At 37.8% G+C, this 288,358-nt stretch overlaps 4 protein-coding genes and 1 pseudogene across 14 annotated transcripts in view; 3 read left to right on the forward strand and 2 right to left on the reverse strand.

Moving 5' to 3' along the window:
* Nucleotides 1–32,819: 32,819 nt before the first annotated feature.
* Nucleotides 32,820–156,382, forward strand: DOCK9 (dedicator of cytokinesis 9). 6 transcript variants are annotated; one of them, XM_087726168.1, is made up of 54 exons: nucleotides 32,820–33,094; nucleotides 68,172–68,288; nucleotides 80,227–80,316; nucleotides 82,616–82,698; nucleotides 83,441–83,510; nucleotides 85,084–85,179; nucleotides 85,375–85,509; nucleotides 87,438–87,612; nucleotides 88,320–88,384; nucleotides 93,053–93,127; nucleotides 93,213–93,353; nucleotides 93,813–94,016; nucleotides 94,100–94,222; nucleotides 94,729–94,811; nucleotides 95,125–95,247; nucleotides 96,750–96,829; nucleotides 96,914–97,101; nucleotides 97,241–97,306; nucleotides 98,731–98,823; nucleotides 100,206–100,329; nucleotides 100,436–100,557; nucleotides 100,663–100,749; nucleotides 101,953–102,042; nucleotides 103,463–103,578; nucleotides 105,830–105,899; nucleotides 106,006–106,131; nucleotides 106,592–106,663; nucleotides 107,027–107,173; nucleotides 108,652–108,735; nucleotides 109,616–109,727; nucleotides 111,480–111,658; nucleotides 114,332–114,448; nucleotides 114,561–114,681; nucleotides 115,323–115,456; nucleotides 119,174–119,288; nucleotides 120,162–120,228; nucleotides 121,052–121,099; nucleotides 123,816–123,952; nucleotides 132,538–132,653; nucleotides 137,046–137,183; nucleotides 137,964–138,146; nucleotides 139,307–139,420; nucleotides 140,350–140,565; nucleotides 140,889–140,946; nucleotides 143,073–143,179; nucleotides 144,403–144,525; nucleotides 145,020–145,133; nucleotides 146,157–146,192; nucleotides 146,855–147,001; nucleotides 147,333–147,543; nucleotides 150,945–151,135; nucleotides 151,627–151,727; nucleotides 151,818–151,956; nucleotides 155,159–156,382. In XM_087726168.1, the coding sequence occupies exons 1-54, from the start codon at nucleotides 32,957–32,959 to the stop codon at nucleotides 155,279–155,281; spliced, it is 6,330 nt and encodes a 2,109-aa protein (XP_087582294.1). In that variant the 5' UTR covers nucleotides 32,820–32,956; the 3' UTR covers nucleotides 155,282–156,382. The 6 variants fall into 6 exon arrangements, with proteins under 6 accessions (XP_087582294.1, XP_087582298.1, XP_087582295.1 ...); XM_087726172.1 differs by lacking the exon at nucleotides 123,816–123,952 and adding an exon at nucleotides 124,434–124,477; XM_087726169.1 differs by having other exon boundaries at nucleotides 114,561–114,663.
* Nucleotides 156,383–177,824: 21,442 nt separating this feature from the next.
* On the forward strand, nucleotides 177,825–220,422 carry SLC15A1 (solute carrier family 15 member 1). Its single transcript, XM_087726455.1, has 23 exons — nucleotides 177,825–177,946; nucleotides 187,540–187,562; nucleotides 188,474–188,558; nucleotides 188,660–188,801; nucleotides 191,495–191,614; nucleotides 193,271–193,370; nucleotides 194,341–194,431; nucleotides 196,511–196,594; nucleotides 198,726–198,808; nucleotides 201,594–201,680; nucleotides 203,452–203,541; nucleotides 204,439–204,483; nucleotides 204,739–204,771; nucleotides 204,893–204,981; nucleotides 207,243–207,324; nucleotides 208,844–208,963; nucleotides 210,362–210,508; nucleotides 211,995–212,044; nucleotides 213,030–213,137; nucleotides 214,856–214,949; nucleotides 215,834–215,980; nucleotides 216,969–217,076; nucleotides 219,590–220,422. The coding sequence occupies exons 1-23, from the start codon at nucleotides 177,943–177,945 to the stop codon at nucleotides 219,797–219,799; spliced, it is 2,142 nt and encodes a 713-aa protein (XP_087582581.1). The 5' UTR covers nucleotides 177,825–177,942; the 3' UTR covers nucleotides 219,800–220,422.
* Nucleotides 182,548–183,120, reverse strand: LOC106552467 (small ribosomal subunit protein uS15 pseudogene; annotated as a pseudogene).
* A 6,882-nt stretch (nucleotides 220,423–227,304) lies between the features above and the next one.
* Nucleotides 227,305–262,634, forward strand: STK24 (serine/threonine kinase 24). The gene is made up of 11 exons (XM_087726668.1): nucleotides 227,305–227,480; nucleotides 236,932–237,162; nucleotides 246,393–246,449; nucleotides 247,063–247,171; nucleotides 247,261–247,418; nucleotides 249,347–249,532; nucleotides 251,392–251,537; nucleotides 254,541–254,664; nucleotides 256,312–256,380; nucleotides 257,257–257,393; nucleotides 258,116–262,634. The coding sequence occupies exons 1-11, from the start codon at nucleotides 227,436–227,438 to the stop codon at nucleotides 258,150–258,152; spliced, it is 1,299 nt and encodes a 432-aa protein (XP_087582794.1). The 5' UTR covers nucleotides 227,305–227,435; the 3' UTR covers nucleotides 258,153–262,634.
* A 1,644-nt stretch (nucleotides 262,635–264,278) lies between these two features.
* Nucleotides 264,279–288,358, reverse strand: part of FARP1 (FERM, ARH/RhoGEF and pleckstrin domain protein 1) — a 141,401-nt gene continuing 117,321 nt past the window's right edge. For 5 of the 6 annotated variants that reach the window (XM_087726667.1, XM_014063594.2, XM_014063585.2 and 2 more), the window contains 10 exons: nucleotides 287,297–287,534; nucleotides 285,123–285,253; nucleotides 280,761–280,829; nucleotides 278,684–278,773; nucleotides 277,119–277,201; nucleotides 276,468–276,580; nucleotides 275,532–275,695; nucleotides 272,821–272,928; nucleotides 268,037–268,188; nucleotides 264,279–265,831 (listed from right to left, as the gene is read on the reverse strand). In XM_087726667.1, coding sequence (XP_087582793.1) covers nucleotides 265,750–265,831; nucleotides 268,037–268,188; nucleotides 272,821–272,928; nucleotides 275,532–275,695; nucleotides 276,468–276,580; nucleotides 277,119–277,201; nucleotides 278,684–278,773; nucleotides 280,761–280,829; nucleotides 285,123–285,253; nucleotides 287,297–287,534 — 1,230 coding nt within the window. In that variant the 3' untranslated portion in view covers nucleotides 264,279–265,749. Of the gene's footprint in view, nucleotides 265,832–268,036; nucleotides 268,189–272,820; nucleotides 272,929–274,113; nucleotides 274,250–275,531; nucleotides 275,696–276,467; nucleotides 276,581–277,118; nucleotides 277,202–278,683; nucleotides 278,774–280,760; nucleotides 280,830–285,122; nucleotides 285,254–287,296; nucleotides 287,535–288,358 lie in introns of those variants that run through there. The other variant, XR_001313382.2, reaches the window with a different exon arrangement.

A 288,358-nucleotide genomic window follows, 5' to 3' on the forward strand; every position in this document is an offset into this window, starting at 1 on the left:
CCCTCCATGTAGTATTCAAGGTCAATGGGATGCTGCCATCTGCTGCGCAACTGCAGCCTTGGAAGTTAAGGTGCAACCTCGGTGCGTATTTGCAGAGAAAGCCTGGACTGTGGAGGAGGTTGCACGGTCGTTTGGGGTGCAGCCGGGGAATTCTGGGAATTGAGCCTTACCTGCCTTAACAGGTTTCACCTGTCTTGACGGTCACTCGTGTGAAATGATATAGGATCTGCTGCTTGAGCAGCGGGGTTGGACTAGAACAGTGTTTCTCAACCTTGTCAACTTGAAGATGTCTGGACTTCAACTCCCAGAATTCCCCAGCCAGCGAATGCTGGCTGGGGAATTCTGGGAGTTGAAGTCCAGACATCTTCAAGTTGACAAGGTTGAGAAACACTGGACTAGAAGACGGCCAGGGTCCCTTTCTGATTCTGTCTTGCCAAGGTTGAGAAACACTGTTGTAAACTACAGGGAGTCCTTGGCTTACGATCATAATTGGGCCCAACATTTCTGTTGTTAAGTGGGACATTGGTTAAGTGAGTTTTGCCCCATTTCCCGACCTTTCTGGGCACAGTTGCTAAGTAAATCACTGAAGTTAAGTTAGTAACCCAGTTGTCCCCAATTCGGGTCTGAGCCTGGTGCCGAAGCCAATGATGGATGCCAGGCATGAGATGCAGATTTTCTGATTGCTTTTTATTGGAGGACTCCAAGGAAAAGCATTCCTGGTCAAAAGGCCAAGAACAAAGGATTAAGTAAGCTTTATACATTTTCATTAAAGAAGAAGGCGGGACAAGGTGAGATAACAAGAAATATCATCTAATAAGCATTTTAGTAATAATTCTACAATTTGTTCTATTGGTCTCAAGCTGTCCCTAGTCCTAAGCCTTGGCTAATGAATGCCCCAGGAGTTATCTAATACACATTTCATTTGCTGCAGGCCATCCCTACCTTTTAGCTGAGGTCTGCAAGTTTTCTAACTACCCATAATTGCTACAAGCTTTACACATGCATATTTCCTGTTGATAAGCATTCTTTGTTCTTGCCAGACAGACCCCCCAGAATTACAGTCTTCCTGATTTACTTTCAAGTATGTGCCATGACCTTGCTTTAGCAGCCAGCCCATCACAGTTGTTAAGTGAATCTGGGCTTCCCCATTGACTTTGCTTGTCAGAAGATCACAAAAAGGGGATCATATGACCTCGGGACACAGTAACTGTCATGAACCAGTTGCCAAGCCTCTAATTTTGATCACACGACCATGGGGATACTGCAAAGGTTGTAGCTGGAAGATGGTTGTAAGTCACTTTATTCAGTGCAGTTGTAAGTCTGAATGTTCACTAAATGAACCATTGTAAATTGAGGATAACCTGTATAGGGCTTAATTGCTTAATGTGCTATGTAAAGCCTGTAGCTCTTGAGTTTCTGAAGTGTGCTAATGGCCGGAATGGAGATTCCTGTCTGTGTTGTTAATTCTGAGTAAGGGGATACACAGATTAGTCAAACTGGGCTGCAAAATAGCATTTGTTTGCTGTGTCTCAATAAAGAATTGAAATCATCACATGCACACATTTTCATGGTATGATTCATAAATATCCCTCATTTTTAATAATATAAGTATATACAGTTTACCTTCTCTTAAACTGTCATAGCAGTTCAATGCAGATATTATGACATGTATTACAGGGATGATATAATACAAAAGGGCTTCCTCCTTCTTAGGACTCCCTTGTTTCATGTTAAAAACCAACATAGAAAAGACATCTAAACCGGTAAAATTAATGCATGCCTCAAAGAAACGTAAAACTCTTAATTATTGGAATGAAATAGGATAATTGCAATAATTATTTGTAACAACTCACGGTAACATGAATTAGGGACAAAAATCCTGCCTACTTGTCAAGGCAATTTTATGGGAGCCAGCTCCTGGATAATTTAGGCCACTGGGGGCTTTTCTGGACACAGAGCTAAATCTGGCTAAATGAATTAGGATTTAGGAATAACAAGTGAAATCAAATCCTTCTTTGCTATTAATTTATGACAGGGTATGCACATTACTCAGATTTCCTTGGAGAAGGAATTGTATAATGCATTAGTAATGGGTGATAATAATGCTGAATACATTATAGAGAGTTTGAAACTATATTTTTTACAAATGAATAATATAAATGCAGTATTTTTATAATAGTAGCCTTATAATACAAGACTTTGACCTAAATTAAATTGTAGACCATGTCATTGGTAATAATTCTCTGCACACTTGAGCTGAGTATATCTATATACATTCCATATAATGCATGGATAATTCAACCTGTGAGTCAATATGCTTTACTGCTATATTTTCAGGGATATCCTGTGACAAGGACTTGCAGGTGAAAATTAACCCTTTCAGTTATGAAAGCAATAAAATGCCACATAAGGCTGATAATTGTGCAAAGGAGATGGGTAGTCTGATGGTCTTCTATGATGAATTCAGTGTTTCCTGAGTTTTTACTATTTCCTTTTTATTGAGAATGTTTCAATCAATCAATCAAAGTAGAGCTGGAAGGGACCTTGGAGGTCTTCTAATCCAACTGGTGGTCCGTGGACCACTGATGGTCCACGAGAAAATTTTGGTGGTCTGCAGAAAAATTATTTGCATTTTTTATATTGCACTAAATCAGGGATCCTCAAACTATGGCCCCCAGGACGGATGCGTTCAATGAACGTTTGTGTTGCTGCAGAGAGTCTCCCCCTTCGGGATCTTTTTGTGTGGGTCAGAGGGGGACAAAATTTCAACTTGGGGTCTGCTTCGGCCTTCTGGTGCGGGGCTTTGGGCGAAGACTGGAGGGAAGTACTGCTGATGGCGAAGAGCTGGAGGGCCTTGTTCCAATGGGACTGCATCATGGCCTGGAACTGACTGACCATCTCAGCCTGCTGAGGCTCCAGGCGCTGGCACCTGGCCTTGCACTCCTGCAGGACTTCCCTCTGCTTGGAAAGCTCACAGTTCTTAGTGAGGTGCTCCTACTGAGCCTTCTTGGTCAGATCCAATTTGAACTCAGCTGTTTTGCCAACTCTTTCTCTGGTGGCTGCTTAGCTCCAACAACTGCTTCCTGTTTGGGCCCTAAGAAGTCCAGGTAGGGAGGGGAGGAGTGACTGGGAGGGGAGAGGGGAGTAGAGACTGACGAGGTGCCCTTCAATGTGAGTGATATTGAGTTGGCCATGCCCACCCAGTCAAATAACCACCTAGCTACGCCCACACAGCCAGTCATTAGGCAGATCATATTAGTGGTCCATGTGATTTAAAATTATGAATTTAGTGGTCCCTGGGGTCAAAAAAGTTGAAGACCCCTGTTATAGGATAAATTCAGTGTTCCTGAGTTTCTACTATTTCCTTTTTATTGAGAATGTTTCAATCAATTAATTGGAATAGAGCTGGAAGGGACCTTAGAGGTCTTCCAGTCCAACCCCCTGCTCAAGCAGGAGACCCCATACAATTCCATGTTAAGGACTACATACAAGCAAATATTATTATGTCTCATTCACTGCTGAAATTCTCCTGTAGTTGTACTTGTTTCTATCCCAGCTATCTCCAAGACATCTTGGAGATGACAATAGCTTAGTGACTATTAAGAATAGCACGTCAATACACAAGGCCTCTTTCTGTAACTGATTATCAGCACATGCCCTTTCAAATTCCTCACTCACAGACACAATTTTCAGAACTATTTCTGGTTCTAAGTTCATCCTCTTCGCAATGCATCTCATATAAACGGACATGCTGTATACCTTGCTGCCATTAGAAGACAAGAAGATGAAAAAAATAACATTAAAAATTACTTGGTGCTTCCTTTTTGTTAACTCCTGACCTTTTGAGGCTAAACACAACATCCAAACAATAGCCCTTTCCAGGGATGCAATCAGCTGGCTGCAGATGCTTATGAATAGCTGTTCAGAGGCTTTCAGAAAACAAAAAGCTGATACTTTTTAGTACAATGGCCCAAGCAAGAGAGGCTTTATAGTAGGCTCTTGATTTGTTTCTAAACCACATATAATTGCAATGATGGAGGATGCCATTGTGTTGTGCATAGTAATTGTACTACAGAGAGGTTTAGTATTTAGATCTTACTTCTTCAAGCTCTTAAAGAGACGGCTACAGCTGATGATAAGATACTATAATTAGCATTTTTTTTTTTAAGGTTGGAGAACAAGATCATCATGTCTCATTCACTGCTGAAACTCTCCTGTAGTTGTACTTGTTACATTATAAAATCAGGAATTGCAGTGGTGTTTCTAAGAGATTTAAAGAGCTTAATAGTTGACAGACTGCAAACATAGAATGTTTAACTCTGGGTGAGTTGCTGGCATAGTTTGAAAATATTCATATGAATGTTTTGTTTGGATAATGAGAATGCCTGAGGTTTATCCCCTTACACTATACAGCTGTTTAATCACAACCCAAGGCTTTGCTAAAAGTAAATATATTATCTAAACTTTTGTCTTATTTTTTTATATTTAAAATATAGAATACCTTATTATGGCATTCCACCTGTATTCCCTTTTTTTATTATTCTCTCAGCCATTGGAAAGAGCATCGCATGGATTGTTCTCCTTTGAATAGCAGTTTTGGGTTGCTTCTTCACTGTACACTTTGCCTGGATTTTAGATCACAAGGGGGAGGTCTATGTTACTTAACTTTATTAATTATTAGTTGTTTTTATCCCACCTTTATTATTGGTCAAAAACCTATTTCATTAATATTGAAATTCAAAATTTTGTCTTTTGGGTAAAAAAGAAAAAAAAACAATCATTGTCAAAGATCCCAGGATATTTGTTTACTTTGGAAGTTGCATTTACCATTCTTTAATAAACATATGTATTAGCACACTTGGCACAACATACAGCTGGACTTATGCCAAGTGCTAACACAGCTAACACAGTTCCAGTCTGCACAAGTTGTTTGCATGCTTAAAACATAATCTGTTACTGAAGAACCTGGAAGCGATATGATGCACTAATTTGCACTAGGACAAAGATGTTAAAAAAAATCAGACATAGTTAATCCCATGCTTGGTTGAAAGGAAAAGTTACCCAGAAAATCAGTGAACAAATCCAAGATGTTAAGATAATTGTGATGGAGAGGTCAGAATATGGAATCCCTCTCAGGGTATCTTCACTTTGTCCACAGTTTTAAGTGTTATATTTTTAAACGTTTAAGACATCTATTTGCAACAATCATGTTGCAAAGTTAGTTCTTAGATTTCATCTAAGGCGTCGGTGATTCATGCAACCCATTTACCTTTGTTAAATTAACTACAGCTTGTGAGATTAACATAATTGCCTGTGTTACAAATTAATCAGAAAAAAATGGGTTTGTATAACATATGTGGCTACAAAAAAAGTGCTGGCAAACTTACGTCACCCATGTCAAAGATGACACAGCACGACGTTTAGATGGCATACCAACTTTCACCAGAACCTGACAACAACTATTCTGGAAAGTATACCTTGTTCTCACATACTTGGGGGGGGGGCTGTAGAGGCTGCATGCAAATGGGTTGTTGTGCTCTTGTGCAGCCTCCAGTTTGGGCTCTCACATGACTTCTGGACCTCCCAAAATAGAATGGGGCGTGCTTTTGTATGGTTTTTGGAGGCTGCAGATGCCATGGAAGAGTGTTCTCCAAAGCTGCTTCAAGAATGATAGGCCTTATGCCACTCGAGATTGTCTTATGTAGGCCCCTGGAGGGGGAAGTATTGGCCAACAGAAACAGAACTCTGCCTGAATGTAATATATTTTAAAAATAAATTAACATGTAAAGAATTGTTTCTCTCTTGTTCGTGGGAGGGGATGGTAACACGGCAGCAGAGCCAAGTTAGGCGTTTCCCCAATTTTTCATGCGCTGAACCCAAACGTTTTGCTGTCACTGGCTAAAATGTGGATGATTAGTTTATGGATCACCACAATTGGGTGAACCCAATCTATTAGCCAGTGAAGATTAAATGACTTATGAAAAAGTGAAGTAGGCTGAGAACAATTTATCTGTGTATATTGCCAGCATTACACTAAGGGCAACACCCTGTGTATTTTACCACACTCAAGTATTGCAAGAATGTGTTATTCACATGCAAGTAAAGTATTTCATATACGCCTAGCAAGGAAACAGGTATGCAAACCGACATTTCTTCTATTTCTATTAAGTTTTGGTGAGGACTGGGATGGTCCAGAACGAGATTATCAAGAAATTAATTGGGACATAATACAAATGCAGTAATACAGTTATGATGTAACATCTCAGAATAGAGATTCAAACAAGCACATGGGGAAAGAATTAAAAAAAAGTGGGAGAAACAAGTAGCGACAAAGAGATGAATGAATAGATTCCTTTCTAGTACCAGGATGGGTGTCAGTGCAGGATGATGGTTAACTGATTTGGATTGGAGAGGTCTGGGATCAAGACTATAACAGAACATGGATCTTATTGAATGACTTTTAAAAACCCTTTCACCTAACTCACTAGAACACTTGCTGAGATGAACATAATAGACCACTACCAGCCTAAGTATGCCTTCTGACATATAAATGCAATAAAGAAATTATACATAAATATGAATAAAAGGGAGAGACAGTCAGAAGAAACCCTCATATTTCCTCTAGAATTCTAAAGCCTCTTTGAGGTGGCTTTTTCATCAAGTTTTCGATGGATTTCACAGGCAAATTCGCCTAAAACCTTTCTAGGCTCATCTTAGGCAATGTTCCTGAAGTGGATGCTGTCCAATATTTGGATCAACAATGCAAGGAAAGTCATGGCAAACTAGTGAGCCTCATTCTAATATAAACTCCAGTCATTTCATGATTCTCTGTGTTGTGCTAATCCAGAAAAGAGCTAAATGGCCACAAATAAGCTGTTGGCTTGGAAATGTATATGCTTACAATATCTCTTGACTCTGACGCATTCCATGTGGCATTGGCACTTTGGCTAATAATGATGGAGGATAGATGTAACTAGTATAAATATTCTCTGGGAAGCCTCTGTCAGAGTGGTTCAATTATTAACTTTTTCATCCAGATAAACACTTTAAAAATGATTGTTGGAAACACTAAATTTTGGATGTGCGAGATAAGGTTATTATGAAGAGAATAAAGACACATAAACAATTGCTGTGCAAAATTGTCAAACCCGTTTTCATCTAACATTGTCATTGTTCACTGGGTTGTATCATCTCATTCACCAGGTTCTCTGAGGCGCCAGATGAAACATTTTAAAAATCTGAGTACAGATCATTAAAGAGCCTGTTTGGTTTAGTGGCTTAGGCATGACGCTAAAAACCAGGAGACTGAGTTCTAGTCCTACTTCAGACAAAAAAATCCAGTTGTGTGAAGCCTAGAAAAAAAGTAAGGGGCAAACCACTTCCAAATATCTTGCTAAGAAAATTGCAGAGATTAGGAGAGTCAGAGTTAACTCAAAAGCACAGGGGTAAATATTAACTATCAGTATGAAAATCTGACAATCAGATTACATGATGGGAAAGATGCCAGGTGAATGACAAGCATCAAACAAAATGATCCAAGGTATTCACAGGTGCTTGTCATCCATAGATGACTAAGTTCAGTCCTGACATCTCCAAGTAAGACCAAGAAAAAAAAAACCTTCAGAATGCTTCCAATACAGCGTCATACCAGGTTACCTAGTCTATTGCTCTGAGTTAGTATAAAGCATTATTTTTCATTGGGATTTTTTTCGCACTGGGGTGAATGAATATATTGTCAGTCAAAATTGGCTTATTATAGTATGCATGATTCATGAACTGGATGCTTACTTAGCTTTTCTTCAGAGGGAGGGGGAGAGGCTATTTAGTCATTGCTAAAAATGTTGTTCTGAATATAAATTAAGTAAATGAAATAATTCATGAAGCCCAAATGATGAGAAACAAAAGGAGTAATCATGAGAGACTAGGAGGAGGAATGTAGGGAGTTGGCAAGGTGTGGGGAGTGTGGAGGAGGTGAGGAGGCGAAAAATAATGCCAAGCCTGAAGTTGTGCAAATTGTCTTGCTTTCAGTAAGACTGGGGGAAAAAAGGAAGGAAAATCAAAAAGAATTATGTGGGGGAAGATTCCCTTAGAGAAACCAATACCAATTCCACCGTGTAAAAGGAATGAGGACTTACATTTTAATAGAGAATTATTGCAATGTATGGCTGTGAAAGTTGGACCATAAGAAAGGCTGAGTGGCAAAGAATTGAGACCTTTGAACTGCTGGAGAAGACTTCTGCAAGTCCCTTGGACTGCAAGGTGATCAAATTGGTCAGTCCTAGACAGTGGTGGGGTTCAAATTATTTTACTACCAGTTCTGTGGGCGTGGCAGGGGGAGGATTCTGTAAAATCTCCATTCCCTCCTGATCAGCTGGGACTCGGGAGGAAGAGAATAGATGGGGGTGGGGCCAGTCAGAGGTGGTATTTACCGGTTCTCCGAATTACTCAAAATTTCTGCTACCGGTTCTCCAGAACTGGTCAGAACCTGCTGAATACCACCTCTGGTCCTAGAGGAGATAAACCCTGACTGCTCTTTAGAAAGCCAGATCCTGAAGATGAAACTCAAATACTTTGGCCACCTAATGAGAAGGAAGAACTCACTGGAGAAGAGACTAATGCTGGGAACGATATAGGGCAAAGGAAGAAGGGGACGACAGAGGAGGTGGCTGGATGGAGTTGCTGAAGCAGTAGGCGTGAGTTCTCTCTCTCTCTCTCTCTCTCTCTCTCTCTCTCTCTCCCTCCCTCCCTCCCTCCCTCCCTCCCTCTCCTCCACTCCTCCACAGGGGTGCTCCCTCTGGTAAGGGGCAAAATCCAACATTAGAAATTACGTTTGGTCTGGACATTTTCCCCCTATAAATAAATACCTGGCCAATGCTGGATTATCAGCTAGTCTTCTATAGTTCATGCAATTCTGGTGAAACACAAAGACTACATTTTGGGAAATAGAATCCTAACTCTCTGAATTGCAATCTAGATCTGAACATGGAATCGGATTGCATTATTTCTGGGTGGCCACCTTTTGAAAAAAAAATGTCCAAGTTCCAGATCAGAGGTGGGCTTATGGTCTTTTTTCAATTCTAAGATGATTAGCCGTGGAAAACTACTGACCATTTTTAATATTTGCTAGCCCAATTACCATCTCTGGGATATTTCAATATTTGATGAACAGTGCTGAGAAACTGACAAGTGTGCTGGATCAATTCATGAGTCACCTTATACCTGTTCTAAAAGTCTTGGGCTTGCTTCCAAGTTGTTTCTTTAGCTCTGCAAGGATCTGGAAAGCACTTTCACAAGACTTTGGCTGGCATTTATAAAGCATTCCTTCTGCCACAATTTTATATGAAACACTGCCTTATGGAATTAATTCCACATTTTCATTACTGCTAGTTTCATTTTTACTTTATCTTTCATTGCGATCTGCTGAGACAACAGCTGTATAATAACTTTAATAAACAATGATATCTATTATATTAATTTGTCTGCCTACCAGAGATTATGGTTTGGACACTATCGTACCAAGAATCAAAGAAATGCTGACCTGGTTCATTGCCCTCTAGTTCTTGGCAGCCTAGGGGTAGTGGCTGGGACTGAAAATTAGGCAGCTGTCGATTATCTGGTTCTGCTTCGGGATTTGTTGAAGACTGAAGAATTTATAGCTGCTAAAAAAAATACTGGTAATCATCCTTTTCATTTTCATTTTACGTAAAATGTTTAGTATATTTTATATACATATACTGTCTATTGCATTTTTTTAAATTTTATTTACCATATGAGCATACAGAGAGATGAATATATTTCATCATGCAAAGCCAATGAATGGTTCTTAATATAAAGATCAGGTGAAATGAGTCAGTAAAACAGGTAGGTTCCTACATCCATTTTCTTTGCACTTCATCAAAAAACACAGGTATAATGTCAAGTTCAGGGTATGCATTGCTACAATTGAGAAGAATAAAAAAGAGCGTTAAATAGACTAATCAACTCAAATAAACCTCTCAAATTTGGTCAAATTTCATTAAAAGCTGGTCAGGTATAAAGCTTGCCTCCTTCAACTTTCTAAGGACACATTTTGAGTTGATTGCTCAATGTTTCAAAATCACACTGTTTGGAAATGATATAATTTCTACTTATCGTGTTAATTGAAATTGGGGCAGAAATCTGGGCTTTCTTTCAAATCAAAATCTATAAATACATTATCCAATTATTTAAAGTGAGCTGCCTGAGATGAGTAAGCTTGTTTCAGTTAAGGTAACCTATATTTTGTTCACTCATTACTTATAGCTGTATTTCTAATTATTCAGTATTATTTCTGTCCAATGAAATAACACAAACATCTATTTTTCTGTATTTTTTGCATGGTAAAATGATGTCAGATTTTCAAGCTGTGATAGAAAACTTTTCTGTGGATAAAGTTGCAAAATGTAGTTAGGGTATTATGAAGCCTAAAAGACACAATAGATTCTACAATAAGAATTACTAAAGAAATTTTTTTAAAAAACCTTTAGCTACACCCATGGTCCAGTTTTCAGCCAAACTTACTGAATAAAGACACGTAGAAAAAGCACAATTTTACTAGGCTTACATATAATTTCATTTTATTCAAGCAAAAGATGAAAAATTGTAAAAGACAACTGGTGATGGTGTTTATCAAGACCTAACATTTCAAAAGCAGTCTTGAGTTTTTCATGCTCTTATTTCCCATGATGAAATGTCTGGTATTTCTATTAAAATTATAATTAATTCCAACTTTGCATCCATATGTATGTTTGGCATATGCTGCTTTATATTAAGTTTTTTAAAAATAGTGATTCTATTAAAGATTACAATTTACAACAATAAAATTAATACAAATTTTAAAAAAAGAAAAAGAAAAATTGGTGCAGAAGAGAAAATCAGAAAAGAAAAAAATGAAAAATAAAAATATAGTAAAGAAAAAGAAATATATAAAGTGACTTCCCATCACATATAAATAATTTTAATAACATCACCTTTTCACTATCTCTCATCTTTCTTCCCATATTCCATCTCTTATCTATAAACAAATCCATAAAACCTTATCATTTTAGTCCTGATGTCACCAAAAGTCCATTAAGGCCTACCAAAGATATATCTGTTTTAACCTTGATCAAATAAACCAACTGCATAGTCCTTCCTTTTATTTCTAACAACCTTGAACTTTCTTTTCATTTGTTCTACATCCCTTCCCACAAAATTCTTCAAACTGATAATAAGCCTGTTTTGTAAATCCAATTAAGAAAAGATATCCAGGTTATTGTTTTGGTTTGTTTTTTGTATATCCTTTTTTTAATTATTAAGATATCTCCCAAGTTCTTTTGTAAGTCCAGTATAAAAATTTTCCTGTGTCTTTTCTGTAGCTTGTCCTTTCTAAATCCACTTTCAAATCAATGTCTATCAGGTCAAGTATTATTATTATTATTTTTCCATAGCATCTTTTAAACAAATCTGTCTATAGAGGCAGACACTCTTAAAATTAATTTCTGGGTCCGTTGTTCAAAAATATCCTTCAATATATCCAATGTTAGAATATTTTATGTCAGGTGCAAGAAATCAGGAAATAAGGCAGTTCAAATGAATATATGTTTATTGATTGCTAACACTCTTTACAAGAATCAGTCAAAGCAAATTGGCAATAGATAAGAGTGAACAGAATTCAAGGTGGACTGAACTGAGATACCTCATGGGCATGAAGGGACTTGAGACTGACGATGTGCTTGACCCCTTCCTTGGCCTTAGCCTGGTGATCTCCTATATCTTGCTTCATTCTGTATTAGTAAATTGAGTTTGAATGTTACTCTTCTTAGATAGTAATCTTCAATTTCTTCTAGTTCTTTCTAACGTCAAATTTTTAAGACCTCTTATTGTTTATTTAAGAATTCAAAATAAAAGCATTTCCCCATGAGGATTCTTTATAATTCCAAGGTCTTATTTCCAATTTATGTGCATCCTTAGTACATGTGTAACTTTCTAAAATCAAAGTTTTAATTACCCCTTTGTGTTTTGTTCCAGAAAGAAAAATTAAGTCCTTAAACCTGTATTTAAAACATCTTTGCTAAGGATTGAAGACTCACGGTGTTGTGAAATTTGTTGGACCACAGGCTCCTAATAGGTGAAAAACAGTTAACAAGCAGTTTCCAAAAGTGATTAGAAAATGATGTTTGGAAACCTGTCCTTTTAAAGGTTAATCTTTTGTCTCCCAGGGCTCTAAATCTCCCAGAGACCACTGTCTTGCAGTCTTCTCATGAAGAGCAACTGTCCTGAATACCTGTGGGTAATCTCAAGTTCTCTCCTTGTCCAGAGAGAAATTACAAAGAGTCAGTCTATTTGCAGCAGGGGTGGGTTCCTGCCAGTTCTAACCTCTTCTATAGAAGCGGTTCCACAAATCTACAGTGCCGTTTAGAACTGGTTCCAGCTCCCTCCCCCTGCCCGTCTGCACATCATCAAGATGAAGAGCAAGAGGAGGAATTCTGGGAGTTGAAGTCCACAAGTCTTAAAGCTGTCAAGTTTGAACACTCCTGGGGGTTTTTTCTAAAGGGTTAGGGGTGCAAGGATCTTGTAACTTGACAGCTTTAAGACTTGTGTGCTTCAAATGCCAGAGTTTCTGAGCCAACATTTTGGTTGCTAAGCAAGAGCTTTGTTAAGTGAGTTCCACCACATTTTGCAAGTTGGCCACTCCCACCCAGTCACATGGCCGCAAGCCACTCCCACCCAGTCACATGGCCACAAGCCACTCCCACAAAGCAGGCCACACCTACAGAAGAGGTCCAAAAGAATTTTGAAACTCACCACTAATTTGCAGGCTCTTCATACTGTTACAGTTGTCTTCAATTTGCCATTGCTTCCTCAGAAGTCTCACTCATATAAAGTTTCCAAAAGAGCCATGATGTTTTAAGAGGCAAAGCCATTTTCTGGTAGTTTGGGGGGGACATATTTACCAGACTTAAAAGGGTCAGGATGGGAGCAAAATGTAGACAGGCCAATGATTGAAGATTTCAGTTGAACAATATCAGACATTTTGAGGGGAAATTTAAAAATAACAAGAGCTCTGCTGGTTACATTTCTATTCAGTTTGCCAAGGATGATGATGCAATTAGAAGATGTTATGGGACATAAATGAAATATTGGAGGCTGCCGGCTCACAAGTTAGCAGTTTCACAGGAGACAAAATTTTAGCAGTGAGGCTTTCTATATATCTAAACAGCATCTTCACCTTGATAGTGCCAGCAATGTGGGAGAGCAACTGTGGTACCTATGAGAATTGACATCCCAGACTACATAACATCAGGAAATAGTGGACTGTATAATATAAGATTCATTATAGTTTCAGCCTATAAGATTCATTATATTTTTCCATACGGAAAACCATTTATGGGATCTCAAATTAGCATAATACTTGCTCATTCAGCATTGTGTATTAGACAAGATGGGCAGCACATACATCTAATAAATAATAAGTAAATAATATTTATTGTTTGAAATTTAACCTGGAAACACCAAGCAAATTCTTCTGTGACACAGTGGAAGTGGCTCAGCAATTATGGTTCTGCAATCTGCATGAATAATAAAGGGAAAAGAAGGGATGGAAAATAGATCTATTTTTTCTTTCTTTCATGGTCAATATAAAGAAAAGCCCATTTTCAGATTAACACCAGAACTCAGACATGCCGAATGACCAATCAAGATCAATGTGGGTGGTTGTTTATCCCAGTTGTTGTGTGCTGCCAGTTATACTACAGACAGTTTCTGCTATAAATTCAAGGTATTTATTGCAGTCTTAAATCTGTAACTGAAGTTACATAAAAGCATACTGAAGATTTACAGCTTCCTGTTTCAGTGTAGACAGGACAGCTTACTCGTCCAAGAGGCCAGAGGAATAAATCATACGTTCACGGAAGGCCCAAGAGCAGGCAGTGTCCAGTTTACAGGTGAGCCAGTAAATCAACCCAGCATGCAAAGAGAGCTTCAGGAAAGAGGACATAATTTGCCACAAGGAGCCAGTCAATCGTTTGTCCCCTTTTGACTGCCAGATATCTAATTTGCTGGGTCTATTTCTTTCTCTTGAATTGTCAGGTTGACTTTCCTTCCTTTACCCTTTGTGGTTTGTGATATGTCAGCAGGTGTAGGACCTTGCCCAATTCAGGCTCTGAGTCAGTTGGTTACGATGCTCCCTAAACCCAATCTCTTATCATTGCTATTTTATTTATTTAATTATCAAATTTCTTTGCTGCCCATCTTATGGTTCAAGGTGACTCTGAGTGATTGACATCACTGCTCGTCTTCCTCAACTTCATCATCACCTCCAGCATTGTTCTTTTGACTACATTATTTGTCTTCCATGACAGTGCTACTGTCAGGCCTGCAGCCATGTTCCTTTCGGATCTTTGGCCTGCCACACTTCTATCTACTATGCTGTTTCTATAGTGGGGAAATGGGATAGTAAGGAGTAGAATGTGATGTAATCAAAATAAAATTCCTTTTAGATTGCCAAGTTCATCCTTTGTCTTGGCACCTCTGCATCTGACCAGAACTGGATGGGTGAAACTGCCAGCATGGCATGGAAGATTGGACCATGTGATGGACTTGTGGTATGGGGGAAAGATCATTAACTTTAATTTGGGAGGGAAAACGGAAGAAGCTTCAGATTCGAGTTTTCCCCCAGATGTGCCAGCATGGCTCTCTTAATAAATTGGAACTTTGAGCAGCATGTTGCCTTGGACTCTAATTTAATTTTGGACGCTATCTGGAACGCTGACATCTACTTCCCCAGGTACTGTGACAAAAAATGGCACTTTTGTGTTTCCCATTACATGCGTAGGGACAGGCCACACTCTTCAAAGTGTTGCTCCTTGTTTGGGTCTCCCCTGAAGGTGGAACACCTGCTATGGTCCTTATAAATTCAATTTACTAACCTGATTTGAGATATTTCTGTTCCTCCATCCTTCCGTGCATTTCTTCTCATTCTTTCCAATGCCAGCTGCTTCTATGAAGTAGAAATGTAAAATCCATTGGCTTATCTTAATTTGTTGAAAGGCTGTATATTATTCCCATGAATAAGATGATTCAGACATATTTCATGGTCAATACAAAGGGCAAGAAGAGTGACTGACTTTTTGATTGCTAGCTTCATAGTTCATATATTCACAACTACCAAAGTTTGATTAAAAATGCTGGCCACACTATTTTCATAGAAGAACACTATTTTATTGTTTCTATATATGCTCAGAACAATTAAATGCAGCTTATATATGTAAGATTGTCTGTTTCTCTTTCCCCCATCAAATAAAGAAGCACAAGTATATAAATTATCAGAAAATATGTTGAGCATACACTATTTACCTGAAAATAGCAGCACAGAAACTTTGAATGCAGCTATAAAGGCTAGACTGTTTCAAGAATATAGTTACTGAAAAAATGGATTCTGAGCAGATCAATCGATCTATCAAATATATGCAGCTGCCCATTTCACCAAAGGCAACTCTGGGTGAGGCAATGAAGAAATGAATAAAACCACACATATAATCCAGAATGATAAAAATACAAAAAAAAATAGTATTAAAAGTGGATATTATAAAAACATACAAATCCTAGGTGAAGAGAGAACCTGGCCCTGTGCCGTGAAGGGCTTTAAAGGTCAAATCAATACCTTGAGTTGGACTCCAAAGAAAACAATCAATACAGCTTGTAGAACAATAGTGTCACATGCTGTTTTAGGAGGCAACATAACTGCCTGCACTACTGCATTCTGTACCAGCTGAAGCTTCCAGATACACTTCTAGGGCATGTCCATGTTCATTGCAATAGTACAATCTGGAAGTGACTAGGACATGAGTGACTGTGAACGGGGTCTACTGATCCAGTAACGGGAGCAATTGTTACACAATATGAAGCTGTGCACAGGCTCTCAAGCCATGACTGTCATCTGCTCATCAAGCAGAAGTTGTGAATCCGGGAGGACTCACAGATTGTGCATAGGGTCTGTTTGGGGTAGTAAAACTCCAGCAGCAAGAAGTGTAGTCTTAGACTCAGTGGGCCCTAAAATTCAGATTTTCTTTTAACTCCCTCCCCTTCCAATTAGAGGAACAATGAAACAATTACTGAAACATTTAGAGTCACCAGTTTCAGCTGACAGATATGAAAGCTATGTTGTCTCAGCTGCAGAGGTATTTATGGGCATTTCAGCTGCTCAGAAGTTCAAAGATCACCTCATGAAGTAGTATTAGAAAGACATGACAAACATCTCCCATGCTCATTTTAACAGGTATTTTCACTTGCACTCTTCTAAACCATATGCACTGAATTGTTGTCTGAGCTATACAATCATGTATTGTTAGTAACATGTTCACTAATTTCACACACAGATTCTTACAGATATATATTAGGAAATAAGCAATTCATGCAGGATTAGATTTTCAATTAGCTTGCTATGTCTGCTCTTGTTTCATCACCTCAATGAGTATTCACAGCTCTAATAATGATTGGACAGGGAGTAACTAATGAGCAAATAAATCTCTAAAAATAATTTTGTAACCAGAGATTAAAGGTTTGTTGGTTTCTAGGTGTCACAAATGCTGAACATCATCACCATGATCTTAACAGCTTCCATTTGGAAGTTGGAATCAATTGGATTTGCCTCATAGTAAGCAGGAAATAGCTAGTAATGGACATACCGGTATGTTCTACATGAAAAATGTCAACAGACACTTGGGTCTAATATTGTTATGCTGTTTAGTAACATTTAGGCTTATTAACAGAGAAAGGCACTGATTATTTTTTTTACAGCTAATGCTTTTCCTGAGTTGCCCTGATCTTTTTTCACTGGTTCATAGCCTCTCCTTTTACTGGTATATATCTATATGGAAACTGTATATGAGGACCCAGATTGTTGTTGGGGGCAATATGCTGACTCTGTAAACCGCTTAGAGAGGGCTGAAAGCCCTATGAAGCGATATATAAGTCTACTGCTATTGCTATTTGGGATCATAAGATATAATGTAATTTGTTTGGTTATGACTTAGCATTGAAACCACAGTTTATGGTTTAGCACTGTGTAACCCCGCCCACTATGCTGTACTCATGATGCCACAGTTAAAGCAATGTTGGAAGTCAGCCACAGTAGAATTATCTTACATTTTTTCCTAGTCACTCAGGTTCTTTATCTGCAATTTTCTTAGGAAGAGACATGCAGCTGTTGCCAAACTCCATATGAAGTCCATTAATTCTGCCTACAGTATTAATTCTCTCTACAGTACTCTACAGAGTTTAAAATAAGAACCCCTAAAGATGCTGAACAAGAGTTAATTGCTGTAATATTTTAGTTAAAGCAACAAGATGAAAATTTCCAGTTTCATAAAATAATTCAAATCAGCTTTCCATCATTACAGTTAGTTATCTATTATGAGCCATGGTGGCGTAGTGGTTCGAGTGCAGTACTACAGGCTACTTCTGCTGACTTCTGGCTGCTTGCAACCTCACCAGGCTCAAGGTTGACTCAGTCTTCCATCCTTCCGAAGTGGGTAAAATGAGGACCCAAATTGTTGGGGGCAATATGCTGAGTCTGTAAACCACTTAGAGAGGGCTGTAAAGTACTATGAAGCAGTATATAAGTATAAGTGCTTTTGCTATGTACTGTGTGAAATCATTCTATTAGTCATTTGTTCATTTACTACCACATGATTAAAGAAAAATGGCTGAAAATTAAGTTGTGTTTGGGGAAAAAAACCCTCTAAGTAATTTCCCCAAGGGCCAAAAGAGAACCTTTGAGTTGCAGATTATGGACTCTGGAGGCCAATGTGAGATTAGTTTGAACCAAACTTCTGGACCTTTCCTTACATTTCTTAGGCACATAACTGTGATTGCAATTGGCTTGTTGTCTTTTTCATAAGCCTCAGAAAGAGCTCTTTTGCATGTTTACTCTGATTCGCTGCTACTCTGTCATTTCAAAACTAAATACAATTGATCTGAGTAAATGGGTTGCAGACAGATTTCAAGTTTGCTTGACAGCAGGAATCAAATGTTTGATTAAAAAATCCAGACTTTCAGGAAGTAGATTTGTTTCGGTATACTTAAGTTGTCAAGAAACAAAGAAGTTACCATGGCATAAATGTCCAAAGATATATGTGGACTAGAGAAAGGAATTACCCATTGTAGTCTGAGCTACATAGAATTTCTGCTGTCTTCAAACCATTGAAACTACTGAAACTACAAACTGCTGAAATATTCAGGGCAGATTACTGATCATTTAAGGCTGTATCGGAATTTTGATTCACAACCTTTCCCGAACATTTTGCATAGAGTTCCATTCAGTTTTTTCATGCTATGCTGATTCTCTAACCTCAGGTACTTAGCCTCATAGGCTTCTGTATGCCCAAAGTATTAAGAAGAGCAGTTATTGCAAATACATTTCACCCATATCTTTGAGTGTTCTTTGCAGTAATTTTCCTGTTTCATTGGTGCATAGAAAAATGAAATTAAGAAGGAAACAATTATAGAGAAAGGTTTGTTGTAAAAATAAAATAAAATGTTTTCCCAAGTCCAAAGGATAAAAAATAAAATACCAGCATGTACAAAAAGTAAATTGGGTGGATCCATTAGAACTGAAATAGACAAAGTAGCAACTGTCACTCTGTTAAACTGTAGTCATTTCTAAGATTTGATTTGATTTGATTTGATTTATTGGATTTCTATGCCGCCCTATTCCCAGAGGGACTCAGGGCGGCTCACAAACCCCAAAAAAGGGGGGGGGGAATACAAACAGGAGGAAAACAACAGACAAACAACTACAAACAATTTAAAAACACTCAACAACCACACAATTTGAGTGGGGGCGGGGGATCCGTTAGCCCCAGGCCTGTCGGGACAACCAGGTTTTAAGGGCTTTGCGGAAAGCCTGAAGGGTGGTGAGGGTCCGAATCTCCATGGGGAACTCGTTCCAGAGGGCTGGAGCAGCCACAGAGAAGGCCCTCCTCCGGGTGGTAGCCAATCGGCATTGGCCAGTAGATGGAATTCGGAGGAGGCCTAATCTGTGAGATCTAATAGGTCTGTTGGAGGTAGTTGGCAGCAGGCGGTCTCTCAAGTATCCAGGTCCAATACCATGAAGGGCTTTATAAGTGACGACTAGCACCTTGAAGCGTATCCGAAGACCAATAGGCAGCCAGTGCAGCTTGCGGAGGATAGGTGTGACGTGGGTGTACTGGGGTGCACCCACAATCGCTCGCGCGGCTGCATTCTGGACAAGCTGAAGTCTCCGAATGCTCTTCAAGGGCTGCCCCATGTAAAGCGCAGTAGATTGCTTTCTACTCCGCTGAAAACAGCTCCAGACAGCATGAATTCACGATGTTGTCTCTGTTTGGCAAATCATCTGATTTATTTCAGACTTGGATAAAATGTTTTTGAAACATTCGCAGTCAGACTCACCCTTTCTTAGGATCTATGACGCTTATGTGCTTGGGGAAGAAAGGTAAGACTATAAATCTAACAAATCCATTTCACTTCTATATCTGGTGCAGATGAACCCCTTGGCGTTGGTCTTGTTTCTCTGTTCTCTAAGTAAATGAAATGTAGTATCTGGCTGCAGCTTCTTTAGATGGAGCAAAAATAAAACCCCTTTGGAATAAAGCTGAGCTGTGAAAAAAGAATTGCATATGGCAAAATGACACCATCTGGTCAAAAGGCTCAAGCAGTGGGGAGTAAAGTTTTTTTTTCTTCCAACACTTTGGTACAAGGCAGTGATGGGTTTCAATTTTGTTTACTACCGGTTTGGGCACACTCCTGTGCGTGCTGGCACTTGCAACAATTCTGCGCATGCACAGAAGCGTCTGGGTGGCTGGGCGAAGCTTCCCGCTGCCACTACTACCGATTCGGGCCAAACTGGCAGCAACCCACCTCTGGTACAATGTGAAGGATTTTACAGCCGCTTATCCTTAGAATAGTAGTCAAACCAGATTGTTATTTTCAAGATATAGAACACACTTCAGTCAAAATCCTTAATCACAAGACACTGCTAAACTGCAAGTTGCTTTTAAACACTCTAGAGTTTGTTCTGAACAGTGTCCTAAACACCGTTGTGGGAACAATTAATGAAGCAGTGACACAATTTCTATGCCTTTGTTCAATTATGTAAAGAGTACTATTGGTATTAGCCAGTGGTGGGAGTCAAAAATCTTTACAGAAGGATCTTGACAAACTTGAACATTGGGCACTAGCTAATAAAATGAATTCAATGGTGAAAAGAGTAAGGTTCTACATTTAGGCAAGAAAAATGAAATGCACAGGTACAGTATAGGGGGTACCTTACTCAATAGTAGTAACTGTGAGAGGGTTCTTGGAATCCTAGTGGACAACCATTTAAATATGAGCCAGTAGTGTGCAGCAGCTGCCAAAAAAGCCAACACAGTCCTAGGCTGCATAACTAGAGGGATAGAATCAAGATCATGTGAAGTGTCAATACCACTTTATAATGCCTTGGTAAGGCCACACTTGGAATACTGCATTCAGTTTTGGCCGCCACGATGTAGAAAAGATGTGGAGACTCTAGAAAGAGTGCAGAGGAGAGTAACAGAGATGATTAGGGGATTGGAGACTAAAACATGAAGAATGGTTGCAGGAACTGGGTATGTCTAGTTTAATGAAAAGAAGGACTAGGGGGAGACATGATAGCAGTGTTCCAATATCTCAGGGGTTGCCACAAAGAAGAGGGAGTCAAACTATTCTCCAAAGTATTTGAGGGTAGGACAAGAAGAAATGGGTGGGAACTAATCAAGGAGAAAAGCAACTTAGAACTGAGGAGAAATTTCCTGACAGTTAGAACAATTAATCAGTGGAACAGTTTGCCTCCAGAAGTTGTGAATGCCCCAACGCTGGAAGTCTTTAAGAAGATGTTAGATAGCCATTTGTCTGAAACGGTATAGGGTTTCCTGCCTAGGCAGAGGGTTGGACTAGAAGACCTCCAAAGGCCCTTCCAACTATGCTATTGTATTGTATTTACTACCGGTTCTGTGTGCATGGCTTTGTGGGTGTGGCTTTGTGGGCATGGCAGGAGAAGGATACTGCAAAATCCTCATTCTTTCCCCACCCCAGTAACCTGCTTTCCAGCTCTGTTCTCCTGTGCAGGGGAACAAAAGATCAGCCGGGTGGCAGTGGGGCATGCCCAGCCTATTTGCCGGTTCTCCAAACTACTCAAAATTTCCACTACCAGTTCTCCAGAACCAGTCAAAACTGGCTGAATACCACCTCTGGTATTAGCTAAAATATTGGTGATTAGGTAAATAACTATAGTAAGTGTGGTTCTATTTATATGTTACTATGGTTGGAGGTTAAGAGATGACTAACTTAAACACCATTGCCTGAAAAAACTACCAAGAGTTTAATCCTGCAAATTATCTGAATAAATCATATTTCTATTTCCAAGAATTTAAAAACCCGCATTACATTATACAGGTAGTCCTCGACATATGGCCACAATTGAACCCAAAATTTATGTTGCTAAATGAGACATTTCTTAAGTGGGTTTGGCTCCCATTTACAACCTTCCTTCTCACAGTTCTTAAGTGAATCACTGAAGCTGTTAATTTAGTAACATGGTTGTTAAGTGAATCTGGCTTTTCCATTAACTTTGCTTGTCAGAAGGTCAGAAGAAGTGATCACATGACCCTGGGACATTACAAATGTCACAAAGATGAGTTGGTTGCCAAGGGGCTGGAGTTCAATCACATGACTATGGGGATGTTGCAATGGTCATAAGTGTGAAAAATGGTCATAAGTCTCTTTTTTCAGTGCTGTTGTAACTAAATGAACTATTCTAAGTTGACGACAACCTTATACACACATGGCAAAAAAGAGGAAAGTAACAATAGCTTCAAAACCTTTGTCAGCAGGGTGTTTTCTCTATACCAGAAGAACAGCATTTTTAAAGGTCATCTATTTATGAATAAATACCTGATTTTTAAAAATAGAAAATATAATGCAGGATCTCTATTTTTGAGTCAATTATAACTTACTCTTTGGAGGAGATACATAACCGCCAGTGTGTGCACTATTCCTTTAAAAAGAAACAGGATTTGACTTGAGAATGTAAAAGAAAAATTGCTTAATGGCAGAGATCCAAGCTTAGTCAACTGCTCTGTGTGAAATACTTTTTTGCAGATATGTTTAAGCTGTACAAACTGCCAGATTTTGCAGCTGAATATTATCCTGACTTGCTCAATCTTGTCTTCTCCATAAATCAAAGATAATTAAATGCAGATGAAACACGAGTGATTTTTCTGAATCTGCATAGTGTTCTGTTACATAATAGAGTTATCCAAATTGATTTGTCCTGCCTGAAAGATTTGATTTCAAAATTTGCATTGGGCACATTGTGAAGTAACCATCCTCTGCTACCAAATGTGATGTACCCGTTCATCCATGAGGCCAATGTTGAGAAAAGACACGGACACGAGCTTTCTCGGGATGGAGCGACCCAGAATGGAGTCTGGTAGCCCCTTTTATTGAGATAGGACAAAGGCAGGAGGAGCAATCAGCATGTGATTAAAGACAGCCTGTCAAAGTACAATTGCTAATCTACTGCTCAGGGAAGTTCTGTCTATATATGGTCAAATCCTGGGCGTTGTTGGGTAAGGCACATCTAGAGGGAACTATCAGGATGTTATGTTATGCACTATCAGGATATTAGGATGTTATGGAGTTTGTTTCCTGTGGTTCAGCGTGGCTGCGCATGCCCTGTTATGCACTGGGCCATGGGTGACCGCCACACCTACACAAGGAGTTATATGACAACAAGCTGCATGGCATTGGGAGGGGAAAGGGGGAATAGAAAGTTACAGCACAGCATAGGGGGGAGAAAGGGCATGTGTGGGAGTAGCTGGCTCACATAGTTCATGTTACATGAGGCTGCATAGTGAGTCCTGGCCGTTTAGGCTGGAAAGATGTTTCTGGTGCAATGTTTTTGCATCCCTGTGTATGTGTGTTTCAGACAGCAGAAACTGCCCTGCACACACACACACACACGGAATGGATTCCAACAGCACATAACTCCCCAGCACTTATTTGCACAAACTCCCCATTTAAGCCCAGCATCATATACAGGTAAAACTCGAAAAATTAGAATATCGTGCAAAAGCTCATTTATTTCAGTAATGCAACTTAAAAGGTGATACTAATATATGAGATAAGACTCATTACATGCAAAGCAAAATAGTTCAAGCCGTGATTTGTCATAATTGTGATGATTATGGTGTACAGCTCATGAAAACCCCAAATCCACCATCTCAGAAAATTAGAATATTACATGCAATCAATAAAACAAGGCTTGTACATAGAACAATATCGGACCTCTGAAAAGTATAAGCATGCGTATGTACTCAGTAGTTGGTTTGGGCCCGTTTTGCAGCAATTACTGCCTCAATGCAGCGTGGCATGGAAGCTATCAGTCTGTGGCACTGCTGAGGTGTTATGGAAGACCAGGATGCTTCAATAGCGGCCTTCAGCTCTTCTGCATTGTTCGGTCTCATGTCTCTCATCTTTCTCTTAGCAATGCCCCATAGATTCTCTATGGGGTTCTGGGCAGGCGAGTTTGCTGGCCAATCAAGCACAGTAATCCCACAGTTATTGAACCAGGTTTTGGTGCTTTTGGCAGTGCGGGCAGTGTGGAAAATAAAGTCAGCATCCCCATAAAGCTCGTCTGCGGAAGGAAGCATGAAGTGCTCCAAAATCTCCTGGTAGATGGCTGCATTGACCCTGGTCTTAATGAAGCACAATGGTCCAAAGTCTTGTTGCTCAGTTGTCCCAAGTCCTCCTTTCTGATGAGAGCAAGGACCCAGAGTATGGAGGAAGAATGGAGAGGCCAATCAAGCACAGTAATCATTGAACCAGTTTTTGCTCTTCCATAGCACCTCAGCAGTGCCACAGGCTGATAGCTTCCATGCCACGCCACATTGAGGCAGTAATTGCTGCAAAAGGGGCCCAAACCAAGTACTAAGTACATATGCATGCTTATACTTTTCAGAGGTCCAACATTGTTCTATGTACAATCCTTGTTTTATCGATTGCATGTAATATTCTAATTTTCTGAGATGGTGGATTTGTGGTTTTCATGAGCTGTACACCATAATCATCACAATTATGACAAATCACGGTTTGAACTATCTTGCTTTGCATGCAATGAGTCTTATCTCATATATTATTTTCACCTTTTAAGTTGCATTACTGAATTAATTGAACTTTTGCAAGATATTCTAATTTTTCGAGTTTCACATGTTTAGATCAAGTTAGGAAATTCTTGAACTACAATTTCTTGAATAAGAACAGTTCATTGTGCCCTATTTAATAGTAGTTAGTATTATTGTAAGGGATGTGGTGGCTCAGTGGCTAAGATGCTGAGCTTGTCAATCAGAAAGATTGGCGGTTTGAATGCCTATTGCTGAGTAACAGAGTGAGCTCCTGTAACTTGTCCCAGCTTCTGTCAACCCTTCGTAAGCATGTAAAAAGGCAAATAGAAAAATAGGGACCCCCTTTGGTGGGAAGGTAACAGTGTTCTGTTCACCTTTGGCATTTAGTCATGCCGGCCACATGACCTCGGAGACGTCTTCGGACAGCGCTGGCTCTTCGGCTTTGAAACGGAGATGAGCACCGCCCCCTAGAGTCGGGAACGACTAGCACACATGTGTGAGGGAAACCTTTAGTATTTTTGTTTTTCAATCTGGGTATATGCAATGATAGTGCTTAATTAAATCAGTATAAATTAATTAAATATTTATGACTGTCATTTACTTCAAAATAAGGATATGATAATACCTTAAGAATATTTTGTCTCATATGTGGCCACACCTGGCTGTCCTCTGATCTTGGAACCTAAGCAGAGACAGGGTAAAAGACCAAGATTGTAGATCAGATTGTAAAGCATCACAGAAAAGGGCATGACAATATGCACGTTTGCAAGAAATCTGCACAGAGAAGGTGTGTCGGCAGTCATCAGACGCTGTGTTCAACTTGAGGATGCCTCGCTCTGCTAAGAAAATGTTAATCTTAAGAGAATATTTGAAAGAGCTTTCACATAAGTACAAAACAATAGCCCCCAACCTTTGAGGCACCAGGGACCAATTCCACGGAGAGGGGTTTTGGACCAAGGGGGTCTGGATTTGGGTGCTGCCTGCATCCTGCGGATGGGGTTTTGCTTATTTGCGCGGCCCGGTTTCTGGCATGTTGCAGCCTGTGCCAGTTCACAGACCGGGGTTGAGGTCCCCTGGTATAAAATACAATATTTTAGATGTACATTTATGTAATTTTGAACAATAGTGGAGCAATGGATGATACTGGAAATAAATCTCACTAACTTTGTTTACACATCAGTAACGACAGGATTCTTAAACTAGTATTTTACTGGACAAGTGAGCTTGCTTCACACAGACTGCTAAGCCAGAATGGATGTGTAATGCTGATCTGGGAAGAAATTACTATTTTGGGTTTGCTTTGGATTAAATTTTAAAAGAGCTGTTAAGGCAGATGGACTTTATGGTATAATCCATCTGATTTAAATAAAAATTGTGCAGACATGAGCGCTACATAGAACCTGTGAGAATTAAATTTTCAGGCATTGCTACTAGCTACCTACGTCAGAACAGAAAGTTTCCCACTTAATTGTTTAGCTATGAGCAGTTCTTGCACTGCCAACAGAATGATTTACAGTGCAATTTCCTGCATGCTGCATGGGTATGTGTTTTCATTTACTCAGATGTACATAAATATTTGTATCTTTTTTTGGAATACACTTGTGTGAAGAGCGCAAGTTGCCAGTCTACAACAGTCAACTCCCAAAAGTGGAATCTGACAACCTTTCTCTGTTATATAGAACTATTGCTCTAAAGCAGAACTTCTTGTCAAAAAGAAATCAGATCAAGAATATATTCTGAACTGTTATTAAAATGTGCATTAGATATAATTTTATTTATAATTGCATGATGATTTATAATTATCTACACTTTTCAAGATTTGCAAAACTTTTTAAAGTAACCAGTTCATTAAAATTAATACTTTAAAGGATTTTGTGGTATTATCTGATTTTAATTGTTATTTTGCTTTTTTAAAACAATACTTATTACATTTTTGTGGTCCCAAATTCTTATTTTATGGCCATCCAAAAGAATACACAGGACTTTAATATTGTTTTCAATTATCTGGGAGTAAACCTCATTAAGTTTGATAAATATTACCTCAGCAAAGGCCCTAATTAAATTTCCTATCCTTCTGCACATTTTGCTAAGCCACAAGCTACCAACTATTTTAGCCAGCACATTTTAGCAAAATGTGAATGGTCACATCTGGTCTTATAAGGGTTTGGGGTTTTTAAAAAAATTCTTTTTTTGGGGGGGGAGGAGGGAATTTGTGCTCTTGAGTCGGTGTTGATTCTAGGCAATTGCCCAGACAGGTCCCTGCAGTTTTCTTGGCAAGATTTTTCGGAAGCGGTTTGCCAGTGCTGCTTCTGTGGCCAAGAGAGCCGGGGACTGATCCAGGTTTTTCAGCTGTCTTTAAAACTCAGTCTCCCAGTTTCTAGCCTGATGCCTTAACCACTACACTAAACTCAGGTGTGGGATTCAGCCAGTTCGGGCAAACCGGTAGTTCTGGTGAGCAGTTGCCCCCAACCCCCCCACTCGGTCCTGCTCTTTCCTGTCCTCACAGAACCAGTTGTTAAACCGGTTGCATCCTACCACTGACGAAACTGATTTTCTTTCTACGGTTGCCACAGAGTAATATTAATCGTTGTTCAGTGATTAAGTTGTGTCTGACTCTTTGTGGTCCAATTGACTATAGCATGCTAGGCTACTCTCTCCTCCAAATTCATGTTCATTGGTCAATGACACTATCTAGCCATCTCATCCTCTGCTGTTCCTTCTCCTTTTGTCTTCAATCCTTCTCAAACCTGGGGTCTTTTCGTCCTCTCTCCTCGTTTGATGGCCGAAGTATTTGAACTTCAGCTTCAGTATCTGTCCTTCCAAAGGACAGTCAGGGTTGATTTTCTTTAGGATTGACTGATTTGATCTCCTTGCAGTCCAAAGGACTCTCAAGAGTCTTCCTCAACACCACAATTTGAAAGCATCAGTTCTCCAATGCTCCTCCCATATGGTCCCGCTCTCACAGCCATACATTACTGCCAGGAAAAACAGGGCAGATTCATGTAATACTAATTTTTGTTTTATCAAAGTTAAATTTAGCTCTGCTCAAATTCTGCAGATTCGGATCCCATTCAGGCACAAGACAATCTAATGCATTATTATTGAAAGTATCTTTTTTATTATTATTGCATGGCTCTGGCTAAACAGCTATTGATGGGAAAGGCTCTCTATCTTTTCTCTGATGTCAAAGGAGAATAAAAGCTCTAGAAACCCTACCGTGTGCTTGGCTGTGTCATGTACATTGTCTAAGAGAACATGCATCACTAAAAAGAACAAAATGAATGTATCATATTTGCATACATTCATTTATATCATGGGTGTCAAACTCGCGGTGTCACGTTGCCATCACATGACATTTTGCAATGTTTTCCCCTTTTGTGGAGCTGGGATGGGTGTGGCCTGCATGTGATGCATCTGGCCAGCAGGCCACCAGTTCGATATCCCTGGTTTATATCAATATCATAATTTAAATACTGTATTTTTCAGAGTATAAGATGCAGTGAAGTATAAGACTCACCTAGCTTTTGGGGAGGAAAACAAGGGGGGGGGGAAATCTGTTTCTGCCTCCCAGTAATTTCCCTCCTTGCAACAAGCAGCAAACAGTACAGACAATATACACTGTTGTAGTGTTACATTTCAGACTATACTTGTACAGATGCTGTTAAAATTGATGTGCTTTCTGGAAGTATAGTTATTCTCTGCTATTTAAAAGAAGATACAATAGCACTGGGCCTCTTCAGTTCAAGCATTTATTTTAAAAAGCTTCTTCATTTTGTTAAGCTGTCTAGAACAATAATAAAGCAGTCTTTAAAAAATAAGTCTAACAATTTGAACATTCTATAGGCATTTATAGTTATTGAATTACCTCCTTGCAGCAAACAGCAAACAGCCTGATTAGCAGAAGAAGAAAAAATCTGCCTCTGCCTCCCAGCAATTTGCCTCATGGAGCAACCAGCAAGTTTCACTTTCAATTTCATCATGGGTCTCCCGATCATGAACTGTTTCAGGCTGCAGGGATTGCTATAGTCTATTGCAGCCTCCGCAAGCCCCATTTTCCCCGTTTGCTGCAAGGAGGTAAATTGCTGGGAGGCAGAGGCCAAAGGGTTGGGGCCGGTGGGTAGGTGATACTACATTCAGTGTATAAGATGCACCCAAATTTTCACCCTCTTTTAGGGGGGGGGAAAGGTGCATCTTATACTCTGACAAATACGGTAGATAACTTACAGAACCATCTTCATTCCATTATATCAGCCTGTCCCACTTGTTCAGACAGGGAGGGTATGCTACAGAATTTTGATTGGCAGGGTCTAAGAAGAGAGCCTTCTCTGCCAATGCATTGTGGAACCTCCTGCCCTCCGAAATGAGGCAGGTCCCTGCTCTCTTGGACTATCGCAAAGGGGTCAAAATTTGGCTGTGCAGCCTTGCATGAAGGACACAGAGGCCCATACAATTGTGGAGCTGGCTGGCTCCATGAGAACTCCCCTGCCTAGCCCTTGACTTATGACTGCAATTGAACTCATTATTTCTCCTGCTAAGTGAGACAAGTGAGTTGTGTTCCATTTTACAACCTTTCTTGCCAAAATTGTTAAGTGAATCACTGCAGTTGTTAAGTTAGCAATATGGTTGTTACATACATCTGGCTTTCCCATTGACTTTGCTTGTCAGGAGGTCCCAAAAGATGATCCCGTGATCCCGGAACACTGCAGCCGTCATAAATATGAGTCAGTTTGCCAAGCGCCTGAACTTTGATCACATGACTATGGGGATGCTGCAACTGTCGTATGTGTCAAAAGCCCTCATAAGTCACTTGTTTCAATACTGTGGTAACTTCAAATGGTCACTAAATGAACCGTTGTAATTTGAGGACTATATGTACACACATGGCAAAATAAATTAAAAAAGGAAACTACCGATGAGTTGAAAACCTTTGTCAGCAGGGTGTTTTCTCTATACCAGAAGAATAGCATTTTTAAAGGGCAGTTATTTATAAATAAATGCCTGATTTTTAAAAATAGAAAATATAATGCAGGATCTCTATTTCTGAGTCAATTATAACTTACTGTTTGGAGGAGATACATAACCGCCAGTGTGTGCACTACTCCTTTAAAAAGAAACAGGATTTGACTTGGGAATGTAGAAGAAAAATTGCTTGCTGGCAGAGATCCAAGCTTAGTCGACTGTTCTGTGTGAAATACTTTTCTGCAGATACATTTAAGCTGTACAAACTGTCTTAAGTGTAGAAAACGCTCATAAGTCACTTATTTCAATGCTGTGGTAACTTTGAATGGTCACTAAACCAACAGATGTAGGTCAAGAACTACCTATGCTCCAGTGGTGGGATTCAAATAATGTAACAATCGGTTCTCTGCCCTAATGGCCAGCTGGATAGGTGGGGCTCGGTGGTCATGTGACTGGGTGGGCGGGGTCAACTCAACATCACTCACGTCAATGGGCGCTTTGCCTTAGCTGTTACAATGTCATAAGGGTTAACCGGAGAGGCAATTTCTGTAAGCAGGGCAATAAAGATCAGGCTAGAAACAACACCAGAATGTTTCCTTCCTGCCTTCCTTACAGGATTAGCCCTGTAAAGTGGGGAAAAAAACAAAATGATATTTCTTTCAACAACCGGTGCTCCGAACTGCTTAGAAAGTTAACAACCGGTTCTCCCGAATAGGTGCAACCTGGCTGAATCCCACCACTGGTGTGCTCAGTTAGTTCCAAAGCACTCCCCAAGGATTTGAAGGCAGCCCATTTGAAACTAGGCAGATTTTGGCTTTACATTTTTTTTCTGTGGGAAGCAACAGCTACTTTTAATCTTTTTATGGGTTTAGGTATTAAGATGAACACTTACTGTTCATTTACTGTCTCTTTTATTTTATTCTAATCTAATAAAGCAGAAAATGCATTTCATGTCGAAGAGATGAACTTTCCACAAGCAGCTTGACCAAGAATCTGTGCCATTTCCTTTTTTTGAAAGTAAAGGTTCCCATCACACATACATGCTAGTGGTTCCCAAATGTAGGGGGCAGTGCTCATCTCCATTTCAAAGCCAAAGAGCCAGCACTGTCCGAAGATGTCTCCGTGGTCATGTGGCAAGCATGACTAAACACCGAAGGCGCATGGAACGCTGTTACCTTCCCATCAAAGGTGGTTTCTATTTTTCTACTTGCATTTTTACATGCTTTCGAACTGCTAGGTTGGCAGAAGCTGGGATACTGTTACATGTCGGTAGGGTTTTGAGTCAACAAACTGCCAACCTTTCTGATCGACCAGCTCAGCATCTTAGCCACTGAGCCACAATGTCCCTATCTTTGAGAGAGGTCTGTTCAAAATAAGGCAAGAGGAGACAGGAAGAAACTGAGAGAATTGAAGTTCACTTTTATCATTTGGGAAAAGAGAAGTATGAAGCATAACTTTTTTTAAACCAGCGTATGGCCATTTTTACTTCTAATATAATTTATAGGATCCTGCTGCATCATCCAACCATTGGTATCAGTAATGAAGAGAAACTTTATCGCCAAAGAGATGCTTGGGTGAGTCTATAAGAAGTTATAGATCACTCACAAGGGGAGGTTTATTTCATTCTGCCCTTCTTCGGTTAATGTGAAAGTCCAATAGAGGTGATAGGATCTCAGTGAAGTAATAAATATGTTCTGAAACAGCAGATATCCGGTAGGCTGGTTGCATGAAAAGAGGGGCTAGTTCCAGTTAGCTATACTTTCTAAGCTGGTTTAATACTTTAGTTACTTATATATTTAGCCAAGAAAATAAATAAATGGATCACCGATCCGAATTTCAAGAATTTCATTTCAGGCATAAATGGCCAGGCTCAAATTATCTTACTTTGGACACATGCAAAGACCTAGTTTATTTTGGAAAAGGCTGTAATGCTAGGAAAAATGGAAGAAAAAAAGACCACTGAGTGGGTGGACTCAGTTACAGTGGCAATGAGTTTACTGTTGGAACACCATAAAATCAGATCAGAGACAGATCATTATAGACAAAATATACTGTTTATGTTTGCGAAGATCTGGAACCAACTTGATGGTAATCAATTTATTTATTCATATGGAACAAAAATTGTACAACTCATAGAAGTTTACAAGTATATAAAATGCAACATAGTGTTCCCTGCAATGAACCAGATGTTTTATCAAAATGACAAAATGTGCATTATTATGTTACAATGCCTATCCTTTATGTGCTTGTGTATGATATCTCAATGCAATATGAAAGGGTGAAGATACTTATTCCAGTTCCATAATACAGTTGAGTAATAGGAAAATGTATTTTTATTACATGGAAAGGTACAAGTAGTACTCAACGTATGACCACAATGGAGACCAAAATTTGTGTTGTTAAGTGAGACATTTGCTAAGTGGGGTTTGCCCTATTTTAGATCTTTCTTTCCACAGTTGTTAAGTGAATCACTGTAGTTGATAAGTTAGTAACCCGGTTGTTAAGTGAATCGTGCTTCCCCATTGACTTTGCTTGTCACAAGGTCACAAAAGGGGATCACAGGGACACAGCAGCGGTCGTAAGTATGAACCAGTTGCCAAGCATCTGATTTTTGATCACATGATCATGGAAATGCTGCAAAGGTCAGAACTGTGAAAAATAGTCACAAGTCACTTCTTTCAGTGCTGTTGTAACTTTGAATGGCCACTAAATGAACTTGTATGTTGAGGACTATCTGGTAGACTTTCCGGTAGATTTGGATGCTTTTTTAAAACAGTATGGTTTACATTATTATAGATCAAAGCCATGACCTGGCTCTATTAAGTTTTTAAAGTATTAATAATAGTCTATGTATGCAGAGCTGTCCAAGGATCACTGCTTGTGAGAACTGGCTTAGTGATAAGTGATGAAAATGGAACTTCTGCAAACTCCTGCAAGTATTGCATTAAAACGCCTATTTTAAAAATGCCACTTTTCATTTAAAAAAAAATTAAAGGGGGTGTTTATGTGATTTGGAAGTCCCACTGTATTTGAACGCCTGCCTCAATATTTGCCCATATTAAAAGAAAGAAAAAAAATTCATTTACGTTACATGGGATCTCCATTTATTTGGGAGTTCTGTGCGCGGAATTGAGCCGTCATGCTTGGTTCTTTTGATGTCTGCTCTAAGAGGTAGGAAAGGAAACCCTGAAAGAGGCGGTTGTGTGAAAAGGACCCATCTACACTGCTCTCCTTCCCTAAAGGACCAGATCACGAAAAGTCCGACTGGGGAAAACGAGGTCATTGCTTGGGAGGGAATGGAATTTCCGCTCTTCGCTGGCCACGCCCCAAGCCCTAGCAAGAGGCGGGGACTACTATTAGGATGGGCGTAATGGGGCAACCGCACAGGTAAACGCATTGCCCAATCAGAGGCCCTGTAAGGAAATGGGTTAGGCGGACAACCCGCATTTTTATTTAAAGCGACACCACGTCTTACTAGAAAGAGCGGGGCCACGCCTCCTCCATTCCGCCTGCGCCAATCAGCCTCCGAGGGATCGCTCTCTCCCGAGCGTGCCAGTGTTTGGAGCCAGGGGAGCGGCGGCGGGCGCTGCCTTGCGAAAGGGAGGGGCTACCTGACAGGAGCGGCGGCGCGAGGCCAGCCGGCGCCCAGCCAATCGCTTGACGAGGGGAGGGGAGGGGGGGGGAGAATGGAGCGTCCGAGCGCCGGCGAGGCAGCGCCCTGAGAGGTGGCCGGGCCGGGCTCGCTCTCCCAGCGGCGAGGGGAGGGGACGACGGGAAGAACCGGGAGGAAGGAGCCGAGAACCGAGTCGGGAAGGATGGCGACGATGTCCCTTCAGTCCGCAGCCGCCTCCTCCTCGGAGACTCGGAAGTTCACGCGGGCGCTCAGCAAGCCGGGCACAGCCGCCGAGTTGCGGCAAAGCGTCTCCGAAGTGGTGCGGGGTTCGGTTCTTGTGGTGAGTGGCGGCGAAGGCCGGGCGGCAGATCCCGGGAAGGTTCCTCGAGCCGGTGCGGGTGGTTTTCTTACCTCCGATGGGTTGAAGGATCCCCCTGCGCCCCTTCCTCCCTTGGGACGGGGAGGGGGAGACTGTAGCTATCCCCGAGTGGCTCATCCCAGCCCTGTCCCGCTTGGAGACTGCTGACCGGACCCTCCGCCCCCTGGCGGGTCTGTCTGAAAACCAGCAGGGTGTTCGCCCGTGTCGCCCCGTCGATGACCATAGTGGTCCTTTCAGACGTGTCTCCCGCGCCTCGTCCCGGGAAGCGTGTCTAAGCATCGCTCTACGAGGAAGGAAGGAAGAGGAAGGCAGGCATGGACAAGTCGCTCAATTTGGATCCCGTTTCTCCCCGTCCCGATGAATGGCAAGATCCCTTTTCGAACCGAGTCGCCGTGCCGGAATTCCCGAGGCCGGTTCGGGAGCGGAAAAAAATAACCTCCGCTCGGGGGGGATGAGCTAGCACCGCCCGCTTCCGGCTCGGTTTTCCCCACCTTTGGGGTTTTTTTCTCCCTCTCGTTCAGCGGAGACCTGTTTCCCGTTCTCTGGATCCTTCTGTTTCCCGTTCCCTGCTTCGAAATACTGAATACACAGGAACGGGAAGGAGGGGAGGGGAGGGTTGATCCCTTCCCATCTGCAGCAGCTGGCTCCAGACGTTCGGGTTTTCCCTTTTCTGTTAAAACTTCCGTCCATTCACAAGGAGACCCGCCTTCGTTTCCTTCCCGCGATATCTATGAATGAATGAGTGGTTGGAAAACTTGGGAGCCAGAGGATTCCAGGAGTTTGGGGGGGGGGGGACAGGTAGCCTTCACAAAACGCCTTCAGCAGTCGCTTTGAAAAAAAAAAGCACTAAATCTTTTTAGTTTTAAGTTTTAAGCTTCCATGCTTAGAATAGAATGGAATGGAATAGGAAAATGGAATGGAATGGGAATAGGAACGAAATAGGAATGGAATAGAATAGAATGAAATAGGAATAGAAATGAAATAGAAATGTTTATTAGTGAAGTGTAATAAGACACACAAGGAATTTGTCTCCAGTGCACCAACTCACAGTGTATATATAAACAGCAAGTAATAGGTCATAGGTCATAATAATAGTTGCAATCATTAGTTACAAACACCAATTGATAAATCATAAAGAACCAGTAGGACAAGATGAAAAATAGGAGGGGATATCCAACCTAGTACTGTATTTCTCTTTGACCCATTTTTTTATTGTCTTTCTTCTCTGTTTTATTTTTATTTGTTACAACTGAAATGTTTCATGGACTTTTTGTAACAAGGTTAGAGGTTTTAGAGGGTTTATCTTCAAAAAGTTGGCAGGACCAGAAGAAAGAAGCTGGTGGAATCATGATAAATGTGAGAGTAAAATCTTGATGGATTAACATGTCAGTTTAAATCAAGCTATTTAAACAGAGTTAGTGTTTTACTCTGTGTACTTACTGCTTTTCTTTTTCTGTGGGAATGAGCATGTATTGTAAGTAGACTGTCCTGAGACTACAGGTTATAGGTCTTTGACATAAAAGAAACTAAATACCACTCCGGCAGCTTTGATTGTCTCCAACTCTTTTTCCTACAGTGTGATGATCTTCAAAGACCTGCTTGCTCATTTTCACGCAGATAAGTTAAGGATAAATCTGTATCTAGAATAATATATGGAGACTGTGAGTTTTTGTCTTGCTTTAGGCACAAAGCCAACTAGGTGATCTTGGGCCAGTCACTCTGCCTCAGCTCTGGGAATCAGGCAGTAGCATACCACTTCCAAGGTACTTGCCAGAAGTAAAAGGCTCACTTAGAAAAGTACAATACAGTAGAAGCTATTCATGATTGGGTAAATCACAGAATTTGATGGTGGTATTAAAGAATCTTACCAATGAAGGCGGAATATACATGTCCCAGGTTAAAGAATCATACTCTCTTGTGGTGAGTGGTGAAACCATGAACACTTGATATAGTTCTAGCTCTTAAAAATAGAAATTTAATTTCTTTGTATTTTGGAGACTGTTAATTCTAGTCTTTCTTTAGGCATGGAAGGTAGCTCAGTGACTTTGGAGAAAATAAGAGTGTCTTTATCTCTCATCCCAACCCATTCACTTTATGTGGGGGCAAACAGAAGGAAGCATTATGTACTCAATAAGAGTTGACACTGACTTGACCATAATTTTATAGGATAAGGATAGGGTATAAATCAAATAGTTTTCAGCTCATTAGGTAATTTCTATATGCAGAAATTCAGGTATGATAGGCATTGCTGCAGATATATTAAAGATAGTTTAATGAATAATTTTCTAATTGAGACTGCAGACTTGGAATAATTTTATTAAGAGTACCTAAGGACAGATATATTACATGATTGTGTTTTTAATGATTGCAAGTTGTAGGTTATTTTATATTGTCTCTTACTTCCCTTGGTAAAAAGTTCAAATTATGCAGCCCTGGTCCCTTCAAAATGTTTTAGGATTAGATGTGTAATGGATCTTAGTGCTGATAGGGCTGGTCATATTGGTTTCAACCTTTGTAGATTGAGAGTAACCTAGTCAGTAATGATTTGGTTGTATCTTTCTATTACGTTGATATAATTTAGCATAGTTTGCATCTTGGCTATGTGTCTATATGTTGTGTGTATTTCCACTTGGTGGAACTCATATAGTGGTATTGTCTCTTACAGTGTCCAGATTAGAAATCTTAGCTTGCAGGCAAGAATGTGAGTATGCTTGGAACAGGAAGGAAAAAATGCATTTCTATGAAACCTAGAGAAACTAAAAGGGTGTAAGAGAGCTAAACAAAGATGGTCTAATCTTGTGAGGTTGATGAATATATTCAAGAAAGTGAAGATGTAAGTTTAATTATGAATGAATTACTGAACTCTGTTCTTAGGGGTGTATATAAAAGTAGGAATGATTGGTGACAGTTGCTTGCCATTTGTCATACTAGAAGAATGAATTTTGGTTAAAACTATAACATTCTACATAAAAGTGATCTGAGGAAATTTACTTTGCTAAGTAACAAGAACAAATAGGAATGAGTAGAGAGAGTTACAAAAAGTAATTAAGTGATTTGACAATGCAAGGATGAATGTGAATTTGTGAATTTGATGAATCTTTAGAAAAATATTATTATGAATACATAATTTAAGATAATTCCATTCATGCTTACACTTAGAAAAGAAATGAATAGAAAACCATGACTAAGAGAAATAGTGGTAGAGCAATGATTCATGATTCCGAAAGTAGATCATAGTATCAAGAGATACTAGACGAAAAAAATAGGTGTGTCTTTATGAAATTTTTTTACAAGATAGTTTAGTTTCCCAATTGAAAAAAAAGGAAAGTTATCACAAGGAAGGAAGGCATAAAACTGCCTTCTTTTGATGAATAGAATTATGTTTTAGAGTACCACATAAAAGTATATGGAGTTATGATAAAGAGGAATATGAAAAATAATGCTTGATGGAATGACCAAGTGAAAGAGGCTGTGAATTAAAAAATGCATTTAAAGTATAATAGATGCAGAAATCTGGAATATAGAGAGGGAAGATAGTTGTAGAAGGTGTAGTCAAGAGAGAACAAAAAAGAAATAGAGGGAATACACAAGTTCTATAAAAGTTTGTTTTGAAAACGAGAAAAAAATAAGGAGCCTCCAGCAGCATTACTGGATCAAATTATCTGAGATGAAAATGAAGTCAGAAGTTGCCAGAAGGAATATATACGTAATTTGCATAGAAATGTTAGTGGAATTGAAGAGCAGGTTTGAAGACAGTGGTAGAAATGTTAGCATCCATGAGAAAAATAATAAAGTCATAAATCCTATGCAAATGTTGTAAAATAGTAAGACTGCAGCTATAACTAAAAACATATTAAAATATGGCTGTTTTTGCTTACGGAATGACTGTGCTTATCATATGTTTAGATCTGTACATTATGATAGAAGACTTGTACTTGGGGTTATCTTGGCTTTAGAGTAAGCAATATAAGTAGAGGTTGCATTTTTTAATATTTTATCCCAATAAATACTTAAGAATTGTTATATTACATTAAGTTCAAGTTAGGAAATAAATTAGTTTTTGTTTTGTTTTTTTGCTGTGCCAGGGAAAATTCTTGTTAAAGGGGGTATAGGAGGTATCAGTAAGTAGAATGTTGGAAGTATTTAGCTTTGAGTTGGGCAAGATATGTGCAGGTCAGATTTTTGTTCTTTGGAGATCACTGAAAATTGTATAAATTTGAAAAAGAAATCTATTATATATTTATTGATTGTGGAAAACATATAGTAAATAGGATTGAGTTATGGATATGTTTAGTGAACATCTGAAGGTTGGTTCCTGAGTGCAACACAAGCAGTATGATTTTGAGGTATACCATAACTGGCATGAGATTAAATTGAGCGCCTAGCAAATGTGTTGAACAGGGAATAAAACAAAATGAGCACTATTTTCCTGGTTGTTTAATATTTCTATGATTACATATACTGGCATACACAATGCTTATAATAACATTAGATTTTTTGTTGGTTGAGGACGTGGAAGTATTGGGGGGGGGAATGTTAGTATTTTCGGCTTAGAACAAATTTATTTACAGCATGACTGCATGGATATAGTGAAGATCAAATGCTGGTAAAAAGATAGGCAATATGTGGTTTCTTGCAAGAAATGAATCTTGACAGATGGAAAAATGATTGTGAAAGTTGGGTTTGTGAAGAGAAACGTAAAAGTTAATTAATTATGTGTGATATAGTTATCTCATCTTCCTAATTGGTTTAGAAGAAAAGTTAAATAAGTTAATTTCTCTCCATCCTCAAATCATTAACAGTCAACCTATTTAATACTTGTTCAAAACTTCATAGATGACTTTTCGAGCAAGAGTGAATGATGCAGGCCTGCTGAGCAAGTAAAACAAATAATTATAGTCTGCTGTGTCAGAGGTATTATGCACACCCAGAGTTTTTAACCATCTATTCTAGAAGTAACTCTTTACAGTAGTCCTTTTTTCGTGGCCATCATATTTTTCTTTATCAAATGTGGAGCCAGCAAGACTCTCAGCATATTAGATTTATTCATTCAGAAATCAGGCCATTGCTAACCAATATTCTAGTCTTTCTGTGGCTTAATTTTAGCTTATCATGTCTTCTGCCTCTAAATAATTTAAGCTATCACCAACCTCGGATATTTGTATGTATCAGTGCAGTGGTGGTATTAATTTGTTGCTGGTTATCTTAGGTTTTGCTTCAACTACCTATTATATATGCATTACTTGTATTGTTATATGTTGATTTATGGTGCTTTTAACTGCTAGCTTCCCAGAGTTTTGAATTTGAGTTGGATAGTGTAACCCAAATCATCATGAAGGGAAATCCAACTATTTTAAGTCTAAAAAGGGGAAATATGTAAAACACAACACACAATATATAAATCATAGTGTTATCAGCTAAGGAAACTGGATCTAGAAATATGAGGATAAGGGCCTATAATATATCCATGACACAGTTATTGTATTAAATCTCATATAAGCCACAGCCTTTCCAATAAACAGTATCAGGGTATTTTGATATTGCCAACACAAGGTTAATCAGAAACAAACTTATAGCTTTTTAAATTAAATCATTTTTTCAACATTCATGATTAAATATTTTCATTTTGCTCAACAAATGCCTAAATATAATATTTTATTGTTGAAAAATGAAATAATAGTTATAGATGCTTTTATCTTACCTCCTTCAAGTAACAGAATAATCTTTGGAATTAAAAAAAATCATTGCCACAACTGCTCTACCAGTCTCTTCAAGTATTTTCAAAATAAAGATGGGATTATTTTTAATAATGATTTGATAATTTATAGAGAATTTTGAATCACACAAAGGAAATTAAAGGTATGAGATTTGCTACAAATGCTACAAACTATCCTGAATTCCTTGATCTTTTTTGACTTCAAAATTTACACCAAACTAGTGAAACGTCATAGACAGTTAAAACAAAAAGCAAGCAAGCAAACAAACAAACAAACAAAAGTAATTTTTCTTGCTTCTACAATACTTGGAAGGTCTTACACAAAAAGTGTAGAAGATCCTTAAAGTTACATGAGAATATGGACAAATGTCTTTTAGCTTATATTTACTGCTTTATAAAACATAAAGCTATTTTCTGGTTTGGTTGATTATGTTGCTAAACTAACAGAAGCAGGTTAGAGGCCATAACCACAGATAGGTTACTATTAATTAATTAAATAATTAAGTAACATTGATTGTTGCTTCATGTAATAAGGACCAATAATTAATTTATGCTTAGAGAGATGGGTTCCCAGGACCATGATAGAAATGCTTTGCTGTTGCCTTCTTGGATGTTTTTTCAACTTTCCAGTCTACAACCCATCCAAATAGTAACAAGCCTGCCCTTGTTCATGCTTCCAAACTAAGGGTAGCCACCTCCTGAAGCACTTGTTTGTGTTAACGTTCAAAGTAATAGCAATAGCACTTATACTACATCATGGTGCTTTTCAGCCCTCTCTAAGCAGTTTACAGAGTCAGCATATTGCTCCCAACAATCTGGGTTCTCATTTTATTAACTTCGGAAAGGATGGAAGATTGAGTTGACCTTGAGCCAGTCAGAATCGAACTGGCAGTCGGCTGGCTTATCATGCAATATTGCATTCTAAGTACTTTGCCATCATGACTCTTATAATTCATATCAGACAGATGTCTGTCGACCTTCTACATGAATATAGGTGAGATTATTACATTTGTGGGTAATGGATTCTATTAAAAACTGCTGTTGGTACTAGGAAATATTTTTTTTTCAAGATTTTAGTTGGAACATGTCTATTATCCTATGCTCTGCACTGTGAAATAATAATGAATGGGCCTTAAATCTTTGTCTCTGTGACATCCTTTCAAATAATTGAATACTCTCATTTTTTCATCCAGTCATCTTTTCTAGACAAACTTAGCTCCTCAAATCTTTTTTCATAGGACTAACTTTTTAATTTCTTGGATATTCTCACTCTTTATTTTCTCCAAACTATCTTAAGGAGTGGTACCCAGAACTGGACATAATAACTGAAGTGTTGTTTGACCAAAATGGAAGTTGAAAACTTCTATTAATGCATTCTAAAACTGCATGTGCCTTTTCTGATGTCAGATCACAATGCTGACTCCTACTGAAATTAATTATTTGTCAACATCTTTTTCCCCTGATCAAGATAATAGCTCATGATGGTTTTTATGTTATTTCTAGCTATCCCACCCAATTTTATGTAATCTACTAATTTGATAAACATTCTCTGTATCCTTTTCTCCAGGACTGACTTTTATCATCAGCCCATTCATTAGCTCACTCCAGTTTAATTAGGAACCATTAAATATTCTGAACTTAATTCTTGAACCAGCTATGTATTCAGATAATTGTTATACCATGCAACCAGTTAATTAGCTGAATAGAATGTCATGGGTGTTTTGTCAAATTTAAAATAAGATTAGCTAATGGAGATTTGTGTTTGACAAATCCATGCTGATTTCTGGAAAATATTACATTGTTTTTTAGTTGTCCACAAATAACTCTCTATATCATCTGTTTTAGAACTTTCCCAAATGGCGGTATGAGGTTGGTTTAATTCTCCATATCTGTCCTCTGTCTTTTAAGTTTAGAAATACCATTTGCATTATCTCAGATATCTCACAGTTACTATATAAAATGACAACCATCAATTAGTTTCTTTAGAGCCATAGCATGCAGTTCATTTTGTTTTGAGGACTTAAACTCATTCAGAGTAGAGATACTTTATAATCCTGTTTCAGTTAGTTCCAGGTTACATTTATGCCTCTTTATCCTTTTTTTTTCAGACTTCCCCTATAGAATATAGATTGATAGCTCTGAGTTATTTGTTATAATCGGGACCAGGAACTTCATTGTTAAGCAACATGATTGCAGAGTGAAAAATCACTTGACCACACTGTCTTACGATGGCAGTTCTAGGAGTTCTGGTTGCAGTCATTCAGTGAATTGCAATTTGTGACTTCTTACCAGTTTTCCCATTGATTTTGCTTGATGGAAGCTGGCAGTGAAGGTTGCAAATGGTGATCACGTGACCGTGGGAAACTGCACTCAAAATACGATCATGTGATTGCGTGAAAGCAGTGACGGATGCAACTTGGGGCAGTTGTAAATCTTATTCAGTACTGTCATAACTTTGAAAATTCACTGAACGAGTGTTTGCTAAGCGAGGACTACCTATACTTTTTTATTGAATGCTGACAGAGGTTGATGGTATTTTAATATCTTCATTGAGTACTAAGTATATTGATTATTTTCTTTTCTATTTGAACTTATTTAAGAAGCTCCCCATTTTTGTTCTTTGCAAACTCATCTGGAATCTTACAATTCTTGATACCTTCTTTACAGTTCTGGACTACTTAGTATGTACAGTACTCCTTCTTGAGAATCTCTTTTTGCCTTTTTATATCTAGCCTTTTCGCTTCCCTACACTGGATAGTCACATTGGTACTTTTGCTATATATTTTTTTCCACGTGGGGATGATTTGAAATTGTGTTTTTATTATTCCTTTTTTAAAAGAGTGTCCATTCATCTTGAGCTCCTTTTTCCATTAGGTTCTCTTATTCCTATTTCTATTTCTCATTTCATTAAAATATGCTTTTTTTCAATCCAAGATATGTGTTCAACTGCACTTACAATGAATTACTTGAATATTGCATTATCACTTTCCTCCATAATCTTAATTCTATTTCCTAGTATTGGGACTTCCGTATTGGTTAGTATCTAGTTAGTATCTAGGAAAGTAGATCCTTGTCTTTTACCTTAGCCTTAGAACGGTGAACGATACATGAATTTCTAAGTTTCAAGAAAACATACAAAAGTGAACTATATACAATTAAATATATGCATAAGGTCTAACCACTAGATGGAGTACTATTTCATAGTTTGGTACAACTAAAAGATTTAAGATTTAAATTTTAAAAAATTAAAATTTATACAACTTATAAAGTGAAAAATTTGCTTATCCTTTAATATATTTTTATAAACATGTTTATAAAAGTTTAAACATTTATAAAAAATACAGTTTCTTACTGAAACTCATACTGTAGTTTCTTACTGAAAATATTGTTGAAAAGTAAAAACATCTTAAGTCTCTGGTCTTTTTTTAAAGGTATCCATTAGAATATATTTTATGGTCATGGATAAGTAATTTTAATGCTAGGTGTTCACTCTATAATGTGTAATATGAATGGTTGAAAATAGAAAGGAATATTGACTTCTTTACTTCCCATACATAACCAACTGATAAAGCAATATTATCATGTTACATGCAATTCAGAGAGGTTTTTAATACTTATTATTTAATATCATCTTCCTATAGATTTGCCCCTCAAGCTGTTGAGTATCCTCCCTCCCATTGGTTAAAATGGGAAGTTTTAGTTTTCATTTAAGACATTTTGGAGTTTTTAAATTTTGTACTATTATATATTTATATTAATATTCTTATATACAGTGTCTGCTATTTATCAGAATGTGTGTGTTCCTTTCTCAAAATGTTAATATTAAGCAGAAGGACTGATAATCTGAAAATATCTGCTAACAACCTTTTTATAAAAGACCTGTGGTGGCACAGTAGTTAAAATGCAGTATACAAGTTTAAGTGCTATTGCTATAAAAGGTCTCTTTAGAAAAAGGTTAATTAGAGACATTTTTAGAGATGGAATGAATAACACCACCCCCCCCAATACTATATTTGGAAGTATTATGTCATCTCTAACAGCCTATAAGTGTTTATACTGGTTAATTATTTCCCCTCACAACTGATTGAGGCTGATTATGACCTCTTTATGTTATCCTGTTCTGGTCATTTGCTGAATTTTTATTCTATTTTTACTGTTTCTATTATTATTATTATATAGTTTATTCATTAAACATGAAACTCAGTCAACTGAACATTCAAAAATGCATCACAAATATTGCTGCCAGCATCCTAGGTATCAACCAAGTATCTTCTTAAATTGTACAATATTCCAAGTAGCTCAGTTTTTTGCAGTTCCACTGGTGTTATTGCAGGAAGTTGCAATTTCTTGATGTATTTTATAAAATTCTTGGACATGGTACCAAGCGGTGGGTACAGTGGGTATCACTGTTACATGTTTCATCCATAATCATGTAGTTTTGATGGCCAGGTTGCGATATATCATGATTTTTTCCAGTTCTTTTTCTTCGACTCTGGTGTCTCCTGGTACAGTGATATCAATAAATTGTATGCTTCAGTTTTTGACAATTGTATTATTGTTGTTGTTATCATTATTATTTTCCTTTTGATGGAGAAATGCAGTATACATTTTAAAAGAAAGAATGCTGTTTCCTGATTTTTCTTAACAGCATTGATCTTTCTTAACTGATTAAGAAAAATCAATGTCTTAGTTAAAGTCAAATCAAAGTCTTAAAGATAAAACTCTGGTCATTCTAGGCAAGCTCAACAATTAGGTAGGAATATGAATGTTATTCTGGCTGAATACTGCTGAGATGGTAGTGATGGACTGGATGGAGAAATAACATAGCTCTCTTATACGCCAATTCCTAAGTGGACTTCAGGATTGCAACCAAGCTCTGAAGTCAGACTAAATTGTAATCTCCACTGTATAAGAATTAACATACTGGCTAGACGTGTCTAATAAGCTAGTATTAGTGAATCAAATTAAATCAAAATTTTAATTTGGTCATTGGCCAACATAGCATTACACAATCAACTCAACAATTTGTTAGAACAAAATAGTCAAAACTAGAAACACTGGATTGAATATGACTACAGTAAAATAACAGAATAAGTCAAAATGTTTATGTTCACAAAGATTATAACTTTGAAGATTTAAATGACTATTGTTGCTACTTCTAATACAATAATTCTGTAATTTTCATTAAATTTGTGTGTTGGGCTATAATCTGTGTGTTAGGCATAAATTACATAGGGCATAGGCCAAGAAGTAAAACTTAAGTTAAAACTTAATTTTATTACGTAATTATATTAGAGGCAGTGCTTAATGCAAGCATTCATTTGAGTTGTTAATGAAATATTTGTCAGAACCAGATCTGGAAATTGAATAGTGATATAAAAAGGTGATATGATACTTTGAAAATAATTCATTCTTTAAGAAATAAAAACAATCAAGCTCATATTCGACCTCAAATATGGATTTTTCTGCTATACAATCTGTCGGATGCTTAATCAGCTATATCAAACTATTTTTAGGTTGAGATCTTATGTAAAGAGAAAATGTGATTGGCTTGGTTTTAGCTTCGGGTTTTGTGTTGGACCAGCCATTGTGGTTTATGTATTTTTGGTATATGGGTAGAGTTAGGTGAAAACCCAGACATTGTGACCTATTCCACAAACCAGATCTTCACATACTAGTGTGATTTGAATAAGAATGGAGTCCTCTACAGCTCCACCTAGAAATGAATTTACTAAGGGTTATTCCTGGGTTCCCAGCAGTGGTGGGTTGCCAATTATTTTACTACCAGTTTGCCCGATCCGGGTCGAACCGGGAGCAACCCACCTCTGGTTCACAGGTATAGAATTGTCTCTGTAAACAGTAATTAATCTTCCTTGAACTCTGTTGAAATTGCTTCTCAGTTAACATTTATAGACTCTTACAGTTCTCTTTATTTGGAAATGTATGAATGAAAAAAAACTATATTCTTTCATATTCCAGTAACTGCAATGCTACTTACACTGAATTCATTTAGAAAAGTTTTGTTTTTTAAATGCTCTGTTGTCTGCTCTCTAGTGGTTTACTATTTGCAGTACATGCGTATCTGGATATTTAAAATAAGCTTTCACAGTTGCACGTATTGAATAGTTCCTATAGCAGCAACAGATGGGCATATCTCCTGCATCTCCTTTTGTATAAGGTTCTTGCAGCAGGACTCTTAACATCCCCACCCACTGTAAATCTAGCACCTCAATATTTAGGTTGATCCAAAAAAAAATTACCGTCTGCTGGTGCAAATGCTAAGCTAAGCATTGTGGGAGGATGCTTTTCGTGCAGAGATGAGAGAATTCTTTGTGCCTGGTACTAGAAGCTGTAGCAGGGTGCTTTTTTTTCCTTTTTCTTTTTTGGCTTCAGAAAATTTGAGAACATTGACAAATGGAAATCAAGGCAGCTTAGTTAGGAATACTGCATTTTTTTAATCTAGTTGTTTTTTGAGCATTTTAGGAAGGATTCTATTAGAGGCATGGCTGCATTATGAGGTGTGGCTCTTGCTGATATCTTCAGAAGATTTTTGGCATTCTTCTACATTAGCTTAGAATTTAGTTCTATTAAATCTTAATAGATATATACTGCCGGAGTGGCTGAAGAAAACCATGCTTGTGAATTAAAGGAATATATTCTGGAAACAAATACATTAGCTGGAAGGACAGGCTGCAGAGAAATTGTAATGGGTTGCACAACTAGTGTTATTTTGTTTAAAGGTATTCGTACAGTTATTGAGAGAAACTGTTCCTATATTTGCAAACATCAAGGAGAAAATAAAGCTCTGGAATATACAGCAAATAGCTTAACAAGAGAAGACTCTGGGATACTGATCCATTCATTTTTGGTAAATGTTGATGTGCTTCATTAAGATATTTTAAATGTATTTTATATATTTTGTATCTGATGCTTTTGAAATTATCCATCCATTCTGATTCTGTTGTTGTAGAATCTTTATTATTATTTTAATAATAGTACAACATGCTAAAATGATGATGATGCTATTTGTAAGTAATATTTTTTTAGTAAAACATTGATTTCTCTCTCTCTCAGTATGTCTATGCAGTACTATTTTTAGCATTCTCATTGTTGTTTTATGAATGTCCAAAGCATGTGTCTGGAAAAGCAGATATAATAATTGTAGTAGAAGGTAGAATACAGTAAAACAAGATATTCCTTTTTATAAAGATGAAGTAATTCTTATAAAGATAAGCAAAACGTTTAGAAGAAAGAGCTTTTCAAGTATGTTTTTATGTTTATAATGAAGTGCATATATAGCATAACACAATTGTTAAATAGTGCATACTTAGCAATCGGTGATGTATCTCAGCATTGGGTGTATTGTATTAGCATTTGAGGGAGTGGTAATGTAGCATTTATTAGTGCAGAAAATCCACATTTATAACAAGTATGTATTTTAATGTCTTCCGACATTAATAATGAATATAGAACAGTACTGATTTTATTAAGCCTGACTTGACAAAAATACATGTTAACCTAAAGAAAAGTTAATTAAACAAAATCTTTATTATGAATTATTTTTAAATTCTCCCAATATTTTCTTTACTTTATGTTTTACTTTATGTGAACAATATTTTTGAGAAAAGATTCACTGAGCATTAATATATTCATGAATGTAAAATAAGTCTTTGAATAGATGTTACAATATTTATTAAGATTGTTATCAAGCAATCAACCAAAGACATTCTTCGTAAGAAACCAAAGACATTCTTACGAAGATATATAATTTTTAAAAACAATATAATTATGTTAAGTACAGAGTAAACTTATTTTAAAATAATACAGAATATGAACTATCTCTTAAACCAGTTCAAGTGAAACAATATTGATACTCTAGTAACAGAAAAGCCACCTACTATTTGTGTAAGAACTGTTATAATCTTGGTGCATCCATGCTACCATTTAACTAACTTTTCTTACGCTGCAGTTTGCTAGTATGCCAGTTTGACTCATGACTATAATTGAGGCCAGAATTACCACCCATGTGACAGGAAGTAATTTATGAGCTTTAGTGTGGCAGTTGTTAAGCAAATGCCACAGTCGTTAAACAAACCAACCCCAAAACCAGCAACCCCCCCCAATCAATCACAGTCATGTGACCATGGAATGCTTCAGTGGATTGTAAAACTGACTTGACATGTCTTGTAACCACAGGGATTAGGGGCACAACCAGGGGCACTTTATGGGCCATTAAAGCACTTTTCTGTGGCTGTTGTAACTTTGAATGGTTATTCAGCAAGGACCACCTGTATGACAGAGCGTATGAGGAAGATAGTGAATTGATTTTGGGGTATCCTAGTTACAAACTTTATAGCCAAATTACCTTAAATTTTGAAAAAGAATCATTTGTATATATTATAAATATGATATAGTATGATGCCAGTTTGGTCTTGTAGCTAAGGCATCAAGCTAAAAACCAGGAGACAGAATTCTAGTCATGCCTTAGCCATAAACGTAGACTGGGAACTTACTCCCCCCCCCCCCCCAGTCCAACTCACCTCACAGGGTGGTGTTGTGGGCAGAAAAGGAGAGGGGTGGAGTATTTGGACTGTTCTTTACCTGGAGTTATTTATAAAAATAATAAAGACGGGATTTTAAAAAATCTAAACAAATAGTTCTATACAATTTACAAGCAATATAGTATAGAAAGGATCTGGTACAGGTACTACTCAACTTGACTGTAATGGAGCCTGCCCATTATGGTTGTAAGGCATTGTCATAAAACAGGTCGGTCACCAGACCAACCCAATTTTATGATAGTTTTTGCAGCATTTGATAAGTGAATGCTGGGATAATTAAATTAAGCAAGGGTTCGCTGTGGGCATGGTTTTGCTGAAAACTTAAAATAAATGCTGGTATTAAGGAAAACTCTCATAAAACATGGTCATGTGATTGTAGAATGAGCCCTCCGGAGCACCATACCGGAACGGTACCCGGTGCTCCCGGCAGGCACTGGTATGCCCGTACCGGGGCGTACCAGATGTAACCCACCACTGCCATGAAGGGGAGGTGTTGGAACTTTGAATCTGGGTTGTAAGTAGCTACCAAATAGGTCCATTGTAACTTTGAATGGTCGCTACTAAGTAATCAGTTATAAGTCGAATAGTACCTGTATGTAGAACAATGTTACACTAACTGCAGAAATATTCTTTAAATTAATCCCACAAAAGCATATCACACTTATTTAAAAAAATTGAAATTGTTTTGAAGATAACAAATTTTAATAAAACAATGCATTTGATATTTTTTTAAAGAAAACATACTGTTTTCTTTGTTTAGCCATAAAGTCAAATTAGAAATATGCTTCATTTTGAAAAGATTGTACAAGAAAGAATTAAGCTTTTGGCCCTTAAATGTTTATTTATAAATAGATATAAATCCATCATTTCTCTGGAACCCTTTGAAGGAAATACTGAATACTAAAAGCTGCATTTAATTAAAAGTAACCAAGATCACTTCTAATCAAAATCTGCTGAACAAGTAGAATAAACATTGTCATATTGTAATTAAAACCCAAATGCTAAAACATTTTTTCTCAAACTCCTCACTCTTCCCCTCTTATTTCCTGAAAATAAAATGAGCAGAACAGAACTTTGAATTTTTTATTTGGTTGTTTTCTTAGATGTGTTTTTTAGGTTTGTATTTTTGCTTTTTAGTGTTGTGGAATGTCTCCATTTTCATTTCTGTGAATTCTGATTTTGATGCTAATGTCTAATCACAGAAGCACTTTACTATATTTAACTTTCTCTTGCCCTGGAGCTCTCGTCATCTTTCAGTTTTAATTTCTGAAGACTGGAAGACTTTCTGGAAAATATGGCCTGGTGCATATGTTTTTTGTGAGAAACATATATCAGTGAAAATGATCATTCCTTTTCAGAATGGAGAAGCCACTCCCTGTCATCTTTTTCATTTATTTGCTCTACTGCAAAAACCAAATAAGAGTTACCTAAGCAATGGCCTGATCTCTACTTCAAGAGACTTGGCAATCTGCTTTACTTTCTGGATTCCTGTAATAGGACATTTGTGGGATGCGGTGGCTAAGACGCTGAGTTTGTCGACCAGAAAGTTCAGCAGTTCGTATCCCTAGCGCTGCTTAACGGAGTGAACTCCCGTTACTTGTCCCAGCTTCTGCCAACCTAGCAGTTTGAAAGCATGTAAAAATGAAAGTAGAAAAATAAGAACCACTTTTGGTGGCAAGGTAACAGCATTCCATGCGCCTTCAGCATTTAATCATGCCTGCCACATGACCATGGAGACGTCTTTGGACAGCGCTGGCTCTTTGGCTTTGAAATGGAGATGAGGCCACCTAGAGTCAGGAACAACAAGCACATATGTGCAAGGGGAACCTTTACCTTTTTTAATAGGACATTGCTTGAGCTACCTTTGTCTGATTTGTCTAGTAACATTTGTAGAAAAAAAGGATATTTAAAGAAAAATGTAATACCTTTTATTTAAAACAAAATTATTTTTATTGTTTTAACAGAATGGCTTATGGTGTTGGAAAATATTAAAATATTAAAACTGGTCAACCAAAAGTGATTTAGGACTGGAATAGAGTCCCTGCAAAAAAAAGAGTATAGGTAGTCCTTGACTTACAACAGTTTATTTAGTGACCGTTCAAAATTATAATGGCATTGAAAAAAGTGACTTATGTCCATTTTTCACTCTTACGACCATTACAGCATCATTGGCAACTGATTCATATTTATGATGATTGCAGTGTCTCAGGATCATATGATCACCTTTGGTGATCTTCTGACAAGCAAAGTCAATGGGGAAGCCAGATTCATTTAACCTTGTTACTAACTTAACAATTACGGTGATTCACTTAACAACGGTGGGAAGGTAGTTTGTTAAAAAAAACACCTCATTTAACAATTGGGTTCAATTGTGGTTGTAAGTCAAGGACTATCTGTAGAGCAACTGGTGTTCTTCAGTTTGGGACAAAAATATGTCAGGAGAGACACATTTGAGAGAGACATAAAGAGAGAAATAAAAATATAGATGACATAGGTTACATGTAAAGTGAGATTTTTTTCCCCACTCTCACAATTAGATCATCTGCTGAAATTACATTCTGGGGGTTTATGGCTTTTCCATAGTACATAGCTAAATTGTGCAAATGGCTATTACCAGTTGTGGTAATGGCAGTCAATTTGAATAATGTCCTGCTTTAAGACTATCGTCCAAAGGCACAAAAGCTTTCAGTGGGTTTTATAATTTTATTAGAAGCTCAGTACAAAGCATCATTTTAGAAATGTTATTTCTTTTATTCAAACCATCAGACTAAACCCAAATATTTGCTAATCATTTACTTTCAGTTTCCAAGCTACATTCCTTAGAAAAGCAAACAAGGTTTATTTATGGCTAGAGACTCCAAGATTTAGTTCTTTTGCCTCCTCCTTCCCATTTCCAAGTAAGGCACAATGACTTGAGATACTAAACTGCAGACTTTATCCCCATCTGCTTTATTTCCTACTAACTAATTTCAAATTAAGGAAGAGCATATAGGTACTGGTAGCAATTTCCCCTTTGTGAATTAGGCTGGCTGCTGGCTGTTCTCTGATTGGTAAAACCTTTGATCATCTGTCATCTTCAATCCCTGAGGGATCATCTATGTTGAGGAGCCAAATTCCACTTGCACTTCCTTCTTTTATGGTTTAATGGCCCTCCAGGGCTTGCTGTCTTTCTCTTTGTGAATTTCAGATCATCATCCAACTAACAATTTAAATACTGCCCAATTTACTTTAAAAGCCAGAGCCCTCTAGGTCCATCTTAGCTGCCAGCCTATGACTTCATTCTCTATTTACTAATTTCCAGAGCACCTGTGGTAAATTTAAGACGCTACTTCTAGTTTTATTTATTTAACACATTGATACAGCCACCTATTTTAAGATAAGCTATGGACAGCTTACAACCCCAGATTTAAATAATATATGTGATTATATTGTATATATCACCCAATTTCAGTGCTTGGGGGGAAATCCAGATGTTAAGTGTTCACTTGAAGATTAAAAAGATGGAGGCTTATTGGATCACAAGGGGGAAGGGTAGGGTAGGGGCTGCAGTGCAGAAGACATGCTTCTGAGGACCCACAAGATCACAATGTTTAAGGAAAGGAATGTGTCCACCCTTTGTGCAGAAACATTCAAGGACAAAAGTCCCACAATTAACCTGGTCCCCTGCTATGTAGGAATTTAAAGGTGTATAACCAATACCTTGAATTGCACCTTGAAGAAGACTGGGAGCCAGTGCAGTTCACAGAACAGGGGTGTTAGATGGGTATCCAACATTGTAGCCTCCACCGCATTTTGGACCAGTTGTAGCTTCTAGGTGGTCATCAAGGGCAGCCCCATATATAATACAGTGCAGTAAATTTAAATGGGAAATAACCAAGGTATGTCCACGAGCAAGATCTTCTGGTTAAGGAGAAGGCACAATTAGCATACAAAATGAATGGTGTAAAGGTTTCTAGCACAGCTCCGACCTACTCATCAAGCAGGAGTCATGAGCCTAGGATGATCCTCAAATTGAACATCAGCTCTGAATGGGTGGTACCATACCTTGACCCACACGCTGAGTGACCTTGGGTCAGTCACTCCCTCTCAGCTCTAGGAAGAAGATACTGACAAGCCATTTTTTAAAAGTTGCCTAGAAAATATTACCGCCTTGCCAAAGAGTAAGGCAAGAAGAGAGGCAAGGCAAGAATGTTTCAAAGACACCCCCCCCAAAACCCCAACTCTTTAAGACCCCAGCCTAAAAGTGTAGTTGAAAAGAGATGTTTTTAAAGGGATAGGCTCATAGAAAATCTGGTTTTCAGTAACCTCGTGTTGGTGGCTGTTCACCATCACTTGAATCATAGGTAGCCTACCTTAAATACTGATTGCCTGGAAGTGCAAAGAGGCCACAGTCTTGTACTTGAGGCTTGTTATCTTCTTCAGTGCCTCCTGCTTGGTCTCTACATAACACGCAAGATACATGGATAGATTTTCATCACGACTGTTTATTCCTAACCCAGTCTTTCAGGTCTTCAAATGCTTGACTCATCACCATTGTAATTAAGTCTATCAACCTTGCTGCTTGGTCCTCCTCCTCCTCTTCTTTTTTCTTCCTACCTTTGTAGGGTTGAATTAGATAGTTCTAAATTGTCTTTTGCATTTTGCATTACTAGTAAATACTGAAGGTATGAGCAATAGCACTAAGACTTATATACTGCTCCATGGAGTTTTACAGCACTCTCTGAGTAGTTTACAATGTCAGCATATTGCCTCCAACAATCTGGCTCCACATTTTATCAACCTCGGAATTATGGAAAACTGAGTCAACCTCACGTCTTGTGAGGATCAAATTGCAGGCTGTGTGCAGAGTTAGCCTGCAATACTGCATTCTAACCACTGCACCTCTTGGTACTTGCATGGGAGAATTCCAGGGAATATCAGGATAAACAGAAGTAAAAAACACATCCTGGAAGTAGGCAGTAGCAAACTATAAACGCTTGGTTAATATAATCTACCGTATTTTTTGAGTATAAGACGCACCTTTTTCCCTCAAAAAAGACGGTGAAAATCTGGTTGGGTCTTATACACTGAATACAGCATTTTGGCCTACTGAAACCCTTTGCAAAATGGACATGCAGAAAGTTTGGGAGGCTTGTAAAATGCTCCTAATGGCTGGGGAGGGCAAAAATGGGCTGTTTTGCCCCCCCAGCCCCTAGGAACACTCTGCACCCCCCCCTTTTTTTTTTTTTGCAAAAAACAAGGTGTGCAGAGGGTTTGGAAAGCCTGCAGAGCGCAAAATAATTTTTAAAATTTACCTCTTCAAAATCATGGCGCATCTTATACTCCGGTGTGTCGTATAGTCCAAAAAATACGGTATTTGGAAAAGGTAGTTCCCAAGTCTTAGGGTTAGGGATAATCTGCAACTTAAATTTCTGTCAAAATGTATGGAAGGCCGTTGTAGTTACTATAACAGTGGAGTTTAGTCTAGTAGTTAAGGCACCAGGCTAGAAAGCGAGAGACTGTGAGTTCAAGTCCTGCCTTAGCCATGAAAGCCAGCTGGAAGACTTTAGCCAGTCACTTTTCCTCAGCCCAACTCACCTCACAGGGTTGTTGAGGGGAAAATAGGAGGAGAAAGATATGTTGAGAAAGGGGTCAGTGTTTGGCTTGAATGTAGACTTAACAAAAGGAAAGCAAAAGATAGACCTCCTCTGATTTGGGAAGCCATTAATCAATTCTAATCTGATAGAATTAATAAAACAGGCACAATAGTCCCGTTAAAAAAAGCCACAGCAGTAATATTTTTGCAGAGCATACAGGCATCAGACAGATTTAAAAAACATTGTGATCCCCCCCCCCACCTCCTCCATACCCTCTTGCTTGGACTACCAGCCCAGCTACATATTTCTCAATGTCCTAAAGTTGTGTTCCACTGGAACAGTTGAACCATTAAAAAAAATCACATTTCATGCAAAACTCTGACTATAGAGATTATTTATTATTTTGTAATCTTTGCTTTTATGGTAAAATTGATGAAATTTTTATATGAATATAAGAAATATGCATGTGTTGAGAGAATGAATGGAGAGTTAATTCAACTGTTCTTTTTCCATTTATCTCTACAGTTAGGTAGCAATTATTATTCGGGAAAATTCAGATGCTTGACAAACTGACTCATATTTATGACGATTGCAGTGTCATGGGTTCATGTGATCACCTTTTATGACATGCTAACATGCAAAGTCAATGAGGAAGCAAGGTTCATTTAATTGTGTTACTAATTTAACAACTGCAGTGATTCACTTAACAACTGTGGCACAAAAGGTTGTAAAATTGGGTAAAGTTCACTTAAGAACAACAAAGATTTTGGGCTCAGTTGTGGTCATAAGTCAAGAACTACCTGTACAATATCAGTCCAAGAGAAGTGCCTGCCTGGAAGAAGAAAGCTATTTGTCCAAAGTTACCCAGTGAAGTTATAGAAAAAGTGATAACTTGATCTAGGTGTCCTCTGTTCAGATCCAACTCACTAACTATCCAGATCCAACTCACAACACAACACGGATTCTTGATATAATCCAAATTATTGGTACTTATAGAGTCACCTAGTCAGACCAGTAACATCAGCTGGAGAAATTGGTTATGTCACCTTTCCATATCAGAATCCATAAAGTAATAATTTTGTATTGCATTTGAAAGTTACTAACATTTAATACTTAAGCTAGCAGAACCCACATATTTTATGGTCATAGGATCTCTCTTATCTCTTTTTATTCCCATGAGAAAAAAAACGATTTCATTTTAAAAGTACTCTGACTGAAAGAGCCTTACAGACATAATACAATTTATTGTTGTTTGTTTAAAAACTACTGATTTAGAATATTTTAAAATACATGACTATTAGCTTCATTTTATGAGAGCTGGGAAGAACTGTTTGGTGAGTTTTATGTTGAAATGGATCCACCTCCTTTTCTCCCACACTCTCTTTCCTCCCCCTTCTGAAGGGCTGGCCTTTATCTGTCATGCATTCCCACTGTAACTTGACTAAGTCTTCAGCAGAGTACTCTCACAACTACTCTCTTTGCAGTTTTAAGGGTGGCAGAAGCTTTACTTGTTGCTCTTTCATTGGCATGCTTCTGTTAGAAGATAAAGTTGCTGAGATTTACGTTTCTGTGAAATATTCTGGATAAGAATGCTGGCAAGAACAAATAGTAAAAATATTAAAAAGGAACTTACAGATTTTCCTAAAAAATGTTTGGATGCAGCAGCCTCCGAAACAGACATGAGCACTCCAGTACAGGTTTTGGTAAGGTATTTTCTTTCTTTTGCTGTTGTCTTTGTTTTTTTGGAGGGAAGAGGGGGGGGGGAGATTATAGCATTGAAGATTGAATGGTTCTACCTTCTAATGCCCTCTTTCAGTGTCCTGCTGTGTTATTTCTGATGAATGTATATATAGTTTGCTCTTTTATATTTTAGAAAAGCACTTTTCTAAGTAGACTGTCAGTATTGGTTGAACTTTAATACATTTAAACCAGAAAGTCTTCCTAGCTTACTAGTGTAAATATTATGAAACTGATGTTCTGCTGTGCCCAGTTCAACTTTCAATGCTTATATTTAATATTTGAAATGAACAAGTTGTTATATTTTTATCTTGTAAATTAAGGCGCACAATTTCAAAATTTTAGACTTTGATTAAATACATTTCTGCAATGAAAAACAAGCTATAGAATATATATTCAGAAGGAGCAATGAAAATGTTTTGCTTTATGTGGTTAAGAGGTCGAAAGGCAATTTCTATAGTATGTGAATCTTGACAATTTGGTAAATTTTGGGTTAGTTGTTGAAATATGGAAAAGAGGAAAGTATTATGTCTCAATAATTTCTGACCTGATACCAGTAGTTATAAGGTGGATCTTACTATCAGGAGAGTCATTCTGATAACCAAATGTAATTCTTCAGTTGTTGGTCAGACACTTGGAACATCATAGCTGCAAGTCAATATTTGTAACAATAAATAGTTAGTGTTAGACCTAGCTGAATTCCTTAGTAATATAAAAATGACAGATCAGATGCCTACTGGATCAAACTATAAATGTTTTCTGTGAAAAAATAAATATGAAGATTGTGTCAGAAAAAGATTCTCAAAAGATTCTCAATGTTGTGTATAGAATTCATGAGTACATGTACTAAAGGAAGTCCAAAGGAAATGTTTATTGGAAACAAATTTGAACAGAGATGTGAGCCACACCCAACCAGCGCAGTACTTATTGGAATGTGTTCTACATAACATCCAGGTCTTCATTCTGTGCTTCAGCTATTCTTTGGAATGGTCATTTATTTCTTTATGGTAGATTATATCTCTGACATTAGTATGGACAAGCTAAACGTTTTAATAGAAGTTCTATAGACCAATGTTTGATGTGATTTTGTACATTTTAAACAAGCATTGTGAAATTTGGCATTAATGGAGGGTAAAGACTAATCCAGATACTTGGGGCATTGAAAAGTATTGATTTAAGAATATTTCTTTTGCAAAAATCTGTTAAAAATTCAACTCCTTTATGACACCAAGGCAAAGTTCATTGTTATTGTTAATCTCATTTGGGATTATTTTTCCATAGTCTTAAATAATGGAACAAATGCAGAAATTTGAATATGAATCATACAAATACCATAATCCTAATAAATATTTTATTGTCTTATGAAATTGAGCAAGGTGAGATGCTTATCACATTCTTTAATATGAGTTATTTAATTGAATTAATTTGAATTTATTATGAAACTGAATTATTTGTTGCCTCTACTTCGTTATGGAACTAAAATAGACTCTCTAATCTCGTGGCACAACAAAACCGCGCTCAACTAAAGCGCGCCTGATGAAACCGCATTGCTGATGTCATCAGCAGGGCAACAGTGAGCGCGGAGAAAGAAGGGTGCTTTAAATAGCGCTTTGAAAGCAAGCCGATTCAAGTTAAGGTAAGGGTTAGGTTTAGGGTTAGGTTTAGGGTTAGGTTAAGGGTTAGGGTTAGGGTTAGGGTTAGGTTTAGGGTTAGGTTAAGGGTTAGGGTTAGGTTTAGGGTTAGGTTAAGGGTTAGGATTAGGTTTAGGGTTAGGGTTAGGTTTAGGGTTAGGTTAAGGGTTAGGTTTAGGATTAGGTTTAGGGGGGTTAGGTTTAGGTTTAGGGGTTAATTTTAGGTTTAGCGTTTACAGCGTGCTTTTTTCTACACGCTGTTGTCGCGCTGTGATGACATCAGCTAAGTGCTTTCGTCGAGCGCCCTTTAGTCGAACCCGGTTTTGTGGTGGAACCCTCTAATCTCTAATGCAATTTTGATTGATACTCATTAGAATGAGATATAGTGTGATATGTAAGTTCATATGTATTTCAGGACTTACTCTTCAGTTAGGTATGGAGATCTAGGAGACAGTTATTATATACAGGTAGTTCTCTACTTAAAATGATTCATTTAGTGATCATTCAAAGTTACAGCAGCACTGAAAAAGTGATTTATGACCATTTTTCACATTTATAACCATTGCAACATGGTTGCGAATGGTGTAGCTGTTGATTGTTTTTAAAATTATGGTGTTGTGTTGTCTGTTGTCTTTCTTTTTTTTTCTGTTTGTTCCCCCCCCCCTGACTTGTGAGCCGCCCTGAGTCCCTCTGGGAATAGGGCGGCATAGAAATACAATAAAAAAAATCAAAAAACCGAAAATCGAAATCGAAAAATCGAAACTTCCCCAGGGTCACATGATCAAAAATCAGCTGCTTGGGAACTGCAGTGTTCTGGGGTCATGTGATCACATTTTGCAACCTTTTGACAAGCAAAGTCAATGGGAAAGCTGGATTCACTTAACAACCATGTGACTAATTTAACAACTACATTTATTCAGTTAACAATTGTAGCAAGAAAGGTTGTAACATAGGGTAAAATTCACTTAAATGACTTGCTTAACAATAAAAAATTGGGACTCAATTTTGGTCATAAGTCGACTACTTGTATTTGTTTTTTCCCTCCTTGAGGTTTTGTTAATCATAAAAATTTAGATTTCTTTCTGTCATATTATGATTACAATTCAATTCAGAGTCAATTACATTCTTTTAAATATATTGATTTTTAAAATATTTGGTCATAGATCTCCAATACCTTATCTTGTCTTTTTTGGGGGATTACTATAATGCAGTCTTGGATCCATTTTTATTATTTCTGGCCTTTTTTGGTGGTGTTGATAGCAGTTGAATATAGCTACATGATTTATTAATTTCCATATTGGGGACAACACTGCACATTGTTCCTGAATATATTATTTGCATCTATTTCTCTCCAAATGCTACCTTTATGTTACTACTAACATCTGTCATTTTTGACACCTCAAACTTAAATACCTACTTTCTAAAGATAGTCATGTACCAGTATATTTCAGTTTCTGTTGATGTATATAGTTTAATTTTTTCATAATTTTCAAGAAAAGATATGACCAATTGATGTAGACATCTAGATTATAGATTTCTATTAGAGACATGTTGATTAGAAGAAATACGTACTGGTAATTTTTCAATGGTTATAACAAGTTCTGTACAGTTTTCTGATAAATCTTACAGTGTTGAATAGCAATGGACATATCTATTTGCTTCTCATTGCTTGTATTTTAAATAGCATAAATGGGAAAACCACAGAGTGTAACGATGTTGAGTTTGCCCACTTAACCATGTTGTTATTTGCACTGAAAAAGTGTAAGTTGTGTCCGACCCATCACGACCCCATGGACAACATTCCTCCAGGCCTTCCTGTCCCCTACCATCATCTGAAGTCTATTTAAACTCATAGCTACTGCTTCGGTGACTCCCATCTAGTCACCTCATTCTCTGCCGTCCCATTCTTCTTTTGCCCCCAATCTTTCCCAGCATTAGGCTCTTCTCCAGTGAGTCTTAAACAATGATCACTAAAAAAACAGTTTTTCTCAGGCCAACTTATATTAGTGTTGTTATTGTGGGAATAATATTAGGGAAGATCTCCTAAGAAGGTCCCCTTATTATTATTACTTTTTAGGGAAAAAGTATTATTTGTTCCTTTTCCCCTCTCCAGGTTTACCCTTTTTAATTTCAGCTTGTTGCCTTGATTTTTGGTACAATATTCAAATTGCTATATGATTTTATAATTGTATTTTAAAATTTTGTTTACTTTAGGAAAAGGAAGTGATTACAGTGTGGAATACTAACAGCTGAAAAAATTACTATGCATGTAGTATTACGATATCTATAATTTTTCTACAGTAGAATCTTTTTCTCATGTGGTGAAGATATTTATAAATGGAAAATGTTTCTAAGAGAATATGAGAAAGAAAGATTCTGCTTTCCTGTAAAAGTGTTGGTATCAACGTAACAATGCCAAAGTCAATAATTGTCCTCGTATTCTTTTGTTAGGGATGATGAAATTTCCTTCCTCTTTTTGTAGATCTGAACTCACAGATGAGTTCGGAGCAAATGTCTCACAAGAGTTTCTTCAATCAGATTAATTACTTTAATTTAAAATCCATTGTTAGATCTAAATGTAGATATATAAAGCACTAGAGAACATGCTATTTTCAGAGGAAATTTTGAATAAACAAGATGACCGGTTTAGGTAATATGAAATATAAATAAATAAAACTATTTCAAGAAAAGCTAAGGATTGAAAAAGAAAACATGTTTCTGAAAATACAAGGTTATTTTTAATAATATTTCTGAAATAATGCATTTGAACAGCACTTCATTAGAGAAAACAAACAGCAATAATTTATACAATTGTAAAAAGAGAAGATAAACCGTTGGCTCAACATACATGGGCACAAAAAGCAGTTACTTATGAATCTTAAATTTATTTTAAGCGGATAACATGTCCAATTGAACTTTAAAATAAATCATTTGAAGACAATATGTTTGCTATATTAAGTATCTTAATATAAGTTTCTACTTAATAAAAATAGTAGCTTTTCTGTAATAACTTTAATCTTGTTAATTCTCAAGACTCTTTTTTCTCCTATGTATTCAAAAATATTGTGATATCTGTATATCTATATGGATATGTAAGTGTGTGTTTGTGATATGTATACGTACGTGCATGTATGGGTATGTATATTTCCTTCTGAGTGTGGGCATCAGAATTTCATTTTTTTAATGTGTGGCAGTGTGTTCACAGAAATAAGTGAAAATAAATATTGTCCTGTCTTGTCTTAAACATAAGAATGATTAATATTTTGATTTGGCTATTTTGAAATTTAGCAGGTTTTGAATTAAGTGAGGTATAATAAATATATCTTGCGCTTAAGTTTGTGTCAAATTTACATAATGTCAAATAGATTTTACAACTAGCATTTATAGTACTAACAGAAATCCAATGCTATCAATTTCTACACATTAAGCTTTCATGATCTAGGAATGAAAATCTATTTTACAAGGAAATAATGGTTTTCTGAAATGTGTATATCCATTTTAATACTAAGAAGCATTTGAATCCCATTTTCTGCTTTTTCCCATTCCCAACCTTTTAAAACTTCTTCAGGATTAATCTGAGAGACTGAAAAGGCTTGAGGTAAATGGTCCAGAGTTAAAACTATAAGAGAATATTGACAAGTATGAAGACAGTTTATTGGTCTTCCAGTTTTTGAAACACAACAAATGCTGTATTCAGGGGTCCCCAACTGCCAGTCCAAGGACCATGGCCATTGGGAATCGGGCAACACAAACTATGGGCGAGTGTGTGAAGCTCCATTTCTGCATGTGTGGGATTAGGTTGCACATGAAAAATCATCTCCACCCTTCTCACCACCGCCATTCTGCGGAGCCAGTAAGATTAGGGAGTGCTGGTCTACTCAAAACAGGGGAAAAAATTACTACAAGGCCATGCTGTGGGGTTACATAGTTTTCATTGTATCCAGAAATTCAGAGGATATATATTCAGTACTAGCTGGATACCCGTGGTTCGCTACGAAACTATGTGATCAGGCTTGATACTTAAAGCTTGAAAATTAATGTAGCTTATTAATGTAACTCCTTAGTATCATAGCATGTTAATATAAGGCAACTGGCAGTTGGAACAGAGTTCCTTTCAGATGGGGAGGGGGAGTAGACATCTAACTCTTTAGCATTGACGTGTGTTAAGATAATACTGTATGAGAAATACTGATGATCTGATGGTCATTTTGAAAAATCCTTTCTTAGCAAGTACCTAGAAGCAAAGAGGAATATATGTGCCACATTTCAAGTTTGTAGGCTTTACAGTTCTGGAGATTTCGTCATGAGTGAGTGGTATTTGGCTTTTATATATATAGATAACAACAAGAAAAAAATTCTGAAGGTATGATTTATTTGAAGAAAGAAATTGATGATTGTAAAAAATTGACTAATATACAATTGGAATAGGAATATATTGGACTTGCAATCACACTTAATTAGTTAATATTGCATGCAGATATTTCAATTTTGTGTTGCCATTTCAGGTTGCCTTTTCCTTGTTTTTCTTCCCTCAGTTTTACCAAGCATATTCTGAACAAGCCTTTACAGTCAAATCCCAAACAAATCTGAAATATATTTCAAGCAATATTTTTATGCTGTTCTGGATCAGGGGTCCATGCTATCAACAAAACAATTTGAAACTGCTTTCTTAACCAAATGCTTTACTATGGTGAACTTTTTCCATGACATGACCTGTTTTGATACTCTAGTGCAGTGTTTTTCAACCTTTTTTGTGCAAAGGCACACTTTTTTCATGAAAAAAATCACGAGGCACACCACCATTAGAAAATGTTAAAAAAATTTAACTCTGTGCCTATATTGACTATATATAAAGTAATTCTCCCACGGCACACCTTACACTATGTCACGGCACACTAGTGTGCCGCGGCACAGTGGTTGAAAAACACTGCTCTAGTGATATGGGAAACAGTTTTCAGGAAGCATACGCAAAAACAATACTGTGTGTTGAAAATCTTTCCACTTAACAATATAGAAAAAACTGCGCTTTCAAACTGTTTTGCTGATCCAGAACAGCATAAAAGCAGAATATTGCTTCAAATATGCTTCCGATTTGACTGTAACAAGGAAAAGGCAATACATGAGATGAAGGTACTAGATCAGCAAGATGATTACAGTGTCCTGAGGAATAGCTGTTAATTATTACTAAAATCAGATCAACCTGAAGAGCATTTGTCCATGTAATCTCCATGAGTTAAACTTGATTTGATGACATTTCAATAACTATTGAAATTGTAATTAGAGGAGAAATCCCAAAGACTGCCAATCCACAGTTGTAGGAGAAATAGGTGGAGGAAAGGGTGTGCCTATGGAGGTTGCTTTTATTTTGTTCATTGTATATTGATAATGTGAAGTTGCAGTGTAAAAAGTCTCTCATAAAATTTAGAGTTAAGTCTAGTATTTTTGTAAAATAAAGGCCCATAGCCTGCTGTCTCCCCACTTCTTTCATTTGTTGACTTTTTGCTTCAGTGCAAGAAAGTTAATTGAAAGTCTACATCAGCTCGATGTAAGCCACACATTTGAACTTGGATTGCCAAATTGTATTCTCAAATTGTTATTGAACAGTGACTTCAATTCTTATATTATAAAATATAGTGGGGGTGTATAAATTGTGAAAAGAAATGTATTTAGTATTGATAGAAGAGGATATTTATCTTTAAGAGTTGAACTGTTGCGTTGTTGCTGCTCTCTTAGCTTGGTGGTTTTCTTGCAGATATTTCATGATGCACTGATGATGTTATCTAGTTTGGTAATGAAACGTCTGCAGGAAAACCACCAAACTCAAAGAACAGCAAGGACTCCACAATGTTTTTAGTCTTTTAATCTAATATTTGGGTGAAGGTAAGGAGTCTATTATAAGAATATTTTTAAATTGTAGTGTAATAATATTCTTGTTATTATGCCAACCCATGTTGAATTCAGTAGCAAAGAAAAAATAAAATTATATTTGTTTTTTTGCTTTGTGCTTTAAAAAAAAAGAACTCCAGAACTTGTTCTTTCTGTATAAGGGCTTGTCTTTTTAATATTTAGTGGATTGTAAAATACAAACAGATGTAACACAATACAGGAAAAGTTAAAGACTGAAACAAAATAGTCTGAGTTAAATATAGCTGATAGTGAACAAAATACTAATAGTTTTATTGCCTAAACACAATTAAATAATCATAAGATAGTTCAAATAATATTAACTTTAGAACATCAATCTTTTAGATTTCATTGTCTTTGTAAAACTAAACTATTTCTGAAAAAAAGAATGTCAGTCCAAATTTTGTTACACCATTCATCATATTAGAGAAGTAGCAAAGCATTGATGAAAATTCTTTAAATGTTCATTTAATTGTTAAATATTTATAATAAAGCTATTTCTAATACAGGTACTCCTTGACTTACGACAATTGAGCATAAAATTTCTGTTGCTAAGTGAGACATTTGTTAAGTGAGTTTTGCACCATTTTACGACCTTTTGTGCCACAGCGGTTAAGTGAATCACTGTTGTTGTCAAGTTAGTAACATGGTTGCTAAGTGAATGACTTCCCCATTGACTGCTTGTCAGAAAGTTGCAAAAGGGGATCACGTGATCCCAGGATACGGCAACTGTTACAAATATGAACTAGTTGCCAGGTGTCTGCATTTTGATCATAAGATCATGAAAACGGTCATAATTGTGAAAAACAGCCATAAGACAAATTTTTTAGTCTTGCTGTAACTTTAACCAATCACCAAATAAACTGTTTTAAGTCTAGGATTACTTATAGAACTACTATATTGTAGGTGGGAGTTGTGACATTAATAAAATAATATTGAAGGTTCTAATTTATGTTATTCTCTATGTATGTACTTGTTGCCTCTATTACTTCATTGTTAGTTAGAAAGGTAATTTATTTCTTACCCAGTTGTAATAATGGACAATGTTGAACTATGTTTAACAGTTTTTATGCTTATGCATCTGCAGAAGACTTAGATTTAAGGACCGTATTTTTCGGAGTATAAAACGCACCTTTTTCCCTTTAAAAAGAGGGCAAAAATCTGGGTGCATCTTACACATTGAATACAGCATTTTTGGCCTCCCTAAACCTTCCTTTTGCAAAAATGGCCATGAATAGCCTTTAGGAGGCTTCCAGAGTGCTCCTGGGGGCTGGGCTGGGCAAAAATGAGTGAAAAATGGGCCATTTTTTGCTCGTTTATGGCCCCCTCAGCCCCCAGGAGCACTCTATAAGCCTCCTAAAGGCTATACATGCCCCCCCCCTTTTTTGGCAAAAAACAGGACTGTTTTGTGAAAAATGGGCTGTTTTTGGGAGGTCTGCAGAGTGCAAAAACTTTTTTTAAAAAAATTGCCTCTTCAAAATCTTGGTGTGTCTTATATTCTGGTGCTTTTTATACTCTGAAAAATACAGTATTCATTTCTGTGAAAGTATTTTTATAGGGCTATACATGAACTGACATTTTCTGAGCTGAATTAATTAAATGAATCAGTTGGATATAATGTTCAACATGCTTTGCAATTAGAAAAAAATGTAGATGTGTTATATACGTGTATAAATAACAAGAAATGTTGTTAATGTCCTCTATTTATATTTTGCTCTTTTACTAAGTTTTTGCAATGGCTAAGTTAGTATTTTCAAAATTAATTTTGTCTCTATATTTTTTTTTAATGTGGGTGTTATTATTCTTTGAACTAAGTGTACTCTGCTGTATCAACAAAGCATATTTTCCTGCTATAATGATACATAGTGTGCAGTCTTAAAAAAATAGTTTGCTTCATAGTCTTAATTCTGCAGCCTCTCCTTCATAATGAATTTTTTAAAACGTAACCTTTTGTTCTTTTGAACTTCTTCCAATAACATTATTCAAAGACAATATCTCCATGTGGTAGGCATTAGATTATGTCAAGTAATCTTCTTTGATCAACCTATCTGCAGATCACTGTGCTTCTATAATACTTTTCTAAGAAATCATTACCCTACAAATACTTTAGAACTATATTTCAATCTAGAATGGAAATGTAATGTTTTTAAAATCTAATTTTACATTCTTATTGTTAAAATTTAAGGTTTCCTATAGTTTTTTCTAAAGATCTAGGTATTTGGAGAAATTTTCAAGCTCAAAAGTAAATTGTTCTTTTTTTTATTGTTACATCAAAACAGCCTTTGTAGCTAATACCAAAAACAAAACAAAACAAAACATATAATTGTGTTTGATGCCATATTTTGTCTAGATCCATGATCTAAAGATTAGAAAACAGAACCATCCTCTATGATGAAGAGTAATAGAAATAGTTTCTATTTCTAAATAATTTAGATTGTTTTATAGTAATTTTCAAGCTATTAGCATGAGGTTTTTATGTTAAGAAACTAGAAGTATGTTCCTACATTTTTTAGTGCCTAGTGCTACCAATCATTTTAATACTAGTTCAAGCTCTATGTATGTGATGGCATGCCATTGGAAAGCCTCCTAAAGCCTGGGAAGGGTGAAAACCGCTTTCCCACGGCCTCCGGAAGGCCGAAAATCAGCTGGCCAGTGTGCTCATGTGCATTGGAGTTGACATAGGGCAACGCCTTGCGTGCCCTCAGATATGGCTCTGTGTGCCACCTGTGGTATGCGTGCCGTAGGTTCGCCATCACGGGTCTAGTAGTTAACACAGCAGCGTGCGCACCCTTTTGGCACCTGAGCAGAAAAATGTTCGCCATCACTGCACTATATCAAATATGGAAGATGCAAGATTATATTTAGACCCATACATCAAGTACAACCTCAACAGATCTCTCTGAATCCTTTGGTTTAGAATTATAAAGTAGACTTCTTGAACATGAGAACTTGAATATGGCAAAGAGCCTGGCTTTCTGAGAGACTAATTGTCTCCAATAGCTTCTGCCTGCTAAATGCATTCCAATAGAATGGCTGTGCTCCAAGTCCACCTCATTAAACATTTCCATCTTGTGGGACCTAGCCTGGGACAATGCTTATTATTTGTTTAATGGACCCTGATTTAGCTTGTTGATTTTGTTGTTTACTAAATAATTTAACTCTGGGTTGTCTGTATGGTTTTAGCAATTTTTACGGGGATTTTTTTGTAGGTTGTATGCCATTCCGAGGCAACGGGCAGCCAATAAATTTAAAGTAATAATAAAGTTCTTGTAAATTGACTCAATAGGTGGATAAAAAGGCAAAATCAAGTCTAATTATCACTCTATCATGTTTTTGAGTTTCAAGACGTTACCCCCGGGGATGTGGACAAGGCCATGAGAGCTGTAAGTACTTCCACCTGCGTTCTGGATCCGTGTCCCTCATGGCTGGTTACTAACTGCAGTGAGGTGACACGAGGCTGGATCCAGGCGGTTGTGACCGCCTCCCTTCGGGAGGGGAACTTCCCCGCCGCACTGAAAGCGGCGGTGGTGAGACCCCTCCTGAAGAAACCATCCTTGGATCCAGCTGTTCTTAATAGCTATCGTCCAGTCTCCAACCTTCCCTTCCTGGGGAAGGTTGTTGAGAAGGTGGTGGCCTTCCAGCTCCAACGGTCCTTGGAGGAAGCAAACTACCTAGACCCCTTCCAGTCAGGCTTCAGGCCCGGTTACAGCACAGAAACCGCTTTGGTCGCATTGATGGATGATCTCTGGAGAGCCAGAGATGAAGGACGTTCCTCCATCCTGGTCCTCCTTGACCTCTCAGCGGCTTTCGATACCATCGACCATGGTATCCTTCTGCGACGACTGCGGGAGGTGGGAGTGGGAGGCACCGTGTTACGGTGGTTCTCCTCCTACCTCTCGGACAGGTCGCAGTCGGTGTTAGTGGGGGGGCAGAGATCGTCCCCTAGGCCCCTAAATTATGGGGTGCCTCAGGGTTCGGTCTTATCCCCCCTACTATTCAACATCTACATGAAACCGCTGGGAGAGATCATCCGCAGGCACGGGATTAGATACCATCAATATGCGGACGATACTCAATTGTATCTGTCCGCCCCGTGCCAAATCAATGAAGCGGTTGACGTGATGAGCCGGGGTCTTGAGGCCGTTATGGACTGGATGAGGGTGAACAAGCTTGTGCTCAACCCAGAAAAGACCGAGTGGCTATTGTGTTTCCCTCCCAAAGATTTGGCTATTATTCCACCACTCAGGCTGGGGGGTCAAATTTTATACCCCTCAGAGAGGGTTCGCAACTTGGGAGTCCTCCTGGATCCACAGCTGTCATTTGACCACCACTTAACGGCTGTGACCAGGGGGGCATTCGCCCAGGTTCGCCTGGTGCGCCAGTTGCGACCCTACCTGAATCGGGAGGCTCTCACAACAGTCACTCGGGCCCTTGTGACCTCTAGGCTGGAATACTGCAATGTGCTCTACATGGGGCTGCCCTTGAGGAGCATCCGGCGACTTCAGCTAGTGCAGAATGCAGCCGCGCGAGTGATTGCGGGTGCACCCCGATTCACCCGCATAACACCTATCCTCCGCGAGCTGCGCTGGCTACCTGTTGATCTCCGGATGCGCTTCAAGGTGCTATTAATCACCCATAAAGCCCTACATGGCAGTGGATCTGGATACTTGAGAGACCGCCTTCTGCCAATTACATCCCTACGACCGATAAGATCTCATAGATTAGGCCTCCTCCGTATTCCATCGGCCAGCCAGTGTCGGCTGGCAACTACAAGGAGGAGGGCCTTCTCAGCAGTAGCCCCGACCCTTTGGAACGAGCTCCCCGTGGAGATTCGTACCCTCTCCACCGTCCAGGCCTTCCGCATAGCCTTGAAGAACTGGCTCGCCCGTCAGGCCTGGGGATAGGATAGTTACCCGCCCGAATGATGAGTGTTTGTTGTTTGCTATTTTATTACATGTTTTGTCCTACTGTCTGTATTCCCCTTTCCCAGTTTTTGTGTGAGCCGCCCTGAGTCCCCTCAGGGAAAAGGGCGGCCTACAAATTCTAATAAAATTCTAAATTCTAAATTCTACGAAAATATGACGTGTCCTGAAACTAAGGCCTTGCCACATTTTCCGTGTGGGCAAAAATATAAGCCCTCCTGAAAATAAGGCCCCTGGACAACCCCCCCCCCTCTGGCTAGGTAGAGCACCGCTCACCGACCTAGCAGTATCCCGAAGGTGCCAAGCTGCATAAGCTGGGGGAAAGGCGCTCACGTTGCTTGGTGCCTTTGGGATACCGCTAGGTTGGGGAGTGGCATTCTACCTGGCAGTAGGGGGGAGTTGCTGGGGCTGTGCCTGGCTCTTCGCAAGCCCGCTCACAAGGGAGCAGCTGCCTGGCAACCCCAAAACAATAAGCCCTCCCCTGATAATAAGGGCCAAGCCATATTTTGTGGGTCAAAAGAAAATAAGACCCTGTCTTATTTTCAGGGAAACATGGTATCCCGTAGAACATTAGAATGTTAAGATGTGGTTTACATATAGTTCTGAATCAGTTATTACAAAATAAATTATCTAATCAATTAAAACGCAATGACCACAAAAACTAATATCAATTAATGGAAAGGCTACGAGCTGACTAAAATTAATAGCTTTTGTTACTTTAGACAGAGTTGAACTATATATTGTCTTGTTAGCTTAATGCTTATTTTTCCATATATGTTTATAAACACATAATTTTAATTTCAAAACTATCCTTGATAAAAGCAATAATTCTGCACAAACTAGGGAATAAATCTAGTGTAAATAATGGTTTTTAATTTTGAGTAGTGATATGTGGGATTGTATTGCATACGTTTATAAATATTTATGGCATCTTAAAATATATTTGGGTATAAGCATAAAAATCTCTATCAAAATTTTTCCCTCTTTTCAGGCAAAACCAAAGCTAATAGAGCCAATAGACTATGAAAATATAATTGTTCAGAAGAAAACTCAAATAATCAACGATTGCTTGCGTGAGCTGCTACTTTTTCCATATGACGATTTCCAGGTACTTTTTATTTTTATGAATCTTGAATTAAATTTATTATACAATATTACAATACTAAGGCTTGGAAGAAAATAATTAAGATAATCTATCTGATCTACAAGTTTCTAATATTCTACAGCTGTGTGGCTTAGGTACATCATAAATAAATGAAAAAATGAATCAAGTCAAAGTAAATTTCAATGGGTTTGTTAGTTCACTGCTCATAATAGTTATTGATGAAGTATTGTTATCTTTCTGTTTTTGAGCTTAACCTGATTGTTGATTATTTCTTTTAAAGTCTTAAACAGGATAGGACTAGATCACCTGATATGACTCATTTTATATCCCTTCTCAGTTTTGGAAATCCAATCATCTCTTCGGGGAATTAACCCAAAGTCACTTGTGGGTTTTTAAGTGATGTGGAAACACAGCTATTTAAAGGCAGCCTTTAGAAACAGATAGTTTAACAGTGGATGGATAAGTGTGTTTGTTGGTCATTTTCCTAGTGCTGTTTGTTTGGGGTTTTTTTCTTTTTTTCCTGGGACATGATCATATTGATCTATAGATCTATGTTGATGTTATTGTATATTCTGACATAAATCTGATTTTCATTGTTAATCCTAGTTTTGAAAGTCAACTCCAATTTGTTTATGACTTTGTGATCATTAGCCACAAAGAGTGTCCAAAGAGCCAAGGAGTGTTTAAAAGCTCAATATGGCAAGCAGGCTAGTTGATCTGAAAAATTAACAGGAAAAATAAAAAAGACCCAAGGCTTATGAAACTAATTTTACTCTTATAAGTAGGTTTTGAGCCAGTAGAGAATGTCAACTCTTAAATCTACTTTGGCCAAATGTTCAATGCACAAACAGAATTGATGAAGAGATATCATTCGAGATAGATTAGTATGGGTTAGCTTTCATCCAACAGAAAGCAAGAATGGAATTTTCAGTATCCTAGACATAACAGTGATGACCTATGATTGTGAAGTGTAAAATCTAAGAAAATCAGAAGTGGAAAAGCTTCAAATATTTCAAATTGACTACCTATATGAGCTGGAGAGATGAATTACAGAAAAATCTTGGACTTAACTGAATCTTTAAAACATTTATTGATATGTAATACGTCATGACCCAGACTTTAGATTCACATTCAGATTCTGCTCCAGCTAAGTATATGGAATATCAGCCTCAGGAGAGACAGAGACAGACATCACATGAGGATGATCAATCACAAGCACTACCTGAACAGCTGGACCTGTCAGGTGATGATGACATAAGGTCTCCCAGTCCTTGCAGTAGATAGGTGGAAAGGAGATAGAGCAGAATAATTCTGTTAGGTTACTCGCCAAACAATGGAGTAAACATTTTAATTAGTGACAGCTGGCTGCAGCCTATAAAAAAGACATGATTTACCTTTGTTCTCTTTGCTGGAAACAATATCTGGTTCATGCATGACTCCTGTGTGTGAATTCTACTCTTGGACCTTAGATGCTTGGACTAGCTGACAACTTGGACAGATTCCTGAAACTTTAGATAATTCTTCTCCATGCTCCTCTTTGAAAACAAACTTCACATGCAAGCCTTTGTGATGTTTGACATTGCTTACTACCGTACTGTTGCTTGAAAGTAAAACTCATAACCTCCCCCCCCCCCAAAAAAAACCTTTAGATTGGTTTGTGGCTGAAACCTCAACAGGACACAATACAAATACCCGTTGGTGTCATTGCTTCAGACAGAGAACCTACCTGAATAAATATAATGACTGAAGATTTCATACCAGTCTAACAATGCCTAATTATATGTCACTGCTTGAATAGATAAACAAATACTCATTTTGTATAGCTTGAAGAATCTGTAAGCAGAATGAACAAATAGTTGTAGCCCAAGATAATAACAGTAGTCTTCAAAATCAAGTTGTTAGCAGTAGTTGTTAGTAGAAAAAGTAATTGGTTGAATTGATATTTAGTCATTTTAAAAATGTTACAAATGACCATCATTCTTGCTATGTTGAGGGAAAATGATTTAAGAAGATTGAACAATACAATTAAAATATTTTAGAAACTGAAGCAGCAGTAGAATACATAGCAACTTATAATGAAACAATATAGGCAGTGGGAGATAGGAATTTATAGATCTGTCAATAGTACTTTGAGGAAAAGAATTGACAGACTGAAGAAAGGTCTGCTTTTTGCAGATAACTGCAACAGAAGGAAGAGCTGCTGAGTAGATGACCAGCTCTTTTACAATTCCTCCCTGGACAAGAAGAGTACTTGAGATCACCAACAAGTTTTTGAGACAATTGCTTCTTGTGAGGAGACCACAAACACAGTCTCTAGTGGGTTTAGAGCTCTGGGAGATGAGGGAATAAAAATCTTGCTTAAACTATAGTCATTATCTTTGAAAGAACACTGAGTTCACATATTTTGTTTTCTAATCACTTTCAGAAATTGCTTGTTAACTGCCTTTATTAGGAACCTTTGGATTAACAAGTTTTTATAGCACCAGATGAGTTTCCTCGAATCCTTAGTGAAAGCAGTTTTAAATCCAAGATTAAGGATTAATGTTTTTGGGAATGAACTGCAAAAGAGTGATTAAAACTTTGATTTTAGAAAGTTCCACATGGGGGCCTAGATAAATTTGAAACTATTTTCACATAGGGGTTCAGATAAATGTGAAACAAAGCTTTTTGGAATTACTTATTAAAATGTTTTTGTTTTGAAGTTTCCCCCCCCAAAATAACAACTTTAAAATTAGTTAGTAGCAGAAACCATAAGGAAGTAAAGATTACAATTAAAGGAGAAGACATTCAAATTCAATTTACAATTATAGAAAAAAAAGCAAAATATTTTAACACTGGACATGTTGAAGGATATTTTTGAACAGTAGATCCAAAAGTTAATTTTAAGAGTGTCTGCCTCTATAGATAGACTCTAAAAGATCTTACAGAAGAGGACAAGTTTTACATTACATGAGACTGATTTAGAAGTGGATTGAAAAGTGACTGGCTACAAGAATGACACGGAAAAAGGTATCACACTGGATACTGGCCAACATTTTAAGAATTAAAACAGATATACAAATAACAAACCAAGAGCATAACCTGGATAATTTTCCTATATTGGATTCATAAATTGTTAAAGCTTTGAGTAAAGGAACAAAGAAAAAAGAAAAAGACATTCTAGGACATTATTTGAATAGCTAAAGATCCAGATTTTTAGATGTACTAGAAAGGAATTAAATTTGGTTTATGTTATATCTTGTTATTGTTATATGTTGTTATTACATGTTATTTCTGGTAAACTTCAATGGACTTTTGCTATGCCAGATTTGAATATCTATGGAGACTCTCAATTATCTGTGTCATAGTTGCCCCAAATTTGCTTTTCCAAAAGGGAACTGGATGTTTTGGGGTTTTTTTTTTTCCTTGAAAACATTTTGCTTCTTATCATCTAAGAATAGAACTGAAGAAGTTTCTTGGATGAGAAGTGAAATGTTCTCCATAGTGGTGGAGGCAGCATCCAAGCTGGGTTAACCTTCATCCACACATCGTGAGGACTGAGTCTGGTAAAGTTGTTAAGCCTCGCCCCTGTTGCTAGGCAACCCAGCTTTTCGACTCAGTCCCTCGATGAGGACGGCTGTGTCATCATCTTTCTCCGGACATAAAATCGTTGGATTGTTATTTTAATGAGTTTGTGAGTAAGTTGTCAAGAATTGAGTGAGACAGTGACCCCGTTATCAGAAGTCCCTGACAGTGATTTGGGAAGGGGTCTGAGCCTCTAAGCCCTGTCAGGGCCCGTAGGCTGTTGCTAGGGCTGGAACGGCTGTAACGGCTGCAAACGGCTTCCCTCGCCTCAAAATCGATGCTGCTTGCTTTGCCTTCGGCTTCAAGTTTCTAACTGCCCTTTCATCCCATCGGAGGTGTTAATTGCTCCCTCGGTTCCCTGTTGGGAACATGCTCTGCCGCTCCTGTCAGACAGTTGAGCGACGAACCGCGGCAGCTCTGTGACTATATTACAATCAAAATACACGCTGCCGTGGAGCGAACCAGAGGGAAAGTTAAAGGGAAGAAGATGTATTGTCTTCATTTGATATTTTTGGTATTTGTTTATTATTTATAGGCCGCCCTTTTCCCTGAGGGGACTCAGGGCGGCTTACAATTTGTGGGGAGGGGAATACAGGACAAGACATAAGACAATACATAAGTAAAAATAAAACACAACATTCATTCATCATTCGGGTGGGGACGGATTAGAATCTTTATCCCCAGGCCTGACGGGATAGCCAGGTCTTGAGGGCTGTGCGGAAGGTCTGGACGGTGGTGAGGGTGCGAATCTCCACGGGGAGATCGTTCCAAAGGGTCGGAGCTACTACTGAAAAGGCTCTCCTCCGCGTAGTTGCCAGTCGACACTGACTGGCGGATGGAACTCGGAGGAGGCCTAATCTGTGTGATCTAATAGGTCGTAGGGAGGTAATTGGCAGGAGGCGGTCTCTCAAGTAGAGGTTCATGTTTGTAACCTGTTTGTCCTTCCCTCCCCTTGAATTGTGAGCCGCCCTGAGTCCCCTCAGGGAAAAGGGCGGCATACAAATAAAGTAAATAAAAAAATAATAATAAATAAAATAATAATAATAATAATAATCATAAAAATTCCAATCAGAGCGCTGCTAAAGTGACTGTGCAAACAGTGTTAATATCGATCTTATTGTTTTTAGCATGGGCTCCGTGGTGGTTTAAAAAGGACGCGAATCACCATTTTGAGAGGCTCCTGTCAGTCTCTGTCAGTGGCGAGCATGGCAGCCGCTCTTAATGCTGAAACTTCCATGACGGCGCCAGAGTTGCCTGGGGAGGCACAAGTAATTCAGTCACCTGAAGGGGCTTCAGCACCTCATTCCTCTCCCCAGCCCTCCACAACTGATGGCAGGGAATCGGGCAAAAAAGTCATCTAAGCCCAGTTCGCGCTATGAAAAGCAAAAGGACAAAGCGCTAGAATGTATTTATAAGAGAGCAGCCAGTAAAAAGGCTTCTTCCACCCAGCCATCGGATCAGCCACCTCCAGTTCAAGGCCAATTATCATTGCTGCTTTCCCCAGGAGGCAGGCAGAATAGGGAGGCTCCTCTTAATCCCATCTTCCTTATTGGTGTCTCAAATATCTGGGGGCCTGCTCAAGAGCCTCAGGCCCTTCTGCCTGTCAGGGATAACATGCTTCCCCCAGCTGTCCAGAGAATGAATGCGCTCCCATCCACCTCCAGCACAGCAATTCTGGGCCAGGCACATTCTATGTATTTGCCTAACTTGCCCTATGATATGCCAGTGCCATATCATAGGGCATCACAGCAGAGTTGCAACAATGGGATGCCCTGGCACAAAGACAGGCTACTGCCCCTGTGGCAACACCACTGGCTCCTACTCCAGTGGCGCCCCCTGCAGGGCAGGTGGTATCTAAGCAGGAAGACCAGGATGATTCCTCTGAATCAGAGGAGGGCGAGCTCAAGGAAGCTGAGTTATCCGAGGATGAGGGCAGGGAGACAGAGCAAAAAGCCTTCTCAGGCGTCTTCCCTCCAGCTCTTTTCCAATCTTTGCTATACAAAGCCAAAGTAGCCTCAAAAATTGGGTCCTAGCCAGCGGCTTCAACCCCTCAACCAGCAACTGTTTGCGCTGAATCCTTGTATTCTGAGCAGTCTCTCCCAGCTGAAACATACCAATGCCAAAGATATTTGTGGATTTAATTCAGCGTCAATGGGCTGCTCCCACATCTGGGCCAAGCCCCTCCACCTCAGATAAAAAGTTTTTCAATGTTGCTAATGAATTGGCGCAGTTTCTGTCTATCCCTGCTACTATCCCCAGTAATCGCTCTCTATACACCAGCTCATATGCCAGGGGCTTCAGAGGACATCCTGAAGCCAGAGGAAAAGAAGGCGGACCTCACACTGCAAAGAGGACACCAGGCAGCTGCTTGGGCGCTCCGGGCCTCTACCACGGCCTCCTTTTTCACCCGACCTTGTCATCTTTGGCTTCAGGCTGCAACAGCTTATCTCCATCACGGATATACGAGCACATCAGGACATCGTGAAGCTACTGGCAGCTGTGCAATTTGCTTCGGATGCCTCCCTGTCATCTGTCAGATTTGCAGCTAGGGCCATGGCTTTCTCGGTGGCGTCCCGCAGGATCCTGTGGCTTCAGCAGTGGCAGGCTGATGTGCGCCACAAGTGGCGATTGGCTTCTACTCCATTCAAAGGCAATTCTCTCTTTGGGGATGCCTTGGATCCCTATCTGGTGGAGAATAAGGAGAAGAGGAAGGTCCTCCCTACTGCACCTAAGAAGGGCTTCAATCGTCAGGCTCCTTATCCCAGGCGTTCTTCCTTTCGAGGGCAAGACTTTGGTTCATCCTTTCGGAACCAGGACTATGGTTCTTCCTTTTGGGGGTCGGACTATGGTAACCAGGGATATAGGCAGCAGGGAGGTTACTCTTCCAGGCAGAGAGCCCAATCTGACCGCTATCAGCGGGGAAAGTCCTCCAGGTGTCCCTTTCAAACAGTAGGGGGATGTTATTACCGCCGAACCTAGTCCCTTGGGGGCCAGTTATCCCATCGGGGGTAGGTTAGCCCTCTTTGCTGATGTGTGGGACACAACCACCTCCGATGTTTGGGTTAAATCAACTGTTAGAGAAGGGCTTGCCATTGAGTTCATCTCCAACCCCACCCCTCCCAGGCTGTTCAGGACCTGCCCGATCTCATCCAACTCAGCTTGCAGATGTCTCATGCAGGAGGCAATCCAACATCTCCTCGACATACGGGCAATACAACCGGTATTTCTGTCCCCGTCCGGTTCACCCGTTGGAACACAAGTGACACACTTTGGATGTAAGGAGGGCTCTCAAGATTTATTTGAAACACATGTCTGAATTTCGAAAATCTGAGACTCTCTTTGTGTCCTTCCAGCTGGCTTCCTTAGGCAATAAAGTTACCTCTCCTACCATAGGCAGGTGGTTGAGGGCCTGCATTTCTTTGGCGTACCAGTCCCAACCCTCACAGGTGCCGGGTAGGATTACCACGCATTCTACACGGAGTGCGGCCACCTCAGTGGCCTGGGCGGCTCGGGCCTCCTTGCAGGAAATTTGCAGGGCCGCAACTAGGGCCACTCCGTCGGCCTTTATCAAGAACTACAAACTGGACTCCTTTGCATCTACAGATGCGGCTTTTGGCCGCAGGGTGCTACAGTCAGTGGTTAGGGCTGAGACTTCACCGAACCAGTCTTAGACCCTCCCTGGGACAGGTACAGCTTTGGTACGTCCCAGCCTGGATGCTGTCTCCCCCACTATGGAGAAAGGGCATTGGTTCTTACCTGAGACGCCTCTTCTCATAGGGTGGAGGCAGCATCCAGCCCCCCCTGCATGGAACTGGTTCAAAAAGGGGGCATTTTTGTCCTTAATTGATTATGCTGTTCATATGATTGACTTATGTGACTGACCTCTACATTAGAAACCTCAGCAGGAATATTCACGTTGATGGCCGGATTATATGTACATAATGACTGAGATGGATGACGCACTGGGTCTGGAGTTTTTCTTCGTCAAAAAGCTGGGTTGCCTAGCAACAGAGGCGAGACTTAACAACTTTACCAGACTCAGTCCTTGCAATGAGTGGATGAAAGTTAACCCAGCCTGGATGCTGCCTCCACCCTATGAGAAGAGGCGTCTCAGATAAGAACCAATGCCCTTTTTCAAGGAAAAAAAATCTAGAAAGTCCAGTTGCCTTTTGGAAAAGTTTCTTTGGGATGTCAGGATTGAAATGATAATACTTTAAGGATTTGTTTATAGATGGAAATCAACTATGGGAAAATGATGTCATTTGCTGTATTTTAAGAGGATGTGATAAGTTACTAAAATTGTTTGTACTTGTGTTGAAGTGACAAGTCATTTCTTTATATATTTTTTTCTTTTTAACTCATTTCTTTTATTTTTCCTTCTATTTTTCTTTTTTTTTCTTTTCTGCACTCCCCCCCCCAAGTTGGTATTAGTTTTATTCTAATTGTAATTTTTAATGAAATTACTTGATTAAAAAAAGAGTAGTTTTTCTAGAATGACATTCTCAAAATGTCTTGATATGGTACAATTTAAAATCTGAAATGTTATTTAGAACATCATTTTTTTTACTTCTATTTGGAAAGATGATCATTTTCAGAATAAAATAATATAACATGAATGATGATTAAATTATATATTTATGTGGCTGCTCAACTCAAATTATGTGGCATGCGTAGTTTGATATACTGATTATATTTGTTTTCAGCCTTTGAAAAGAATGTAATTGGAAACACTTAAAAAAACAGATTTATTGTAGAATTAAACTTTTTATTTTTACATATGACTGGTTTTGCCCAAATAATTCATATTTTAAAGAAGGTTGTTCCTCTTTTAAAGGCATTGAACTATTTACTTGTGTGTTTGGAGAAAACTATATTTAGTAGATCCAATAAAAATATGTTGAACATTTATGGAAGGAACCACATCAAATGCAGGAAACAGGTGTGACTATAAACAATAGGAAGTACATATGTACTTTAAAAGTTAAACATTTTGGAATTTATTACCAGAACATTGACCTCTAATACAGATTTAACATTGTCTTAAGATACTTCTAGATTTCGCTGTTATTATGAAGTGTCTCTACCTACTACATGCAGTGTTTCAGAGATGGGGAATAGGGGTAAAGAATGGATCTTGTAATGTTCCATTTATAATTGTCTGTTTTCTAATCTTCTATTTTTGCATCAAATTTGTTAAGTGAAAAAAAAGGTGCTAGGACAAAAGCTGTCATATGAAAACAGCCTTAGATTTCTTCAGAGAGAAAAAATATGATACCAAAATTATAATTAATTTAATTTATATGCTGCCCAACTCCCAAATTACTCTGGGCAGCTGTAGCTAAGACAATTTCGATATATTTTAATTCTGCATACTTTTACTGTAGTAATAATATTTGTACTGAAAAGTACATTGGGATTGGCAACTCCATGGCTAAGCAAAGTGGTCATTAAGTGAGACAACACATGACTGTCCTGTTTAGCAGCAGCAGGTCCAACAATCCTGGTTACAGTTGTTAAGCAAATTTCCTACAGTCATTAAGTGAGACATCATGTAAGCATTACGTGCAACCTTCTGTCTATTTCCCCATTGGCTTTGGTTGTTAGAAGGCCCTCATGAAAAGAACATGTATGTAAGTACAAGCACTGATCATAAGTTACTTTTTACAACACTTTTGGAGTTTCAAACATTGACTAAACTCATGATTATTAAACATGGAGTACATGTATATGTGTATATATAAAATATACTTCTCAGAACAAATAATATTACTATAAAATGTTTGTTAAGCAAAATGATACACCATAAGGCAATAATTTTTGAATCGAAGTACCCCAAATGGGTTAACATAAAGAATGTATCCAACATCTAGGGCCCATTACCACCATGAGATTGTAATTTGGTGAAGTTGTGGATGCTCCAGCATTGCTGTGCCACTATGATCACCCGCAGTCACATAATTGTTATTTCCAACACTCCCTGCAGCTTCCCACAAAGAAAATCAATGGGGATGCCAGCAGGAAATCGGAAGACTCCCACGCCCATTGCTTTTTTTTGCCCGCCTGTGGTCATTCTCTTTATTTAGTTAAGGAAATATATCTCTGAAATTTTGACCAAACAGCTTCAGGTTGTCCAATAAAGCTTTAGAAATCAACACTGAGATATTCATAATGGCAATATCTTTGCATTTATTATTTGCATTTATTATTATATTATAATAATAATATAGTTTAAAGTTTATAACTGATGTATGACAAATGATGTTATAGGAATTCAACTAGGAGATTTGATTGGGAGATATATAGTAAATTAACTGCTGCAAAAATATGCAATGATATCTGTTGAATAAATTGATGAACAAAATATATGCTTACATGCTTTATGTTGAAAATATTGGAATGAGTTTAAAACTCAGAAAATATGCACATATATAAGTACGTTTGAGAAAACATCAAACTGCCCTATCACCATGTGCAAAATATTTTTAAAAATTACATAGAAAACTTAAGAAATAAAATGTTCTGATTTTTTAAAAATATGCACAAAGAATACGGAAACAAAACCTGGTCACCAAAACAAATACATTTGTTGTTGTTAGTTGCAAAGTCATGTCCGACCCATTGTGACCCCATGGACAATGTTCCTCCAGACCTTCCTATCCTCTACCCTCCTCTGGAGTCCATTTAAGCCCACACCTACAGCCTCAGTGACTTCATCCAGTCACCTCATTATCTGTCATCCCCTTCTTCTTTTGCCCACAATGTTTCCCAGCATTAGGCTCTTCTCCAGTGAGTCCTTTCTTCTCATTAGGTGGCCAAAGTATTTGAGTTTCATCTCCAGGATCTGGCCTTCTAAAGAGCAGTCAGGGTTGATCTCCTCTACGACTGACCGGTTTGATCGCCTTGCAGTCCAAGGGACTCACAGGAATCTTCTCCAGCACCATAGTTCAAAGGCTTCAATTTTTTGGCACTCAGCCTTTCTTATGGGCCAACTTTCACAGCCATACATTGCAACTGGAAATATATACAGTAGACCAGAACTGAAACAGGGATGTCAGGAAAGCAAAAACTGAAAATGCACTAAAGATGCTGAAAGGTATTAAAAGAAAAAAAAAAAGACAGATAGATACTCTGTCTATCTACTGCTGCAAAATGCTACAAAGCAAAATTTATTTTTATATTAGTTCCATTTTCTCCAATATAAAATTTAGTTCTATGAGGAAATTATGACAACAATGAGAAAAATAGGAATAAAGATAAAACTTTTAAAAAATCTACTCAGAGATTTTGAGTTTAAATGTCCAGGGCAGATGAATTGCTTCCTAGGCCTTAGTTGATATCTCGATAAACCTTTGTGCATCATATTTAGGAAATCCTGGAGAACTAAGTGCAAATATTCCAATCTTTAAAAACAATAAGGAGGGAATCTGAGGAATTAAGAGTCACGTCTGCCTGACATCAATACCTGGAAAGATTCTAGAGCAGATTATAAAGCAAGTGAGCAGATTTCAAAAACAGTGTGGTAATTGCCAGCATGAGCAATTGTTTCCAAATTAACTTTATCTTGGACTTTGATCAGATTGCTTTGTTACTTAGAATATGGAAATGAGGTGGACATAATAGACCTTGATCTCAACAAAGCATTTGACAATAGCAGTTGTGACATGCTGATTATAAGATAAGTCAATACATGCATAGCTAAAGGATATTAATTAATAAAGAATGTTGTTGAAGAATTCTGAGGATTTTCGTGGACGTTATCACACTGCAGCAAAATTTCAATATTTTTATTGAATGAAGGAGTGAAGGAAGTATACTCTACCTGAGAATACTTTTAGGACAATAGGTGTGGATGATGCATCTCTAGTGCAATCAAAGGACTATTATATAGTGTTATTGTGACTTATATGCATTTTAGACAGCAGACTATATATCTGCCCTGTATTTACTGGTTGCATTAAACACTACCCCAAAATATTTGAAGATTTTAGCAAACCCTGGTCTAGAAGTATATTTTCCCAACTAGATACTAGAAATCTGAGCATGATTGAATACCATTTGTCCAGCTCTAGAACGTGCTTGCCTTTCAACTAATATTTTTTTTAATTTTTTAAAATTCCATCTTTATTATTTTTATAAACAACTCAAGGCAGGAAACATACCAAACATTCCTTCCTCCTCCCATTTTCCCCATAATAGCAATTCTTTGATGTGGTTGGGCTGAAAGATAATGATGGGTCCAGAGTCACTTAGTAGTTTTTATTATGGGATGCTAATTGGCAGGAATATGCTGGTTACCTTTTTTATACGTTAGAACTATAAGGGCTAAACCCTATTCCTGCAAATAAAGTTCTTATTGATTGTATTTTTTTCGTTAAAGACTGCAGTATTGAAACGACAACACCAGTATATATGTTCTACAATTCCAGAGAATGCAGAGAAAGAAGCTTACAGCTTATTTGTAACAGAGGTAATCTTTTTTTAAAATCTTTCTAACATACGCCACTTCTGGGCTTCAAAAATCTGAATAGTCATTAGATAGCATCAGGTTTTTTATATCTCTTAGACATCTGGAGCTCATCTGCAGCCCAGAGGTGGTATGCCTAGTTACTTAAGTCTATATTACAATTTGCTTTGTTATTGTAACCAGTCAGAACAACAATAAAGTGTTCCGATTCATCTCCACCCTTTACTCAGCGCTCCAGCTGGCTAGAGTAGCAGTCTCAAAGTACTATTCAGTAAGACTTTAGAAGCTGTTTGGAGTTTTGTAAAAAAATTTTATCAAACTAGCTGCTTGGAGTATGCTGGATATTTAAGAAATAGGCTGTTTTATCATTCTGAACAGTATGCTTTACTTTGTTAGTATTTCTGGAACAAAGAAAGAGGAAAAGAAAATAATGTTTTGTTTGTTTAATAAATATAGAACAAAATAGTTACATCTTGAACCTGAGCATATTACTTTACCTCTTTGTTTTTTAGCGAGAGAGATTTTGGACAATAGAAGTGGAGATTTTCCTCTTCTAAATTCCTCATGGAGGATACATTTTGAAACCTCGCATGCTATATCTGTATCAATCCAAATCCAGTCGTCTCTCCATTCTAAATTCAGTCCAATTAAATTGCTAGATGATTGAGCAAGTCAGTTTCTGCACTCATTTATTGCTGTCAATTGTTCACAATTACATCTCTTTAAATCACTCTGGCAGACGACTTCTTCATTCATACAGTAATACAGACCTATAGGCAGATTGTGGTACCATTCTCCTTTCTCCAAGATACTCTGTTTCTTAGAAAATATCTCCATTATGTTATAGAAAATTGAATGCCAGAATAAACTCTACAGGTATGGTTTAGTTAAAGAGTATGTTGCTTCTGACTTTAATAGGAATGAATAATTTTTTGTCATTCATCATAATTTAATAGTATTAGTAGTAGTACTTTATTGCAGCTGATGATCAGCTCCAAAGAACAAAGAAAAGGAAGACAAATGGTAAGATAGCAAACAAAAACCACAGTAAAACATGTACAGTATTGGAGAAGTTAAAGTTTAGGATATTTTTCAAATAGTAAAATAAAACGTAGCCAAGTTAAGAGAAATAAAATCACAGTAAACAGATAATAACCGTAAATAAAATGGAACTGGAGGGCTTGGCAACCTGGATAAATAGGCTACTGTTAGCTCCAAAGGGGACATCTTTGTAAGAAGAGCAATGTAAAAATAGAGTAATATGGGTTAGTGTTTCAGAACTCCTTCAATACAGGGGTAAAGTGTTATTCAAATGGGATTAATTTCCCCTGAAGAATAGCTGGGGGGGGGGAGGCATTAAATCTTGCCAGAATTAGGGCTGCTCTGAAATTTGGGAGTTGTTATTTGGCTTAGAAATCAACCTGGATTGAAAAAAAAGGTGAATAACTATCCAGGAACATACCTTCAAGTATGGCAGCCAAGTCTGATTGGCATGCTTTGTAAAGGATGTCTCTGCATCTTCATATACCACCATCAGGATTATATTGAGAAATCTAGCAATTCCTACCCTAAGATGAATCATAGTAATGGCATAAAATCACAGAAATTAAGCCACAATTTGGGGGTGGGGGGCAACCTTAACTAAAAAGAGAAAAAAAAGGCATAAAGTTTCAATTTTGGTCACTCCAAACAAATGGTGAAGTGGGCACAATACCCCCCCCCCCATGGATATTATGAAAAAGGCATTGGAAGCCACTGAGAGATCAAGAAAAACAAGAATGGTCTACCCCCATCCTTCTCGCCTTCCCGAGGTCATCCAAGAGCATAGTCAATGCTATCTCTGTTCCCTTATTTTGGCCTGAATCTTGATTGAAGGGAGTCCATTAACCTGTTTCATCAGAGTCCTTTAAAGCTGAAGTGTGATCACGTCCTTTCCAGAATCTTCCCTAAAAAGGAAAGGTTGGAAACTGGATGTTGTCCAAACCAAGCAATGTCTCTTGAGAAGGGAATGCTCCACCACTTTGTTCAGAAGCAGAGGGATTCCCCCTCTCTCAAGGAAGAGTTTACCACCCACCCAATCTCACATCCTATCCTGGGTAGCTCTGACCAGCCAGGAGGGGCAGGTATCTAAGTAGTTGAATTAAGATCGACAAAAATCCTGTCCACTTCCTGTAATGCATTTTTTTCTCTCTAATTAGCATAGATATAGCAGTGTGATCAGATCAAATACTCAAATTACTAAGATAAATGTATTGTTGCATAAAGAAGTGACCTAAAGTTTAATTTTTGTCCTGATTTAAAGTGTATTAAGACATACATCTCTGACTGGCATGTTGTCAATTTCAAACATGAAGATTACTCAGGAGACTTTCGGCAACTTCCAAAGTAAGTAATTTTTGTCTTAAGCTTTATATTAATGCTTACTAATAATTGTTAACTTTTAATATTTAATGTGGTAGATTCTTGGAAATTACTTTCATTTCAGTTCTAACATGCCAGATTTGGAAACATGTTTTTTCCTGACTTCCAGGTTTAATTTCTTAGGATGATTCAGTCCTGCAATATGGGTTTCATAAAAACAACATGGAAAGAGCATTTGCAGTTTGTTTTCATGGTTTCAGGAGAAGCAAGAGCCATGATGCTTAGTCATAACTCATAATTAATTTTTAATTAATTTAATTGAAATGTGAAATATGAATACTATATCAGTACTGTATACAGATAGCTGCAGAAATGTATGAGGCTGTGTTAACCATTTTCCTATAAAAGCGGAATATCAGTTCAATGAAGAAATAATACGTTGCAAGTCCTCATTTTTAGCAGGTGAAAATTTAATATTGATAGATTATAACAAGTATGTCAACAATTAGTTTAACAGGCATTTAAATGATTTTCCCTACTTTTGTAAAACAAATTTCAAATTGTTTCCAAATCTTAGCTACATTTGCATTCAAGATACAAAAGTAAGAAAAAAAAAGCCAAATCAAAACTTATTACCTTCATGTAGACATTCTCTTTTAGAACTTCTTGTGTACTCTATATTTTAATCATACTTTCACACATTGGTAAATTGTTGCAGTATGGATTATTGTAATAATTGTTGTGTGTTATGGTATCTTTTTTTTAGCAAAGGGAATAGATTAGAAAAGCTTCCAGTTCATGTTTTTGAAGTTGATGAAGAAGCAGATAAGGATGAGGCAAGTCTATTTTTTGTATTATTTTACTTCAGTTCATTTTTAAATTGTTGTTATGATATAGGCCCCTTTGGGAGTAACAAAATGTAATATTTAATAAGAAGTAACTTTATCCTGAAATCTTTAAAATATATTGAATAATATATTACTTTGCCCCAGTGATCTGTATTAGGCATAAGAATTTTCAATTGTTTATAGATGGAAGTGCATGATTGTTCCTTACATATTTTGTTTATTATTTTAAAACCACCTTATAATTCTGTGTATTTCCAGATGGTATGCAGCATTAAAATATTTAGATTTAAAATACACACACCATAAATTATCTTATCTTTATGGTATGGTTAAGCTACTATAAATGTGTATCAGTTTGTTGCATATAAACCCAATAAATAAATAAAACAAGAATTTAAAAATTATTAAAATATTCAAAAGTATATTAATTCATAATCCTTAAAAAACAGGATGAATTTATATAGCAAAGAAAAAGATAAAAGTTATTACTATATTTTAAGAAAGATTCTTCTCTCTAATACCATCTAACACCATTGCTATTTATATATGGTTCCTTTCGCCTTTCTTTTTTCCCCTTAAGAATCTAGTTTCCTTAATCTTTTTAGATAAATAGCACATTGCCTTGCTTCTTCCAACTCTCTGGGAATTAATGGTTTATTAGTGTGGTCTTTTGCTTATGCTGATCTACAAGAACTTACATCTTTGTTTAGAGACCAGGTTATAGATTTATCTCTAGGAGAGTCTTTTAACCTCTTCTTTTACATACTTTTTATTGTCAAGCTAAAACTTTTATATTTGATTTATGTACTTCTAATTTCAATCTGAGATTCAGGCATCTGGGTAGCTAACAATAGTTAAAAGCACAATAACAACATATAACAAAAAAAGACAATAACACCCATTTAAGGTTAAAAAAAAGCTACAACAAGCAAATCAAACTATTGCATTCTACCACGTATTGTATCTGTACCTCTGTGCTTGGTGACAAAACCATACCTGAGGCCTTGTGAAAGGCCAACAGCATTGGGACAATTTAATCTTGAGGGGAGCTGTTATTCCAAAGGGCCATATAACAGATGGGATACCCTAATAGACTGGACAGGAACATTAATCCCAGCTAATCCAGTCCTTAATAGAGAGATTGCCTGGCTGTTCTGACCAAGGTATTTAGACTTTTACCTAAAAGATAAAACATTCTGAAATCATCTACAAAATTGCTAAATTGTGTGCTTAACTCAATTCTTTGCTGTGTTTCAACCTGACAACAGAAGTAGGTTATTTATTTCATTAATGAAATTTAGCAGCATTTTTAGAATTTACATTAGCTTTTATGATCTAATAATGCACAATGGAAGGGAAACCATAATGAATGAGTGTTACAATACTACATTTCTCTTCTATGGGCAACATTGATTTATGCTCAATAGTCTTATAGCATAGGGAACCTTTCTTCATATTTAAGTTACATCAAAGCACTTGCTTATTGCTTATTATTTATAGATTTAATTTTTTTACAAAACCGTTTTATTCATGAGTTTATGTGAAGTTTATTTTTTAATAGGATGCAGCATCTCTGGGATCTCAAAAGGGTGGCCTTACAAAACAAGGATGGTTATATAAAGGGAACATGAACAGTGCAATCAGTGTTACTATGCGGGTATGTATATTTTTTGTCTACTCATAAAATACTGTGATGCTGTATAATGTACAAGTGCACATTGACTGTGATCTCAGCAATACTTCTTAATGTATTACAAAAATTGCAGTGTTGTGGGTGCAATTAAAGAGATGTTTTTGATCCCTGGGTCACATTGCTTTTGTTTTTAATATAATTTCATTTTTCACAAATTAGTCATTCAAACGAAGATTTTTTCATCTCCTTCAACTTGGTGATGGATCCTATAATCTTAATTTCTACAAAGATGAAAAAATATCAAAAGAACCAAAAGGCTCAATTTTTTTGGATTCCTGTATGGGCGTTGTTCAAGTAAGTAGAGAACTATACTGCTTGGTATGATTTGTAACTCTTGCAGAAACCTATAGTATTTCTTCTAGTGCTTTGGAATTACACCTTTGTACTTATTTACTCATATAGAGTGTAAATTCATTAAAAGCAATGGAATATTTTTAAATCAATTTACTAGAATTGCACTATTGGTCCTTTGGATAATATAAATATTTTTTTTATTACAGCTGCTTTATGTTTTTAGTAAGCAAGTATTATAAAATACTGTGTTGTCATAAGAGCTTAATAATAATTAAACAGTTCCAGTTTAAATGTTGAATTAATAGATCTAGAATCATGTTTTGTTTTAAAGATATTCAGGAATTGATGCTACTACATTTGTTGCTATGAAATTTATCCTTTTGAGTATCTAGTGGGTTGCCAAGTTTGAAAAATACTGACACAGACTGAAAAAGTATCTTCTCACCAGAAAGGACAAAAAACAGGGCCATTTTTCATTTGCGTGCTAAGCATGGAGAATGTTGGGAACTTGTTCCTAATGTAACAAACCTGGAATTATGTACTCTTATTAATTGCCTTCATATTTTTTTCTCTCTGTTTAATAGTTTAATATGGAATTGTTTCTGGTTCATGTAACACTAAACTCTGGTTGAGCATTATATTTAGAAGCAAATAAGCTTGAATAAAGCTTCATTATCATGATCTCCATTTCCCTTTTGGGCACATTTAGGATAATAGTTCAGAAGGGCTTACTTTCACTTTTACAGAATCTTGAATTACAGGACTTTAGCCAGCAGAAAATTTAGAAACTCAACAGCAGGTTTTAGTGTTCATTTAGTATTCATTGAAAAGATTAAACGCCAGTCCTGCTCAAGTCTACCAAAATTGCAAGAAGAAAATAAGAATGTGATCCATCATTATTCAGGGTGTTCTGCTTATAGTGTTAAACCATAATTTAATATTCCATGTGAACACAATCAGTATGTGAATTTTTCCCCTTGGAAATATATTTTGCTAATTATAATTTTAAGCTAATAACCAAAATGCCAAAGTTTTTTTAAAAATCAGGGCAAAATATAAGTGAAAACCTTCAATATTTTATTTTACATTTTCTGGCAAACCAGATTCTTCTCATCCTTCATTACTGGTCCTTCTTCCATATTATTATATAAATTAATAATACTTCTCAGGCAGAATATTTTGGAAAACTAATGGGTTAATTAGAAAAACTAGAACTTAAGATGGAAAATATTTTAGTTTTTTTTTATCCCAACTCCTAAAATTGAATGCTTTTTTCATAGTCTTCATTCACAGTAACATAATCTCTTGTAATCAACATTTTCAAATTGAATCTATGGAACTCCCAAATTATTATTAATTGTCTGACCTGTTTTGACTTCTTTCGCTTTTTTGGCAATATAATAGGAGTTCTAACATTGCTGGACTGAGCTAAATAGACAAACTGTCATTTGGGAAGTATTTGGTTGTTAATACTTGAATAGGTTTTAGTATTTGTATCATTTAATTATATTTAATCTTAAAAATTATGTCTAAAAAACTATCAAATATTATAAAAAGCCACTGTCTCACTTTTTCCTTCTCATACCCCACAAAAGGAGCATAATCAATAAAAATATTAAGGTTAAAAAAAATCAACAAAACGCACGCGCGCGCACACACAAAAATTAGAATAGAAAAATAGAAAACAATAGATGTTTACACAAGAAATTAAACCCTGCCCACAATTAATCATATTGTTCAGCCTGTCCATTATTCGTTCGTTCGTTCATTCATTCATTCATTCATTCATTCAGACTGAACATGTTTCGTCAGTTCACTATTTTAGGCCTAAAATGGTAGTTTCTTTTTAGCAATGCAAAATTAGTGGGTGAGGGAGAAAAGAAAATATGTTGCAGCTGCTAGATTAACATTTTTTCATTATATTGCAGAACAATAAAGTCCGACGTTTTGCCTTTGAGCTCAAGATGCAGGACAAGAGTAGCTATCTTCTTGCCGCAGACAGTGAAGCAGAAATGGAAGAATGGATTGCAACTCTAAACAAAATTCTCCAATTAACTTTTGAAGCAGCAATGCAAGAAAAGAGATATGAGGACTCCCATGATGGTAAACACAGCTTATTTTCAAGTTAATTTCAAGCTGTTCACTAAAATAAACATTTTTCTCTATAATTAATAATTAATAATTGGTTAAGTAATTTTCAAACAGTGGCATGGTAGCCTAATGGTGAAAATGCTCACATTCCACTTGGTTGAGGGTTCAATCCTAGGTAACAGCAGATGTTTCTCTTCAAGGGCACAAAGAAAAAATATCTGCTGTGAACTCTGTGTAGGTGTCAGAAGGTAAATGCTCAGTTTCATCTAGTCGCCCTGATTCTACCCCAAATAGGGACTGCAGGGTCATAAAAAGAGAGTTTATATGATACTTGCCTCTGTTTTTGGTAGCCTATACAGATATGTATTATTAAAAACAAGACACATTTACTGTCAAAATAATATACTGTGTATAGATATAAATAATATACCCACAATGAATCTCATTTAGTTTTTACAAATCAGGCTACTGTGGTTCTTAAGAATCAGTTGGTGGATATTCTTACAAGTGCCAGAATTCCTCTGATAGTGACAAATTAGATGCAGTCCAACATCAAACAGTACCTAACAGAAAATAGAAAATTTCCTGTTTGAATTTTGTTCCTGAATAGTGTGAAAGATTAGCAATTTCCAGAACTTTGAAAAGCTTGTGAGATTCTTGGTTGTAACATTTTTCTATAGTGATCAAGGGACTTCAATAACTTTTTTTTTAATTTCCAGAAGATGAACAAAACAGGATAGACAGCTCATCTGGTTTAGATGCTTACCTTCCTGAAATTGCAAAGGTAGTCTTGTGCCTTTTTTGTTTTTTTTTAAAGTATGAAATTCAATGACAGTATGTAATAGAATCTGCAAAAATAGAACATCCCGGAATGTACAATTGCACTTCTGACCTGTATCAAACTATCATCCCAGCAGCAGTTTATTGATTTATAGAATTAAATACTTTAAATTAAAAATGGTTTTAAGGTATCCAGGGCATAGTATTCTTGATGCAATAGTGTTTTTTTTAATACCGTATTTTTCAGAGTATAAGACGCACCGGAGTATAAGACGCACCAAGGTTTTGAAGAGGCAAATTTTTAAAAAAGTAGGTAGGTAGATAGAGGGATAGAGAGGGAGAGAAAGAGAGAGAAATGCAGTAGGTAGGTAGGGAGAGAGAGAGAGTAGTTAGGTAGGTAGGTAGCTAGGTAGGTAGATAAAGGGATAGAGAGAGAGAAATAGAAAGAGAGAGAGAGAGAGTAATACAGTAGTTAGGTAGGGAAAGAGAGAGAATAGATAGGTAGGTAGGGAGAGGGAGGGAAAGAGAGGGGGGAGAAATACAGTAGGTAGGTAAGGAGAGAGAGAGAGAGAGTAGGTAGGTAGGTAGATGTTTCCAGGCATATTTATCCACGTGCTGGAGAAGGAAATCGCTGATAATCTGCAGCACCTAAGACTTTGTTTCTGTTGGCACAGCACTTGATCAATGGAATTCTCATCAATCAGTTAAAGAGCTTTCTTTAAAGAGGGGGAAAAAAGTATTTGCACTCTGCAAACCTCCCAAAAATGGCCCGTTTTTCATGAACCCCCCCTTTTTAAAGGCATGAATAGCCTTGGGGGGCTTGCATAATGCTATTGGGAGGTGGGGGGCAGAAACGAGCAAAAAAATGACCTGTTTTTCATCAAAACAATTGCATATATAGCCTTATGGAGACTTAAGAGAGTGCTGCTGGGGGCTGAGGGGGCAAAAAATGCCCCCTTTTGTGCTCATTTCTGCCCTTCCCAGCCCGCAGGAGCTCTCTGAAAGCTCCATAAAGGTATGCACAGCCATTTTGGTGAAGGGGCGGGGCTTTGGGAGGCAAAAAATGCTGTATTCGGTGTATAAGACGCATCCAGATTTTCAGCCTCTTTTTTGAGAAAAAAAGGTCTGTCTTATACTCCAAAAAATACGGTATTCAAACTACTCTCTGAACACATCAGATTGTTTCTGGTTTGAAGGATGGAAGATGTCACTAAACAGTCACTTAAGACAGCAGGATCCAAAGGTGTTTGTCATGATCAAGGTCAGGAATAGAACATTCCATAGTTCTTTGGAATGCTTTGTTTCTAAATCAAGTGAATTTTGCAAATTGCTAGCTTATGCACCTTACTAAGGAAAGAATGTTGATACTTACCAGGAAGGTTTGTTTTTCAAGTATAGTTGTTAAATAAAACTTAGGCTGCTAGAAATAATGCTTTTTGAGTTCGGTTTCGTTTTTTCATAATTTCAAGCTAGATTTTCTTGGTAGGCAGATATAGAGAAAAAGTTAATACTGATCATTGTAAAGCGATCAGAGATTTCTTTAAGTAGATCTAATCCTTGATAGAGTAAAAATTAATGGTAGTAAATATTTCTGTCAGAATAGTTTCATTGGCTTTTAAGTTTGTGTATTACATTTTCAAAAATTACACTCAAGAAAATAAATAGTCTGATTTAGCCATAAGATTGATATACTAAAGCAGTATGTTGAGAATCAGACTTGAAGAAATGATATCTTTAACAGACAGATCCATAGTTAAAATGCCTTAGCTTCTCCTTCTTAATTTAGTTCAGTATTTCTCAACCTTGTCAACTTTACGACGTGTGGACTTCAACTCCCAGAATTACATTAAGCAGGATTCTGGGTAGTATTCTGTGTGCCTTGAGCTCCTTTTTTTCTCAAAGCAAGCTGTTACTAAAAGGAGATACCAAAGGATCCCTTTGGAATGGAGATTGGGTCCATGTGGTGGAGGAATAATTGAAAGAATGGAACGTATTATTTTCAGGAATGAAATTCAGTGGGTTCTGACTGGTTCTGGAGAACTGGTAGGGTAAAATTTGAGTAGTTCGGAGAACCGGCAAATACCACCTTTGGCTGGCCCCAGGTGAGGTGGGAATGGAGATTTTGCAGTATCCTTCCCCCAGGAGTAGGGTGGGAATGGAGATTTTGCAGTATCCTTTCCCCAGGAGTGGGGAGGGAATTGGGATTTTGCAGTATCCTTCCCCCAGTAGTGGGGTGAGTTTAAAGATTTTGCAGTATCCTTTCCCCAGGAGTAGGGTGGGAATGGAGATTTTGCAGTATGCTTCTCTTGCCATGCCCACCAAGCCACGCCCACAGAACCAGTAGTAAATAATTTGAATTTCACCACTGATTATTTTGTATTGTGCCCACTATGAGACACTTGCCTGGAATTTCATCTCCATTCTTTACTCAATATTTTAGTTCTTATTTGTTTTATCTTAACTTGTTACTAACAGATTAATTCTTCTTGCCAGAAAGTTTGTTCCTATTTGGCTCTCTGTTTAAAAAACTTCTATTCTTTGCAATGTGCTGTGTGCTTTTGCCCCTTGAACATTCTGCTTAGATCAGGTAAACATCTGCACTACATCTCAAAATCCAATGTAAGAATTAGGACATATTTTTTGATAGAATATTATCATGTATTGGGACATTACACTTATATCAATAAAGGACAGCCTTAAAAAACATTTGAGACTGAATGCCAACATTTTTTCTGGGACTGGGAAAGAAAGTAAGCAATTTTCTACAAGGTGAAGTTTAAATTAATTGAAGTCACATCATACTTTTCATTCTAGAAATGTCTTTTATGGTCATTAAAAGCAAAATGGGATTTGTGTGTGATGTTGGGATGGTTGTGTATGGTATATAGCATTAGCCACTGATGCACATGAAGCTAAATACATACTTATGAGATGTATTCAAAACTATTTCTTTCTAAATTCAGTTAAAGTACAGTGTGAAAGAGGAAATGTTGCACTCTAGAAAGTGACTGGGATTTGACTGTCCCTTGAGGTTCAGAACACCTGCTTATTATATCTAATCTTGGTGCCTCAAATGTGGCTTCCTGTTTCCTTAAGATCCAGCAGCTATTTTGGCTTATGTTTTTCTTAGGTACTATTTTCCCTGTCTTCTGAACTGTGCACTTTTTGTTGCTATTTACAGTAAGATTAATTTTGTTTAATCTCTGGATGGTTTCAAAATATAAGTGCCCTTGTGAATTATGCTGTCTCTTGGCATCAGTCTGTTTTATATATTTCTGTAGAAACAAACACTACAGAATGGTTTGGCAATTGTATTTCTCTACGGAGATGCTGTCTTCCTTCATTTTTTAAAGTTGGCTACTCATGACAGGATCACCTGTTCTGTTCCATGATAAATCTTTGCAAGAGATACTTGCCATCCCATTCTTGGTATACTGAAGGCTTCTCTACCAATGTCATCTTCTTCTTTTTCCGAACCAAAATAATTATAGACAGGAAATAAAGTTGGTCAGAAAGGTTATATTTGACTACAAAAGCAAGTAAAATGTAGAATTTACAGAAATAGATTCTATTTTGGTAAAAGAGTGCAGAATGAAATATATTTCCATAGCATATTAAAGAATTACCATATTTTTATACTTCAGACTGGATCTGTTAGTGTATGCTTACTGTGTTGTTCCTTTCCTACTATGCATCATCAATCTTCTCTTTCTGTATTGTGTATATGTGTGTTTATAAACAAAAATACACACAGACATATACATATACACGTTTACATTATACGCACACACACATAAATACTCATACATATATAAAGACACACACACACATATACATATGTGTGTGTATGAAAAAATGCCTTCTCACACTTATGGAGGGTTTGTGTCTTCCTCAATTTTGGGTCCTCCACCAGAGGCCTGTGAGTTTAAGGGTTCTATACAGCATCTTAGCTGTTCCTAGCACTGCATTCTTTTGGATTGAAAGCTCTGAAGTTGCTCCTGGAATTCGTTGGAGCCAGTCTCCCAGCTCAGGAGTTAAAGCTCCAAGTGTTTCTACCACCATCGGGACTACTTGGCCTTTACTTTCCACATTGTCTACAAGTTCGTCCTTCAATTAAAGGAAAGGGATGAATAAAAGTGGAAATGTAAAGCCTGAGAAGGTTACAAATAAAAAAAGAAATAAGGAGAAAAGTGACTGCGCTGGTTTTATTTGCAATTCTTTATTTTTTCCTTTTTACACATCAATATATTAATGTGCTATTCATGAAACAAATGTTATAATTAATTGATTTGAATGATTAAATGATCCAAAGAACATAGAAATATGCCTAGAGATGAGAAATTGGAAGAAAGATTTAAAATTAAAATCAGATCGCCATACCTGTGAGAAATATTCTAGAGTCCAAATTGGCCTGTGTCGTCTCATACTGTTATCATAACTAGTCCTACAGAGGATTTAACATCTGTTCTTGAGAGATCCATTTAATCTAGGAGAAATTACCGTAAAGAAAGAAGGAAAAATATTTATTAATTTAAAAATGCTATTTTATTTTTTTATGTTTTTTATGTTTTAAAAAAATATATTTTTATTATTTTTACATTTAAAACAATGCAGTACCACGAAGTCGAAGTGACCATACATTCACATTATAAAATGCTATTTTATTTTGTAGACTTGCAGAGATTCTGAATTCAAATTCAGAAATGAAAGCAGGGTTAAGCTCTTTGCACTGGACCCAGATGCACAGGTAAGACTGATTGCAGGGAAAAATCCAAAGCCTTTATATAATGTTGATATTTAAAGGTTATTTTCAACATTTGTTTCTTTTAAAGAAACTAGACTTCTCTGGTATTGAGCCCGAAGTTAAGCCATTTGAAGAGAAGTTTGGGAAGAAAATCCTGGTAAAGTGCAATGACTTATCTTTCAATCTACAAAGCTGCGTGGCTGAAAATGAAGAGGGACCAACAACAAATGTAAGATATAATGGCGAATCTTTCATATGTAATGTATAAAGAATAATATCTAATATATATTTTGATGTTTAAGACTCAAAACATTCTGAGAAAATATAATTTCATCTGAAAACTTATCAGAGTTTTACAATCCAGTCAAAGAACAAATTAAATGACAAGGTTTTACCACAGCAAGGAATTGGAAGTTATATAGAACAGAGTATGTTTTGTTTAAGTAAGGTGCACATGTAAATTTTTAAGATGTATAATATTGTAGTATTAAACATTTGACTATATATAGTACTAGTATGATCTAGACAAGAATATATGGAACATAAGGTACTATTCTGTTTAATGGCATTCATCATGTAAACACAATATAAGAACTGAGTTTTCTACCAGCAGTTCTACACTATCTATTGTTACAAGTAAATTAGCATTTACCATTATTATGTTCATGTCTTCTTTTTTAATGTCCAGGTAGAGCCATTTTTCATCTCACTGTCACTATTCGATGTTAAGCATAATCGGAAGATTTCATCAGATTTCCATGTTGATTTGAATCATAGTACAGTGAGACATATGCTAGCTAATACATCACAGGAGTTGTTGAATGGGAGTAGTGATTGCTTACATCCAATTCAGGATATTATTTCAGATGTTATACTACAATATCCCAAACAAGTAAGGAAAAAATAATGTTTCATTACAAATCAGTGTCCCATATTTATATTTAAGAATTAATGAAGCAATTAATTTGTTTTTAGGGAATATTCTCAGTAACGTGTCCACACCCGGATATATTTCTAGTGGCTAGAATAGAAAAAGTCCTACAAGGGAGCATAACTCATTGTGCTGAGCCATATATGAAAAGTTCCGATTCTTCTAAGGTATTTGCTTTGATTGTTGGATACTTCTAATTTCTGAATTTGTCTATAACCTGTAACTCAACATCATCAAATTGAAATGTGCACATATTTAAGACATAATTGCCAGATTTTGATATCAGTTTAATTCCTATGCTCGGCAGACATGGGCAAATACAGATTGTAGGCAAAGTTGCATCTTCTGTGCTGAAATTTGTTTACGAATTGCCTAAGCAGACTAAAAAAGATAGTAAAATCAACTATTGAATAATCTGTTAAGGAGTCTCAAATATTGCTTTCATTTTAAGATTTGTTTGGAAAACGAGAACTTAATTGTAATAAAAAAACACAAGAAACAACTTTTAGATAAATTTTAGGAGTTAATGCTGAATTTGATTGAGAGTTTGAAGCCCATAGTAGTTTGGTAAGTTAAGAAAGGGAATGGAAGAAATTTCAGTTTCAGTAAGAAATGTATGCGGGGGGGGGGGGATTTTGAGTTGTAATTCAGTTCTTTTTCTGATTGCTTACAGGTTGCTCAAAAGGTTCTGAAAAATGCAAAACAGGCTTGCCAACGACTAGGGCAATACAGAATGCCATTTGCATGGGCAGCCAGGTAATGCATGATAGCATTCTTGATTTAATCCAAGAATTCTCTGATTTGTATTTCAGATTAATTGGTAAATTAATTTATGTGAGTGCTCCTTCCCCTTGAATAAAAGTTATGGTTTAAATGTATTTCTAGTTTGGCATCAAGCCAACATTTATAACAAATTAGCTAGAATTGGAATGTCCTGCTTTTTGTTCAACCATTTATATATTAATTTCAGTAAGTTAATATGTTAATACTATCTAAACTGCCTTTCGTTTTTGTTTTCCCAGTATGATGTTTATGCAGACAGTTTTCATTTTAAAAACTTGTATTTCAGAACACTGTTTAAGGATATGGCTGGAACACTGGACAAAGGTGCAAGATTTTCTACACTTTACAAACAAGATAGTAACAAACTTTCAAATGAAGACATGCTTAAATTGTTAGCTGATTTCAGAAAGTGAGTGCTTTGTTTTACATAGAAATGAAATTATTCATATAAAAAGATAATAAATGGATTTGTGTCACATGTGTTTCCTGGAATGGCGTGGTGCTCTTTTTTTGTCTCCAATAGAGTTATGACCGCAAAGTTATAAAAGAGTTGTTAAATGATTAAATCAAAGGTCTCCAGATCTTCCTCTTTTATGTTTTAGATGGTTTTTTAATTAATTTATAACTGATTTTGTCTATGTTATTTATTCAAAAGTGGCTTTAATTGTACATGTCAGAAGTCTTTAGTACCGATATGTATTCCATGATTAAAAAGTTTAAAATCAATAATTTTACATTCAGTTTTGATGTATTAAGAACACTCCGGAAGAATTAGGAGTTTGAAACCTGACTCATGAGTTCTGAAGGTTTCCTTGCAAAAGTGGATACTATTTATACATTTTTCTTACTGGTAAAATGAAAACAAAAAACAATTAAAGGGAATTCCTGTTGTCTGAAACTATAAAAAGTTATATGTAGAAAAAAAGTGAAAATCTTGCAAATGTACAGGTTAAGTAAAATTTTTGTAGCAGAAGACATTTTTTGAAAAGACTAAAAATTGCAAAGGTAATTTTGTGGATGTGAATATTTGTGGAATTTGTGAAAACATTTTGTGGATGTTTTAACTTAAAAGCTGCATGGATTAGGGTTTGCAGATATAAAGTTGTATTGTACATTACCGGTATATCAATAGGAGCAACAATTGTTTCTCTAGAATACATAATGTAAATATATTTCATGGAACTGTAGATTTGGGAGGAATTTTAGAGATTTAGTCCAATCTCCTACTCAATGCAGCTTCCTCTGGAGCATCTCCCACAGAGGACAATTCAGCGTCTGATAGATTATCTTTTTCCATTGTTCGCCTTCTGAAAAGCCTCTCCAAAGGTCAAGGACTTACCATGCATTGTAGGCAGGCAGAAGGAGAGAAAAGCATAAATCAGGAACTTTTTGGAAATGATGGAGGATTCCTCTATTTTATTCTGCTTCTGAGCTCTGTTATATCATGCAAGCAGAGGTGATATTCTATCAGTTCGGACCGGTTCACCCAAACTGGTAGCGGAAATCGTGGGTGGCCGTGCCCACCTGTCACCTCTATGGCATCCCATTTAGGCTCCTTTTTCACCAAAAGCATATGCGGTGAAGTCTGTGCTCACATTTGCGAACCAGTAGGTAAGGTAACTGAATACCACGCCTGCAGACAAGATATAATGCTCTATGTTGCACAGACCCTCTGATTCTCTGGGGACCTTTGGGAGGGATGGGAAAGTGCGGTACCAGCAATCTATGAGGTAGTGCAACATCCTTTCTTTCAGGGTGACCTAGAGCCCACTGACTGTTGTGTTAATTTGAAATGAATTGAACTATTCTCTTTTGAAGCATGCTTTGTATTTTTTCATAATTGAGATTGAATAGATTGTGTCAACTATTTTTCTGTTAGGTCATATTTGGTTTTTTTTGTTTTTCTTGTAGGCCTGAAAAGATGTCTAAGTTGCCAGTTATTTTAGGAAACCTAGACATAACAATTGATAATGTTTCTTCAGACGTACCAAGTAAGTATTGAAAAACTTATTGTAAAAAGTGGGTACAATGGCTTTGTTCTTCCATTTTTAAATTCAATTTTAATATATTTTCAGATTTTGTTAATTCATCATACATTCCCATGATACAGTTTGAAAACAGTTCCAAGGCAGTAGTAACGTTTGAAGTAGAGGAATTTGTTCCCTGTATACCCAAACATACTCAGCCTTTCACCATCTACAACAATCACCTTTATGTTTATCCAAAACACTTGAAATATGACAGTCAGAAGTCATTTGCAAAGGTGAGTTAGTAGGCCTGTTAATTCTGTTCAGATTCAAAGCTAAATTGAATCTGAGTAAAAAATGTGCCTCATTGTTGGAAATGTGATTTATGTACTAGAAAATAAAAGGAACTAAACTTACTTTCTGTGCTCTTTTTAGGCAAGAAATATTGCAGTGTGCATAGAATTCAGAGATTCTGATGATGAAGATTCTCGGCCTCTGAAGGTACGTTGATCTGGCTTGTGGTGGTTCAGTCATTAATATCAATTTACGGTACAAATGATGGGGCAATATCTAAGATACATCCTCAAGTTCCTTAATATTATATTCTGTGTTTTACATAAGTAAATCTGGCTATAAGAACAAGCTGTGTTTATATGCACAACTCTACTCTGCTTTTTCCAAAGAAACAAATGAAGTTGGAATCTGTATTACATTAAACTTATTTTCCGTATTCATGTAGAAATATAAACAAATGATAAAACCCATCTTTAAGAAGTTTGCTGCTTAAAATTAGAATCAACCAATTGCTTGCAAAGTTATTTTTCATACTGAGGCAGAGCCGTGATTTTTCTGTTTTAAATCAGAGTAGGTGCAGCTTTTATGAAATATACTTTTCCTATCCATTAGGTGTTTTAACAAAGATTTGACCCCAGACTTTAAAGATACAAAATTTCAGGAATAATAGTAACAAAAACAATATTTCAGGAAGTTTTAAAAATTGCAACATTCACAGTGATATGTGGTATAATTTGTGTTAATGCACATCCCTTTAACACAGCTGGTTTTTTGTTTTGTTTTATGTGGATATTTTTTGGTATTTAGAATTGAATTTCAAGATAAGGAAAAGTGGATACAAAGAACTTTGTTTAATTTTTATTAATAAATTTCCTAATGTAATCAATATTATGTAAGAAATACCATGATTTTTTTAAAAAAAGACCTTTGTTTTAAGAGATATAGAAGCACTAAATAAGGGTTAAAAGCAATTTAGCAAGTCTCAGTTTATGCACATTGCATCACCGTGACTTTTTAAAAAACTTTCAGTTCATTTCTCATCTCTGTGTTGCTTCCCATTGAGTTGTTGTCAGGTTCAAGGAAAGTACAAGTTCTAAATCCATCATAGGAATAACGAAATGAAGTCAGCAAAAACTAGGAATTCCCCCTTGAAGAAAGCAATCGTAGCAGAGTTTGAACTTTGCTCTGTTAGTACAAAAGCTGTCTCCCCTTCCTTCACATGTTCACGCCAGACCCTGGTACGATCAGAATCAATCTCTAAAAAAATAATAATCCTTTTATCATATATTCCATATATCACAAAGTGTTTATTGTTACATTCCAGAAGTTGTACAGTAGGAATGTGAAGCACTTGAGACTGAAAGCTGATAGGGCTCACCTACCCCTACCAAAGTGCTTCACATCCCTACTGTTAAGTGTTGCTAAATAGAGTAACAGTCTGCAGAATATTTTCTGAGCATTTTTTCATCCATTGAGACATAATTAAAGGAGAAGCTTTGCTAGTTTATCTTGTAGAAGAATTTAAAAAAGGGGGGAACATTAAATAAATCTCACATTAAATATTTCAGAAATTATATCTTAAAAATAGGGTCAGTATAAACCATCAATTTCTTCCTCTGTTTCATTCCTAGTGCATCTATGGCAGACCAGGGGGTCCAATATTTACAAGACAAGCGTTCGTTGCAGTTCTGCATCACCAGCAAAACCCAGAGTTTTATGATGAGGTAATTTTGTCTTCTTTCCTTTCTCCAAAAATCTCCAAATCTCCAGAAATGCAGTGGGATAAGAGGGAAGAAGTTGCTTTGCAGCATGCCAAGCATTTTTATTCAGAGGGAGGCAGATACTGTAAGTCTGTCTACTGTCTCCCCTCAGTTTCTACCTATATAGTGACCCAGTGACAACAACTCTGTAAGATTATGTGCAATAAATATGCAGATCTTTTTGGGATTAGGTGCTTTTTTAAGGAAAATGTTATGCTGGAAAACTATTTTTTTCTTTACAAAAAGAAAAGAAAATAGTGAGCATGTACACAAAGAAAAAAAAATACAAAGAGTAGCAACAGATCAGATGATAATTAATGGGGAAATGCATGTAATTGCATTCGACTCTATTTTTTTAAATGTAAAATGTACATTTTATTCATTTTTGTAAACTCACCAGTATTTCAGTTCTCTTCGTCTAATTTCCATTTTAGCAGCACTCTGATTCTTGTAGGAAGAATTGCTATTTGAAGTTTGTTCTCCAGCCAGTCAAATTCACAAAACAGAAAAGAACAGGAACCACCAGTAATATAGTAGTAGAATGATGAAAAATCACATGTCATCCTTATTAAAAAATATTTTGTACAAGAACACACATTGAAATAAGGTTGTGTTAGATTAACTCTAAGTGATTATTATGTTATCTTTTTAAAATGCCATGACAGAGAGTGTTCTCTTTAGGGGTGGGCTTCAACAATTTTAGCAAGGGGTTCTCTGCCCAGTTGCTGGGTGGGCATGGCCATGGTGGGCGTGGCCTAGTTGGCCTCTTGCACCACAGGGGGGGAGGTTTGCCCTCCCTGGGATCTGGAGGCTTTCCTCAAGCCTCCATGAGGGTGAAAATGGTCTTCCCAGACTCTGGAAAGTCCATTTCCGGCCTTCTCGAACTTCCAGTAGGCTCGTTTTTTGCCCTCCTCGAGCCTCTGCATGTTCCTTGCACTTACCTTCATCCAAAACAGGCTGCATAGGGACTCCTGGGAGGGGCGGTGGGGGTTGGGTGGGGCCATCCAGGAGTTCCCCAAACTGAACAGAATATTAGCTAGAGTTTCTCCCGAAACACTGCGAACCCCCAGCAGTCAACCCCTGGTTCTCTTCCTTCTTCACCGCAAATAAGTATTGATGAAATGTGTTGCAATCAAATAATCTTGAATTGGTCATAGTAGGAACTAGGCTTCCTTGGCAGTATGCTGGTCCCTCATTGCTTAAGGTCTTATAGGTTAATACAAAATCTCTTAAATGTGTCCAGTCATAAATATATATATGCTTACGTGTTGTGCATTGTAAAACTTGTATATACTACTGCTAGAAGACACTTTCCAAACCAAAACTTGCATTTTATTTCTTATTAGGTAAAAATAGAATTACCCACACAGCTGCATGAAAAACACCATTTATTGTTTACCTTCTATCACGTTAGTTGTGACAGTTCAAGTAAAGGGACCACCAAGAAGAAGGACATAATTGAAACACAAGGTTTGATTCTCTTGTTTTTTATAGGTGATATATTTAGCTAAAATTAAGCATAAACACTTACTAGAGAATACAGCAAAGATATAATTTGTCTTTACATTTCTTCTAGTTGGATATTCCTGGCTTCAGTTATTAAAAGATGGCAGAGTGGTGACAAATGAACAACATATACCAGTATCTGCTTATCTTCCAAGTGGATATCTTAACATTCAAGAATCAGGCATGAGCAAAGTAAAAAACCCAAGATAATATCTATCCTATTTGGTTTTTTTAGCTGTTAGATAAAGCTGGTTTGTATTTAATACATTAAATAACCAACTTTTATTTTTATATCAGCATTCCAGCCCTGAGATTAAATGGGTAGATGGAGGCAAACCACTGTTGACAATTTCAACTCACCCAGTTTCCACTGTATATACACAGGTTGGTATTAATTACACTGTCACTTTTTAGGAAAGCTGTTGATTTTATTTCATCTGAAAAATAACATATATTTTTATAATTCTATAATTATAAAATATAAGTTATGAAAAATATGACACAATCAAGTTTTGATTATCTTGCTTGCCCATCTTAGTACAGCAATGAACCCAGAGAACAAAAGGCAGAAGAAAATGCATGTGTCTTTGCCTAAGTGTAGGAAAGGGAAGTAAAGGGAAGTAAACTCATTTAGCTTTCTCTCTGTAAATGACAGGACTCCAACTAGACTAAAACTGTCCAAGCGTAGAGTTGGAAAGAATATGTAACAGATTTTCCTGTCTTTGTGCTGGGTTTTAGATTAGCACAAGATGAGAACAATACTCTGACTTTCTGGGGGAAAGGTCATGGGATAAACAAATCTGTCCAACACTAACATTTCAAAATTAAAATTATGAGTTTTATGTAATGGGAGTTTGTACAAGTAAAAAATACAAAGACAGAACCAAGAGACCATGTTTTGCTCTAGGCATCACTATTCTTTCTTGCACCCTGAAAACATGAGAATTTCAAGCAAGTATCAATTTGGTATGTTGGAGGGAGGAACTCATTGCAGGTTATAGACAAGAGGATGCTTACTATTAGTATTAAATCTTAATTATACACAGACTTCATGAAGTAAAATAATGAATTACAGGCATAAAAATCTTTGAAATCTATGGAGTAGCAATACCAAGGAAATTTGAGCCAAATTTTTGAATTGGTGCAAACCTTTGGAATGAGATCATATACAGTATTTACCAAGTAATGAATAGATAGAAATAGAAAAGTCTAATGTACATCTCAGATATCCCACTTGTAGTTACAGTATTATATGCTTATTGAAAATCCAATGCGAGGAATTGGTGTTTGCTTGCATATTTTAACATTTTTGGTGTTTGAAATACTAGAAAAATGAACACTTCCAAGTATTTTGTACAATAATTATGAAAGCTCACGAGCAATAAGTGCTACATAATTGAAATTAATAAAGTTGTATTATTACATGTTGTATGAGAACTCAACAGGGAAGGACAAGTTCCTTTAGCTTTTCAATTTTGTTGAGTTCTTGCAAGTCAAAACGTTCCCCCCCCCCACTTATCTGTATTGGCATTTTTAAATGGAAGTAGTGATATCATATAAATAGTTTACTCTTTTTTTTTTTTTTAGGACCAGCATTTAAACAATTTCTTCCATTACTGTCAAAAAACTATGTCTGGTGCTCAAGCTTTAGGAGCTGACCTTGTGAAGTATCTTAAGGTATGAAATTGTTATAAGATGACTAAAAGGTGGGCACTAGATGGACGCAAATGAATGGTTACCAAGATCAGAGCCTGTTTAAATACATTCAACCAAGAACTAAATAAATCTAAAAACCTTATATGTAAAAAAAAAAAACCCTCTTAAGTCAACCTTGGCTCTGGATGACTTGATTAACTGATTATATGCCATTAAGATGGTATCAACTCTTAGGGACCACATACATTTTCTCCAGGCCAATCCTGGTAGTTCAGGAACAAGAATATTACTTTGGAATGAGCAAAATACAATGGTTGTATATATTAATAAGGAGAACTTTGTCATACCAGCATGCAAAATGGGTAGTGAATTGTGTCTTACTCATGTTTATGTGCACTATTCTGGGAGACAGAATGTATGTTTTATAACAACTTTACAATAAAAATAACTGGATAGACAGGATTAAATGGAAACCAAATTCTGTTACAATTAGCACTGTATATTCATGGCAGGGAATGCGGTGGCTCAGTAGCTAAGACACTGAGCTTGTCAATCAGAAAGGCCAGTAGTTCGGCGGTTCAAATCCCTAGCACTGCATAACAGAGTGAGCTCCCGTAACTTGTCCCAGCTTCTGCCAACATAGCAATTCTAAAGCATGTAAAAATGCAAGTAGAAAAATAGGAACTACCTTTGGTGGCAAGGTAGCAGCGTTCCATGCGCCTTTGGCATTTAGTCATGTCTGACATATTTACCTTGTTTAGAAGGTTAGTTTAAAATATCCCAACAATAATTTTAATGAGACCTGTTCAGCAACCCTTCAGCTTATATTAGAACAGTACAGCAGCATGGTGCTTTTCTTCTGGTTTTATCACTTGAGTAAAAGTATGTCAATAAATAAGTTTTTTCTAATCTTACCTGTTCTTATCTGCCTTGATTCTTCTGGAAAGCTATGAAATAACATAGAAATTGGCTTGCTTATGTTACTGAATTTTTATTATGTTTTTAAACTATTCTGAGTTTGGTGTGAATCAATAGTGGGTTCCGGATGCCGTCACAACCAGTACGCTGCGACAGGGCCGGGCATCCTCAGTGGGCATGTGTGCTGCGCATGCATGCACATGCCACCGCCCAGCGACACTCAGCTGCTCAGCAGAGGTCGTGCAGGCACCACATGCTGTCTGCGCATGTGCAATTGGCCCGTTTGCCTCAAAAAGTGGTAAGGAACGTGGGTGGGCCAAATGACCCACCGTTCTAGTACGGTACCTACTGCTCCCAGCTACCACCAGTATGCCCGTACCGGGCCGTACCACCTGGAACCTACCACTGGTGTGAATCTTGTCAGTCTTGGTAGAACTGGGGTTTAGTAGAATTATAACTGTAGACTCTTGATTTAGTTTTGAAAATAAGTATGTTAGAAACAAAGTCACTGTTTTTATTCTAGAGCCTTCATGCTATGGAGGGACATGTCATGATAGCATTTCTGCCTACTATTTTAAACCAGTTGTTTAGAGTTCTTACAAGAGCAACTCAGGAAGATGTTGCAGTGAATGTGACAAGGTAAAAGGTTTTTAACATATTTATTTATCAGATTTTATGCAACATAGTGGACCAGATTCTTGGCAGTTTAAAATAATTAAAAGTATCAATAGTAAAATCAAAACGACTAAAACAGATGTAAAGTAAAAGCAACAGTTATGGACATCCTATCACCTAATGTAAATTCTTTGGAGTAATATATATATTTAATTTACAGAAGGCTAATACTATTAAAGTCAAACTATTATCTAAACATGAACTGAAGCATACGTCACACTCATACCAAAAGAAGATTCTGACCATCAACAGATAAAAAATTACAGACCCATTTAATTATTAAATAAGACTACAAAATATTTATATCCATAATTTCGGAACAACTAAAAAAATACTAAACGAAGTCATTCACGTAGACCAAAAATAATTTGAAAATAATTACAAATACTCTAGAATATCCCGAAGCACATCCCGAAAAACAAGTTGCACTGATTTTTTCAGTCACCTAAAAGGCCTTTGACAATCTGAATTGGCAATTCATTACTACACAATTAAAAAACATACAATTCGGAGAGAAACTTGTGAAGATGGTAACAATATATTCAATTCAAACAGCAAATGTGCTAATAAATGGAGACGTTCCAGAGAAAGTTAACATTTTGAAAGAGGTAAGACAAGGATGCCCCCTATCACCCCCATTAGTTATTTTAACCTTAGAGGTACTACTAATGGAAATTAGTTGGGAACAAAAAATAAAAGGATTAAAAATTAAAAAAAGAAGAATATAAAGTCCAAGTGTTTGCAGATAATTTAGTATTTATTCTAGAAGAACCATTAGAAACAGGGTCCAAATTAATACAAAAAAGGTGAAATATTTTGGAATTTGGCTAACAGAAAAGTATTCAACGATCAAAGAAGATAACTATAATAAAACTATGCAACAATAAAAAAAGATTTGGAAAATTGAAAAAAACTGCAACTTTCACTTGCAAGTTTTACTGCTACTATTATATATTCAGGGGTGAGCTGCTACAGGTTCGCCCGAGTTCAGGAGAATCCATAGCTAATGTTATGGCCGATCCAGAGAACCTCCAAATCCCACCCCTGGCTGATATTCATCATTTTTTGAGCATCTAACACCGACAATGACCAAAATACATAATAAGGGTTTGAGTTCCTGTGGTGAGATCCTCCTGCTTCTGGTAGGTCTACAGCTGGCCTACCAACTGGAATTGGGAAAGCACACTTTTCTTAACCTTCTCCAACCCCTCACACCTTCTTCCGGGCAGCCTTTTTATGCTCAGCAAGCACAGACTTTGTAGATGCTCATACTCTGCTGCTGTGTATTCATAAGGAGACTTTTCCTTCATTCCCATATACTGGGAATTTGCCTTCAGAAGGTCCATGGAAACTAGAGTCACTTAACAACCACTGTAAAAATTAGGTCCAACTCAACTCAACAACCTCAAGGACTCACAATGGAATTTCCAGTCTCAATTGTGGTTGTAGCAATAGAAATAGCACTTAGACTTACCGTCTTTCCCCGAAAATGTGGCCTGTCTTGAAACTATGGCCTTTCCACATTTTTCGAGTGGGCAAAAATATAAGGCTCCCCTGAAAATAAGCCCCCTGGACAACCACCCCCCTCCGGCCAGGCAGAACACCACTCACCAACCTAGCGGTATCCCGAAGGCACCAAGCCACGTGGTGCTCTGCCCGCCCCGCAGCTCCCGCGGCTTGGCACATTCGGGATACCCCCTAGGTCAGTGCATGGAGCTCTGCTCCAGCTGGAGAGGGTGGTTGCACAAGCACCTGTTCCGTCCCCAGCTTGCTGCCTCCCAGCCTCACCATGCCACCGCCGCTGCACTCCGAGCATAACTTCTTCTCCGGCTTCCAAACTTCAGAACTCGGTTTCCGATTCTACTCTAGGAGTGCGCTCTATGGTTGTGGGCTATACGGTATATATACCACACGGTATATACCGTTTCATAGTGTTTCACAGTCCTCTCTAAGCGATTACAGAGTCAGCATATTGCCCGCAACAATCTGGCTCCTCATTTTACCGACCTGGGAAAGATGGAAGGCTGATTTAATCTTAAACTGGGGGGGATCAAACCCCTGGAAGTCAGAAGAATTAGCCTGCAATACTGCATTCTAATTCTAAGCATTGTGCCACATGGCTTATAAGCTGAGAACTGACTGTAATGTGCCAATTGTTGATTTTAAAAATATTTAGAATGTGAGGATTTCTTATTGTTAACTTTATTTTACTTAGGGTTATTATCCATGTGGTTGCCCAATGTCATGAAGAAGGATTGGATAGCTATTTGAGATCCTATGTCAAGGTATCAATCATATAATTGTGTGCTTGGTTTAAAAAAAATTGCATGATTAACCTAACTCTGAATGTTTTTTGCATAATGTAAGCTCTTTTATTTTTCTTATCCCAAGTACGTTTTTAAAGGAGAAACTTATATTGCTTCAGAATATAAAACTGTACATGAAGAACTTGCCAAAACCATGACAACGATCTTGAAGCCATGTACTGACTTCCTCACAAGCAACAAGCTGCTTAAGGTATATAAGGAAAAAGGATGTTTTGTTTGCATCTTCAATTGAAGAGTTTCTCAGATCTGAAAAGAATTTTAGCACTTCATAATTTTAATAATTGACAATAACAGTTATAAATCATAAGTTAAAGATATAAATGAATAGCTTATATTGTTTTTACATACTAAATAATGTATTGCCTATAAATATAATTATGTATATACAGTAGATTATGTGATATACAGTATATTATATGTGTACAGTAGATTATGTGAGTTATAGTCTCACTTTTTGCATGAAAGCCATCTCGGTGAGTTTGGGCCAGACACTTTTCTCTACTCAACTCATCTCACAGGGTGGTTGTTGTGGGGAAAATTAGGGAAGAAGGAGCATTACATATACTTATGTTCGCCACTTTGAGTTATTTATAAAAAAGAAGGTAGACTAAAAAAAAATCTAATTTATTTACTTTTTGTTTCTCCAATAGTATTCCTGGTTTTTCTTTGAAATTTTGATCAAATCAATGGCCCAGCACCTGCTGGAAAATGCTAAAGTAAAGGTAAATGATCTGCTACTCCAAGAGGTTATGGTACCCATTTTTGACCTTTAAAAATGCATCTATAAATTGACTTTGGTTTATAATTCCAAATATCTTGATACTGTACTTATATTTTCTATAATTTTTCATTGCAAGAAGTGGTTAGTGCTATTACTTCTACTAAACTCGTTGAATAAATATTTTAGAGTAGTATTTCTTATAGCTTCTTAGATATCCAGATAAAGGTATTTCAATATTTTTCAACACTATGGAATTCTTGCAGCTTAAATTGTTTCAGAATTGAAAACTTTACACATACGTTATGGATAAACAGAATAATTTTGTAGTGTTCCCATTTGTAAATTCTGATTTGTCTGTGTCTAGTTGCTAAGAAATCAGAGATTTCCAGCATCGTTTCATCATGCCGTGGAAACTGTTGTCAATATGCTGATGCCCCACATTACTCAGAAATATAAGGATAACCCAGAAGCTTCGAAGAATGCAAACTACAGTCTTGCTATCTTCATAAAAGTAAGTATACTGTATGTATGTCCTCATTAGTTCTTCCAAATGACTGTGAATTGTTCAGATGTATTATTTTTGTGGGCATTTATTTATTGAAATCATTTCTATTTCACTGGGCAGTTACAAGAATCTCACAATACAATTTTAAAATATAAATAATACATAATCAAAATACTTCCTTGCTAAGCCTTCAAAGTATAATTGATTGATTGGTTAATTGATTGGTTGATTATATGCCATTAAGCAAGTATTGACTCTTAGTGACTACACATATACATTTTCTCCAAAATGATCTGTTCCTAACCTGGTCTTCCAGTACTACCATTGTAACTAGGTCCATGCACTTTGCTGCTGGTTTGTGCAGCATTACAGCCTCCTTTAAAGAGCTAGGTTTTAACATAATATGTCCAAAGTAGCCCATTTAGTCATTTGTGTCTATCAATTTTATCTCAAGGGAGAAATGGACATTTGTGCCCTGAGTGAGAACTCTGGGTTGATTTGTTCAATGATGTATCCTTTTGTTTTTTTGGTTATCTGCAGTATTCTCAGAGGTCTTCTCCAACACCAAAGGCATCAATACTCTCCCTATCCTTTATTCTTTAAAATCCAACTTCTACTTCCATAAAATACCATGTATAATTTATTGTAGGTATAGACACATCATGGCATTTGAATATAATTTCCAGGGCTTTCATGGCTGTTCTACCAAGTGCTAATCTGCAGCGTATTTATTGACTGGTCTAATTTATATTTAATTTTCATCCCATTGCACACACGCGCGCGCGCACACACACACACACACACACACACACACACACACACACACACAGAGTGGTCCTTGACTTCTAGGATTTGCCGATCCTTTGCATTTTTGACTATTAGAAAGTGTCATTAATGTAATGCCGGTTATTGATGTTTCTTTGTCCAATTTTAAAACTATGTTCATCTTCTTCCACTCTAGCTTCCCTTAATATATATTGCATATAGATTGAATAAAAAAGAGGAGAGTCTGTTCCACTTGTTGCGTTTCTTTGCCAACCTGGAGCCTGTCTGTTTTGCCATGCTGTATATGTACTGTGGGTTCCTGACCTGTTTATAAGTTTCTCTTGATGTTCTGGGATTTTCATTTTTCTGAGCACTTCTCACAACTTGATATGATCAATACAATTGAAGGCTCTTCTGTAATCAATGAAGCGTTCTGCATTCATCCAGTTGTATACATTCTATTTTTAATAATACTTATTAGTTAACACTGAGTGGCCTTGAACTGGTGATAAACTGAAGTTCTTCTATAGAATTACTCAAACTAGAGTATTTTGATTTACAAATCTAAAACGTATGTACTGTGAAAAGGTCTAATATTTGGCTATTGTTTCCCCTTTAGACTAATTTAACCCCATAGAATGTTTTTTTCCCCAAATATCAAAGAAATGTAAATTTCAGTAACTCTTTTGTTTTTGCTTTGCTTTGCTTTGCTTTTGCAGCGATGCTTCACTTTTATGGATAGAGGTTTCATATTCAAGCAAATTAACAACTATATCAGCTTCTTTGCTCCAGGAGATCCAAAGGTACTATACTACAAAAATAATTCCTGAATTGAGATAATGATAGAATTTTCTTATTATGTTTAGGGATATTTAGATATATGAACTTTCAATGGGGTTGTTTTTTGTAAATTCAAGGAAGACTGTTATTGTATCCTTCTTAGAACCCCAGTCTAATGCGATTGCAGTCATTCTTGTCTATAGGTAGTCCTCGACTTACAACAGTTTGTTTAGTAACTATTCGAATAATGGCACTGAAAAAAGTGACATGACCATTTTTCACCCTTATGACTATATCAGATTTAATTAATTGGACTGTTAGGGGTTAAAGTATAATAAATGAGACTAAATTGTGGCATGCTAGTTCTGCAAAATTGCCTTGATCCTTTTTCTAATGCTCGATACAATTGATATAATCCACACCTTAAAGTTGATTTTAAAAACCTGATATATGGTAGATTTTAACTGATGATGGGATTTTTAGTTTAAATCAGTTATTAGACGATGAGGCTTTTTTCATTTTCTGTGTTAGAAGATAAATATCATTTTATATTGCCATCCACTGGCAGTATATAAAATTGCAAAGTCTATTCATAACTTGATTTGAACCAGTTTCAGAAATTATTAGAGGCTGCTGTTGGTACATAATCTATGCAACTGCAGCAGAAAGAGAAAATGAATCAAGAATGGGCAAATAATCCATAATTATTGTTTTTATATGCAGGTGTCTACAGCCATACAATTCTTTAAGAGTACAGTATATATATTGGACATATAGCCATTGCTTTGCTAATATCTTGGATATTGAGCCAATGATGTAAACATTTATTTCCTTGCCTTTTTTGATTAATATCTAGTGGATCATAACTTATAACACAATATTTTGTAAAAATATGTTTTACAGGCTCTTTTTGAATTCAAATTTGAATTTCTCCGAGCAGTATGCAATCACGAACACTATATTCCTTTAAATCTTCCTATGCCATTTGGAACAGGCAGGATTCAGAGATATCAAGGTAAATTTATATTTGATGTAGCTAAATTGAGATTTCTAAAAGAGTAAAGATTATCCTTAAAAAATCCTTCATATCCTAAGAATTATATATTGAAATTCTGTCCGCTAATAAATATAATAAATTCTTCTTCCTGTTTCAGTTCTGTAGGTAGTACAATGATAAAGTAAAAATTCATAGGTAATTTAATATGTAATTCAGTTTCTTACTTTCTTTGTTAGGCATGAGGGGAGTGAACAACAATATGCTAGTTTTTGTCTATCTTTGCTTCTTTTTTTCTTTGAATTAGCTTTCCTTACAGTGGAGTCGTATGATATTCCTGGAGGTAGGTGTGAAGTGTGTTTCCCAAGCATAAACCTTGATTTTAGAAATGATAATAATGTGTATAGAAAAGCAAATGCAAGAATTTCATGTTTGAATCATGCTAGAGTTTATTGAAAGAAACATTTAAAACATGACATTCCACCCATCTTTTACAAGTTTCACATATGCAACCATATTTGATGGACTAGTAATTAGTTAGTAGTAGTAGACCAGCTAGTAGTAGTTCCACTTTTTTTATTACATCTGGTTTTGATAGAGCTGGTTCTGCAGAAGTGCACAAATAATTCTCTGTGATCCAATGTACTTCAAGCCTGTGTATCTTAACAGTTTCTTGTGCTGCATTGGGAAACTTTAAAACTATTAGTTTATTTCCACTTTGGCACCGCCAGTTCTGAAGAGATATTCAAACTTCAGCTATTTGTAAATATATATTTATCTGCGAACACCTAGCTTTTTCGGATGCTGATATTCCTGGTTTCTAGTACAGCAATAGCACTTGGATTTATATACCGCTTCAAAGTGCCTTTACAGCCCTCTCTAAGCAGCTTATAGAGTCAGCATATTGTCCCCAACAATATACTGATCTCGGAAGGATGGAAGGTTGAGTCAACCTTATGCTGGTGAGGATATATGCAAGTGGTATAACTGGCACACAATGCCAAGTTGAGGAAAGAGCCTCCTAGCCACAACTATCATCTGCTGTTTGAGCAGAAGAACACCTCCAGATTACGTACTGGGTCTATCTAGGGCAATGGTGGTGAACCTATGGCATGTGTGCAAGAGGTGGCACGCAGAGCCCTCTCTGTGGGCACACACGCCATTACCCCAGCTCTGTTTCAGGTTTCTTCTGTGCATGCGTGCGCACCTCCCGCTGGCCAGCTAGTCTTCAGGTCTCTGCCGCACATCCGCGAAGCATGCACGGAGGTGGGGGTGTGCTAGCGTGAGCAGGTGTATGCCCCTGCACCTTGCATGGGGTGATCATGCATGCGTGGGTGCACAAGCACTTTGCCTGCACCTTGCAGTTTGGGCGTGTGCACACACTTTGGCCACTCGGTGCCTAAAAGGTTCGCCATCACTAGTTTAGGATAGTGCAACTCCATCCAAGACCAAAGATGCTAAACTCCCAGATGCAACGACACTCCCCCCCCCCTCCCCACAGACAATTCCTCTTACAAAGATTCACCTACAGTTATTTAATCTTACCAGGGTCATATGAAAATTATTATATTTCCAGTTTGCTCTTTCTCTAAAATTATGTCATTTTTTAAATGGGCTGTACGTGTATGTGTCTGTGTCTGTGTTTGTAGGCATTGATGAATTTATTGTGAATGATTTTTCAGTCTTCTTTTGTACCCCTTCAGCCTTTCTGAACTCATCTAAGAGGAAGATCAGCATAGAAATAAAATAAAATTTTGTAATGCTTGATTTCAGATCTTCAGCTGGACTACTCCTTATCGGATGACTTCTGCAAGCATCACTTTTTGGTGGGACTGCTTCTCAGAGAGGTGGGAAATGCATTGCAAGAATTCAGAGAGATTCGACAAATTGCAATCGGAGTTTTGAAGAATCTAATGATAAAACATTCTTTTGATGACAGATACGCATTAAAGGTAAGCAGATTGCCAAAATGTTTACTTTGTAAAGTTAATTATTAATATCTTTATGTACAGAAGATTATATTACATTGAGAATTCACATAAATTTTTACAGATGATCTAATTCCAGGACTCCACGTACTGTTGTGCTCCAATGGCAAAGATATTCTAGGCACTATTGGCTTCTCCACTCACTATATAAAGTATATATAGTAGATCTGCACTGCTGTGCTTTAAACACTGTACTTAGTAGGAGTCTTATAAAGTGTCCAAACCTCTTCTTGTGCTCTTATTTAATTTTCTGTCTGGAAATGACTATTAGAAAATATTTTGCCTTTAGTTCTTACCATACTAAATTTACTGTCTTTCAATTTGAAATAAAATCCCAGGTCTTAAAAATTAAACTTTCAAAATAATAAATGTTATGCTACTCAAAATTGTGCGCGCGCGTCCCACGCATGTGTGATCATCCCAGGCATGCCCCCACCCAAACTGTGCCCCCGCCCCTACGCATGTGCCCCTGCCCTCAAACATGCCCCGTGCATGCACGGCAGAGACCCGAAGACCAACTGGCTGATGAGAGGTGTTCGTGCATGGACAGAAGAAACTCAAAACAGAGCTGGGGCAACGGTGTGCATGCCCACAGAGAGGGTTCTGCGTATCACTACTGGCATGCGTTCCATAGTTTTGCCACCACTGTCTAGTCCTTGGGGAGATCTTTCTAAATCTTTAACATCTGATTCATTTCCAGTATTGATAAACTGATAATGCTATACAATGAAGGAGAAAGAGCTGATTGGTTTTAACATCTAGTGTATTGTTGTCCAAAGTGCAAGGCACAACAATAGAAAAGTATACTATATATATATGTGTGTGTGTGTGTGTGTGTGTGTGTGTGTGTGTGTGTGTGTGTCTTATTTGTGCTGATAAATAAATAGCTTGAAATAGATCTATACTAGCCTCCCTTTATTTATTTATCAGCACAAATAAAACACAAATATAACAAAGGCAACAGTAGAAATATTGGGTTTCTGTCGTGATGGACTCTTGTGACGAGCTGATTGACAGAGAATGGAAGCAGTTAGCTTCCTCCCATAATTGGGGCATACCAGGGGTTGTGACTTTAAATACACACACACACACACACACACACACACACACATATATATGAAAAGTAATCAAAGCATCATACATTTCTGGAATTTTCACTTAAAACTAAGTCATTTATTTTAGACAGTAGACTATCACAAGCCATTTACAAAGCAATCAAATTGACCCTAATAGTGTCCCCAAATGATTTCAGGATTTAGAGAATACTTATTTATTCCATAGAAAATATTGGTGGAAATTAATCAGTTTGTTTATAATATGTTGATATATTTTCTTTAATATACTTACATATATTTATGCTTTTTATTTGGTGATAGAAATTGGGGAAGAGGGAGTAATATAATATTGATATATTCTCGTTGTATTCCTTTGTCATTATTTATTTTGTTGGATTATTTTATACTTCCGTTTGCACTCCTTTCCTTTTCTTCCTTTTTATTATGTTTATAAACTGCCTTGAGTAATCCTGTGGTGAGATAGGCAACAAATAAATTTAATAAATAAATAAGTACATAATACATAGTACAGTACAAATTACTCATGAAATTTTATTTTTTATGGATTCTCATAGAAAAATTTATTATGAACAGACAATATAATATTTATTTACAAAGTAATCCAATAATTGAGTAAACTTTAAACTTGTGATTTGCTGTAGAAGAATACTAAACACAGTTTTATCTGTACTCTTTAAATTAAATTTGGATAGGATTCTTGTACTGCTTTTCCTCAGGACATTGAATAATTAGCAACTCTCTTTCCTGCATCTGAAAAATACTATCACTTCAGCACTCCAAATTACTTGAATCTCCCAGATGTTAAAGCAGTTACCATATTTTTTGGAGTATAAGACGCACAAAGATTTTGCTGAGACAAATTTTTTAAAAAAAGTTTTTGTACTCTGCAAATCTCCCAAAAATGGGCTGTTTTTTACGAAGACAGGCTCATTTTTTATCAAAAAAAGGGACATGCATAGCCTTTAGGGGGCTTGTAGAGTGCTCCTGGGGGCTGGGAGAGGGCAAAAATGAGCAAAAAACATCCCATTTTTCACAAAAACAGCCCTGTTTTTTGTCAGAAAAAAAAGGGCACGTATAGCCTTTAGGAGGCTTATAGAGTGCTCCTGGGGGCTGAGGGAGCCAAAAATGAACAAAAAATGGCCCATTTTTCATTCATTTTTGCCCAGCCCCAGAAGCACTCTAGAAACCTCCTAAAGGCTATGCATGGCCATTTTTGTAAAGGGGGCAGGGTTTAGGGAGGCCAAAAATGCTGTATTCAGTGTATAAGAGGCACTCAGATTTTCACCCTCTTTTTTTGAGAGAAAAAGGTGCGTCTTATACTCCGGAAAAAACGGTAATCAGATTGGCTACTGGTATCAAGGAAACAGAGCGAGAATACGTCAATGAATCTAATTTAAAATCCTTCTCTGGTAACTATGCATTAATGTAGATTCTCAATGCTAAACATCAAATCCCTGAGGGTTATAACTAAATGAAAAACTGAAAGACATCTGATCAAATTTATGGACATTTAATGTGCTTTTACTTTGGTTTAATAATGAACTTAAATATTCTTTTACAGAGTCATCAAGCAAGGATAGCTACCTTGTATCTGCCAATATTTGGTTTACTGATAGAAAATGTTCATCGAATTGATGTCAAGGATATTTCACCCTTCCCTATCAATGCTTCTAGCAGTGTAAGCATATTTTTTAAATAAAACGATCATATATCTCAGTGTGCAAATATCTCTTTAATATAAAAATTAACCATATCAAAGGATGAAAAAATGTTTTGCATTTTTTTAACAGGGTGCAAAAGATGAATCACTTAATTTACCAGCTGCAAATCCATTGATGACTCCACAAAAATCTATGAATGCCCTTGACAGCAGCCTTCAGAAAGATTTGTTTGGTGCTATATCAGGCATTGGTAACCATATACAGAATTCAGAAACTTTTAAATATAGCTTTAGTGACTTGCAACATACATGTTTATGAGAAACAAAATCAATATTTATAATGACTGAAGTTGGGATGTGAAAACTTCAGTTTAAGTTCTCATATTATTGTGAAGCTTTTGACTAGGGCCACATTTGACTTCTTCACTTGATGCTGAGGTTGAAATCAAATATTTGGCAGCAGAAAATGGGACATATGACTATTTGATTTCAAGTCCTAAAAGTAAAAATGAAGCAATAACTCCCATTACTGAAAATGGAGCCGTGTCGTTATGAGGTTCTATTTCTTCCATTGATAATCCATCAATCAATGGGTTACTCATTTTTATCATTAGTATTAAATACACACCTAATCCTGATACTCCCCTCACCCCTATTTCAACATACATAGAAGTAGGAACAGGTCAACTGATTATCCTAACTTGGTGAATGATTGAGGAAAATGTTAAGCCAAGTAAATCTTTTGTGAGTATTGCTAGACTGGGCCCAGGAAATGATAAAAAAATATATCACTATGAAAAAAATTATTTTTGGAATTTCTGTTTCTCTACAATACTTTTCTTTATCAGTTGAGACTGTAACACATCCCTTTTGTGTACATTTCATTATTCAGCACCCCCATATACTTCTTCCACTCCTAATGTTAATTATGTGAGGAATGCAGATTCGAGAGGTTCTCTTATAAGTACAGACTCAGGAAACAGTCTCCCAGAAAAACATGGCGAAAAGAACAATTCACTAGACAAGGTATGAACTTTTAATGCATTTGTATATATTAACAAAATATACAGCATCTTCTTGTTCTGTTACAAGTGTCAGGACAGTCAGCCTTTCATACAAACAAGAATTTGTCATCGAATTGGGAAGTCAAAGAGGGATGGTTAAGCCTGTACCTTGGTTATGTTGACTTCTGACTGATAGGTGTTCCCCCGCTCCCCCATTTTTTACATTTTCTTTTAACATTGTTAGATGCCCAAAGTCACTCTGTGAGTGAGATGGGCAGTATCTAAATTTAATAAATAAAGTCATTAAGTTGAGCTGGGGTAGCCAATTAGATTGAAATAATTAAATAAATAGTTTCTGCTAAGGATAAAGACTAACTGTTTTAGTTCTGTCATAAATAAGATGCTGTGTATGCCACAGTTACACAGTAAATTTTTCAGTTGGAAAATTATCATATTTACAATATATTGTAGCCAATCCCTTTACTTTGTGTGTGTGGCATATTTCTGTCTCAATTTTAAAAACCTTGCCAGAGGAACAATATGTTTTTAAAAAGTGTCAACATAGTATTTTTACCTTTTTAATAAAACATGCATTAAGTCTTCAGTGGCACCAATGTAGTCATTAAATATTACAAATTGATTGCCTAAGCATAATTTGGTTGATATAGTGCAATACACAGTTTTTCTTTAATTGGCGTTCTACTTTTAGCATTAGGACTTAATTCTTGTACACTAAGAAAACAATGGTTTAATCGATTTTCTCCTTGACCTGCCTTGTGGCAGAGGGAAAAACCGCTCAGAAGACATTCTTCATCTGCACTGTATAAAAGTGGAGTAGAAGAGCGCTATTTATCATCCAAGAAAAAACGGGTCACGGTGGATTTTTCAGTACTGACAGCTCTGTCCTTACCAGAGAGAAATTCTCATGCAGCTCTTCCATTACAAGTAGAATTTGGGGGTTTTTTTGTGATTGGTTGGATGGTTGGTTGATTTGACTATAAGAGTGCAGTGTGGTCTGACAATTTTGCTAAACCACTGAACCAGATTTTTAAAAGAGAAAATAGCTCAAATAATCAAGAAACAACAACATGCATGTGTATATGGAAATGTAAATAAAAAAATCATATATGGAAATTAAATAAAATAAAATCCCATTTTAAAATATCTTTTAAAAACTGCTTCTTGCAAATGGTAAAATTGTCATTAAATCTATTCCCTTCTTGCTAATGGATTAATTCTATGTGAAACAATTGACTGCAGTATTAATATATTCAAACTTTTAAAATGTTTTTTATTTAATATGTTTTCAGAGTGGTGGTTAGATGTACTAATCGACTTTATAGCCTTTTTGGTGGTTTTAACTTACCTATTGGTATATTTAATTAAATTTCTCCAGTTGCTGCAAGATAGAGGACAGAGTTTTCTTTTAGCACCATATATAGTAGGAAGTGATTACGGCATAGAGGAATGAGACTGTTGTGGTTACCTCAGAAGCATAATTTCATTCTCAAGATAAAAAGAGAAATTAATGTATTTGTTTAAACATAATGAGAATTTCCCCCATTCTGGACAGCATATAACATCAATAAAAACATAATAAAAATAAGTATATTGGAACAATGATAGAGTAAAAAAATAATCACTGAAGACAGAGATAATTCAAATTGAAATAAATCCAAATTCATGAGGGAATACAAATGAAGGATTGAAAAACTTTGTTCTAAATATATTAATTGAAGCATATATGTGCTTGAACTGAATTTTGTCAAACTATCTTTATCTTGCATGATGCAAGTTTTTATACTGTGTTGTGAACATCTCTGTCAGATATTCTGTTGCCTACTGAAGTAAATCTTACTTCTTACAATATTTGTGAATAATTATGATGGATTCTTTCTGTTCTTCATGTTTGCTGTGCTTTGTTTATAATGTGTAAATTCCATCCTGCATTGACTGGTATTTTGTGTGTATATATTTTTGGTTTTGCAACTGAGATATGCAATTCAAAATTAACAACTCACAGTTTGTCTTACACGTGAAATACATAAACATTGAGTTATGGCTCAAACTATGGATTATGGGTAGGAAATTGCTAGTCTTTGCATCATATTGGCACTCATCCTCTTAGATATAGCAATCTCTTCTTGCATGTTTTGATTCTTTGAGATTGAGAGAAATGCTGAAAGACAAGAGCAGATACACAGAAAAAAAGGTGGAGCAATGGTGTACAGAACAGATATAGAGGGAATTAAAATGTTTGCTGAAAAGGGGCCAGGCTATATTGGGAAAAAACTTTTATATTCAAATATAGTTTGAATATATGTTGATCTTGATTCTATTAACAGGAGGATTAGAATTAAGATCATGTGAAGTATTAGTACTGCTTTATAAAGCCTTAGTAAGATTACATTTGGATTACTGCATCCAGTTTTGGTCACCGTATTATAAAAAGGATGTAAAGACTCTGAAAACAGTGCAGAAAAGAGCAACGGAGATGATTAGGGGGATGGAGGCTAAAACGTGTGAAGAACGGTTGCAGGAATTGGGTTTGTCTAGTTCAGGAAAAAGGAGGACTAGGGGTGACATGACAGCAGTGTTCCAATATTTGAAGGGCTGCCACAAAGAAGAGGGTATCAACTTATTTTCCAAAGCAATTTCCAATCTAATCAAGGAGAGTAGCAACCTAGAACCAAAGAGAAATTTCCTAACAGTGAGAACAATTAACAAGTGGTATGATTTACCTTCAGCAATTGTGGGTACTTCATCACTGGAGGCTTTTAAGAAAAGACTGGACAGCCACTTGACTGGAATGGTATAGGGCAGTGGTGGGTTGCAGGCAGTACACCCCGGTATGAGTGTACCGGGACCTGCCCGTTCCGGTATGGTGCTGCAGAGGGCCCACCCACCCACCCGAGTGTCTTACCTGTCCTTTAAAGCCTTTGGCGCTTCTGCGCATGCGCATGGCACGTACAGCGCCTGCGCAACACTCCACCAAGCAGCTGGAGCATCGTGGAGGCTTGCGGAGGCATCGCTGGAAGGTACAACGCATGCGCGCACCTTACGCGTTCATGTGCCAGTTGCCGGGTTGCAATGGGATCCGAAACCCACCACTGGTATAGAGTTTCCTGCTTGACTGTTTGGATTAGAAGACCTCCAGGGTTCTTTCCAACTATTTTAGTCTGTTATAAAGTATAGGGAAGAAAATTCCTTAACTATTTTTAAAGCAAGCACTTTTTTAGAAGGACAGTGATTAAAGTGGTGAATTAGGAATTGGGATGTCCTGGCTCAAGTCTATCTTTATTGGGTGACTTTCTGCCAGTCAGCCTTTCTCAGCTCTACAGGATTGTGGAGAAAGAAAAATGGCTTTAACAAATTAATAAAATAAACACAAAGGTAATATTACAAATCTGGAATTTTATATAAAAGAGCATTCAAAGGCTGGATGATAGATGGATGGTTCCAGCTTTGCAAATATAGGAAAATGACCCAGAAAAGCTTTCTCATATTATTAAATACTATCACACATTTATATCATTATCAATATCATTATATTTAAGGAAGTTTGATGTAAGAAACATATAAACATATAGAAATTTAATAAAATAAAATTCAGTTTTGTCCTGTTTTTTGGTATGCTGAATTTTGTAACCATCTGTACTGTTCTCATATGAGTGTTAGAATACAATTGTGTCTTCTTTTTGAGAGATTGAGATAAATACTTAAATGCCTTGTTTTTCAGAACCAGCAGGCTTGCATTTCAGGAAGTTCTGTTGTTCGTTGTGATAAACTAGATCAAGCTGAGATACGGAGTTTACTGATGTGCTTCCTTCATGTTTTAAAAAGCATGACAGATGGTAAAGGAAAACTTACATTTTTTGTAATACATTTGGAGTAACCTTTTGGATAGTTGTGTATTAGCTGTTTGGGGCAAGAAAGGATCCTCTCCCTTGTAACTCTGTACATGCCCGGCACTAAGTTTCTCATATTATCTCAACTTTTTTTAGCCCTTGTAATGCACTTGCGTGTGCACACACAAATGCAAATATGTTGATGTGTTACTTATTTCTTTGGTACTGTTTCAAAATCATTTTTGGTACCAGTTATCAATTACTTTCAGATCAATTGCAGTGACTAATTCCTCAGCACCAAAATATCAAGATTCTGGAATTTTGACATTTGTCAGATTCCAATATTAGAGGCACATCTACTTTGTATCTGAAAGTATGGTTCAAGTTTAGGATAGCGGCAATTTGCATCAGTGGTTATTCTCCATTATTCCACTTGAGTTCTCAATGTTGCTGAGGGTAATCAGATTCAAGGATATCTATGGGATAATCCCCATGGTAATTTAATTAAAGATCATTACTTCATGGATATCCACTCGCTAGTACTTTGACTAATTTAATAATAATTTATTACTGATTGATCAAAACCACCGGTACTCAGAAACTGATTTATTTAATTTCATATTATTGTCAGCCTCAAGTTGATAAATTGTGCTTAGTCTTCAGTAGCACAGAATCTCAATTTGTTTCTGGAGAAGGGTTTGAATTTGGTTCTTAACTGTTCAGTAAAGGTATCTATATTGTACATATATATTCAAAATTGATTAGTAAGTACTTTTAACGGAGGTTTCACTTAATGTAGCAGAATTATAGCTTCTTTTTAGCTCCTTAAGTCTAAAAATAATTGCTCTAATTGCAGTTTTATTTTCTTGTACTTTGTAGATGCTTTGTTTACATATTGGAACAAGGCCTCAACATCAGAACTTATGGATTTTTTTACTATTACGGAGTAAGTTTGAAATACCATACAGTTACCCTATTAGCAGCACAGTCTAAATCTTATATGTAACATTCTAGATAAACATTGTATGTCTTTGGTGGCGCAGTGGTTAGAATGCAGTATTGCAGACTAGTTCTGCTGACTTGCAAGTCTTACCAGGACAAGGTTAGCTCAGCCTTCCATCCTTCCGAGGTGGGTAAAATGAGGACCCAGATTGTTGGGGGCAATATGCTGACTCTCTGTAAACCGCTTAGAGAGGCCTGAAAGGCCTATGAAGCGGTATATAAGTCTACTGCTATTGCTTCTGAGGTCGGTAAAAGGAGGACCCAGATTGTTGGGGGCAATAGGTTGACTCTGTAAACTGATTAGAGAGGGCTATAAAGTACTGTGAAGCAGTATGTAAGTCTAAGTGCTATTGCTACTGTATTCTGTTAATTTGTGTCCTATTCTTGAAGACTACTTAGTCGCTGCAGTTTTCATGGCAAGGTTTTTCAGAAACAGCTTATCATTACCTCTTTCCTAGAGCTGAGAATAAGTGACTGTGTTACCCAATTATCTTTGTGCCTAAAGTTGGACTAGAACTCAGTGTCTCTGGTTTCTAGCCTGATACCTTAGCTACTATACCAAACTGGCTCTCTAAGTATTGTATATGATGTTGTAATATCATAAACATTTCAATTATAAAAGTACCTACATGGTGAGGTAATCTTAAATTCAAGAGAAAGAATATGATCTATCCCTTATTTTGGCTCTAACATTAGCACAGTTTGTGGATAGTTAACTAGGACTAGGTCAGCTAAATCAGGGTGACTTCTTTTTTGCTCTCTTTCAGAGTATGCTTGCATCAATTTCAGTACATGGGGAAGCGATACATTGCCAGGTAATGTGTATAAGTCAAGTGTGTTATTTTATTGCAACAGAATGCTTTAAAATCTTGATGATTGACTAACGTCTAACATTGGGAAAAATGCATGTCAAGAAAGAGGTAAGTAATTAGACTTAGTTATCTGACGTGTTATCTGTGGCTCCTGAATGTATTTTGGTTCCACTTTGACAGTTTTTTGATGCCACATAATTTTTTGTTAATTATTATCGTAGCTGTAGAGATTAGAGAATATTTGGCTAAGGAAAGTAGCATATTTTTATACAGTATTTGATATCTGAATTAAATTGTTCATTCTGCTATATGTATTCTCTTGGCACTTTAGGAAGTTTTAGAGAATCATCATAAATATCTCCCATTCCTGATCACCATTAAGGCTGATATTTTATGCTTTGATATCAATTTACTTAAGTAAATAATGAAATAAAATAGAAGAGCATTTTAATGTTGAAAAAGTAGCCCCCTCGAATAATTTGGAATGAACTTGTTACTTGCAGAAACATCAAAAGTTGCCCAAAACAATTGGATTGAACCACAGCTTCTTGAGCAGGGGGCACACCACAGTCTCCTCCAGAAGTAATGGAACACAGCCCCCCCCCCCGCTTTACTCAGTGAAGCATGGATTTTCCCTCATATTCAATCTCCTACCATCTCATTAGTTGTCATCCAACTGGGAAGTGGTGGAATTGACACTACAGAGGGCCCACTCCACTTTCTAAGGACCTAGTTTGGATATACTGAATACAAACATGCATTGCTTTCTCCCCCTCCCCCCTTTCATTTCTTTACACAAATGTCAATTTCTTGCAAGTGTGAGGAAGAATAAAGATGCAAGAATTTCCTGTTTGCTGAAGTTAATTATTATTTGAAAATAGACACTGGGTTTAATAAATACTGGGTATCTTTCAGTTATGTTTGTTTTCTTCATAAGCCTGTTTTTATGAAATTGCAAATTCAGATAATCACTTCAGATTGCAGGTGTGGACTATTGCAGCATATTTAGGGTACCCATCATTTACATTTAGTACTGTAAGCCTCTTTGAATATTGAGATGGGCAGCATATATATTTAATAATAAATAAATAATTTCTGGTTTCCAACACTAAAGCTTTCACCTGCAATCTCAAGTTGTAAATTCAAGATAACAGATTTGCATTCAGACTTCATACTTCCTGATCGTGAAAATTGGGTCTGTAAATGTTTGTGCTGATAAACTTTGGGGTGAGAACACAGTGGACTCAAATCACTGTAATTATTGCAATATCATATTGTATACAGGTAGTCCTCGACTTACAACAGTTCATCTAGTGACCGTTTAAAGTTACAACAGCACTGAAAAAAATGACTTATGACCATTTTTCACATGTACAACCTTTGTAGCATCCCCATTTTTGATCATGTGACCCAAATTCAGTTGCTTGGCAACTGGTTCATGCTTATGACGGTTGCAATGTGCTGGAGTCATGTGATCCCCTTTTGCAACCTTCAGACAAGCAAAGTCAATGGGGAAGTCAGATTCACTTAACAACCAAGTTACTAACTTATCAGCTGCAGTGATTTACTTAACAACTGTGACAAGAAAGGTCATAAAATGGGACAAAGCTCACTTAATAAATGTCTTACTTAACAACATAAATTTTGGGCTCAATTATGGTTGTTAGTTGAGGACTGTCTGTATTAAAATGTAATGATAATTTCTGTGAATTCAATCTATCCCTTGATTTGTTCTTCTATTGCAAAAAGGAAAAAAAATAATGTAATTATAATAATAGCTATTGCACAGAAAATATATCATCCAGACAGCATGTGATAATATTGAAATTAAAATTAAAAACATGCATGTTTCTGATTTTGTGGGAAAATTTTTGAAAGAAATTCACAAACAAATATTAACTCTACACTTTGAAATGCACCAAAGGAATGTATTAGCAAAGAAATTGCATGCGATATTTACACACCCTATAGTTAAGAGTAATGGAGAAGTGTGTAATTCTGGTATTGGTTTTCATTTCTTGTCAGCTCTGGTGGTGGTACACACTAGGAGGTTAGTCTGTACTGATTGCTAACTCAGATCATTTTCTTATTTCCTTCATTTGATTGCTGGCAAGTTTAACAAAATATATGGCTCTACTCCCTTCCTGCCTGGTAAGATACAGGTGTTAGCATTTTTCACGTCATTCTGCTTTAATTGCATGTGTGCTTATTAAAGACCTGTTGACTTTCCTTTAACTTCTTTTCACAAATATGTATGACCCACAATATATTGTAACTTTTACATTATTTTAATTTATTTTATAAAAACCTCCTGCAATGCTTGCAAAATACTTCTTATTTGTGCTAATAAATGCAAAACAGCTCAGGACCGACAGGTCAAACAGTTAATCTTTGTTGACTGAGTCTTGTTTTAAAGACTACCGTGGCTGACTATCTGAAAACCATTCCAACATTTTAAAAATTTAGAAGACCACCCAACATTTCCAGTTGGTAATTAAATTGTATGGGCCACCTCCTCCATATAGTGTGGGCCATATATAATTGCTTTGGCTGGCTAGATTTGTTCACATGGACATTAACTGAAAACACAAGAAGCTACTTTTTATTTTCATTCTCTAGTGGAATTTTTTGCTTCAGCTGCTTAACTAACTCTCTCCCTCTCATGCTGCAGTGCAACATGTTTAACTTTTGCTTCTGTCCAATTTCACTCATCTTGCAGGAACCAGGAGGGGTTGGGACCCATAGTTCATGATCGAAAATCTCAGACATTGCCTGTTTCCCGTAACAGAACAGGGATGATGCATGCCAGATTACAGCAGCTGAGCAGCCTGGATAACTCTCTCTCATTTAGCCACAGTAAGTTCCATGACATCATAACAGCTGAAATCTCATCTGGTACCACAACACCAGGGGCAGGTCAAAACCCACACCAGAGCATGTCATGGATTTTAGTTTTCTAGGTCAAACCAAAACATGAATCTGCTCACTGGACAGCAGCAACACCAAATGCAAACACAATGTTAAACATTGTTGACATACATACATATCAAAAATACTCTTTGCAGACTTGAAAATTATGTATTTACATTCTGTGGTGTTCACCTTGAAAGCTTTTTGTGTGTCCAATGCTGCTGGGAATTGTGTCAGTTTACAGTTTGTCCCGAGTCCTCCTAAAATGGGGAAATGTGCTTAGTTGATTGGGTGACCATGTTTTGACATAGAGTTTAAGAGAAACCTTTTGCAGTAGTTTGAAAATACTATGAAAATGTAAAGTCCATGATTTAGTTTGGATGTGAAGAAGCACACAGTAATTAAGTGAATTTTTCTGTGTTTTCAGTGTGAGAAAAATATCAAGTTTGCTTGGAATTTCTGTAGACAATGGTAAGAAAATGAGGTTACAGTCAGATTTTGTTGGAACCGCTTGAAATAATCATCTCTGGAAATACTTCAATTTTATTAGTAAGAAGAGCATTCAATAGACATTTTTTTAATAACAGAAAATATCAAGTTAACAGGCAGCTTGCTGAAATAACATATGCATATACAAACATAGACTCCCAAACTTATACACTCATATATTCCTGTCATACTCATTTTTAGGGTATACAGCACTGAGAAAGAGCATTAAAAACAGGAAGAAATAATAAATGAAAGACATTAAACCTCAGGGTTTAGAAAAAGAAAAGGAAGCCTAATTAAAAGTAGATAATACCAAGACTATTTGCTAGATTTTTCCATATCTGTCTGTGTAAACTATTCTTGTTCTCACTATGTCCATACACTGATTTTATTATCCAGACTTATTGTTAAAAAAAATTTTAAATTTAATTTTTAAAGTTTTCTAAACATCAAAGTTTAGTTTTAGCTAAAATTTCTGACTAAAATAAAACATCAATTCAAGATCAGGCACGTTGCTGAAATAATGTATGCTTATATACACATACTGTGTAGGTTGGAAACATGCGGAAAAGGCCTTCAACCTGCAACTAAAATGATGATGATGATCACGACGAGATATATACATAGATGCACACAAATATAAATCGTTTTTTTTTTGTCACATTATTCCCTTTTGAGCAGAATATAAAAGAGGAAGAAATAGAAGATAAAAGAAATGAAAAGCCAGAGTGTAGAAAAAGAAAAGGAAACCTAGCCAAAAATGGCTTACATCCAGATTCTTTGATAGATTTTTTTTTCATATCTGTCTATTCTTATCCTTGCTTCCACTATGTCTGTGTACTGCTTTTATTCTCCAAACTTCTTAATGAAATTGCTTTGAGGATTTCTATCAAAATCCAGCTTTCTCAGTCTTCTTCTTTCTCTCAGTCCATTCATACATTTCTTTTGCAATTTCATCATTCTTTCTACATGATCAAATCATATGAATATACTCTTTGTATACTATTATTTTTGAGTGGAATTATATTCCGCAGAGCGTACACTATAACAAATAAAACACATTTGCTGGATCCCGTTAGATCAGAGTTTCCCAATCTTTTCAGCTTTGCATACTGGCAGAGGGGAGGCTGTGTAAGTGGCAGTCAAGCATGTGCAGCTCCATTTGGGGGCGCATCGCCCACCATGTCCGCAGCCCAGTTCCAAAAGTCTCAATACCCGGTAGTGAGCCATGGCCCAGAGGTTGGAGACCCCTCTGTTAGATGACTCTTTTTTAATCAAGGAAGTTGGAGCATGCCCACTCTGTCAGTTCTGGGAGGATTAGCAGAAACAATTGGAGGCAGGGGATCCCTCAAGTAACTCAACACTATGCCATCCAGGTCTTTATAGGTGACACACAGCACTTGAAGTGCAACCAGAACATAACTGAGACCCAGTTCACCTCATAGAGTAGTGGTATTGCAATAATGTACTACATAACATCCCAAACTGGCCACACCACTGCATTCTGGGCCACTTGGGCACAATTGACATACAAGATTGATCAGGGCAAAGATCTTCCTAGCCACAGCTGCCACTTGCTCCTCACAGGAGTCATGCATCTAAGGAGATTCCTTAAATTGCACAGAGTTAGTGGGAATGCTACCACCCCATAAAAAAAAAGATGAAAAATCTATGGATGCAGGAGGCCTCAAAGCCTATAGCTATTTATTCCTGCCTTGGTTGAGTTGCAGCCTCCTCATTCAGACACATTCACAACTTCCAAACATTGGGAAAGAAACTCAGTGGTTTCACTGAGTTGCAACAGAAGAGAATTTATGTTGCTCAGGTTTTAATTGTAGAGTCCTTGGCTCTTTCTGAGCTTGGTTATTTGCTTGTTGACATTTAATTACCATCTAGGTAACATCAGCAGTGCCAATAGCAATGACTATCCTACAACATCTGCAAGCAAGCAACTAAGGCAGAGGTATGCAACTGAATGCCTCAGAATCTCACTGGAAGTTTCATGCAGATGTTTGAAAACGTGGGCAAGACAGTAGAGCCCTGTGGTAACCTGCAAAGAGTAACAGAATAACAGCATTGGAAAGGACTTTGGAGATCTTCTACACCAACCCTCTGCTCATTTCAGACAAATGGTTGTCCTGTCTCTTCTTAAAAAACTTATGGCTAGATCTTTCCCTACTGTCACCAACACCAGCTGGAACCAATCTTGAAAGAACCACGGCACAACATAACCAACATGAAATGACATGGATCTAAAATACAGGCAACTGAATTCACAGTCTTAAAACTCATCAGGCCAACTCTTCCCAAATAATCGAACTATGCCTCAATCAACTCCATAGGACTTTGACTTGAGAGGTAGACTCTTGCTGTTAGAAAATCCAAGCAAGTTTATCCAACAGATGCCTGGAATAAACCTCACAATATATCTTATATGTTCCCTGGCTTCTCCTTGGGGAGGAGAAATCTGGTCACTTTAAACAAGACCATCAGAGGGTATTTTGCAGATGAAATAAGGATGGATGAATAATTATGTTTTGCTGCCTTTATTGCCACAAGATCAGCCTTAACAAAGGTTTTCACTATGTTTAGTTGAGTTCACTCTTTATTTTCCTCCAGGGGCATTCTAGGGATTTCTTATGTGGCTTCATCATCCAGAATGTTTCTGAAAACCAGGGGGGACTCCAGGATCCCTATGCACATAGTTCTTACACATGTGATCTATTTGAGGGCCTTTGTCATACTCTCATTCCAGGCAAGACTAACGCCTCAGGTGAACCACCTACCTGATGCTCAGAAATAATCCAAATGTTCCTCTGAAACCCACCTACTTCTGTTGAGACACCTGGGATAGACTGATTGAATAGCAATAGCACTTAGACTTATATACCGCTTCACAGTGCTTTACAACCCTCTCTAAGGGTTTACAAAGTCAGCATATTGGCCCCAACAACCTGGGTTCTCATTTTACTGACCTTGGAAGGAGAGAAGGCTGAGTCAACTTTGAGCTGCTCAGAATTGAACTCCTGGAGTGAGCAGTGAGTTAACCCTGCAGTACTGCATTCTAAATACTGTGTCACCATGGCTCTTATTCTTCCCAGGGTGCTGCTGGAGAGAACTTGAAGATCAATAGGGAGTAATCAGACCATAGACAGAAGACTGATAGTAACATCCACCACTTTCAGATAGTTTGCCATCATCCCAAGACCAAAAAGTGGTCTTGTATGTGAGCCTGCTGCGAGTCAGCTTTTTGGTAATCTGGGCCAAGTTGAAATTCCCCTGTGCCTTACATTTGGGAACTCCATTGTCAATCTGGTTGCTGCGTCAAGCAGCTCAGGTAGGGAACTGCTATGTAGGAGGGAGTCTGCTATGATAGCAGCAGTCTTAATCCAATCCTGGAGCCTAACTTAACAAACAGGATTCACTTACAGTTGTCCAGAGAGCAATTCTGCTGGATGCTACTACTCCCTGTCACATGACAGTTACCACACTACTGCTCCTACTTCATTTCTGACAAAGGCAGTCTTCCTTTCATGCCCAACCACCAGGTATCACTAATACATGCAAGGTCAGCCCTTTCACCAATGGTAAAGTTAGGGATGAGTGGAATTTTATTGTAGATCAACCATGCATTCCACAATAGCAGCCATAAAGTTATAGTCCCCGAGGCTCTGATGACCAGGCATTGGGCCAGAGCACAGGAGGCTGGACACAGCATCTCTCTCCTAAGCACCAAAACCATGAGGCCCCTATTTGTTACTCTTCACACACAAATATGGCATTTCCTTTTAATCCAACTGAACTTTTTATTTTATGTGTCATAGCCAATTCTAACATATATACAAATGTACATACATGTATATGTATATATAAAATAAAATCAGCAAAAGCATGTTCTTATACACATTTTTTTTAAATTCTTTTTATATTGAGGGGTCCTTGGCGCTCTTGGAGCTTGGTTGTTTTTTTCAAGGATTTCATTACCCAAACTAGATAACACCATCAGTTACCAAAGGTTTAGGTAATCTTTGCAAGAAAACAAGCAAGCTCAGAGAGCACCAAGCACCCTCATTTCAACTCTGAGCTACAAATATTCTCATTTTATATTGTTTTTTTCTTGGCAACAGATGTTCTCTACTAGAATTTATGTCTTAACATTTCCTGATTTTCCCATCTTTAGTAAACACTAGACAACCCATGACCGATTGGGTCATCCTTTCAGAGAGATTTCCTTTCCTTACCTAAACAGAAACTGAATGACCAAGGGTAGGCAAAACCCCAGTGAATGTGAGAGAGGGTCTAGAACAGGCCTGTCAAATTGGTGGCCCACAAGCCAGATGCAGCCCGCACATACCACGCCCAGCCCGGCTCCGCAAAGGCAAAAAACATCACAATGCAAGCAGTTTTGACACCCCTAGTCTAGGACAACTAGCTGCAGGACAATTCAATGCTGTATTAAATCACTTCATTCCGTTATTTTTATTATTGGTGACACATTTTCATAGAAATTATTGTAACTCTTGTATTTCTGGATTGATATTATTTTATTATTAATGGCCATGGTGCCACTGAAATTAATTTAACTTTTGTATTTTTTGTCCTGCGGCGAGTTGTTGTTCCATTCTGGCAGGAGAGACTTCCATCTTTCTGCTGGTTTCCTCACTGATTTTGTTTGTGGGAAGCTGCAAGGATGTGTTGGAAATCACAATCAGGAGACTGGCAGCTGCCACAAGTTTGCAGATGTAATTGTTTTGAAGATCCTTAGAATTTCAGTTCCACAGGAGTAATGGGTTCTGGATTTTGGATGTGTTTGTTAAGTACCATTTGAAGTACTATGCTTCAAAATTATTCCCTAATGAGGCACAGTTTCAACTAATTAAAGGTTACAGACAGAGGAGACTTTTAGTAGTATACAGATTTTAGCAAAATACATAATTCATCTGATTTTGTGCCATAATATATGATTTGCTATGTCATTCACCTCATTTTTCTTGTCAAGCAAAGCAGCCTTTTTCTTTGATACATTAATTTTCTGGTTGTTCTTGTTGTATCTTACAATCTTCTAACTTTCACTGCAAATTGTTCTGATTTACAGCCAATAATGCAGAGGTATCCGTGTACAAACATATATATTCACATCCCACTATCATTATATGCATCCTTAAACGCTTAGTCATAGATATAAAACACTAAAGAGACATCATTTTTAACTGTTTGGTAAGCATTCCAATTATTCTCGCATATGTATAATTATTGCTGTATACTGCTCTGATCACATTCAGCAATCAATTTTCAACACTGTTTTTGAACCAAATATTCTACAGTTCAAGTCTCATCTTTTTATCATGCTTTTTAATGACACTACAAATTAATATTACAATAAATATGCATTTATATATCTCAATGACCTATTATTTCATAATAAACACTTAGGTTTATATGTTACATTGATATCCTTTTTGTTTTAGTTTCGCAAACATATAACTCATCTATATTTTTGTTAATGTATCTATTTATTTTGACATATCTCCAAAGATAAAATGCAAAATACAAGAATAGAAAAAAAAGAAAAAGAAAATCTGATACCCAGCAAAACACCATGGGTACCAATTCCCATCAAATATCAAATACATCTTACCTTAGACATTAAAAAAATCCACCTCAGATGAATTCTGGAAGATGAATAAAAAATCTGATATTTTCTCCTTTCATAACAGGTCTTTAAGAAAATTATATATTATATATTACATATATATATAATTTTTCTTAATGCATTTCTCAATAATTTTTCTTTATATACACACAAACACACACACACAAACCTAAACAGTCAACAGGTAATCCCAAAGGTTAAAACTAATCTTCAAATCCCTCTGTTAACCATCTGTTATTGTATTTAACAAGTAGAAAGTCCCGAAATGGCTTCCAGTTTCTTATAAACTTGTCTAATCCATTGTCTCTAATCAAAGCAGTTAATTTTGCGATCTCTGTTAATTCTCTGCTAATTCAGTGAATTTTAAAATCCATTCTTTGACTGTTGGTGTTCCCTTTTCGTTCCAATGCTTAGCATAAACAATCCTGTCAGCAGTCAGCATATTAAGAAACAGCGTTATTTCAGTATTGGTTTGTCCATAATACCTAGAAAAAAAACTTCAGGTTTCATTAATATTTGTATTTGAAATTAATGTATTTATTTCATTTAACAGTTTATGTTCTTTATTGTTTCCTTTTTTAAACAACCCAAGCTGCAATTTTTCATATACCCTGTATCCCTTAAAAGAAGACCTCCCCAGATAATAACCCCGGTCGGCCTTTTGAGCGTATGCGCTAAAAAGTCCTCTCTCAAAAATATTGCAACACAGCGACAGCCATGAGGTGACCACGCTCGCAGCCTCCTGCACCTCAAAAATAGTAAGACCTCCCCGAAAATAAGGTTGCCTATTTTGGGGGTCAAAAGAAACATGGTAGTATGGATATCATCAAACCATAGTTTTCGATGAATGAAAGTTTCACACAAAATGCCTATAATAATATCAAGTAGAAATAAACTTCATTGCTGTTTTTTTTAAATTCCAAAGCCTCTACTGCTCTTTCCGTGTTCCTAAAAGAGAAAAATGTAGACGGAAGCAATCCGATATTTTTGTTTTTAGATAGATCCTATGGAAACAACTCTGTGACTAGTCCAGAATCCAGAACTTCACTGTGTCTGATTCTCTTTAAAAATGGGAAATGTAACCACATGGCTCATAAAATGGCTTATTTCTTGTGTTTGCCAACTTGAAGAATTGCATTTTCTCTTGATTTATTTTTATATGCATATGTTTATATTAATTGAATAAACTATGTTGTTAATCTATGCTATATTTTACTTGCTTATTTTAGTATCTTAATAAAGTATTTGTGTTCTGTGGCCATTAAGTTCAAGTGCAGTAATGAGTAAATAAATCTACAAATGAATTGATTTGGCCTATTGAATTTGTAATATAGGAATGGCAAGCTAATTAATCAAAAGTTTATTCATTTCATAAATTACTATATATATATATATAGCAATAGCTAACCTGTTTCCCTGAAAATAAGTCCTCCCTGGATAATAAGCCCAGTCGGACTTTTGAGCACATGCGCTAAAATAAGTCCTACTTGAAAATATTGCAACAGAGCAGTAGCTACGAGGTGACCACACTTGCCGCCTCCTGCACTTCAAAAATAACAAAACCTCCCCCAAAATAAGGCCAAGCGCTTATTTCGGGGGTCAAAAGAAAATAAGATCCTGTCTTATTTTCGGGGAAACACGGTATATTAAAAAAACAAGGTAATTCTTGACCATTAGAGGTTTAGGCATGACACCAGACCAGAATTGGTCAAAGTCTGTTGCAGTTCAATTTCTAAGTGAGTCCCATAAATAAAATAAACAACCCAGTCAAGGAGGCTCTGCTTGTTTCAATGATATGACATTCCTTCCTTTTTTCATTTCATCTTCAATAGAATTAAATGTATTTGGAGATTTGAAGTAAAATTGTTTGCCGTCAGAGGCTTCTTAATAATACTAATTAATTTAATTGAATCAAATTTAAAAACAGTCATCTAAAGATGAGTTTTTATGTGTCTAAAAATTATGCATGAAGATTTTTCTGTATAAATAAATGTTAAATCTTCAACTCTTATCCACTCTTCATTTTCTAGTTAAATAAAAAAAAAGACAAGCCACAGATTTAGAAATACCGCTACAGGACTGAGTGTTTCTCATAATTTTTGAGAACATTTTCTGATAGATACAAAACACAAAGTAGAAAGTAAACTAGAAATATTAATAGGGATCGTTACTGTTTATGGAACTATAAATACATTGTTCCCTTGTAGTATTAAATTTCTCTGTAAAATAAGGAAATCAAGGTAAATGGATGTTACATGCATTATATTACATGCCTTTTCTTGTTAATGTTACTATCTATTGCTCCAGTTCTATTATTCTGTAACATAAATGCCACTTGATTAATGGAAATAAAATTGATCCAGATAAAAGCTACTTCAAATTCATGCAGGTTATGGCCATTCAGAAGCAGATGTTCTTCACCAATCCTTACTTGAAGCCAATATTGCCACTGAAGTGGGTCTTACGATTCTGAATACTTTATCTTTGTTCACAGTGGCATTTAAGGTATGTTTTAGATATACAGTTGTGTACTAATATTGATAAAAATAGTGTCTTAGTACTATTTTACAGATAGAAATATTCCTGCTCCAGAACTTTCTTTTACAATTGTGTTTAGTATTCCTTGTTGGTATTCCTGAAGGTTGGGTTTCTGTATTATACTGTGTAATATTGTTTTATTGTTTTATATATATATATATATATATATATATATATATATATATATATATGTGTGTGTGTGTGTGTGTGTGTGTGTGTGTGTGTGTGTGTGTGTGTGTGTGTGTGTGTGTGTGTATGTATGTGTATATATATATACTCCCCAAAATACAAAACCAATATACCACTTCAACCCTCCATACACCCTTTCTTTCTCCCCCCTCCAACTTTCTTTTCTCCCCTCCAACATTACCCTCTCCTACTTCCCCTCCCCCTCTATCACTCCTTTCTCCCAATACACTCCCTCCCTTCCATCTCACCCTCCTTCCGATCCTCTCTCCCACCCTCTCTACCCCTCCCTCTTCTTTCCCTCTGCTCCTCCCTTCGGTGTATTTCTACTATCTATCGATATATTCAGCTTCTTATTTTTACACTAAAATTAAAAAAAGCAACAGTATACAAGTGCAATCATGTTACTTCAAAATCTGACACATACTATATTTCCCCCCTCCCCCCTATGACCCCCCCTCCCTTCCCCCCTCCCGACTTCCCAGAGCCCGTACACGGTATTGCTTCCCATCAAGCACAGTCTAAGATGTATTAAAACCAAGAAAATTTAAAAAATAATAATAATAAAGAAAAAAAAGGGAGAAGAAAAAAGAAAGAGAAGAAAAAAAGTCAGTAAAATATCTGCGTTGAACTCAGCTTCTTACCATTACACAAACTTTAAGCAGTTTACATTGTTCCTAATCTTAATTGTTTGATTACCTGCAGGATTTCCCCAGAAGTTATTTGTTGATTCAACTTTTGCCTGTACTCTTCTCTAGCTAGGGGCCTTATCTCTTTATCTAAGTATCTGTCTATTTCTAAACCCTTAATTTTGTCCCCTTTGTGCCTCCTTCCTCTATAACACAATTTGGATACATTTCAAATTTTTCTTTTGGTATCCTCTTCCAACTCTTTTCGTTTTTGCCCTTGTTTATGTCTATATATATATATATTTATATTCATCAGTACTCCTCTCATATATGCTTTACTTACATCTCCTGCAAATTCCCTGAATATACCCTTATTCATATTCAGAACAAAGTATTCAGATAGCAATTTTTTACAATCATTAATATACTTTTCATATCAAAATAAACTCCCATTCGACCTCCAAGACCTTCTTGCCTGCACTACCCTTCCCAATTCCGTCCAGACTGGGTTATGATCCAAGAGAACCCTCGCCGCAATCTTTGTCTTCTTCACCCTAGAAGATAAATCATTAGTGATTTGTATAAAATTCAAAGTTGTCCATCAAGTCTTTTTCCCTTCTAGAATTAGGTCTAATGTGATATATCTTCCAAAGGGATCTGCTTCAGTTCACTCAGCCTTAATGTCTTTTCTTAAGTATACAACTATACCATTTTTCTTTTGCGTAGCAGAGGTCACAAAATATTGACCAAGTTCGAGGTTGAGCAGATATTTTGGATCAGTTAATTTAATATGAATTTCTTGCAGACAAGTTATATCGTTCTTGAACTGTTTGAGATAGTAAAATATTTTATTTCTCCTCTGTAAAGAGTTCAGACATAACTCCTTGATCAATGGCCGATGATTATTGAGGTTGTTGCAATCTGCCTTGTTTTCCCATTCGTCTGGTAGTCGTACAGCTAGGTCCTTGTTCTCTGGTCCCTTGCCCTTCCAGAAGGAGGAAATGGTGCTTTCTGTTTGGTAGTTGTGTGATTGGCTGTTTATCTTGTCCTTCTCGTAGTCTTTCTCCAGATCCAGATGATTCAGGGTGTTCCACCTTCAGGGTCTTGTGATAAAAATCTCGGTCTTCCCATACAGAGTTGAGACGATATTTTTGCTTATCAAATGTAATTATAATACCAAATGGCACATCCCATCTATACTGTATCTGACGGTTTCTGAGTTCTTCCACTAGAAAAGCATAATCTCTCCGGGCTCTTAGCATTTGGGGTGGTATTTCTTTCAAGACAATCAAGTCCTGTCCGCCAATTTGTAGCCTGGTATTATAAGACTCTTGTAGTATCACGTTTCTAGACTCTCTTGTAGTAAAATATATAATTACATCTCGAGGAAGTTGTCTCTGTTTTCCCCCCAAGAGTTAATGCGATAAATTTTTTCGATCTGCCAGTCAAAGTTGATCCCCGGTCTTCCCACCAGACGATTAAAGGCCTCTGAGAAAATCTGCTTCAAGTTCTCCTGTTCGTTTTCACGCAGCCCCCTGACTCTTAATGCAAGCTCCATCTGTTTGTAGTGTATCATAACAATTTGTTTTTCTGCGTTTTCAACTTTTTGTTGCACCACTTCAATTTTGGATGTCAAGTTAGTGTTGGCTTCATCAAGAACCTCTAGCTTATCTTCCATTCCAGCAACATATTCTGTCAATACAGTTACAAGTCCCACCATATCGTCCTTTGTTTTGGCAATCCTAGTATCAAGCTTATCATATAAGTCTGCATTAAGTTTCTTTATCTCCTCTCTAAATTCTCTAAAAGTCTCAAAAAAAAATTCTTTCGTTAGCAAATCTCCAGTAGGGGGCGTAGAGGGTGAAGGCTGCAACTTTGTGCCAAGTGCGTGAGGTGTATTCCTAAAAGGACGTCTCCCCGACTTTGATTTTGATGCCATTATTTCTTTTCTTCAAACAATTATTCAACAATTATTCAAACTCTGCTGGCCCGTTGTGTAACTTGCGAGAGAAGGAAGTATTAAGTCCCCCCTTTATTTGTTCTTAGAAGTTTTTCAAAAGGTTTCAGAAAAGAGCATTGTAACAAAGCAAGTTTCAAAAGATTAGCATTGTAATGAAACAGTTCATATTCATCTCTGTTTAGAATGTCTCTATATTAACAAGGAGGCTTTTACAGCTTTTAAAAGTTGATAAGAAAAAAAAAATCTTGGTAGCTCTTCAGAGAAACAAAACTAATTAGTCAGAGAATGCTATCTGGCTGTTCCTTTGATCTTTCTCTCTGTCGGACAGTTAAGAATGTGGCATCCGCCATTTTAGGAGCTTATTTTTTTAGAAACCCGATGCACAAAGAAAGCTCTTTTTTTTTAAAAAAAAGGGAGGACAGATAAGGTTCTCGGGTACGGACTCTGTTTGTATTAATCTCAAATAGATATATCAAAAATTGTCCTAAGCGGGGGTTCCTTACTTTGCGCCGTACTGGTTACGGCAGAAGTTCCTGGCTCGGAGGTGTGATTCAGCCTTCGGTAGGCCCCCCTTCCGTTCGCAGCAAAAAAAAAAAAGCTGCAAACTTCAAAGAAAAGCTCTTGCCAGCTGGATCTCTCTCTCATCTTCTTTGCCTGAAGAATGAGTTTATCTACCAGGTATTTAGGCAGATAACGCAGCCAGGAACCCGGGGGCAGCTCGTTAAGCTACCGCCATCAGCAAGGTCCCACCCCGGAAGCATTATACTGTGTAATATTTTAAAGGCTGTTTTATTCCCCCACCTCACAAATCTGTTAAAAGTCACACTATCCATTAACGGAAGTCTTAGCAATTAATATGTTAATCAACACTGTTGCTGTTTATTAATAGAATTATCATTAGTAATTGCTTTGAAAAAAGTTTCCTATGCGCACTGGCACATAGTAAGTCAAATTGCTATTCGGATAGACAAATCAAAACTAATATTGGATACACAAAAGCTGAGGTACAGGTAGTCCTTGACTTACAACAATTTGTTTAACAACCATTTGAAGAAATGACAGCGGTGAAAAAAAGTTACTTACAACCCGCAATCCTTGCATTTATAACCACTGCAGCATCCCTACGGTCCCATCTGGGTGCTTTGCAATGGTCTCAGCATCCTAAAATCATGGGATTGCCATTTGACTCTTGCCCATGGGTTTTCCAATAAGCAAGGTCAATAAGAGAAGCCCACTTAACAACTATAGCAAAAAGGTTGCAAAATTGGGCATGATTCATTTAACAACTGCACTGTTTTGCAAAAGAGAGTTCTGCTCCCAATTTTGGCTGTAAGTCAAGGACTATGTTCACTTCTAGTCAAAATCTAGTCAAAAATAAACTTTTTGAAAATGTTGCTTGATAATATATCAGCATATTGCTAATATCAGGATATTGCAGATTTGGCTTATGGTAGTAATTAAGAATTTCTGAATTGTTTTGTATGCACATCTTTGTGAAGATAATTAATTAGCAGATCTATATACAGATGCCTTAATGTAAATAATTCTTTTCCCCTTCAAAATACATATTTTCTTAATTTTAAGAATCAGTTGCTGAAGGACGATGGCCATAATCCTCTGATGAAAAAAGTATTTGATGTATACATTTGCTTTCTACAAAAAAATCAGTCTGAAACAGCTTTAAAAAATGTTTTCAATGCTTTAAGGACATTAATTTTTAAGGTAATTTTAATTTTATTTCCTTGATAGTGTATATTATATTGGTGTATGGTTTCACTTTTTATTTATTTCTTTTAGAAATCAGTTAAATGCTTTCCCCCATATCATAGATCTACATGTTAAATAAAAAGATACCTCTGTTTTAAATGCCAAGGTCTTTTAGATAGCAGAATAACTTGATCCAGATTGTTGGGGGTAGTGTGCAATTAATGCTTCTACATTATAAATCACCCAGAGATTGCTGCAAAATGCTATAGGATGATAGGTAAAGGTTCCCCTCGCACATATGTGCTAGCCGTTCCTGACTCTAGGGGACAGTGCTCATCTCTGTTTCAAAGCCGAAGAGCCAGAGCTGTCTGAAGAAGTCTCCGTGGTCATTTGGCCGGCATGACTCAATGCCAAAGGCACATGGAACACTGTTACCTTCCCACCAAAGTGGTTCCTATTTTTCTACTTGCGTTTTTACATGCTTTCGAACTGCTAGGTTGGCAAAAGCTGGGACAAGTAATGGAAGCTCATTCCATTAACAGCAGTGGGGATTTGAACTGCCGACCTTTCTGATCAACAAGCTCAGCGTCTTAGCCACTGAGCCTAAATGATAATTGCTATTGCTAATTGATTTGTCTTCTATTTAATGTCCCACATTATTTTTATTTTGCTCAACATTAGTAAAGATGGAAGTGCATTCAGAAATATAAAAAATGTTATTTGGATTAAGATTTTATTTCATCCTAGTTTTATTAAATTGGTCTTAACAGAACAAATGGTTTTTCTGTTCTACAGTTCCCTTCTACATTTTATGAAGGGCGGGCTGATATGTGTTCTTCACTATGCTGTGAAATTTTGAAGTGCTGCAATTCCAAACTAAGTTCAATTCGAACTGAAGCTTCACAGCTCCTTTACTTCTTAATGAAGAATAATTTTGATTATACTAAAAAGAGATCATTTGTAAGGACACATTTACAGGTGAGTGTACTTTGTTGTTTAACTTGTTTCATAAAGAAAAAAAAATCAATGAGACTTTATCTTTAAATTTCTGAAGATTTTAAACTGAGGGTTTATCTTTGCTAAAATACATACAACAAATGGAGGTAATGCATAGGTTATGACCATGCATATATATATAAAATATATGCATATATTATAGAGCATGCTCTATACCTGACTCCGTTGTTACATCCTCTAACCTTCACAGCTTCAACCTTAAACTGTCTACAGTGGACCTCACCTCATTCCTAAGAGGTCTGTAAAGAGGGCATGCATAAGCGCACCAGCGTGGCTACTGTCTCCATTTATTTGTATCCATTTCTTTCATTCATGTCCATATTTATATTTATACCTGCTATCTTGTACATGTTTAGCAAACTAAAAAATACAAATACATGAAAATAGATACAGATGTTACTCTGTTGTCATTTACAACAAACATTGAAGGATAATCTTTATTAATCAAGCATTAAGTTTTATATATACATCATTCTTTGTAAACATTTGAGAGAATTTTGATACTTAGTTTGCTAACTGACATTCAGTTTGCAGAATAGTTTTTATATGGTATAGCATAGGCTACCTTACTTGACATTTTAGTGATCACACAATTTCTTTTGCAAGACTGCATAGATTTTTTGGGAGAAGGGAAGGGAGGCCTTGCATTATGATATTTCATTGCAGGGAACCCAAGTTTGATATTTGGCACACAGAGTTTATGGTCAGATTCATTCAGGAGGCCAGTATCTTACTTAGCTTTACTTCATGTATATTTTTAATTTCTTATATATCGTTGGAAAGTCGATTTATTTTATCCATTTGTAATTCTGTCTTAAAATTGTAACAATGTAATTTCAGTAAGTAAGATTTGATACGTCTTGATAATGTGGCAATGACATTTGCAAAAATAAATGTTAAGTGGCGCGGAAAACAATAAATGCCCTAGTTTCTTTTATGAATATTGCTTTGAAAGCAATTACTGTTGGCTGAAATTGCTTTAAAAGCAGCATTTATATGGAAAATTATGATTGCTAATTTAAATTATACTGTATGCTTTCAAGTTGAAATAAGATAATTTACAAATCATTGTATTTTGGATAGTGATACGTAACCCAAATTGTGATTTTGCATCTTAATAGGTTATCATTTCCGTGAGTCAGCTGATTGCAGATGTTGCTGGAATTGGAGGAACCAGATTTCAGCAGTCTCTTTCCATTATTAATAACTGTGCAAACAGTGATAAATATATTAAGGTTTGTAAAATGTGAAATGTAGAATTTGTCAATTGACATTACTCGAGTAGTACCTTGTAATGTGAAGGAACTTGCAAACTACCATTGGAAGTTTATTCCCCTTTATCCAGGTAGTTAGATAAGGTAAGCTTCTTGTATTTGAGGGGAAGGAACACAATAAGACTTCTAGAAATGTAAGATTTGTTTTTGTCAAATACTATATGTCAGTCTGAACTATAGTAGTATAGTCAGTTTTACTGCATCCTGTGGTTTCCAAAACTATTTTGCATATGGAAATTCAGTCCTACTGAGAGAAAATTACTATATTGACAAAGTTAATCTTTGACATTTGTAGCCTTAAATAAAAAAGAAAATTCAAAAATAAATTTGTTCTTGTCGGGGTTCCATTTCACCATCCTTTTTACCTTTTAGTCTCATTCCTTGAAGTCTGATATTGAGTGTGGGCTGTTGGCTGAAATCTTCAGTGCTGCAAATGCCTGATTCTCTTTAACTCTTACAAAAGTTTGTGAACTAATTTATAACTTAACAACCCAACATAATAGTAAATGAATATACAACTCTGATTATTTACTGCAGGAGTCTCTATAGACTGTGAAATCCACGTTAGCTAAGAAGTCAAAGAGAAGCTTTACGTGAAGTTCTTTAAATGTATTTAGAATATCTGCATGATTTGAATTTCTAATACTGCAAAGTTCTGAATCATGCAAAGTGTTGTTTTCTTCAGAGTACCACTTAACACATGGAAGTTGAAGAGAGTATGGAGTGAAATTAGCATTTGCACCCAACTTCCCATTGCTTTTCATCTATTTGCATTCAGGCAAATGCCTAAAGATGACTATTATCTGTATTGGATGTATGAATTGCAGTTTACACATCTTTTGTGGCCCTTGTTTGTGCTGACATTATTTATCATGTTATTTCAATTATAGCACACTACCTTTCCTTCTGATGTAAAAGATCTGACCAAACGCATCCGTACGGTCCTAATGGCAACTGCACAAATGAAGGAACATGAGAATGATCCAGAAATGCTAGTGGACCTTCAGTATAGTCTGGCAAAGTCTTACGCTAGTACACCTGAGCTGAGGAAAACATGGTTGGATAGCATGGCAAAAATTCATGTTAAAAATGGAGATTTTTCAGAGGTAAGCAAGAAGAAAGTACCTTAATGTGCTCTCATAGTACTGTTTGATAATTCTTTTAAAAGTTGAAGTAATTAGATCTTTTTTTTTAACAGCAAGGAAGTTAAAAATGTGAGAAACTTCATTTCAGTTTAAGGAGAAAGTTGCATTATCTATATACATGCCTTTGAAGAACAACCAGCTCTTATCGGTGGAAATATTGGGTTTTTTTCCTGAAATAACTTCCTGTACAAATAAATAGCTTAGCGTTATTTGCTTCTTCCTTTACTTGAATCTTACAATTTTGAATTCATCATAATTGTCCTTTCTTTCTATTCATAATCTAGGCAGCAATGTGCTATGTTCATGTAGCAGCTTTGGTGGCTGAATACCTTCTACGGAAAGGTATGCATCATTGTCATTTTGGGGCAGGAAAATGTTTTAAAATATATTAAAATAATACAGCATGTTAGTTTATTATATGTCACCCTTTTCAAAAAAAACTTGGACAATAGGTCATTTGCAAAATCATTTTGGCTTCACAGAATCCATAGGCAATTACTTGCCTTCATAATTAAGCACATAGTTGATAACATAGACTAATGAATAAATTAATATGTATGACTAATAAATATGTATGGCTACATAGAAAAAAAAACAGTTCTTTATTTTCTACAAAGCACACTTTTTAAATTCAGGAATTATTTCAGATGCCCTTTGAAATATAGCAGTAGACAATATTAGAAATATGGCAATATTATTTTCCTATTTAGAACAAGGGTAGAAAACATTGATCTCAAGTCATCACAGCTAAATCACAGCTATACAGCATCCTAAAGAATCTGCTGAGGATTAGTGATTTTGAGACACTGCCATGTTGCCAAATGCAAAAACCTAGGTTGTGTATGTCCTTAATAACCTATATATTAAAATAAGAAAATATGGGTCAACATAGATTAGACAGCAGTTGTGGTAAACACATGGAGAAGTGTAGTTCATAAAAGTGAGCAAGAGAGAAAAAGGCTGTTTTTTATTTACCAAAATTTAGTGCATCTCTTTACTTAACTATAAAATTTACAGGAAAATAACTACCATATTTTTGGAGTATAACACGCACCAGAGTATAAAACACGTGAAGATTTTGAAGAGGCAAATTAAAAAAAAGTTTTTGCACTCTGCAGATCTCCCCAAAACAGCTCATTTTTCACGAAAATGGACTCATTTTTTGTCAAAAAAGGGCATGCATAGCCTTTAGGAGGCTTATAGAGTGCTCCTGGGGGCTGGGGAGGACAAAATTAAGCAAAAAACAGCTCATTTTTCACTCATTTCTGCCCTCCCCAGCCCCCAGGAGCACTCTATAAGCCTCCTAAAGGCTATGTACGGCCATTTTGGTGAAGGGAGCGGGGTTTCGGGAGGCAAAAAAAATGCTGTATTCAGTGTATAAGATGCACCCAGATTTTCAGCCTCTTTTTTGAGGGAAAAAGGTGCGTCTTATACTACGAAAAATTCTGTAAAACTGAGGTATTACTGTCAAAACTTTTTTTTAACATGATGCAGTCATAATGCTCAAAGCCCCTCCATAATATGTCATGAGACAATTCACACAATTCTGGCTATGACAGTAACATCATAATATCTGTATTTCTGGCTGGAATGAACCTTATTACTACCCACCTACCACCAGTGGTGGGTTTCAGCAAATTCGTACCTATTCAGGAGAACCGGTTGTTAACTTTCTAAGCAGTTCGGAGAACCAGTTGTTGGAAGAAATCTCATTTTGTTTTTTTCCATTTTGCAGGGCTAATGCTGTAAGAAAGGGAGGAAGGAAACATTCAAATGTTTTTTCTAGCCTAATCTTTATTGCCCTGCTTACAGAAACTGCCTCTCCGGTTAACCCTTATTACATTGTAGCAGCTAAGGGCCATTATCCTGAGTGACGTTAAGTTCACCATGCCCACAGTCACATGACCAAGCCATTCCTACCCAACTGGTCATTAGGGCAGAGAACTAGTTGTTAAATTATTTGAATCCCATCACTGCCTACCAACCACCTCCCGAATTGCCTATCATATAAAAGGACTTTCCATCATTCAGTCTTAGTCTTGAAAGACCATGTAGTGTTACTTAACTAGTAGGTGTCCTTGTAGAATCGACTTGAGACTCAGATACCTTAGAAGGTCATTTCTGATAGGTTGGCCCTTTGCCAAAATTTCCTTCTTGCTGTTTTTGTTACCAGGAAATAATTCCATGCTTCTGTTTTGTAGTCTTCTTCAACAACAGCAGTCAATTGAACTGCTCATTTTTTTGGAAGAAAATGTTACAAACAGTTTTAATACTCCAAATATCTGATACATACTGCTTTCTAAATATATCCTGACACAATTATACAAAACTCACAACTGAACTATTTACCAGTAGCTATCAGACTGTTTTTATTCATTTGTGGGATTTACATTCTCTCTCTCTCTGTCTCACTAATTGTTTTAGATTCATTTGTTCATTTTTCTTCATGTTTTTTCCTATATGTTTAGGAATGTTTAGACAAGGTTGTAGCAGCTTCAGAGTAATCACTCCAAATATAGATGAAGAGGCCTCAATGATGGAAGATGTGGGGATGCAAGGTGTTCACTTTAATGAAGTAAGCAAACTTAGTTTATAGATACTTTACAAGTCATTATCATTTTGATTTTCTTGACTTCTGAAATATCTGTTTTATTGACTAGCCCAAATAGGTGTCAAATAACATTACATTTTTTAAAAATCATTTATTTATTACAGTTCCTAAGCTGTACATTTATTGCTAAAAACAATCATGGCAGGAAACTTTTTCTTTTTTTTTAGAAAAATGCTTTAAAAATTAAAAGGAGAGTCAGTCAGTGGAATCCTTTAAAACTCACATTTTTACAAACTATAAAAGAAGCTTAAAATCCTTCACTACCAAATATAAGAAATAATATATGATATTCCACAGTTAAGAGAATGAAACCACAAAGGAACCAAGCTAAGACGTAAAAAAATTTCTATCATGTCAATTTAATTAGCTGATTTGATAAAACTAATGCAACCTGTAGGAAATACGAAAAATTTAACATTTCCACATTAATACTGCATATAGCTTCACCCATGGTTTGATATATTGTACTCAAGAACTTCTGAAATAGTTTGTATGAATTGAGAAATAGTTTGTATGAATTGAGGAAACATGCTGCCTAAATGAAAATAATGTTATTAATTGCCATCAATTATTCTAGAAAAAATATCTGGATTTATTATTTTTAGATTACTGCATTTTGCTGCATAAGGAATAATTGCTTAGCTGATAATTATTGCTGAGCCGATTTTTAACTCATGCGCTTTATCTTATGATAATTACATGAACTCTAGACCCTATTAAAGATGTGTGTGTATATATATATGTGTGTGTTCTAGGAATACTGATATCAAGTTGATCATAAAGCAATACAAAAATGCACTGTTATCAATGCTATCAGTTAATATGTATTATACTGTAACTATGATTATGCCATTTTGTTTCTATGAGAATGGAGGTAAATAGAAAATTCTTTTGATTGACATTAAAATAAAAGTAGTAAATGTTGTGTTCTGCATTATATTGATCAATCAAAGATCAAACTGAGAAAAATAGAAATACATTTTGAATGTTAATTGGCATCCCTATTTGCTTTTCAATATTGGAACAAAATTTTATTAGAATATTTGCTGTATATTGCTAGTGCTTAAATATAGATAGATGCATCAATAGTGTAAAAATTGTGTCTATATATTTTTTTCTTCATAAAATTGATACAGATTAATTTCTATTAGTAATGACAATTTGCATGTCATTCTTTCTGTAACTAGGAAATATTGATGGAATTATTGGAACAATGTGCAGATGGTCTTTGGAAGGCTGAACGATATGAACTGATTTCTGATATATATAAACTTATAATTCCTGTTTATGAAAAACGAAGAGATTTTGAGGTATTAGTTTAAATCTATAAATACTTCAAAGACTTATAACAGGCCATTTAACAACTGTTCTAAACAACCAGTGATCCCCTCCCAAATACATACCAACCTGTTTCAAAGTTATGTCAGATGCAGTGCTCCCACAGTGATTCACGCTTATGACAGATCATGGGGATGCTGCTGTGCAATGAGTTGGCTTCATAGTTGAGTACATAGTTTATCATAGAGTCAAAGCTCATATTAAAAAGACTTTAATTAAAGACAGTTAATTTTTTCAGTTGTTATATAGTCCTGCCTAATTTAATGAAATGTAATGGATTTTTCAACAAATGTCACCTCTAGTAATTTAAAAAGTTATTTTAACATGAAACCCATTTTTGTTCTATTTTAAGAAAACCTAGCTTTGAATTTTTAAAACTTAACTAGATAATACATTCTATTCTGTTTCTAATAACCCAAATGTATTCATGTCTTTATTTACAAAAAAATTTCCCATCTATTTTTAGAAGTTAGCTCATCTGTATGACACATTGCACCGGGCATATAGCAAAGTTACCGAAGTTATGCACACAGGAAAGAGATTGCTGGGAACGTATTTCAGAGTTGCCTTTTTTGGACAGGTGAGCACTATCTCCTGTAGCCTTTGTTCATTGCCAACTAAACACCTGAAAGAATGCAACATACAGGAAGCCCTTACTTAGCAACCACAATTGGGACTGGCAATTACGTTACTAAATGATGCAGTCACTAAATGAAATATCATATGATTGTAATGGACATATGTCATTTCTCATTCAGTCATTAAACAGCTCGCCCTGGTTGTTAAGTGAGACAACATGAGAGGGACTTGGGATTTTACTGGCAACTTCACCAATAGACTCTACTTATTGGTTGTGAAGTACACAAGTGGCAATCACATGACGACGATATGTTCTTGACGGTTATAAATTCCTGCTGATTGCAAAGTGCCCAAATGTTCATCATGCCACTGCAGGGCTGCTGCAATGATCAAGAACATAACAACTGGTTGCAAAGTTACTTTTTCGGCAACCATTGTAACTTCAAATGGTCACTAAACAGGGCAGTGGTTAAGCAAGATCTACCTGTATTCTAACAGCATGCTTTTAAAATCTGTTATATCTATTTCTGTTTGCATGTACTTTCAATTAATATTTATAGAACTAACAATTGTATTCTGAAAAGGACAATCTCTTCATCAGTAAACTTTATGCTTTTTTCTTTTTTCTTTATGATTACTTTCTTAAGGCAGCGGTAAGTTTTTTAATCATATCAATATAAATTATTAAGCACATTATTTTGTGTTTTGATATGGTTTTTTTCTGATCTTTGTTTCAATTTTTGTGAAAATATATAATTTCACTTGGAAAAGATGTCTTTGTAATTAGGCATACTCACTATTTTAACATTATCTATCTATCTATCTATCTATCTATCTATCTATCTATCTATCTATCTATCTATCTATCTATCATCTATCTCCTTTGCAACCAAATAAAGTAAATTGTGTATATATGTGTATGTGCACTTATTGGAGAAAAATGTGTGTTGGTGATAGAAATTAAATTATGATAGGACTGAAACATATAACACTCCATTTATTCTATTGTCTCTTATGACTATAGCAATACCAGTTTACAGACAGTGAAACAGATGTGGAGGTAATTACAAATATTGCTTTTTAAAGCAAGCAGTGCAGTAAACATCACTGCATACAAGCTTCATCTGGTGTGGATATTGTTGTCAATTTAGTCTGCATTTTAAACATGCTATGTTGTATTCCCTGCACCATTTCATTTTCAGATTCGGATATTTATTTCTATAATTTATAAAACAATAGATCTGCTTTTTAGATGAAAAGACCTGTTTCACCTTCCATGGAACCTATTCAAAATAAATTAACCAGAGCGTATGTGAACAATGATGATCTATAGCATTTCCTAAAAATAAAATAGAATTCAGCTAAATTAACCCTTGATTTAAAATTAACTTGGGTTGTACTGCATGACATGATGAAATGTTATAGGGTGTTTTGTTAAACTTAAAAATCACACAAATTCTTTAAGCATGGGCTAGTGTTTTGGCATGTGAAACAGGCATACAACAATATATTGGAAAAAACGTATGTTCCTGAAAACATTAACCTTAACATCACATATAATTACAACATTCACTATATAGCTGTGTGTATTCATTTTAATGCAACCCCACTGCTTTATTCTTCAATATTTTTTCTCCTTCATCCTTGACATTAAAGACTGACATTGCATTAAATATTGATATAATCAGAATTTAACCATTCTGTGTTATTTTTTTTCTAAAGGGATTCTTTGAAGACGAGGATGGAAAAGAATATATTTACAAAGAACCTAAGCTCACATCTCTTTCAGAAATTTCCCAGAGGCTACAAAAGCTCTATTCAGATAAATTTGGATCTGAAAATGTCAGGATGATCCAGGATTCTGACAAAGTAGGACCACATATTATTTTATAATAATTGAAGAAGCTGTAACAAAATCTAAATATAGTAAACCTAAACAAATAAATTGAATCATCTCTTCTGTTGCCATTGTTTAAATGGAATAAAATAATACTTTACAGATCTTCATTTGGTTTAATAATTGTAATAAAGCTAGTCTGAGCTTAATAATACTTACTGAACACATCAATGTTTTTATGTCAATTTTTCAACAAAATAGTGTTTTTAGTTCTCATGAAAGTATTATATCAATCCTTAAATTAACAAATAGTTAATTTATGTATTCATAACTTTGCATTGTGTTATCTACAATTTTTTGAAGGTAAATCCTAAGGATTTGGATTCAAAATATGCCTATATTCAAGTTACACATGTAGTTCCATATTTTGAAGAAAAGGAATTGCAGGAAAGAAAAACAGAGTTTGAAAAAAATCACAACATCCGCCGATTTATGTTCGAGATGCCTTTTACTCATCTGGGTAAAAGACGAGGTATGGTTGAAGAACAGTGCAAGCGACGCATCATTCTTACAGGTAGGGCAGAGAAAAGGCAACTCTTGTTTCTCCTGCCACCCACCTACCCACTGAACGTATTATCTTCCCCTCAAATATTAGAGCAATTTGTGTCTTATTAAAGGTTTGATGTGATTATGTTTTACCAACTTTCACAATTCCATTTGGCAGGAAATTGGTGTAGGTTTTTTTTCCCTGCCAAGGATAAGTAGGATTGAATCAATCATATTAACTCTATTCAGGCACTTTTATGAACATATGAGTGCTAGAAACTAATACAGGATATGCTGTAAACATTTTTCTACCTTTATGCTGACCTTGACCTGTTTAGTTGGGAGTCCTAAAGGAAACAAGTCAACATTCTTATAAATATGAATATAGTTAATCACGCCATGCACATCCAGAAACATATGACTAGTTTTTCTTTTTCTTTCTTTTTCTTTCTTTAATTACTTGCATAGGGATTATTCTTTATACTATCTATGTTGTTTATATTTTTTTATCATGGATTGCACCAGTGAGGCTAAAACCAATTTCATTGTATACATGATGTACAAAGACAATAAAGACTATACTATACTAGTTCTTCAAGTACATGTTTTATTAGGGTCTTAGAGAGGCAGTGCAAACAGAATGTAAGGACTGAGCTAATAAGATGTTTTATTTAATAGAAACTATAATTAATACCAATCCCCCTAGGCAAAAGCCACTAAACAATATTAGAGATAATATATGCTTTAAGATATCATTTTACAATTGCGAAAGTAAGTATCATTTTATGAAAATAATATTTTATCATCCCAATACATTCACTAAAAGTTATGCTGACATTGGTTTTAACTTGGCTGTTCTGGCAGGCCTGGGGCTGTTGACCTCACTGTTGAGGTCCAGCCCCGACTAGAATGAATGTATGAGGGTGTTTGTTGTTTTTAAATTGTTTTCTTCTATCGTTATGTGTTTTTTCTTATATTTTTTGTAAGCCGCACAGAGTCCTTCGGGATTGGGCGGCATATAAATATATTAAATAAATAAATAAATAAATAAATAAATAAGCTCTGTAGTGAGAGCATTGTGTGATAAACACAAATTATTTGTATAATATTCTAAGCAAAGACAATGTTATTATTTTGAATTTTATAGTTCAGATTTTCTCTCTCTGGAGCAGGCTACCTACGTGTCTTAAGGTGGCCTGATTCTTTAAATCAGATGTTAAAGCATCATTTGCAACAATTCTAGTGGAAAAGACTGTTTTCTGTCTTTTCACATTTTTAACCCATTTTGATTTATGGTAATATGTGAGACATTCACATTATGTGCATGTTCGAATCTCGTCTTTTATTCATGTCCTGTCCTTTTAAACAAATGCAGCCCTAAAAACAGCTGATTTTGCTACAGAACTACGTTTTTATTGCCTCTCAATTGTCATAATGGTTACTAATATGTCAAGGCCAGATTATATGCTGACTCACAACTACCCTTGCACCATGATTATTGATTGCTTAAGTAAGATTGGATAGCTGTTAGGGATGTTTCTTTCCCACCAAGCAACCAAAACATCCTAGTTCCTTAGATGACAATTGTTCTCAGTTTTTACTATACTTGAACCAGCTAATCAGTCTAAATCAATTAATGTAAAAAAAACACAATTCAAGAGAATAAAAATGAAAAATAAGTGAAAAGAAAATCAGTAAAATCAAGAAAATATATTCACCAGGAAAAAGTACCATGAAGTACAAACAGAAGGACAAAATAATAAATAAAAAAATACATTTTAGCAGCAGTAATATCAAACAGTCTTTTAAAAAAGGATATGTGTTGATAGAAAAAAGATAAAAACCAGAGCAATCTAACCTTTAAAAAAAAGTAGGACTATAATATTCCCATGCTAATCCTTTAAACTCAGTGTTCTATAACTGTCTGGTTTGGTTCTGCAACCCAACAAGACAGACACAGACTTCAGAGGATAATTAGAACTGCAGAAAAAGCAGTTACTGCCAACCTGCCTTCCATTGAGGACCTGTATACTGCCCAAGTCAAAAAGAAAGCCATGAAAATATTTACAGACCCCTCGCATCCTGGACATACGGTAAATTGTTTAAACTCCTACTCTCAAAACGATGGTATAGAGCACTGCACACCAAGACAACTAGACACAAGAACAGTTCCCTCCCCCCCAAACGCCATCATTCTGCTAAACAAATAATTCCCTGGCCACTGCAAACTATTCACTAAGGCTGCATTACTATTACTATTACTTTTAGCCTTCTCATCGTTCCTATCACCCATCTCCTCCCCCTTATGATTGCATGACTGTAACTTTGTTGCTTATATCGTTATGATTTATATTTATATTGTTTCCTGATTGCTTATTTGTACCCTATGACAATCATTAAGTGTTGTACCTTATGATTCTTGACGAATGTATATTGTCTTTTTATGTACACTGAGAGCATATGCACCAAAGACAAATTTCTTGTGTTTCCAATCACACTTGGCCAATAAAGAATTCTATTCCATTCCATTCTATTCTCTACAATAGATTCATCTTACAATATGCAGACTAACATGGGAGGAGACTTTATTACTTTGGTCACTGCTATTGTGACCTTAAAGGATATAATTACACCAGGGGTGGGTTTCTCGCCCCGTTCCAACCGGTTTGGTTGGAACGGGGCCGGCAGCGTCCTCGTGCACGCGCGCGGTGCACGCATGCGTACTAGCATCTGCGCAACGCTCCAGCTGCTCTTGGACGATTGCGCAGGCGCTGTATGCATCCTGCGCATGCATGGAAGCGCAGAACTCGTCAAAACCGGGTAAGGACCGCGGGCGGGCGCACCCTTCGCCGTTCCCGGAAGTTACTTACTTCCGGGTTCAGCGACCAACCGGTTCGCAGGGACCGCCGCGAACCGGTTGAAACCCACCCCTGAATTACACCATCAAATAATCTGGTACCCAATATACAGCTGAAACATTATAGGGGATTACATGCTCAAGGACATTTACATGGGCATCTGTATGATGACATGATATTTATAAGATGATTTTGACATCACCATGGCTTTTTAAACGCTTCTACCTGGAATTTCATCATTTTGCAACTGCGATCTGAAATCTAGCAGCAGTACCATTCATGGGAAAAATGCTAAATAAGGAGTGCATTTTTTAAAAAAGCATTATATCATTTATTGATACTTATTTGCTATTCAGAGATAGCTATGGTAAGGATTGTCTGCAGATGTGACACAAAAAGGAGCACTAATTTCCAAATGGGTGGTTTTTTAGAATATGCATTTTAGGTAAAATTTACTTGGTCCCAATATAAAAAGAATTGCATTATCAGTTTTTAAAAAAAGGTTTTTTTAATTTTCAAAATTTTGTGATTGAAATTAACCACATACATATTAATTATTTTATGTCTCTAGTTATCAATTGTTTTCCATATGTAAAAAAGCGGATTCCCATAATGTATCAACAATACAAAGATTTAAATCCAATTGAGGTAGCCATTGATGAAATGAATAAAAAAAATGCAGAACTCCGGCAACTTTGTTCATCGACTGAGGTTGATATGATCAAACTTCAATTAAAGCTGCAGGGTAGTGTTAGCGTCCAGGTAAGTGCCATACATTTTTCATTTGGTATGTTGCTTTTATTTTTTTTAACCACTAAGCCATTTCCCTTCCTTTATTATTCAACATCTGCTATTCATTATATTAAAATAATAACTTAAATAATCAAAATCTAATCTAAAAAAGAGGAATGGATTTGATGTGGTCTACATTTGAGTCACACAGTGTCTTATACCACGACATCATTTTTGTAAGTAGCCCTATTCAGATGGTACATCTCATCCTATTCTAAATCACACAAGAGCTGTATTAGACACTGAGCAGATTCCCTGCTATGGATTGGCCCCTTCTACTACTTGTGTGCGTGTGATTGGTAATGGACAAGCAGAGTTTCAGTCTAGTTAGGAAAATGCTTCCAACTGTCGGTGACATTATTTCCCCACATGTTATAACATGTATTGTAGGAGATTCAGGACATTCAATGTTATTACAGGAGAAAAACAACTATATTAACAAACAGCCATTTTTCTTTTAGGTTAATGCTGGTCCATTAGCATATGCCAGAGCTTTCTTGGATGATACAAGCACCAAAAGATATCCAGACAATAAAGTCAAATCACTGAAGGAAATTTTCAGGTAAACATTCTGAAGATATATTTTTTTCTTGGACATAAGATACTTGAATGCTTTTAACTTCATTTTATTTTACTTCCATTTTCATTTCAGGCAGTTTATTGAAGCTTGTGGGCAGGCTCTAGAAGTAAATGAACGGCTTATAAAAGAAGACCAGATAGAATATCAAGAAGAAATGAAAGCTAACTATAGAGAGATGGCAAAAGAACTCTCTGAAATTATGCATGAGCAAGTATGTACTGAGCTTCATTCAAGATGCTCTAGATTATCCTATGGTTAAGAAGCATTATCTCCATGCCAGTTATCTCACCCAGCATTTGCCTATCTTGATTTTTGTTTGCTTGGCTGTATGTGTGTATCTAGCGCAGACAAAAACATAAATTATATATATATACATACATATATAAAGAAGATATTTGAACAAGAGAGGTTGTGCCTTATTTTACTTCTTTCCTTAAAACTGACATAAAAATAAGTTTGGCAACTTTCTTTTTCTCTCTCTTTTCCCAATTCTGTCCTGCTACGAAATAAGCAATAGGCTCTAAGATGAGCTATGGTATCATTTGCAGCATAATTACTCAGTAACAGTAGATTGCCATTAGTCACATTTCTGTTTATCAGCTGCTTAGTAAAATTAATATTTTCTGCCAATACTATGTTTATACAACATGTAAGCACATGTTCAGCAATAGCATATTGTATATGTTTGCTATTTCTTGACATGTTTAAATTAAACACACAACATAATTTTTAAAAACATCATTTTCCTACAATAGGCATATCTCTCTGCATGGATCAAATTGCCAATCAATCATGTTCAGGCCACCATTTTCTTCCCCAAGTCAATATAGATTTTTTTTTCTGATTAGGAGATATTTGGACATGTCAACAACTCCTTTTATTACTTTGTAATCTGATTCTACCACTTTATAGAGGACCATTTTCAAATAGAGTTGGTGAAAATGTGTTATTCTTCTAAATGCTGCAGACACTTCCATATTAATCCCCCCCCCTACACTGGAACTGCACTATATTAACAAATATTAAGTATTTGTCTTGTACTGTAAAGCAACAGTTAATTATAAGTATATTATGTGTGGAAGCAGTATAAGATGGGAGAGATTTACGTATGTCTGAAAAATCTGCATATATTTTGTTTATGAATGTGTGAATGGGATTCAGACAATCAGGTCAGAGTATCATATGCTACAAGGAGGGTAACACCTGCCATTATTGTTATGCAACCCCTGTGTGCTTTTCCAAAACCAATTTAGATCCTGCTATAATTGGAGCCACTCTTAATATAACCGATCCCAGGGCATGATACAGACTCTGTGGGTGGTGGCTGGCTTGAGTGCCAATAGTTTATGAACATCCCTCAAGATTTCAGGAGAGAGTAGAACAACACATTTCTCATGAGATTTTGCAAACTGGAAGTTCAACTCTCTCTATGTGGTGCTCCTTAGAGGCTTTCAATTATGAAATAATAATCTTGTATTTTTTTTATAAAAAAAGGAACCAAACTCTATTGATCTCTTTTTGAAATATCTTACATTTTTATCTTATTGTTTTAAAGGGGGTACTCCTTTTTTGCAAAGTTTAAATACCTATTTTGCTTTCCTAAGTACATATTAAAGAAATGAAACAGATTTTCTTTGAGAAAAGTGTTATCATATTCCATAGAAACCTTAATGGGCATCTCTCTTTCTTCCTTTTCTTTTTCCCTATGCTGCTTTGAAAATGTGATCAGCTGGGATGGTAATATCTTTTAGTTTCTAGTTTTCTCTTTGTATTTTAGTCAAATTTTATTTGACTTTAATTTACTAACACCAAGCAAATTGTATTACCCTTGTTTATATTGCATATTAGAGTTGTTTCTAATAAATGAAGTAGTTTCTCATTCTCTAGCCCTAGTTTACCATACAGGTAGGGTAGGCAGTTTTCCCCAAGCTAATAACTTCAAGATACTGTGCTCTGCAACTCTTGACATTCCTAGCCAGCAGAATCTAGGACAACTCTGCATGGCAGCTTGGCATGGTCAGCTCACCGCCAAATCGCCCCTGCTAATTCACTGCCACCAAGTCACTGCAAGACCACTCCACATGGCCAATTTGGTGAGGCAACTCTTCATAAGTGATCAGAGGAAGAGCTGGGCAAGCAAGTGGGCGTACGAGGGCTTCCCATTTTCACACCCCATCACCACCACCCAAGCTAAGGACTGAAGAGACATGGGGCAGTGGCAGTAGGTGGTATGCAAATGGGACAATCCTGGCTGCTGCCACCTCCCCATAACCCACCGCCATCCCTGGTTTCTTCAGTCCAAAGCTCTGCAGCAGTGGGTATGGTGGCCAGGGAGGTGAAGATGGGAAGCCACCGCTGCTCTGCACTCTGTCCACCTGTTCGCTCACACAGCTCTTCTTTTGGCTGCCTGCAGCAAATTGTTCCTGCGGTGAGTTGGCCAGGTGGAGTTGTCCTGTGGTGACTTGGTGGTAGTGGGTTGGCAGAGCCAACTTCGTAATGATGAGCTGGTAGTGGCAAGCTGTCCATGGTGAGCTGTCCCATTCCATAACCAGCATAATTACTGGTGATTGTGACTAGGAATAGTAAGAATTACAGTCAGAGCTATCTGCAACATACTTGATTAGTTCAATTAGTTCAAGTATTTTCAGAATACATTCTGAAAAACTTCACTTTGTGTGCTGACTCCTCTTCCCCACTAACTTTTACTTTCACTTTTGCTTAATCATATCTTGCCATACTTGTGCAGATCTGAATAGTTAATATTAACTGTGATTGATATCAGTAAGCCAGCTTCCAAAAACCTGTATGACATTGAATTTTTTTCAATTATTCAAAAAAAAAAATAGCTGGCTTAGATGTGAGAAATAAAATATCTACCTCCAACCTTATTTGACTAATTTCTGTCTTTACAAATTGTCCTGAACTAGTAAATCCAGTTTTCATGTTTTGTTATTGTGGAATTGAAAAATTATCAGTCAGATAAGATTAATGTACTTTATTTTTTTAAAAAGTTGTTTACTTGGGGAAAATAGCAAATATGCTCAATATAGAAGTGTGCTTTATTTAATATACCTTCATTCTACATAATCCATTGTTGTCTTTCATTTCTGTGACTAGCAATGAAAGACTTATATTGATCGATAACTGTTTTGCCACTAGAGAAGTCAGCCAACCCTCATTGCAAGAATATATATGGGAGATATATAGTCCCTTTAAATAATTAGCGTGGTGTCACCAGGTAAATCATTTTGTCTCTTTCTAAAATTCATAGAAGGTTGATATGCTGTTCTCATTTTAAAAATTACACTTATGCAGGGATATTCATAATTGGCTGACACCCTAATCTTTACAAAGATGATTAATCTTTACAATGTTCTCAGCCTGTGTGTAAGACACCTTTTTTCTTTTTTAAGATTACTGCTGTGGAAGAAAAGGCCAATGTAATGTCCAACTCACTACACATTTTCAATGCCATTAGTGGGACAGCAACAAGCACAACACTTCATGGAATGCCCAGCTCTTCTTCAATTGCATAACTGTCTTATATATGAAAGTACCTTGACTTTGGAACAAGAGGGTTTGGGGATGGCTTGCTAACTCAGGATGAAGTCAAAATTTGTGAAAGAACTATGCAGTTTCTAGTTATAGTATCAATCAGGTATAAGGAAATAAGACATCGAAAATGCACATATTTTTATATTATGCTTGCAATATTGTATGTTCTGAGAAGTATTTAGGAAAACTGATCACATAAGGATTTCATGAAGTGAATGGCACAATGTAGGCAGTTTTGGAACGTGTGTAGACACAAACTTATGAGAGTGTTGCTGAAGTTATGCACATATGAACTGATTAAAGTATTAACCACTATGAACTAAATAAGCACTAAACAAAGGTGTTAATGTAAGTAGAAGTAGCTTTTTTTTAATGTCAACTAACAGTTGTGCTCTATTTTATAACTTACTGGCATTTTGAAGAGCTTATAAGCTTAAAATGATTCAAGTATTTGCTTCCAATCAATGGTGACTACATATTATCTTAAACAATAAATGTAAAAGTTTGTTAATACAGCTTATAAAGTCTATATAAACGTACTGCATTTTAAATATTTTTAATATTCATACTCACTTTCATCCTTTTACAATTGTTGGATTCATGTTCATTCCAAGTAAATGCTCTATTTTCTTTTACATTTTATTTGTATATATAAAGTGCAATATGAAGTTGTATACACTTTCTGTAACATTATGTACTGTTTTAAAAAAAAAACTAATTTTGCCAAAGTAATGGAATATAAAAGTGGTGATAACTACTGTGGAAATGGTGATAATTTAAGGCTTTTGCTGTGTTGCTTGAAGACATGAGTAATTTTATACCTGAGAAAGATAAAGGTTTTAATTTTATTTAACTGGAATCACTGTCCTGCTGTAATTAAACATTATGTATAACATCTATATTTTTAAAAAAGTTTAATTTATGTGCAATTTATTTGGATCTTTTTATTTTGCAAAACGTATCACTAAAATCAAGTATTACATTATTTTAATAAATGATATTTTCATATTCTTTTTTGACATAAATATTTGGTTTAGGTTTTGTGCTATTCTTAAGATTTGCAATAAATGATACTACTCATATGTGTAATTTGGAAATTCTGATTTATTATATAGAGATGTTAATAGAAATTATTACCATAGCTAGATTTCTTGACGTTTAAGATAGTTGTTTAGTTAAGTTCCTTCATATATGCCTTAGAAACTTAATGAATACCTACTATTCCATTTTAGAATAGTTTTAATTTCTGCAACAGAATAGCTTTAATTTGTGCAAACAGTACACTGAATTCAATGTTGGCTATCATTATACGGCTTATATTTTTAATTAATGAAGAGCCGAGATCCAGCTGAATTACAGAATACTAAAGGAACTTACTGAATATCTAGTTGAACTTTATACATTTTGATCCTGGACAATGAATGAAATTCAAACACAATCTTCAAAAATAGGGAAAATGAAGATTCATAGAACTAGACTGCTCAATCTGATACGGATCTAAGAAATTTCCAAAGCAGATAATAAGATACTGACCAATATGTATTTTCAAAATAATATAATTCTCAGAAAATACTAGAAGAAATTTCATCAATTTCTTACTCATTTGTGTGAATTTACTTTCAGAAAATATTTGAAAAAGTACCCTACAATGTTTTGACTAGCAAGCTGGTTAAATGATAGTATGACAAATGAGAATTTATTTATTATTTAGTTTATGGCAAATACATGGACTTACAGTAGCTCAAATGCCAATGTCCAGTCCACCCAGCCATTCAAGGACAAGGTGGTCTATACCGAAAAATATCAGATGCTGGTCTGATGTAAGCTCTCAGTGGACATTCGGGCAAAATGTGATGGATATTTTGTTGAGGAGCACCACAGTCACACTGAGGAGTAGAGATAGAGCCCACTTAAACAATCCTGGCAGACACCATATTGGGTGCGGAGCCTGTTCAGGAGAATTAATTATCTGATTAGGAATCATCAGAACTTTGCTTATATACAACATAAGCAGGAAATTAAGTTTCTTTTTTAAGATGTATTTAAAAAATAAGTAAAGCTCAGACAGCTTCAATCTTAAAGTATCTACCGTGGATCTCACCCCATTCCTAAGAGGTCCGTGAAGAGGGAGTGCATAAGCGCACCAGTATGCCTACCATCCTTATCCTACTGCCCCCATTTATTTGTACTCACTTCCTTTGTTCATGTCCATGTTTATACTTATACCTGTTATCTTGTACATGTTTTGACAAACTAAATAAAATAAAATATCATGGGCTACATCAGAAACAGCTAGATCAGGAAATAAGACAGCTAGCATAAATAGTTAATTAAATATGTGAATAAATGAAGTGACTGCTGTATTTTTCCTAACAGTCATCAACTAACTATTAGAGTCCCAAGTGCTGAAACTGACTTTTCTTCTTACCTCCTTGCAGTCTTGCGTCTTATGGGCTAAAATCTAACTTAGGTCACAGTTTCACATGGCTAGATTTCAAGGTAAATGATAAAATGGAGATAATTCCTGCTGCCGAATGATACTGTTGATCATTCCAAATGCTTTTGTGAGGAAAGATATTTGTAACCACAACAAGGGAGTTGAAGTAGAATTTTTTATCTTACAAATATATGTAGGTAGGAATGTTAACATGGCATTCTCTGTGGTTTGTAAAGGGATTTCCCCTACATGCTTATGCCTTTTTATCCAAGTAATCCTGCTTCCAATAATCGCCTGAGAAATTGGGGGGCAGAGAGGGGGCGCTGGGAGGAAGACCCCCCTCCTTTAGAACTTAATTTTTGTTTTGTTTGAGGTTTGATTTCAGTTTCTTCAGGTGAAAATCCCAGTTGTTCCCACGGCATGCCACAATTAGATTAAACACCGTATTGATGTCCTATTGATCCTGCATCCGTGATCATCGTTATATGCACAGGTATATACATAACAAAATGCTTTGTCAGCTATAAATACTCTGAGTTGCAACAAGAAATGACAAAATACATTATGGATTTCTGTTAACTAGGTTACCTGATAGTGTAGAACAGCGGATGTCCAAATACATTGTGACACACACAGCCTGTTTAATCTGTCCTTGTTTTATTGTTGATCCATTACTGTAGTCTTACATTTGCAGTTTCACTGACACATTTTAAGAAGGAGCACACCCTTCAAAGTATTTCACATCTAGACAGGCAAAACTGGTTGTTGGATATTGCCTGTCCTACATCTTTAGTTTCTCTAATGTTAACTTTACACATTAGAGGTTGTTTTCTGCTTCATTATGCAAAGGCCATCAGCTGAATTAAAAAAAGGAAGGGTTTTTTAAATTGACACTAATCCAGCTGAATTGATATCTTTATCTATTTACCTGGACTGTGATAGAAACCTAAAGAGGCAAAAATACAAAATACTTAATATTATTAGTCATATTGAGAGTTATTGCCTATTTTATTGAGTTGGTTATATTAAACACACCTCAAAAGGAAAAAAAATATGTAATTTCTTCACAACATTTCAACCACAGTATATTCCCCAGCCTTCCTTTACTGCTCCAGCTGTGTCTGAATTTTGATCGCATGATCATGGGGATGCTGCAATGGTTGTGTGAAAAATGATCATAAGTAACTTTTTCAATGACGTAACTTCAAACAATTACTAAACGAACTGTTGAGGACTACCTGTATTTTTTTCTCTTATTAGCTACCAATATTGAATGAAAGGAATCTCATCCAGGTTAAGTACCAATACATAGTCCAGTGGTTCTGAAACTTTTCTTCACCATGAACCTCCTTTAAATATATTTTGTGACCAAGGAACATGGCTATGGAACCCCAAGACTTAACTCTAAATTGTAACATTCCTTCAAACATTTGTGGCCCTCCTGCACCTATATCAAACATGAAACTCAGCCAACTGAATAAGATGTTTCAAGTAGCAGTTTTTTGCAGTTGCGCTGGTGTTATTGCAGGAAGCTGCAAGTTGTTGATGTATCTTGTAAAATTCTTGGGCATGGTGCCAAATGCCCTGATGACAATGGGTATCACTGTTACATGCTTCATCCATAGCCATGTAGTTTTGATAGATGATTATTATTATTTATTTATTTAGTCAGAAAATCTGAAATCACAGTTATCATTTTTTTAGTTGGTATCGACCTTCATATGCATTGAATTTTTCCTAAGAATCTAGGATCCTAAAATATATGGGCATAGTACAGTATATGTGCAGATCCAAGCAATCTGACCTTTTATAATTGATAGATCGTTTTTTTTCAATGCATTTTCTAAATGCTGACCAAGATTTTTTGGTATGGCATCCAGTATACCTAAACAATTTATTATAATTATGCATGGTAATGTACAATCAGATTCACAGTATGAGATTGTTGGAAATTTAATAATTCAAGACTATCTACAAATGATGGACTGACAACAGTGCATTGGAAGATCTGCAAGAAATTCTATTTGCTTGCAAGCAAGAGCTGGTGGGGCCATAAAATAAAGTAACATAAGATGAATAAGCTAAAGTGATATATGTTTTTAATTCAAACAGACAAGTCCCTGCCATGTTAACAATTGTCAATAAGAAAGACAAAAAAGTCTGAATGTGGCAGTACCTGGAAACAGCAGAATAGAAGAGAAAAAAACTGGAGAAAATAATAAACAATAAAGACTTGCAAATATAGGAAGAAAGATAGTGGCAAATGAAAGCAAAGATAGTACCAATAATGGTGCAATCTCAAAGCATCTGGAGCACCACTTGAACACCATTGGCTTTGACAAAATCCCTATCAGTCAATTGCAAAAGGCAACTTCACTCGGAACAACTGACATCCTGTGACAATACCTTTAACACCATCAAACATATCTATCGTAGGTTCTTGAGAAGGAATTGATAGGAATGGATTAAAAAAATCAGTGTAAAAATCTGGCTGTAGGATGGACCATAATAATAATATTTCATGTCAAAGGAATAATAATATACATGCTCATGTTAAAGGAATTATTATAAATCTAAAAGTATAATTGATTTCATTAAGAGCAAAATTTGAGAAAATTAATGATACAAAAGTAATTAATTGTTTTGAGAGTGGGACACTTCAATAGTATCAAGAGTGGATTATGAGGAAAAAAATATTTGCGTTAAGCATTTTCAAAGGAAAGGTAGACACTATATTTAAAAAAGGTAAAAAATTGTAAATATACATGTCTCAGGATAATGTTGCAAGTTTGAATCTGGGCTGGTCACTGGGACCAGAGGTTCACTCTTCCAAGAGAAGTTCCCTGAAGGTGGGCTCTATCATGAGTCCAAAAGCTCGGAAAAATACATCTCTGGTCCCGGTGATTGACTTAGATTCAATCTTGCAAAAAATGGTAAACGCAAGTACAAAACAGATGAAGGAAATTTACATGTATCATAGAATTAGACTGTTTTTTCATATTTCTTTAATTAGTTTAACCAAAATATGACAACTTTGTCATGACAAATGACAATGTAGGTAATATAGAAATATCAACAATAACACAGTGTAAATCGTATGCCAAATGCTAAATAAAAAAATTAAAACAGTAATTCTGGCTTAGGAATTAAAACTTTATATTAAAAGAAACCTAAATTTTAGATGGTATAAACTCATATTTAGAATTTGAAGGCAAAATTTATTTTAAGTTGAATTAAAATCTGTCAGAAATACAAAGTTTTGGGCATGGAGGCATACTTTCAGAGTTCAATTAGCCACTTTTTTGCAGAAGAAATTGTCTATACTTTTTGATTGGAAGCAAAGAATATACTTAAAACAATAGACATGTTCAATATAATGTAAGGTTTAGTCATTTTTAACTAAAATACATTGGAAAGGTAATTCAGATTTTAACATTTGTTTTACCTTCTTTTCTTTTTATCTGATGCCTTTATTTTCTTCAGAATTGAAAACAAGTTGAGATAAATATTTAACCGTTATATAAGAATTAAAAGGAACACGTAATTATAAATTTATTAGACCTACTTTTTAGAATGTAGGTAAGTAGAACTCAATTATTTCCTGGAATTTGCCCATCATCTTGCTCTACAACCTTTAATTTAATAGTGATTCATATTTGGTGTTTTCATTTTCAGTTATTAGATTTTTTAAAAACTCTTATGCAGATCTTTAAGCCTTTCTTAGAATTTTGCAGGTATTATACCTGAACTAGAAATCTAAACTTAGGTTAAATTTAATCCTATGTATTGAAGTACACTTGTGGAATTGTATGATGATGATGTCTTATTGAAATGTCTTGCTTTTCTCAAAAACTATTTTGATGCTTTGCTGAAAGAGGAATTCCCAATTTAATTTTTAGAAAATTTGGTGATACCTTGACCTCAGCAAATGCAATATGACTTCTTTTCTAGTAAGTTATCTTTGTTCTGACTTAGGCTTCCTAAGAGCCTGAAACAAACTCCTTGTCCCGACAAAATTCCCTTTTATTAATTTGTTGTGAATTCTGCTCATTCACATCCAGCAGTCTTTCAAGGGAGAATGTTCAGTCACAGACCTTATCTGGCTTGGAAAGCTGACAGGCTGATATCTGTAAAACTTGGTAAGGAATCTCGGAGAATCACGAATCAATTAAGCGAACTAATTGTCTCCTGCAAACTCCATTCCCCTTCCGCTTCTCTTTTCTTTCCCCTGGGAGGGGCCATTCATCCACCTGTGGCCTTACTCCCAAGTTGACCCCTGTTCTTTAGCTGTTCCCTTTGTCTGACAACTCTGCGCATGCGCACACTAGGAACAGGCTCCAGCTGTTTGTCTGCCTCACTGATGTCTGACTCTGAATGCAGCTGATAACTGGCATACGGCTCTGGCCCTTTCTCTGCCTCCAACACAGAGCCCTCATCAGAGCCTTCCCCAGACTCCAGGGCTGGCCCATGTTCTTCCCCAACTTCCTCACTGTCCGAATCTGCTGCCAGCTCCTCTGACCGCTGGCGGGCCACAACAATCTTCTCATTCAAAATATATAAAACTTCCAAACATTTCCCAAATCCAGGACACTTGTAGGATATCAACAGTTTTTCCTGACCATCTAATCAGTTGTATATATGGATTTCTTCTTATATTGGGACATCGGTTGACTTACAGTACTTGTTGCCACTTCTCTGAGGTTTTAAGGAACAATGTAACATATACTTCTTTTTAAAAGATGATGCAATAGTGACTTTCTCCAAAGTGATATCTTCCGTATTGATTACAAATCAAAAACATGTTCTGCTGGTTCCTCTCTAACAGGGATTCCTTTTGCTGTCATCCATGACTTTCTACATTCCAACTAGCACCAAGGTGTTTCTTTATTCTATCTCCACTTTCCATAACACAGTGATGTACAGCCTCTTAACCTTTCAGGTTTTGCTCAATCTATACTTCTCAACCAGGACTGAGAAGGAACTGGGAGTTGTAATTCTACCTTTAGGGCACTTCCATTCTCTATCTGAAGCAGTCAAGTTGATCCATTATCACTGTCTGATATGTCAAGCTTGAAATGCTGACATTGATGAGCAAACACCCTGTCCTGCTGCAAATTTATTTATTTATCATGTTTAAGAACTGCCCTCAGAAAAGGATACTGAGCAGTGTACAAATAAAACATCAAAAGCATAAAAAGAGCATATAAAATTTAAAAGAGACAAATATTAAGAATCAATTAAAAGGCAGGGTGGAATACCAAGACACTAGTCAGCCCTACAGTAGCAGTGCTCCTCTTCTTTGTGTCAAGGCAAGGCTGCAGAGGCATACTTTCAGACTTTTCCGGAAGGCGACGAGAGTGGGGGCCAAGTTATTGTAGATTGCTGTGTTAATGGATTTTACTTAGCCCACACTGCATGAAAAGAAAAGTGTCCTACATGTTGTGAAAAAACTGAGTGGCTTCTATGAGAGGAAGTTGAAAAAGTATCAGCCTCATTTCTCAACAAAAAAGTTGCATATTGTTTTTTACTGTAGTTTATCAAAACAAACAAAATCATAGAACCAAAAACCATCTCATTCTGCTCATGAAGACATGTGGTATTACGTGATCACAGAAATCAGGAGTTCTTTTGTGGTTAGCAGAGTCCATTTATGGAAATGACTCCAGGATCTTCACCTCCTTTTTAAAAATGCATCAAAATGAAAAAAAAATAGGATAAATTATCCCCTGATTTTAATTGAACAGAAGCTGCTGTTGTTCTTGGGGAATGGCCAATTGACCGAAAGCAAAAAGATTCACTACTAGGCAAGTAGGATTTATTTCCGTGCATGAGGAATGTTTTTGTTTGTCTTCTGCCTCTGCAGAACAGCTCTGAGGAGTTACCTTTATCTCCAATTAGGATTATGTAATTGCAATTATATTTTTAAATGTTTTAGGCTCTAAAAGTGAATTCCTATATGGGGTACAATAAGTGCAACAGGGCATCTATTCCTATGATGTGCAGTATTTACAGAGTATCTTATCCGATTGGGGTGTCCACTTTTCAAAATCCTGGCTGAACTCCCACAAAGCAAAAGTGACAGGGGTGATAGTAGGTCACTAAAACTGATCCAATGAAAGGGTAGTCAAGTCAAACATCAGTCAACATTTCCTTTTAGGGTCACCATCAAGTATTGGAGAGCTTGTTATATGCAAATTGCAACTCGGCCCACCTGCAAATGGGCCACTACATTTTGCACCAGCTAAAGCTTCTAAGTAGAGAAATGTAGGTAGTTTCACCATTTAGCTTTCAGAAAAAAAGATGTCAATTTCATTAGATTCAAAGTATGATTTTTTAATATTTCAGCATAAATATGATCTAAAGCAAGATCTGTCCTCCACAAAGCCCTAAAATTAAACAAATGAGTCAAAATATTTATGCTTGTTCATTTATTTATTGGGGACAATGATCCCAAGCTGCTACATATTGTTGAGTAATAAACAGATGAGAACCTCTAGGAATATCAGTTCATTTGAAGGGGAAATTAGAGTCAGGTGTTTCAATCAATGGGATGATAACCAGGTGTGAATGTGGGAAGTCCTGCCTTACTTAACAAGCAGATTTCTGGCTATTCACTGTCAAAAGCTGATCTCACAACATAGATCTGAGTCATGGTTTGAACAAAGCAAATTGCTGGGGACTGCTAAAGAAAACACCAGTTGTAACTGTTTGCCAGCCTGGAAAAGATTATGAAAACTATTTCCAAGAAATTTGGACTCTGTCAATCCACTAATAGGCAGATTGTGTTCACATGGAGGCAATTCAACACTATTGTTAGCTTCCCTCGGAATGGACAATCGACCAAGATCACAACAAGAGCAAGATGTATAATATTCCAGGTGGTCTCCAAGAGTCTGCAGAGTGGACAATTGACCTAGATCACAACAAGAGCAAGATGTATAACCGTGATGGCGAATCTATGGCATGCATGCCGCAGGTGGCACGCGGAGGCATTTCTGAGGGCATGCGAGGTGTTGCCCTGTCAGCTCCAGCGTGCATGCACACACTGGCCAGCTGATTTTCGGCCTTGATTTTTGGCCATTTTTCGCCCCCCAGAGGCTTCCCTGAAGCATGCCCCCTGGAGCTGACAGAACAATGTCTCGCGTACCTTCAGAAATGGTTCCGCGTGCCACCTGTGGCTTGTGTGCCATAGGTTCACTATCACAGTTCTAGGAGGTCTCCAAGAGTCTACGTAATGTCTACAAAAGTTAACGGTGCACTTGTTGGAGTTCATGAAACTCCCAGCAGGAGAACCCTGAACAATAGCATGCATAACAGAGTTGCAAGGAGAAAGCCACTAATCTCCAAACTGAACATTGCTACCTGTCTACAATTTGCAGGAGGAAAAATCACAGCATGGATAATAGTCTCATAAAATCTGTGTACTTGAGAGACCGCCTACTGCCAATTACCTCCACTAGACCAATAAGATCCCATAGACTAGGCCTCCTCCGAATTCCATCAGCCGGCCAATGTCGACTGGCAACTACCCGGAGGAGGGCCTTCTCGGTGGCTGCTCCGACCCTCTGGAACGAACTCCCCATGGAGATTCGTACCCTCACCACCCTCCAGGCCTTCCGCATAGCCCTTAAAAGCTGGCTGTTCCGACAGGCCTGGGGCTAAAGACTTGCAACCCCACTCGAATGGTATGACTATTGTGTTTTTAACGGTGTATGGTTTTCATGTTTGTAACTTGTCTGTTTTTCCCCTCCCTTGAATTCTGAGCCGCCCTGAGTCCCCTCAGGGAAAAGGGCGGCATACAAATAAAGTAAAATCTAATCTAAATCTAATCCAAAATTTGAGTCTAAAGAAAGAGTAGGGGTGGAAAAAATATCTCAAAATGGACCTTCCTTAGGTCTTTTCAGGGAAGAAGTACTTTTATAGTTGATTCTGTTACTGTAACCTCAATAAAAATATTGTTAATATATGTGGTTGGTGTGTTTTCTCTGGGTTACTTTGAAATGGTAATATGAAAGACCAGGTGGATAAGCCAGATTCTATTGGAAGGATTTTCTGTGGATGGACATTAAAAAAAACAAAAACTTTTTGACTTGAATGGAAAATGTCTGGCAAAAAGCAAATGCATTCCAGCATAAGATTCATATTATATGTTGAAATGGATTATAAGCACAATGAATTAAATATTTTCAGCCATAGTTATCTTTTAGGACACCTTGTTAATCCATTTTTCTTTTTTTTTTAAATGAACAATGCATTCTCTCTCATACATATGTTGGATGAAATATTCATCTGGTTCAGTTCCAAGCCGGGAAAAAGACACCAGAAACATGAAGGCTGATTGGAAAGATGGTTTAATGATGAACAGAACCACATTGATGGTTCTGGTGCAGCTGACCACATGGAATTGAGAGTGGGGGGGTGTTTATACCATCTCTTGGGTTTTGCACTTGATCTTCCTGTTGCTATGTAAGAACATGTATTCTATTCGCTGTTGTAGGGGTCATAGCTGGCTCTGTAAGTTGCCTGAGCTAAATTTGGTTGAAGTTTGGAGGGTGATGCAATGAAGGGGCTTGTTGGGCAATTCTTATTATGGCTGAGGGCTAACCCTACCTTTATTCAGACCTTGCTGCAGGGAGTAACGAATTACCAAATCTGCATTTTGAAAAGCTGGCCTCAACTTAGTATCTTGCTTGGGGCCATGGAGCTGGGGCTCTCTTTCTCTTTTAGGGGAAATATTTTATCCTGCTTTTTTTATATTTTTCAAAATATTTCATTCTTCTAGGAGAGGGATTGGTGCTAACTTTCTACACATAGAGAGTAGCAGCTGAGCAGCAACACAGAACAAATATTCACAATCACTGCAGGAAAGAAACGGGTTCATCTATGTTACTTGCAACACTTTCTTTGATGTACCTAAATTTAATGTCTGTAGAGATTCTCAGTCATCCAGGTCATGTTTGTTCCAAAGGTGCTTTTTCAGGAGGCAACTGGACTTTCTTGTTTTTTTCTTTAAAGACGTTTCACTTCTCATCCAAGTAGCTTCTTCAGCTCTGGCAAGATAGTGGGGAATGGAAGGATTTTTATTCCTTGCAGATAGCTGGTCATTTGCACCCTTTTAGAGTGTTGTTGAAGGATTTGGAGGTTTATCTGTGTTCTCAGGATCACCTGAGTAGTGCTCCTGGTTCCTGTAATCTGCAATCTTTCCTCTGGAAATTCAACCATGACCTGGATGACTGAGAATCTCTACAGACTTTTAGCTATACAATTTTGGGAAAAAAAACACCCTTTGAATGGGGTGGGAGTAGGAATGGATTTCCAGAGAAAAAAAACTGCAGTCTACAGGAACCAGGAGCTGTCCTCAGGTGACAATGAGGATATAGATAAACCTCCAAGTGCTTCAATGACCCTCTAAAGTCTAAAAGTATGCAAATGACCAAGAAGGAATATAAATCCTTCCATTCCCCACTTATCCTGTAAGAGCTGAACGAGCTTCTTGGATGATAAGCCAAACGTCTTCAAAGAAAAAACAAGAAAGTCCAGTTGCCTCCTGAAAAAGCACCTTTGGGACTAAATTTAGTGTGCACACACAATAAAAATGTGCTTGTCTAAGATCTGAAAAGTTGAAAATTTACTCAAAAGCCTATACAATATTTTTAGAAAATACATAGTGTACTTTTTACTATTTGTAGATAACAAAATGAACCAAACTCCCATTAAATCCTATTGCCCCAAATTGCTACATCGGTTCTTTCTGGCCTTGAGTTCTTTCAACAGTCTATTTTAAATTGTGTTGCTGTACCTGTAGAAAAAGCTGTTCATTCTGGAATGAATATGGAAGTCCCTTATTGATTGTTAACACATTAAGATTCCACAAGCAGATGGGTGTATGTATACACACACATACAAACAATTCAGGCTAAATCATGGCACAAAGTTTATACTGTATCTTACTGATGTTATATCCACAGTTTCCACTGAGGGAGGGAGGCAGGCAGAAAAGAATGCAACCACTTAAAACAAGCTTATATTCTTTTGAAAAGGATGTTCTAAGTGAGATGGGTGCATATAGATCTAATAAATAAAATGTTCCCCAGCTTAATGTACATTAATTAGCAGACCTGTTTAATACATGGAATTCAAACTCTATAAGGATCTGATTCCTCTATTGTAACTTAGGTAAGTTTACAAATTTGATAAATATATATAAATGTAAGAATAGTGTTGATATTAGCAATGGGGTGCCAAAAAGCAAAAGCAGAATAATATTGTAGGTGTATGTTGTTCTGGTTAGTGATTTTTAAATCATAATAAAGATTAGATTAGATTAGATTTATTACATTTATATGCCGCCCTTTTCCCCAAAGGGGACTCAGGGTGGCTCACAATTCAGCCAGGGAAGGGGGTACAGACAGGGGGATAAAAGACGAACATAACAGTATAAAAATTTAAAAGGCACACAACAACCATACCATTTGAGAAGGGGGGCAAAGCTCTTTAGCCCCAGGCCTGTCGGAACAGCCAGGTTTTAAGGGCTTTGCGGAAGGCCTGGAGGGTGGTGAGGGTTCGAATCTCCACGGGGAGCTCGTTCCAGAGGGTCGGAGCAGCCACAGAGAAGGCCCTCCTCCGGGTAGTCGCCAGTCGGCATTGGCCGGCGGAGGGAATTCGGAGGAGGCCTAATCGGTGGGATCTAATCAGTCTATTGGAGGTAATTGGCAGCAGACGGTCTCTCAAGTACCCAGGTCCAATACCATGAAGGCCTTTATAAGTGACGACTAGCGCCTTGAAGCGTATCTGAAGACCAATAGGCAGCCAGTGCAGCTCGCGGAGGATAGGTGTTACGTGGGTGAACCGAGGTGCACCCACGATCACTCGCGCGGCTGTATTCTGGACAAGCTGAAGTCTCCGAATGCTCTTCAAGGGCTGCCCCATGTAGAGCACGTTGCAGTAGTCCAGTCTAGAGGTCACAAGGGCACGAGTGACTGTTGTGAGGGCCTCCCGGTTCAGATAGGGATGCAACTGGTAAACCAGGCGAACCTGGGCAAATGCCCCCCTGGTCACAGCCGACAAGTAGTGTTCGAAAGTCAGCTGTGGGTCTAGGAGGACTCCCAAATTGCGAACCCTGTCTGAGGGGTGTACTGTTTGACCCCCCCAGCCTGAGAGATGGAAAACTTGGCCAATTAGTAGGAGGGAAACACACCAGCCACTCGGTCTTATCCGGATTGAGTACAAGCTTGTTAACCCCCATCCAGTCCCTAACAGCCTCGAGGCACTGGCACATCACGTCAACTGCTTCACTGAGTTGGCACGGGGCGGACAGATACAACTGTGTATCGTCCGCATACTGATGGTATTTTATCCCGTGCCGTCGAATGATCTCACCCAGCGGCTTCATGTAGATATTAAACAGGAGGGGGGACAGGACCGAACCCTGCGGCACCCCATAACTCAGGGGACTAGGGGTCGATCTCTGCCCTCCGACCAACACCGACTGCGACCTGTCCGAGAGGTAAGAGGAGAACCACCGTAAAACAGTGCCTCCCACCCCCACCTCCCGCAGTCGTCGCAGAAGGATACCATGGTCGGTGGTATCGAAGGCCGCTGAGAGGTCAAGGAGCACTAGGATGGAGGCATGACCTCCATCCCTGGCTCTCCAGAGATCATCAGTCAGCGCGACCAAAGCGGTTTCCGTACTGTAGCCAGGCCTAAATCCCGACTGGAAGGGATCTAGATAATCGGTTTCCTCCAAGGACCGCCGGAGCTGAAAGGCCACCACTTTCTCAACAACCTTCCCCACGAAGGGGAGGTTGGAGACCCGACGATAGTTATTTAAAACGGCTGGATCCAAAGATGGTTTCTTCAGAAGGGGTCTCACCACCGCCGTCTTTAAAGCAGGGGGAAAGAACCCCTCCCGAAGGGAGGCGGTAACAACCGCCTGGATCCAGCCCCGTGTCACCTCCCTGCTGTTAGCAACCAGCCAGGAGGGGCACGGGTCCAGCACACATGTGGAGGCACTTACGGCTCCCAGGGCCTTGTCCACGTCCTCAGGGATAACAGCTTGAAAATCAATCCAGTGATGTCCTGCCAGATTCTCCCCTGGTGCCTCGGCTGGCTCTGCGCATTTGGAGTCCAAGTCCGTCCAAAGCCGAGCCACTTTATCTGCGAGGAATTGGACGTAGTCCTCAGCTCTGCCTTGCAAAGGATCGCTCATATCCCTCCTGTTTAGGAGGTAACGGGTTATCCTGAACAAGGCGGCTGGGTGCGACTCAGCGGAAGATATCAGAGAGGCAATGTATGTTCTTTTTGTCGTCCTGATTGCCTGAAGATAGACTCTGATGCTGGATGTTAAAAGCGCTCGGTCTGACTCAGACTTACTGGATCTCCATCATTGCTCTAGGCGTCTCTTTCGGTGCTTCATCTCCCGGAGTTCCTCAGTAAACCAAGGGGCCCTCCTGGATCCACTGCCTCGGATCGGCCGTAAAGGCGCAATCCAGTTAAGAGCCTCTGCCGCTGCTGAATTCCAGGCAGCAACCAGAGTCTCCGCCGGACTGCGGGCGAGGGTATCAGGAACAACACCAAGCTCCGTCTGAAAGCCCAAAGGGTCCATAAGGTGCCTGGGGTGGAACCACCTAATCGGTTCCTCCTCCCTACAGTGGGGGTTTGGTCTCTGAAAGTCAAGCATCAGTAGGTAGTGGTCCGACCATGACAGGGGTAAGATCTCGCTACCCCTCAAACCAAGATCACAACTCCACAGCTCCGAGAGGAATACGAGGTCGAGCGTGTGACCCGCCGAATGAGTCGGGCCCCGAATTACTTGGGTCAAGCCCATGGCTGTCATGGAAGCCATGAACTCCTGCGCTCCATCAGAGTGTTCACCGAGCGAAGGCAAATTGAAATCCCCCAGAACCATAAGCCTGGGGAACTCAATTGCCAGCTCAGCTACTGACTCGAGGAGCGAGGGGAGGGCTGCTGCAATGCTGTTGGGAGGCAGGTACGTTAACAGCAAGCCCACTTGACCCTTGAGGTCCAACTTCACCAGCAAGGACTCACACCCGACAAGCTCCGGAGCAGGGATCCTATGAGGTACTAGAGACTCTCGGATAACAATAGCCACACCCCCACCCCTTCTCTTGGGTTGCGGCTGATGAAGCACCTGAAAACCCTCTGGGCACATCTCTATGAGGGGGACTCCTCCCTCCGGGCCCAGCCAGGTTTCAGTAATACATGCCAGGTCTGCCCTCTCATCTAAAATTAGGTCCCGGACGAGGGCAGCCTTGTGAACTACAGACCTGGCATTTAGCGACAGCAGCCTGAGACCAGGGTCCTGATTACTCACGCCATCTGGCCTTGGAGTGGGACTCATAGGGCCGGAAGGAGGGATCTCTGTAACGTAGCGAGCCCTCCTTCCCCGGTAATGGCCAGCCCTAAAGTCCCCGCCATATCTGCCCCTCTCTGTTAAGACTGTAATGCTCCGGCCCACTCCCGTGTCTGTGGTCCCTCCATCCCCACCCACAGCCCCAGCATTTCCCGACAGGGTCTTCGAATCAGTCATCCTGAGATAGGAATAGGCCCAGATCCCTCTCAACACTTCTGCAAAGCACTCAGTGTGGGGGAACCCAGTTCCCATCCCAATCTCGCTTGCACACCCAAACTCACTCACTCACCCCCCCCACAACAATTAAAATACAACAATATAATATAAAGGGGATTACACAAGATAAAAAAGTTAAAAAGTGTGGGATCATTCAATCAAATGCATACGTACCACATGCAATCTAATCTAATCACTCCTCATACAAAAGAAAAATTGCGCAGCTATTAAAAAGATGTGCAAGTTCGGGTAAAGTTTGTAGGTGGGTTCGCAAAAAAGTCCAGTCTGGAGGGGTTCGTGGAAATATAAAGGGGGAGAAAGATTTTGTCTTCTCTCTTCTTGCGTGATCGATGGTAAAGATGGTATAGATGGTATTGGGATAGGAGCTCCAAAGGGGCTAAGATGGGATCTCTTAACAACGACAGGCAGCAATGGTCATACCAGCCAGGACCAGATCGTGAGTCTAATGTCCAATGTCCAATGTCCAATAGCCGTGAGCAGAGAACCATATAATAGAGTCCCGTATGAGTAAGAGCAGACCGAGGGGCCAGGGAAGAGAGGAAAGGCTGCACTGTAGAAAAGGCCTAGGGAGTAGACTAAGGGGCCGTGGCAATGGCCGCAAGGCCGACTGGCAGGTCTTATACTGCCCCATATCAAACCGACTACCCCTCTATAAGCCAGTCAACAGAGTCCATAAGAATCCAAAGAAACAAGGCACAGATATCAAAAAGCGCCAGGGGCGGCCGGTAACATGCTCCACTGGAGTAGAGGAAGGCGGGCGGGCGCCTAAGAGACTATGGCAGCCGGGGAATAAACCAGCTGCCTTGTCTCATCTAGCGTCGCTCAAATCACCCATCTCCTTCGATAGCAACAGTCTTCCAGCAGTCTTCCAGAGGACAGGCAGACACCAGAGCTCCTCCTAGTCAATAAGGGAAACAGGGTTAAAGCTAGGTCCAAAAAGCGCCACAGAGAGTCGATCAGAAGCTGTCTACGAGTGGCCAAAACACCGAAAGCTTAAAACGCCGAAGCGGAGCCTTCAGTGTAGCACCACCATTTCCCTCCAACGAGCGCCGCAGAGAACACTCCAGCTGTCATGTGGGTCAGGGGGTGTCCGGGAGAGTCGACCCTCCAAAGAATCGTCCATTTGGGTCCCCTAAATCTCGCTCAGTTGCAGGGACCTCCTTTGGTAAGACTCCAACCTAAAAACGCCAGTTTATTCCGGCGTTTTTTTTCCTGCTCTTCCGCGTCTTCCGCGTCTTCCGTGCCTAGCAGCTCTGGGGAGGCAAGTCTCTCCAATGCGCTGTTGGCATGGGTATTTTGGGGAGTTCTTACTTCTTCTGGCAGCGAAACCAGACTCCAAGACCGGAGTTCCACCTTCTTCCAGGCTATTTCTCAAGCGGACCGAGCTGGAGTGAAAAGCTCAGCAGCCATCTTCCCGCACATGCGCAACTTTCTCAGGTTGAGATCAGATTGTTTGTAAGTATAAGCAATTTTTAAACGAAGAAGAATATTTTTAAAGAGATGTACAACCTTTTGCATAATTAAGGAACAAGGGATAGCTTACCACACGTAAAATAAATACTTTGTAATTAATGATGTAGACTATCTAATTAAGCCATATGTTGTAAGAAGTGTTTTTCGTCAGGTGCCAAAGACCTATTGGACACTTCCACTATTTCCACTTCCCAATTCTTCAAAAGTTAATTTGAAGACAATCTATGATTATGTTTCCTTTGGAGGCCTCAGAACACTGGAGAAAAATCATTGCCTAAATTCAAGTTGCCATCAATCGGGGAGTTTTAAAAAATTCTCCCATTTCTACAATGCACACTTCCGGGGCGGGACCTTGCTGATGGCGGTGGCTTAACGAGCTGCCCCCGGGTTCCTGGCTGCGTTATCTGCCTAAATACCTGGTAGATAAACTCATTCTTCAGGCAAAGAAGATGAGAGAGAGATCCAGCTGGCAAGAGCTTTTCTTTGAAGTTTGCAGCTTTTTTCTTTCCTGCGAACGGAAGGGGGGCCTACCGAAGGCTGAATCACACCTCCGAGCCAGGAACTTCTGCCGTAACCACTACGGCGCAAAGTAAGGAACCCCCGCTTAGGACAATTTTTGATATATCTATTTGAGATTAATACAAGCAGAGTCCGTACCTGAGAACTTTATCTGTCCCCCCTTTTTTATTTTCTTTAAAAAAGAAAGAGCTTTCTTTGTGCATCGGGTTTCTAAAAAAAATAATAAGCTCCTAAAATGGCGGATGCCACATTCTTAACTGTCCTACAGAGAGAAAGATCAAAGGAACAGCCAGATGGCATTCTTTGACTAATTAGTTTTGTTTCTCTGAAGACCTACCAAGAATTTTTTTCTTATCAACTTTTAAAAGCTGTAAAAGCCTCCTTGTTAATATAGAGACATTCTAAACAGAGATGAATATGAATTGTTTCATAATAATGCTAATCTTTTGAAACTTGCTTTGTTACAATGCTCTTTTCTGAAACCTTTTGAAAAACTTCTAAGAACAAATAAAGGGGGGACCTAATACTTTCTTCTCTCGCAAGCTACACAACGGGCCAGCAGAGTTTGAATAATTGTTGAATAATTGTTTGAAGAAAAGAAATAATGACACCAAAATCAAAGTCGGGGAGACGTCCTTTTAGGAATACACCTCACGCACTTGGCACAAAGCTGCAGCTTTCACCCTCTACGCCCCCTACTGGAGATTTACTAACGAAAGAATTTTTTTTTGACACTCTTAGAGAATTTACAGAGGAGATAAAGAAACTTAATGCAGACTTATGTGATAAGCTTGATACTAGGATTGCCAAAACAAAGGACGATATGGTGGGACTTGTAACTGTATTGACAGAATATGTTGCTGGAATGGAAGATAAACTAGAGGTTCTTGAGGAAGCCAACACTAACTTGACATCCAAAATTGAAGTGATGCAACAAAAAGTCGAAAATGCAGAAAAACAAATTGTTATGATACACTACAAACAGATGGAGCTTGCATTAAGAGTCAGGGGGCTGCGTGAAAACGAACAGGAGAACTTGAAGCAGATTTTCTCAGAGGCCTTTAATCGTCTGGTGGGAAGACCGGGGATCAACTTTGACTGGCAGATCGAAAAAATTTATCGCATTAACTCTTGGGCGGCAAAACAGCAACAACTTCCTCGAGATGTAATTATATATTTTACTACAAGAGAGTCTAGAAACGTGATACTACAAGAGTCTTATAATACCAGGCTACAAATTGGCGGATAGGACTTGATTGTCTTGAAAGAAATACCACCCCAAATGCTAAGAGCCAGGAGAGATTATGCTTTTCTAGTGGAAGAACTCAGAAACCGTCAGATACAGTATAGATGGGATGTGCCATTTGGTATTATAATTACATTTGATAAGCAAATATATCGTCTCAACTCTGTATGGGAAGCCCGAGATTTCTATCACAAGACCCTGAAGGTGGGACACCCTGAATCATCTGGATCTGGAGAAAGATTACGAGAAGGACAAGATAAACAGCAAATCACACAACTACCAGACAGAAAGCACCATTTCCTCCTTCCGGAAGGGCAAGGGACCAGAGAACAAGGACCTAGCCGTACGACTACCAGACGAATGGGAAAACAAGGCAGATTGCAACAACCTCAATAATCATCGGCCATTGATCAAGGAGTTATGTCTGAACTCTTTACAGAAGAGAAAGAAAATATTTTACTATTTCAAACAGTTCAAGAACGATATAACTTGTCTGCAAGAAATTCATATTAAATTAACTGATCCAAAATATCTGTTCAACCTCAAACTTGGTCAATATTTTGTGACCTCTGCTACGCAAAAGAAAAATGGTATAGTTGTATACTTAAGAAAAGACATTAAGGCTGAGTGAACTGAAGCAGATCCCTTTGGAAGATATATCGCATTAGACCTAATTCTAGAAGGGAAAAAGACTTGATGGACAACTTTGAATTTTATACAAATCACTAATGATTTATCTTCTAGGGTGAAGAAGACAAAGATTGCGGCAAGGGTTCTCTTGGATCATAACCCAGTCTGGACGGAATTGGGAAGGGTAGTGCAGGCAAGAAGGTCTTGGAGGTCGAATGGGAGTTTATTTTGATATGAAAAGTATATTAATGATTGTAAAAAATTGCTATCTGAATACTTTGTTCTGAATATGAATAAGGGTATATTCAGGGAATTTGTAGGAGATGTAAGTAAAGCATATATGAGAGGAGTACTGATGAATACAAAAAAAAGATATAGACAGAAACAAGGGTAAAAACGAAAAGAGTTGGAAGAGGATACCAAAAGAAAAATTTGAAATGTATCTAAATTGTGTTATAGAGGAAGGAGGCACAAAGGGGACAAAATTAAGGGTTTAGAAACAGACAGATACTTAGATAAAGAGATAAGGCCCCTAGCTAGAGAAAAGGCCCCTAGCTAGGCAAAAGCTGAATTAACAAATAACTTCTGGGGAAATCCTGCAGGTAATCAAACAATTAAGATTAGGAACAATGTAAATTGCTTAAAGTTTGTGTAATGGTAAGAAGCTGAGTTCAACGCAGAGATTTTACTGACTTTTTTTCTTCTCTTTCTTTTTTCTTTCCCACCCTTTTTTTTCTTTATTATTTTTCCCCCCCAACTTTCTTGGTTTTAATACATCTTAGACTGTGTTTGATAAAAAGCTATACCGTGTACGGGCTCTGGGAAGTCGGGAGGGGGGAAGGGAGGTGGGGTCATAGGGGGGAGGGGGGAAATATAGTATGTGCCAGATTTTAAAGTAACATGATTGCACTTGTATACTGTTGCTTTTTTTAATTTTAGTATAAAAATAAGAAGCTGAATATATCGATAGATAGTAGAAATACACCGAAGCGAGGAGCAGAGGGAAAGAAGAGGGAGGGGTAGAGAGGGTGGGAGAGAGGATCGGAAGGAGGGTGAGATGGAAGGGAGGGGGAGAAAGGAGTGACAGAGGGGGAGGGGAAGTAGGAGAAGGGAATGTTGGAGGGGAGAAAGGAAAGTTGGAGGGGGGAGTAAGAAAGGGTGTATGGAGGGTTGAAGTGGTATATTGGTTTTGTATTTTGGGGAGTACAAGGATGGCTGTGTTTATTGCCTAATGTTATATGGCCCCAATCATGCACAGTATATATGTGACTGTAAGAAATGAAAATGAAAAAATGAAAATAAAACATTTGAAAGTTACAATGCACAAGAACATTTTTAAAAATGGCTTGTACTCTACTATCACATCTAAAGTATGTTTTTGGTAACATGCTAAATAAATCACCAATTAAAGGGCTTTTTTATGGAGAGTTAAAATGGTGTTAAGTCATTTTTATTGTTGGAAAGCAAGAGGAAGAAACTTGGAAGAGGGATGAGGAAAAGTCATATAGATAGAAAATAGAGCATTTACAAACATTCTTAGATGTTAGGAGTTAAATTTGCTTTGTTTTATTGAATACATTTTTAAAGGAAGTTTCTCTCTGCCAGAGTACACATAAGCACCACAGAGATGCAGTATTTCAAACAAAGACCCATGTAAACACCACGGTTGGGAAACAAGTTTGGTCGGCTCTTGTCTACAGCTACTTTGAATTAAATGTCATCAAAACACAAATAAATCACAAAAACATACACAAAATTTGATACTACCTAGATTCTAGAACGTTGTTTGCTACATTTTACTTTTTTGGTATTTACTCCTTTTTGACTAATGCATCCGTTATTTAAGTTTCCTCAAACATTAACAATCCATAAAAACAATTATAATACTAAAATGGCTTACTAAATAATAAAAGAGCTTCTACATTAGCAGAATGCAAGAGTCTGCTTTTCTCCCCCATCAGCCTTTTTTTAAAAAACTTGCCTTGCTTTTAGGCCAAGAAACTGAAAGTGTTAAAACAAAGTATCTTTATCCCACTGCCTTTTTATTTCTATCAAATGGTTTGTACATATCTCTTACTCATTCTGTATTTTTTCCTAAAGTCTCTGTTTGCTGCCTTCAAGCTTATTTCCCTTCCCTGCCTCATCATCATCTCCTGTTCTTTCTTCTCCCCCGCTCAATTTTGACCCCTTTGTCGGTAGCATTTTAAAAACCCACCTAAAATACTTTCAATTCTCTTCCCATCCAACCATTTGACTTGGGATTCAACAGGTGCCTCTTGAGCAGCAAATGAGACAAGAAGCTGCACCTGTTGGATTTCTGTCCCAAACGCGATACATATAAAGGCACAGGAGGGCCAAGGGATCAAAGCAGCGGTTTGCTTATCGATTGCATATTAACGATGTGCCAAATTAAGGAGCGGGGAAGTCGAGAGTCGGCCTTTCCCTCCCACTCCCTGCCCTACAAATTTCCTCTCGGAGCGATGGAGGAAAGCGGTTTGCCTCTTTCCTCTCGGGGTGTTTTTCGCTCTCGGGCGTGAGGGCGTGAGGCCCAGTTCCTCCCTGCCCGCCGCCTACCTCCTGCCCCGCTTGCTTGGCCAGGTAGGGGTAGGACTTGGAGTCCGGCCAAGGCAGAGGCTTTAAAGAAACCGACCTCCGTCGCCTCCGTCCCTTTCCACCTCAGCATCTGCCCCAAGTAGGACCGCCGAGAGCAGCACCAAGGGCGGCCCAAATGGGTACGTACGGGAAAGGAAAGGGGTTGGCGCAGCAGTGGCCGGACCCGAGGGTCACCGCGCGGGGCTCCCAAAGGAGCCAAGTCTCCCAGCCTCGACGAGCAGCCTGCCGGTTGCTTCCCTCGCTCAGGCGTCTCTCTCTCCCCCACCCCCGTTACTTCGCCGGGTCGGGAGGCGTCTCTTCGCGTTTAAGGCGCCTTGGGAGCACTTCTGCGCCCTTAGGCTGCAACTGCGCTCTATCCGCTTCTTTCGCGGGGAAGCCCCACAGAGAGTTACTTCTGAGGGAGAAAAACTGTGGGGGTTTTATTTTATTTTATTTATTGACGGTTCACCGGATCTGTTTTAACCCAAAGTTACCCCTCTCCCTCCGGAGAGGAGGTCCCGGGAGACAGGGGGGTATGTATGGTGGCTTGTATTCCCCGTAAAGCAGGCGCGCATAGGGCCAACCGTGGGCGGCGAAAAGGAAAAGGAAATCCCACCTTAAGAAAAGTCTGTGGAGATTCTCAGTCATCCAAATCGTGGTTGTCTCAAAGGTGCTTTTTAGTTTTGATTTTTTCCCCCCTCAAGACGAGGCAGGCGGACTTTCTGGTTTTTCTTTGAAGACGTTTCTCTTCTCACCCAAGAAGCTTCTTCAAGCTCTGAAGAAGCTTCTTGGATGAGAAGCGAAACGTCTTCAAAGAAAAACCAGAAAGTTCAGTTGCCAATTTGGGGCGGGGGGGGAGAGGGGGAAAGCGCCTGCTTAAGAAACGTCTCCTTCCCCGCAAATAAAGGGGGGGGGAAAGGTGGCTCCTTCTAAATTCCCCCCACCCCCCACGCGCGCTCAATTGGACTCCCCGCACAGTAACGGGGGCGCCCGCCAGCCCGCCGCGCAAAGGGAGCGAGACCGCAAAAGCGCTCGCAGCCGCCCAGGTGTTTCGAGGAGCGCAAAGGGCGGGGCGGGATTGGCCGGAGTGTTTATGGGCAACAGCCGGCAGCGAAGAGCTGGCCATCGGTGGAGAAGGGGACGGAGGGGAGAACAATACCGGTCCGTCGGCGGCCGTCGTTGCCGAGTCGAGAAACTCTTGTCGCCAAGCACGGGCGCGTTTGGACGAGGCGGGCTGCTGCTTCGACTTCCCTCCTGGCTCTCCACGCGGAGCTTCCCCAACCGCGTTGGTTCTTCTCGCCCGCGGCTGAGTTCGCTTGACCCACTTACCCGAGGTTCAGTCAGCCGGGGCTTCATTAATAATGAACCCCGGTTTGTTTTTTTTCCCCTGGGCGGGACGCATCGCAACCCGGGCCGTGAGGCTAAAAACTGGAGGCGGCGAGGCGCTGCTTAATCTGCGCGCCAGTTTCCTCGCTCCGTCGCCAGCCGAAACTCCGAGGCGGTCCTCTCCCGCCCTTTGGGGAGAGGCACGCGCTCCTGGTCAGCGGAGGGGCACCTGACCCTCGGGCCTGACAAGGGAGGGGAGGGACCTGGTCGGAGGAGGAAGGGGACTCTGAGGAGATAAACTGCAAAAGGTGAAGCGCTCTGGGGCTGCGCTTGGAACCCAGGAACTCGCCTCCAAAAGACTCTGTGGCTCCTTAAATGGGATGCTGCTTGGCGGAGCAGATAGATCCCATTTATACCAGGGAGTCCTCGACTTACGACCACGCTGGAGCCCAAAATGTATGCTGCTAAACGGCAAAATTTAAGGGAGCCTTTGCCCCATTTTACGACTTTTCCTGCCACATTTGTTAAGGGAATCACAGCAGTTGTTCAATTAGTATTAAGGTGGTTGTTGAAGGTTAAGGGGGTCGCCGAAGAAGAGCGTAATGCTGGGAAAGATTGAGGGCAAAAGAAGAAGGGGACGACAGAGAAGGAGGTGGCTATATCAGTAATGGTATTCTATTCTCTTCACTACTGGTTCGGTAGTGGGAGCACGCACCTCTGGGCATGCACAGACAGGGTGGGTGGGCAGAATCTCATGCCACCACTACAAGTTTGCCCAAACCAGTGCGAACCAGCAGCATACCACCTCTGGGCTGAATGGAGTAACCAAAACAGTAGGCATGAGCTTAAATGGACTCCAGAGGATGGTAGAGGACAGGAAGGCCTGGAGAAACATTGTCCATGGGGTAGCGATGGGTCAGACATGGCAACAACAACAACAAAGGTGACTGTTAAGGGAATCTGGCTTCCCTGTTGATTTTGCTTGTCAGAAAGTTGCAACTGAGACTGCAACCGTCATAAATGTGAGTCAGTTGTTGAGCATCCTCATGTAAATCACATATCCACAGAGATATTGCGATGGTCATAAGCATGAAAAACAGTTATAGGTCATTTTTTTTCAGTGCCATTGTAACTTTGAACTGTCACTAGGAGAGCTGTTGTAAATCGAGGACCACCTATATAAGCACTACTTTTCCTGAAGCTGCCAGAAGCTTCAGTATAATAATGCTTGTGTTGTTTATGGATATTGCTCCCCAGTAAGGACCGGACTATTGAACTGAGTTTCATAAGAGGACTTGGTGCAATTAGTTTAAATGCCTTTCTCTTGGTCTCGCTTACTAAGCAACTAGATAATAGAAGGTAGGAAGGGGTGTGTTTCAGCAACAAAGTTAGCTAATTGTTAGGCAGGCTTTTAAATGACACTCAGAGCATGTTTAAACCTTATCTTTAAATTTTCAGTGTACAGCCTGTACAGTGTCAAGATAAAACTGTGCCAAACTGACATCACGTTCGCTGAGAAAGCAATCAGCCTCTCCTAGCCTTTCCTAAGCCAATGTTCTGCGTTTGAGGAGTACCTAGCCACAAACTAACCAGAAAGCCTGCTTTAATGGAATCCATGATCAAGAAGCAAATGTCTAGTGTTAGAAAATTGGTGCTGTTCAGGTGAATTTGTTATAATTTTCATATGCCCCCTAAGCCACCAAAGGCGTTCTAATGGAACACTAGGTTCCAGAAACTAAAGCATCAGTGGTCACCAATTGGTGGTTTATGGACCACTGGTGGTCTGTGAGAAAAATGTGTTGTTCCCCAGAAACATTATTTTATATATATATGTGTGTGTGTGTGTGTGTGTGTGTGTGTGTGTGTGTGTGTGTATGTATGTATGTGTGTATATGTGTATATGTATATGTGTATGGATATATATATACACACACACACACAAAACTTAGATGTACACCACATTTACACAATACAATACGAACAGGAGCTTCCTGTTCTTTCTAATAGCAATTATTATTCGATACCGCTCACCTCATATTATTTCCCCTTCTGTTGTATTTCATTCGGATTTCACCATTCTTAACCCTCTTATTTTACTCATAACTATTATTTTTGAGTTTTGTTATATTCCTTCATTGATTCAAAATGTTTTACAGATGGCACCTGGCACCAACAAGGTTAGCTAAAATCTTAACAAACACTTCCCCAAAATGTTGGAAATGTGAATCAATACACCGAACATATTACCATTTATGGTGGACCTGTGAGGAGGCTAATTTTTTTTGGAAAAGGATCAAAAATTGGCTGGAGGCAATAACGGGGGTTAAAATAGAATGGAAACTTGAAGTTTTTTTATTAGGAGTAATGCCTGCGAAATACAAAAAAGAAATCCAGTATTTAATACTACATATAATTACGGCGGCAAGGATTGCCTTTGCCCAGAAATAAAAAAACAAATTAACTCCAAGCGAAGAAGCAAAGATGAAATAATAAGAAAGGTTATGGATTGTGCTGAAATGGGCAAACTAACTAAAGAAATCCAGGGAAAAGAAGAATCAGAATTCTACCAGTATGGGATAAATGGTATAGGTGGATGGAGGAAAGAAACAAGAATCAAAGAATTATTTACTTTTTTTATATTGCACTAAATACTATTTATCTTTTTAAAAATTTCATATTAGTGGTCCACGGGATTTAAAATTACGAATTTAGAGGTCTAAAAGGTTGATGACCCCTTAGGTAAACTGGCTAATTTTTATAACTTTGCTGTTTATTCATATTTGTACAAAGCTAGCTGAATCTGAATATCCTTAAAAAAGCTAGGGATGCTGAGAGTAATGCTTTCCTCTTTCTCCTTCCCCTGTACCTTCTCATTATAAAATGGATTTGGTAACTGAAGATTGATCCACCTGATTGATATGAGGTCAGGTTCAGTGTACCGTAATGGAGACCAATCACTATATCAAAAGTCCCAAATTTTTTGGAGTCTGCTATGGTTACAAGTCTTATATAGAAAAGAGATCTACCCTGGGTGTCACTGTTTTTTACATGTCAGCTTGTAAGTTAATGTACATATTGGGTTCCTTAAATTAATTTGCCTAAAATTCAGTGAAAAAAGTGTAAAGTGAGAGGTATTACATTCTCTTCCTCAAAAATCCTCTGGAACTATCTCCTGCCTTAATGTGGTTACTACTCCTGCCACCACCTGTTTTCCAGGGGAATTCTTTTATATAGCATCCTCCCTCTATGATCTCGTTATAGCTAGTCCTCAACTTACAATGGTTCATTTAGTGACCTAGGTTACAACGGCACTGAAAAAGTGACTTATAACCCTTTTTTATACTTATGATCATTACAGCATCCCCATAGTCACATGATCAAAATTCAGACGCTTGACAACTGACTCATGTTTATGATGGTTGCAGAAGCTTTTATTGAAATAGTAAACGTGTTAACTTATCCTTCCAATTTTAAATAAGAAATCAATGACATCACTCTGAAGTAGGCATAACACGAATACAAGATGGTTTAGATTCCCATGGTCGTAATAAGAATTTTTATGCAACCAGAGTAGAAGCCGTGAATGATTTGTACTACCAATTAGGTGGGAGTACTCTCTTGGTCTTGTAGTAACGAGCCAGCCTGTTCTCAATCAAAATAAGTCAGAATTTGGCATCTTCATCCTTACGATTCCTCTCAAGATGCTTGCGGACAGCAACTGCTTTCTTGATTAAGTGGTAAAGATCTTCTGGGAGATCAGGGGCAAGTCCCTTGGATTTAAGAATCCTCAGAATGTTTTTACTAGTCACAAAATGAACTTGGGCAACCCCATGCGAGTCCCTTAATATCACACCAATTTGGGAAGGTGTTGGGCCTTTCTTTGCCAACTTGTAAATCTGCTCTTTGACATCATCAGAAGTAAGTTTCAGCCATGTAGGCACGCTTCTCCTGTAAGGCAAGGCTGACTGGGTGCATGCATGCGACCCATGATGGCGCTGAAAAGCATGATGGTTGCAGTGTTCTGGGGTCAGGTGATCACCTTTTGCGACCTTCTGACAAGCAAATTCAATGGAGAAGCCAGATTCACTTAACAACCATGTTACTAACTGAACAACTGCAGTGATTCCCTTAACAACTATGGCAAGATTATAAAATGGAGCAAAATTCACTTAAATGTTTCGCTTAATAAATTTGGGCTCAGCTGTGGTGGTAAGTTGAGGACTACTTGTATGTGAGAGAAGAAAGCTTCATCCTGAATTCTGCAGTTCGGCTGTTCAAATCTCACCGGCTCAGGGTTGACTCAGCCTTCCATCCTTCTGAGGTGGGTAAAATGAGGACCTGGATTGTTGTTGGGGGCGATATGCTGACTCTGTAAACTGCTTAGAGAGGGCTGAAAGCCCTATGAAGCGGTATATAAGTCTAACTGCTATTGCTATTGCTATTGAATTACTTACTGGCAAATGAAAGGGAAATAAGTAACAGAAAGGAAATAAATTTTATAGCACTACCTTCTGGCTCTGTAGCACTGATGTGTTTGGCTAAGCACATTGGTCTGTCCTCCTCTTGTGCTAATGGGCAGGTAGACCAATCTCACAAGGGATGAGTAGAATCAAACTTTACTGCAAAAAAGATTCATATAAAATATGCAAGGGCTGAGTTTACAGAAAACACGTAAATAACTTAAACACACATAATGTTAAAATAAAAAATAATTGTATGGTATTTTTTTTTTATCAGAGGCTGACTAGACACCTCCCCTCTTTTCAGACACAGGCATACGTCTTCTTGCTCATTTTCACCTGCAGTCTTTTCAAGGACAAAGCCTTCTCCTCTGCAGCAGAAAGCAAATGGTTAGGTAGTCTATCTTGGTACATGACACAAGGCATATAACTGTCCCTTGTACAGATGCCAGTTGAGAACTCTGCCTGAGAGGAGATCTCTTTTGTCTGTCTGTCTATCTATATATCTATCTAGGGACAGACAGACAGACAGACAGACAGACAGAGATAGCGATAGATAGATAGATAGATAGATAGATAGATAGATAGATAGATAGATAGATAGATAGATAGAGATTGATTGATTAGAAATAAGGGCATATGTAAAGAAGAGTCCCAAAAGTCAAGAGGATACTGTAGTTGAGAGCTTATGATTGAATATAATAATAATAATAATAATAATAATAATAATAATAATAAACGTTGCCATTTTGTACACATCCCTAATGTTAAGTTGATGTGTATACAAAGGGTGTAGAACTTTGATTATGGGTTCAAGATTGTTACTATTTTTGAACCACCTTATGGCTACTTCATAATGTTTTCAGTTCTGGTGCCCAGTAAGAATTCATCATTCAGAACTTACTGTTTTTAATTTGTCAGCTCGTTGTTGTTCCCATTTGTGCTGAAATTATTCCCTTTACAAGTAAATTGATTTCAAATTTATGGCACCAGTTGAGAGCATCATACTTTACGAATCATGTACTGTACCTTCAGATATTAATACTTCCATTTATCAGAACAAAAGAAGCAATCAGATCAAAGAAAAAGCTTGAAAATTATAATAAAGTTGGAGATAAGCATTCACCTGAACAGTATCTTCTTTCCCCTTTTTGAAAAATACTAGATGGTTTTGTATTTCTAGTTTTTATTGGAAAGGAGGATGAGCTGGTTTAAAATTATAGATAACAAAAAGTTTTTGTCTCTTTACCATATGGTAATCACCATTGTGTTTGACCATTGACAGTGGCTTGCAAAAGTTGACCTTTTCATGTGCTGAAGGATGCACAGAACGGTATTTTTTTATTTTATTCAATTTCTATAGCTGCCCATCTCAAGCAAGTGAAATTATATATGGCAGCAGAGGAAAAAATGCCATCATGTATGTCAATATAGTCAGGAAACAGAGTCCTTCACATCCATGCCCAGGGACAAAGCAAAGTCTTCAAAGCCTTTTGAAAGGCCTACAGGGTTAAGTCATCCTCAACTCTGAAACAAAATGCTGTAGAGGATGGGCTAGAAGAGAAGGCACATATTCTATTCTCTGCCAGTCGAAATTCCTTGGCTGATGGGACTCTTCTCATGTCCGACCTGCCTGATAGAACTGGATGAGTAGAAACCACTAGGAAAAGATGGTCATTAAGTATTAGGATCCTAAGTCATGAAAGGCTTTAAAGGTGACAAACCAACACCTTGAATTGCACCAGGAAATACACAGGCAACAAGTGCATCTCATGTAATAATGGTATTACATGTGACAAATATTTGACACCATTTACTACCCATACAGATGCATTTTGCACAAATTAAAGTTTCTGAATCCTTTTCAAGGGCAGTCCCAGGTAGAATGCATTGCAGTAATCAAAACGAGATTACAAGGATGTGACTGACCATGAGTAAAGTCTCTGGTACAGGAATGGTGCAACTTGTGCACACCCTGAAAGTGTTCAAAGGCCTTCCTAGCAATGGCTGCCCAAAATGCTCTCCCAAAAGGAGCCATGAGTCCAGAAAGACTCCCAAATTACACACTGGGTTTGTCTGGGTCAGAACCATCCTATCCAGAACCAAAGAGGGGAGAACCTTGTCACCAAAGGTCCCAGATACCCAGAGCCATTCAGTCTTGCATGGGTTAAAGCCCACTGTACCCCATTCTGATCCCTACAGCTTCCAAGCACTGCCACATGATATCTACAGGGTAGTTCAGGTAGCCTGAGATGGAGATATAAAGCCGGGCATCAGTAGTACATTGATGATGCTTCACTCCAAACCACTGGATGACCTCACCCAGCAGAAGCCAAAAATGAATGAAAGCTGATTTTAGCAAATCTTTTGCAATGGGTGCCTCTACAGACTGTACAGACTCTACAGGCTTCTGATAATGATTTCTTGTGTTTGGAGCATAATGCAGGAGTGTGATGCTTAACAGTAGCTAACAGCACTATCAGTTTTTTCATGCATTGTGAACTTTGCTATTAGCATAACCACAAATAGGCCTGTAATAACTGTAGATATGCTTACCCCACAAATCAGTGTTCTAAAGTACAGAACCTTCTTGTACTTAGGTTTTATCTTCAAGATAGTGAAGCAGAGGGCAAAGGTGCTTAAGAAATGCTGACGTGCATTAAAAATCCCAACTTTTAAACATTCTGAAGTGATATATAATGTGATAATTTCTTGGGTCTGGCACTGTTCAGACTTCTAGAGAATTCAGTGAAAGAAGCAAAACAATGACTGTGACTCAATATTGGTGCTCTTTTTGTCTGTTCCATAATGTAGATAACAAGTTTGCATCTTCCATAGTCCCAGTTCTAGAGAGGATCTATACTTAAAGTGACATTGATAGAGAATATTCAACACAGATAAGAATCACACCATTTGTTCCCGCAGGATTAAATACATTTGTAGAATTATATGAATTCTTAACTAAGAATGAGCATGTCATAATCGCTGCTATAATATTGCATGGATTCAGATATGTCCTAAGATGTAAGGCTCATTAAGGTTGCTCAATTTGTTTCGCTTGCTAGAACAGGTCTTATTACAATATCTCACTTTTAATCTCGTCTCAGAAACACATTAGGGGAGAGGTCATACATCACAACAATCATACTTTAAATTCAGTTAATACAATTGAGCATGAGAGATGTTACATGGACCAAGATTAATAGTTGCTTTAGAATTATGCAGGCATTAGTCCTCCAGGAAAACAAAGCTCGTGGTAGCCAGAGATGTGCTGGAACATCTGCAAGCAGAGGTCTTCACTAAATTGGTGTTCCCCTATTATATTGTATAATTGTTTATCTATAACAGGTGGTAATTGAGAAGGGCTAATATAAGAAATCCCTAGCGCCACATAACGGAGTGAGCTCCCGTTACTTGTCCCTGTTTCTGCCAACCTAGCAGTTCGGAAGCCTGTAAAAATGCAAGTAGAAAAATAGGAAGCACATTTGGTGGGAAGGTAACAGCATTCCGTGCACCGTCAGCATTTAGTCATGCCGGCCACATGACCATGGAGATGTCTTTGGACAGCGCTGGCTCTTCGGCTTTGAAATAGAGATGAGCACCAGCCCCTCGGGAATGACTAGCACATGTGTGAGGGGAACCTTTACCTTTAATATAAATAAAGAAATCTGCATCTTCTAATCTAAGAGTAGGCTTTTTTTCAAATCTGCAGTTTGGAAATGTAACTAAAGTATGATTATCTTTCAGTTTTTCCATAGATCTTTCACGTTACAGTATTCCTATTTAAATTTATATTTTATAGATATGTAATAGAGGATCAACTTTAAATATTGCTGGTGTAATGCCAGTAATACAAAAATATAGCTAAAATTGCATCCTCTCAGTAAGAAATGATTGTACCGTTGCACTGTACTGACTAATATTTTTCCTTTTTGTTTTCCACACAGAGGAAGGTAAAGGAAAACATAGGGTAAGTCTCCATGCTGAAAATATGGAAGCTTTGTTCTTAGCGGACCACTACTCTTTTTCTTCATTTTTCTAAGAACACATTTGCTCTCTATGATCTCTGATAGCTTCTAATGCAAAATTCAGGGCTGATTTTGGTCTTTGCCTATAAAGTTATGTTAGCCTAATCTCTTTGAATGTAGCCTTTACAGCAGATATGGTATTCAGCAGGTTCTGACCAGTTCTGGAGAACCAGTAGAGGAAATTTTGAGTAGTTCGGAGAACCATTAAATGCCACCTCTGACTGGCCCCACCAGTTCTCTGTTCTATTCTCTGCTCCTGAGTCCCGCTTATCAGGAAGGAATGGGGATTTTGTAGTATATGTATTGACTTGTTTTATTAGTAATTTGAAAAGTAAAAGAGAGATATTACATTAAAGTGTTACAAATCTTTTTCTGATTAACTTATTATCGTTAGTCTATAGTTAAACTACATGTTTGAATTTCAATTAAATCTAGCAAAAATTATATTCTCTAATCATAATATGTAGCCAATAGATGAACTAGGATTTATTAGGGGGTTTAATGGTGTTAGTGAATTTATCTAATGAATTTGTTTGTAGTGCTTAGCTATCCTGTCAGAGGCTGGACATCCGCATACAGTATATTCCAATAATGATGAAACATTATCCACTCATTTCTATTTTCTTCAACCCCTCCATTTTAATTTATAGTACAGTTACAGTGCGATGCTACCCAGTGGCTCCTGAATCTTTGCTATGTCTAGGCCAAATGTACTCAGAGAGGGAGCAGTTTATAAATATTGTGTAGTTTCGGAACTATTTTTCCTTGAAGCATATTAGTAAACGTAGTAAAACAGTTATATAGTTTTATAAACATTGCTGTTAATTTTGTTATTGTTTTTGTCTTATCTAAGGCTGGCTGCTTTGGCTACCCACTTAGTATTTTCTTCATAGTCATCAATGAATTCTGTGAAAGATTCTCCTACTATGGAATGCGAGGTGATTTTCAAAAATTTATATTCTAAGTTGGAATTGCTATTGATGCACTTGCTCACTGATTTTCCCATTAACTCATCTTATTATTTTCTTCTATTTTATAGCTGTGCTTGTCCTCTATTTCAAGTTTTTTCTCCACTGGGATGATAATCTGTCTACTGCTATTTACCACACATTTGTTGCTCTCTGCTATCTAACGCCTATCCTTGGAGCACTCGTAGCTGACTCCTGGCTGGGAAAGTTCAAGTGAGTGTATATCAGTGGGAAAGCATACTTAGGAGATTCAATTTTTTTCCCTGGGGCATTTGAAAGTGGGATTTATTTCCTTAATTCAGAATTGGATCAAATTACTGCAGATTTCGTTAATCAATCAATATATAATCCAGGATCCTGTATGAAAGCTAAGAAGCTTGACTTAAGTAGAGAAATGCATATTTTCTTTCAGGCATAATGTGTGCTCGGTGTACTATATGCTGGTCTTGTATTCGGGTCTTTTTCCATGTAAGATTGAGATTACTCGCAGAAGCACAAAGTCACAAAGTCGAAAACACCAGCCTGAAGATGGCGAGTGGGACCTCACTGAAACGTTGCCAAGACAATCTCAATCTTACACGGGAAAAGACCTGAATACAACAAGACCAGCATACCTACACTCATGAAAATCTACGAAAACACACACACACACATACATACATTCTGCTTCTGTCATATTAAAATTATAATTCAGTATTTTGAGAAATGGGGGGGAGGCACATCCATGGCTTGTAGGCCCTTGTTTACACACCTTTAATTTAATACTTAATTTTTCAATTCCTATCCAGTGAATAAGCGACAGACACAGTGGCTCAGTGGCTAAGATGCTGAGCTTGTTGATCAGAAAGGTCGGCAGTTCACCGGTTTGAATACCTAGTAATGGAGTGAGCTCCCGTTACTTGTCACAGCTTCTGCCAACCTAGCAGTTCGAAAGCATGTAAAAATGCAAGTAGAAAAAATAGGAACCACCTTTGGTGGGAAGGTAACAGTGTTCTGTGCACCTTCGGCATCTAGTCATGCTGGCCACATGACCATGGAGATGTCTTCGGACAGCGCTGGCTCTTCAGCTTTGAAATGGAGATGAACACTGCCCCCTAGAGTCAGGAACGAGTAGTATGTATGTGTGAGGGGAACCTTTACCTTTACCTATCCAGTGAATAATATAATTTTCCTCTTTAAAAGATTATGTCTTTGTAGTTTTCTGGCTTCTAAGGGGAAAGTTGACTTCCACCATATACAGTGCACACTTCTGGCTGTCTCTTAAGTCAAACACAATTGGTCCCAGAATTGCACTGCCACTTCAGAAGGCAGTTGCATAAACACAAGAAAAAGCAGGTATTTCAAAAGGTTGCAGACAGGTATAATAGTCCCTATATACATACCCTCATATTTTTCCCTTCAAATAGCAGAAACTGCTGCCCTAATCCAGGTGCACTGCTGGTGGAATACCTATCACTTTTTGCTTCTACAAAAGCCATTGATTGATCAAGTCAGTGTCAATGTAGACACCACATAAACAGATTTTTCTATGACAATCTGTGCCCAAGGTGGAAGAAAAAGATTGCAATGCCTAGGAAACATGCAACATTTTTATATTGCCACAAATCTTAAATTCCAGCTCACACTTCATTTTAGTTAAAAAATTCAGCTAAGCTATCCTGGTCAGAGAAAAGTTTTATTAAAGAAAATTACAAAATTATGTCAGAGGTAATTTACATGTAAGACCTTGTTAATTATTATGAGTATCAAGTAGGTTAATCACATCAATTAAAGAGATGCTTTGATTTAATGTTGCCATTCGCTGTTTGTTTCTGTTTCCTATCAGGGTATCACCTGGAAGTTATTCCCCACTGTTGTTCTGGGAATACTAGTTTCATGGGAAATCAGAGATTACAGATATGATATTTTATATCTTTATTACTGTAACAATGAAAAACTCAGTAGATTTCCCGTATCTATTTTCCACTGTGGTTACTAACAGGAAATATATACATTCATTGATGGAGGAAGAACAGATATTTTTTTCTCAAAAAGCACAACTGAACTTGTCAATTTAGAATCTAATCAAACATGCAAAGATACACAATAAATGAACAAATGATCTCATGCTATGTAAATTTGATGTTTTCTACTTTAATAAAGTGTTTTATTGTAAATTTATAAATTACATACAAAACAAATATAGTAAAGACTTTTGACTTCTAGATAATTATTTTAAACACCAGTTGTACATGATAATACTTTCTTAAAAGTGGACTTGCTGTTTAACATTCCTAAAATTATTTGTACAGAAGATTGTTGAGTACAGCAGATATACTGTACCTAGAAAACAGAAAATAAGGTTTTTCAGAAGGCTTCTTCATTGCGTATATTAATACATGAGGTTTAAGCCACATTTATATGAAAATTTAATACAGTAATGGGTGTGCATAAACAGATACTGTGTATGTGAAAGTGTGTGTTTCTGTGTGTGAATACACTCTGCAAACAGGATTAATTTCAAAGGCACCCAGTTTCAATTGATTTTTTTTTGCTCATTTTTCTACACTTAGAATTTAATTTGAAAGACAATAGCAAACCATATATTATTGCCAAGAAAATTATATAATCATGTCCCTAAAGTCCCCAGGAGATATATTCTGTTTGACAGTCTTACCTTTTTACTATTTTTTTCACTCCATTATCCATATTTGACATTTCCTCCTAAGGAGCTGCTAATACTGACAACCCTAATAGAAAAACTATCAAATACGGAATAGCATTCAGTAATATTTACATATGTGCAATTGAGTATGCTCTTTTTTATTATTCCACACTATTAAACTGAGTGAACCAATGTTGTATTTAAAAAAGAGTGAGAGAGACATCATTAAAAATGCATCTTCTGTCTGCGCCCTTCATTACAGGACCATTATTTCCTTGTCCATTGTGTACACAGTTGGGCAAGCTGTCTTGTCGATAAGTTCCATAAATGACTTGATGGATGGAAATCACGATGGTGTTCCAGATGACATTAACATTCCCATGTAAGTTGCACTTATCTTTATCTTCTACATGAACACATATTGGGACCTATTAGGCATTCAGTGTACCACAAATCTGTTTACTGTTAGCTTAATTATTGTAGCCTTGGTTCCTCCCTTTCTATCATCCTATGACCCTGTCATGTGGCAAAGTCCAAGGAGCGTATTTCTGATATAGCAACAAATTGCAGATCTGCTTTTGTGGACAAAGTGCTTCTATTACTGTCTTTTGATTGTGCTGTGAAAACCATTTGCAAGAGTTTGGTTTTTCAAAATGTAAACTTTGTCAGCTTGCACCCTCCATTTTCAAAGAAAATTACCAATTTTATAGCACGTTGTTAAAGATTAATTGTTAGATACAAGCTAATTTTTTAGAGAACAGCAACAAAGATGATTATGAGACCGGAGGCTAAAACATATGAAGAATGGTTGTATGTCTAGTTTAATGAAAAGAAGGACTAGGGGAGACATGATAGCAGTGTTCCAATATCTCAGGGACTGAGATAGAAGAGGGAGTCAAGCTATTCTCCAATGCACCTGAAGGTAGAACAAGAAGCAATGGGTGGAAACTAATCAAGGAGAGAAGCAACTTAGAACTAAGGAGAAATTTCCTGACAGTTAGAACAATTAATCAGTGGAACAACTTGCCTCCAGAAGTTGTAAATGCTCCAACCCTGGAAGTTTTTAAAAAGATGTTGGGTAACCATTTGTCTGAAGTGGTGTAAGGTTTGCTGCCTAGGCAGGGGGTTGGACTAGAAGACCTCCAAGGTCCCTTACAACTCTGTTATCCTATCCTATCCTATCCTATCCTTGCCCTTCAACATTACTACATAGGAAATAATCCTCTCTCTGCCCAATACTAATGGCTAGATTAGATGCTTGTCCATTATAAAATTAATCTTTCAAAAATATACTTTATAATAGTAATCAATGTGTACAGGGGACAGGAAAACTAAATGGTTCACAGAAACAACAAGGAAGAGTTTTGGATGAACATTTTGCATGTTTACAGATTATTTCCAGAAAATTCTCTATATCCAGAAATACTTTTGTAATATTGCATTCCTTTTAACTTTTGTCTAGCATAGTAGTGTGCATGTCAGTTTTCATTCTTGATCTATACTCTTATTTATGTCTTCATTAATTTCCTACGGATGCATATTTCCCATGCAGATGTTCCCAGGTCAGGGGTTTTCTTTCTTTATATGCTGGCGGGCTTCAGTTTAATGAGCTCATCTTAGTATTTATTGTTGTCATGGTTGGTTTTGAGTTTATGCGTCATGTACATATAATTTGGATCTGAAATGTATTGCAATTATCACCATTATGATGGTAAGCTCAGCTTAAATCTATACCATATTAAAATATGCTTTGGATAGGATATTAACCAACATGTATTTGTTTTGTAATGTATTTTTTAATTCCAGTTTTCCAAATCCTATTTTCACAGTGGGTCACCTTCAGGGCGGCTAGATATATTTTGTGCTGTGATCCCTTTGGGATTTTCAGAGATTCTATTATATGCCTCAACTGTTTGCATGTAGCCCATTAGCAAGTATATCTCAATGTTCAAAGTAAAATATAGATAGAAAAATACATGCGAAAAGACCAGGGTGCTTTTTACATGACTCACCTATTATGGTTAATCTGTTGTTGCAGAGCCTTCTCTATGATCGGTTTGGTCCTTATTGCTCTGGGAACTGGTGGGATCAAACCATGTGTTGCAGCCTTTGGGGGAGATCAGTTTGAAGAAGACCAGGTATCAATTTTATTTCATTACTTACAAATATTGTAAACTATCATGCTTTGGTTTAATTCTTGGTTGTATGACAGTATTGTTGCCATATTGGACCATAAGGAAGCAAATAGAGGATCAAGAAATGGGGCTACACATGGATTTCATTTGAATTGTATGTGTGCGTGGCACTATGGAGATTTCTGACATTCTATTTACAATATGCAACAAGATTCAATGGAAGTATAGCAGATCTTCATAATATTTCAGATTTCATATCAACTTCTGTCTAGAATACCTGAAAAGCTCGTTCTTTGCCTTTTTTCTCTCCTGCTTCACCATGTAGCTTATATTTTTCCAGTACTGTACAGTATCTTTGCCACAGCTACAGTTTGGCTGAGATTTCCTTAGCCAAACTTATACTTAGCAACTTTTTCCTGAGGAACAAATGTAGTCATTGGAGTCCCAGTAATCGTCTGCTATTTAACTTATTTCCGTGTAGATTAAAAAAATGCAGGTAGTCGTCCTTGACATGACAATTCAAGATCAGAATTTCCATTGCCAAGAAAAGCAGTGAATCATTGCAGTTAAGTGAATCAAACAGTCATTAAGCAAATCCACTTTCCCCACTGATTTTGCTTGTCAGAAGCAGTGAGAAGGTCTCAAATGACTATCGTATGACTCCAGGACACTGCAACCAATGAAAATACATGCCAGTTGCCAAGCATTAAAATGTTGGTCATGTGACTGCGAAACTGCTGCTACAGTCATAAGTGCAAGTACCAATCATAAGTCATTTTTTAGGGCCTTTGTAACTTTGAACATTGCTAAATGAATAGTTATAAGGACTACCTGTAAACATTATTTTATGAAACCTTTAAAAGCAATATGATAAATGATTTTGCAAAACATATTTATTTATAGACACCCTACACTTTTATATTAGAAGAATGTCAAATACTAATTGATAATGGGGTTCTTTTTTGTATTTCAGGAAAAACAAAGAAGCAGGTTCTTCTCTATATTTTATCTTTCTATTAATGCTGGAAGCCTTCTTTCTACTATCATCACCCCACTACTTAGAGGTAATTTTTTTTACATCAGATTGATAAATTTGTCTTGATATAAGCATGGGTTTGCTAAACACACAAATATAAGGGTAGCCATTTATGAGGGGTCTGTTTTGGTCTGTGCTTGTGATTAAACCAGTATGCTTCTAATTACAAGCAACCTGTGATTGTTTTAATCTTTTGTTATCTACTCTTGAAGTGACAAAATTAGTAGACAGTGACAAAATTAGTGGACCAGTGAAATGCTATAGATACCATTTATTTGGACTTCAATAAGGCATTTGATAAAGTAGACTATAACTTACTACTTAACAAGATACAAAAATGTGGGTTAGACAACATCACTACAGGATGGATTTGTAACTGGCAGACAAATTGCATTTAATATGCAAGCCTTATTAGAACTGCATCTACATGGAGTGAAGTGTGCAGGGGTTACCCCAAGGCTCTGTCTTAGGCTCAGTACTCCTCAATATCTTCATCAATGGTTTAGATGAGGGGATAGAAGGGAACTCATCAAATTTGCAGACAACAGCAAGCTGACCGGAATAGCCAATACTCCAGAAGATAGACTCAAGATACAGAAGGATCTTTACAGACTTGAACACTGGGCCCTATCTAACAAAATGAAATTCAATGGCGAGAAAAGTAAAGTTCTGCATTTAGGCAAAAAAACCCAAATGCATAGGTAGATGGAACCTGGCTCAATAGTAGTAACTGCAAGAAGAACCTTGGAGTTTTATGAACAACCACTTAAATATGAGCCATTTTATAAAGCCATGGTAAGATCACACTTGGAATATTTAATCCAGTTTTGGTTGCCATTTTTTAAAAAGATGTTGAGACTCTAGAGTCTCTAGATGATTGGGGGACTGTAGGCTAAAACATATGAAGAACTTTTGTAAGCATTGGGTTTGTCTAGTTTAATTAAGAGAAGACTAGAAGATTAGAGGTAATATGATAGCAATTTTCCAATATCTGAGGAGCCGACACAAAGAAGAGGGCAGGACAAGAAGCAATGGGTGGAAATTAATCAAGAAGTGAAGCAACCTAGATTAACAAATTTCCTGAAGTGAAAACAATTGATCAGTAGAACAACTTGCCTCCAGAAGTTGTGGGGGCTCTAACACTGGAGATTTTTAGAAGGAGATTGGACAACTATTTGTCTGAAGTGGTATAGGTCTCCTACTTGAGCAGAGGGGTGGACTAGAAGATCTCCAAGGTCCCTTCCAATTCTGTTATTCTGAAATCCCAGCAAGTGAAACATAAATAGCCATTTTCTTTCCCTATTGTTTCTGACACAGGTCAAATGTCCTTTCTGATTTATATAATAATTTGATTTATATAATAATTTGATTTATATAATAATTTGATTTATACTGTAAGAATTTGATTTATACTGTAAGAATTTGATTTATACTGTAAGAATTTGATTTATACTGTAAGAATTTGATTTATACTGTAAGAATTTGATTTATACTGTAAGAATTTGATTTGTTATAAGAATTTGATTTATATTGTAAGAATGTGATTTATATAACAATCCTGTTTGGAATCCAAGCCACAGACTTTAGTAATAGTGGGAACATTATTAATAACAACAATTAAATTGGTTTATATAAGTCAGAATACAAATGTCCTTGCTATAAAAGCTCTGTGTGTGTGTGTGTGTGTGTACTGTATATGTGTGCATATATCTATGTCTCTGCCTCTATCTCCATCATCTCTATCGCTATCTCTCCAGGTAGATCTGCCGAGAAGAAACAAATGAATATGGAATTATTTTCCCCAGGGTGGGAAGACACAGCAGGAGGGGAACAGTCCAAAGTCCACCGTACAGACTAAATATATTTTCTATATAGAGAGGATTTTCTTAGAATAGCTTAGTATCAAGAAAGCCTGACATAGGACAGTAGAACAGTTGAAGAATGTGCTACAGATATGCCCTAAGAAGTCAATGAATTATTACAAGCTGCCTATATTTCCAAATGGGACTCCCATATATAAACGTTTGTTCACATATAACATGTAATTTACGGCCACTGTTGCAGAAAAACCACAACTTATGCCTCCCACTTATTTTTTTTTGTACAGGAGTGGAATGTGGAGTTCATGACAAACAACAATGTTATCCTCTGGCATTTGGCGTTCCTGCTGTCCTAATGGCTGTTGCACTGTGTAAGTACAGACATTTAATCAGATGTCCTGCTTTTTTCGTGACCCGTCAAAACCGCGGTCAACAAAAGTGCGCTCGGCGAAAGCGCGTATGTGACGTCATCACAGCGCGACGAAAAAAAATAAAAATTGAAATAAAAATAAAATTAAAGCAAGCCGATTCACATAAAGGTAAGGGTTAGGTTTAGGGTTAGGGTTAGGTTAAGGGTTAGGGTTAGGTTTAGGGTTACGTTAAGTACGTTTAGCGTTAGGTTAAGGGTTAGTGTTAGGTTTAGCGTTAGGTTAAGGGTTAGGTTTAGGGTTAGGTTTAAGGTTAGGTTAAGGGTTAGGTTTAGGGTTAGGTTTAGGGTTAGGTTTGGGGGGGGTTAGGGTAAGGTTTTCGCTTTAATTTTACATTTACCGATCACAGCGCGATGTTTTCGTCGCGCTGTGATGACGTCACATACGCGCTTTCATCGAGCGCACTTTTGTCTACCGCGGTTTTGTGGTGGAACCGCTTTTTTTACTCCCATATGATTAATTTTGTTACAGTAATATAATTTTACAGATAGTTCTCAACTTAGGACCATTTCTCTATTCTCAGAAAAGATGACTTACGACTGGTGCTTGAGCTTACAACCTTGTACACCAGTGACATGCAGTCAGGGGAGGCAGGGGAGGCACAGCCTCATTACTGTCAATCATGAAAAGGAAAAACAATGTAAACAGGAAAAGGCGAGTGCTAGCTGTTTCCACACCGTGAATGACTGTCTGTTTAAAAAAGCCTCTAAAAAAGCGCCCTCTACTATGTGGCAGGAGAACTGCATGCCTCATCTAGTCTAACTTTTTAGGCACTTGAGCAGAGTTAAGCGAGGGTTAAAAGCTTAAAAAATCCCGAGGTAGTTGAGGCACGCAGTTCTCCTGCCTCATAGTAGAGGGCGCATTTTTTAGAGGCTTCAACTCTGTCATTCTGTTTAAAGCTGCAGCGTCACGCTCACTCTTCCTCCTCTCTTTCTCCGTTTCTGATGCCCCCACCCCCACCCCACGCTCCCTCTTTTCCTTCAAATTTCCTTTTTTTCTTTTTTCCTTAATAAATGCAATGCTCAGTAATTCTCTCCTCTCCTGCGACACCCCACTGACTAAAGCACTTTCTTTCGCCCTCCTGTGCTCGCAGCAGAGCTCAGGTGGGCTGCCCCGAGCTCAGGCGGGCTAAAGAAAGTGACTTTCTTTCACCTGCTTGTGCTCGCAGCAGAGCTCAGGTGGGCTGCTGCGAGCTCAGGCGGGCGAAAGAAAGTGCTTTAGTCAGTGGGGTGTCAGGGGAGAGGACTGCCTCACCAGCCATAAACCTCACCGCACGTCACTGTTGTACACACACCCCACAGTCATGTGATTACAATTTGGGCACTTGGCGATTTGTTTGGGTTTATGATGGTTGCAGTGGATTGAAGTCATGTGATCATGAATTGCAATCTTCCCAGGCAGTTTCTTAGAAGCAAAGCCAACTGGGGAAGCTGGATTTGCTTAACAACTATGTGAGGTGGCCGCAGTGGTTAAATGCAGTACTGCAGGCTACTTCAGCTGACTGCAGTTCTGCAGTTTGGCTGTTCAAATCTCACCGGCTCAGGGTTGACTCAGCCTTCCATCCTTCCGAGGTGGGTAAAATGAGGACCCAGATTGTTGTTGGGGGCAATATGCTGACTCTGTAAACCGCTTAGAGAGGGCTGAAAGCCCTATGAAGCGGTATATAAGTCTAACTGCTATTGCTATTGCTGTTGATTTGTTTATTGTCCATGGTAAAAATGGTCATAAAGTCAGGTCAGCCATAAAAAGACTCACCGAATGACTGCACTGCTTAGCGACCAAAATTTCAGTTCCAATTGTGGTCACAACTACCTGTAATGTGCTGTGGTTCATTACGACAGTTTCCCGACTATATTGATCAATTATGGATTGTGCATGAGAGATAATTTTCAGAAGAATAATAGACTGTCAGAAAATACATACGTAGATCTTAAATTTAATAGCAGATTCCCCCTTTCCTTACTTATTTAATACTAGTTCTTAAACTATAAACTGATTTTCTACCCACCCACCCACCCTTGTTGAAATATAAACACTTTCTCAAACTTTGCTATCTCTTGGTTTCTCTCTGCAGTTGTGTTCATAGCCGGAAGCAAAATGTACAAGAAAGTGAAACCGCAAGGCAACATCATGGTCCAAGTCGGTAAATGCATTTCGGTAAGCAATCTATAATGCAAGACTAACATTTTCAAGGGCAGTTTATTTTCTTGAACTTGACATTGAAATAAATCTGTATTCAGTGACTTTCTTATTAATTGTCTCGGGTTTCCCTTTTTTCTGAACTCTATAAAAACCCTTCATTTGAATAGCAGTTCTAGTTCCTTACCTAGAATTATTGCAGTTTGGGATTTAGCTGTAGACTGATGGTTTGCTGGTCAGAAATATTCCTCTTCCTGATTCTTGCCTAAAATGTTTTTCATGATCTCCGAAGCCTAATCTGCATTTATGAAGGAGCCGAGGTGGCGCAGTGGTTAGGGTGCAGTACTGCAGGCCACTTTAGCTGACTGTGATCTGCAGTTCAGCGGTTCAAATCTCACCGGCTCAAGGTCAACTGAGCCTTCCATCCTTCCAAGGTGGGTGAAATGAGGACCCGGACTGTGGGGGCAAGTTGCTGACTCAATTTGCTAAAAAATTTGTAAACTGCTTAGAGAGGGCTGAAAGCCCTATGAAGCAGTATATAAGTCTAATAAATAAATAAATAAATGAAGGCAGAGTTGTCAATTAGGAGAAAAAGTGTAAAAAGCTTTCTGGCAGGCCTCTTTTTCCAAGGGTTCTTAGGTAAATATAGTAATAGCAATAGCACTTACACTTATATACCACTTCACAATCCTTTACAGTCCTCCCTAAGTGATTTACAAAGTCAGCATATTGCCCCCAACAATTTGGGTCCTCATTTTACTTACTTCGGAAGGATGGAAGGTTGAGTCAACCTTGAGCCGGTTAGGATCAAACTTCTGGCTGTGGGCAGAGTTATCCAGCAATACTGCATTCTAACCATGGCGCCACCATGGCTCTTACAATTATGCAATTGATCTGCATATTTAATTATAATATGCAGATCAAACCTCCTTATGCTCCATATGAAGAATTCTTGGCTCTTCTTCCTATAATTCATCTCCAGGAAAAATAAACATGAAGGTAGTTTAGTTCTTCCTATCTAAAGCCAAAATTACAGAAGTTGACAAACTGAAATCCAAGAAGAAAAGACTGTGCCTTGGGTAGCAAAGCCAGAACAAAATTTGTCCCTACCTTGTTCAACCAATTAAGCCAAATGTTTCCATGCAAAAAGTATTGGGGGCAGGGGGAAAGAAATATATGCAGAATTTTTTAAAAATGTGTAGGAAGCCTAGTCAAACCAGTTATTACCTGGTTAATTTTTTTTTAGCTTTAAGTATTTTAAAGGCTGCATGTTGCCTTCCTGCTTGGATATTAGATGCTACTCTTGCTCTTTTTCCTTTTTCCCTTTTATTGTTTCTTGAGGACTATATTTATTTTTTCCGGAAAATGGAGAATAAATGAATGTTAATATCACTGGGAGAACTCCTGCTAAATATTCCAGAAAATCAGCAGCTATCCACTGACTGATTTCTTTGTCCTAAAGACATTATGGGAATATGGTTAAGGTGCAGACTAGTTATGCCATAGTATTAAAAAGTTTAATGGGAAAAGTATTTTTGGAAAACAGTATCTGAACACCATCTGGGATCAATATGCCCGCTTATTTGGGGTCACTACTATGCTGTGCAAAAATTTGACACAGTTGCCTAATAAAAAGAAGGAAGTTTTATATTCTGAATAAAGCATCTATTACAAACTTAGCAACTTTAAGACATGTGGCCTTTAACTCCCAGAATTCCCTAGCCAGCATGAATTGAACTCTGCACATCTTAAAGGTGCTGAGGTTGAGAAACACTGATTTATTGAATCAGTTTTTAAATAACTCTTTGGGTTCCTTAAATTTATCTTCTTGCTGGAAGTTTTTGTCCCATTTCAGTGGTGGGATTCAACCAGTCCACACTGGTTCAAACGAACCAGTTGTTAAATTACACACACACACACACCACTATTAAAGTGGATCCTGGACGCTGCGCTGCAATGGAGAAATGGGCAATGGAGCGGCCAGCGCGAGGGAAGGAGAAGGCTGCTCTCCCTACTCCTTCCTTCATGCCAGCCACTCCATTGCCCGTTTCTCCATTGCAGGGAAGCATCCAGGATCCACTTTGATAGCAGTGGGTGGGTAATTTAACAACCAGTTTGCCTGGGGTCAGGTTGGCCATCATGGGAGGATTGTCCCAATGGGCCATGCCTCCCACAACAGCCAATGTGACCCTGGGCGAACCAGTTGTTAAATTATTCTAATCTCACCACTGTCCCACTTGTATTTGTAAAATAAAAAAGTTAAAAGATAGTCTTCCTTCAATTTATTTAATCAAGAAATTGAAAGTATTAGATTCATCATCATTTCCAGCTGAAAGGGGAATAAGAATGTTAGTCCAGCATATTTGAAGAGCATCAGGGAGGATGTTCAAGGAGGTAGCTTAGACTGTCTTTGATTGTTCTGGAAATGGTACTTTGTATTTTCCTTACTGTTTATTATTGTAGTTAATATTGTCAGGCGTGAAGAATCAGGACCACATGTTAAGTTCCAGTTAAGAAGACTTATTTTTCACACCTATACACAGGAACTTAGTTAACTAATTGTCAGCACTGAATTGGCACTAAATAAGAGTTAACAGATTTTGTGGGGGGGGGAGGGGGGGGGACTTGGATCGCCTCTTGGATTGAGAATTTTGTTCACATCTAGTTAGCACAATTTCTATTCCCATAACTTTTGGTATTTCAGGGAGATAACCTGGGTTCTTTCCCCCCCCTCCAAATATTTATGAATGTAATTAAAAGAAAAAGAGTATTCTAATTAATTTGCAAATTATATCTTTTTCAGTTTGCTATTCGAAATAGATTTAAACATCGCAGCAAACAATTTCCCAAGAGAGAACACTGGTTGGACTGGGCTACTGAAAAGTATGATGTAAGTTGTATTATTGGACTATATTAAATTTTATTATATACTACTATAACAACAACAGCTTTGCTTTAGGTTTTACTTTTTGGATTGACCTATTTTCATTAAGTGATTGCTATCATTGTGCCATTGCTAAATGTCTAATTTTGTGACCCCACCTGGCAGCCTTAAAAATTTGCTTGCAATGTCAAAAGATAAATAGCAGATATAATTGAAAAATAATAGGTTTAAAACCCCCAAACTTCAGAAATTTTAACAAGTTTAAATAAGATCAGAATAAAGGTTAAAGCATCCTCTGTATCATTTGGGCAGTTAGATTTAATATTACTTTACTTTGAAAACAAACAGAAAATCGTAATAATGGGCAAACAAAAAAAATGCACAATGCTTTAAGATTTTTTTCAATAATTCAATAGGCTGACTAGGTTGATTAAAATAAAAGCAGTTTACTCAGTTTTAGATATTTACTGTATTTATCAGAATAAAAATGTGGGTCTAATTCGTTTAACTTTCAGATTAACTTTTGGACAAATCTTTCGGGTTTTTTCAAACAGCATTCTGTTCTTTGTGGAGATCATGCATATCTTTTGTTTATACTGTATCTGGCAATGTACTACTCATTCTCAGTTACGCAATTTTGAGATGTAAAAATAATCACTGCATTGCTTCATCAATTATGTAATTATGACTCACCCACGTTTCAATTATAGTCATAAAAATAAAGCATAATCCAATTTTGGTTGTATTTACACAATATGGTTGTGGAATTTATTTATTTTCTGGGTTTGCTAAGTTAACCAAATAGGGGTGGACTTACAAACATATTAAGTCAATTTGAGATAAGCAAACATAACACTCAGGATCTTGTGTAAATAAACACTTAATAGAGCAGTGTTTTTCAACCACTGTGCCGCAGCACACTAGTGTGCCGTGACATAGTGTAAGGTGTGCCATGGGAGAATTACTTTATATATAGTCAATATAGGCACAGAGTTAATTTTTTTTAACATTTTCTAATGGTGGTGTGCCTCGTGATTTTTTTCATGAAAAAAGTTTGCCTTTGCACAAAAAAGGTTGAAAAACACTGTAATAGAGGCAGCATTCCTACAAAGAAAAGTAATTAACTAATACCCACTAATTCAACACTGATGCTGATGCTGGTTTTGATTATTAAAATAATGTCTACCCATCAAGATCAGCTTGTTTTAGCTTCTATGAATTTACCTATTTCCCCTTCATAGCAAACCAAGCAGATAACAATATCCATTAAGCAGAAGTACTTCCTTTCCTGAAGGGCTGCCAAGTAGACCCTGGTTGATGCAGAGGTGCTACATTGGCCATAACCTCAGGATCTGAGCATCAGTACCATTTCTTTAGCATTGCTGTAGCTTTGAATGGTCACTGAATGAATGGTTGCTAACCAAGAACTACTTCTATAATGTAGTCTTTATTTTGGGATGGGGGGTGGGAGAAACATCCCACCTTTATAATATGGTTATGAATAGTCCTCTGGACTAATAGTCCTCTGGACTAATAGTCCTCTGGACTATCCTATGGCAGTCCTCTGCCATACCTACTGATAGTCTTCATCATACTTTCTTTATCTCTTGGTATCTCTCAATAGATAAGATGCATTGTTGATGCTTATTTCAATATGTATATGGAGATTGGCCTCATTTTGCAGAATTTAAATATTTAATATTTGACACATAAGCAAATGCAAATGAATAAGGAAGATACCTGTTTACCTTTTCTTCTTTTGTTTCTTTTGCTTTAGAAACGACTTATTACTGAAGTTAAGATGGTCTTGAAAGTTTTGTTCTTGTATATTCCTCTTCCTATGTTTTGGGCCCTTTTTGATCAGCAGGTAAGTTGTGAGAAAAAATTGTTATTCCTCCTCGGCATATGACCATGCAGTGCTTGCTAGAACTATACATTAGGATTTAGTATTGGATATAGACTAAAAAAACTCTATATGAATATTTTTATTACAGTGGAATAAGATACATAAAATATAATCCAATGGAAAACCAATGTGATTGTATATTAGAGATGGTATGCCTAATTCTTCAGTTAAGTCTTTTTATAGTGTTAATAAAAATTGCATCCATTTTTCCATACTTCCCATCATCCTACAGTATTCCCTTTTGAAAAAAGTACTTTATCAAAGCGCAAAAAATAGGTATAAAGTAGTAAGGAAAATCAAAATTAGAAACAATTTAGAAGACAAAATCTAACTAAAGACTATTCACTCTATGTCTTGGTACCTTTGCAAACCATTGTTACTTCCACTGGGACCATGCCTTACTGCTTCACACAGTACCTTTTTGTTCCTTAAAATTCTTACCTTTGTCTTTTTGAGGTTATCATCAACTCTACCCAACCATGACTTCCTCTTGCTCTTTATCCATTATTCTTCCTTCATTTATTTGCTTGATACTTCAATCCTCATCCATTATCTCCATATGATCAAAGCATCTCAAAATATTTATTTCATTTTGGTCATTTCCTTTAGTATTCAGTTCATATTTCATTCATTCCCTTTTCATTCTGGATCCTATATTTTTTGTTTTATCAAAGCTTCTTATGTGGCATTCAATTTACTTTTATATTTTCATAAAATACTCACCTATCACTTCCAGATAACAATGTGGGATCTTAATCTCTTTTCCTTCTACCACTTCTACCACAGTGCAGATACTTAATGTGCTTCTACTATTTAATTTGTATTTTTGCTTAAAAACTTGCACTTTTTCTTCTGCAGGGATCTCGATGGACATTGCAAGCCACAACTATGGATGGAAATTTTGTAAGTTATTTCTTACTCATGAACCCTCAATCAAATTCTAACTGAGTCTTTATTATGTATTTTTACCTAAAAAGTTATCCATAGCTTCTCACCCAGCAAGTGATAAGCATGCACTTGATAGATATCCATGTATATATTCCCCTTGCTAGATTAAGGCAGTGATATTTAAATTAAATTAAATCAAATTATTAAATTCATTCATGTTTATGAGTTTTTATAAGTGAAATGCATCCATTCCTTTTTCTTTCCCTTTAGGGTGGTATTCCAATTCAGCCAGACCAGATGCAGGTACAGTAAGATGGATTTTTTTTTGGGGGGGGGGGTTGGGGGTTGAGCTATTTCCAAATATCATTTTAGGTTTTTTCTTAACATTATTAATTTTCTTATTTTTTTCTCTCTCCTATAACAGACTGTAAACCCAATTCTCATTGTAATCATGGTCCCCATTGTAGATGCTGTTATTTACCCTTTAATTAAAAAGTGTCACATAAATTTCACGTAAGTAAATTCGGACTTTTAAAAATTGTAAATAGAAAATTGTATCAAATTCTAATGCTTAAAATTACATGAATAATGCATGAAATCCTGAAATCCTGTAGTGATGGAAACATGAACTGTTAGATTGGGTAATGGATAGGCACACACAACAGCAATGGTAACAACAGCTCTTTATTGAATACAACAAGTGAGAATCCAACGAAGGTTGAATCTGACAGCAGCCCTTTTATAGGGAGCTGTCAGACCCTTCGACCAATAGGATTAAACCTCTGTTCCTGCCAGAACAGAGGACCTTGGTGGAAACCACTGCAGATGGTGTGAATATCTAACATGAACGACTTGGGTTACTTTACAAATCAAACTATAGAGGAGACACAACTAGTAAAAAATACTTTTATATGAAAAATAACTTCTTTTCTTCTTATGGTAAGGCACAAACAGAACTAAGCAGTAGATAAAACAAGCATCATTCAACATAATTTTCACGAATAATTAAAGCACTGTAACTTTATAAAGAAACAATCTTAATTTAGTATTTTGCAGGTGAGAAGGATGTAAGATGTGTTCAATGTACCCATATGAGAAAGCTTGTTCCTGTTAATATCAATATTTGCTTCAACTTTTACATATAACAAATTAATTGTGCTAGAATCTGTTTAAAAAAAGTGAATGTTACACCTCAAAATTATTTGTCCTGATATTAAGTTAGGCACCTTACTAAATTTCTTTCAGTATTCAGTTATGAAGTCTGTGTTGTTCTAATAGTGGATTAAAAAAACATGTATTGATTCAAAATTCCTTTAATTTTGCTTTCATCTCTGGAGTTACTACAATTGTATTCCAATTTGTTTGAAAGGCACCAGTTTTGGAAACCTATTCTAAGTCTTTCAGTATTGCAAAATGTCATTTTTGATTACATATATATTCCTCAATATTGCAATATACTGCAGGTTTTGAGGGATTGCACAAAGACCCAACAACAGTGGAAATACGTTTTTAGGGAGATAAGATATATGCATCACTACTTACTGTGACAGTAGACATATTAGGGCAGTGATAGTGACCTGACAGATGTGACATGCCATGATGTTTTGGTGACAGCATTCACCAACACCCACAGAAGCTATTCTCCAAAGAACCCCTGATCTCACAGAATTTTTTGTGGCTACGGAGGCCGCATGAGAATTGGGTGTGCTCTTAATGCAAGTTAAAAATTGGAGCTTAGTAAATGTACAGAAAACAAAACTTGAAAATCAAAACTGTAATAAAAACATGAACAGAATGGTGGCAAGGAAAAGCATTACATGGTCAATTTCTACAAAAGGGGAAGTTAACAAAGATGAGATCTGGCAATGGTTTATAACTGGAACATTAAAAAAAGAAACTAAAATATTATGGGATTTTTGGAATACAGACTGATAAAATATAGGCTCATAACACATAAAATCTAGGCTCTAGCAATATAACTGTGGTCGAAAAGATAAAGTATGAAATAATTGATGTGGGGATACTATCCAGGGGATAATAGAATAAAAGACAAAGAATTGGAGGAGACTACAAAATATCAAGATCTGAAAATCAAAATTGAACTATTTTGGCATAAATTAGCCATTACTGGCACACTGGGTGCCATACCAAAAAATCATGGTCAGCACTTAGAAAATCTGCACATTGATATAATTTTCATCTGTTAACTGCTTGATCCACATATCTACTATGTTGGGAAAAAGTTGATGTGTATGAAGACCACCATCAGCTAAAGAACTGGCAGCTGTGTCTTCACATTGTTATGAATAATACTACTATTAGGTCTTGAATTAAGACTTGAATTAAGTTTCCACCAGGCTTGGACTGTAAAAATAACTATGGATTACCTACACATTGCCTGTCTGTTTCAAGTGCTTGGGAAAGATTTGATAAGTGGACAATAATGCCAAGTACAGTCTAAATATATGGCTGACTGTATGACTAACGGTCATCATCATCATAATTTTGTTTTTAAAACTAATTTGGAAAGGTTTGCTTTGGTTTGCTAAAAGCTTAGAATCGATAAAGGAGATATATTTTTCTCAATAGTGAAGTAGGTTGAATGAAAGGGAGAATTTAAAGAAAAGTAAATTAGTTATGTATTATGGTGTATTCTTTTTAATATAACAGTTCGAAGCCCATAATTATTTTTATTTTAATAATGTTGTTTTAATGCTTGTAGTATTTATTTTAAAGTATTCCTGAATTGCTCCTTCTCCTTTGTTCGATTCCAGGCCTCTGAGAAAGATGACAGTTGGCATGTTACTGGCAGCTTTGGCTTTTGTTGTTGCTGCTCTGGTACAAGTTCAAATTGATGTAAGTAAAAATAGAGTCAAATTCTGTCCACGAGTGTTTTAAATTATAAGACTTAAAATTTTGAAGTAGTGGGCATTGTCTATTCATGAATCTTTTAAGTAATTTAGAATCCAGATTTTACATTATAGGAGGAGGAAGTGCTATAGAGAATAATTTTTGGTTAACTACCCTGTTTAGCAACTGTTCAAAGTTACATGAGCATCGAAAACGTAATTTTATAACCAGTCCTAGAACATAGCAACCATTGTGGCATCCCCGACAATTATGCAATCACAATTTCGGCACTTTGAAATTGATGTGCATTGACCACTGTCACTGTATCCTGTGGTCTCCATTTGCAACTTCACAACCAGTTTCTGACAAGCAAAGTTAATGAAGATGCTGGCATTAAACCTGAAGGTCATGGTCGTATGGTGGTTCACTTAATGACCATGTTGCTTAGCAATGGAGTTGCTTGTCCCAATTATGATTATTAAGTGAGGACCACCTGTATATGTTTCTTATACAGGGGGATAGATATCATTTAAAGATAACTGTGAAATCAAATGGCTTCGATCAAACTGGCAGCCCTCAGGCTGAATGCTTCACATGCAGGCCACACCAACCCCAGCTCCACAAAGAGGAAAAGGTCACAAAATGTCACATGACAGCAATGTGACGTGGCGAGTTTGACACCCGTGGCTTAGATAAAAGGATCTTGATATCCTTTACATCAGGATTTTTCAAACTGAGTTCCCGGAAGAGATCCCCTCCCCCCCACTGGTCCATTGAAGAGAGGGTGCATTAAAAAAAAACCTTTCTGTCAGGGACTAAAAGGCTCCCCAAGTCTCTTATGGATAGATATTCTTCACTTTAGTCACTCTGGTATAGCAGGAAGGGTAAATTCGTCAACTAAACTTCAGAAGCCCCACCAAACTGGATTGGGGCTTTTTTATCATTAATATTTTTTAACAAACAGGTTTCATGGCCTGAGAAACAGATTTGACAATCTCTGGTTTAGATTAGGCCTAAGTCTTTGATAAAGGTTTATTTTGAAAAGTGGAGAGAGACTGCAGGGACAAAGAATTGGGCTGATTATTAAGAAACAGGAGGAGCCTCAGTTCTTCCCTGTCATTTGCCCTCTAGCTATGTTTAAGACAGAAGTAAGGAAAGATTTGTTTTATTGATGATTTTTTAAAAATAAAAATTCAGTCTTGTAGATGAGTAACATAATATTGGCTGGTGGTCTGCTCCCTTGTCCAGCAAAATTACATCTTCCCTAGTCTTTCTCCTCAGACTAGCAGTCCCAGTGAGCACAGAGCAAGATGATGGGACTGCCCACAGCTGCTACCCCTGTTTTAGGCCATGAATTTCATAGGAAGTTTCCTTCAAAATTGGATGGGGGAATTAAAAATGTAAACTGTCATTAATAATGCAAAACAACATTTTGTGGGTGTGAATATACGTTACTAGTTCTCAAAATACTTTCAAGGTGAAGTTTGGCATAATAGCACTTTCTGTTTGTTACTGTCTACCCCAGCAAACTCTTCCAGTCTTTCCTTCAGAAAACCAGTTTCAAGTCAAAGTAATAAATCTGGGAGACACTAATGCAACAATTGCTACTGCTGGACAGCGCATTCCCTTGAGTCAATTTAATGCGGTATGTTTTACGATTTCATTTTAAGTTTTATTCTAGTTTCAAAACAAATGTATTTGAATGAGATAAAATTTCTCAGCATTAATTAGAAATTAGCAAATATACTATTAGTCAAAATACAGTTTGGGAATATATGTCTTCTCATACATAGACCACAATTTCCTACATTGCATACCATCTCACAAATAAAAAAGAACAGTTTCTGTTTTAATATTAACAATTTCTACATTTCTGAAATTATACCATCATCTCTATTGTCTATGGAGATTCTCAGTCATCCAAGTCATGGTTGTCCCAATGGTGCTTGAGGCAACTGGACTTTCTGGTTTTTCTTTGAAGATGTTTTGCTTCTCATCCAAGAAGAGCTCATCACCTCTTGTCAGCATTACACATCACAGAAGGGGAATGAAACCAGTATTCAGACGTTAAATTTCATGTGTACAGCTGAAATGGTTGGGGAGATACAATGTTAGAAGGAAATTAATAGCAATAAAATCTGATCATATTTCAACTTAATTGATCAAATGGAGGATTTTTTTGATGAGGTATCAAAAGCATAAAATAGGAGGGATGATGATGATGATGATGATGATGATGAAGAAGAAGAAGAAGAAGAAGAAGAAGAAGAAGAAGAAGAAGAAGAAGAAGAAGAAGAAGAAGAAGAAGAAGAAGAAATATCGCAACCTGGCATCGAAACTACACGGCTATGGATGAAGCATGTAACAGTGATATCCATTGTCATTGGGGCACTTGACACCATGTCCAAGAATTTTACAAGATACATCAACAAATTGCAGCTTCCTGCAATAACATCAGCGGAACTGCAAAAAACTGCGCTACTCGGAACATTTTATATTTTAAGAAGGTACTTGGATGATACCTAGGATGCTGGCGACAAACTGTATCAACCATTAGCACCAGTCACTGGTATTTGTGATGCATTTTTTAGTGTTCAGTTGGCTGAGTTTATGTTTAATGAATAAAGTATATTATTATGTGGTTAATCTTTGGTGAGATTCACAGCCTTTAGGGCTGGTTGGTAGTTCAACAGCTCGAATACTAATCAAGGACCTAGGAACTGTTAAGGTAACGGAGGATATAAGCTGTTCCAAATAGGGTGTTTTTTGTAGAATCAGAATGTTCAAGCCTGATAAATTTAAATTTTCCAAATAGCGAGGTAGCCCTTTTGCTCCAAGGGCTCCAATTACAATCGGGACAACACACGACAGTCACTCAACTTCAATTTGCAAGTCCTGGTACTTTGTGATTTTTTCTTGCTGTTTATCTTCTTATCATCATCGTTGTTGTTGTTGTTGTTGTTGTTAATTGACAGATATGAAAACTATTCAGTTACATGAAAAGAATGCCAGTTGTTTTATTGTTTTTTACTTTTATTTACAGACGGAATATATGACATATGAAATGAAGAAACCAAACAATATTGATATATCATATCTAAATAACACTCTAACAAAAGAACTGAAAAATTTGGGGAAACAACGCCATACTCTTGTAATAAAAAATAAGCCCCAAATTGAAACAAAGCTGGTAAATTTATTATTTGTTCTGTTTAGCTCATTTATTATCAATTAAAAATTAGTACTAGATGTATGAATTACAAAATGTATAAATGTGATAGAGGCTATAATAGGACTGTTGCTGTTGAGCATACACAGAGTTTGGGCACAGGAATAGTATGTAAATAATTATAATAATTAAATAAAAAAACTCATCCAGATGAATTAAAGAAGAAAAGCAGAATACATTTGATAAAAGATCACAAAAGAACCATATTTAAAATAAGGTTTCATGTGTCTAAATGATAGCTTAATTACTCTGCCTTCCCATTTGTGGAAATTTGTATTTAGCATGGTACACTGAAACATAAAGAGTGTATTCATAGGAAGAAGACATCTGCCAATGTTATATGGAAATTAGTGTTGATTATATCAGGGGAAAAATACATGTTGAGTGCAGTAGGGTGGGATTCTTAAGTAAGTATAAAGCATGATGAAATAAGGACAAGAGTGAATGCATGAATGTAGATCAAAATACAAAAAAAGAAAAAAGAAATCAACACAAAAGAAATGTATTAAGGTGGTCTGATCCAATGGAGAGAATGAATGAGCAAATTACAACACAAAAATCTGAAGGAAGACTGATTGGGCCTAAGTGAAAGGAAATATCAGAAAAGTTGTGACTAGATGGAATTAATAAGATCCTCAAAAAGAGAATAGTCAGTTTCCCCATCATTTGGGAAATAGTTAAATGAAGTATTATATATGATAAGTATGGAAAAGTTAACATATCAAAAATATATTGAAAAATACACAGGACCATTTTTAAATCATATATAGTATTCTTTTATGAACTTTATTAATAAAGATAAGGTTAAAATGGGATCAAAATACAATAATAACAATATGAGGGCAATGCAGACGAAACAATGGCAAGATTGATTTGCAGGAGCAGAAAAGTGTGGATATATTTTAGTGTCAGCATAAGTTAGATTTCATTAGATCTCCTTTCCTTTTATCTCCTGCTTACATGAATGGTTATGTGTTCATGTATTTTAAAACCTGGAACAAGTATGCATATTGTGTTCTTATTATTCCTATAATCTCATGACTTTCTTAATAATGAAAGTTAATCATGCTCTTTTCTATATCAGGGTTGGGATTGGCTTGAAATCTTGATTGACAGGACTTTGTTCTGAAACTTAATTGTGGTTAAAATGAAGTTTAATATATTTGTTTAACATAGTTAAGATTGATTGATATATTCATGCAGTGCACTTCAGAAAACAGTACAAAAAGGTTGAGGGGTTGAAAGCACTGTACAGAATGTCCATAAGTCCAAACTAACACCTATTTGTCTGATGTAGTCATTATCTGTATAGAACATTTAAATATTAGTGGTATCCAGATATAAGCATGTTTGTGAACAAAAATCAAGAAAATGCCTATGTTGTAAAGAAATATAACTGTTCTGTGTGGATTTTATTACCATTACTCAAGCTATTTCTCCCTCTTAGTTTATAGATGGCATCACGGAAAAACCAGAACAAGGCAATAATATGATCAGGTAATAAAAATTAATTATGTGGATTTATATTTTATTGTGGTTAATGTTTAATTTTATTAAGCCAAAAGATAAGAGTCTAGAACTAAATATTGTGGCAGGGTTTAGTTGCTTTGACACTGAAGACAGTCTTGGATGGCTCTACTATCTAGGTGTGGTGATACACCTCAAACCATAAGTTTGTCTCCAGGTGACTTTCTCTTACAGAGAAACCCACACCAGACTCCATTGTAATAGCCTGCAAAAGCAAGACAAGAGAAGTTGAGATATCATGTACTGTATATGTAGAGGACCTCTAGATTGTTCGTGGGAGAGAGTGGACGGAGCGCTGTACTATTTTAAGGCAACAGCACTCAAGATTTTTAGCCTTAGTCTAAATTATAACACCTTTAGCTGTATAACTAAATTTTGTATCTTGTCCCAGAATTTTTGGAATAAGAAAGCTTTGGCTATAGTATTACTAAACACTTGCAAATCTCTGTTAATAATATTTAAGAATGAAATGTCAGTACAGTTGGTTCTCAATTTACAACAGTTTATTTAGTGACTGTTCAAAGTTACAGTAGCAATTAAAAATCCAACTTATTACTGTTTTTCAGTTACAACCTTTGCAGCATCCCCATGATCATGTGATCAAAATATAGATGCTTGACAGCTGGTTCATATTTATGACTGTTGTTGTGTCCTCAGGTGATATGATTCCCTTTTGCGATCTTTTGACAAGCAAAGTCAATGGGGAAGCCAGATTCACTTAGCATCGGTGTTACCAACTTATCAACTGCAGTGATTCACTTAACACCTGAGGCATGAAAGGTTGTAAAATGGGGCAAAACTCACTTAACAGATGTCTCATTTAACTACAAAAATGTTGGGCTCAGTTGTGGTCTTAAGTTGAGGACTACTTGTACTAAGGAAATGCCAGTTAATGATAATCAATGGCTAAAATGGCTTTCAATTTTTTTTAATGCAACTTTTAAACTTTTTAAAGATTTATAAACAGTTTGGATTCAGTCATTAATATCACTCTGGGTGATGTGGCCTTTGGAGAACTGACGACTTTCTCAGTCACCAACTACACTGCTTTTCCAAGTGGATCGTAAGTATTCTTTAACATTACAATAGAACAGCTTTCCTCCAACTGATGCTGTTAGATGCTAACTAACAGTTGCAACTGCAATAATTCTGGAGAGTATTAGTATGGGAAAGTACGCTGCTAAGATGGAATTGATAGAAAGTGAACATTAATCCCAAAAAATTAGGTACAAATAATGTGTACATCTCACAGAATATACTATTAAGTTTACCTGTAATAACGTTTATAATTTAAGTTATGATCTACTGGTTGATTGACAACTATGCTGAAGAGTTCATGTCATATTTTTCTTATCTATACTGGATTCTAAAATTGTTCTTAGCTGTTGCAGGAGAAAATGACATTTTAGGGCAGTGGTTCTCAACCTGTGGGTCGGGACCCCTTCGGGGGTCGAATGACACTTTCACAGGGGTCACCTAAGACCATCGGAAAACGCATATTTTCAATGGCCTTAGGAACCGAGACACCAATTTTATGGTTGGGGGTCACCAAAACATGAGGAACTATATTAAAGGGTTGCAGCATTGGGAAGGTTGAGAACCACTGTCTTAGAGGGTCTAACCTTTGATGTAGCTAATCATCAAGATCTAAGCATTCTGGGTTAACCCAGTGGCAATTCCCCCAAGACACGGTGGCTGCCATTTTCCCCATCTTGACCTGAAATGTTTCAGTGTGCATCACACATGAGTAAGTAAAATTGCTATGACTGTCACAGAAAATGGCAGAAAAAATGGTTTAAAAAAACATGAGAAAGCAAATATGAAAAAATGAATAATGAAACTAGTGGACCTTTGAGAAACAAGTTCTAGGATAGTCAAAAGTGGTAAAGGAAAAGGAAAAAAAAAGTAAGAATGGAAGGAGACAAGAACTCCTTTTTAATTTTCTTATTTATGTCCATCACCTCTTTTTTTCATTGCTGAAAAGAGGTGGAGTGGTGAACCCTGAATTATCAGCCAAAGATTTTATCCATATTAATTGTTGAATTTTAAAAGTTTGCAAAACACACTTGGACTTATAAAATAATACAATAATTTATACCAATGACATAGTTTTACATGAGCAAGATAACATTTGAGTTATTTTGGTTATTTTGGTTTAAAAAGGAGTTATTTTGGTTAATTTTGAGAGGAAAACATTTCATAGAAAGAGTGAAACAAATGATGTCTGTTATTTCATTAATGGAAGATTTGAAAAGAATCCTAGATATAGGCTTACCAACATCTTCACTTTGTTAAAATACTGAAAGTAGCAGCTGAATTACAAAGAGAGTTAGGAAAAGTTCACTGGATCCTGGTTTGTAGACTAATTGCCTACTTGGGGTTTATCATCTTTTGGCAATAGACTGCTTGTTTTCTGCCTGTTCAACCAGCTTGTTTTTAAATTACATGCTCTTTCTGTGATTATGTAAAAGAGCTTGGCAAGTTTCTATTTTTAATGAGGCTCTTGAAGAATGTTGTGCTGGTTGATTACAGGTGGCAGGAACATGTAATGATGCGTTGGGAATTGTCACAAACTATCTTAAAAAGTGCCTGCTACACCCCTTTTACAATCAGGAATTAAAATTTGCAAACCTACTTTGGGGTGATGCTCATAATATGAATAGGCTTTTTTTACATTTATTTGTGATATTCTTTCCAAAATTTGGGTATGGTTTTCAAAGAAAAGTTATGTTTGAAAATCACTTTATCAGTACCTAATTTTTCTTATTGCTTTTTTTCCAGAAAAAATGTTACTGTTAACATTCATAATAAAACGTGTGAAGTTCCATCCATGGAATTTGGTTATGGCAGTGCTTACACTATTATAGTCACAGGGGTAAGTTCTAAACTTTGTGCCTGAATTAACCAAATATTTACTACATAAGCCAGTCAAAGATTTAAACCCCTATAATAAGGCCTTAGTTGAATTTTTAGCAGTCATCTTATTTTAATGATTGTTACTTTATCACAGGTGCCAAATAATAGAGAGGAAGTTGCATTGTTGTTTATAGACAGATGTGTTTTCATGAAAGTTTTGTTGTGGTTAATAATAGAAAATACAGGCAATGTAAATAAGGAGTGGGTTTTTATAATTAAAAAACTTTGGGTCATTACCTGAAGATGGTGTCCCTAACAGTGTGATCAGAACCTTGCTATTTTTCAGTATTGATTCTGGCCACTATCTTGATTGTTTGACTCACTCCTTGATAACAGTCAGAAATCTTTCCATAGGTTTCTTTAAGAATGTGTTGGTCAGATACTATCTTGTTTAGGGGCTGTATTGATTTTTTATGTTATAATTTATGATCTGCCCAAAGAAATTGTGTGCTATTCAAAATTAATTAACTAATTTGAAGAATTTTAATAATATGGAAAACAAACTTTATTTTTTATGATTTTCTGGGTTCTATATGACTTGACATGGAATATAAGACTATCCTATAATCTCCAGAGGACAACAGATTTCTCCTCTACGCTGCACCTTTAAAATTGGAAGGTCTGGTTCGATTGAGTGGCAATAGATGAGAGAGAGAGATATGGAGATAGATGAGGTTTTTCTATCTTGATTCTTTTATGGAGGGAAAGGAGGTTAGGTTCACTTCAAGACTGCCTACCTTTCAGATAAATATGATACAATATCAGTAAAAGAAATTACATTTTGGTGTCTTTTTCCTTATTTTAGGAAAAGGTACTATATGAATATATTTTGTTTTCTTTCAGTGTACTGGCACGAACCTAACCGTTAAATACATTGAAGATATTCAAGCCAACACAATCAGTATGGCATGGCAAATCCCCCAGTATTTCATTATTACTTGTGCTGAAGTTGTCTTCTCAGTGACTGGACTTGAATTTTCATATTCACAGGTAACTCACTTGGCTTTGTAAGAGGGATCTTGGAGTCCTAGTGGACAACCATTTAAATATGAGCCAGCAGTGTGCAGCAGCTGCCAAAAAAGCCAACACAGGCTACATAAATAGAGGGATAAAATCAAGATCACGTGAAGTGTTAATACCACTTTATAATGCCTTGGTAAGGCCACACTTGGAATGCTGCATTCAGTTTTGGTCACCACGATGTAGAAAAGATGTGGAGACTCTAGAAAGAGTGCAGAGAAGAACAACAAAGATGATTAGGGGACTGCAGACTAAGACATATGAAGAACGGTTGCAGGAATTGGGTATGTCTAGTTTAATGAAAAGAAGGACTAGGGGAGACATAACAGCAGTGTTCCAATATCTCAGGGGTTGCCACAAAGAAGAGGGAGTCAAACTATTCTTCAAAGCACCTGAATGTAGAACAAGAAGCAATGAGTGGAAACTAATGGAGAGAAGCAACTTAGAACTGAGGAAAAATTTCCTGACAGTTAGAACAATTAATCAGTGGAACAGCTTGCCTCCAGAAGTTGTGAATGCCCCAACACTGGAAGTCTTTAAGATGATGTTGGATAGCCATTTGTCTGAAATGGTATAGGGTTTTCTGCCTCGGCAGGGGGTTGGACTAGAAGACCTCCAAAGTCCCTTCCAACTCTGCTATTGTATTGTATTGTATTGCTTTACAACAGACCTGCTGTTGGACTGTGGAGTGCTGTTGACAACATAAGGCATATTTTCAGAAAAAAATGAATATAGGGTTTGGTTTGTTATGAGAGAAACCTCAGCTCAATGACAACAACCCATTTCAAGATGGTTTCCTCAGAACAGCTCATCTTGAGATGGTTGAGTTTTGTTTGAAGTGAAGATCTCAGGACCATGTTGAGGCTGAAGCACTTTGAAAATTATTAAAACTAAATATCCCTTACTAGATTTTGAAACAAGGTTTGAAACTATTGAATTGTATATCTTATTTCTGTAGGCACCTACCAACATGAAGTCTGTGCTGCAAGCTGGCTGGCTACTGACTGTGGCCTTTGGCAATATCATTGTTCTTATTATAGCTGGTGCTTCAAAACTCGATGAACAGGTAAATTATTAGCCAAAACAAAACTTTGATAAACTTTGCTAATCAACAAAGAATACAGAATTAATGTCAGTAAATTTTATTAGTATTAGTGTTTAATTTTAAGTTATGCATGTATTACCTGCATTACCTGTTACCTGCAGTATATTTATACGGTCTGGAAACTTACTCAATAAACTACTTATTTACTTATTAATAAAATACAGTAATAGGAAATATATTGCATAAAATCAATAAAACAAAACCATAAATAGCATTAAGAACAAAAAAAATTAGAACTTAGAAAAAATGTTTTCATCTAGGAATAAAAAGACAGTCATGTTGATGGTGGTTGGACTTCCTTGGGATGAGTATCTTAAAATACCTATCAAAAAACACTTAAATTCAGCAGGTTCTGACAGGTTCTGGAGAACCGGTAGCAGAAATTTTGAATAGTTCAGAGAACCGGTAAATACCACCTCCGACTGGCCCAAGAGTGTGGTGGGAATGGAGATTTTGCAGTATCCTTTCCCGGCCACACCCACCAAGCCACACCACAGAACTGATAGTAAAGAAATTTGAATTTCACCACTGCTTCCTAGTTGTTGCAACATGAGAAATCAAGAAGGAAAAGCCTTTAAAAAAAAGATAAGTTATGAATAAGGTATGGGAGTTCTTCGCTTAATATATGAGGATCTCATCTATGCGAAACTTTACTGGTCATACCCACTGAACTGAATTAGCCCTGAAAACAAATAAGAAATCATAATAGACTAACATATTATGAATATAACTTCCTGTCTGAGTTTTTTTTAAATACCGTAGGTCTACAAGTTATGTTTAAAAATAGGTCTAAAAGTTTTAAAAAATAACTTGTAGATCTGTTTTGCAATAGATTTCTAGACTGTTTTTAACGAGACTCTCATATACAATGAAGAACTCCAGTAATCAAAATGGGAAATTATGACAGCATGGACCACTGCAGGTAGACAGTCTCTTTCTAGAGAGTGTCATTAAATGAAGCTGGCAAGTGATGATCTTTTTATATTAAAATACCCTATTTGCAAAAATGAACATTTAAAAAAAAAACTAAGCCTAATTGTTCTACCATTGGGGAAAGCTATAGACTAGGACATATCTCTAGGCAATGATTCCCTGTGTTAATCTAAAGACTAATGGTACAGTTCTAGGTATGGTTGCTGAAAATTCCATCAAGATACCTATTCCCAAGGAACTAAAGTTGAAGCCTTTTCCAAATGATACTTTTCCCTCTATTGCCCAGCAAATTTTAATCCCTTAAAAAACGTCATCATGTTTATGCCAAAGTTGTCCAGAAGAATATATGTATTGTTTGCCTTAACTGTATGTTCTAATTGAACCTAACTTCATAGGATGATCATGGTTTAGGGCAGGGGTGCCAAACTCAATTTCATTGAAAACCACATCACTGGATTGTGTTTGATATTGAGGGGGCGGGTGTGGCCAGGGTGAGTGTGGTCAGCTTGACATCACTCATGTTGGGGGCACCTGTGGTGGCCCGAGTGCTTGGCCAGCAAAAACGAGCTTCCAAGCTCCATTTTTGGCTGCAACAACCTCCTGCAACCCTTTCCTAGCAAAAACGGAGCATGGGACGACTGTGCATGGCCCTTGCAAGCTCCGTTTTCAGCTGCAACCGCCTCCTACAATTCTCTGCCATTGAAAATGGAGCTCTATTTTTGCTGGCAGAGGTACCATGGGCCGGTCCTTCACTGTTTCCAGGTCGGCCCCACGGGCCAGATCTAAACACTGTTTTCAGATCCGGCCCACAGGTCTTGAGTTTAACACCCCTGGTATAGGGGAATCAGGTTCTCCTGATGTTAATGCTTTAGCATTACCGGAGGCCTAAGGCAGAATGTCCAGTGTTGAGAGATGTCATTGAATGGTCAAAAGCTGAGAATTGTCACTGGGTCAGAATTTCCCAAATCTGGCTCATTTCAGGTGGCCTGCAGGCTGTAGTTTAAATATCATGGACTGAAGATCAGTGCCATTGCTGCTGAGTGAGAAATTGAAGACCTCTTAATATCTTGAAATGATTAACATGTTGTAGGTGAACTTCAAAAGTCTAGTGACATCTGAACGGTGTAAAAGAATTGTGCAATGTGGTATCATCCCCCAGATATGTGATTGTAAGATACTGAAGGACGTTGTGCATGCATACAACTTGTGGCGCTTTAGATATAACAGCAAAAGGAAAGTATGGAAAGTTTCTACTAAAGTGTAGAAAATGGAAAGGATTTCTGGGGTGATCCAAATATGAAACACCATTTTAATTTTCCATATTAGTACTAGTTCCTCCAAGTATCTTAGAATTCAAATTGTTACTTGTACCATTTTGAGTCAATTGAGGTTATTCTGAAGCCTAAAAAACAGTAATTTTCGCCTCAGAGAAGATAAGGCCGTTCTATTCTCTAAATCAATGTAGACATGGTTATTCATTAGCAAGACTGTAATGTGCAAAAATCCTGTTTACATCCCTTTTTTTCCTTCTTTTTTCACAGTGGGCAGAATATGTTCTCTTTGCAGCATTGTTGTTTGCAGTTACTATAATTTTTGCTATTATGGCCTATTTTTACACCTATGTGGATCCAGCTGAGGTTGAAGCGCAGTTTGCAGAAGAAGAGGAGAAGAAGAAAGAAAAAGATCAACTGGAAAAAGAGAAACACGTATATGAAAATGAAGTTGGATCTGAGCAACAAACTCCGATGTGAAAATATGTTTGAAATCAGAATAAGAATGTAAATTAGCACGCAAAACATTGCACCTGAAGGTTGAGATTCATAAGGGACAAGCTGGATAAGCTGTCTTATTGAACAGGAAAGAGTACCATAAAATGAACACCCGTGCCTGTGGCTGAAGATTAAGAATTCAGTTCTCCTGTGAAGAACAGAGATTTTTATTTTCTTAGTCAGCAGAAGGCTGCATTTAGATAAAATCTGAATCTAGTTGCACTTGGCCATTGTGAAAAGACATTCAGAGTATTATTTTTATACAAAACTACTTTAATTTTATATGGGAGAAAGTAAATACTCTTAGCAAATAGACATTTATGTCTCCTGCTATACATGGGCCCAATGATTTGCAAGGGTTTTTATGCTGCCTTACCTATAATGTTTGTTATGTATATATATGTACACTTTTTCCTGGAGACCGATCTGAGCCAGCTAAATGTTTACAGTCAGGTACTGCACTAGACACCTTAATTTTCTGCCAAAGGATTCTGCCAAGCCTAACTTTATACAGCTGCTGTGGTTGTGATGATGGGTGGGGGGGAGGAAATTGCATTGTGAGACAATCAAGACAAGTGAAATAAAACTTGGTTCTTACCATTACAGTCCAAGCTTTCTTTTTCAAAAGAAGATAATCAGGCATTATCTTTTGTTATTATCCATTTGAAGGCAGTCTACTTTTGAATAACATAATTGAAGCTCACTTCATCTGAATTGTTTGGGAGTTGTAGTGAAGCAGCTGTAATGGCTTCTTTTTAAATATAAAATTCATTAGCTTAATATTACACTCAAACCAGTCCTCATTCCTGTTTAAACCAATGTTGTTCCATCCTTGGAGAGAGAGATTTATCACACCAGATCACAAAGTAATTTAGAGTGGCTTAGATTATCAAAATAAAATGACAAAACGGGAGGGGAGAAGGCTGATCATAGAAATATTGCCATATTTCCAGGTTTTATTTTTATATCTCTGAATGAGGAATCTCCAGAACATTTTTCTTTCTACAGTTCAGGTGTGGACATTGAGTGTGACTGCCTTAGCAAGAACTTGTGATGAATACATAAGCCGCACAGTCATCAGGTGTGAGTTGGACAGCCATATAAGTTTGTTTAATAAATAAATATCTATGCAGGTAGTCCTAAAGGGAGACTAGTATAGATCTATTTCAAGCTATTTAGCTCTCATCAACTAGCCATACCCTTACTGGGATTCGAACCTGTGCTATATTACATCTTAAGCAGACGTCTTAGCCATTAAGCTATTTATTTATCAGCACAAATATAACACAAATATAACAAAGGCAACAGTAAAAATATTGGGTTTCTGTCGTGATGGACTCTTGTGATGAGCCGATTGACAGATAATGGAAGCAGTTAGCTTCCTCCCATAATTGGGGCATACCAGGGGTTGTGACACTAAATATATACCTTCCTCCCTGGCTTCAGCTGATAAGGAGGAGGACCTGTGGCTTAATGGCTAAGACGTCTGCCTAAGATGTAATATAGCACAGGTTCGAATCCCAGTAAGGGTATGGCTAGCTGATGAGAGCTAAATAGCTTGAAATAGATCTATACTAGTCTCCCTTTATTTATTTATCAGCACAAATATAACAAAGGCAACAGTAAAAATATTGGGTTTCTGTTGTGATGGACTCTTGTGACGAGCCAATTGACAGATAATGGAAGCAGTTAGCCCCCTCCCATAATTGGGGCATACCAGGGGTTGTGACACTATATATATATATATGGCTAGCTGATGAGAGCTAAACAGCTTGAAATAGATCTATACTAGTCTCCCTTTATTTATCAGCACAAGTATAACAAATGTAACATATATATATATATGTATGTATGTATGTATGTATATGTATGTATGTATGTATGTATGTATGTATGTATGTATACATTAGTAATAGCATGAAGTTAAGTCCAAGATATTAATTTTTTTTTTTCATTAGCTATCAAAATCTGGACTGCAAAAATTCAGATGACCACTAGATGGGAGCAGAGTTAGGTTTTCTTATCTCCTGCTATCATCTAGAGGTCATCAGGACCTTTGCAGCCTAAATGTGGGCATTCTCGCATCATTTTCCTGCCTGCTTTCCCCCCCCCCCATTTTTAATTACTTTTACATTACTCTTTCCCATTCCAACCACACTCCGTGAAATTGATTCATGTAAATATTTCTAATACTGGAATTTCCAAAATAGTGCTCAGAGGCACCTCTCTGAACACCTCCGCATTTTCTTTCTTTCTTTTTCTTTTGTCCAGCACTTCCCAGGCAGAAAAGGATGTTCCATCAATCTTTATTCAGTCATCAATCAGTTCTTCACTGTAAGTGAAGAAAAGAAAATGACTGATCCAATAATAACCAGATAGAACAAATCAGAATGACCAGGTTATTTAGTAAAGAATGGAGATAATAGTTCTAGGAGTTTCTAGGTAGAACTGGAAAGTCTGCTGTTTGAGATCAGCTATTGCATGTTCATAACTCATCAAAATAATGGCTGTCCATAAAAAGGACATTCTTTGCTATCAACAACTTATATTCTTGCTTTGCAGTTAGTGCCTCATATGATTTTCACGATGTCAACTGTTTTGGGTGAATTGATAAGCAATCTTCTCCAGCAGCAACCATTTTGCAAATGCATGCATGACACACCTCTTAAAATTTCAACTATTTCTAACAATTTGGGGATTGCGTTATAAATTTATGTTCCTGCTAGTGGATAATCTCTCTTTTTGAGGTCCTCAGACTTTACATTTACTACACAAGCAGGAGAAATTGGTCTACTCATCCCTCCTCCACCCTTTTCTGTCTAATTAAATATACATACCGAACTCCGCCACATCATTATCTGCTCATTTGCAAAGTATCCCAAAGGCCCTTTAAACTCAATGCATGTCTTTCTCCACTTTGTCCTCACCACTCTGGGACCTCAAACATGTTTAGAATTATCATGAGCAATCAAGGGGCAACATTACACAATGTTGCAGATGGAAGAAAGGCTCTACTTCATTCTTGGCGAGTGGATCAGTCAGCTGATATACTGTCAATCTTCCTTTTTGTCTTTTAATTAACACACAAAACAGTCTTTTCTCAAGCTGAACTGTAGGACAGGCATCTACACAACCTAGGATGACCTTGTATAATCCATTTATGGAATAGAGTGGAAGAAAAATATTTTCTTCTGCCAGAGAAGCAGAGGGTTAGAGATTTTGTAGTAGTACATGCATATAGTGCCCAGTATTGTAGTAGCATCTTCAAGTGGCTGGAGATATAGCCAAAAAGTTTCTATATAGTCAACAGGCAGTGACTAGTTCAGAAGAAATCAAGAAGTCCCATGTTTCTATTTGAATCCACTACTTTATGGAATCGTTGGAACCTCAGGTGTTTTTTTTTCTTCTTTTTGATTTAAACCTTATACTCTGGTTTTATAAGATATTCATCTAAGTCTATTGCATATTCAAGCACAACTGATTCTACTTTGGACAATTTAGGTGAAGATCAAGATCTGTTGAAAAGGTTCTAATGCTGGGAAAGCTGGAAAAAGTAGAGCAATAGGGTAGATGGACTCAGTTTACAAGAGTGACCATTAGGAGACAGGAAAGACCATGTTAGGGACAGATTATCATGGAAGAAACCTACGTGGTTGCTAAGAGGTGACAATGACTAGATGGCACATCATCTATGTACTGCTAAAACTCACATGACTGTAACCTTTCACTGGGCAAACCGATACATCGCAGGGCAAAACCAAGGTATTTCAGATGAGCTAAACTTAAAAGCATCCAAAACCCAGGACTCTCCTGGAATTGAAATTTGGCAAATTTTATAAACCATTTTCTGGGGCCAACTTCTGATGTTTGACTATCCTATACTGTTCACTGTGGGCTACTTTCAAGGCAGATTCATCTCTGGAGTATGCCTCTGAATTTTTGGGAACTTTCCCAGTACATTACCTTTGCAATTGTTGAAGGAATTGAGGAATCTAGCAAGGCGGGGGTCTCATACCCCTAGGCCGCAGTCCACTTTTGGGCCTTGATCTGTTCCGAACTGGGCCATGGAAGTGGCGGGTGAGCGTGCGCACACCTGCATTCCCACTTGCACAAATAGCAGGCGTGTGCCTGCACTCTATTTGTGTGAGTGGTGCCTGCTGCTCACACAAATGGAGCTGCATGTATATGCTTGCCCGCTGCTCATGCACAACCATCCCTTCTACCTCCCGGTAGAGGAGCCACACATTTGGAAAGGTTGGGGAACTCTGGTAAGGGAAGATCTCTTGAAATAATGACCCAATGGGTCTCACAAAGTGGAGCCATGGCTCTGACTGTAGATAGTCTTCGAGTCACAACCATAATTAGGCCCAAAATTTATGTTGCTAAGTGAAACATTTGTTAAGTGAGTTTTGCCCCATTTCAAGACTTTTGCCACAGCTGTTAAGTGAATCATTGCAGTTGATAAAATTAGTAAGGCGGTTGTTATGTGAATCTGGCTTCTCCATTGACTTCACTTGTCAGGTCGCAAAAGGGGATCACAGGACTCTGGGGCACAGCGCTGAACATAAATATGAACCAGTTGCCAAGCATCTGAATTTTGATCACATGATCATGGGGATTGTGCAAAGGTCCTAACTATGAAAAATGGTCATAAGTTTTTAAAGGAAAAACTCTATTTGTCTGTATACAAATACAAACGGGACCATGCAAATTACACGTTAATTACTTTTAGTATTAATTACTGTTAATCCATATATGCAAATATGTAGCTTTGAACAGCTTTCCACACGAAATAAATGAAGTTACTGTTTTTGACGTGTTCTCTTTATCTATTTTTAGGATTTGTGTAGGGAACGAATCACACTGAAGGTCAGATTTATGCAAAAGTATTGAAAATTGCAGCGTTTAGGCACCAGTGTGTGACGGTGAACCAAACCAAACCATAGCTAGGAATGGGGCCAAACTATGGAATCTCTCAGACTGTGCTTTATCAGAATGACCTCGGGAACTATGGTGTTGTGATACAAGGCGCCCATCTTTGGTTTTGTGGTGTGTGTGTGTGTGAGAAAGAGAGAGAGAGAATGTCATGACTCATGTAGTCCAGCACTGCTTTTAATCAGACAGACCGCAATACCACCACTTCATATCTATTATTTTTGCAGTCTCCAGACCATTGAAAATATACTGAAGAAATCGGACGGCAAAACCTAGAGATCAAAAAGGTAGAAAAATATACTTTTATGCTGGTCACAGGAATTTGAGAAAATCAAAGCGTGTCTTTTGGTCATCAAATTATTCCCTAATGTTACCTTGCTGCATTTTGTGTGTGAAAATATATCTATGATGCACATGCTTACTATTCTGCAGGGAAACACAGATTAAAGAAATGGTAGTACTTGAGTGGGCCAATTCTACCAGGCCGTGCCCAGTTTTTCCTTGGAAAAATCCTCCATTCAGTAATGAGGTTAGTTTCTTTTTTGTATTAACAAAAAAAATCTCAATAAGGAAATAAGCTTAATCCTTGATTTTCCAGCATCCTAGTTTTCTCTACTCATACTTTACATTACAAACACATTACATTACAAACACAACCAATTTCGTTGTATTTATTTTGTATAATGACAATAAAGACTATACTATGCATTAACAACTTTCTCAAAACAGGATAAAATCACATATTTAATAATGAAGACAAATCCAACCAAAGCAGAGGCGCCTAACAGTGAATTAAACTTATTTCAGGATCTTCCCTTTGTCCCAAAGCAACCTGGGAACTGGACTTTTCTATCTATCCATTCTGCTATTAAGTAAAAAAGAGAAAACTGGTAATTTTGGTTTGTATTTTAAAGAGCAAACAAATGTGAACACATCAGAAGTTAATATCACAGGGTATTTGAAAAAGGGACTGCAGTAACATACAGGTAGTCCTCAATTTACAACAGTTCATTTAATAACTGTTCAAAATTACAATGGCATTTTAAAAAGTGACTTATGACCGTTTTTCACACTTACAACAGTTGGAGCATCCAAGGTCATGTGATCAAAATGCAGACACTTAGCAACTGACTCATATAAGTGACAGTTGCAGAATCCTGGGGTCATGTGATTCCCTTTGCAACCTTATGACAACGGAGAAGCCAGATTCACTTAACAGCCGTGTCACTAACTTAACAACCGCAGCAATTCACTTAACAACCGGAGCAAGAAAGGTCATAAAACGGGCAAAATCCACTTAAATGTCCCACTGAACAACAGAAATTTTGGGCTCAATTGTGGTCGAAAGCTGAGGACTACCTGTACCTCACACTTTAGAAAGCCAAATTAAGGACCTTGCACCCCAACAGATCTTATTCCGAATTCGGTCAATTAAAAAGAAAAAAAAACCCAAACACATCCGGCACTGAGGGGGCTCATTTTGTCATCGGGTCGAACCGGAAAGGCCCCAGCCCTCGGGGAAAAAAGATGCCTAGTGTCGGGATTTCAGGCAAATGAAATAATCTGGGTCCCCCCCCCCTCGTCCGCACCTGCCCCGGGCCAGGCGCAGGTGTCCGTTCGGGCTGGATCTGCAGCCGAGGCGGGAGTCGGCCAAGGTCGCCCTCTGCGGCAAAGGCGGCGGGAGGAGAGCAGGAAGCGGCCCAGCCCTCCTCCTCCTCCTCCCAGCTCGCGGCCGTTCAAGGGCGCTCGCTCCGCCTTCCTCCGGCCGCGGGTCAGCGAGGGGCAGGCAGGAATCGGGAGGACGTTGCCCCGCATTAGAGAGGCATTAAAGCCTCCTCAGGCGGCTCTGGCAGAAGCCGCAGGCGGGCTTCCCTTGCCATCTCCCCCCCCCGCCCCCACTGGGCCCCTAAGGTCGCAGGGAGCGCAAGCCCCGGAGTTGCCCTTGGCCAAAGGAGGCGGGTCAGAGAGCCCGTTAGGGACTCGGGAGACCCTCCCGGAAAAGGACTGCAGGGAAGCACCCTGGAACGAGACAGGGCAAAGCGGCTCCTTTGCTTGGACCGGGACTCTTTTTCCCCCCACGCGTCCCTAACACGTGGTTGGGAATCAAGAGCGTTCAAGATGCCCCCGCACCGCTGCCTCCTTCGACACGGCTGGATTAGGGCCTCCTGCAGGCGAGGAGCGAGCCTCTCCCTCCGACGCTCCCACCTTGATCGAGAAATAATAATAATAATGAAAAGTCCTCCCAGGGATCAGCTGGGAGGAAAGGGGGGGGCAGAAAGACCCGGAAAAACCCCGCGCGCTGCCTTCCTCCCTCCTCCCGCTTACGTTCACCCCCCCACTCGCGGCGTGCCCCCCCCCGTCCGCCAGGAGGCGGGGCCGCGCTGCCTCCGCCTCTTTTCCCACCCGGCTGTTGTGCGCGCGCGCGCGCAGCCCAGCAGCCAGCCAACCAACCAACCAGGCAGCCTCCTCTCGCACGTTCCTTCCGTACTCGGTCCCTGGTTCTTTCTGGTGTGTGTGTTGGGAGGGAGGGGGGGAGTTGGGGAGCGGAGGATCGCTGTGCGGAGCGGAGACCGATGTGAATCCTTCGGGTCCTGTCCGGAGCTGGTGGAAGGGGGAGGGGGGCTCGAGGGGAGGAGGAGGAGGAGGAGGAAGAGCAAGCGCTGCTTCTGCCGCTTCCGTCATCATGGCTCACTCCCCTGTCCAGCAGCCCGGCCTGCCGGGGATGCAGGTGAGCAAGCAGCCCCGCTTCCCTTCCCCACTCCCCACCCCACCGGCCTTCTCTTGCCTCCTCCCTCGCTTTCCCTGCTTGGGCTGGAAGCCGCTCTGGGCTCCTGGCGGGAGGAGGGCTTGCGGGGGGTGGGAGGGGGGGGGTCCGCTGCGGCTATCTGGTCGGGGGCTGGCACGAGGCTCCTCGCTCGGCGGGTGTCAGCCCCGGCAGCGGGCGGGGAGAGGGGCGGGCGGGGAGGCACGTGCGGAGAGGGGGCGAGGGGAGGCGGGGGCCGCTGGTGCAGCCACTCTTCCATCTGCGCCCCTGGCAACCAGGGAGGGCGAGGAATGCGCCCCTCTCGTCTCCTCCCTTGCCGACTAAGTTGCCTGGGTTGGCCAAAAAAACCAAACCGACCCAGACCCACCTTTGCAGACCCCTCTTGATCTGCTGGAAGAAGGGTTGACCTTCAGGGCGTCCTGCGCTGCTCCCCTGTGTACGTGCCCAGCTTCTCATTTGGAGCTGACTTGTAGAGGACACCGCAGATGTTATTTGGGGAGCCATCTCCCTCCCTCCTTCCCACCCTTTCCTCGTTTCTCTCCCCTCTGCACTCTTTCTCTCTCTCTCACCCCTATTCTCCCTCTCTCTTCCCACTGTCCCCCCTCTCCTCTCCCCCTCTCCCTTTCTCTTCTTCCCCACTCTCTTTCTCTCTCCCCCTATTCCCCCTCCCTCTCCCCTCTCTTTCCCCTGTTCTTCCCACCTTCTCCCCCCCCCCCGCAGTCTCCCTCTCTCCTCCTTTTTCTCCCTCATGCACTCTCTCTCTCATCTCTATTCTCCCACCCTTTTCCCTTTCTTCCCCCTGTCCTTCTCACCACCCTCTCTCTCAACCCACTCTTCCTTTCTCTTCTTTCCTCCCCCACTCTCTTTTTCTCTCCTCCTCTATTCTCACTCCCACCCCCTCTCCTTTCCCCCTGTCCTTCCCAGCCTCTCCTTTGCTCTCCCTCTTTCTCCCCCTCCCTTCCCCACTCTTTCTTTCAACATATTCCTCCCCCCCACCCCAACTCTCTCCCTCTCTCTTTTCAATGCTTTATATCTTCACTTGCTCTTTTGGTTAATGTTGGTTAACAAAATCAAGCTGTAGGAAGGCAGCATTGGGATGGCATTCCTGAGGTAATCCTTGGGGGTGGGGGTAGAGAGTTTAAAATCTACATTTTAAGAAAAATCACTAATGAAAAGGATCCTTTCGGACTCTTCTACTTTGATGGCTATGTTTTACAAGTGGTGTATGGACTGTGCCTATACATTTGAGAGACTGAATGGGAATAGGGAAGCTGTAGCTAGAAAAAACCCTGTGTAGTGGACTTCAAAGGTACTGTATCTTTTTGTTTTGAATTCAATGCCTGATAACTCAAATCCTCAATGACTTGTGCACTTTAGGAGGCCCTGTGAATTCCAGAGATCTGAAATGTTGTATAGGACCTCATCTTATATCCTGTAGATCAAAAAATGGAAGTGGGAGGAGAGTTTTGAACCAAAGATACTGGGTTTTTCCTCAATTAGCAGACTCTGTATAGCACCCAGAATATTACCCAATTTCTCTGACCTCAAGATTATTGTATGTCCAGGTCCTTTGCTGAGATAATTGATTTTTGTCATACCGGTAGTTCCTTTCAAAAGTCACCTTCTTCCATCTTTTAAAAAGACATTAATTGGATGCTGAAGTTTGATCCTATTAGCGTTTGACTAAGAAGCAGAAGTTATAAAGATTCCATGTTTTCTGTTTCCCCCTCATCTTCTGGTTATTTCTCATTCTCTGCTGCCTCCTCCAATAACTGTACTGGAGTACAGTTAAACGAGGGTTGTGATATACACATATACACAAAGACTTTTTTAAAAAAAATTGGGTCAAAATAAATTATGACTACTTACTTTGTTCCTACCTGGCAGGTAAGCTGTCTTTTGGCAGGTAAAAGTCCACTACAGTGATGGGTCCAGGATCATAATACAAGAGTCTCCAGGATCCTCTTGGACAATGTTGGATTTCTGTGTGAATTCAACGTAGTTTACATGGTTTGAAATATAGGTATAATTATTGGTGGAAGTGAGATTCACCCTGATTGGACTTCCCGGTGTTGAATTATAAATGGCAAAAATAGGACATTTTTACTTTTTAAAAATGTAAGTCATAGTTTAACCTATCTCAAAATGCCATCAAAAGGGATTTTAAAACTTTGACAAATACAGTACGATATTATCCAAGTACAGCTATACTTAAATATGTTTTTTTAAATGGGGAGAAGACTACTTAAAGTTCTCATTGGATCAATCTTGTATCCAGTGGATCAATCAAGTTGTATCAGAAAATTGTATATAGGTTACCTGTTAGTCTTCTACCCGCCACAGCATAATTGTGTGAATGGCACCTTATAGCTCAATTCTTCTGAATCATTTCTCAAAAAGAGTTTCCAACATTATTCCACAATATCTTCATATAGTAAGTCCTTTTATTTTACATTTTTAACTTATTGCCTTAGTTTTTTGCAAATATATTCTATACAGGTAAATTCTCGACTTATGACCACAATTGAGCCCAAATTTTTTTGTTGCTAAGCAAGAGAGTTGTTAAGTGAGTTTTGCCCATTTCATGATACTTCTTGCCACAGTTGTTAAGTGAATCACTGCAGTGATTAAGATATTAACACAGTTGTTAAGTGAATCTGGCTTCCCCATTGACTTTGCTTGTCAGTAGTTCGCAAAAGGTGATCACATCACCCTGGCCACTGCAACCATAAAAAATATGATTTAGTTGCCAAGTGTCTGAATTTTGATAACGTGACCTTGAGGATGCTGCAGTGGTCATAATTTTAAAAAAATGGCTGTAAGTCACTTGTTTTGGTGCCGTTGTAACTTCAACAGTCACTAAACAAATGGTTATAAGTTGAGGACTACCTGTATTTTATTTTTAAGAAGGCTTTTTGACTATCTTAAATTGAAATGATCAATTCTTCAAAACTTCCTAGCCTACTTGTCTTATGTTAGTTGGGCGGGGGGCGGGGGGAATCCTTACAATTTAAACCTTTGGAAAAAAATTCCCTATTGTTCATCTGGAATAATTTGCTATGTAGTCATTCCCAAATGTTTTCCAGGTGTGTTGTAATGCAGTTCCTGACCTAATTACCAGTATTAGCCATGCTGCCTGAGGATGATAGAAACTTTAGCTGAGCATACCTGGAAGGGACATCAAACTGGTTAAGGCAGCATTGTTTGCTTATTTATCAAAATTACATATTTCAGATGCTCGCAGTGAAGCCAACCCATGTAGTTAAACAAGTCAGCAGCAAGTACAATAAAATCAAGCACACAATGGAGATGGACTGTGATTAACTCTCCAGCTTCATTTTAGTGGCCCTTAAGTGACTTCACAGCATAACTTCTTACATTTCGGGAAGCACAAAAAGGGAAAAATCAGTGCTATAGATGAATCAGCTTCCTTTTTACTCATTGACCACCACCTTTCTGCAACGATTATGCATCTGTATATATTTTTTACTTTTATTGCTATTTCAGCCAGAGATCCCTAGAATTCTGTGTACTTCTAGGTAACGCTAAAATGTAAAAAGTTACTAGTACTCGTAAAAAGACTTGCTTGTCCAAAGAAAATGCATCTGGTTATTTTATTACAGCACTAATCTTTAAATGTATTTGTTATTTGACCCCAGTTGCCTGTGTGGGCATTTGCAGGCAACAGTCTCACTGGGACTAACAAAAAGTGTTGCTTGTGCACACACAGACTTTGAAATGGTTAAGCACAGGTGAGCTTTGCAAAAGATGTAGCTATTTTAATGCTCCAAAGACAGAGATCCTTGCTTTATTTTAAAGTATTCCGGGAAACGTCTCTTGAAAATGCTTTGTGTAGCTCTTGTGCTTAGAATCATAATGTCATTCAAAATGAAAGAGAATATAGGGTATACCTAGCTGATTTTCTGTACATTCCTTCCAACACCATTTTGTCGAATTGAGGTGAATCATTTTGAGTTCCAGTTGTCTTGAGGAAAGGGAACAAACTATTCAGTTGCTCAGGACTTTCCAGTGCGTGGTTGCTGCTTAATTAATTTGGGCTCTTAATATTTTTAAATAGGATTTACTTTTAAATAGGATTAATGAAAGAGCAAGTTAAAAATACAGGAACTTTGCTGAAACTATGTGGACCTGGTTCTGCCTACATACCGTATTTTTCAGAGTATAAGACGCACATCTCCCCCTAAAAGAGCATGCAAATGTTGGTGCGTCTTATACACCGATTACAGCCATTTTTTGGCCTCCTGAAGCCCTGCCCCGCATCCCATTTTTGTGAAAAATGGGCCATTTTTCAAGAAAAAAAAGGGGGGGGGTTACATTCTCCCACCCCCCAGAAGCTCTCTGCAGGCTTCAGTAGGGCTGGGGGAAGGTAAAAATGCTCCAGTTTCAGTGAAAAACGCTGGGGGAAGGCATTTTTGCCTTCCCTCTGCACTGCTGAAGCCTGCATACTCCTCCTGGGGGGCGGGGAGGACCAATTTTTTTTCTTACTACCTCTTTGAAATCTTGGTGCGTCTTATACACTGGTGGGTCTTATAGTCCGAAAAATATGGTATTTACCTTGAAATCTATGATAGAAGAAAATTGGGATTTAGATATATCATCATTATTATGTCCTACCTACACACACACACATGTTTAGATAGTCAACTCAAAGCGTTATATTTATATTTGGCATGTTGGATTCTTGTGTATATCTACAGTATTAGGATTAGCACTAAAAAGCCTATTGAACATGGAATTTTATATCCTGTTAATAGTCTTTCATGCCGTATGGTTATAAATTACTGTTGAAAGTCACAATTTCAATATCATCTTCATGCTTTATCAGTTTTCCGTTCTCAGTTGCACTTTGTTTCTTTATTGCCTGCTTCAGTATTTAATCTAACACAGATTAATCTAAGACAATTTGGAAAACCTTTGGCTCTCAGGATGAATTCCCGGCATTCTTCTCCACATTCTGTGAGACAGATTGTTGTCTAAACCTGAACTGATGCTTATGCTTAAGTAGACATTTATTCTCCAAAGAAATGAGGTTAGAAATAAAGTGGAACCGTGCCTCTGGCTGTACAGGTAGTCCTTGAATTACGACCATAATTGGGCCCAAAATTCATGTTGCTAAGCGAAACATTTGTTGAGTGAGTTTTGCCCCATTTGATGACTTTTTTTGCCACCGTTGTTAAGTGAACCATTGCGTTTGTTAGTAATATTAAGTGAATCTGGATTCCTCATCGATTTTGTTTGTCAGAAGGTCGCAAAAGTGGATCCCATAACCCCAGCACATTGTAATCGTCATAAATATGAACCCGTTGCCAGGCATCTGAATTCTGATCACGGGACCATGGGGATGCTGCAACAGTCGTAAGTGTGAAAAATGATCATAAGTCACTTTTTTTCAGTGCTGTTGCAACTTTAAACGGTCACTAAATGTGCTGTTGTAACTTGAGGACTCCCTGTACCGAGGTGCTCCCTCTTCACGGTGTATAGGAGGGTTTAGGGGCTGAGAGATGACTTAATCTTTCTTCAGCCTATGCAGGATGCCTCCAGCTTGGGTTGGGTCATTGTTGACTTTTAGCAATGCCTGGAATCCTTGACTTACAACTGTTCATTCAGTGACTGCTCAAAGTTATGAAAAAGATAATTGACGTACGATCCTTCTCTGAAGTTACGGCTATTGCAGTGTCTTCAGTCATGGGATCAAAATTTGGCTGCTTGGCAGCTCAGTTGCACTTATCTCCCCCCCCCCCCATCCCCTTCCCATTTCTACCCTTTGGGCCACCCTGCACCCTACACCCTGCCTTGCAAGCAGACACAAAACCCTGTGGCTTTAGGGCTGCAAGAAGATCTTGAGTCACAGCAAAGTGACTCAGGCAAAGCCCCTGGAAGTCATGGCTAACCCAGCCTGCCCCAGTTACCCCCAAACCTTGGTGCCCAGGAAGCCCCAGCAAGCATTTGTTCACCCAGCTGCCTTCTCCCCCAGTTCCCCACACCCACTTTTGGCTTTGTCTCATTGCCTTGGCTGTCTCCTTTTTGGCCCCGGGACCACCACGGTGCTCCAGCATCTCTGGCAAACATTTCATACATGTGTCTCCCCAGCCTGGCCCAGTAGCATGGTGCAAATAAGAATACCAGCCCATGGTGTAAGGCCCGAAGTGGTTTCACCCAATGGGAAAACGCTGCAGGTTGGAATAGGGTTGGTTCATACTTCCTACCTGTGGCTCTTCTGTGTTTTTTCACTGGGTGAAACTAGTTCTGGTTTTCCTCATTGGCTGGCATCCTTATTTTTGCCAGGCTGCTGGATCAGGGTTTGGCGGCAGCAGGGGCTGGTGGTGGTGAGAGGCACCTGTTGGAAGCATTTGCTGGAGAAGTTGGAGACAACCTGAAAAGACGGCAAAGGCAGTGAAGTGCTTCTGCTTCATCTGTGATGGTTGGGCACAAGTGGTAAAAGGATCGTGTGGGGAGGTGGGAGAGAAGGCAACTAGGGGAACGAATGCTGCTACTTACTGGTCTTCCCAGACGCTGCGGTTTGGCGCTGGGCTTCTGAAGTGGACTGGAGTGGCTGTGGCTTCTCACTGCACTGTAGTCTCAATGCTGCATGCTTTTGGGGGGCTGCCTCTACCCACTAGGCAGGGTGCAGGGCAGCCAGAAGGGCAGAGATGGCAGGGAGATAGGCAGGTGGAGGAAATTAGAAAAAACACACCTGCACCGCAGTGGCGCAGTGGCTAGAGTGCAGTACTGCAGGCTATTTCTGCTGACTGCCAGCAGTTCGGCAGTTCGGGTTTCACCAGCTCAAAGTTGACTCATCCTTCCATCCTTCTGAGATCAGTAAAATGAGGATCCCAGATTGTTGGGGGCAATAGGCTGACCGCTTAGAGAAGGCTGTAAAAGCACTATGAAGCAGTATATAAGTCTAAGTGCTATTGCTGTTGCTACTGAGATTTGGGAATGGGAGAACTCGTGCCCAAAGTATCTTGGATATGGATGGGTATTCGCTTAATGACCTGCAATTCTCAGTTAACAGGGAGTGCTGGGATTGAGGTTTCCAAGTCACATGACCTCTTGCTTTATGACCACATGGCTCAGGGATGCATATTCGAGTCCCATTTGTGGTTGTAAGTTGGGGACTATCTATGCAGAATATAAAATTGCCTACCTCCCTAAGCAGGTGCTAATTGGCCAACTGTGTTTTGCACTGTGCATAATTAATTGTACAGGTAGTTCTTGACTTATCGACAAAAATTGAACCCAACATTTCTGTTATTAAGTGAGACATTTGTTAAATGAGTTTTGTCCCATTTTATGCCCTTTCTTGCTACAGTTGTTAAGTGAATCATTGCAGCTGTCAAGTTAGTAACAAGGTGGCCAAGTGAATTGACTTTACTTGTCAGAAGGTTGTGAAAGGTGATCACATGACCCTGGGACCTTGCAACCATCATAAACATGAGTCAGTTGCCAAGTCTCCTGAAATTTGATCACATGACCATGGAATGCTGCAATGGTCATAAGTTGTGAAAAATGGTCATAAGTCCCTTTTTTCAGTGTCCTAGCATTTTTGAATGGTTACTAAGTGAACTGTTGTAAGTCAAGGACTACCTGTAATTGCACAAAGTGTGTGAAGCAAACATGGATTTCTTACGTTTCAGGGTTTCTATGTACCTGGGTAGAAAAAAGATTGATTAAATTATTTTGACTAAACTAACTGAAATTCAACTTTCCCTTCAATAATGTATGCAAAGAAAAAGGAATTTATGACCTCTAATCTCCAAAAAATGTTCACTCACACCAATAAATCTAAATATAAACTATCTAGAATCGTTACGGTATTGCTTTGTTACCATAATGAAATACATATATTACTATATTACTTATTTGCCATGAGTATCATGATAGATTTCCTTTGTAAATACTGCCTAGATTCATTTCAATGCATTTTCCTGAGAAGAGATACATAGGTTTCTTAGTTTTTTTCTCCAAAAGGTTCATAGCACAGAACCATAGAAGGAAAATACTTTCTGGTGTGTGAACTGACAGTTGCTGACTTCATGAGCATGATCAAGTTATTATTTTGACCATAATGGTTTACCATTGCTACTTCCAGGAAGTGCTTTTTTAAAAAAAGTTTCACCATCGAAACCATAGGCATAACCTTTTTCTCCTTGTGTGCCGAAATTGCATGTGTGTGACACCCCACGCCACCCGGCGCCCTGTTTTGGGCTTAGCAGGCATCCCTGAAGCCTCCTGAAATCAAAAACAGGGCGTGGGGGAAGTGCCACATACACCCGTGCTCCCACCCCCTTGCATGCGTGTGCACGCACGTCTCCCACATGCGTCACAGAGATCCGAAAATCAGCTGGCTGGCGGGAGGCGCATGTGCTTGCACAGTGGAACTGAGCTGGGCGACGCCTCATGTGCCTGTAGGGAGGACTCCACATGCCACCTGCCATCACGGTCATAGGGAGTTCATGGCATCCCAATTCTGCTTAGATTTTCTTGACATCAGCCAAACTAAACTGGAGTTAAACAGCTTAGGTCCTTTTTTATTATAAGTCAAATATATTCATTCTGTGCCTATGCAAAAATATTGATAACAAAAACAGACTAATTAAAATACATCTTTCAGTAGCTGATGATGTGGATCAATTCTGTGGAAGTCGCAGTGGCAAACTATTCCAGTGAGATGATAGCTTGTTATTTTTCCTTGAGCTGCCTTCCTCATCCTTTCCCACTATTTCAATTTATGGTTGTTACCTATGAAGATTTGTAACCCACACAAATGTGGATGGAGTTTTAATCTTAAATAATAATGGAAGTTCAATAATGGTGTTAACTTTGTGTAATGTTTAAGTTATACTTGGCTGTGATCAATCTGCTCTCTTTTGCTTATAATTAAAAGATTTATTACAGCACTAGTATATTTAATATTAGACTCCACAGTGTGAAATTGCATAATTTTATTGAAAAAGGAAGTTAAAGTTTTGCTATCATGTTTGGAGATTGAATTTTAAATTGTTGAGATAGGTGGCAAACGTTTAATAAATAGTGTGTAAAGCTTAGTCTTCAAAGTAACTGCAGAGATAATGGCCAAAACACAATACCATATACCCTTGTCTTCTCTTCACCTTTGTCACTCACTTCCTCTTCCAATTTTGTTTTGTTTTGAACCAACTTCCTAGTTGTTTGCTGAAGTCCTTCAGTTTTGCAAACCCCCAAATATAATAAACCTATAATTTTTAAAAAGCAAATATTTTCCCCCCTCTACTTTTGCTTTATTTTTCATGAGTCCTTTGTTTTGAGTCCTTTATATATCTTGTTTCTGGAATTTATTCCGTGTTAAGTGGAAGAATCAAGAATCCAGTAACCTCAGCTTTATTTATTATGTTCATTGAAATATTTCTTGCAGAATTTGAAGGCAGATCCGGAAGAACTCTTTACAAAATTGGAGAAGATTGGCAAAGGTTCGTTTGGTGAAGTTTTTAAAGGCATTGACAATCGAACACAGAAAGTTGTTGCTATAAAAATTATTGATCTTGAAGAAGCGGAAGATGAAATAGAAGATATACAGCAAGAAATAACAGTACTCAGTCAGTGTGACAGTCCATATGTCACCAAATATTATGGGTCTTATTTAAAGGTAAGTCTTTTCTTCGCAGTGTGCCTATTTCATGAATCAGAGTATTTGTAAAACATCTAATAATGAAGCCCTCTGACATTTGGAAACCTAGACAAAATGAAACGTTCGTTCATTCTCTAAGACCTTTCTGTTTATGTAGAGGCATCAATATATGCTGAAAACTGATCAACATAATATTGACGTACATGTGTTCTTATAAAGTCAGAATATTTAGAGAAGGTGTATATATATGTTTATGTACATGCATACATGTATGTGTGCTATAGGAGGCTAATATATCCCCACACATAACTTTTTCATGAATAAATACAATGTCAGTGCTAATTTAACCTTTTAATTACTAGTTTTCTTATGAAGAATCTTGGGAGTTGTCATTTGGAAAGCATCCAGAATGCAAGATAATCCTGACTCATTTTGCAGGTCTTATCCGCAGCGAGGGAAGTCATTTTGCACAACTCTCATTTCTTGTCTCCTTTCATTTGCAATACCTGTCACCAGTGCTGACGGTTTCCTTAGCTTGGGAGGCCTCCGAATATTTGGTTTTGTATTTTGAAGTTTTGAAATAGCTCTTGATCTGACAATTTCAGGAACTATCTCCCTCACTGTTGAAGTTTTCTTGACATTAAGACCAGGCAAAAAGGCTCTCTTAAAAGTTTTCCTAACTTGTTTCGTGAATACCCCGAAGAGAGTTTTCTCTTATCCTGCGTCCTACTATGGAATGTACTTCTGTTAGGAGATGTTCTCAGTAACAAATATCACTGTGGTTAAGAAAAGTCTTCCTAGCCTAGCCAAAAGTCTTGTTCATCGGAATAAGGGAATAGTTGAGGGTAACTGCTTTTATAAGATTTTACTTAGGTCAATATTTTTAAGTTGTCTATCCTGAAGGTAACTAAGATAGTTAAAGTGGATATAAATCAAATAAATGATAACTTTGGTGTAGTTATTGAAGGAGCAAAGCAGAAGCTCCTAGTAATTCTTGATCCAATAAATTTTAGATGATACTTAATCTAACACTTAGGAATGAATAGGAATGGACCATGGTGGAATTTTCAGATATGTGGTCAGAAGTCTTAAGAGTTGATTTCTGGAACCTGGAAATTCCTGTAGGGCTCATGTGACATCAGGTACCAGTGTCCACGATGGTGTGTGGTTCTTCCTTTTGCCTATGTCTAGAGAGATAGTAGCTGAGGCAGAGTTACCATAGGTAATTCTCAATTGCTAATAGTGTGTATGCTGTGTGTATCCAGGTTTTGTACGTCCGTCTTTAAGATCTTGTCTTGAATGTTTGGGGGTCTGTGAGAGTAGAAACAGAATGGTATAAATTGGAAAAGCCGCTGTATTTTCCTGTAGAAACTCTACAGAGATGCCAAGTTTGGTATTAAAAGAAACAGTGCATGAGTGAGTTTTGTAGTTTGGAGAACGAAATGTTCTCAGCTTTGCAGAATTGGATAAAAGTTCTTGAAGGTCACTAGATCTGTCCTGGAGAGCTGTGTCATTACACAAGGGTATTTCAGTCACTATTTGATTTTCGTTTTGCACCTGTAGTACACTAACACTGTGTAGTCTAAGAGTCTATATTTAAATTAAGTCTAGGAAGAGGATCATCATGGTAATAGCATGGATGGGCTAGGTGCTGAATCATTGTTGCCTTCCCTACCATCACGGTTAATAGGAATTCCTGGTTTCATTTTTTCCCCCTTTTCCACTCATCCAACAAGATACAGTGGGATTTCATGGCTTTCCTCAAGCAGCATCGAACATGCATCTGCAGTATAGTTGTCCTTCAAAACAGACTTTAGAAACGGATCATTATTTCTGTTTCATTCTTCTATTTCCCCAGAAGGTGGCGCTAAAATGTCAAACTGTCTTGTGGTCTTAAATGCGCGCTGAGAGACTTGGAAAAAAAAATAGGCAAAATAAGCAATCCTCAAAATATCCACAAACCTTTTAGAAATATAACTTACAGAAGATAACAGATGCTGAATAAAATGTTCTCAGAATCCAATTGGCACAAAACCAAGGCTTATCAAAGTCAAATGGGTAATATATCTGAAAGCTTATAGAGAGACCTATGTTGGAAATGTAAGATATCTTGCAGAATAAAAGTATTTTAAACTCTTGGTTTTTTTGGAAGGACAGTTGTGTGGGTGATGTTTGATAGATGTTCAGGGTGAAGTGAATGGCGTATGCTGTCACTACAGAAGTAGAATCTAGGGATTTTTGCGATAACCTCTACTTATAACCTTTATTATAAGTCTTCCATATCTTCTTAAAGATATTCTAAAAAAACAACTTATATATACAATAGTTCAGGGGTGTCAAACTCTTATTTCATTGAGGGTCACATCAGGGTGGTGTTTGACCTCGGGTGGGTTGGGGGCGTGGCCAGGGTGGACATGGACATTTTTGTTGGCAGTGGGTTGCATGAGGCCGTTGCAGCTAAAAACGGGCGCTCGGAAGGACCACGTGCACCGTTCCCAAGCTCCATTTTTGATGGCAGAGGCACCATGGGCCAGTCTTTCGCTGTTTCCAGGCGACCCCGTGGGCCAGATCCAAGTGTGGGCCTTGAGTTTGACACCCCTGAAATAAATGAACTGTTACAAATTTAGCATTATCTTGATTATGGTGTAGTTTGTTTTTGCTTATTTTCCTTTTTATTTTTTGCTTTCCTGTAGATATATGGTTGATTTTATTCCAGTTGGAAGTACAGTAGATACTTTCCAAATTTGTTGGGTTGGTCATGTAGGGTTGATTGTGGGATTGTATTATAGGTATACCTCGCTTAATGACTATGTTTAGTGAAGGTTTGAAGTTATGATGGTACTGAAAAAGTACTTTTACAACCATTCCTCACATTTATGACTGCTATAGTGTCCCGTGGTAATTTGATTTCTATTTGTGCACTTAACAACCAGCTTCTAACAAGTCAATGGAGAAGGCGGCAGTAAAATCACAAGTCATGGTTACCTGATGTCTTGCTTAATAACCCATGGTGATTTGCTTAATGATCAAATGGGAAATGACATCATAACTCAATCTTTTGCTTAGCTACAGAGTTGCTGGTATAAGACTACCTTTAATGGAATATTGCCATATTTGTAGCAAAAAGAGGAAAGAAATGACATCTGTCAATAAAAGCCGAATGCTGTAACTGAAAAGTAGCACAGAAATAATTGTCCAATGAGTTATGAGATTGAAAATGTCTGAATGGGAGAGCTGGCTCCACTTTTGGCCAATTTTGTTACAGGCCACAAATTTTGAAATCCTTAAAAAGAAACAGCAACAATTGTATGGTATGTAATAGTCATGCATAAAGACTATAATTTTAAAGTCTACAGCTCCCTATCTCTGTGTTAGATTTTACTGTAATATAGAAAGATACAGAAATGTAAAACTATGTTGTTTAGACAGATGAGGTATTTTGTAGTGATTTGTATGCCGTGATAATGTAGATAAAATTTAAAGTTTGACTAAGAATCCAGTTTAACAAATTGACTGATGTTACTAATAAAACATTCATATGGATATTACTTTCCTATCACATTGAAGCTATTTGTGTTACAGCTTCCTTATTTGTCTCCCAACTGTAAGTTATGTTAGAATTTGTTTTGCCAAATATATTCTTCATTGTTTGTTAAGATGTGCATTTTCCCTTGTGGTTAACCTTGTAGCTGAGTGGAAAACTAAACATGACAGACACTAATATTTCTTTTCTTGCAAGTATATTTTATATATCTAGCACTAAGGATTAGCATTCAGAAGATAAATTGGAAGTCGATCTGTATTTCCCCTTAAAAAAATACCAATATCTCAAGGGCATTGTTAGGTAAAATGATCAAACATGTATAACTTTTTCAGTTTCCAAACCTTTTTAATGTTTTAAGTTACTGCGCAATTATTGACAAAGTTAATTCAGTCTTAGAGAAGAAGAGGTTTTTCACATCAAGTTATGAAAAGACCATACTGGCACTTGGATTTGAAATAAAACAGCGTTCACATTTGGCATTAATTCTTGATGTCCTGCTGCATCACCCTATCAGAACTTAGAAGTTTTCATAAATGCTTGCTCTTCCCTTTTTTCCTGTTCTGTTTGACCTCATTGCAGCTTCAACAGCAACTGAACAAACACAGGTTTTACTTGTTCTTCTGGCAAAACAGGCTCTTCTCTGCAGATGCTTATATTTCTGTGGATTTTTAACATTTTATTAAAAAGTTTATTATTACAAGAAACAGTTCCTGTTTTTGAAACACAAATCCACTTTTTGTAATCCAAAATATTAGTTAATGAATCTGCATTTTGCTTTTGTAAAAATGTTACACGAAAAGCTCCAGAATTTCCCTGAGCCAAAATTCATAAATTGAGAATAGAGACTAAAGTAAACTTTGTATGTATGTATGTGATACTCGTACACACATATATGCATATATCTAATAGTAGTACTGAAGTTGTTCTAAGGTGGCAGAAGCCAAATATTAAATTCCTGTGAAATCATTTCTTTAGTAGATGTGTCATGAAGAGTATGTGTTTCTCAAAGAAGTCTTGCCACACATCCTTTATTGTGGAAGCGCACAACCACACTACCAAATGTGTTTATTACACCTGTTTCCAAGAGATGCAGTCGTCTTCTTAAAAAAAATGGGTGAAGTCATCCTGACTTTAAAATGTGGAGTATGCTCTAGGAAGCTGTGTTTTGGAAACTGAAGAATAGATTTTAGGATTGCATACAGGTTATTATTTATTTATATGACTGCCCATCTCACACAGGTGACTCGCATACAAGATTTAAAAACTTGAAAACCATAAGCCCACTGCTCAAGGGTGAACAGTGTCTCCGTTGATAAAAAAAAAACCACATCAGTAACAACAGAATTCAGCTAACCTTCTGACCCAAATCTGGGGGAAGACTTCCATGTCTTCCATGCTTTGTGAAAGACTAATAGGATCATGAATCTCTGAATCTCTAGGGTAGGAATGTCAAATTTGTGGCATCACATTGTCATCATGCGATGTATCGCTAAACCAGGAATGGGGTGGCCAGCGCATAACGCATCCGGCCCTTGGGCTGCGAGCTTGACACTCCTGCTCTAAGGGAATGCTGTTGCCAGCCCCTGTTTTAGTAATTTTATTCTGTTTCCTTGAAAATAAGACCTCCCTGGATAATAAGCCCAATCGGGCTTTTGAGCTAATGCGCTAAAATAAGCCCTCCCCAAAAATATTGCAACACAGCAGCAGCCATGAGGTGACTATGCTCGCTGCCTCCTGCATCTCAAAAATAATAAGACCTCCCCTAAAATAAGTCCAAGCGGTTATTTCAAGTGTCAAAAGAAAATAAGACCTTGTCTTATTTTCAGGGAAACATGGTAGTTTTCAGAATCCTTATTTACTGAATTGAGGATGCTGATATTTTAAGTCATTACAAATGTCACCTTGAAGAACAAGAATTCTGCCTAGCGCTGGCTACTTTTTAATTTCGGTACTGAATGCCCTTGAACTGAGACGTGTAAGTGTCCTGAAGCTGCTTTTAGCTGTAGCTTAATGGACTAAGTCAATCTGAAAGAATTCAATTAAAGTTTGTTGGACATGTTCTTTAGTGCAGAACAGGCTAAAATAAATTTGAATGTACTGGTATATTTTTGGCCAATTGCTGTAGATTGGCGAGGTTTTCCAGATCAGTGATTTAGCTGTGGAGAAGAATAGAGAAAAACATTACCTTCCTAATTCAGATTGTGAAAATCACGAAAACTGAAGTGAGAGTAGATGGACAAGCAAACCTATGTAAAGCTTTAAGTTGTAATGTCAAAAAAAAAATAAAATCCTAGAATTGACTATGACTTTAGAACCTGATTTTTTTCGCCATTGAGTTTTTGTATTGTCAAGTTACTAAAGATGTAGAGATTTTTGTTGAACAATGCAATGCCATACCAAACAAAACAAAACACTTGATCATTAAAAATCATGGGTTTAGGCAATTTATTGCCATGGTCTCAGTTCTTAGGTTAAATAGTTTTTTTCTCTAACATAGCTGAAAAACTGGAATCATTTCTTGGCAGGGATTAGATCCTTTCAATAAAAACAGAACAAGGAGTCTTGGGACATCTTATTTTGTGGTTCATGTCCTCTTCATTAGATGGATAGAGTAAAGTCCTGTGAGAGAGATGCTCTAGTACGTATAGATGCAGGAGGAAGGAAATAGAATAAATCCATCTCCTAGGCCAGGACTGTCAAACTCCTGGGCCACAGGCTGGATGCGTCACGTGCTGGCCACGCCCACGCCCGGTTTAGCAAAGGGGGAAAAATTGCGATATGTAATGTGACACCGTTATGATGCTGTGAGTTTGACAGCCCTGTTCTAGGTCTTTTCTCCTATTTTTCTGAAGCCATAGTAAATAGGCTTTAAAGAAAATTTGCTTTTTTTTTTCTTTAAATGATACTAAAGCTTTACCCATATGATGATGTGATCAGAACTCTGAGCAGTCTTCACTCATATTATGCTAAGAAAGAAAATAAGCAAAAATTACTTGATCTCTTGCCATTGGAATGAGAGTTTATTACAGCTTTGTATTGATTTAGGTCTCTTCCAGCTTCTTATTTGCTTTATATTAGCCTGCACGTATTTTAATGCCATAATTCCACTTTACCATTTACAAAATAGATGGCATTTCATTGAATTTTTCAACTTTGAAACCCAACCATAGAGCCATTTCTAATACTGTTCTTTTGATTGTAACAAGTAGTGCAGTGAATGGCTGTTTTGTACATCAATAAAGCAGTGCAGATGCTTTTTCTGTACAGCTGCTAAAAATGATACATGATTAATGCAAGAGACTCCACACAGTTCGTACTCCCCTAAGGTTGTGATGGCAAACTTATGGCACGTGTGCCAGAGGTGGCACGTAGTGCCCTCTCTATGGGCACGCGAGCCATCGCCCCAGTTCAGCTCCACTGCACATGAGCATGCGCCTCCCACCAGCCAGCTGGTCTTCGGGTCTCTGCTGCGCATGAGCAGGGGGAAGGGCATGTGAGTGGGGGGCAGGGCACATGCATGGGGGCTGCGCACAGATTGAATTTTGATTCGGACACACATGAGCGTATTTGCGCACATATACGCATGCGCTTTGGGCACTCAGTCTGCAAAAGAAGGAAGAGCCAAGGTGGCGCAGTGGTTAAATGCAGCACTGCAGGCTACTGCTAGATCAGCAGGTCAGCGGTTCAAATCTCACCGGCTCAGGGTTGACTCAGCCTTCCATCCTTCCGAGGTGGGTAAAATGAGGACCCAGATTATTGGGGGCAATATGCTGACTCTCTGTAAACCGCTTAGAGAGGCCTGAAAGGCCTATGAAGCGGTATATAAGTCTACTGCTATTGCTATTGCTATTGCTATAAAAGGTTAGCCATCACTGCCCTAGTGCATACTTAGTATATGGCTCAACCTAAAGAACCCCCCCCCCCCATCAAAACCACAAATTTGCAGAAATGAACCATGTTCACACCCATCCATAGGTTCTTCCACCTTAAGGTGACTCAGCCAGCTTACACTTTCTCTGAAGTGTCTTGCCCTTTCTCCACCCTATCTGGCTGCTTTCCTCCTTTGTCTGCCTGGCCTCCTGCTGGTCTTCCTTCTCATCTGAGACCAAGGGCAAGTGAAAGGCCAAAGCCAGAGAATGAGATGACAGGGCAGCTCACTTTTTCACACTAAGGCTTCTCAGTTGCTTAAAATACAAATTCTTTAGAGAAGGCATTTTCAGTCCAAAGCGTGTTTGCATCTCATCACTTAAATTAGGACTTGTAACTAAGGATTATTGGGCAGAAGAGAAAAACATTCTGTGCTTTAGAAATCTAGATTTTTTTTAGTTGCTTCTGTTGTATAGTAGAACTGCTTTATTTTTGAGGGCTTGTTGTAAGTTCCAAGTTCCTTTAATTCTATAAGACCTGCTAAGCTTGTACAAAATTAATGTGGTGCCGAAAATTGTTACTTTTGACTGGTCCTTGCACTTACTGACTGACCTTCACAGTGCTTCACCTATATCAGGGGTCAGCAATTTGCGGCTCTGGAGCCACATGTGGCTCTTTCGTCCCTCTGCTGCGGCTCCCTGTCGCTAAAAATATGTGTCACAACCGCCAATGTGCGACACCCGTCAGCTCACAATTTATTGAGCTTTTCGATCCCCAGTAGGCCAACCATGGATAAATCCAAGAAAAGAAAAGTTTCAGAAGAAAACAGAACCTTTAATTCAGGTTCCTGCCATTTACCTCCCAGAGACTTATAAGATCACACAGATTAGGCCTCCTCCGGATTCCATCTGCCGATCAATGTCGGCTGGCGACTCCCCGGGGGAGGGCCTTCTCTGTAGGTGCTCCGGCCCTATGCAACGACCTCCCCGTGGAGATCCGGACCCTTACTACTATTCCGGCCTTCCGCAAAGCGATTAAGATCTGGCTGTTCCAGCAGGCCCCACTTTAAGTTATATGAATGTTGTGCAATTTTAATGTCTGTTCTTTTTAATTTTTATATGTTCCTCCTCCCTGCTTTATCTGTAAGCCGCCCTGAGTCTCTCGAGAGTGGGCGGCATACAAATCCTAATATGTATTTACGTTTACGTAAACGTAAACGTAAATACATATGCTGGTTTTGGGGGCACTCAGGAAATAGAAATTTGTAGCTCCCAGTGTTTTCTTTTCCGTGGGAAACGGGTCCAAATGGCTCTTTGAGTGTTAAGGTTGCTGACCCCTGACCTATATGATGAAAATTCAGGACTTTGATACCTGGCATGGATTTTATGATGTTTGCAGTATCTCAAGGTCATGTGATTGTCACTTGCAATCTTCCCAGCCAGCTTCCAAAAAAGCAAAAGCAATGGGAGAAGCTGGATATGATTAATGACCATAAGCTTCACTGAACAATCACGGTGATTTGCTATACTGTGGCAAAAAGGATTGCGAAATCAGACATGACTCAATTAACAACCACTTTGCTTAGCAACGGAAGCTCCAATCGTAGCTGTGGTTGTATGTTGAGAACTACCTGCAACTGGTACATCCGTTTATTTATTTTACAGTGACAAGCCATTATTTATGGTGGCAAATCATATTTATTTTATTATTCTCTATGTGCTTTCTTTGAGTTATTAAGTACAGATACAGTAAGAGGCAGGCATAATGTAGTAAACACTTAAAATTATGATGATGTTAGTTTTATCATTATTTGAATGTCAATTTGTATACATAACAGGACACAAAATTATGGATAATAATGGAATACCTTGGTGGTGGCTCTGCCCTTGACCTTGTAAGTAACCAGTTTTTATTACAATTTCTATAATTCATCTGAATTTTTAAATATTGTCTTGCAGATTTTATGTCTTATGTACATCATAAAAATCGATCTTCGGCCACTGAACTGTAAACTTCACAAACAGAATTTTAATTATTCATGTCGTAAGGAAGAATTATATATACATTATTGAAAAGAATCTTGGTTGAATAATATTGGAAACGTGTTTGAAAGTGCATTTAAAGCTTATGGGTATCCAATTACAGCTTTTATTTTTCTAATCAAAAGTGCAGATGGATGGGTCTTTCGCCTCCAAACCATACCTTGCAATTCTATTCATAGATGGGCCTCATAGAAATCTGCGTGTTTGTTCTCCCAAAAATAAATATTTGAGGGATTAACATGTTAAATCTGGAGGACCTAAATTCAAGTACATTCTCAGCCAAGTATGCTTCTGGGTGATTTTGTGCCAGTTGATATCTCTGGATCTGGCCAAATTGTTGAGCATTACAACAAATATAAATAAAATTAGAATAAATAAAAATGAACTTTATTGGACTTCAGTGTTTTAAGTTATTGATCATTAATTATTTGGCCTTTTGTCTGAAAATAATGTATTTTATTCTAGTTAGAACCAGGTTCGCTGGATGAAATCCAGATTGCTACAATATTAAGAGAGATTCTGAAAGGACTCGATTATTTGCATTCAGAAAAGAAAATTCATAGAGATATTAAAGGTAAAAAAACCCTATTGGGGCTTTGTTAGCATTTTAACAACTTAAGCTTAATTTTTCCAATTACAAATTTCTTCTAAAATATTTTCTAGCTGCTAATGTCCTCCTCTCAGAACAAGGAGAAGTCAAGCTAGCAGACTTTGGTGTAGCTGGACAATTAACTGATACACAAATAAAGAGAAACACATTTGTGGGCACACCATTTTGGATGGCACCAGAAGTAATAAAGCAATCTGCTTATGATTCAAAGGTAAGATTAATATGCTACTTAATATTTTCATGCATCACTCAGACAGAAACATATTTGGCACTGTGAGATGATGTGCAGATGTGCATTTTGGCAACTCATCTGTGGGAATTTTTATAAAAGAGAGCATGGCCATCCCGGGGTTTCTAATTGTAATTTCCACATGTGGAATGATATGGGAATGCTGGAAAAGATGTGCCTTTTCCACATTGGTGTCACAGTGGTTAGAGTGCAGTACTGCAGGCTACTTCAGCTGACTGCTAGCTGCAGTTTGGCAGTTCACGTCTCACTGGCTCAAGGTTGACTCAGCCTTCCATCCTTCCGAGGTGGAAGGACCCAGATTGTTGGGGGCAATATACTGACTCTGTAAACCACTTAGAGAGGGCTGTAAAAGCACTATGAAGGAGTATATAAGTCTAAGTGCTATTGCTATTTCCCCTTGTTTGCGTTCTGCTTACAGTCACATTCCAGAATACTTTAGAAACTTCATCTGAGTGGCAGAAAATTGTAGGAGTTTGAGAGCTGGTCCATGTAAAAGAACAGTAGGTGACCTTTACAGAAGAGTGATTCCAGTACATTTTTATTTGAAATAAAGACTATTATTAAAAATGGATATAGTATGTAAAACATTCTTCCAGGAGTCCCTTCTTTCCTAACATCTTCATTGACTTTACTTGGCGTGTCATGAGAACTATCCCTAATATATTAAAATTACTTTCTTCATTTTGAATAGATTGGTAGGTGCTCTGGCGAAGAATAACAGTGGATGCTGTAGGCAGGTTCTTCAGAAGGATGGATGACATGAATAAATGCTTGACGATGATCTAAAATTTGAAATGGAAATAAACTCAATTCTTTAGTTATTGTTAAGTGCTACTGGGGGGCCCTTAGTGGTCTCTGAGCTTGCTTGTTTTCTTGCAGACATTTCTTTATCCTAACTAGGTAATATCATCAGAGCACTGATGATGTTACCTAGTTAGGGTAATGAAACATATCCAAAAAACAAGCTCAGAGACCACCAAGGACGCCTCCAACCTTGACTTACAAATATTCTCCATTATCATTAACTGTTACTTTTTGTACCAGCTAAAATAATGCAGCTTTTATATCACCTGATAGACGACTGACGACAAAAATTCTTTTGTAGCTGCCATTTATGTAGGTTGCTCATGATAAAAAAAATCCTGGAGAGCATCGAACAGTTGATTCATTTCTAGAAGATACAAAAAGTTGTGAGATTGGGTCTACTAAGAGAAGTAGATTTTGACCTCTGTGAAATGTGTATATTAATCCATTTCTACCCTTGGCTAAACGGATGCGGTGGCTCAGTGGCTAAGACACTGAGCTTATCAATCAGAAGGTCGGCCGTTAGCTGTTCGAATCCCTAGTGCCGCGTAACAGAGTGAGCTCCCGATACTTGTCCCAGCTTCTGCCAACCTAGTAGTTTGAAAGCATGTAAAAATGCAAATAGAAAAATAGAAAACCTTTAGGGGGAAGATAACAGCGTTCTGTGCACTTTCAGCATTTAGTTATGCTGGCCACATGACCATGGAGACGTCTTCGGACAGCGCTGGCTCTTCAGCTTTGAAATGGGGATGAGCACCGCCCCCTAGAGTCGGGAATGACTAGCACATATGTGCGAGGGGAAACTTTGCCTTTACTAACCTTGGCTAAAACTCTTTTTCATCTTTTTCATTAATATGGTGTTCCTTGATTGAGGTTAATGTAAAAGACAATCTCACTTTGCTCAAGCTTGCAACCCTGGGCGTTTCTTTCCAAGCAGCTGCTTTTGTGGCTAAAGTTAAGAAGCAGAGAGGAAAACAGGTACATTTGAAAATGAATAGTTGGTAAAAAAAAAAAAAAGATAGGAAACGTAAATGATTTCACTTTTGCATTTCGGTCAAATTATAAATTCCTCCCTCTGTTAATAGGCAGATATATGGTCCCTGGGCATAACGGCCATAGAGCTTGCGAAAGGAGAGCCACCACATTCCGAACTGCACCCAATGAAAGTTTTATTTCTGATCCCAAAGAACAACCCACCAACGTTGGAAGGAAACTACAGCAAACCATTAAAGGAGTTCGTTGAGGCCTGCTTGAACAAAGATCCCAGCTTTGTAAGTTACTAGATGTTGGTGGCTGTCTCTGCATGTTGTAACATAGTGATGGCTAATCTTTTTGTCAAACGTGCCCCCCCCCTGCACTCCCCCACGCATGCGCCCTGCCCCTATCACCCATTTTTGGCTTCCAGGTTGGTGCAGGGGGCTTTTCAGAGCCAAAATAGGGGGAGGGGGCTCACATGCACCCACGTCCCACATTTTGGGCCCTGGAGGCCTCCTGCACCAACCTGGAAACCAAAACGGGGCGCTGCACGAGGCACCAAAATGCAATGCGAATGCCCCCACCCTGCATGTCCCTCGCATGTGCTCTGCCCCTTGCGCATGCATGGTAGAGACACAAAGACTAGCTGGCTGGCGGGAGGCACACGTGCATTCACGTTGGAGATGGGTTGGGGCAATAGCTGGCGTGCCCGCAGAGAGGACTCTGTGGGCCACAGTTGTAACAGCAGAAGAGCTGTCTCCGTGTTTGGTTTTCAGAGCCCTACATGAATTTTCATGCCAGTTAACATTTTATTTTAAAAATAAAAAGTATACTATCTTAAGAGTTAAATCTAAATATGTTTTATGTTTTTATGTTGGTTTTAAGTAAGTAGTATCTTCTTCTAAAGTATATATTTTATACTTTAGTCCAGGGTTTCTCAGTTTGGCACTACTTCAAACCCATTCTATCAATGGCTTTTGCAGCTTGCTGTAAGTTTTACTTCTGTCCTACAGTTTTGTTCAGGTTCTGAATAAAATAATGAGGATATTTGGAACTGTTCCATAATTGAAAATTTTGGAAAGATTGAAACTATGAATGTCTGAAATAAAAACATTTTTATTTTTTCTAGTTTATTTATTATTTATTTATTTATTTATTTATTTATTTATTTGTCTTGTATGCCGCCCACTCCCGGAGGACTCCGGGCGGCTCACAAAAGACAAGGGAAAGGGGGAAAACGAGTTTCAGAAATCCTCCTTCCCCAAAACCGGGAAATGAAAAAAAGGATTACAAAATATTAATATTATATTTTTAATGATACAAAAGGCAATTAAAACCTGAAATAAATATTCCAACTCAAGAAATAAACTGATTGGGGAAAGATGGAAAAATATATTCAAATATAGTTGCATAAATACAGTTTATGCAAAACTTACATTTACAGAAATTCATGAAAATGAAATAATATCAATAAAGAATGTGAAGTAGTAAGTGCTGGTAATGATAACATTTCAGATTCATTACATGAGACAAATTGGACTGTTTTTTTCACTTGGAAAAATATGTATTTTCTTTCTACACTTTGTACAGAGATTCCTGTATGTCTGATTCAATTGTAAAGAAAAAAAATCCAGAAATACCCTGTCTTAATTTACAGCATTGATAGTTTCTTATTCCACATTTTAAACAAAAAGTGAAGCTCCTGGGAGTTTATCTGCTTAATTTGCTGCAAGAATGAAAACAATATAATGTAAATTCAACATAAACATAATTACTTCTTGAATAAATGGTACTTTTCCATTATATAAAAAATGTACTTTTAGTAAGAAAAATAAATTATACATAAGTTATTTTATAAAGAACAATTGCAGAACAATTTTTCTTTTTATGAATATATGAAGTTCTGAGACATGGATAAATGGATAGAGGTGAGATCAATAGGACTGATAACAAAGAGCTATGCAAGTAATGTCTCTTTTATTTTTATTCATTTTCCCTCTCCATTGCTTCAAAATTTGTAGAAACTCTTACCACTGTTACCAAGATGGGCGGCCAATAAATTATGTAAATAAATAAATAACCAACCAACCAAATACATTTAGCCATATTGTAACTGACCTCAGTTTAGTAAAGAAACTTACATTCTATTTTTAAGAGACCAACGGCCAAAGAACTCCTGAAGCACAAATTTATAATACGAAATGCAAAGAAAACTTCCTACTTGACAGATCTCATTGACAGACATAAAAGATGGAAGGCCGAGCAGAATCATGATAATTCCAGCTCTGAAGATTCAGATGGGTGAGTATAAACCTAAAAGTTATCAATTTGGTGTTTGAGGATGAAGGAGTACTTTTAAGATCTGACGGACGAGATTCATAGTGAGCGTTCAGAAGTCTATTCTTAGATGTGTTCTGAATCAATCTCATAAAAAGTAGCAAAAGATATGTAGCCGGCATAATGTTCTCGAAAAGTATGTTCAATGAATATGTGCAGACTCTACCATTCTAAGAATGCAAAGTTTTAGACAAATCTAGAACATCTCATCCCTTATCTCAGTGTTTCTAATTCTTGGCAATTCTAAGTACTTCAACTCTCAGAATTCTGCATGACTGCCTGGGAAATTCTAGGAGGTGAAGTCCACACATCTTAAAAAGTTGTGAAGGCTGAGAAATACTACCGTATATACTCGAGTATAGGCCGGCCCGAATATAAGCCGAGGCACCTAATTTTACCACAAAAAACTGGAAAAGTTATTGACTCGAGTATAAGCCTAGGGTGGGAAATGCAGCAGCTACCGGTAAATTTCAAAAATAAATAACATATACAGCCTGCCTGTGCCCATTAAATATACAGTAGCCATTGTAAAAATTTGCTCTGGATAACAAATTATTATCACACAATACCGGTGTATTCAATGAAATACTTCACTCACCTCATGATGCTGATGTCCCGCTGTGATGATGATGTCCCGTGCAGCCGCGGGACCGATGTCCCGCCTCCTATGACACACGGCACAGTGATTCCTATCATTGGATCACTGTACCAGAGGAGGTAGGACATCGCTATGTGGCTGCTTGCCATAACAAGGAGGAGGTGGGACATCATTGCAGAGCGGCAGGAGGGGGAGGAAGGGGAATCGTAAGACAGCCCTGCATTACATTAGAACGTGAGGAGGGGGGATGGTGCGCTGCGCACTGCGTGGCAAACTGACACAGAGGGAGGGGAAACTCACAGGGGCACCGGGCCATTCATGAGCGTCACCCAGCGGCATGGCCCCGCCTCTTTTTCTCCTCCATTTCGGGCAAATTTTTCACTGACTCGAGTATAAGCCGAGGCGGCTTTTTTCAGCCCAAAAAGTGGGCTGAAAAACTCGGCTTATACTTGAGTATATACGGTACCTTATCTGAACATACTAATTAAGCAATTGTAAGATTATTTGACATTTTGAGGGGAAATTAATCCTCTGAAACATTTTGTAACATTCATGTAAAACTCAATTCTGTTACCACTTTATATAGAGAAATTAAAAACTGAATTATTATCATCATCCCTGATTTTGAAAGGTCTTGAAAGTCTTCCTGAATTTCTCTTGGAGACTTTCTCCATAATCTTAGTCTTTCTACTGGCCATATCCAATTCCCTTTCTTACTGATTCTAATCATGAATCATGCAAATGGGTCTTATCATTTGAGAAAAAATATAGGGAATAAATATATCCTCTATAGTGGGAAGGAGAAAACAGGATAAATGTTCGGTTATTCTCTCTTGTATTTATTTAATCTATTTGAAAGAACAAATTGATTGCTATATATTTGGGCACTGAACATGTATTCACAAATATGATACATAGGACATAGAATGACAGTTGGATGGGACTTTGGAGGTCATCTAGTCTAACTCCCTGCACAAGCAGGAGAGTTTATACAATTTGAGACAAGTGACTGTCCAGTCTCTTCTTGAAAGCCTCCAGTGATGGGGCACCCACAACTTCTGAAGACAAGACATTCCACTGATTTCTTTAATATTAGGTAGCTTCTCTTTTTGATTAGTTTCCATCCACTGGTTCTTTTCTTGCCTTCTGGTGCTTTGTAAAATAATTTACCCTCCTTATCTTTGTGATAACCCCTGAAATACTGGAATACTGCTATTATATTTCTCCTAGTTCTTCTTTTTACTAGATATAACAAGTTTCTGCAACTTCATATGTCTTAATCTACAGTCCCCAATCATCTTTGTTATTCTTTTCTGCACTCTTTCCAGAGTCTCTACACTTTTTAAAAAATATTACGGCGACCAAAACTGGATGGAGTATTCCAAATGTGGCTGTACTAAAGCTTTGTAAAGTGGTACTAATACTTCACATGATCTTGATTCTATATTAATGCAGCCTACAATTGCATTGGCTTTTTTGGCCACTGCCACATGCTGTTGGCTCATATTTAAGTGATTGAATTCCAAGATCCCTCTCATAGTTGCTGGCATTGAGCCATGTTTGACCTAGTCTATACCTGTACAATTGGTTTTTTTCTTGACTACGTGAAAAACCTTTTATCTAGATTGAATTTCATTTTGTTAGATAGGATCCAATATTCAAATCAGTTGAGACCTATGTGGATCTTGAGCCTATCTTTTGGATTGTTGGCTATTTCTGCCAGCTTGGTGTCATCTGCAGATTTGATGAGTTTCCCTTCTGTTCCCTCATCTAGATTGTTTCTGAAAATATTGAAGAACACTGGTCCTAAAACAGAACCTTGGGGGTACCCCACTGCTTACTTCCCTCCATGCGGATGTAGTTCCTTTGAGGACTACATGTTGAGTATTTTTTGTTAGCCAGTTACAAATACACCAGTGGTAATACTATCTGTCCCACATTTCTCTAGCTTACCAAGAAGTAGGTTGTGGTCTACTTTGTCAAATACAGAATCCTACATTTTTTAGAATTTTGACTTGCTATTAAAAGATCTTTCCTTCTGCTCACAGACTTGACTTATTTTAACTTGAACAAACATTAACATTTTAATCAAGACAAATGATGGTGGGATAAATGAATACATTGCTTGTTTGCTTTAATTTGCTTCCTACAAATTTCCAAGTGATATAAAGGTTGTTATCTGAGCTAAATTAAGGAGCCTTAATTCCTAATTAGTAAAAGCATCTCTTGTTTCATTTTTATTTCTAATATAATTTAGTTTTTTGTTGTTGCCTTCAAATATCATTGAATCTGCCAGTTTTGTACTGTTACCAGTTCATCATAAATAACAAGACCATCTTGTAAATGTCAGAAATTTATTTGTGTTAAAGGGAAACAGATGAGCAGGCATCAGGTGGCAGTGACTCGGGTGACTGGATATTCACGATCCGAGAAAAAGATCCTAAGAATCTGGAGAACGGAGCAACCCAATTCTACAAGTGGGAAAGAAACAAGGTATTTTACTATTATTAATACTGTGGGACATTAATGCAGTATTTTAAACAGTAATGACTGTTTTGATGGCTGCCTTATCTTGAGGTCTCTTCTAAATTGTGAGTACCGTATTTCTCGAAGTATAAGACACAGCTTTTTCCCTCAAAAAAGAGGTTGAAAATATGGTGCGTCTTATACACTGAATACAGCATTTTTTGCCTCCTGAAACCCCGCCCCTTTCACCAAAATGGCCATGCATAGCCTTTAGCCTTTAGAACGCTTCCAGAGTGCTCCTGGGTGCCGGAAAGGGCAGAAATGAGCAAAAATCGGGATGTTTTTTTGCTCAATTTTGCCCCCAGCCCCCAGGAGCACTTTACAAGCCTCCTAAAGGCTATTTATGCCCTTTTAAAAAAAGGCCCATTTTCGCAAAAAACAGGCCATTTTGGGGAGGTTGGCAGAGTGCAAAAACTTTTTTTTCATTTGCCTCTTCAAAATCTTGGTGTGTCTTATACTCTGGTGCATCTTATACTTCGAAAAATACGGTATCTAACTCTGTGCAGATTGAAAACTCAAATGTAAAACCCAATCAAGGCTGTTGTTTCTTTGAGACAAATAGTTTCTCAACAGTGGTTGGCGGCTGCAAAGCAGCATGAAATACAGTATGAATTATTGTTCGATTACCTGTAGTTAGCTCTTAAGTGTTCTCCATCCTGCAGGTTAGAAAATCTGGACAGTTACCATTATATTTAGAAGTTGAAAGGGCAGCAGTGGCTGAAATCCAAAGAACTGGGAGTCTGCTTATGTTCTCCAAAAACCCAAGGAGTTCTCCAAAAACTCCATGAGCCCAAGTGTCTCTATATCTCTGTTTTTGCAGTCCCTAAAGCAGTGTTTTTCAAATTGGGCAAGTTTAAGATGTGTGGACTTCAGTTCTGGGAGTTGATGTCTACGCATCTTAAACTTGTAGTCTGCCTTGAAGTTGACTCACACATCTTAAACTTGCCAAATTTGAAAAACACTGCAACAAAGCATCCTTAGATTGTTGCCACTGCAGTTTAGCAGCAAAGTCTTTCCCTCCTCAAGAGCATGTTGAAAAGTTAGCAAAAGTTTTCAGCAACAGTATTTTTCTCTTTTTGAGGGTCAAAATAAAGGTTGCATGTTGATCATCCTCAAATTCCACCCAACCTCCCCTTTCCCAAGAAATGGGAATGCTGGCGCTGCTTAATCTTCTGAAACTCTCAGACCTGATTTGAGAATAGTTGACCAGCCATGCCTATGAAAAGCTTGAGATGCGGTTCAAAAGATTCCTAATTAAGCATTTGAAGAGCTATTGTTGGAGAGGGGGAGAGCGGGAGAAGCAGTTATGCAAACAGGGTGTGAACCTATGTTCTTGTATTCCCTTCTCTTGTTTTGTTTCTCTTTCTGACTCATTCCATCAGCTCATTCCAAAGTTCCATCAGATATATGCATTTTGCTACACTTAATTTTTCGTTTAAGGTTTGAATGCATTGTTCAATCCCAACAGGCACTTTGCCATGCACAAAATTTGATATACATCTATTATCTTTTGTGTAGCGTAAGAACTTAATAAGCAATTATACAGGCAATCCGGCTTCTTACAAGTCTTTATATTCTCTCTTAACTAATTTGCAATGTTTTTTTTTCTGAAAGGAAAATACCATTCAAAGGCGCCCTGCATCTCGAAGCTTATCTACAATTATATCGCCATTATTCACAGAGGTAATATCATTGGATTAATCTTTCCTTCTCCCATTTAGAGATTGTATGAAAAAGTTGGGAGAAAATAGGGGACAATTAATGCAGTCAGAGTTGTTCTTATAAGCGAATCTTTCAAGCATTTTTGAAAGAGAAGCTGCTCAATTGTTGTGATGTATAGGGAGATTTAATGAATTATTGCATGTTGAAAACTTAACTTGATGCCAAGTTTTTAATGCTTATGTTTTTAATAGATTTTGGTATGGTTTTTATGATGTTGTTTTTTTGACATTGTTTTAATTTTTGATTAGAAGCCATCCAAATTTTGATATCAAATGGGCTCTTAGGTAAATTAACAAACACTTGCTAATTTAAAACTCATTTCCTTCCTTAGAGTTCCATAGAAAATATGTATTTTCTAATTAGAATTGATTTAAGGCTTATTCAGACTCTATAAAATAGTTTATATCAGTGGTGGGTTCTGGCCGGTACGGCCCAGTACGTCCATACTGGTAGTAGTCAGGACCAGCATCCACCGTACTGGTACAGTGGCTGGTTTGGCCCACCCACCCGCCCCCGTTCCATAGCTGTTTTTAAGGCAACCGGGCTAATTGTGCATGCGCGCACAGCGTGCAGTGCTGCGTGACCTCCGACAAACAGCTGGGTGTCGCGGGGTGGTGGAGTGCACATGCGCAGCTCACGTCTGGTGCGTGCACGAATGGACCACAAGCAGCATACTAGTAGCAAAGGTAAGAGCAACTCACCACTGGTTTATATGCAGCCTGTATGTTTCCACACAATCTCTAGGCAAAGCACAGAGCTGTGTTATTTTTTTTATCCATAAGCATTTATTTTGTAAATGTTTCAGATGCTTAGAACTAATCCTCTTCTGGTTTTTAGTTGAAAGAGAGAAGCCAAGCTTGTGGGGGAAACATGGGCTCCATAGAAGAACTGAGAGAGGCTATTTATTTAGCTGAAGAAGCTTGCCCAGGAATTTCAGATACCATGGTGTCTGAACTAGTACAGAGGCTTCAGAGGTAATAATTAATTGTAATAATGTTAACAATAACATTCCTTTTGGACGGAGTTACTACACACATTTCCTATCCTTGTTATTCATATTAAAATCATTGGAGTTGTGTTTTTGGGGTCTTTATAAAAAGGATGATGATGATCATGAAATACTTAGAATGTTTAGAACTTTTATTAGTGTATCAAAAATAGCAATATCAACTTTAAGCTGTTTAATTTTTTATTGGACTGTTCCTATTGGACTATAGCAAATATTAGCTTCTATCAGAATAGGGTCAACGTGTATTTTACTGATGGAAATATTTGCCCTTTTGTTTTGATGTTGGTGAAGTTCTCTGCTGAAAGTCATAAATCCTTCCAGAATAGCAAATATCTTTTGGCTATCTCTATTTCAAATAATATAAAATCAGAAAAAAACCTACTAAGCTCATAACCTTCTTTGATGGTGAAAGTTGTTTTATATTCTGTGTATGCATGTGTTGGTCATTGGTACTGAATATTTAGAAAATCGGTAGTTTTCTAAAAAAAATTAAAAAAAACCCGATTAAGAAAGGTAGTTTTGGAAAGCTGGTTCTCAACCTTAATTCTTGCTCAAGACTCTGCTTTTAAGTGCAGGAGTATATTTTTCTAAAAGATTGCAACCGAGATACATTTATTTTTATTTGCCTTTGTGAAACATTTTTTGTTCACTACTTTTGTTTTAACAACATGCTTTTTCCCTTGCCAGGTACTCAGTAGCTGGAGGGAGCAGCTCATCCCACTGAAGTCTGACCCCGTGGCCCCCTTTGCAACGTAAGTGGGGCACCTGCAGGCACCTGTTCTCAGGTTGCTCTTCCACAATTGGCAGGCAATCACATGGACATTTCTGGAAGTGCATCAACAGAAGAAGGTGTTTTAGCAAGAGCACTGTTTTTCAACTCTGTATAGTTTTTTTTTTTTAAATAATGCACATATTCAACGGAGGTATCTTTATACATTTCTGAGATGTAAATTTAGGATTTCAGTTAGGAACTAAAGCTATTGTGAAATCTCAGGTATCTTGTGTTAAGTCATTGGCCTTCAGCTCAAGGATCCATGGGTGGGTGGCATTTCGATCTGAAATGCGTGCACTAGTGGCACTGCCACCCTTTTCTTCGTTTTAAGGTTTTGTTTTAAGAAAGAAATGGAAGCCTGGAGTTCAACCCCATGTTCTACGTTTAATTTAACATGGATTGGGGTTTGAAAGAGTTGAAGGCAACCGCTTTAAGTAAAAAAAAAATCTGTGAATTAGATGTATTATTGGCTCTGTGTACAAATTTGTATATAGTCACTTTTTTACTGAAATTTGCTTGACATGCATACGGATTCCTCTGTACAAATTGCCAAGACCTTCTGTAGATGATACTAGTGAGGTAAATATTTTGACAGATAGATCAACTTATTATAGGCTTGTCTTTGTTTCTATGAAAATTTTAAATTGTATTATAGCAGGGTTTGCTTGACCTTTGTTTATAGGTCAGAAATAAAGCCGTGCTATAAAAATCCAGTTTATACCTCAGATGCAGATTTTTTTTTGTTACACAGTAGCAATTTTTTTTTTTGGTTTCTAATCATGGTACGAAACTGATTGTTTTAATTTAGGACATTATATTCTTTGGAGTTCTCTAGTTTTGCTTATCTTCATGGTTTTATATCTTGTTTAAAATTGTGCCAATCCAAAGTTTAAATTTGTTTTGAATAGTTTTCTTTTGGAATTAATCTTAACATATAACTGAAAAAGGCACTTTTTTATATGCTTCCTAGAAATCCTGGATAAATAATGACAGTTTTGCAAAATGCTGGTTATAAAAAGTATTTTAAAAATGTGAGCAACTTTAGTTACAATCATTGAAATCAAAATTTGGGCTTAGTTTAATATCTGAAATTCATTGTGTGGTAGAGAAAGATATATGAAATTTCATTAAGATCTAAAATAGAAAGCTGCAGTTCACTTTAATAGGTAAGAACTAGTACAGTATAACTCTTGTCTATTGTTAAAATAAATACATGATAGAAATCCCATCTGAATTTTTATTTTGAGATATTTGGAGAAAAGTGGAATAAAAGTGTAGTTAAAAGGGTGTGATTAGTCAAGAATTTTAGGAGGGGATTGCTCTTTGTTGATTTACAACAAATTAATGCTTTCAATATTATTACACTGTTTTGATTTCAACATGAAATCTGTATTGTAATCCTAAAAAAATAAAATAAACACAGTAACTCTAAAAGACAACTTGCTGTAGAAGATTTAACCCTATGACCAAGCCTTTGGTGAAAATCTCCTTTCTAATTTGTTTTGAGAAAATCATAATAATGGAATAAAGGATGGGCACATTGTGTCAATGGAAATGAACTCACTGCATGTTTAGAATCTATAATATCCTCTTATCAATGTAAAGATTGAACAATTTACTAAATTGAGTGGAAATAATATTTTGCTGCCTTGTGTTTGACTCAGCTATGTTGCCATCCCATTAGAGTGGGTGTGATGTTAACTGGATGGATTTTGTATTAGTCTCTACCCCAGTGTTTATAGTCTGTGAAATGTAGCATGATGTAAGCTACACATTGAATTAGGATAAGGTAGGTGAGATAACTCTCACGAGTTTTCAGCTAAGCTTGTATGCAGTCCCAGATCTGGTAACCTTTTAAGACTTTTGATTGCAAGAATGTTGACTTAAAGATTTTGTTAAATGGAAACCAAAAAAACCTCAATGACTTCCTCTTTAAAATTAGTAAATTAATATTTTGTCAGAGCTATGTTCTTCTACAGATATGGTTTTTCCAATAGTTTATTTTAAATCAGTTAAAAGGTTGCTATATTTATATTGCCAGTTTGCTGTTTTGAGCCAGTGCAGTTTATTTTAATATCAGTTTAATTGACTTAATCCCATATAAATTGTAAATAACCAATTTCGTTGTATTTAAGTACAATGACAATAAAGATTATACTTATACTTAAATACACATAGAATTTCAAAATGACATCTTGTTTGATATAAATGAAACAACTTGGTGAAAGCAAATTGTCTTTGCATTATATTGTAATCAAATTTAAACTAAAACACCTTTTGTTGTTTCTGGTCCATTTTTACTCTGACTGTTTAACTTTGCAATACTGTTTATTGATCCTTTAAATATTGTTTTAGAACTGTCCTAAAAAATCCAGCATTGCAGTGTTGTATGTATTCAGGATTAGTCTTTGGCGGTTGATAGCAGTTTCCTGCATATTAAATAAGATAATTTTTCTGTCGTTTTGCTAAAGGGCACCAAAATTTCCTGGTGTAAAGTGGACAAATTTCCCATTTTTCATAATGAAATTGCTAAGCAATCTGAAAGTAAGCCAAGTGTTTCAAACTGCAAAGGTTTTATATCTGGGTCTGTTGGGCCACTTTTTAACTATTAATTAGAATATATATTTCCATTGTAGCCACACACTTGTAAATGAACTCCTGAGACCACTGATTTTTCTTGTGAAATTGTGACAAGTTGCTCCTGTTTACTCACAACCGTTTAGGTGCCACCCTCCACCTCCCCCCACCCCGAATTCATTGCACTGTATTTTGATTGGTTCTCGACCCTTATATGAAGCATTTTGTATGTTACATAATTTTCAGTATTGATATTTTTGTAATAGTTTAGAACCTATTGAAGTTGCTTTCAATAATAGTGGAATTTTGCAGCCATTAGTGCAAACAGGGGTGCGTTGTATATTGGCTTATATATGTATCAATGGATGGAAGGATTTAATTGTGAAGTTGAAGGATAACAGGTATGTTGGGATGCAAAGTCCTAAAATCGGCTTCCTCTCTCATATAAAGGCAGTGAGCCAAAGCACAAACATAAAAATAGACTTCATTGTATCCTTGTCAATCTGCTACTGAATTGAAGTCATAAATAACACAAAATGGCAAAGCAGTTATTTTGTCATTTTAAAGCCTTACTGATACACTATTATAAATGTTGATGGGCAGGAGTCCATTTGATGACACGAATGAAATTTTTCTAGTCAGCAATTATTTATTGTGGGTTTGGAATGCTGTGAAATACCTGTAGAAAGCAAACAACTGGATCTTGCAAAGTTACATGTAGACTTTTGTGACTTTTCCATCTATTGATCCCCCTCCCCTCTTTGGCACCCATGTATATGGACGTATACAAAATCTTAGTAACACTTGTGCACCTGACAAAGTAGATTAGTCCAGCAATGTGCAAAGGATGTTTCTTTAGTTTTCATTTCCAAAATTTATAAAATGAATTAGCAATGTAACCTATGGCTCTTGCATTATGTCCAAACAAGTCATTTTACACAGGGGTTTTGGGGTGGAAGGTGGAGGCTATTCTAGCAAACATCTGTGCATATATGATGCATAGAATGTTGAAAGTGCTTAAATTAGCATATAAAATCCTCCTTTCCATTATATACACAACATAAAGGGTATATAACACTGTACACTAGAATAACTTGTAATATTTCAAAAAATTACACTAAGTATCCCAGAATATTTCCTGGAAGGTTTTCAATTTAAAACACTGTAGTAAATCAATAACACTGATCTCTAATCCAATTTATGCCATAATAAATTGGTTAAGATGTCACAAGACTTTATTTTTGCTCTTTTAGGTTAGCATAGTTACTGTTGTACATTATGGTGAACTAGAAATGTTCTTAATTAGAGATGTTTAATTGTTAGAGCCATAAATCAACTTTAAATGTCTTCAGATTTAAAATTATGGATACTAGAAAGAGAACAGTAATTGTATATTTCTGTCATCTAATAACTTTTAGTAGAGTCTGAATATACAAAACATCTACATACTTGAGGAATTCACAGTAGCTGGATAAAATATTCTAAGTATGAGTTGGATGCTTTTTTTAAAGAGAAGCATAAAATTATGATTTCCTTGCTGAATTACGGCAAAGGTCTAACTGGTCAACAGTTGCTTTTTGGAAATGCACAACATAGCAGTCTAATATCTGGCTTATTTTTTCATAAGCATCTGGGAATGCCTTTTTTAAATCTCTATCCATTCAGGTCCCATTTTTAGCCATCATGTGATATATGCAATGAAGACCTATTCTTTGATCAGGCTCTGTTTACTTCTGTAATTCTGCTGTTTATAACCTGTATACAGTATATTTGCTTATGTCAGATATCAACCTATTCTCAAAACCTTGTATGTTTCATGACACAGAAATAAAGAAATACAACCATTTTGATATGTCATTGAGCAGCGTATTTATATCACATACTTTACAAGAAAGTACACTTCAGAAGTTAGCGACACTTAAAGGGAAAAACAGGATCATAAGCTATTGTGTTATTGCAAGTCCAAACACTATTATGGCTGCAGTGTTCTGGAATAACAGATGTAAATATTTTTGTAGAATTGTTAAGTTGTATACAGATAGAAATATTGCCTAAGAATTTTGAGTGTTTCCCCCAGTCATGGCTAGACTAAAACAGAATTACAAAGGAGGTATATACTTTTTGAATCAGTTTTGATATAGGAAGTGCCATGCATATATGACTAAGTCTAGACTCACACCACATATGTGGTTATCAATTTTGCAGTCAATCAGCAAAACTGTCACATGTTTTCTTGACAAACTGCTGAGGATGGCTTGTGTCAGTCAGGGCTTGTTTAGTTGCTTTCTTTAGTTGTGTGTGTGTGTGTGATCAAGGAAATGTCAATGCAATTGGCACAAACTGTTTCAGTTAATTAGTTTTAATTATTTGAAACCAAACATAGAAGTGCATAATCCCATTCGCGGAGCTGGGGTGGGTGTGGCCTACACATGACACATCTGACCCGCCAGCCGCCAGTTTGATACCCCTGGCATCCATATTGTAATCTGAATGGTATACCTTTGGAGTAAAATGGGGAAAACCTTTATATGCACTTTCAGTGCCGTTGCTGCTTTATTTAGGAACATTAATGTTAAAAAAGGCGGTGTGATTATTATATCTTGAATGGAAATCTAAACAGCAAGAGCTGAAAGCAAAAATAAATTTGTATAAAGCAATGTTCCTGCAAGAGGTCTCTGATAGGTAATAGAAAACAGTGACTAATTGATTTGTGCTCATGCTATTTATACCCTAAGCAACAGACAGTGGCAAATGCTGAAAACTTGTGCCACCCTTAGCTACTGTGGCTTCCCAGGCCAGGAAGCAAATCCAGCTCCTATAACCAGATCATTGCAAACCTTGTTTAACAGAAAAGGCACAAGCTAAGATAGTAAATAAGGAAGATGGTCATAAGTTTGCATGATTTTATATGAAACCCTCAAAATTGTATGCAAAACCTTCTCTAAATATAGTTTCAGCTGTTTTGGCTTTACTTCTTTCTTCTCCCAATCTATTTGTAGCTGTTTATTTCTCTAAGAAACAGAAGAAGCTGGGGAGGTTTCAACCAGACATAATGAGGTCAGAAGCAGCCTAGTTGACTTGGTTCATCTTCTTCCCACCACTTAAAAACAAAACAACAATTAAAAAGGAGTGGCTCTTTTATAGCAACAAGGGTCTACAGCCTTCCAGGATTCAGCTTCAATTTCATGGTTTAGCTGGAAAAAAAAATCAAACCACAGCCTTTGGGGGAGGGGGGGTGTTGCAGGAAGGGAAGAGATATTGGAGAGAAAACCTTTTGAATCAACCCTGGATTGCAAAATGCATGTTGGGATGTGCAGGCCAAAGGAAGGCTCATGCGTGTGGCTGGACAACTTTTCATGGACTCACTTTGATGAACTTGCGATAAGTTGCCCAAATCAGTTGCACACATAAATTATGTGATATCAATTATGTGCGTTCAAAATAACATTTGTTTTGTAAAAGGCAAGAAACAAACATCCTCAGAAGAAACCCTCCAAGCTATAGAGTTTTTAAAGCTGTTGAGGTATTTTATTCCCTTTTCAGTAAGCAAATCTTAAAACATGTTTATACAACAGAGCCTCTATATTTGGCAAACCTCCTCTTAAAGCAAGAGATTGATTGATAACCCTTTCTCTTAAAATGTGCCACAAATGTGCTGGGATTCATATTACATCTAATAATACACAATAAATTTATTCCAACCGCTGGAAAATGTATATTCTCAGTCAAATCTTTAGAACAGCCTTTCTCAACTTGAGCGGTTTCATTATTATATGAAAAAAATACTGTTTTTTAAACTTTGTGTATCATGCAATGCCAACACTCCGAAAGGTGGGAATTTTTATATGCTGCAACCCAGCTTGCTAATCATAGTAATGTACCGTGAGCTTTAGATAAAACAATTTTTATGCAACGAAATGAGCCCTGAAAATTATTTCAGAGGCTTCCTCCAGGGGGAAAAATGGTTGAGAAAGGCTGTTTTTGGACTCTTTAAATGGGCTGGACATTGATTAAATGAACATATTTAAGGCTATCTAATTGCTTCCAAATTTGTACAGACAAAATATGAATTGATTTATAGTACCACTTATAAAGGTGCAGGAGCACAGAATATATTGGGACAAAACATTACAGAAACAGATGTTTCCTTTGAAGAGATGCACCTGCACCTGTTCTTATTGAAACACCAATTTTTCTGACAAAAAATTAATGCCATAATCCTTGTAGAACACAGATATTGACATTTTGTTACACAAATTATTATACCATCTTAAACTTCCTAAGACATTCTTACAAGTATTTCATGGGGTAAAATATGTAAACTTTTCTCAGGCATGATTTTCTATCTCAATATGAATTTTCATCAGAAAAAAGCAGGCAAACCTATCTGTCAGTATAGGAAGGAAATATTTCCAACTTCCAGAAGTGAGATGAATTGAACAAACTACATGTTTGACTGCCAGTTTTAATTCTCACAAGCAAATTGTAGAAACATCAAAAAGTAAAAGAACTTTATCTCGAAGATTTACGTTGAGGGGGTGAAGTGAATAGAAGATAAAAATAAACAAAACAAAAACCAGTCCAAAACTCATTTTGAGGGTCTGTATATTAAAGAAGAGGCATCTTGTTTTCAAGGAAATACAAAAAAAATGAAGTTGCTACAAAATTGGTCTATATATTTTAGGTGCAAATTTTTTGAGGCAAAGAAATATCTTTTGGCATTTGGCACTCCAAGGGACAATATTTTAATACTGGCACAAGCTAAAAAACCACACCAAAGAACAAATACAAGACATGAAACCCTCATGTGGCTGATAATAGTAAACAAACCTGCTGAGGCATTATTCCAAAAGCTGATCCAAAACATTTTTTAATAGATTCGTGTTTTACTAAATCTTAAAAGGGGAAAATAAATTCAAATATCCTCTAAAAAAGCAGCAGTTGCTGGAATGAACCATTTGGAGTTCAGCCATCAATAAACATGGGATTCTTCATGACTTAATACACGGACCCGTGAGGCTGGGCCTGTAGCACTTCGGATTACCTCCATCCACCTAAGCAAGAAGAAAAACAAGCATCAAGACTTGCTACACGTCACAGGTGGAAAGCTTTTCTGTTGTGGATGTGGCTTCACAAAATATTTTTGCCTATTAGGTGAGTTTGGGAGAGCTCAATAGGAGGGGAAAAGGGGAGGAACCAGTGGTGGGATCCTCCTGGTTTCACAACCAGTTCTGTAATTGCACACTTTGTGTAGGTGCATGCAGTTTGAAGAAATCTTCAGTGGTGGGTTCCGGATCCCGTTGCAACTGGTACAGTTGTAACAGGGCCTGGCGTCCAACACACGAATATGCACATCGTGAACAGTGTGCGCATGTGTCCTTACCTCTTCCGATGCCTCCGCAATGCTCCAGCTGCTTGGCGGAGCGTCACACAGGTGCCGTGTGCTCCATGTGCGTAAGTGCTAAAGAGCTCAAATACAGGTAAGGAGCTCGGGCGGGCAGGTGACCCCTCCAGAGCACCGTACTGGAATGGTACCTGGTACTCCAGGCAGGCACTGGTATGCTCGAATCGGGGCGTACTGCCTACTGCCTGCAACCCACCACTGCTTCATTTCCAGGATTCTTCAGAGGAGTATCACAGCTGATTCACATGGCAATCCACTCTGCCATGCGAATCAGCTGAGAAGATAAAGATAGGAAAATAGTGCAGGCAGGGCGGTGGGCCCATCTGATTGTTGGGGCGAACCGGTTCACTTCCAGCTGATCGTTGGAGCTACCAGTTTGCCCAAACTGGTAGAATCCCACCCCCGGAAGGAACAGATGGCTCTCTTCCTGTCTGCAAAATACATTCTTTTCCAATTCTATTTCAAACTGTTTTTCCAACAGCTGATCTGGTTGGCCACAACGGGATGGAGTTGGGGAAGAACAATGAAGGTAACTCTTCCCATAGGTTGTCCCAAAGACATAGGTTGCCTTTTCCATCCTAGCAGCCGTGCTAAACATTAAGAGGACCGCAGTGGGATACAGAAAAAAAAGTGAATACCAATCTTTGTTCCGCCCATTTCAAGTTCATCTCTTTGGAACAATCAATTAGGCATGGGAATTCTGATGGGATCTCGTATGGAAGAGCTAAAAAACCCCATTCTTAACAGTGTGATGGCAGAGGGAAAAAGAGTGTAGTAGTGGTTCTGTGCAAGAGGTTTCTCAACCTCAGCAGGCTTAAGATGTGTGCACTTCAACTCCCAGAATTCCCCAGCCATCATTACGTCCACACACTCTAAAGTAGTTGGAATTTGAGAAATCCTGCATTCAACCACCATTTGTAAACTAAATTTAGCTGTATTATACAGCAATGCACATTTATTTAAATGCATTTTGCTACAGAATATTTACATTTACCTTATAGAAAGTTTGAAAATTAGCAAGACCAGTACCACATTTTTCATTTTTTTTGTTAGATGGAAATGATTATTCAGATTGCTAATGTTCTTGGCTGTTTCTTACTCTTACCTACCAATCCCATCCCAGATAATTTATGTCCTGCACAATTACATTTCAGTCTGTACGTGTAAATAAACGATCTATGGGCCATAATATCCTAAATATACATGTCTGGGTTGAAAGACAGACTAGCTTGGATCTAAGTCATGCACAGAACATTTTGTTCCCCCCCAGTATGAACTATACTCCTAACTTTTGTTTCTCAACAAAAATGAATCCCTTGTAACAACTTGTGGGGTATGAGCGGCCTTATACAATCTTCCCTTTCCTGGGTGAATAATTCTGCACACATTGCAAACACGATAAATTCTTTATATCAATGATTTAGTATTCTCATAAAAAACTATCAAAATATTTGGGGATTTTTTAAAATTACAATCCTTACTCCCCATTTCAAAACTTTATAGATAGCTCACATTTCCATTTCACAACGTTTTGATATTCTTTCACCAGATGTTACCAGATTTTAGTGCTTTTTAAAATGCTTGTGACGTCTTAAGACCAATATAAGATTTTGGAAACAATGCACAAGATTAGCTAAAATGTGATTTAATAATTTTGAGAGATTCCTGGGTCTGGACTGGAGAAGTCTGGCACCCAACTTACATTTTGCAGGAAACAAACTATTTGATATTGTAGCTCCTTGACAGAACTCATGTTGCTTTATTTAAATTGGCTGTATTATGACAGTACTTATGACCCATCCATTTTTAATTATAGAATTTAACAGCATAGTATGTAGTAAAATTATAAACATACCTTTCAAATGTGTATTCACTCTCCGCCCTAAAATAGTACACATGGGATTTGAAGTGTAGCTTAAAGACATAGTCTTTATTAATGTTCTCAGATTCAGAAGGAATGGTCAGAGAATAGCCAAGCAGAGGAAGGCTAGCTAAGGGATGATTGTCCTAAAAACAAAAGGCAAGAGAGATTGTGGCAATAGCAAAGGGCCCACTTCACAAATTGACAAAACTGCCTGCAAAGAGCTTCAAAATTATTTTCCTACCATCAAACCCCAGTATGTTCCAGGCAAAAGACAAAACCCAGGAAAGTCCTCCCCCAAATGACATTGGCTTCTTATCTTGCACTATACAGATCAGGGGTGAAATTCAGCAGGTTGTGATACGTTCTGGAAATCCGGTAGCGGAAATTTTGAGTAGTTCGGAGAACCGGCAAATGCCACCTCTGGCTGGTCCCAGAAGTGGGGTGGGAATGGAGATTTTGCAGTATCCCCCTGCCACGCCCACCAAGCCATGCCCACCAAGTCACACCATGCCCACCAAGCCATGCCCACAGAACCGGTAGTAAAAAAAAATGAATTTCACCACTGGTACAGATGCTTATGGGTTGGAATTTGCCCAATATTCTCTTTCCTTAGTTTTTTTTTTTCAAATCACATCTTTTCTTTCATGTAGAACTCAAGGCAGCAAACATGCCAATTCCCCTTCCTATTTTCTCCAAAAAAACAACCCTGTTTGGGGAGTTAAGAATGAGTGACTGGCTCAAAGTTACCCAGCTGTTTTCTCATGCCCAAGGTGGGACTAGAACTCCCTGCCTCCTGGTTTCTTGGCCAGCACCTTCACTACTAAACTCAGAGCCTCGTGAGTGAATGAAGGACTTTACATGATTTATATGACTGCTCATCTCACACAGCTGACTCTGAGCAGCACCCAAGGATAAAACAAAGACTCTGCTCATAAAAATCAACAACAGCAGAGTTTACCTAACCTCCTAAATCAAACCCCTAGGGAAACAATCAGGTCTTTAGGTTTATTCGATTTCGATTCGATTTAGTCATTTACAAAAAGGTTACTCTCATGTGCAGAAGACAGTCTCTTCCCCATATTCTGTATCTCACTGGAACTGAGAAGGGTTTCTGTGAAAAGGGACTCCACACAAATTGCACCTAAATGTGAATCACTACTGGGACAATTACACTCCCTGCAACATGGCGGCTGGAAACATAGCTTCTCATTCTCCTGGTGTCTACTGTATTTAGTTTTGACTAGACTGCAAGTGGAAAGGAATGGCTGCTCATCATTCTGTGGCCTTTAAATGGTTATTTGTAGAGTTGTGTGGAATGGAGAGGATGGTCAGAATATTCTATGGTTCATGGTAGACTCTTGGAGGACTATCTTCATCCACTGGCAATTCTGTTCCTGATCTCAGTTTCTTGAGCTGATGCAAGCACAATTTCCACAGTATAAACAGGTGGTCCTTGCTTATCAACTACTCACTCAGCAACCATTCAAAGTTGCAAAGGTGCTGAAAAAATAATTATATAACCAATTGATGACCATTTGTTACCTTTGCAGTATCCCTCAGTTCATGAACCCCGTTACAGTCAATATGTAGTGTTCTGAGTCTGTATTTTTTTCCTCCCACCTACTTGCAGAGCCAGAGCTATTGGAGAAGAAGGGATTGCAAGAGAGTAAGCTGTTTGTTCTTCTACACATCAAAAACAATGCAACTGCCCTGGCAGTCTGCAGCTAGGGCCCACAAATGCACAATGGAAATAGCTTGCAATATTCTCATGAAATTTCTTTCTATCCAATCTCTATGCTCTGCAAAGGAGGACAGAGCAGAGAGATCACAGAGAAAAAGACTGAGTGTAAACTGTTAGTTCTTCTATACATGAAAAATAATGTGATGTGCAAGTTAACAGGAAAATGGTCATGGAAGTGCAATTCCTTACATTCCCTACTGGCTTCCCAAAAGCAAATGAGGAGGTTGGAAGGAATTTGGAAGTCTCAGTCACATGATGCCCTCCCTTAATGACAAATGGGACTGCAGGAACTGCCATTGCTAAGTGGCACAGATTGGCAATGTTGAATGTCATGACCATGTTGCTTAGTGATGGCGATTCTGGACTAGTTGTACTAGCTTTGGTGGGCTTGCTCCATGAAATTCAGACTATTAAGAAAAGCCCACCACACATAGTTTCCACAAGAAATCTCTCTCCAAGGGAAGTAATTAACTACAGCATTTCATACATTTGTGGCACAGTATCTTAAAGACTATAAGACAGGAAGCACATCAAAGCCATGGCAAGGAGAAATAGGGAGAGCTCCATCTTCTTCTTGAACCACCTCCTTAGCTGACATGACAAGTATATTTGAAGGTAGCTGAATAAGGATTTTCTCAAGAAAAAGCCCATAGTTCAGGTGATTGCTGTGATCCTCAAAATAATTATGGTATAGTAACGAAGCAAAGAATTACATTGCTGTTAGACAGTGCAATAGACGAAAGAGGACTAAAAAGTCTAACATTATGAGGAGGCTATATAGGCTTACACTCTTATGTGTGATGCACAGAGTCCATAAAGAAACCACTGAACGGAACAAGAAGGCAAGAAGCAGAAAGAATAAGACTGCATTGCTTATTTCGTTCTCTCGTTGATTTTCTGTGCTCCATCTGCTCCCAATCTGTTCAGTTCCTCTGTTTATCACACACAGCCATATCTGTGCCAATGTAAATCTGGACATCATGTTTCAATTGCTACTTTCTTTCTATAAATTTAACCTTTTCCAGTAGCAAAATACCACACCAAGAATAGCTTCTCTTTTGAGGTCGGGCAGGCAGGAATGTACCTATATATTGTATATATATTTTTTTTAAAAAGGGATTTAAAAGTCTGCAAGGTAATAGACGTCTGGAGAGCAGATTTCTGTAGCGGTGCAGACTTCTGCAGATAAAAATTGGAACAGTTTTATCTGCAGAGTTATTAATCATACACTTCTACTTAAACCCCCCAATTCTGAAATACCGAAGCATTTGGAATTCTCGGAAACCCATCAAGTGCCTTTAGAATAAACTGTAGAATTCAGTGCTGATTTTTCTTTCCAAGTTGTTTATCTATAATTAATTATCCCTGCAGCTAATCCATTTTCTGTAAAGTGCTTCATATTAATTAATCTCAAATATCCTTGGGTGTATCCTTCCTCAGAGAAATGAAATATATGAACCAAAGCCACCATCAACAGAATAGCTGCTTTCAAACAGCATTCATGGAAATGCACAATTTCATTGCAGAAATTTCTAATACATTCTGTCATTGACTTCTGACCATTCAAACCACCTGATTAAACCGTGATATAGAGATAGAATTTTTTGTAAATAGGATTGTTATAAAAAATATGGAAAAGCTGTTATAAGTGTAAATTTGTGTTTTGTCTTTTAAATGTTGGCAAATGTAATAAATACTATTTTTAAAAAAACAAAACCGTTCAACCATTCATTGAGCTAAGAGCCAGTTTGGTCTAGAAGTTAAGGCACCAGGTGAGAAACCAGGAGACTGTGAGTTCTAGTCTGGCCTTAGAAAGTTGGATGAGTGACTTTGGGCCAGTCATTCTCTCTCAGTCCATCCCACCGCACAACATTGTTGTGATGAAAAAGTGAAAGAAGGACTAAGGTATGCTTACCACCTTGAGTTACTTATAAACAGTAATAAAAGCAGGATTAAAACCTAATAAATAAACCAGCAACTATCAGCAACAAAGTTACAATGGTGCTGAACAAATGGTGGTTACAACCAGTCCTTGGGCATTCCAGCAGTCCCAACACATTCACAGTCATGTGATCACGATCTGGGTGCTTGGCAACCCCATTTGCACTTATGATCGGTTGCCAAACGCAGCGCAACTATGCAATTGCCATTTTGCAACCTTCCCCGCTGGCTTCCTAAGAAAGTCTATGGGGAAGCCAGCAGGAAGGTCACCAGTCACTTGAGTCTTCCCACTTGTGCACCCTCCCCCAGATCCTCTGCAATGGCACTGTGTCAGCCACTCGTGTAGCCTGTATATTGTCCCCAACCCACACTGCCCCCACGCACCGTCTCTGATTTGTGTGGCATCTCTTGCACACCCCTTGCACTCCTCCTGACTCTCTTGTGCATCCTCTCACATAGTCCCTTATCCTTCCTGACCCATACAACAGGGACCCTCTTATATCCTCCCCAATCCATGCAATGCCCCTTATGTATCTCTTGCATATCCCCTCACACTCTGACTTACCCACGCAATACTCCAGCACACTCCCTTGCACTCTCACCGATCCACATCATACCTCTAATTCATCTTCTCACATCCCCTATCATCTTTTTCGATACACACAGCCCCTCACTCTCGACAATCCATGTGACACCTCTTGCACAATCCCTTGCACTGTAAAAACACTGTCTCTCTTGACTGTTCCCCATACCCCCTTGTTTCATCTCTCACTTGGCAACAGCCATTCTCCTGCCCGTGAGTGACTTACAACTGCCGCCTTTTCCAAGACTGTTGGATGTAGGAAGTTGGTAAGAATTTGACTCATCTAATGACTGTAATAACCAGGACTACACAGACTGCCATTGTACAGTGATCCAGTCTGGCTTTAGATTGGCTTTACATAGCTTAGCAATGAAAATCCTTACCCCAATTGCTGTCATAAGTCAAGGACTATCTGTACTAGCTCTCCTGAGGCCAATCAAGCTGCATTTCAATCCTCTAACGTGAAAAACCTAACAAAGATTATTTTCTGCTTTCAGAAGAATGAATTACCTGGTGAGATTTGTAGAAAAACATGCAGAAGTTGGTGAAAACCACCCAAAGCTTCTGCCACCCATTGCTGTTTTTGAATTTTCGCAAGAGGTTTCCAGAAAGTTGGTTCTGAAAAAAGGAGGGAAATAGTACAACAAACGAAATAAAATACATGGAGATGGTAAAACAAGCTGATGGAAAGCAGGCAAGGCTCATGTAGAAGGGCATTTTCCCCCAGCCTAAATTGGAACAGTTTATTCTTTTCTGTTGAAAACGGTAGTAGATTGCACTTCAAGTTTCTGAACTGTTTTTATTCAGTGAGGTTGGCTTGTAAGTGGATTCTAGCAAGAAATTAATTATCTGCTGTTACCTTATTAGAAGCCCCACTCAAACTGAGGTCGTATTGGCAGACCTGCAGTTTTCTTGACAAAGTTAAAGAAGTGTTTTGCCCTTGCTTTTTTTTTTCTGGAATGGTCTCTTGACTTCCCGGCTTATGTTCTAGGCCTGAAATTCCTGGCTTCCAACACTTCCAACTATTTACCAGGGCTACTTTGCTTCTGAGATCAGCGAAGACTAGCTAAATCCAGCCACTTCCTGAAGCAGATTTGATGCTGGAATATTTAATTTTAAGGTTGTGTGGCTAGAAGACAATTTTACTATGATTCTAAATTTTAACTCTTTTGTGTTGGTGGGGAAATGTATAAATAATATTTCACCCAACACCACTATTTTAAGAAAAATGAATATATTTCTCTTAAGTCATCTTTGGAAAGGTAGTCTAATCACAATAACTTAATCCCCACTGATTTTAATAGATAAAACATAGGTAGATTGTAAACCTGCATAAATGAGAGGCTTTGCTTTAAATTAAGTTTTGGACAACTTTTTTTTGTGTGAAATAGTTAAATTAAGGTGCTTTGAATTCAACGTGTGTCTATCATATATTTGAAAGAAGTTAGATGCCAAATATCAAACGCATCCAATGATTATAACAAAGGGGAGATAAACTCACACTTTAGCTTAAAAACAATCAATCTTGCTGAATCTTTGTTCTCTTAGTGGAAAACTTTTATTATCCTTTTTTTTGTTCTGCTTGACGTTTAGCAGCATAATGAACTACGCTCTTAACAAAACAGCTGAAAGGAAACTATTGCCTTCCAAATTGTCAACAGGACTAACAAGCATTTTACTGTGTTTTGAAAGCTTTCATTTTGACCCATTCCAGTTTCAAAAAAAAACCAGACAGGATGTGTGTGTACTGGGCTACAATAACACACATGTAGTCCTAATTCTCTACTTTTTGATTTTGGTTACCTCATTTTCTGAAGGGTATCATAAAAGGACAGGCTTTGCATTCGGTACCAGCAGACATATGAAATGGAAACAGGCCGCTGATCACTGATCAGTCCAACAGGTGGGGAAGGACAGTCACTGACAGTGAGAGGGTCTTCTACCACAAGAAAAAGAGAAAGGAGGAGGGAAAGAAGGAAAGACACAGAGAGAAAGCATAAACTATAATGCTGATGTGACATTAAACACAGAATTAGGAAAGTATGACTGTAACTTGCTGGTCATGGGAAAAGCTGTGCAACTAAAGACAGATGTGTGAGTGCACATGGATCTGCTTCTAGGTTGTTTGATGTGATAAACTCCAAATATGTGAGTACGATCTGGCTGTGACATTTGATCTCCAGAGGAGACGTATTAGGATGATTCTGATAGAACATGCAACACACACACACACTCAGAAGCAAGAACCAAATGTATTTGGAGGGAATTGCAACCAGGTATGTCTGAATCCAAGGGAAAGATTGTGTTCTTTAAAAAAAATTTTTTTTAATCTGTAGAACCTTTATATTCTATAAAACTAAACGTTAATCCAATGTGTTCTCCGCTGTAGCCAAAACAACCTAGAGGCATTCCTTTGGAAATGGGTGTCTGCAGGTACCTTAAAGAAGCTAAACCAATTTCTAATTTAAATCAAATTCTATGTTATTTTTTTCCTCTCGAACTCAATTTTACAGAAAATGTATGTGCTTCAGAAGAACGGTTTCCTTCTATTTTTCAACAGAGTTGAACGGAGGCTTACTTTATGAAGAAGAACTGAAAGCAGAACAATAATGATGATCTCCAAGAAATATCCCCTTTAACTTTGATAAAATTAAACACTAAGGTTCCACATAAGAGCTCACATGACTTGATATGAGAATGCAATATACTTTCCATGCAAATTTCACTGATTTGATATGAGAATGTTTTGGATTCCATACCTCATTAATCTGTTTCAAATTGGTTTAGCTACAGTCAAAATGCATCTTTAAAAATACACAGAGATTTCCTTAATAAAGAAAACACGAGAGAGGCAGATGAGGCTGAAAGGAGAATATTGTAAGGCTTCCAGAGAATAATAGACAGCAGAAAATAAAACAAGTTGCATAGAAATGCAGATTTCAGACTGCAGCAGATAGACTTATTGTCCTTTCCAAACACACTGAGGATTTTTTTTAAAAAAATACTCAGAAGAACCCCTCTTGATATCAATATATGGAAATTAATTTAGAAGTATGAAAAGTGTCACATGAAATCCAAATTATTCATAAATCGCTTGTTAAAATCATGTCTTTTGAATTAATAGTTTCCAATTAACCAAGAGGGCAACGACTGGAAAGGAAATGGTGCCTGAAGAAGATGGCTCTTTCGAGCTGCAGTCCAAGCCATTTCGAGCCAGATACCTCCACCGCAATACTAAAGTCGACCATGGAGACACTGGTATTTCTGTGCCAACAGACGTGCACCGTAGTGTTGCCACGGTGAGGAGCTTGACGTTCAAGTGAGGTGCGGGATGCATTGAGATCGTCTTCCGATTCCTGGTCTACAGTGGGCTCCTCGGGGGATTCTACGAAATGCATGGAAAAAGCCTCTTGTTTTCCCCCCTTGTACATGGAGCATGAAATCATAAGCAAAATACTGTTTCTGATATGGGGAAATCTCCAAAATGGCTGAAGAAGCCATATTAGTGTTTTGAGTTGGTTGTGTAGGGAAAACAGAAATATGGAAGGAGAAAAGTATTTTTTCCTTGAGGAAAGTATCCCAAAAAGAAATTAATGGCCAATTGATTAATCAATAATCCAATACGCAATCGTGCACAGGAACATTATTATTATCTATAACAGTATTTCACAACTGTAGCAAGTTTAAGATGTGTGGACTTCAACTCCCAGAATTTCCCAGCCAGCATGGACCATGTTGGCTGGGGAATTCTGGGAGCTGAAGTCTTAAATTTGCGAAGGTTGTGAAACACTGATTTATAATTGGGCCCTGGTAATTCTGTGCTGTAAATAGAGTGACTTAGTACACACTTCAGTGAACTAAGTGTATTGTTTTGGGACACGGAAGGCATTCTTTAATTTCAGTAATATGTCATTTACTACTTTACATACTATTCCATTTACTACTATTAAACACATTTCTCAAATTCTTAATATAGGATTTGATACCCACAAATCGATTGCCATGTAATCTATCTGAACTGAAATTAGATAAGAAAAGACCAGACTGATATTCCTTGTTTTTAAAGCAGTGACCCTGCAAAATGCTCTGTATGTATAATGATACTTTGGAGCGGTAGGATTTACCCCACCTTTCCTGGTTCTGGAGTCTGGACTTACTTGTGTCAGGTGGGCTATTTCCATGGAATTCAGAAGCAGGATCATTACAGTTCTCTGCCAAGTCAATGGCCATCTGTATGTCCTCAGTCCACTTGTCCATCTCAATGCGATTACTAGGAAAATAATAGAGGTTGATTTATTGTTCATTTAGATATAATGATACTAGGCAGCTCACACAACACATACAAGCAAAGATAAAAACAGAAGCACCCTTCCCTTCAGGTGCCAGGCCTCACAGCCTCCCAGCTCTATCCCCATCCTAGTCCAATAATTTTGGGAAGAGGTCTTCACAGCATCCTATGAATGCTGAAATGGTAGTTCTTGTTTTTTTCATTGCAAATGTCAGTGAGCTTCAGAAGATGGGCAAAATTAAGCCAAATCCTGCTTTGAGACTTTGGGGGGGGGGAGGATAAACATCTTTGTAACCAGATAAAATTACAAGAAAGTACAATCGTTTCCTGCTCTGCAAGCTTACCTTACTTTATATTAACTACATGTTATTTACTACAAAAGGGTGATTACAAATGAATTCAGAATGACCACTGTAACTAGCTACCTATAACAATCCAATGCGTATCTTCTGTAGGACAGGCATCACTGTCTCAAATACTTACACAGATGTTCTACAAGCATATGGTTCAAGGTAATTACCTCGCAGCAACAACAATGGATTGGTGTTGACTTCTAAGTGTAAAGCAGTGAGGAACCCCCCATTCTTCTTCACTCTCTTCTATCTGAGAAAATAAAAAATATAGACATCATCATACAATAGGAAAATACATTTTCAAACACGCGTAGACAATAATTTACAAAAATTCAAGCTACCACGGTCTGATTGTTTTTCATTAGGAATGCAACAATTGTTTTCTTTTCACCAATATGGAAATTCTGGAAATAAATAATTATAGCTGTTATGTAACAGCCACTATTTAGTACTTACAAACAAAAAAACCCTAGCAGAGCACATCTATGAACAGTAACTAGTAATCAGAAGATACACTGAAAACTCCTTACTTTCATAAGTTATGAAGAGACTCAACCATAGTTTCAACTGGGAAACTGTGAGAATCCTAGACTGGAAACTTGACTTTCAGACAAATCAGCCATCAATAGACTTATAGACATATACCACATTTATACACCATTTAAAAGAGACAATAAAAGGAAGCAAAAAGTGCAAAACACATCCTTTCAAACAGCCAAAAGCCACAATAAAAAATAAATAAATCCAAGAGAGAATATGGGAATCAGAATGATATGCACCACCCGCTTGGCATAAGATAGGCCAACCTCCGAGTTGAAATACAGGCAGCTGTTTTCTTTTCTATGGGAGATGTCAAATTAAGGGCAAATGTTCTGAATATTTTCAAAGGGTGCATTGCCCAAAAATGCTGGAGCATGGCAGGTGGCATAAAAGAAACTGTGAGTGATCTATGCCTGCTGCCATTCTTATGTGAGCAGCATCTTATAGCGTTCATTCTTTCTAGCAAAGAAAATGTGGCTTCATATTGTTGCTGCCAGTAGAAGCAACAGGGTGATGATCTCTACCCTTTTACTGCTCTTCTCCATTGTGTGCAAGGGACCAGCCTTGTTGATTATCCCCTTCAACATGAGAGCTCAAAAATTGCTGGGAGTTGCAGTGAGGTCACAATAAGTTCCCTCCCACTCTCTTGGAAGGGGGACATGAATCCTCTGGCTTGTTTTCTGCCAGCAAAGGGGTTTCAAATCACTGTGGCAAATTGAAATTTCATTTCCCTCCACATCTCCATCTGTGAGCAAATCCTGTGCATCGCTTGTGCGTTATCTTCTGAATAAATTTGTATTGGTAGGAGGTGATTTTCGGGTATAAACATTCAAAAGCAAATGTTCACATAAACCCTCCTCTGCAGGTCTCCAGAGGACTGATCTAGAACCTAATGGATCTTCAGATCTGAAAAGATTAACAGTAGCTGCGCTATGGAGCAAGATGTCCCCAACAATCCCTACGATCTGAAAAGATGGCTATGATTGAAGTTAAATCCATTAAACTTTCAGTTCAATTCCAACTTTTGGTTTCCTCCCAGCTGCATTTTATTCTTTCAAATTTCTAATTATTCTATTCAGAGTACAGTAATTGAGAAGGCTTACATTTCTAAACAGTGGATACAATCCACGGCCTTTTACATTTTAAGAGATTCAGCAGCAACTAATCCAGTCTCAACTCAGCATTTACTTACCATCATGCCATACAGTGGAAGCTGCCCATGAACTTTGAACTGATTGGATGCTGTTAGGCCTCGACTTGTGTACAGCAAGACATCATTGAACTGAAACATAGCAGGCAAGAATATAGTCAGAACAGAGGAAATAGCAAACTCTAAATACATCTAATATTCTAATTGTGACTTAATGAACATGGGATCATTGGCATTTGCAGCCCTGTTATCATTTAGGTCTAATAAACAAGTTACATTCTTCGCAGGATAACATGCATGAATTTTGGACTGCTATCCCAGTATAGCTACTTTAATCCAGAGGATCAATCGTATGAACTATCCCTTAAGAACATGGGAGAAAACCATATTCACCCAATCACAATTTTGAGAATTATTCCATCCAGTACCTAAAATAATGCAATAGTTTTCCATTTTCTTCCAAAACTATTTAAAGCACACACAAATACTTATCTTCATCACTGTTCACTAGAGATGTAGGAGCTTTTGCTCAAAAAAGTGTAATAATAAATACTGGTATTTTAGAAGCTAGCTTTGTTTCCTTGAGATAAAACATGCAGATTTTTCTTTTCTATGGGAGATTTAAGTTGAATGACAAAAAATTATCCCATATTGTAAGCTTTTAATGTCAGGATTTAGTGGCCAAAGTCAGACAGGGACTGGTTTGGTTCTTGGGAAGCCTCAACTCATTCTCCTACTTTCTACACTGTATTTAGATTTCTTCTCTATGTAGAACAAATACTTTCATGTTATATTCCAAATAGTTGACTTCTAATCAGAAGTCATGGTAAATCTGTATAGGCGTTTTTCTTTGCTGTGTGATAACACTTTGTGCTTTATAATCAGCTTTGTCCTGTAGGTTAGTTAATTAAAAAAAACCTATGATCTACTGACTGTCTAGCCTAGGGGTCTTTAATCCCTGAGCCGTGGCCCATTACCGGGCCATGGCCTATCCACAATGGGGCTGCGAGAGTGGTGGGTCTGCGCGCATGCATGCGCAGCTCAACTTGCACACACAGTGGGCCAGTGCATGTGCACCTGCATCGCACTTCAACTTGCACATGTTGACCTGTGCCTGCATGAACATGCATACCAGCCCGCTGCTTGTGCAAATTGAGCTGTGCATGTGTGCGCTGGCCACCACTTACGCGGCCTGGTTCCCATCCTCTCCATGGGGCTGCAAAGGTTGGGGACCACTGGTTTACCCTAAATTGCCAAAATAAAGTTTATCACAGGATTGTGTGCAGTTCAATGTAGACCTACATATCCTATTACAAAGCACTTTCAAGATAGTGGTCCAAGTTTCTGTCCAACCTGCCATCTCACAGCATAGGCCTTGCTTAGCTAGATGCCTTAAGTAAGGGAACGATGGGGTGGGGGAGCAGCAGGGTGGGTGAATGGCGGAAGGGAGGAAGAAATGAGGAAAGAAAAGTGAAACCCTGTGGACAGTTCCCAAGGAAACGGAAGCCTGTCCCAAGGTCACCCAATGGGATGCAACACCATTAAAAACAGTGCAACACTGTTATTAAATCAATTTATTTGAAAATGATTGGTCACTCAATGATAGGAGGAGAGGGATTAATCCCAGGGGAAAAGATAACTGCTTAGTTTGGGCTGAGAAAAGCTAGATTTGTCTTTGCTTCTCTGTAACCATTTGGCCTCAGTAAGGTATACTTTTACTGCTATGGCCGTGAGAGTCTTTCTTTCTGATTGACCAAGTTGGGACAGCTGTCAGTTTCTCTATTAAATTAATCCTAGATGCATCCTTTTCTGAAATCTATGTACTGGGCTGCATATCTTTCATAATTCTCAGGAAGAGCAGAATAGATGAACAACATGTGAGTGCAGCTTTTGATTGCTTAAGAATCACTCTATATTTATTCCATCTATTCTTGGTTTATTTAACATTTGGCTGAGCCTCCTTTCATCCAGGAGAACAGAAAGCTGCAGGTCTCTTAGATTACTCCACAGTTTGCATCTTACTGCTTCTGTGAATTTCCTCCCCCCCTTCCTTTTCCCTTGGCATTTGGGGCACAATTGTATTTAATTGCACACATTCTAAGCAGTTCCTGTCACTTACCAAGAAGAACATCCGCTGCTGTAAGCCTTTTCCAGACAGTTTGCTGAGACTACCCAACCTAATAAATTCCTGTGGAGGAACAGACACAAAAGAGAAAACATCAAACCTCAGGCTGAACGTTGGCATGGGCGGTAATTAATAAGGCTGGCAGCATATTAATTCAATTCCCCAAAAAGTGCTATGGAAGACACAGAGCACAGCATCTATGCCTTTTCCCAAAACATTTCAGCTGTCCCGGGATCCTGGAAAAAGACACATGCTTTAAAGCATTTTAGACAGGGTTTTTGTATTTATGCCTCCTGAATTCCAAAGGATATTTTTGGAAATGTATTGATTGATTGATTGATTTTGGAAAATTTATATAGCCGCCTATTTGCTCAAGGCAACTCTAGGTGGCTAACAGAAAATAAAAACAATGTAGAAGAAATAAAAAGAATAAAATAATAATCACCCCCACCACCACCCCTCGGCAACAACACACACTCATATCAGCCATTTAATGGGCTCCAGTCCACTCTGGTTTTCTCCTGGCCCGCTGGTCAAACCAACCACGTCTTCAGGGCCTTCTGAGAGAGGGTCAGAGTGGGAGCCAGTCTAATTTCTGGAGGGATAATATTCCAGAGGGAGGGAGCCATCACGGAGAAGGCCCTTCTTCTGGGTTCCACCATACGTACTGTATTTTTTGGAGTATAAGACGCACCAAGGTTTTGAAGAGGCAAATTAAAAAAAAAGTTTTTGCACTCTGCAAACTTCCCAGAAATGGCCCGTTTTTGGCAAAAAGGGCCCATTTTTAGCAAAAAGGGCCTATTTTTTTTTGTCAAAAAAGGGTATGGATAGCCTTTAGGAGGCTTATAGAGTGCTGCTGGGGGCGGGCAAAATTGAGCAAAAAACAGCCCGGTTTTTGCTCATTTCTGCCCTCTCAAGCCCCCAGGAGCTCTCTGAAAGCCCTCTAAAAGCTATGCACGGCCATTTTGGGGAAAGGGGCAGGGTTTCAGGAGGCAAAAAATGCTGTATTCAGTGTATAAGATGCACCCAGATTTTCAGCCTCTTTTTTGAGGGAAAAAGGTGCGTCTTATACTCCGAAAAATACAGTACTTCCTTAGGGGACAGGACTCACATCATTCCTTGCCTCCCCGCTCTAATGGGTAGGGAAATGATTATAAATATAAATCTTTCCCAGATCTATTCACTATTGCTGTATCATTGATCTAATGATATGGTGCCATTGAGGAGAGATGTGTAAGTGAAAAGTACCTGACAGAGGTGAGCATCACATAATGTAACAACCAGTTCGCCTGGCACCAATAGTGTGAGCAGTTGTGGGCTCAGCCGCTAGTTGGAACCACCGGTTTGCCCGAACTGGCAGCAGCCCACCTTAGATATATATATAATTTGCATATTCAAAAAAAAAAAAGAGACAGAGTGGAAGAGAGATTGAATTCCTTCTATCTGTCTACTTCTCTCTCTTTAGACAGGACATTACAAAACTATCACAGACTGAAAACATATGAAGATAGAGAAGGGCTGTCCTACCAGATAGCCATTTGAAAGTTGCTCTGAGATTGGGATTTAAGTGTAATGAATAAATAAATGACAGTCATTGATATGGGGTAGACAAGAGTACTAGATTTGATTTCATTGACTCCACTCAGCCATAATAGGACATTAAAGGAAGAGCAATGAAAAATATCAGGGAATGAAAGCACTAAATGGAATTGCCAATTCTTCACTCAGGTATTGGGGATGAAAGGAAACTCTACAGTAGAAGAAAGTACAGTATGCCAATAAAACAATACAATAGAAAGTAATAAATAGAAATAAGACTGAGTTCCTACCACTCTACCACTTCTACCACTACCACTTCTATGAAAGTAGAGCAGGATATATTCAAATATGATAGTTTAATTATTACTACTATGATGACAAATATAGCTAGTTTTGCCATCAATGCTGGCAAAGAATAAATAAGAGTTTTAGGCCAATACAACCAAAGGGAAAGAGTTGGAAAAGACTACTTATTTTACCCCCCCCCCCTTTTAGTGGTACCAGTATAAAATACAGTTGAGAGCATTTTTATGAGACTGTATAAACATACCTTCTTCTTTTGGATTTAGCTACAGAGATTTAAGTGGCCTGGATTGATTCCAGGAGCTAATCAGATAAAATGCATCCAGTTTGATATTAATAGAGCCCTCAGTGACTTTCGATACTGTTGGTGGAGAGTATCTTTTGGCTTTATTCTTTCTATCTGCTGTAATTGTACTTACAGTTGCAAGAAAAAGTATGTGAACCCCTTGGGATTACATGGAGTTTTGCATGAATTGGTCATAAAACGTGCTCTGAACTTCATCTAAGTCACAACAATAGACAAACACAGTCTGCTGAAAATAATACTACACAAACATTAGATGTTGCCATGGTTTAATTGCACATAACATGTAAACATTCACAGTGCAGGGAGGAAAAAGTATGTGAGCCCCTAGCCGAATGACGTCTCCAAGAGCTAATTGGAGCCAGGAGTGAGTCAACCTTGACTCCAATCAGTGTGATGATATTGGATGTGTTGCTGACAGCTGTTCTGCCCTTTAAAAACACACATCTGTTGTGGGTTTACTGGTTTCAAGAAGCACTGTCTGATGTGAACCATGCCTCGCAGAAAAGAGCTCTCAGAAGACCTACGATTAAGAATTGTTGACTTGCATGAAGCTGGAAAGGGTTACAAAAGTATCTCCAAAAGCCTTGATGTTCATGTGTCCACGGTAAGACAGACTGTCTACAAATGGAGAAAGTTTAGCACTGTTGCTACTCTCCCTAGGCATGGTCGTCCTGTAAAAATGACTGCAAGAGCACAGTGCAGAATGCTTCATGAGGTAAAGAAGAATCCTAGAGTGTCAGCTAAAGACCTATAGAAATCTCTGGCACACGCTAACATTTTTGTTGACACATCTACAATAAGGAAAACATTAAACAAGAATGGAGTACATGGGAGGACACCACGGAGGAAGCCATTGCTGTCCCAAAAAAATATATTGCAGCACGTTTGAAGTTTGCAAAAGAGCACCTGGATGTTCCACAGCACTACTGGCAAAATATACTGTGGACAGATGAAACCAAAATTGAGTTGTTTGGGGAAAACACACAATACTGTGTGTGGAGAAAAAAAGGCACAGCACACCAACATCAAAACCTCATCCCCACTGTAAAACATGGCGGAGGGAGCATCATGGTTTGGGGCTGCTTTACTGCCTCAGGGCCTGGATGGATTGTTGTCATTGATGGGAAAATGAATTCCAGAGTTTATCAAGACATTTTGCAGGAAAACGTACGACCATCTGTCTGCCAACTGAAGCTCCGCAGGGGATGGGTGATGCAACAGGACAATGACCCAAAGCATACAAGTAAGTCAACACAAAAATGGCTTCAACAGCACAGTATACGCCCTCTGGAGTGGCCCAGTCAGAGTCCTGACCTCAACCTGATTGAAATGCTGTGGCATGACCTTAAGAGAGCGATTCACACCAGACATCCCAAGAATATTGCTACACTGAAAGAGTTTTGTGAAGAGGAGTGGTCCACAATTACTCCAGATCGTTGTGCAGGTCTGATCTGCAACTACAAGAAACGTTTGGTTGAGGTTATTGCTGCCAAAGGAGGGTCAACCAGTTATTAAGTCCAAGGGTTCACATACTTTTTCCTCCCTGCACTGTGAATGTTTACATGTTATGTGCATTTAAACCATGGCAACATCTAATGTTTGTGTAGTATTATTTTCAGCAGACTGTGTTTTTCTATTGTTGTGACTTAGATGAAGTTCAGAGCACATTTTATGACCAATTCATTCAAAACTCCACATAATCCCAAGGGGTTCACATACTTTTTCTTGCAACTATATATAATTTGATTTCTCTTGTGGCTTTGGGATCTCAGGAGTCTTTTCGTAGGGGAGGTCACCTGGGGTGTGGGTTGTGGGCCACCAAAGCATGCATGAAAAGAAAAAGCTAGTTCTTTTTGTCAAGTATTAGGGAAACTGAAAAAAAATGTATCAGTTTTGGATAGAAAAGTGAATAGAAAGTAGGCAGATAATGTGAAGTTAATCTGGAGAAGGGAGCTAGCGCTGGCAAACAGAAATGTTAATGAGGAAATGATATGTCATCTGTTTCAGACATGCTGACCTTAAGCACAGGTTCAACCAACAGATTTTCTCAAATCTAACATAGTTAAAAATTTAATTCTGTAGGTTCTAGAGAAAACATATCCAACAGCTCACAGCAACACAAGATGTAATCTCATTCTGACTAGTATCCTACAACTGCTCATTTTTTCAGCCAGATATTTCATTCCAAATATCATGGGGATACCTACCCTTCCTGGAGTCACCAGATTGTCCATAGCTATCAAGTCCTTTTTCAGTTCATGCAGTTTCTGAAAGTTTTCCATTTTTAGCATACTGCTATGGAGCTGGGCCACCATCTCTGAAATTTCTGCCAGAGCAGCTGTGAAAGGAGGGAAAAATAACAAACAAAGAAATTGTGCCATCAAGTACAGCTACTCTATTAGAGGTTTGAAGAAGAAACATGCAATATTTAACATTTTGTGAACAATGAAATAGAACCTATAGCGACAAGACCAGGGGTGAAATTCAGTAGGTTCTGACAGGTTCTGGGGAACCGGTAGCGGAAATTTTGAGTAATTCAGAGAACCGGCAAATACCACCTCTGGCTGTCCGCAGAGTGGAGTGGGAATGGAGATTTTGCAATATCCTTCCCCCAGAAGTGGAGAGTGAATGGGGATTTTGCAGTATCTTTCCCCTGCCAGACCCACCACACCACACCTACAGAACCGGTAGTAAAAAAAAATGAATTTCACCACTGCACAAGACTTCCAGTTTCAAATTGAATCTGCCCCCTCAAAATATTCCTGAATTTCACTTGGAGATCATGAGTTTCCATGGATGTTTGCTAGTGAACTAATATAAATTATTGGATAGAGTAAACTAATTTGGCCCCTGAAACAATGTGATTTTTTAAAGAAAAAAAATCTCATTTTTATAGCTGTGCTTAAAAATATGTTTGATTGGGGCATCATTGCCCTTTGAAGCCAAGGCATAATGTATCTGTATTCAAGAACAAATTACTTGACATATTTACCACCTTTATGCATTTATAAGATTCTTTCAATCATGCACATAAGCCTGAAAGCAAATCTACTCTGATTGTACACATCTAGAATTTTCTTCTATAGTCCTTTATTATTTCATCAATGATTTGGATGAGGGAATAAATGGGGAACTCATCAAATTTGCAGATGACACCAAGCTGGCAGGAATAGCCAACACTCCAGAAGATAGGCTAAAGATACAGAAGGATCTTGACAAACTTGAACATTGGGCACTATCTAATAAAATGAAATTCAGTGCTGAAAAGAGTAAGGTTCTACATTTAGGCAACAAAAATGAAATGCACAGGTACAGTATAGGTGGTACCTTGCTCAACAATAGTAACTGTGAAAAGGATGTTGGAGTCCTAGTGGACAACCATTTAAATATGAGCCAGCAACTGCCAAAAAAGCCAACACAGTTCTAGGTTGCATAAACAGAGGGATAGAATCAAGATCACGTGAAGTGTTAATAATATCACTTTATAATGCCTTGGTAAGGCCACACTTGGAATACTGCATTCAGTTTTGGTCGCCACGATGTAGAAAAGATGTGGAGATGCTAGAAAGAATGTAGAGAAGAGCAACAAAGATGATTAGGGGACTGGAGACTAAAACATATGAAGAACAGTTACAAAAACTGGGTATGTCTAGTTTAATATATAGAAGGACTAGAGGAGACATTATAGCAGTGTTCCAATATCTCAAGGGTTGCCACAAAGAAGAGAGAGTCAAACTATTTTCCAAGGTACCTGAGGGTAGAACAAGAAGCAATGGGTGGAAACTAATCAAGGAGAGAAGCAACTTAGAACTGAGGAGAAATTTCCTAACAGAACAATTAATCAGTGGAACAGCTTGCCTCCAGAAGTTGTGAATGCCCCAACACTGGAAGTCTTTAAGAAGATGTTGGATAGCCATTTGTCTGAAACAGTATAGGGTTTCCTGCCTAGGCAGGGGGTTGGACTAGAAGACCTCCAAGGTCCCTTCCAGCTCTGCTATTGTATTGTATTGTATTGTATTTCCTCACTCTGCCTGCTCTTTTCTGTAAGATTGTTAATCTCAAGAAATTTTTTTCCAGACTCATTTACTGCCTTCCCACTTTATGTGTTATTGTTGCTATTATTTTATTAAATTTATAATGCTGCCAAAATGAAAAGACTCAGGACTTATAACTAAAACTCAACAGAAACAATAAAGCAAATACAGAAAACAAACAAACAAGCATATTTTAAATCCCTGTAACAAATGTTTTTTTCTGTTAAAAGATGCAAAGTACTCATTGTTACCCAGGTTAGATTCCTGCTCTACAAGAAAACAGTCAAGTCACTTGCTCCAAAATTTAAAATTAAGAGAATTGCTACAGGAAGGGTTCACGCATTTACCTCTGGAGTCCCTGAAGTCCCCGTGATTGGGTGGATAATGTTTGCAGAGCCTTTCCATTATCTGCTTATAGTGCATCAGCCTATGCAGTGGCCTGAGAAGGAAGATATTGAGGGGAAGGTAGCAGACTTTTTGCATCTCAAAATCTCTGCATAAGGCCTCCAGCCTGCGAGAGTTCTTGATTCCATTTTCCAGTTCTAGCAGAATTTCACTGTGCTTTCGCAAATGAACCATTAGTTGCTAGAGAGAGAGAGAGAGAGAGAGAGAGAGAGAGAGAGAGAGAGAGAGAGAGAGAGAGAGAGAGAAAAGAGGGTAACTCCATGTAGGAAAGACTTGTTTATTTAGGTTTATTTCCACACAATATCTGCTGTGACGCAATTTTTGATTGAAAAAACAACACAATAAAAGCCAGACTGTAATACAATATGCCAATGAATCAAACATAGAAGAAATGATAATAATTTCCAAGGAGGTTCAGCAGGTATTAGAAATTTGAGAAAAGGAGTCTTGTCCACTGTTGAAAGAAGATGAGATAAAAGGCTAGACAAGCCTTCACAAGGAGATTCTAGAAGTGGGTGTGCGGGAGACCGACTGAGAAGGATCTACCTTTGGTTGCCCCTTCATAGTAATTCCAAAGTGAAGCCCCTGGAGCTATACCTTCAATTACACTTGGGATGACTGGCAAAGTCCGGTTTTAAGGTGAAAAAAGTGTGGGACCCTTTTGCTTTTCTAACGAAGAGTTCCCAGGATACGCAGAAGGGCAACCAAGTCACAGAAATGATCTAGACTAATGATTCCCAACCTTTTTTGGCCATGCCCCACCTAAGAATCTCCAAAATACTAATATCCCCCCTGGGACATATAATTCTTACTTTACTCAAAAAGTGAACTCTACTCACGTGGAGGAAGCCTAAAAGGCCATTAACCTGGTTTAAACAAGGTTCAAATTGCCCTCATTAAATATCAAATTGCGCCCCTCTGGGTCCCATGTTGGGAACCACTGATCTAGACTAGAATCTTTTACAGAACTTTTGCCTTGTCTGAATTCTTAACACATTATTGGA

This window comes from Thamnophis sirtalis, unplaced genomic scaffold (genome assembly GCF_051295495.1).
Source record: "Thamnophis sirtalis isolate CommonGarterSnake01/CBP01778 unplaced genomic scaffold, rThaSir2_p1.2 scaffold_12, whole genome shotgun sequence".
Lineage (NCBI taxonomy): Eukaryota > Metazoa > Chordata > Lepidosauria > Squamata > Natricidae > Thamnophis > Thamnophis sirtalis.

Bases quoted from the DNA above. Each gene is read 5' to 3' on its own strand.
- DOCK9 (XM_087726168.1), top strand. From the start codon at position 32,957: ATGGCGACGATGTCCCTTCAGTCCGCAGCCGCCTCCTCCTCGGAGACT. The intron at 103,579-105,829 runs GTAAAAGGTTTT...TATTTTACTTAG, and splicing joins GTTGCAGTGAATGTGACAAG to GGTTATTATCCATGTGGTTG. The intron at 123,953-132,537 runs GTAAGTTCCATG...AAATTCATGCAG, and splicing joins CTCTCTCTCATTTAGCCACA to GTTATGGCCATTCAGAAGCA.
- SLC15A1 (XM_087726455.1), top strand. The intron at 187,563-188,473 runs GTAAGTCTCCAT...GTCTTATCTAAG, and splicing joins AAGGTAAAGGAAAACATAGG to GCTGGCTGCTTTGGCTACCC. The intron at 217,077-219,589 runs GTAAATTATTAG...CTTTTTTCACAG, and splicing joins CTTCAAAACTCGATGAACAG to TGGGCAGAATATGTTCTCTT.
- STK24 (XM_087726668.1), top strand. From the start codon at position 227,436: ATGGCTCACTCCCCTGTCCAGCAGCCCGGCCTGCCGGGGATGCAG. The intron at 246,450-247,062 runs GTAAGTAACCAG...ATTTTATTCTAG, and splicing joins GTGGCTCTGCCCTTGACCTT to TTAGAACCAGGTTCGCTGGA. The intron at 254,665-256,311 runs GTATTTTACTAT...TTTTTCTGAAAG, and splicing joins ACAAGTGGGAAAGAAACAAG to GAAAATACCATTCAAAGGCG.